Consider the following 277,087-nt stretch of genomic DNA (forward strand, 5'->3'; position numbering starts at 1 on the left):
TGTCGGTAGCTGAGGGCGCTGGGATGCTTCCCGGGCTTCCTCCGTCTCCAGTGTAGCCAGTGCAGAGGAGAGTGTCCACACAGAAGTTTTCCAATTAACATCATTAAACAGAATCATTGGGAAAAAAATGACAAGTATCCTCAATTGTCTGGCACTTTTCCACTTGTTAATACTGTATCAGGAGCCTCAAGAAACGGAGGATATAAGTAAATGAAGGGACCACTCTTCCTTAGTTAGACCAGATTCCCAGTAAGTAAATGTAGAAAGAATGGAGTAATAGAAAATATCCCACTTCACATTAACTGCTTCAGACAAAAATCATAGATCTGATAAAACGTGGGCAAAAGTATGAGAAACCGGTGGTGAGTTTTACAGAGTTGCAAAGTTTTTCCCCCAAGATACTACGTTGCAAAGGGAAAATAGTAACTTTGCAGTGAAAAAAACGAGAGACACCACCTTAACAGTCACCAGCAAATGTGTACACATCCAAACTTATCAAATTATACACTGTAAGGATGTGTTGCATTGTACATTAATTACACCTGATAAAAATGAAGGGGGAGCCTGGCAGGGAGTGCCTCAGAGGTTGAGCACTGACCTAGGATCCAGGAGATCGCGGTTTGATTCCGGGTCAGGGCACATGCCCGGGTTGCAGGCTCAATCTCCAGTAGGAGGAGTGCAGGAGGCAGCTGATCAATGACTCATCATTGATGTTTCTCTCTGTCTCTGCCCCTCTCCCTTCCTCTCTCTGATATCAATAAAGATATATTTAAAAAAAAAAAAAAATGAAGGGGGAAAGCCCAGCAGCATGGCTCAGTGGTTGAGCATCAACCTATGAACCCGGAGGTCACCGTTGGATTCCTGGTCAGGGCACATGCCCAGGTTTCGGGCTCGATCCCCAGTCGGGGGCCTGCAGGGGGCAGCCGATCAATGATTCCTCTCTCATCATTGATGTTGCTATCTCTCCCTTTCCCTTCCTGAACTCTCTGAAATAAATAATAAATAAATAATAAATAAAAAATGAAGGGGGGGGGGGAAGCACCAGGAAAGGGATAAATTGTGTGCCTCCAGAGGAGAGGACATGTGTCACTTGATGTTTCTGCCCAAAAGGCTAAACCTGAATGTAATCACTAAGAAAAATCAGACAAACCCAAGTGAGGGACATTCTACCAAAAAACTGGCTGGTACTTTTCTAAAGTGTCAAGATCATGCAAGTCAAAGACAGACTCAGGAGCCATCTTTGGTAAAAGGAGACAACAAATGGTCATGTCTGATCTGGATCCTAGATTGGAGGCTGTCTTAGGACAGGGATATTAGTGGGGCAATTGATAAAATTCAAATGTCTGTAGATCAGTTAATAGTACTGTATCAGTGCTAATTTTCTGGTTGTAATCATTTTACCATGGTTAGGTAAGGTGTTAAATTTGAGGGAAGTAGATGAAGGATATTGGAATTCTCTGTTTTATTTTTTGAAGTTTGTAGCAAGTTGAAATCATTTCAAAATGAAAAGGTTAATTAATAAAAGCAGGGAGAGGTAATATTGCAGGTGAGGAAACTGGAAGCCAGGCCCTTGCCTCCCTTCCTGCCCCTTTCTGTTCACCTGGCTGCCTCAGTGGTCAGCACCAGGCACCTCACAGTGGACACCAAGCCTCATGAGGGTCTGGTTCCTGGACTCAGTCAACTGCTAACCTTGGCCCAGTGCAGTCAGGGCCCATGGGAACCCTTGGCACATCACCATTCAACCACAGCCACCTCTATACACTTTGTTGCTTGGTGAGTTGGGGGCCCCACCCACCCCAGTCAGATTTGAGACCTCATATCTGCATCCTACAGCCAGCTTTCCACAAGGCCCGGAACCAACTAGGTGATGGACTGGGACTCTCACTGCCAGACCTCCCCGACATCCCTCACCTGGCTCCAGCCTCAGAGTCACAAAGATTGAAGCCTGGAATCTGCAACTCCAGCCCAAGCTGGGGGAGGAAACTTCTGTCTGGGCTTTTGTTTCCACCTCAGCCTGACCCACCCATGAGCCAGGTCTCTGCTCAAGAGCCTGTGTGATGCCATCTGCTGGCACCTTAACGAAGTGATCATGGTCACCAGCAAATGTATACACATCCAAACTGTGAACGCTGAGAAAAAATTCCTTGGCATGTGGCAGCACAGTCACTGTCTTTATAGGGTGTTGCCCTGCGTGCATGTCTGTCAACGTCCAAATTTTCCCTTTTTTATAAGGACATAAGTCATATTTTTTTAGGGCCTACCCTAATGACCTCATTTTATCTTGATTATCTCTAATAAGGTCCCATTCAGAGGTCCTGGGGTTAGGATTACAGCATATCTTTTAAGGGTACAAAATTCAACCCCTAACAATCACAGAACTACACCTTGAGCTGCCTCTTCCTCAGGAAACCTAGGCTGTTGGGGAACCCTGGGCAGGCTGGTCACAGAGGGGGTCTATGACAAGGATGGGGAAGCTGTCCCTCAATGCCTTACCCCTGGGCAGAGGTGAACATCTTTGGAGGTTCTTCAATGCCTCTCCACCCAGCCCAGTGGTGCGCTATGAGGGTGGGCATGCCTGGCTAAGGTGGGTGCTGGCCTGGGGCACTGGTCCATGCTGTGGGGCAGCCCACTTGAGGGACTGGGGCTGGTTTCCTCTTGGGTATGGGGGCATGGGCTATGTCATCTATGGAAGCCCCCTTCAAGCCTGGCTCTGCTCAAGCACTTTTCTTCTGAGTTCAAGTGAGCCAAGGAGGGTATCAGGCCCCTCAGGTGGGAAGGATGAAGGGAGGAGCTGGCAAGTCGGGCCTGACGCAAGTCCACACCCCACCCCAAGCTCTCATTTCTCTGTGAAGAAAAATGACCCAAGTTGGGGGCCAACTTCAGAGGCAGAGGGAAGACTGGGTCATGGCATTGGACATATGGGACCCCTTTATGCTTGGCCTCAGATAAGAACAGGAGCTCCCAAGTGCTTGCCCAAAACCCTAGTCCTGAGGTTAAGACAGACCCCATTACCCTCTTACCCTGAAACCCACCCGATCACCTGGCCTCCATGGTCCACACCAAGTGCAGGTCTGACCACACTGCTCCCACAAGGGGTTCTCAGGGCTCCCCACTAAACACAGATAAATCCCTGGCTCCTCAGCCCAGCTCAGGAGGCCCTGCCACTGGTACCTACTATGTCCCATACATACATGCTTTCTTGAACCCCAGCCTCTGCCCCAAGACCCTCATAGCACTCAGGAGACCGTGAGCAAAGGAGAAAGTGGAAAGAACCTTGTATAAGCATCTGTGCCGTGGAAGCTCCTGCAGGCTGGGAGAACAGCTGCCAACCCATTGTACACAACAGCTCCATTTGTCCCCATCACACAAGTTAAGAACCTAGGATGCATGGACTCACCACAGCCTCAGAGTTTTATTATCAACATCTCACATTCAAGTACAGATTCCTGTGAAGTTTGATTCCCCGAGAAGGGATGGGAAGGGAAGGGAGGGGCTGGCTGTGTCACCTCACTGAGATGGGCTTGCCCAGAACCCACAACCAGTGGGCAGGCAGGGCCTGACAGGCTCCTGAGGTGCCCAGCACACACATGACTCTAGTCACAGGACAATCCCATGCACATGGGACCCCCTAGTACACACAGGACCACTGGATCCACCAATCAGACTGTGCTACTGTTGTGAGAGTGGGTTTTTCTTGCTTCTGTCTCTTTCCTCATTCCAAATGTGGCCTGTCTCCCCCAAGAGCAGGTCTAGTTGTCAGTAAGGAACTGGACTATGTCCAGGAGAGAAGGGGACACTTTTAAACAAAGATCTACTCCTGCTGTTTTGATCAAAGCAATGACCCACGGGCCAGAAGCACATGTGGGTGTGAGAGGCACACCTCTGCCTGTCTGGCACAAGTGCACGTGTGTGTACCTGGGAGTGTGTGTGTGTTCCAGCTATTGCCTGTGCCTGTGCCAGTGTGTGCTGTGTGTGTGTGCCCTATGGGTGTGCATGTGTGCCTGTGCATCTGTAGGCATGTATGTAAGTGTGTGCCTTGTGTGTGTGTCTCTATGCATGGTCAGGGCCAGGTGCATTCACACACATGCATAGCACACCTGGACCTGCCCCTGCCCCTGCCCCTGACCTGGCTGTTGGACTCTGTCACTCCCACTGGCATAAGGGTTGACCTCGAGCTGGATACAGAGACATGGATAGATCACACACAAATCAGTAAGCCCTGGTCCTGAGAGATGCTGGCTGAGTCACACATAGGTAGTGCATGTGCTGTGGAGGGTTCCCATCCAGCCCTCAAGGCAGGGCCTTAGAGGAGCCTGCTGGCCACACCCAGGCGTAGAACTTAGCTCTGTAGCCTAAACTCGTGGGTGACGGTCTCCCAGTGGGAAGGGTCTTTGTCTATCATGCTGCGCTCTGTGAAGGTCACGTGCCCATCTGCGTCCACGAGGATGACAGTGTTGGTTCTGGAAGAGAGCACAGGGCCCATATTCACATGCTTCCCTCAGCCCCCTGCCCGCCTGTCAAAGCCCCAAATGGGGTCAGATCTGAGACAGAAGGGTCAAGCCCATCACACCTGGGGCCTGTGGCAGGCACTCAGCATGGCTAGAGGCAGGTCACAAATGAGCAGCAACCTTGGAGAGTCAAAGGACCCTTCTGGCGTAGCTGGGCACTGAGCCTGGTGGGGCCTGGAGCTCCCAGGCTGGCTCCACAGGACCTCGTTTGACCAGTCCTATTGCCTCCACTCTGAAACACCCCAGCCTGCTCTGCCCACCATCCATAGTACAAGCCCCACCCACCCACCACTCTCACCAGGGTGAGCCCTGGGCACACAATGCACTTTCCCAGGACTCTCAGGCAACGGCCCAGCACCACTACGGACATTTGGCCACACTGAGCTCTTCCAAGAGGTCAACCTGTCAACTGTTTGGGGACTAGACCTTCACCCAGAAAACTCCCTTGTACCCTTCCTTGCCACCCCCCACTACTACATCCCAAATACTCAGCACACCTCTCCTCCTGCCTGGACCTCCCCAAGGCAAGTACTCCCTTAGCATCTGTCTCCCACTGATGCAGGGCAGGCACTGAGTCCCTAAGCAGACCCAGTGCAGGCTGACACCCAGAGACCTAGAGTAGTCACATGCATGCTGAAAACTGGGGGTCCCAGTCAAGATGGGACCCAGCAACCATGCACCCAGACAGGGAGTAGACCTGGCACTCTGCCTCACGCACGAAGTACACATAAGCGCACAATTTAGTCACAAAAGTAAGCCTATCATGAAGGAGGGACTTGAGGGTAATGATGCCCCTGCCAAGAAAAAAGCCAGCCCAGCCAGAAAGACTGCCATTCAGGTGTGCAACCCTCCCCAGGCCCGAGAGCATCACTGGCCCCTGAAACATCAGTGCCAGGCATTCACACCATGCTGGCCTGCCTATTCATTCCCCCAGCCAGAGGGCTTGAAACTGTCATTTCCTGAAGGATGGAAGACTCAGAGGGGCCTGCCACCCTCTTGGTCAGCTGGTCCCCAGAACTTCACATGTCTATCCCCCTGCCCAATGCCCTCAGCATCAGCAAAGCCACAACAAGATTGGCTCATATCCTCCTGGGAGAACCACCTCCTTACTACATGGAGGCAACAATAACCCAGCCTCTCCCACCTGCGGGGATAGAAGGGGCTTGGCTCTCTCAGTCTCAAACTACCTGAACCCAAAAACCAGGTATATGTGTGATACCACCCTGACATTAGTCAGCACTGGTCATGGCCCAAACACCTCATTCCTGAGTCCTTGGTGGCCATGAGCCCCCAAGGGCAGGTCCCCCACCTCACACAAGGCTGGTGCCCATGGGACCTGATGCAAGCTGAGCCTAGGCAGATGTGGCTTGCACATGAGGCCATGCTCCACCTCCAGGCCAGGTGAACCAGGCACATGGCAGCAGCACTCCTACAGCATCTTGGCTGGACCAGCAACCTCCAGCAACCTACCCTCCTCTGTGCGTCCCAGCACCTCCAAGTACAGCATGTGGGCTGCCCTCTGATGGAGCCACGTGGACGGGCCAGGCCTCCCAGCCTCACACCCAGGAGGGAGGGAGGCAGGAAAGGAATTTGCCAGGACAGCAGACACCCATGCCAACAGCTTCTCTCTCCTGGACATTTTGACCTTGTAGCCAAGACATTTTTACTTTTCCTGGGATAAGGCCGTATTCCAGGCTGAGATGACCTAATCCCAACCCTGGTCATGCAAAGAACATGACAGGCCAAGGGACACAGAGCAAGTGAAAGGAAGAACCAGATAGGGGGACCTCCAGGCTGACAGGGACTTGCTAACATGAGTATGTCCAATGCTATCTCAGCCCCCTTGTGGCTGTGTAAGAAGGCAGGGGGAGCCTAGGACCCCCTCCTGAGAAGCAATGGAAGCCTCAGGGGCTTTGAGACTGGTTAGCAGCACCCCTGGAAGCTGGCATCTGCTCATTCCACAGCCCCCCAAGCTGAAATGGCAGCCACTTCTAGATAAAGTTGAGCTCTGGGATCCACAGAGCTCCGGTAAGGCCATGTTCCTTGTGGGACAGGACTGGATGCACCCAGCAGCCCGCCATACCTGGTGCCATAGTCTGGGCAACGCACGCACACAGCCGCATACTTGCTCAGAATGGGCCGCACATGCTCCCTGCCCTGGTCCTCAATGGCCGGGTCCGGCAACTGCCTGGAAGGACAGAGGAGGGGTCACCATCAGCCCCTTGGCTGCCTGCCCACAGGTCTGTAGTGCCTGAGGAGCTCACCAGCCTTGGAAGGTCTATTTTGTGCACTTTTCTGCTCAAGGGCTCAAATCTCTGTCAAGACTTTCACTTAGGACTCCATGGCTGGGCCTAGGCTACCAGACAGAGATCAGTGGGGCAGCTCCCCCTGCCAGGGCCACCAGGAGCTTACCCAGGACCCAGGACCCAAGACTCAGGACTCTGAGGACATGAGGACCTATGAGCCCAACACTGGAAAGGCTCTGTAGGGTCTGAAAATGCCTAAGGTCCCTTTGATCAGAGTTGTGCAGGATCCCCTGCAAGAGGACAGAAGCCACCCCGGGAGCGAGCTGGCCCTCTCTTCTCAGTGGGGCCTGTGTCAGTGGGGGCGCTGTGGGCAGGGGCCCAGCTGAGAGGTGCAGTCACCTGGCCACATATGCTCCCTGCCTATCCCAGGAGGTACCCTATGGGCATGACAGGAGAGCACTCAAGCTCTGTAGCTTGCCAGTCACTATAGCTCGCACTAGAGTCACAGCCGTCAATAAAAGCTGCCAGGGCCTGACATGGGCCAGCAGGGATTACAGACAGTGACCAAGTGCTGGGTGGATTTACAGTTAAGCATGGGCCACCAGGCAGGGTTTCTGAGGGTCAGCTGTACTGAGGCTGTGCCCTGGTTCATGATGCAGAGAGGAAGAAGGCTAAGCAAGGGGCAGAAAGGGCCCTAGGGGAGAGGAGTGAGAGGCAGGCTAGAGGGGACTCCTCTAAGAGGCCGTTGGGCATCTGGGCAGGACACTGGCCTGGCCTGAGTAGGGTAAAGATGTGTGGGCCATGTCCCTGCATGGGAGGAAGGGAGCTTGGCCAGCACTTTGACACTACTCGCCCCCTGAGATGGCTGAAATACGCCAGAGGGTGGTGTCCCCGGGACAGGTACCCCATGCAGAGACCTCTGAAGTGCCTCAAGGAGGTCGGATCAGAGACAATGTTACCCCAGGTAATATCTGGGATGGGTCTGTCTATGCCACGGCTCATGTATGCAAACAGATGGGAGCCTCCAGCTACTGAGGGCCATATAAGCCCACATTAGCTCTAAAAGCACCAAGCTTCCCAGCACATTAGCTCACGACTGCCCCACCTCCCGTCATCGAAGGACCCCATTGAAACCTTGACTATCCACAGGGACAGGTGGGAGGGTGCCGAGGACAGCATGTCAGCATATCCACCAGGTTCTCCTGCAGCTGAGGGGCTGGCCCCAGTCACCTCCACAGGCCTCAGAGGGCAGTAGAGACCGCCTGCCTCTCTGCCCCAGGGCCAAACACTCTGCTCACCCCAGCAGGATCCACCCACTCACGCCTCCTCGTTGTTAAGCACGTCCAGAAGCTTGGTGACAAGGACATCCCTAGGGAGCGCCTGGCTCTGCTCCACAGCCTCCATGAAGAGCCGCTTCCCAAAGCACAGCTTCCTCCAAGGAGTCTCCAGTAGCGCATTGCTCAGCCCGTAGGTCCCTGCAGGGAGAGGGGTCAGTACACCAGTGCAAAGGACTCACTGTTTGAATTTAGGGTAAGTTCCCGCCCATCTAACCAGCACTAGGCAAGGTGCCAGGATATAGCCGAAGGCACTGAGGCCAGGCTGCCCCACACTCCAGCATCTTCTCTATGGGTATTCCCAACCCATCTGCATGGCAAGAGGTGGAAAACTCAACATGGTGGGACACCAGCAGGAAACTGCAAGGCACAGAGGCCAAATGGCCTTGACAATAAAGAATAAACAACCTGAAATCCACCTGGGCAAAGGAAAGGGGGGCCATCTCCCCCATCTCACTCTAGTCCCTCTGTAAGCTAGGAAAAAGCTTCAAGGTGTGGGTCCACCTGAGCAGGTCAAGGGTGGGAGAATCAGCAACCAGAGGACAGGAGGGTAACTGCCCCAAATTGGTCCTGGCTTGCATCAGCAGTTAGAGAACCCACCAACATCAGGACAGCCGACCTAGTGGGCATGAGCAGGGCCTCCTCTACATGCTGGAAGGGACCCCAACTTGGGGAGCCTTAAGGTCTTGACACAAGTTGCTCAGAACAAGTTCTCAGTGGTTAATAGAAGGCGTCACAAAAAAGAAGAGGGTTTCTCTCACATAAAAAAAAAAAAAAAGAGAGGCATGGCCTTGAGATGGAGAGGCTACAGCAGGCAGCAGGGGCAGGTGAGCTCAGAGTCATGCAACCAGACAGATACTCTTGAGGTCAGGGGGCAGCCACCCTCTCCTGTTGCCAGACGTTCTAGGCAGGATCTTGACTGAGTATGGTGTGACTTCAGCCACTTCCAAGGAAGATAGCCCTAGCTCTGCCAGGCCCCCATAGCCACGCAACCAGCCCAGGGTATCACTGTGCTTTATTGATCAGGAATCATGGGAAAGGCCACTCATCAGGGTAGCCATATGCAAAGAATGGAGTGGAACCCTTACCTCACACCATACACAAAAATCAATTCAAAATGTGCCAAAGACCTAAATGTAAATGCAAAAATTATAAAACTCTTAGAAGAAAATATAGGGGGGAAAGTTGCACAACCTTAGATTAGGCAATGATTCTTAGCTATGACACCAAAAGCACAAAAAACAAAAGAAAAAATGTAAAATGGACATCATCAAAATTTACAATGATGCGCTACAAAACTTCCTTGTTGGTCAGTTTTTCAGTTTCTTGACCAACAAGAAAGTGAAAAGAAAACCGACAGAAAAGTAGACAATTTTTGCAAATCATATATCTGATAAGGGACTAGTAGCTAGAATATATAACGAACTACAATTCAATAATAAAAATACAACAATCCTATTCAGGATCTGAACAAACATCTCTTCAAAGAAGATATACAAATGGCTATTAAACACATGAAAAACTGCTCAATATCATTAGCCATCAGGGACATGCAAATCAAAACCACAATGAGATACCACCTCACACACACCAAGATGACTGTAATAAAAGAAAAAAAACAATGACAACTTTCAGCGAGGATGTGAAGAAACAGGAACTTCATATGCTGGTGGGAATATAAAATGGTGCAGCTGCTTTGGAAAAAAATTTGGCAGTTTCTCAAAAGGTTAAACAGTTACTTTATGGTCCAGCAATTTCACTCTTAGGTATACATGGAAGAGAAATGAAAACGTGTCCACGCACAAACTTGTAACAAATGTTCATAGCTGCATTATCCACAACAGCCAAAAAGCAGAAATAACTCAAATGTCCATCAAGGGATGAATGCAGAAACAAAATGTAGAATATACTACAGTGGAATATAACTCAGCCATAAAAAGGAATTCAGCCCTAATTCATGCTACAACATGGGTGAATCTCGAAAACACGCTAAGTGAAAAAAGGCAGACACAAAAGGCCACACATCGCATGACTCTGTTTATATAAAATGTTCAGAATAGGCAAATCCACAGAGAAAGTAGATTGGTGGTGTCCAGGGGCTGGGGAAGAGCGGGAATGAGAGTAACTACTAATGGGTCTGGTTTCTTTTTGAAGTGATGAAAATGTTAAATAGCAGTGATATTGATGGCTGCACAACTTTGCAAATATACTAAAATCTACTAAATGGTACACTTAAATGGGGAGACCGTATGACACTGCAAGTTATAGCTCAATACAGCTATTTTATTATTTAAAAAAACAGAGACACAAACAGGAAAGGATGGGCTCAGGGATGACACAACAGGATGTAGGTGAAAAGAATTTCTTCCAAGCAACATTCTAGCAAAAATCAAGCATCTCCAGTCAGAGTTGCCAGCACTGAGAACTGAGGGCATCACGGAGATGGTTTCCAGATGCTTCCACAAAGGCCTCTGGGCCAATGCATAGAATTTGGGGGGGAGGGGTGGTGCTCTCTGTCCTTTTGTGCCTTTTAGTTTCTAATTTTCTCAGGGCAGTCACTGGCTCGGCACTGGGGAGAAGTGACCTAAGCTGAAGGCAACCTGTCATGTGGACCGGGTGCAGGCTGTAAGGTACACAAACAGCCAAAAAGCAGTCCCAGAAGAGAAATATGACAGGGACTTAGTCTCTGAAAAGTACAGAGGTGTCCCCATAGGAGCAGCCCCCACCCTGTCACCACCCACCAGAGCAGGCTCACCTGGCACCAGGGCAATGGGTTCAGGCTCCCCCTGGTTTCCATAGTAGCAGATGACATCTCCCTTCTCTGTGCTATGAACAGGAGGGCAGAGGGTCATACAGGGGCCTGGGATCGTGCAGACCCCTTGCTGCCGGGCAATCTCCATAGCCCCATTCCCAAATCCCCCTGCCAACAGCCAGCAAAGGGACAGAGGCCTGCTGCAGTCAGGACAGGGGCTAGTCAGGGCCCCAGCCCCTCAGAGACTTGCAGGCAGGGTCATGGAGATTCCTGGCTCTCCACATGGACCATTGGCCTGGGAGCAGCAACATCTAAAAGACTCCGCTGACCCACCTCACACCACCGGCAGTGGTGCCAGGTCACCTGTCTAAGCTAGGATGCATCAGGCAAGAGGGTGGCTCCGAGAATATGCTGAGTACTGCATGTGAGAGGCTCAGCATGCAGCCATAGGTAGCCATCAGCTCCCTGTTGTACCTCTCTGGAAAGGCTCCAACTGCCACTTCCCCAAGGGGCAAGGCCCTCTGCAGGATCCCAGCAACCTGATTCCTGAAACTCACAGCCGCTGAGCCCCTCACAGAAACCAAGATGAACCTTGTTGCCTACTCAGACCCAGCTTCCTGAAGATGCTGCTTTGGGGCCCCAGAGCTCAGCAACATCCAACCACCATGGGGTCCCAGAGTGCTCCAGGGTCACAGCCAGTTGTGCTTACACCTTCCTTCTCCAGCCTGGGGTACCTCTGCCCACCAGAGAGCAGTGCAAGTGAGGTATGGCTCAAAAACAGGAGACTCCTTAGCCACAGACAGGTGGAGAGGACCTGCGGGCAGAGGGGCAGGTGTAGGCAAGGGGCACTGTGCTAGGAGAGTGCCCTGCAGTCCTGCTCCAGTTCTCTGATGGTGGGAGCCAGCAACCCTCACACTGTCGCATGTCCTCACAGCAGTGGGTCTGGGAGGGGATTGGCCCTCAGGATGCTTACCAAGCCCACCAGGAGTGATGTCCCTGGAGAGGCTGCCACAGATGCCACAGCACCCCAAGCTGAGTAGCGGGGCAGGAACTCCACGCCCTGCTGAGTCCACGGCCCAGTCCTATCATAGCACTCAGTGGGCTGCTGTCCCCTAGCAGGCAGACTCACCTCAGGTCAGCTGCTAAGAGGTTGAAGCCGTTGTACAGATGACCCTCTGTGGAGACCTTCTTCAAGTAGGAAAAACTGTCCATGTCTGTTGTCAGAAAGTGGGCCACAAGTTCACCTATGAGCAAGGAACAGATACTTATGGCCGAGGCAGCAGGCTCAGCCCCTCTCCCTGGGGAAACTGATGGCCCCACATGGGCTGGCTACACCTCATTGACCTGGCAGCCAAGGAGGTCAGCATAGACAACTCTGTTTTCATTGATTAAATTTTTTTTTTCCTCCATTATGCCCCCATATTGAAGCCCAGCATGAGGGGAAAAGTCTTCAGTAGGGACAATGTGCGTCCACGAAGCTGTCCTCCCAGGGGCATCTGCTCAGCAAACATTGGACAGGTTGGGGACAATGACACACAGTCAGAGTGACACAGTGCCCAGGTGACAAGTATGAAGCACATTCCTTGAGGGGGTAAAAAGTCAGTGTTGTGGGTGTCATGTGGGTCAGGCTGAGGGTGGTGCCCACAGTGACTCAAGTCAGTGGACTGCAGGGCCCAGGAAACGGGCCCTCTTCCCATTATACTCCTCCTCCTGTCTCTGCACATGCCCAAGAAATCCCCCAACACCCCAAGGCCCACCCCCACTCCCCTAAGCTAGCCTAGCCCCAGTCCCTCTCCAAGTACCTCGGCCCCTGGCATCTGGGTCCTGCCGCGGCTGCAGGTAGTTGGTGAGCGCTGCCAGCTTTCCTCGCGTGCTGATGCCCAGCCATGTGCCTCCTTCCTTGCCTTCCTCCATGTCGAGCCCTGGGTGAACGCCAACATCACCACCAGCAAAGCCCACCCTGTCCTTGCATCCTGGGGAGTCGCACCTCAGTCCCACAGCCCTGGCTGTGGAACAGGGGCTCAGACTCCACAGGGTGGGGCAGCAGGACACTTGAAAGATGCGCTCCCCATACCCTGCCCCTCAAGACAACTGATGCCTAGACAGCATCTGAGAACTTGGGTTGGCACTGGGCTGGGAGCAGAGCACCAACTCCATTACGGGAACCTCGTCCTGGATCTGGTTGCAAGGGTGGCTGGCTGGCCTCTTCTGGAATAATGCGTGGGACCCTCAGAGTGAGAGCTTCATTAGGAGCCTGGTGCACAACAAGGCCTGCAGCCCATCCACCAGTCCCATCCCAGGGCACAGGCCCTGCCACAGTCAATGCTACACAATCCACCAGGCCCCACCCCAAGGTTAAAGCCTCAGGAGAGCATCTTCCTAGACTAGAGGGTCATTTTACTTGAAGAGTGGGATAAAAACAGCTAAATCGTTAAAATTTTATTTTGATAACAATAAAAGCAACAAAAGATGTAAAGATCAAAAAGAAAGAAGCAAAACTATCTTTATTTGTAGATGACAAGATTGTATGTGAAGAAAATCCAAAAGGATCTACCATGCCAGGAGGTCACAGTTGGATTCCTGGTCAGGGCACATGGGCGAGTTGCCGGCTCGATCCCCAGTATGGGGGTGTGCAGGAGGCAACCAATCAATGACTCTCTCATCATTAATGTTTCTCTCTCTCCCTCCCCCTTCCTCTCTCTGAAATCAATAAAAACATATTTTTAAAAAATATCACCAGGCATTCAAAGAGGCAGGAAAACAGCCCCGCTGCTAATAGGAGTTCAATCAATCCATTAAAACTGACCTGGAACTGACACAGACAGATGTCATAATTTATAGACAAGGACATGCAAAGTCATTAAAACTATATTTTATATGCTAAAAAAGCTAAGTGGAGGCAAGGAAGACATAAAAATTGAATTTCTAAAGCTAAGAACTACAAAGTGTGGGATGAAAAATATACAGGATGGAATTAAAGGCAGATTAGATACTGCAGAAGAAACGATTAGTGAACTTGAGGGTATGGCAAAAGAAACTACCTAAAATAAAACAGAGAGAAAAGAGATTTTTAAAAATGAACCAAACATCATCAAAGTGTGAAACAACCTCAAGTAATCTAATATATATGCAATTGGAGGCAGAAAGGGGGAAAGAGGTTGAGAAGAAAGACCGAAAAAATATTTGAAGAAATAACACCTAATTTTTTCCTAACTTCTAACGAGTTCCGAAGTAATGCTAATACTACTGGCTCAATGACTCCACTGGGAGCAACACCCGCCTACCATTTTGCACATGGGTGAGTTGCAGGCTCCATCCCCAGTAGGGGGTGTGCAATGGGAGGCTGTGGACTTTAGTGTCTTCAGCCCTAAGCTGGGTTTAGTAGCCACTGGGCTCACCCAGCACTGTGGTGCAGCAAGGCCACCCTTCCACTAGATGGGTGCCCCTTAACAGCATGCCAGGGGCCTCCTCCAAAACACTACAAAGAACGAACAATTCAGAGTGGCTGGAGCTCCCCAGCCAGGATAGGCACTGATTCAGGGGCAGGGTGCAAGCCCAGGTACCAGGGTAGGATGGAGCCCGGGTGGCCAGGATGGTAAAGGGGCCCAGGCAGGCTAACCTTCCATCCAAGCTTCCGTGTCCTCATCTACAAAAATCCTGGAGAGGTGCCTCCTGCCCGTCTTCCCCAGGGCAACAGCCCCTCATCCCTCACCCCATACACACTGACAAGTCCCCCCAACAGACACATAGACACGCACACACACACACACACAAAACTATGATGCTACACAGAGTGATAGAGTGCGGACTTGCACCTCACACCAATACAATCACATGCCCACAGGAAACGTGGGTCCAAAGAAAACCACTGATCCTTCTGGCTACTTCTGCTGGGGAGCCATGATACATGAAGCCACAGGGGCAGTGCTGGTTGGACAATTCTGGGGCTAGTCAGCCCAACACTGGCCCTGGATGGAGACTCTAGAGCCCACCCCCAATTAGACCCATCAGTGTCCATTCATTCTGAATTTACACAGGAAGCAGCACCCATAATGGTTAGAGCCATCTGGGGCTCACACTTCCTGCCACCCACCATGAGGAAAGACTCACCGCTGAGGATCTCGTTGTTGTTGCCCCAGAAGTCTGCTACCTTGGATGGTCTGCTGTAGAATTCATCCCTGTTGGCTGCCAGGATGAGCCTGAAGAAGAAAGCAGGACTGAAACTTTCAGGTCAAAACAGAAAAGCCATATTTTTTTCTCTCTAGTTAACAAAGAAAATTTGCCTCAGTAACAACATGGGCAAGTCCCAAAGAGAATAGGAATCCACAAGGGACAAAGGCTGGCAGCAGCTCCAGAGGGACAGCTTCCGGGGAGCCCTGGGCCAGACAGTGCCCCAGGGCCCTGCAGAGGACATAGGCAGAAGATGGGCTAAGACTCATATCCACGCTGATCAGGGCCAGGAGGTGGAGCCTTGCCCTGCACACCCATTGTCCTCCTGAAACAGGGCTGAGCAAGTAAGACCAGGGGCCAGGCAGGTAAGGGCCCTGAGAATGAATTCTACCAAGCATGTCCTGGGTACCCAGGCAACAGGAAGGTGCCCCTTCTTCTGTCCATCTGTCCCTCCCCCTGAAGAAACCCCAGCGAGTAAGCATGCTCACCAGAATTGTAAGCATGCTCACTAGGGTGGCTCGGGGATGCGCGTGGACCACTGCAGTGCACGGGGTCTCTGAGGGCTGCTGCCCTGAATTTGGGCTGTTTGGGAGAGGGAATGGGTGAGAGCTTCTCTGTTTCACTAATTTTTTCATTGTGAGTCAAACAAGTATTTCTTTGGCAATTAGAAAAAATGTCATAGTTTTCACAGCCCTGGTTTAGAGGTGAGATATAAGTTTCCAGTCAGCTTTGCCATTTAAATAAGAACGTAGATGATGACTGAGTGGGACACCTCTGGGTCTAAGAATTGATCATTGGAGGACCCTCTGAATAGCAGGGTGGGTACACAGGTGAACAGAGGACAAGGGACCAGGGTCTGGGGCTTAGTGGCCTGTGGTTACAATGGGTCTGAAACCAAATTAGTCTACTCAGTGCTCATATCCTAAAAAGTCTTCAAAAATAATATTTGTATTGTCGCATTGATTTCATGAATATTTGCTTGTGGTACAATGTGAACTATCAAAGATGCTCAGGGGATGTGCCCACCACAGAGAGGGGTTCTGAAGACAGCAAGTCAGCCATGGCTTTGTTTTGTTCTAATCACTGAAACCATTAATTATTCATGACCAATGAGCACTCCCCACCCGGCTGTCAAGCGTGGGTCTGTGCACCTTCTGGGGAGGGTAGGTCTGTGAGCTCATGGCTTACTTTGTACATCTTGTGGGGTATGAGGTGTGCTTTTTTCAAAGAACACATATCCCTTTGCAATCAAGGAAATAGCATCAATGGAATCCCACCAGACACAGCCCTGGCATGAACCCCCAGGCTCCCTCTGCCTCCCTGTCTGTCCTTTGGGTGCTGGGCTGGCCCTGGTATAGGTGGGGTCTGCCTTTCAGGTTGCATGCCAGCCAGCCACAGGTGGGCCCTCCAGAGTCTAGACTCTGGAGAGGAGGGGGTCCTCAGTCTCCCACCTCTTCTGGCTGGTACCCCCAGCTTCCCCCATCCCCCTGCACCCTGACAACATTACCAAGACTTCTTCCAGAAACACAGACCAGCCAGTGCAAGTGGGGCTCTTGCTCACGGTCATCCCAGTTCTGTTGCCCCCTGGTCCTCTATCAGAGCCCATAGGGCTGTGCCCCTGCCTGGACCCACTTTGCTCCTCTGTCCTGCCCATACAGCTACTGTTAGAAGCTGAGTCTTAGTATATTTGTACATCAGCTCAGGGTCTTGACCACCGAGATGTATTTCCTCCAGCACCCCATGCTGAGTGACCACTGTCTGAGAGGGCACTGCCAGGCCTGTGCAGCTCGTCCTGGGGCTGCCTTCTCCCAGCCCGGGCAGCAGCAGCATGCCTCTCCTGCTTGGGACACCTACATGGGTACCGAGGGCTGTGGGGCACCTGAGGCTGAGCAGATGATGGCAGACTCACAGTAAGGGGGTTACCTGTATGCATTTTTGGAAACGGGGCGAGGATCGAACTTAAAGAAGATGATGCACATGGGTCCCTGAGGGTGGCTTTGCTCACACAGGGTCACACAGTCTGTGGGAAAAGGAAAAAAATGAGTTGACTAAATAGTGGACAACAGAACCACCTTCCCTGAACCTGCGATGTTCTCTGACCCAGACAGAATCAGCTCTGTAATGCCCTGACCCTTGCTAGACATGCCAGAGTCATGTGCCCAACACCATGACGCTTGCCAGCACTACACAACCATCTCCCTAAACACACTCATTGGCACTGGCCAGATCACCCTGACGCCTGCAGTGCTCATTGGCCCTGGATCACTAGAGGGGAAAGCAGCAGCAAGAGCAAGAACCACTGCACAGCTGGGGCAGTGGGCAGGCAAGCTGGCCCACACCTGCCGGGGAGCAAGGCTACACAGCTTGCTCCGTGCCCCCCCCCCCCAGATTGTCCATTCCCTCCCCTGGCAACAGTACCAATTCCAGCCCTGAGCCACTCAAGGTAGGGCCATGTCACATCCGACTGGCTCGGAGATGCTCTGCAGCAGTGTCTATGGCAGGCCCTGGGCACATGCCTTCCACCCATGACAGCCCAAGTGCAGCCAGTGGCCCACAGAGCTCTGTACACCCCTGGGGCATTGATTCATCTGAGCAAACCGGGCTCTGGTGGCCTTGGGAATGAGAGGGACAGAAGACAAAACCCAAGGCTGCCTCAAGACAGGACCTAGTAGGAAACCCTCCAGGGGAAGCTGGAATGGCAAAAAGCCACACTTGCAGGGTGAGGGTGGGCTATATCCACAGCCACCAGGGGCCGCAGGGACAGCCTACAAGTAAGTGGAAGGAGTCCCTGAGAAGCTCAAAGAGTGGAGCCAGGGCCACACCAAGGGTCCTGGAACCCTCCAGCCAAGACTTAGTTTGAGGGGTTCCCTAACTGGTAGTGCCCCTGGGCACCTGGCAAACCAAAGTTCTCATCTTCCTCCCAGGCCTCCAAGAAGTCTCACGAATAATTTCTAGGACACAGAGCAGTACACAGTCAGAAAGAACCACATAACAAGCCAAAGCACCGTGCAGGAGAACCACCAGAAAGAGATCCCCACATGTCTCGTAAACCAACAATGCTCTGGGGAAACAGGGAGCTTGGGAATATCTGTGGGGAAAAGGAGTCTCGCAAAGCACTGGAAAGAACTTTCAGGAGTGGCAGCTATAGATACTGGGAACTAAAACTCAGCAGTGGATTTAACAGCAGATTAGACGCAGCCGATGATGAGTCAGCAGAATCATCCAGAACACAGTTCGGGGAGAAGGGAAGCCTGCTGGGCCTCCCAGTACCCCAGGTGTCCCACCCACCAGGTACAGCTGACAGGGTTCCCAGCACCTGACACCTGATCATAGTCCAGCACAGAAGACACAGGTGCCCTCATCCCAGAGGAGCTGGTCTCTCTAGACATAAGAATGCTCCAAGCAAGGCCTGCTGGTGGTGTCTATGGTACCCAGGCTGCCACAGTCAGTGCTAGGAGCCCTACCAGCCCATCCCTGGTCCAGAGCCTCACTGGTTCAAAGGGCTATTCTGAAGGCTGCTCCACCAGGGATGTGCCACTCTGGACTGTCAGAGGAAGAGGCCATCATGTCTGCCTTGGCCTACCTACATCCGTCCCTAAGCTGCATGCCTGGCCGCTAGGTGAGGCCACTGGCAAAGGGCAGGTCTCGCGACTGATGCTCAGAGGCCATACACAGAGCCCCCACCCCCAACTCAGCTGCAGGATCCGCTCTCCTAGCTGGCCCAGGTGAGTGGCAGATCAGCCCTCCAGATGTAGCAGGGAGGGCTCTGTGGTCTGAGGAAAGGCCTCCGATGGGTCTCCAGGCAGCCTGGTGCCAGAGGTGTAGGCACAGAGCCCAGGGCTGCAGCCTCGACGAAGACGCAGTCATTGGGTGGGAAGGACCAGAGGAAAGCCAGCCCCTGGGGAGGGGACCATCAGGAACTGCCTTTCTCTCCAATCCCTCGCCCCCCACTCAGGCCAGGCCCGCTGCCCGCAGGCCCCTCCCCTTCCTGGCTTCACCTCCCACCTCCACCTCCAGCACCCTTCTTCATCTAGATGAGATATGCTCCCTCAGCAAACTCCTGGCAGGTCCCATGGGTGCAGAGCCCTTCTCCCAGAGTGCCCCCACCCAGGCCCACTCAGGAGCTCCAACACCTTTCCAGGGCCTGGCAGAGTCCTCCCTGACACCCCTGCTTGTTCAGCTACCTTCTCACCGCTGCTGACTTTCAGGGCTCTGGGAACAAGCTCAGGATACAGCCTGTCATCCCAGTCACTGCGCGAGTGCTGGGTGCAAGGCAGGTGGGCAGGTGGTGGCAAACAACATCCTGCCTGCCAGGTCACTTGGGCCCTGAGAAAATGCTCCTCTCCACTTCCCACAGCTCCGTGGCCAGCAGAGGGAGGGGCTTCGATAGGTCTCATCATGCCAGATGAGGCTGGGGTTCATCTTTGCCAAGTGGCATCTATATATGTCAGGAGGAGCTCAACTTGAATGAATCCTGAGCTGGTAAAATCTGTAGAGAAGGGCAGCATCCAGACAGAAGCATGTCTGGCTTTCTCAGTGACATTCCCACCCCACCTGTCCCCACCTCCACCCAGGGCTCACACATAGGCACAGGCCCTGGTGGAATGCCTGCATGCCCGTGGAAGCCTGAGAAGTAAGGGCTATGCAGGTTCTGCGGTCACTCCTGAGGGCAGGGCGGCCAGAGCCAGCCCACAGCCAAAGACAAGGCAGGCAGAAGGATCCCAGAGGATCGGACCAGGAGTTTTGAGCATTCCAGAAAGCTATGTCCCACCTCTGCCTCCTGTGCCCAGGGTGCTACCTGCTCCAGCAGCCAAAGAGGCCATGACAGTAATGTGCCCACTCAGTCAAGCCTACAGATAACAGGCAGTGAGTTGTCACAGACCCATCCTCTGCTTTCCCTCTGTTCCCCTCACTTGGCCTCCAGGCAACCAGGATGGCAGCCAGGGAACACAGGGCATAGAGAGGAGGCCCCCACAGAACTTGGCTCTCTAGCCAGTGACACAGTGTCAGGGGAGACTGGGGCCCCAGGTACCACAGGGCAAGGGAGGGGACAGCTGAGGAACATCTTCCCATGCTGGGCACTTTATAGATATGATGCCTACTCACTGAGAGCTCAGCTTGAGGCTCATTGGAGGGTGCCTACTGGATGCACACGGGGTGAAGGAGCAGGCACAGGTGGGGTGCTGTGGTCAAGTGGGCCTCTCTGACCTCACATCTGCTCTCAGCACTGGACCTGCACATCTGTACTGCCCTGGCACATCCATAAGCTGCTCTACCCAACTTCATCATGGAAACCCTGTGAAGCCAGCATGCCTCCTACGCTGGCACCGCTGGCCTCACTGTTCCCCCTGTGGTCGACTCTCCCCAGAGCATGAGAAGTCCCTGGGAAAGCTGGTGATGGGCAGCCAATTCTATCTTAGCCACGGTGGAAAGTCACTGTTCCCATGTGTGATCCCACAGGGGGTGCTGTTTTACAACTGCCTCACATACAGGGGGACCAGTCCATAGGGATGGGAGACCCCAGAGAGTGGCCTGGGCCAAGGAGGGGAGGCTGTGTGGGCAACAGTCTGGAGGGACCACACAAAGAGCTAGAGAGTGGACTTGTGAGGTGGCCAAACATCCTGACAAATGCCTGAGACACCAAGAGCAACGCTGCACAGCGGTGGGGTGCAGAGCTGGACATAGAGAGGTGCCATCTTTCTCACCACAACAGGAAGCGTGTCCTTCCACACTCACCACAAGGCCCAAGGGGGTGCTCACTGTGGCCTGGGCTGTTCTGTACAGAAAAGCAGGGGGTGGTCACGCTGGGGAGGAGGCAGGCACCAGTGGTCCCCCAAACCCCTGGAGCATCCTCGCCACGGTTGTTTGGCAACACCACTGTGTTTCATGACTCACACTGACACAGACTCACCTAGCTGGACACGACAATTGGGCAATCTTTGCAACCACCAAGATTTCACATAAAACACTGACCTCTGTGAGCTTGGCCAAGTGGCAGCTCTGCTGTAACAAACTACCCAAGATTTTCCTAGAACTGAATAGAGAACAGCATGAAGTCCTGCCTAGAACAGGAAGCTGCAGTTCTGGAAGCGCCTTCTCTACAAAGATATCCAGTACACACTGAGACTGTGACCAAGCCCAAGGAGTGCAATTCAGGCTGTGTAGGTATACAAGGCTCTGCATGCACAGATGAGACCAGTGTACCTACACCTCACACCTGCCCACTTGCCCCTGCTCACCAGTCACTCAGCCTGGGCCTCCTGCTACGACCTTGGCCTGCCTAGAAACAGCTAAGAAAACAGTGTGTCCCCGGGATTGCCTCCACCAGCCTGAGTGTGTATCTCTGCCAGGTCCTCCCACCTGCAGCCTGGGCAGATCCACGTGTGTGGAGCAGGGCTAGCACTTCCCACGTGCACTTGGAGTCCCAGGGCACACCTGAGTCCAGGGAAGGAAGGACCTGTGAAGTGTGAGGCAAAGGGAAAGCGCCCTCTTCAAACCAAAGCCAAGAGCTTCCCATCCTCTCTAAGAAAGCCAGTGGAAGTCGTCCCAGATCACACTTGGTGCATCTGGCTTTCCCCTGGTCTAACCACCTGGTAATGCTGAAACACAGGAAATGAATGGGTTGTGGATTTGGCACTGGTGCTGGCTACAAAGCACAGAAGCTTTCTAGGCACTCACAGCCCATCTGCTGATAGTGCTTTTGAGAGTTCTGGCCTGCTCCGTTCTGCTGCTCACTCGCTGCCTCTGAATCACTCCCTCCAACTGGTTGGTGCCTCCTTCCTCCCTCCTGCCTTCAGAGGACCAACAAGGGCCGTTCCCAACGACCAAGTGGAGCCAGGTAAACTGCCTCTGTCAGAAGGATCAGGCTCTTCACCTTCAAACCTCACTCTGTGTGGCATCTAACAAGAGCACAAGAAAATGACACAGGCAGGGAGGCCTGGCCAAAGATAAGTCAGAGTAGCATGCCAAGAGATGCAGCAATGACTGCAATGGCTCAGGCAAGGGCCACGGGGAACAAGAATGGCATCCTGATGGACTGGTCCACAGCCTGCTGATCAACAGTGAGGACCTGCTTCCCTGCCCCCACACACACATGGCATGGCACAGAGACAGTTGGGTGAAGGGCAGGGCAAGCCATCGGCCTCATGGTGGCCACTGGGAGAGGAGGCAAGAGGGGCCTAAGGGCCGCGTTGTCTCTGCCAGACCAGATGTGGAAGAACCCAGCAGGGGGACTGGCAGACCTCAGCACTGCTGGGGGTGGTCCAGTCCCTCAGCACTGCTGGGGATGGTCCAGTCCCTACCTGGCAGCCTGCCAGTCTGGTCCTGCTCCCCCCACCCCCAGGTGGAACCTGCCACTACTCACCCTCCTGCAGTGGTAGAAAATGCTCTCACAACAGTTTCCTTGGCATTCCCTAGTAGCAGCACTTCTTACAGCCACCCGAAGGCCCATGTCCATGAATCACCGATTTGGGTGCTGAATCCTGGGTTTTGCTGCACTGATATGTAGTGCAGTTGATGTGATGTGGACAGGCATGGCCTGTTGGCTCCATGAGCTACAAATGTTTTCTCCTAGTCCCTCCCCTGTATTGCAGCCTTGCCTGTGGCACCACCTATCAGAAAGTCTGTTATTGCCCTGGCCAAGTAGCTCAGTTGGTTAGAGTGTCGTCCCAATATACCAAGGTTGCGGGTTTGATCCTTGGTCAAGGCACGTACTGAAGCAACCAATGAATGCATAAATAAGTGAAACAACAAAAATCGAAGTTTCTCTCTCAAGTCAATAGAAAAATAAATAAAAGGACCTAATTTTTCTTTAAAAAGTCTGTTATTTTACAGTGAATTTTCCCATCTTTCCTGTCCCAAAATTAGGGCCCCTTTTTCTTGACTTCCTTGGTTGAATTTTGGCTTAGTTCTCAGATCTGCCCAGGGTCTCCCTGAGTGGGTGGTGTGAGGGATGGATTCCTATGCTTCCCAGTCTCCAGGGCATCCAGTCCATCCAACTTCATCACACCTGGACACCCAATCACACAGCCCCTCAGGACCCCGCATGTGTCACTAGGTCTCTCAGCTTCAGCACATACTCCAGTGTCTGGAGGGCAAGTCTCCATTTTGGTTATTCACAGAGTCTTCTAAAATTCTGAATGTGCCATGCCCACCCCTGCTGGCCACACCAGGTGCTGTGCCAGTGCCCCTGCCCATGAAACAACACAGGCAAGGAAGTCTGCAGCCTGGAACTAAAAGCCACTCCATGTTCATCCACAGTGGCATCCACGTACTGGAGCAGAGAGCAGTGAAGTGAGGGGCCCCACCCAGGAGAGAGAGGACTTCACTCAGCAATTGCACAGAGGCCACAAATAAGCAAGACTCATCCACAGGGACAGAAGTCAGGGCAGAGCCACCTAGTCTACAGGACACTAAGGGACACCAGGGAGACATCTACATGCTTGCAATGGTTTCCACACCCTCATGTGGATGGTAACTGCGAGGCTAGTCCATGGAACTAGACACTTACAATGTAGGCGTGTTTGACATCAGGGAAATAAAATGGATTGTCCAAAGTCAAAAGCTGCTCATACGAAGCAAGTGGACAGACCCAGGCCTCCTTCCCCACTGGTTTTAAGATGTTCCTCTGGGCACTGCGAGAGGGATGAGGCCAGAAAGCCTGGAAAAAGTGGCAGTTCACAGGAGGCTGGACAGGAACAGACTCAGCCCTGGCTCAAAATGCCTCAAAATAGGGACCAAGCACTGCTGGGCTGTTGTGAGTTCTACACACCACCACCACCCACACCTGACCACCGGGGCAGAGGGGTAAGTGGGACCTGCATCTTCAGTGGGATCACTTCCCTTTGTCAACTACAAAGGGAAACGGGCATCTGGTTGGTGGGGAGATGCCAGGTCAGAACACAGCAATGAACAGCAGGGACGCATGCCAGTGAATGAGGAGGTATTTCACCAACAGAGCCAAGGGGGTTGAGACTCTCAGGAAAGTGAGGCTCCCAGTTCACATCAAATCAGTATCCTACCCAGCTGCACGTGTGAGGCTCTGGAAAGAAGTTAACTGGTCCCTAGAGTGAGGTCCCATTTCATTGTGTCAAGCACTTGACACATTTGGCAATACATCTTTAAGTCTAGCCAGCCTGTCTATCTAGTCTTGAGGAGCCAAGCAGAGTATGGGATCCCTCAGGCTTCACACATGATGCCTGCAGAGCCAGACACCTCCTCCCCAATCTGCACCGCATCCCATCCTGTAGCAGCTCCCAGGGGCAGAGCTGGAAAACATAAGCTGCTATTCTCACACGCTGCCTGAAGTCCTCCCAGCGGCTGCCAGCAGAAGAGGTAAACACACATGGGAACACAGTGTCACTGTTCCCGCGCCTTGGCTGAGAAAGCCCTGACGTCTATAAATATTCTAAGCAGCCGGCCCACAGCAATGCTCCACCCTCCTCACTGCTCAGGGACTGAGGACTCCTCGATCTATGCTTTGCTGTTTTGACTGTTAAGTCACCATGACAATTTTCTACAGCGATACTCTCTCCTAAGATCTTTAGATGTTTTAGGAGCACTATTTCAGCCTCACACCAAGAATCATTGCCCCTTCACAGTTCAAAGAAGCAGAACAAATGAGGAACAGAGTGAGCATTAAGGGAAGCTTCAGTCACAAGGCGGCCCCTGCACCCTGGCCTCTCCTGGCAGGAACACTTAGCTTCCCCACAAGCCAGCCTGGCCTCACAGTGGCTCTGGCAGCCTGCTGTGGTTAACAAAGGAGGGAGGGGCCACCTTCCCCACCAACCCCTCAACAGAGGATGAAAGCAAGCACTTAAAAATTGGCATGGCCCTGAAGACCTTGAAGAATGAACCCAAGTGGCAGCAGTCACCAGGAGATGGGGGTCATTTTTTTTTACTTTTATGTGTGCATATATTATTTTTGCAATCTAAAAAGAAAGTTGAGAAAGAAAAAGCTGTATTGATAATCTGAAAGGGCAGCTCGGTGGGTCTGGGCTTATTTTCATAGAACCAATCATCCAACCACATAGTCCAGACCAACAAATGCCGAGGCTCTGCAGTGCTGTCCTCACATGCCAACTCATAGGTTAGCAAAGGATGGACCCTGTTTTCACACATCTGGAATGTCAGTGTCAGTGTAGCCCCACTTCTAGAAGCCTCCCAGTTTCCCTGCCCAGGCTGTTTCTCTCCAGATAGGCTCTGTGGTCCCTTCATCTCTTTACAGAGGTCTGCAGCAGCACCACCTGCAGTGCCTTCAGAGAGCTCACCCTCTAGTACCGAGGCCAGGTCCAAGAACACAGCACACAATTACACCCGTGGGGAAACATAACCAACATGATAGCCCTCAAATGAAGACACAAAAGAAGCATGGGGCAGTAACAGCACTCAGGGGCTGGACAGACAGACAGAGAGGCTGGCCTGTTGCCTTCATTCAGGAAAGGACTGTCGTCACATGTTGGAGCAGGCAGTTGCCTGGTCTGAAGGGTCTGCAGTCTGTGGACACATCATAACATGAAGCTACAGGACTTGGGTAAATGGTCAGTGGCCTGAGGGTGGGAGCACCAGAGCAAACCACCCTGTCCCACGGAAACAATGGGGTCCTGGCGAAGGGGACTGGAGGGGGACAGAGGCTCTGCTATGTTCACCTGCCTACACAACACAGCCATCCTCTCCAGATGCCACCACCCCACCTGACAGGTCACTTGATGCAGAAAGGCTCCTGGAAGAAAGACCCAGAAGGAGTGATCTTAGAAACACCATTTGCCCCTCAGGCTGAGTTTTCTTCACTGTGAACAAACAGTGTTTGGCCAATGAACACTTGCCCCAAAAAGTTGCCCACAGGACTATCAAGCAAGTGCGAGAAAGCACTTCCAAAGCACTACGAGCTGGACACACCAGTTATAAGTGCCACCATGTCCCATCTCCCTCATGAAAGAGGATGCTGAGCCCAAACAGCAGCAGCAAAACAGTGGTCAGCAGGTCTGGAGCAGGATGACAAGCCAGGCCTGTACCAAGCATGTGACATATCCGTTGGAGGATGAGGGCCTGAGGCTCAGGGACTGGTCCAAGGGCAGAAGGTTCCCTCTAGCTGTGGCCCAGAACGAAGCCGGGAAGCATGTAAGGTATTAGGGTGGTGGGGGAAGGGGTCTCAAAGGCTAGGAAAGGAGCCTGGCCTGGCACTGCCTGCAGCCCCACCCCGCCCCCACCCCTGATGCCCTGAGGGTAGGGTCTGACGCCTGAACCACCCTTGGAAGGCCTTGTCCAGGCGCAAGGATAACCCAGCATTTGCTGCCTACTCAGACATACATCAGCTGTCACCCCGCTGCCTCCGCAGCAGGACGCAAGGAGGCAGCAGCGTGACTCAGGGCTCCATAGCTGACCAACACCGTGAACCACCCACCCTACAGCCACCACGCAACTCCCAGCACCGCCAGTCTCTGCTTCCCTGCAGTGAGACCAGCCCTGCCTGCCAGTAGCCCCCGCACCACATCCAGGGGATGACTGGAAACGCCTTTCGGTAACGCGTGGGGCCTTTCCTCGGCCGGGGTTGGTTTGGTCTCCCCGGATCCGGCCACTTAATTTCCACTCCACGCCTCAGGAAGGGGAAACTGAGGCAGGGCTAGGAAGTGCGACCCCGCCCCTGCCTGCGCACCCGCGCGCGTCTCCAGAGCCCCGCACCCCTGAGCCCGGGCCCGCCCCCGGGGAGCTGGGCCCGCCTCGCGGGGACTGAGTCCGCCAGCCCCGGCAGCCAGCCCCGCACTCACCGCCTCTGCCACTGCCGACTTCCGGGTGCCGCGCGAGCGCGCCGCCGCCACCGCCCAGGTCCCGCCCCTGACACCGCCTGCGAGCTCGCCATTGGGCTTCCTGGCGAAAGGCGTGGCAGCGCGCTACAGCCTGGGGTACTGTTGGCTACCTGCGCTGTCGCTCAGGGGCTGCAGTCCTGGCGCCCCGCCCTCAGGGCTGCGCCAAGCGTCGGCTCTGCGCGTGTCTGGGGGCCTGTGACCCCGGGGCCTTCCCAGACTTCTCCGCATTCCTGTCCTGGGGACGCCCGTGGGAGGTCGCGGCTGCCCTCGAGGACCCGTTAGGGCCGCGGCCTGAGTTCCAGACGCTTACCCACCCGGAGGCCCTTGCTGGGAGCACTCACTACTGGGAAGCTCACTTCCGGCCCCCCCCTCAGGCTCGGCCCTTGTCTCCTCGCGTCCATCCAGTGTGGGCCTCTGGACCTGGCCTTCCTCTCCACTGCAAGCCTGATACCCTGACATCCCTGCCATGTTCAGGACAGATCCTGGACCAGGCATTCCGGCCCCATCCTGCCACCGTGGCCTTTGAGCCCACCTGGAGGTTGTTTCTGCAGGTTCAGGCCCCAAGGATGAAGGTCTGGCCCAGCCTGATCTGTACGAGGTGAGCCAATGCGCAAGAGGCCAGGAAAGAGCACTCATTGGGGCCTTCCCAACTGGACAGAGGCATTCACTGGGCTCCCTGCTCGCCCCCCCCCCCCCACCTTGCTGCAGCACCTGAGAGTAAGGAAAGTTGAGAATCAGAGGCCCAGAGCAGCTTGCTCCAAAGTGAGCACTCAGCAAACTATGACAAGAATGACCGTTACGATAAGGCTAATAACAATGTGCTAAGCACTCTAAACCCAGTGTTTCAGAACACAGCTTTCATTCATCCCATTTTACAGACAGACACCAGGACTCAGAGCAGTTATGTGGCTTGCTTGAAGTTTAAAAAAAAAAAAGGTGGCAAGTGACAGTGGCTAGATTAGTCCCACAGCCTAGCATTGAAGACCTATGCGCCTTGATCCTGACTCAGTGCTGATGCCGTGTGGAAAACTGGACCTCAGAAAGGGGAAGGGCCTGGCTGGTAATCAGCAAAGACAAGAGGCAAACCCAAACCTGCTTGATACCCCAAAGACCCATTGCACCTGCGCTTTTACCATCTCATCTGTGTTCCTCCTGGAACCCAGTAGAAGCCCTTTGCAGGCATGGAAACGAAGGACTTCAGTGCCCAAGGACTCATGGCCAGTAGGTGGCAGACCCAGCAAGACAGTCTTCCTTTCTGTTCTGTCACTACTGACTCCAGTCGGGATGACATTTGGTGCTAGGGAGCACATAAAACCAATGAGATGGGTCAAAGTGGGCATCTGAGCCCTGGGGTTTCAGGACTGCAAGGGGCTCACTGCTATCCCACTTATAATTACACACATCCCTAGACAGAGAACTCACTACTTTATGTGGCCATGTTTTTGGTATCTGAACATCTGCAACTACTGGGAAGTTCTTCCTGACATCCAGCTGACATCCCTGTAGTTTTCCTCATGTCCCCCAGGGATGTCCCTACAGAGCTGGCCAGTGGCAGAGTAGAGAGTGGGAGATAGGGAGGAGACTGGGTACTGGTCCCTGTGGCAGTAAGTGGCAGAGGCCACCGCTCCTCTCTGACCTTCTGACCCCCACCTGCAGTCTGGGCCATGGTGGGCCCACTGTTGGACAGTGGCCCAGTCCTCTTGGAACTGTCATTGCCAACCCTGATCCTCTGTATGTGCTCGTGATCCAGCTCAGGGGCAGATGGGTCTCTGGAACCCTGTCAGGAATTAGTGGAGAGAGAGGCGACTGCTTGGGCTGATTTAGGTGCACAATCTCAGCAGAGGTCTATCCAGCCCCCTTTGCAAGTGTGGGGAAGGGGTGATGTTGGACTACAAGGTCACTGTAAGAGGAGGGGATCCAGGACGACCAGGGCCCGATGCCCTTGGTGAGATCCAGTGAATGTTGAACTAATTAAATCCACTTCTAAATGTAAATCCACTCCTAAATGCCCCAGCCTATGTGACAGCTAGGCCAGAATGTCACTGATTGTGTGGCCCCATGGGAGAAGAGCTATCTTGCTAAATGGGGCCTTTGTGTTCCAGAGAGGGACACTTCATTCTGCCCACCAAGAGCTTTAAGCAGAATCCCTGTGCCAGGGTGCCAAATGGCTGTCACCTCAAGTGCCAACTCCAGTTGATTGGTGATGGCTGCCTGGCCCTGAAAGGCTGCTGGAATCAATTTGCCTTGTATGCCAAGGCACCTGGTGACCCAATGGTGGTATCTGTGGTAAGTTCTAGCTCTAAGCCATTTCCCTCTCTTTGTTCTGACCAAGAAACTATTGGGTGAACACTCTGGCCTCTGACATGGGTGGATAAGACATAAATGTCTGGTCCCCACCTTAGCAGTGTTTTGGACAGTAGTAGCTTTCTGGGTAGCCATGGGGAATATGGTGAGCTGAGGATCTGGTCATCATCACCAGGTGCAACCAGGACAGGAAATGTTTGGAACCAAGAATGAGCCAGGATGCCCCTCTGGGCGTGGCTCAGCGATTGAGCATCAACCTATGATACAGGAGATTGCAGTTTGATTCTCGGTCAGGGCACATGCCCAGGTTGCAGGCGCTATCTCCAGTCGGGGGCATGCAGGAGGCAGCTGATCAATGACGACTCTGTCATCATTGATGTTTCTCTCTCTCTCCCTCACCCTACCTCTCTCTGAAATCAATAAAGATATGTTTTTTAAAAAAGAATGAGCCAGGATCACTGGGCAAGAGGCCACTTCAGGAAGCCCCTGAAAGAATCCCCAATGGGGAAGCATCCCCACTGGTGCCACCCATACCACAGGGTTAAGTGAAGTTGGCCTAGGGTTACAGTCCCATTCATGGTGACGCGTGTGCCCTGTGTTATTGCAGGGACCAGGCGGCTGCTCTTCACCTGACAGGGAAATACAACCTTTGCTAAACTCAGCCCAGGTGGTGAACCCCACAGTGTTCGTCTGTGAACCTGCGGAAGGGTGGAGGAAATGGGACACCAGGAAAAGGAGGTGATAAAGGCACAAATTGCTCCTGTGGTGGTGGGATGAAGGATGTGAGGGAGGGTGGTCCTGTGGGGCCTTGCAGGGTGGGTGGGCTGAGTCCAAGGTGTCTGTAGACTCAACGCCTGATGGTGGACGAAATCCCCTTGTTCACCGAGAGGAACCTCCCTCTCCTGGAGACCCTGCAGGCCCTCACCCACGACAGCCTCTCTAAGCCTGCATCCAGTCTCTGCTGTGGGAACCCTGGGGCGAGGAAGGCTGGGGGGAGTCCCCAGGCCCAGGTATCAGATGGACTGGGTTTGAGTCCCAGTGACCTTAAACAAGTGAGAACCTCTCGGAATTTCAGTTTCCCACCTGCAAAATAGGATGTATGAGGAACTCTCCCGGGTTGTGGGAGGAATACAATCCGATGTGGACAGGAGGACGGTGCGCGAAGAGCCTGCTGAACAGCGGGTGCTAGCGAAGGATACTAGTGAAGTGGGGTAGTGATAAGGCCAACGCGGCCGGAGTCTGGGGAAGGGGCATTAGTCCTGCAAGTTCCCGCTCGGGGCCGGACGGTCCGGGGACGCCCTGGAAGGCGGGCGGGTGGGGGGAGCGCCCCGCAGCCCCGGCAGCCGCCGCAGAAGCGATCGCGGCAGGTGCCGGGCCTCCGCCGCTCCACAAGGGGGCCAGTGCTGGTAGAGACAGACATCCAGGTGGCCCAATGGCAAGCTGGCATCTTCCCGAGCCCGGCCAATCGACGCTGGTTGCTGGGCCGCGCCGGGCCTCCTGACCAATGGGGAAATTTGCGGGCGGATGGGGCGGGTCAGAGAGCCCCGTCGCCGGCCAGGCCGTTTTGCGCACGGGCCACGAGAGGGGCGCGAGGTCTGGCCCCAGGGGCTGCGAGCTCTGCCCAGGAGGGTCAGCCCTCGCACGGGTCCAACCCAAGGCCCGGCGAACGGCCACCTGCCTGGCGCCCTGGGGACGCCGCGTCCCGCGCGCTCAGGGAACTGGGGACGTCCGTTTGGGGGCGGGGGCCGTGCTGCGGAGCCGCCCACGCCGCGCTCCAGGTAGGCTGGGCCCGGAGGCGGGGTCCGCAGGGAGCCTGGGGTTGGAGCTGTAGGTGCGGGCCGGGCTGGGGCAGGGCGGGGCGGGATCTTTGGCTGGGAGTCCAGGTCTGGGCCGGGCCGGGGCTGGGGATCGGAACCCAACTCCGCCCCACCCGCAGCTCCCCCGCGCCACGGTGCGCGAGACCCTCGACTGGCGGGGACAGGTCTCTTTGTGAGTGGCCTCTGGGCCCGACCCGACTGGCCTGGTCCTCTGCTCTGCGCGACGCCAGGGCTGTGGTGCCACGGAAACTTTACAACCGCCTGAGGGGTGGCGGGGCCGGGGAACTTTCCTGGGGACCGTGTGCCGCCGGGAAGCGCCGGGACACCATGGGGCCAAGGGGATGTCTTCCCACCCCGTTGCTTCCGCCACCTAGAGGACAAGGGAGGGGATGATGCCCTGGGTTCCTGCGCGGTGCCCTGACCTGGGCCCCTTACCTCCCTCCCCCACTCCCCCTTCGCCACCTCGGTGGGACACCGGGCCCCTAGTGGAACCGGGTCCTCCCCACTCCGAATGCTACTCAGCCCAGGTTCACTGAGGTGTCGCCTTGGGCAGGCAGCCTGGGATTCCCAGCCTTCCATTTTAACCTTTAAATAATTAAATATTGGGTACTCACCGCAAGTCACTGGTTCTAAGCTGTGCAGAGTGTATGGCTCAGGTTCCCATTAACTTTGGATCCAGACAGTTTAGAAACAAGGAAAAGAGAAGAACCTGCCCAATGGGGTTTGATCTGTTAGGATAGTAATGTTAATGTTGCCTCAGGTGGTTACCCCTTCGTCATGGCCCTTCCCATTGTCACCCGTGTTACTGTGCAGGGCACACACCAGGTCAGGACTTACAAACTCAGGTGCTTGGGGGATGAGCAGCTTAGTGCCTATGGGGGAAACCGGTCTCATAAGGTCAGCACCAGGGGCACACTGGGAGCGCCCCACTCTCCCTGCCTCCACTCCCAGATCCAGGCTGCTGCCAGAGGTCTGCCTGTCCCAAGCACGTCCTGTCTGACCTTTGCTCAGTGTATCTCTGGGATGGTGCTCAACACTGGGGATAGTCAGAGCCCATGGCCATTCAGTTTCCAAGCAGGTGGTCCAGGCCTCGGGTGTGGCCATAGCATGTGTGGCCATGAATCAGGAAGGTATGCTTTCTCCCAGACTTGCCCTATTCCATCCACTGTACCATGTCTATCCCCGTTGTCCCCACAAGTCTGTAGTCTGCCAGCATCTAGCACAGAGCTGAGCACAGAGCACTCTCTTTGCTTGGAACTCTGATCCTAGCCTGGGGAGGAGGGTCATGTGAGTACAGCCAGGCCAGCGCCACCCTGCTCTTCTTTGCTGGCTTTTCTACAAGACACCAGTATCTGATGACCAAGTTCCTCCTGGATGAACTGGGTCCAGCCCCAAGCCCTCAGTCCTACTAAGTTAGAGCTGCCCCCACCCCCCTGCCACATCTGAACTGTATAGTGACCCTCCAGAGATAGCCCCTCAGTTCTCTTTCTAGTCCAGGGTTTGGGGTTTGTTGTGTTTTGTGGGTTTTGGGGTTTTTTTTTGCATCTCCATTCCTGTTTGTATTGCATTAGGATTCAGGGTGGGTTCACCCCAAGACACAGGCTTGGGGGACATGAGCAGTGGGATCCTTTGCCTCCAAGAGGAGCCAGGAACTGAAGCACAGGTGGGTGATGGGGGGCAGGGGGCTAGGATACCAGGTATGCCAGAGCCTCTGCCAGCCTCTAGCCTCTGCCTGTGACCCAGCCTGGCCTCAGCAGAGAGAGGGAGGGGTCAGAGCTGGGGTGGAGTTCCAGGGAGGGAAGATGAAGCTCTGGGGACAAGCACTATAGGATGCAGGGTGTTGGGGTGGAGGTTGGCAGGGCACAAGGGGTTCTGGGAACTTTCCCAGTAGTGGCTCAATTGGAGGAAGATGTGTTCTTTTGCTGCCAGCTTCCATCAAGATTAAAATGATGTCTAGGGCCCCTCTACAAGAGCCCCTGAATTAGAGAGTAACCAGAGGGGGGCGGACACAGGGTCAGGAATCCTTTTATGGGCCTTCCTAGCTGGAAGGGTTACACATCTTGACCTGTTTCACAGGTCAGAAGATGAGCCCAGAGCTAGTGGACAACCACATCACCTACGTGGCTCCCCTTTCCCCTCCCCCCACCCTGGGTCAGTCACAGGCCTTCCCACTTACCCAGTGCACCCAGAGGGGCCAGCAGCCTCTAGAGCAAAGCAGGAGCAAGCTGAGCGCAGCCACCAGAGGGCACCTGGAACCACCATGGCAGGCAAGACTAGCTCTAACCAGGACCCTTCCTGAGGCACCCAGTAGGGAGGCCAGAGCTCTGCTTTCTCCAGGTTGCCTGTTCTGGGTGCGCTGCTGGAGAGGAGCAAGGGTCCCTGTAATAAGGCCCCTCACTACCCCCAAGAGCTCCTCACCACCTTTGGAACTCCTACCAGGCAGAGGAGACTCGAGGTTTGGGTGACAGGATAGTTGAGCACCAGCTTGAGCAGGGACAGGAAAGGACAGGCCCTGCACCTGCACTGCCCTGAGAGTGAGGACTCCTTCAGTTGCATGCCCCAGGCACCTCCCTGCTTCCATAGGTCGGCGCTGCCATCACTGAACAGTCCAGGCAAAGACTCCCAACTAGTCCCCAGGGTGGAGCTGTGCCTCTCTGCCTCAGTGCCCTCATCTGTAAAATGAAAGGGTGCAGAGAAAGTAGGCTCCTTCTCATGATGCACCGAGTTGCCAGTGACCAGTGGCTTGGAAGACCTCATCAGGATTTGCTGTAGTGCAGCAGGACTCAAGGCTCTAGTGCAAAGCAAGCTCTTACACAGGCCTGCTGGACCATCACCTGAGCTCCTTACCACCCACTATGGCCCCAAGTCACCTGCCCAGCCCTCTCAGCCCTAGCCCCAACCCTCTTAACTCCATTTGTGCCCATGGGAGCTCTCGTCAGGTATCTGTGGGTCCATAGCTTGCTGTTCTGGCCTCATGGCTCGCCCTTGAAGGCTGGGCTGGGTTCCTGCCTCAGTTGGACACACAGCAGGCCTTTCCAAGGCTGGGGGTGGGTCTGATAAGGGGTGTGGTGACTCCCTTCAACCTGAGGCTCTTGGTACAGGGTTCTTGGCTGGCAGGTGACCCCAGAGCCTGCAGACCAGCCCTGAGGGGTGGTAAGAAGGGCTCCCCACGACAGGTACCCCCTGCTGCCTTGTCACAAATCCCATCACTAGTTCTACTCACATCTCAAGTCTGTTCATCTGTTTGTATGTCCATCTCTCCACTGCCCCAGGTCTCCTGTTAGGCTTTGTCCCGCACTGACCAATACAGCGCTGCTGTGACAGGGTGCCCTGGGGATGGAGACCCATGCCTCTCCCATACCCTCCCACTCCCTTTGCTTCCACTCTCCACCTGTGGGAAGCTCTTCCTCAGACCCCCCTCCCTCGCACAGCCCTGCAGATATCTCCACCCCCGCACTAGTGTCTACTACTAGGCCTCTGCGCTTGTGGAGTTCTTGGCCTGGCAGGAGCCCCACCAAGAGGGAGCACATTCTTCTTGTGACCACACATTCCCAGCTCAGTGGGTGAGTTGGGGGAGCCCTAGGGACAGGAAGACCTGAGTTCAAATCCTGGCCCAGTTCCGCCTTGCCTGGGCCCAGTTTCCCCACCTGTAAAATGGGGATATTGGGCCAACCCAATGTGTGAGATGAGAGTCTATGTGATGATAGTGCACAGCCAGCATTTCAAGAGGCTTCTCATGAAGCCAGTTCTGGGAGAGGCTGGTGGTTCTCAGGACTGATTTTAAAAAAAAAAGGCACACAGTTCTCTGGGATGAGATCTATGTGAACATTTAAGCCAAAAACTGAGGTGTCCCAGAAATGTCACATTCTGAACAAAAGCTGATCTCTGAGCCTCAGACTTCAGAGCAGGAGCAGCGGCGCCTGGGCTGTGCTCAGGAGGGCATCAGTGGGCAGGTGGACTCCTGACCACACTTCCCCTCCTAGGCACACATGCTCATGTATTCGCATGCATGTGCGTGTACATGCCCATTCTTCCCTGCCTCTGGCCCCAGTGACCTGACTCGGACCCCATGATCCTCCCTGATTTGAAGCCCCTCCCCTTGATGAAGGGGCTGCAGGGAAGCAGGGAGGCCCACCCTCCAGGCCCCAAACGGGCCACGTCCACAAAGGAAGATTGGACAGAGGCTGGAACAATCTGGAAAACACTGTAGAGCCAAGGGAGAGTGCACCCATCAACTGCGTCCCCCAGGATCTAGCCTCCCATCTGGATCCCACACTCCCCCTGCCTGTCTGTGCCACCCTGGTTTTCTTTTTCATGACACAGACACTCTCTGGCAACGTCCCCAGGCTCGATACAGAGGAAATGTGTCCCCCAGGTTGTTGGCCAAGACAGGAGGCCACATGGGTTCTCCCCACTTCGGCGGGCATGTGAAGGGCACTTGGACATAGCTATCTTTTTTGTTTTTATTTTGACAGGATGTTTATTAAAGCTGGGGATGGCAAAACAAGTAAGGGCTTAGGACAGAAGAAGCAGCTTTGGCTCTCGAGAAAGGTTATGGTGAAGAAATGAGCCAAGGAGGGGGCTGCTGTCAGCTCACTGGAAAGTCATGGAAAAGGGGCACCTTGGGGGCAGGTTCGGGGGCTTAGTCCGGGGTGAACTCCCCTAGTTGCAAGTCTCATGGGGTCCCTTAGAGTTTAGAGATGCATGACTACGGGGGAAGAAGAGGGAGAAGGGAAAGGTGCGGGCGTGCTCCTGGTAGGGGGAGCCATCTGAACTGTTTCTTGACTAATATTTTCTGTTGCCAGAAATTGGAAATATCGCATATAATGTGTCCTTGGGTTCAAGGTGCCCCTGGCAGGCACTGGCCCTTGGCCAGTGCCCACTGGATCTTTAAGATCAGGTTGAAGCCTCCTGTAATTAGCCTTTGTTCTCCAAAGTCCATCCTTCTGCATGTTTACTCTATAAGGACATGTTGGGTTCACTCTGTCAGGTCCTCCCTTTGTGGACTCACCTTAGGCTCGCACTGCCTGGAGCCCATTGCCCCTCCCCGCAGCCCCTCTGAGCACCCTTCCTTACTGCGAACAGGTCCCTACCATGGTGGGGCCCCCTCAGACGCCCCAAGGTGACCTGGTTCCTTTGTGGACATCCAGGCTTTGAATGCTGTGTGCTACGTTTGGCCGGGGATAGCCCTGGAACCACCTGCAAGGAGGGGCATGGGTCTCCTGATGACAGCGTTTGTGAGCTTTCACATGTGGTGTCCCATGTCCAGACAGCTTTGTCATGCTGTAGGGAGTAAACTGGCTTCTTCTTCAAGGGTCATGGGTTTGGCATCCTCATGACTGCAGTAGGTGGCACCACCAGGCCAGGGGCTCACATGTGCCCTGTTTGTGTCTCAGCCTCAGGGGCTGGTAGGCGTGTGGTGGTCAGCCAGTCTGCCTGCCACTCAAGGATCTTGCCCACATAGCTAAAAAGCCTGGTTCAGGCTGGCTGCTGCCCTCTCACCTGTGGGCTGTTCTAAGCCAGGCGTCTGGGGCCTCTGTGACTGGACTTGTGGGTCATTCTCCAGGTGAGCTCAGTGTGAGAAGCAGAAACCAACGCCACAGCCCCAAGCCCCTGTCCATCCTGGGACCCATGCATCTCAGGTGAGGCAGAAGGAAGAACACCTAATGGCAGGATTTGGTCCAGACCCCGGCTCTGATTGTCTCACAGGCTGCATGCAGGGCTCTGTGCCGGCCACTGCAGTTACGGTGTGAGTGCCATACCAACTTTTGGCCATGCCATCCCTCACTCAGCGTGACTCATGGCTGGTGGCGTGGATGCTGCTGCAGTGCCAGCCTAGTAAAGCCAGCTGTGGTCTGCCCACCGGTCCTCCTGGGCAGTCTGCAAGCCCACAGTGGCTGTTCTGGTGTGTTTACCCTCTCCCCAGCTCCATCACTATCCTCCCAGAGCATCCACTGCCCCCTCACTCACCTCATGGACTCTCCTGGGTCTCTCACTGTCACTCTGTCCAGAGTCAGCTTTGGGCTGTTCCCTGGACTTGTTCTGCTTTGTTCCCCTTCTTGGACTGTCCTGCGGGGAGCTGCCTGGACCATCAGACTGCTGAGGAGCTCTATTCCCCCACGGCCTGGGTGCCCCTGCCCCAACATGACCCTTAGCTGGAGCACCCGGAGTCATCAGCTCTGTTTCTCCCACAGGGAAGGCTGCCCAGTATCCTGGTTGGGGAGCCGGAGGCACCCCACCCCCATGGCACCTCTTGCCAGGTTGATGTTTGCAGTTGATGAGTTTGGTGTTTCGAATATGCCTTTAGTTAAACTTTTTCTTTTCAAAATATTTCATTCTCCTGAAAACCTAATTAGGCCATTCATTCGTCTGAATGTACTTGCTGCTCTCTGCGTTTTGTGAGATAGTGAGGCATTGGAGATGCGCCAAACCTATCCTCCTGGGTTGGGGGGTTGCTTTTGTTCTGTGCCCTGGAGGGAAAGGTACCCCTGTGGCCTTTCCTGGCCTATGGGGCACTGAGTATATAGATGGGGAAACAGGCCTGGGCCACTGAAGAGTCTGGGATAGCATAGGTGGAGGGGTCTCAGCCCTGGCAAGGCCCACCCTTCACAAATCAGCATCACCTGTCACCTCTTGTCACCTCCTGTCACCTCAGGCCCTGGGTCAAGGCCATGGTCTCAGTGATGCTGTGGAGGTGCCTCCTAAACCCCACTGGGCCAGGCTTCCAGAGGGGCTGAGAGCCAGGGTGAGGCCACAGGATCAACCCACAGATGCTAAGTGACAGTGGTACTGGAGCCTCTGTTTTGCCTTTTTAATAAATTATAAACCAATATGTGCTTGTTTATAGAAAATGTAGGAGAAAAAAAGAAGGAAAAAGAAATAATGCCTGTCACACCCTTGCATCCTGGCACTGGCAGGCCTTGCTAGGCGCTGAGGGAGGAGGTTTCTGCGTGTGCAAGTTTCAGCTGCTGGGGTTGTGACCCCCCCCTTCCCCTCACTAGCATCCTCTGTGACGATGCTTTGCCAACAGAGAGTGGGTGCCCCTCGCTGTGCTGGCCCTCCCACTCCTCTCAGACCACCTGGCCATTCCCCCTTGGGCCTCTGCATTTCCCCAGGCAGGCCTGCCCTGGTTTGTCCATGGGGTTTGTGCAGTGGCTGCTGCAAAGAGCTCAGGGAACACATTCCATTGTGGACACTCAGGCTGTTTACAGCTCTCCACCATCAGGGCTGTGAGCTAAACATCTTGTGCCCAAAGCTGTTTTTCTGGGTTTAAACAACTTGGGTTTGGTTTGACCTTGAGGTCCAGGCAAGGCCAACTGTGTGTGTGTGTAAAGCACGCACACTCACTGGGGGCAGAGCCTTGGTGTGGATTATCAGACTAGAGCAAGGCCTGAGAAAGGGCCACAACAGCCCTTCTGAGAGATACCTAGACCAACCATCTTAAGAAAGATTCCATCCCACCCCAGGGACCTGCACAGAAGACATCCAGTCCAGGGAGCCACACCTCCCCCACTCCTGTTCCTTCACGTATGGCACGGCATCCCAGGTGCCCAGCAGGTGTGTGTGAGGTGCCACCACTCCTGAGGCTGTGCTGAGGAATTCGGGTGATCAGGAGGCCAGGCTGGTCCCCAGCTCTGTGGTCACTGCACAGTAGGTGGTAGGGCCACCCCTTCCCCTCAGTTCCTCCACTCCAGTCCTGATCCTGTGCATTTCCTTGGCCTCCACCCAGCCTGGTCCCCATGGGAGCTGGAAGCCTGGTGGCACCAGCACTCCTGCAGATGATCACTTCTGAGGTGAGTCACTGGGACCCTCAGGGAGGGCTCATAGATGGCTCTGGTCGTAAGAGTGAGTCTCCTGCCCACAGCTGGAGGTACAGAGCTCAAGACACCTAGCACCCACCCCCCACTCTGCCCCATTCAGAGACCCATGATGGAGTGAAGGCTGCAGGGCTCTACTGAGGGTACCAGCTCTGCCCCTTGGAGCATGCCATGTACCTCCTAGTCTGCCCACTTTGGGAACCTTGTGACCAGAAATTCTGATAGGGCAAGGGGGAAACAAGGGTGAGGAGGAGAGGGGTATAAGGGGAGGGAGGGGCAGAGACTTAGGTGTGTAGGGTACAAAGAGATAGGAATGTGGGAGGGCAGGGTGCTAAGGAGGCAGGGGTATGGGAGAAAGTGGGGTAGTGTAGGGAAGGGAGGGGCACCAGAGGGGAGGGAAGGATGGGGGAGGCAGGGCTGCTGGGAGAAGGGGGCATGCAGGGGAATGGAGGAATACAGGGTAAGTGAGGGTAAGGGAAATGTGGGAGTACAGGGAAGAGGGACAGGGAGGGGCAGGGTTGCAGGGGGAGGGAGAGACAGGGGTTGAGACAGAGGGAGGCAGAAGGTGGTTGGAGGCCAAGGAGAGCCCAGGCCCAAGAATGGGAGCTAGGAAGGTAAAGACCATGTACTCTAAGCTGCCTGGCCACACGCTGAGCCTCAACCCTTGGAGAGGGTCCCCCGTCCCCCAATCAATGGGCACATACCACCAGCCTCACCTGTCACTTCCTGCCCAGGATGGGAGTGGGGCAGGTTCATTGCCACCCATGAAGGCAGGTGACTTGTCCAGGGTTCCAGAAGAGGCAGAGCCATGGCCAGCACCCCATCTGGGCCCACTTCGTCCCAGCAGGGGCTTCCCTGCCCCCTCTCCACCACAGCCCCACCCCAGGCCCAGCTGAGGCAGAGGGCTTGAGTGAGACCAAAACCATATTGCCTCTTGGGCCTCCCAGCATGGGGGTAAGGGATTATAGTGGGGAAACTGAGGCTCAGCAAGCAGTGTAGTGGTGGAGGGGCCCTGCTTCCCAGGCCTGCCCCAGGCAAGTACATATTCTATTTCCATCTTCTTGGTGACAGTTCTCTGTGGCCTTCCTTTTAAGCATGGAATAATATTCCGTTATAAGTCTATATCACATTACGTTTATCCATCTGATGATGATAGACATTTGGGTTGCTTCACCTTTTGGCCATTATGAATACTGCTGCTATGAACATGCATGTACAAATTTTTTTTTTTTTTTTAATCCTCACCAGAGGATATTTTTTCCATTGCTTTTCAGAGAGAGTGGAAGGGAGAGAGAGAGAAGGAAACATCGATGTGAGAGAGACATTGATTGGTTGTCTCCCACATGTGCCCTGACCAGTGATCGAGCCTGCAACTGAGGTATGTGCCCTTGGTTGGAATCAAATCCAGGATCCTTCAGTCCATAGGCCGACGCTCTAACCACTGAGCAAATCCAGCTAGGGCCATATGAACAATTTCAAACCTACTTTTTTACCATCCTGTATTGCTGGAAAATGCAGTTCATCCTCTCAGCAGCCCTTGTTCCCTGAGGGGCATTGCCTGCAGCCTCTGCTGGCAGTTCCCCAAAGTGCTTGGGTTAGCCAGACCTCTTGAATTCTGGAGTTTTCCACTTCTTTTTGGCTCTTTTTCAAAATTTTTATTTATAGATTTGGGGGGGGGGGAGAAAGAAACATCAATTTGTTGTTCCACTTATTTATGCATTCATTGGTGGCTTCTCATATGTGCCCTGACCAGGGGTCGAACCCAGAACCTGTGTGTATTAGGACGATGCTCTAACCAACTGAGGTACCCAGCCAGGACTTTTCTTTTGGCTCTTAAAGCCCTAGTCCAGGGTCCTGCCTGGTGAGCCATGTTCTCTGCCTCCCAGGGAAAGATTGACTATGTGAACAGCAAATCATGACTGAAAATCCAGAAACTTCACCGTGATGTCTGCTTAAGGTAATCTCAGAGCTAGGTTAACCCTTTTTAAAGATCTCAAGCTCGTGTGGCCAGCCGTGGCTCAGTGGTTGAGCATCCGCCTAGGAACCAGGAGACCGAGGTTTAATTCCCTGTTGGAGCACATGCCCAGGTTGCAGGCTCAATCCCCAGTCGGGGGTGTGCAGGAGGCAGCCACTATCAATGACAACTCTCGATGTTTCCATCTCTCCCTCTTCCTCTCTTGGAAATCAATAAAGATATATTTTTTTTAAAAAGATCTCGAGTTAAGGAGAGGAGGTATTTTTGTTTATTTTAGCAAGACTGTCAGCTATTTCTTACCAAAAAAAAGAGTGTCTGCAACATTGGAGGTGGTGAGTGGGCAGAGGGTGCTGTAGCTGACATCTATGAATATCCAGACAGTGTCCCAGGCTGTGAACCCAGACCTCAGTGTGGCCTGCGACGTCAGGCTCAGCAGGCCTCCTTCCCTCACTACAGAGTGGACACCACATGTTCGAGGTCCAAGGAAACATCAGCCTAATGAGAGTGAATCACAAAGCCCTGGGAATAGACTTGTCCATAATTTTCTCAGTCCCACTGGGTTATTTGCATATGAAAAGCAGGACTTTGCTGTTGGCTGGAGGTTGGTGGTGTCTGGACTTGTTGCCATGGGCACTCAGTGCTTCAGGAGCAGCAGAGCTGGCTCCCAGGCAGAGGAGAGGGGTTAGGAGCGGCAAGGCTGGCATCCAGCTCAGTTTGTGGGAGGGAAGGGGTGTCTCTGGGGGCCCCTGTGAGGAGCCAGAGCTGGCCAGAGGCCACTTGGGACCTTGGGCAAGGGCAGACCAGAGGGGACCTGGCCCTTTGATGCAGCAGGCCAAGGGCAAGGCTGGAAGGGCCTGAAACCTCCCTCCCTAGGGCATGCCTGCCTCTGATCCATCCAGACCCAGGCAGCCGCGGCTACTCTGCCTCTGCCCACAGCAGCTGGACAGTCTTTCTGACGCCTGTGCTGCTTGTAGACCCTGTCCCTTTCACTGAGCTTTGAGTGCCATGCAGGTGTGGCCAAGTGGAGTCTCCCTGCTTGGGTCCCCACTGTTCCCTGGTGAGGGAATGAGGGTCAATTTCCCCACACATCTCTCTCTTCCTAGAGAACCTTCTCCTGGGGATTCAGGTGACTCAGTTGAGCCCCAGGCCCATGTTGGGGTCCCCCCAGCCACCCTTTCCTCCCAGGGCTGTGGGAGGATTGACTGGGTATTGCTGTAATGGTCTGAGCGGGCACATCCAGCTGCCTGAATGTGTCAGCAGCTAGCAGGAATGCTGATGGGAAAGCTGGCCTGGCGGGTGAAGCAGGGGCCTATGTGGGGGTACAGGGGACACTTGCTGACTTGCAGGAGCACTAATCTGTCAGGGCTGCCCTTTGCTCGCCTGCCTGGGACCTGTGTGGATCTGCCCACAAAGGGACAAATCTGTCCTGGGGCCATTACCACCTCTTGCTGCTGCCTGGGCCTGTGATCCCCTCACCCCAGGGGCTTAGTTAGCAAAGCTGCAGTGGGTCAGACTGAGGTCACTTGGGGAGGGCCAGCCCGGCAGGGAGCCCAACATGCAGGGGCACTGCCAAGTGCCTGGACTGCAGCAGTCAAGGTGGGAGGGACCAGTGGCTAGGACAGGGAGGGGTTCCATGGCTAGGGCCACCTCCAGGGCGGAGTGGGGGGCTGCTGGCATGAGCCTCCGTGACTGTGGAGCTGGGGCACAAACAGGGCAGACACACTGGGGTGTAGGGACAGGGACTCTGCATTGGGTCCCTGTCACCATGCCCTGGACCTACATTGCCCTCAGAGTCCCATCTCTCCAACTCTGGAGCAAGCCAGGCCATAGCAAGTTTCCCTTTTGTCCAAGCCTGTCGCAAGGTTGTGGCTGCAGCAAGTCTGCCCCAGGCCACACAGCTTGGCTGGCGGAATGCTCAGGGCAGGCAGGAAAAGATGCGGACCTCTACAGCAGGGGAAGCCAGGCCAGAGAAGCGAAGGACAGTGAACTGGGTGGGCCAGACACCATGCGCAGTCCCTTCAGCAGCCTTGGTCCCAGACATCTTGCCATCTGAGCAGCCTGCCCTGCCCGCTGGCACACAGGACTTCCGTGCCTGGTTTCCAGTGAGGTGGGAGTTTCCCTGCTGCCTGTGCCTTTATCTAGGCAGAGTGCGCTGCTGGTCAGAATGATGGGGAAGACAGTGGGAAGTCCCCCAGCTCCGAGCAGACAGCCACTTCCTGGATGCCATCCCAGGGACCTTTGTGTGGGCATCCAGGGCAGGTGGCTATAGTGGGGGGCCCCAGCCCCTAACCCTCAGGCTCTCCTGCCCCAGCTTCCTTGCCTCTGTAAAGGAGGGCATTGGGTTGAGGGGCTCTGTCTCACCCCCCAGAGGCTTATAGGCCACAGGCTTCCAGGGGCTGTAACCCCATTGCCCCTCAAAGAGGCTTTGTACCACCACAAAGAGGCTCTGTCCCTCCCAGAGAAGCCTGAGTGTTGCCATGGCAGCAGAGGGGGCCTGGAAGAAGAGGGTCCACTGTATGGGGGAAAAGGGGCATTCCAGGCAGAAGGCCCTGGTGTTCACAGGCCAGTGGCCAGTGTGGGTGACAGCTACACTGCCAGGCTTCAGCCCTCGGCCTGGCTAGACAGCTGCCCCGTCTGTGCCTGGATGGAGCCATCAGAGCATCTCACAGACCCCTTGGCCCCTCAGTAGAGGCTGGGCTCCCAGGCCCTAGTTGCTGTGGGATCTCTCTGGGTTTGGTCCCAGCCTGGCTGTGAGCCTCAGGCCCTGGGGAATGTGCTCACCCCAGAGTGCAGTGGGCCCTGGTAACTACCCTCCCCCCCATGTTGTTCTGCTCTTCCTAAGATGGGGGGGTGAGGAGGACTCCGCTGAAGGGGTTGGGGAAGCCACACAGGGTGCCTTGCAGGCTGGGTGCCTGGTAGGGGAGGCAATGGAGTCGAGGGACCAGCTGACCCCACAGAGTGGGGCACCTTGGGGTTTGACCTCTCCCTTATGTCCCAGGCTCCCCTCTCTTGGTTGGGACAAGTGGGTGGGCTCCCGGTGCAGGTGGAGAGAGGACTGTGATTCCAGCCCCCAGCCCTCTCTACTTGGAGCTCCATGGCTCCCCAACCCTGGAGCATTGGAGTGCCCCTGGCCTGGCTGCTGCATTGACCACAGAAAAGGTGGGTCCTTGCTGCTCATACCCACACTTGGAGCCTGAAAGGCATGGCCCTCGAGCCCAGGCTGCAGCTGCAGTCTGAGTCAGGTGCAGGAGGGGCAGTGAGGGGGCTGCCCAGAATCCCAACCTTGGACCTGGGGGACTGCTGTACATCTCTATCCCATGAGTCCTCACAGAGAGGCAGGCCCCAGGGAACCAAGGAGACGTGAGGGGTGCCACAGTTGGCACAGGGAGCACAGTCTGTGACGTGTCCTAGTGGGAAGTCTCAGACCCAGACCCTTTAGGGGGCTCTGGCGGTAGTTCCCTGTGGCTCAGGCCTCCCACCCAGGAGGGGCAGCAGCTGGGATGCTCACCTGCCCCTGCCTGCCATTGATTGCTACGTCTGACTTGCAGTCACCTGGCCATTCCCCAGCCCCCGCCCCAGCCCCAGGCTCCTCAGACCTCAGGTTCCCTGGACCCCAAAGAGTGTCCCTGCCTGGATCTGACCCTGAACTTCCTGCATCAGGCCCCCCATACAGCCCCGGTCCTTCTGGATCACCTGCCAAGTACCCCCCCCCCCGCCCTGGAGCTGACCAGTGCTTGACCTAGGGTGCCCCATTAGCACAAGGCAAGTACCTCTCGGGAGGATCACCCCAGAGTGTCTCCCTGCATTTGGGCGTCGTCTTGCATGGGATCATGGGATATGTGCTTCTGGGGATCCACGTGGACAACCTTAGGGCAGGAGGAGGTCACTGAGGGGCTCTCTGTCCCCTGCATCCTCCATGGTATATGGTCCAATGCAGTAGAGGCACCTCCTCTGCTGGGGAAATCTAATTTCCAGGCTGAATGCAATTATGGCTCTCCAGCTCCCTGAAAATCCTGCTACTTCCCTTGGGCAGCAGTTGGTACCGCCCAGGCCCCTCGGGAGCTGAGTTCCCCAGGTTTCTCACTCACTTAGCTGTCAGCTGGGGCGAGTGTTTTTCCCATTTCTTCCTCAGGGTCTGATTATAGCAGGAGTTTGCACTCCTTCCTAGAACATTGGCATGGGCCCAAGGGGCCTGGCACTGCTGCGAACTAAGATGAATTCCTTCCAGTCTTTTTTCTGCACGCTTATGCACACAGTTGTTTCCATGCTCATTGCATCTTATCTCTCTGGCCATATGCCTTGTTCATGACCTTTACCTACTTTGAGTTGGAGTTTTGGGTTTTCCTATTGATTTCTAAGGCGATTTATTGACAAAGGATATCCTTTTGCTGCTGGATATTGCAAAGACTTGATCCCAGTGTGTCAATGTCTTTTTCTCCTACTTTCTATTATGAAAAACTACAAATACACAGAAGTAGAAAGACTAGGGTGACGCATCCCCACGTACCCCTCACCAGCTTCCACTGTGATGAATTCACAGTCTAGAAGTAAAGTCATTGTCTTTTTGTCTGAAATATTCTCTAAATGGTGTCACTTAAAAAACAAACAAACTATAACCGCAATACGTGGCTTTTATCTTGGATGTACAGAAATGTTTCATTCTCACCAAGTCAAGCTGGTTTGTCTTTCTTGGCAGTTCCTTCCAGTGCTTTAAGGTTGAGAACAGCCTTCTCCCACCCAGACACCCCAGGCCCTGCACTGACTGCAAGTGACCCAGCAGTCCTGGATGCACGAGGACTCCACCCTTGTGAACCCCAGGTCCCAGGCCTCCTGCTTCATCCCTGTTCCTCAGCCTTGGCACAGTGTGCATCCCTGTAGGCTGACCAGAAGCTATCCCCATGGCTATAACCACAGTAGGGGGTGGCAGGGTAAAGATGGGCCCTCACGAGGCCTGGCCCGAAGTGCAGGGAGCGTCTCCAAGCCGCCTGTGCTGAGGTGGGGACATGATGCCCTCCCCGCAGAGAGGTTTTCGGCACTACTCGACCTGGATGCTGCTCTTCTGCTCCTGATTGCACCCATCTACATGAGTGGGGGTGTGGAAGGAGGCTCAACCAGTGGCCAGTCCCCTCTCTCCCCTCGTGGGGGCCAGGGACAGCAGGCAGTGTACTGACAGATGGCCAGGATCAGAGCCCAAGCCTCCTGCCTACCTCCCCCTGCTGGCCTGACCCTTAGGAAATTCCTCTAATTCCTCAGCTGGGATTGGACTGAGGCCTCATAAGTTGATTTTCTGGAGCAGGGTTTGGCTGCACTCCCTGTGAGGAGGAATGTCTGGGTCAGCAGGAGGAAGTCAGTTGTGGGCTTAGGTTTCGGGGGAAGGATCAGCGTCTTCCCCCCAGTTTCTCCAGTGGTGCCTTCGCTTTCCTGACGGAGTACATTGTCTACAGCTGTGCCCCAGAAGTCTCAGGGACAAGGCTCCCTCCTCTCAGCAGTGTTTCAGAGCCTCATTCCTGCCTGCCTGCACACTCATTCGTCCGCCCAGCTGTCCATTCACTCATTGCTCCAGCCAGAGCCAACCTCCCATTCCTCCACCCATCCTTTTATGTGCTCACTGACTGCCTGCGTATCCACCCACCTAGCCACCCACCCATCTACCCCCATCCTCTCACACAAGGGCCTACTTACTCCGCAACCCACACATCCGTTTACTCCTCCATTCATTTCCCCTTCCATCCAGCCTCTGTACTTTCATGTCCACCCACCCACACATCCATCCACCTGGGGTCACTCCTGTGTGCCCAAGCCTGGACAGGCTTTCTTTAGGTTGAGCACCTCCACTCCTGCCCGAGACAGGCAAGAATGTCTCTGGATGGCATGTTTGTTCGTGTCTTCTTGTTACATCACCTCCATGGGCAGGCGGGCTTGTGTGGTGAAGAGCGACTTGCAAAGGTGGTGCCTGGGGTCATGATAGGTGTGCCCTGCAGGCAGTGCAGGGACCTTCCCAGGTGAACAGAGGCTGTGATGATGTCAGGCAGTGCAGGGCCCTTCCTAGGTAAATGGAGGCTGTGACGTCAGTCAGGGAGCACAGCGAGGGTCAGCTGAGGTCCCACAGTGTGGCACCTCCCTGCCTGCCTCCAGAGCCTACCTGGTCACAGCAGGAATGAGTCTGGTGCCCACCACTACCCAGGATCAGGGCCCCACCCCAGGGCTCTGCTGGGGAAAACATCTTTGAAGTCTCATGGTCAATCTTAAAAATTCATGCCCATGTTGCCTTTCACGTCATTACATATTTATTGTTTTAATGTAAAAATAGCGTTTTGCTTTACCATCAGAAAAGCTGCCTCTGCAGTGACGGCCTGGGTCACCTGTACTCACATGTGCTCCTGCACACCTGGGATCTGGGGAAGCTACCGTGGAGCTACGCAGGAGAGTGGGCCTCCGTCTTCCCTGCTTCCTAGATGCCCCCAGCCAGCAATCTGCCTCCTGTGCATGCCAGGGCTACCCTTGAGGCCACCAAGGTGACAAGGTGGCTGGCTGCCTGCAAGGTTCAGTGCCCTCACTCACAGGCAGATAGAAGGGTGTACCCTCGGGCTGAAGTGGAGGGCATAGGCCCAGGACCCAGGGTCTTTGTTCTCCTGTAGGCAGCTGTGGGGCACTCTACACTCAAGCTGGCTGGCATTTGGGGGTGTCACCTGAGAGACATACAGTTATTTAGCTCCAGCTGAGAGAACTGGGCAATGGAAAGGTCAGTGTGGGGTTTGGCCACCTTCTCACTAAAGCCTCAGAATTCCGGGCCCCTAGCCAGCCCCCAGCCAGGGGGCCCCCTTCAGGGGTTTCCTTGGACCCCAGAGCTGGGGCATGCTGGAGGGCCCAAGGCAGGGAAGCTGGAGGCTAAGGCTGCCCCCTTGCCTGCTGTCCCCAGGGTCTGCAGCACAGGCCTGGTTCTGCTGGGTCGGGGGAGGGGAAGCCTGAGGTCAGCAAAGAACCCACGTCTCTACACAAGGAGAGAGGGAAGCCACCTCCTGGCCATGAGGCCAACAGCTGTCCCATGGGTCCTGATCATCCCCTCCCAGGGCACGCCTTCCCCTCATATGTGTGGCCCTGGTCCCAGCTGTGCCGCCCAGGGCCATGAGGCTCAGCTGAGACTGCCCTGCTGCAATCAAGGCTGGCTGAAGACTGACCTGCTTCAACCTCCACCCCCTACCCTGCCCTGTGCTGTCCTCGAGGGAGGAAGGGCCCACAACACCCGCCTGGGGCAGCCAGATTTAGTTGATCTGTGCACAGGGCCTGGTGGCCACCACATGCGGGTGTGTCTGGTACCCCTGCACAGGGGCTGCATGCCCATGGCTGTGTACACACCATGCTATTCGTCCCTTATTCCCTGCTGGCCACTGCACCCCCACCTCCCTGTGAATGCCAGGACTCTCCCTGCAGTTCAGCTCATTCTTTCCTCTGTGCTGACCTCACTGCCCCTCCTCTAGGTCATGCTGACAGTTTACTTGTGCAACTGGTACTGGGAAATGAAGAGCAGCCTCTGGAAACTACACTGGCCTATTTTCCTCTCTGGGCCTCGGTTTCCCCACTTGTCACAGTGGGATGGACTCTGTGATATCCTTTCAACTGGAGATGTACCCATGCCCTCCACAGTGTCCCTGGCCCAGCCAGCATTGGTGTAGCCAAGCCTAGCACTCACCCTTCCTCTCTGGGGCACTGTCCTTACAGCTGATTCTGCCCTGCAGAGCTGGACCCTCTTGGGTGCTGCCCACTGTGCTGTGTCTCTAAGCTCAGGCCCTACGTGGGTGGAGGGGTAAGCCAGCAGAGGCAGTCTCAGTGGACTGGTGTGGGTTGGGTAGGGAGGATACCTGGAGCATCACTGGCACCATGCGGCACTCTAAGTGCCTGGCAGTGTGACCACATGGCCTGCACCCCATGTGCTGCCATGAGGCTAGGTGTGGACTCCAAATACTCCTGCATCTTTTTGCCCATGAAAAACAAACACACTGAGCAGCCAGGGAGCAAGTGGTGAGGAAAAGCACTGGCTCGTCATTGCAGCTGCCAAGTCCCACCACTCCCACCCAATCCCCTGGGACCTGTAGGTGAAGCACTAGATCCGGACCCAGGCAGGCCTGACCCTCCTGGCACACTGGGCCTGGGTAGCCCAGGCCCCTGCCCTCAACCTTCCTCTGGATCCAGTATCAAGCATATGGGCCACTTTCAGGCACAGAATAGCAGCCAGGCTGTACTCGGCTTTCACTCTGCCATGTGGGGAGACATCACCCTGTTCTAACCAGCGTAGCTGTGCGTGGAGGCCAGACCACTGGTCTGTAGGCCAATGTCACCCCTGCGCCTGCCTAGGTGTTCCAGATACCTGGAGTCTATGGAGTGACACCTCAGTCCCTGCTCACTGGTGTATTGACTCTGCCCCACTGGCTATGTGGCTATGGACAGGTCCTCTACCCTCTCTGGGCCCCAGCATCCACCTCAGTGAGATGAGCCTGGGCTGGGCCCATGAGATTGGGGTGAGCTGGCATGTGCTGTGGGCAGCAGTGGCCCTGGGGGGGTCTGAGTGCTGGTCACACCAAGCTCTTCTGGCCCTTCCCTTCCCAGTGGGCTCTAGGATGCTCACAGTCCATGGTTCTCCTGTGCCTGCCAGGGAGCAGGAGAGCATGGGTCAGACAGAGCCCACACCCCACAGGGAAGGAGCTGGCTGCTTCCGGCCAGCCTCAGATTAATGGCTTTTAATTTAGAATGTAATCAATGCAGCTTCTCTCTGGAGAGCTGGATGCTCCAGTCTGGGAGTGAGTTGTATGATTTGTGAGTGGGACAGGCAAGGGGCCCATGGTGCCCTCTTGGCTCTACTTTGACCTTGCTCTGCTTTGCCTGCAGCCAGCAGGCATCCTGGTCATGGAGGATTGCAACGTGCACTCGGCCGCCAGCATCCTGGCCTCGGTGAAGGAGCAGGAGGCTCGCTTCGAGCGGCTGACACGGGCGCTAGAGCAGGAGCGGCGCCATGTTGCCCTGCAGCTGGAGCGTGCCCAGCAACCTGGTGTGGGCAGCAGTGGTGGCGTGGGCAGTGGGCAGCCCTTGCCGATGGCCTGGCAACAGCTGGTCTTGCAGGTAACAGCCCAGTGACTCAGGAAGGGGAAGACAATCAAGGGGCCCTGGTGGGCCACAAGCCAGCATGCATTGGCTTATTGCAAGACCTCCTGGGCCTCTAGGGAGAGGAGAAAAGTGGGATCCCAAAGGGACTAGAAATCCCACGTGGTTGTGCAGGGTACCATGTGATGAATGGGCAGGACACAACATGAATCCTCAGAGCAGCACCCTCCACTTGAGTAAGCCCCCAAGACCCAGGCAGCTGGACTGGGTCTATTCTGGGCAGCTCAGTGGCCAGCATGGTGACACTGAGGGGTTTGCCAGCCTTGGAGTCTCCCTGCCATGCTGTTCTTCATAGCATACATCAGTGGATCAGCCCCAGGGGAAGGTTCAAGCAAGGCCTTGGGCTCTGCCTGCAGCTCAGATGGTGACCTGGGTGCTGTTTCTCTACTGACTCAGACTGGTCTCAGGCCCCTGATCAGCCCCCAGGAGGTATGGAACCCTGTGTGCTCTGTGGCCAGGCCATGAAAACTCTGAAGTTGGGGGTGTGTGCTCAGGAGTCAGGCTGCCTGGACTCCTCCCACCACCCACTGTGCCCCAATGCCTAACCTGCAGAGAGAGTGACAAAAGCACCTTACTCACAGGGTGGTTGGGGCAGGACAAGGAAATGCGGGAGTCCTGGAGTTTGGTGTGATGATTTTGGTTCCCATTAACTGAGGCATGGGGTAGGGGACGGGCAGGGTGGAGCTGTCCCAGGAACTTGCGGGAGCTGGGAGTAGGGTCCTGGGTGGGGGTCCACCCTGCAGGCCTCCCACTGTGGCCCCTCCTCACAACTGGGCTCCAAGGCCTAGGGGGTAGATGCCTGCTGATTCCCCTGGGTTCCTCACAGTGATCCTTGGAGGGCTTCCCAGTGGGCTTCTCAGTTCCCTGGGCAGGACAACAGGGTTGCTCTCCTAAACTTGGCAGCTGGAGCCCCTCCAGATGTCCCCTAGCACATGCACACTCTCCTTCCTCTGGTCCTGCTCAGCCCTCCAAAGGTGAGGCCTATACCCCCAAACTCAAGGAGGGGTAGAAAAGCCCAGCTGGGCCATATGGGGACAGTGACAGCCACTGACCCCAAGGCTGCCCCTTAGGCCCAGGCGCTCCATCCAGTCCTCCCAGGCCGGAAAAGGCTTGGGCCTTTAGCCCAGAGGGCACTGCCAAGGGTTAATGCCCCCAAGGGAAGATGTTTCCATAGCCGGGAGCTGCCTAGCTTCCTGGGAGCAGTGGAGGGAAGACCTCAGGCCACCACCCCTCTCAATCCATCACCCCTCCCCACCCAAGGCTTTCCCAGACTGCCCACGAGTTTCTCTCTCATGGGAGGAGATGGTTTTCGCAGGCTGAGATGAGAGAGAATGTGTGTTCCCACGGCAGTGGCTACTCTGGCCGGGCTGATGGGATGCAAGGGAGGTGGGGCCACATCCAGCTGTCCAGGCCTAGCAGCCTCGATGCCAAACCTGCTTTCCAGATCCATCTCAGCATGAGGTGCCTGGTGATCTACCTGCTGAGCCACAGGGCTACCTGGAGCTGGTCCTCAAGGTCAGAGACAGGCTCTGCACAGTTTGGGAGCTAGTAGCAAGGCAAGTAGCTGGGGCCAGGGGGTTAAGAGGCCAGGGGCTACTAATGCTGTGACCTCCTAGGCTGCTCCACAATCCTGGCTGCCTGCCCTTCATCATCCATCAGGAAAGGCCCCCTCCTCCAGACACCTGGCTGGAGCAGGGCTGGCCCTCACCCAGTGTGTATGGAGGGGGGCTGGAATATGGGGGCGGTCATCACTCTGGGGACCTAGCCGACTTCAGGCTGGGGCACTAACAGCTGGTGGAATTTGGGAGAAGATAGAAATGAACCCAATGTAAGCATCCAGGCCAAGTTCCCTTAGGGCAGTGGTCCAGCCCTCCTGCTCCTGCTTCTGTTCCACCTAGGGCTGCCATGGATAGATGATATAGGGGGCCAGTGGTGAGGTGAACTCACCCCTGTGCAGGTGGTAAAACTGAGGCTCAGAGGGACATGCATTGGACACCCAGAGTCCTTGAGTATGGTGGCTGCAAGGTCGTACATGGCATGCTGTGGAAGAAAAGAGGATCGGTGGTGGCTTGGTTTTCTGACTGGGGTCTGTGGAAAAACAGGAGGAGGCAGGAGGCCAGGCCTGGACCTCCTCTCTTTCCTGACACATTTAATCTCCCTGAGCTGGGCCCAGCTCTGTTCTTCCTAGAGCCTAGTTACCTTGATCATAATGCAAGAGCCACTGGCTTGTCTTGTCTTTGTGGGACATGACCCAAGAGGTGGCCCAGCCCAGCCCTTCCCTTCTCTCCATTTGTTTCCAGCAGAGCCAGATTCCCCAGGGTGTGGCTGCACCTTCTCACCAGGCTTCTGGGAGGAGGGGAGGAGTACATCCTGATTAACCCCCTACTCTGAACCCCCTCCCCCCACTTCCCAGTAGATCAAAGGCATGGAGGAGAGAGGTTCTAAGGCAGCTCAGCCTCAAAAGCTTTCACCCAGGGTCACCCAACAGTTTTTTTCTCCCTTTGATCTGCTCTGACACTCCTCAGAGGGTGGTGGGATCCTGGGCCTGTGTGTTAAGGGAGAAAATCCAATACAAAGTGGGCCAGGGAAGGTCAGTTTGCCAGGTCCAGGTTGAGCTCTGTGGGGACACTTATTTGGGGGGGGGGGGTCGCTTTTTGGGTATGGGCAGGGGCCTGGAGGGGGATCTGAGAGATCTTGCAGTGCTGAAATCGTAGTAACTACTGTCTTATCGGCCCCCATTTCACAGCAAGGGAAACTGAGTCGCAGCTGGGATGTGCAGCTTGTGCCATTGAGAGTGGCCTTGACTCTGTCCATGGCCGCACTGGACCCTGCACTGCCAGAATTGTTTCCTCAACTCTGCAGGGGGAGAGACGCATGAGCTCTTTTACTGGGGGAAAACCTAAGTCCGGAGAGAGGGACAGGGCACATCGCTGCGGAGGAAAAATATCACCCCCGCGGGAAGAGGGGTGCGGGGGAGGGACGAGAGCCCAGACCCGCTGCAGGAGAGACCCCCGCCCGCCCAGGCCGCAGAGCTCCGCCCCGCCCCGCCCCGCCCACCGGTCCCCGCCCCGCCCCGCCTGGGCGCGGCCCCGCCCGATTGGCTGCTCGCCGTGACCACCGCCAGGTCCGCCCCCGCGGGGAGCGAGTCCGCGGAGCCCGAGCCCGAGCCCAAGCGACCGAGGCGTCGGAGCTGAGCCCGGTCCAGCCGCCGCTGCCCCACCTCCGGCCCGCACCTCCCGAGCCGGTCCAATGCCGGCCGAACTCAGACAGGTTGGAGGGAACTTGGTCCCGGGCGATGGGGCCCGGTCCCGGGACCGGCTGCGGAGGGCGGGGCGCCGGCCTCCCCGGGAGGACCCGCTTTTGTTCCTGGAGCCGGCGGCCGGAGGCGGCTATTGTCTGCGCTCCGAGCCGGCGCGTCGGCCCCGACCAGGCGGGGCGCGGAGTGGGCGCGCCTCCGGGGGCTGTGCGCCGCGCGGGGCCGCGGGGTCTCCGGGGGCCGGGCGCGGGGGCCCCGGGCGGTGCGACCCTGCGCGGGGAGCGGGGCCGGGACTGGGTGGGTGCACCTGAGGCCAGCGCCCAGGACAGGTGCAGGCGACAGGGGCGGGGCGCGAACGCCTTCCCGAGCAGCCCCTTCTATGCAGGAGGGAGGCCGAGTCCGGACGGGGAAGCCCGGCTAGGCCGCCTGCTCCTGGGGGCTCGCTGGGCCTCCCCTCTAAAGCCCCAGCGCGGGTTCCGACTCGGGACCTGCGAAGGAGATTCCGGAGGGAGCCTTAAGGGAAGCCCCGTCTGCAGCAGCAGCGCACGTGAGGGGAGGGGTGGAGGACGGCCCTGCCCACGTGCAGAGGCGGGTGGGGTCTCTGAGGAAAACCCTGCAGGCTGCCTTCCAGTCCTGGGGCTGGGGGAGGCATGTGGGCAGTCTGCACTCTTGCCCACAGAGGGCGGGGTCCAGTGACAGGCCCCGAAAGGGCTGGGGGGGGGGGGGACAACCGCAGGGCGCCCTGTCCTGGGAGGTAGGTCTCCCAAACACCTGCCTTCTGGGACAGCCAGCCAGTCTCTGCCTCCTCTGTATCCCTGGCGTGGCCCCCAGGGTCTGGCCACTGACTACCCCAGAGATGGAGGGGCCATTGGGGAAGTTGGGGGGATTTGGGCCACAGTGTAGCCAATGGATGTGGGCTGGGTTTGGGGAAGTTGGGTGAATGACATCCAGCTCTGCTTTCTGTGTCCCACAAGCCTGGTCCCCTAACCTGCTGGGCACCCACTACCCCTTGGCCTCTCTGCCACTCGGCATGAGGCTGTGCCCTGGCAGTAGGACTGCTGCCGTGGAGGATTGAGCTCCATTCTGCCAGGGCTGGGCAGAGGCCGTGGGCGTCAAGGGAGAGGGTTTCTGTGGTGGTCAAGGGCTTGCTCCCTGGTGGGAGATGCCACCCCTCTGTTCATTCAGCAGCACCCATCTTATGTCTTCTGGGGACCTGGCCCCAGGGGTTGTGGGAGCCAGGTGTGGAATCCCACCTTAACCCATTCCCTGTGTTGGGCAGCAGAGCCATGGACAGGGTGGGGCACCCACTCCTTAGTTCCTTCTTCATGATATAGACCATGGGTGCTCATCAGACAAATGTAGGTGATGCAGGTAGATCCATGCCTCTGGGACCCCAGTCCAGCCAGCCCCCCCATTACAACTTGGCTTGTTTCCTCTGCCCCCTCCCTCGGCCATTCCCACATGTACCCCAGAGGCTATTGTGGACTTTTGCCCAGGTGGCGGCCCCTCTATGCATTGTCTCACATCTGGCCACAACGGTGGACTGGCACTATCCCCTGCCTGTCCCACAGCCTTGACGACCTAGGTCCTACCTGTTTCTGTATAAAGCTGAGCCCCTGGTGTGTGAAGGGGCCCAGGGCCCTCTTGCTGTGCTCAGCTCTGTGCCTCCAGGCACTCTCATGAGAGCATCACCTTCTGGGGTTCTCCAGGCCCCTCCCATAAGTTCAGATGAGCTCATGGGAAACCCCAGGTTTGGGCAGCAGCCCCTCTCCGGACCCGGGCCCAAGTGGACCATGGATAGGTGTATCACAGGACGGATTTGGGCTCTGGAGGCTGGGCTCTGGAGGCTGGGCAGTGGTTCCAGTGAGAGCTGCAAGGATAAGGCCAGGGCTGGAGAAGGAGCACCAACACACAGTTGACAGGACTTGGCAGGATTTGGGACATGGAGGAGGGCTGGGGGTGGTGTGTCCATGCAGGTGCCCATGTCTGGGGTATAAGGGGTTAGGGAGTACTGGGGCTGCCAGGCCAGGGGTCCCTGAGGCTGGGCTGGCCTGGTAGGTGGACATGGGTGGTACATGGGACCCTAGAGCAGAACCTCAAGGCCAGACAAGGATCCAGGCATACTGGTCAGCTGCCTCTGTTGAGCACCAACTGTGTCCTGGTCATCAGCCCATGATCCCATATCCCCACCCCAAAGATGTTGCAGAGTCCCAGGCCATGGGTCGACCTTGGGCCTCAGTTCCCCCATCTGCTGTCAGCTGTGAGACTCCTATAATGGATGCCTGGATGGTGGTTGAGGGAGTCTGGACACAAGAGGAGGTGGTGGGATGTGTGTACACATGCAAGTGCCTCTGTGGATGGTGGGCACTGTGTACTTAGTGCTGTTAGGAGAGCACACAAACTGATTTACTCAGGCCTATGGGCCAGGCTGGCTTCTCATGCACACGTGTGTCCCTGTTATAAGGACCAGGTACATGTACATGTGTGTCCAGGTCCCTGTCTGCATGAGTGTGCCCAGGCATATGTAGTGGGGGCCAGGCCTTCCCATGATCTCTGGTGACTCAGGCTCCTGCCTGCCTGCCTGCCTGCCTGGGTGAAGTCATCTCCTGTATTTAGCTCCCTGAGGTCATTTGCCAGCAGGGGCTCTTGGTGCCTCAGGATCGTGCAATAGGGCTGCCCGGACTGGGTGTTTGTGGGTGATGCTACAGAACAGTCAGGCCTTATTGGAGGGCTTTGGCTTTCCTGGACACCCCACCCCCTCATCCTCCTGACTTCACTGTATCAGAACCTTACCACAGGTCTGAGTGAGAGGAATAAGCTGGACCACAGAGTAACATTGGGGTCTGAGATGTGCTCCCCCCATTCTAGCCAGGGAGTAGGGGCTCTTCTGAGAGTGATAATGTATGCAAATGTATGCAAACCTACTGAGGGGCCATATCTCACTGGCAGTGTAGTGTCCTGGGCAACAGTTCTGGTTCCCTTCTGTCAGTCTTGCGTCTTGTCCTGCCCTGACACTTGCAGCCACCAGAGCAAGGCCTGAGGCCCCTCCATGCCTGTCCCTCCCGAGCCCAGCAGAAAGAATTCAGTCCTTGCCACCACACATTTGTTCTGTACTTGCTAAATACAGATGGGGCACCCTAGGCCCCAGCAGTGACAGGCTGTTCCTGAACCTTCTCCTGTTCCAGAACTGTCCTGGCTCCCCAGTGCCCTCCAAGAAGTGCTCAGGCCACCCTGCCTGGCAGCCCATCAGCATGTCTTTACTCTGGGCCTCAGTTTACTTCTCTCCCAGGAAACTGTGCTCCTCCTCCCTGGCCAGGTCTCCAACAGTCACTCCACCTGCATCCCAGGACTGAGAAGGTGACAGCCAAGGCTGTGGCCCACAGGGGTGAGGTGTGGCTAAAAGGCTTTGCAAAATTGCTTTCTATGCAAAATTGCCTTCTGTACAGATGCCTGAAATTAGCAGTTTGTGAAGTTTTAGGTAGAGCTTCTCTCTTCTGTCAGGCCTGTTTCCCTTTTATAAAATCACATGTTTTCTTCTGCTTGGGATGGGGTAGGGGTGTGCATTCTGTGGCCTCTTCCTTCCTGTGTTGCCAGAGGCCGAGGGATGCACCTGTCCTATCATATTGGTTCAGGGCCCTCCCTGGATCCGTGAAGAGGACCCAGAGCTTCAACACTACAAGCAGTTGGGAGGGCTCAAGCATTCCTTCAGGACAGGACCCCAACCTGGGAAAATGTCACACCCTGAGGACCTCAGGAGGCAGCACCTAAAGGCAGCTCTGACTATCTTTCCCTGCATAACTCCGAGGCCCAGAGACAGGAGCCAGAGTAGGGCTCTGAGGCCACATAGATGCAGTTGGGAGCTTCTGGCCTTCCCTGGGCCTCAACTCCATGTCTGTGCAGGCCTGCCTGGGGCTCCCACAGGGGACCCATCCGGCAAGGCCTGGGGCCTGGGCCTCAAAGCAGAGCCTGTTCTTCTGCTGACCCAGCCCTGGCTGTCCAGGAATGCATTCCCCATTGCCCGCCTCCTGTGGCTTGGGTTTCAACTCCTACCCATCCTGGCCAGATGCTGACCTTGAGACGTTGGTCCTGTGTGGGGGACCCATGTGGTCAGAGACCCAGGGATAGACTCTTGACCCCTGTGCCACTCAGCACAGCAGGAGTCTGGCCAGCTCTGCTGAGGGCTGGGCTGTCCTCTTTGAGCCTCAGTTTCCCCACTGGCTAGTAGGCATATGGGTCTTTGAAGGGCCTCTGTCCAGAGCCGTCTTATCTGGAATTCCACCATGGTCATCCCCTGCAGGGGTGATGGAAAGGCAAGGGGGGCACAGGTTGAGAATGAAGCAGGTGATCGGGAGCTGAGGGCCATGGTTGGGGAGACCTGGGGTGATGGACAGGGAGGCGACATTGGTGTTCTTGTCAAGGACAAGCTAGGTACTCTTGGCCTGAACCCACTCTGGGCTCTCTGACATGACACCCAAGGTCTTAGTGACGGTAGGGCCAGGACTTGCCCACTCAACACCCCAAGAGTGTCTGGGCCGGAAGGAGTGTGAGGGTATTTTGGTGCTCTGAGTGCACAGGGCATTCTGGGAGCTGGGTATTTCTGGCCTGCGAGGGTGTCTAGCTGGCCTTAGGGCTGGGGGGTGGGGTGGAGCCTAGGCATGGTCCAGGCAATTGGTGAACTACTGAAACTGCCACCCTAAGGCCACTAAACATTTCTGAGGTGGGGCAGGGAGGAGGCCCAGGACACCTGGAGAACATCCAGTGGGTTCCTTCTGGCCTCCTTGCGCCTCCAGGAGCCTGCTGCTGTCAGGCCTCGCAGCTAAGACACAGCCACCAGCCCCTGGGGACCCCTTGGGATGGGGCAACAGGGCAGGGTCAGCCCCTCTGTTCAGAAGCAGAGACATGCTGTTGTCCTCATAGTGGGACTAAAACAGGTCCTAGGGTGAGTGGGTTCTGGGGATGGAATGAAGTCATTCCTGGCATCCAGGCTAGCACCTACCTACGCTCTAGGGTGGGTTGAGCACTGGGTTTTCCCACCAACACCCACATCCCTCACCCAGGAGCAGAGCCCAGGCAGCCAGGTCTCACTGGCCACAATGCCGGAGGCGCCTGAGGTGCTGGAGGAGACAGTGACGGTGGAGGAGGACCCTGGCACTCCCACCTCCCATGTGTCCATTGTCATGTCAGAAGACGGCACGACACGGCGCACGGAGACCAAGGTATAGCTGGGCACAGGTGGTGGGCAGATGGGCTATGTAGCCGCAGTTGTCCCATGTGTAGAGTGGGCACATGTCCCAGCCTCCTGGGGGCCGCTTGTTCGGGTGGAAGTCTGAGGCCACTGTCCCTGTGGGGCAGTGTCTGGGCCTCTCAGGCTGTCCAGCCCATTGGCTACCTACTTACTCACCAGGTCACCAAGACGGTCAAGACGGTGACTACACGAACAGTGCGCCAAGTGCCCATGGGCCCAGACGGCCTCCCCCTCCTGGATGGTGGCCCCCCACTAGGGCACTTTGCCGATGGCCCCCTGGACCGGCACTTCCTGCTGCGTGGGGGTGGCCCAGCGGCCACACTCTCTCGAACCTACCTCAGCAGTGGGGGTGGCTTTCCTGACAGCCCTGAGCCCCGGGATGTCCCCAGCTATGGCAGCCTGTCCCGTGGGCTGGGTGTGCGGCCCTCTCGTGGTGGCTCCCTTGGCCCCGGCCCTGGTGATGGCTGCTTCACACTGCCTGGCCGCCGTGAAGCCTTCACCGAGGGCCCTGAGCCAGTGCTGCCGGCCGGTCGCTCCCAGCCCGAGCGCTTCCAGGCAGAGCCATATGGCTTGGAGGACGACACACGCAGTCTGGCTGCTGATGACGGGGGTGGCCCGGAGCTGGAGCCTGACTATGGCACGGCCACGAGGAGGAGGCCTGACTGTGGGCGGGGCCTTCGCACTAGGTGAGCACCCTGTGCCCTGCCACTGCCTCCAGGGAGTCTGCCTTCCACTCTCCTGTCACAGAGTATACCCCACAGGTAGTCTAGTTGCTGGGCCTAAATCAGTTAGTAATGCACACGTCAGTTTGAAATGGCCTCCATTCTCAAGGACGGCAGCAAGAATAGGCCCTGGGATGGTGGAAGTTGCAGGACCGGGGCATGAACCTGGTAACAGTGCCCAATACCTGCTGCCCCTGCTCTAGGCAGGTGACCCTGAAGACAGGAACCCAAGAGACTCAGGGTGTCTCTCAAAGCTTGAAGCTTCAGCCTCTCCCAAGGCCTCAATTTCCCCCATGCATAGTTGCATCGAGAACCCAGGCCCCCTGCTACCCAGCCCTGCCCTTCTCAGCATAACCTCTGGATCTGTTCCCTCTGCCCTCAGTATTTCTATCTGTAGAGTGGGAACATGACCACAACCTGGGTCTGGAGTATGCTGCATGACCATGGGCAAGACACCTGGCCCCTCCTAACCTCAATCCCTCCTGAGAAGTGGGTTTGATGGTAAAAACCCCTGTGGACATCTGTGCCCTGGGGGACTGGTGGTCTGACTGCCCCTCAGATGGGCCCACCAGGATTGCCATGTGCAGAGAGGATCACTTCCCTTGATGGGCCTCATGGGAAGGTGGGCCTTCCAGTCATGGACAAATATTTCATAGAAATGCATTTAGCTCAGAATCGGGGACACTGCCGTGTGATGAGTGTGAGCAAGCCCTGATGACCATTGGCTGGGACTTGTTTCTGTCATTGGTTCTGAGTCAGTTCTTGCTGGCCTGGGATATGACTCTCAGTACCCATGTGGTGCTTGGGGTAAAGTACCAACACTCCAGGCCCCCCCTCTTTGGGTTCACGTTCCCCTGGAGGTCTGTTGGGGCAGCTCAGGGACAGGGCCAGCAGTCGACGAGAATATGTTCGTGTGCCCTGCTCACTTGCACAGGGCCTATGAGGATGCGGCAGATGATGGCGGTGAGCTGATGGAGGAGAGGCCCCCATTCCCAGCCATGACAGCACCCCTGGCCCAGCCAGAACGGGGCAGCCTGGGCAGCCTGGACCGGATGGTGCGGCGCTCACCGTCTGTCGACAGCGCCCGCAAAGAGCCACGTTGGCGGGACCCTGAGCTACCTGAGGTACTGGCCATGCTGCGGCACCCTGTGGACCCCGTGAAGGCCAATGCGGCTGCCTACCTGCAGCACCTGTGCTTTGAGAATGAGGGTGTCAAGCGGCGTGTGAGGCAGCTGCGGGGGCTGCCCCTGCTTGTGGCTCTGCTGGACCACCCGAGGGCAGAGGTGCGGCGCCGGGCCTGTGGGGCACTGCGCAACCTCTCCTACGGCCGAGACACTGACAACAAGGCGGCCATCCGGGACTGCGGTGGCGTGCCCGCCCTGGTGCGCCTGCTGCGGGCCGCCCGGGACAATGAGGTCCGAGAGCTTGTCACAGGTGAGTATCACCTGGCCGCCCTGCATCCCCTGGGAAGAGACGAGAGCGAGGCTTGGCCAGGGAAAGCCACTCCATTTAGTCAGAGGAGTCCCAGCTGCTGGGGGCAGGCGTCAGGTGCAGGTGCCATGAAAGGTCCCCAGTCTCAACCTCTGACTTGGCTGGCACTGGGCCCCTCAGGCAGGCCCCCTCCCTGCCTGGCCCCACTCCCAATAGGGCAGTGGTGGGGACTGTGCCATGTGGGACCTGAGTGGCCAGGCAAGGTCATATGGCCACTTCTCAGTGTGGCCCCAGTTGTGGTAGTCCTACCCACCCGTGTGGCTGGGAAGGGGTGGGGAAGAGAAGGCACCTGCTATATCTAGCCCCAGGCTCCCTGCCTGCCCCTCCTCTTGTCCCAGCCCCTCTGGGCCCCCACCCCCTCCACAGTGGGAGCCAGTGGTGGGTGCTCTGTGCCTGGGCCAGGGGGTGCATTTGGAAAATCTCTAACAGCTTTTGTCACTTCCTACCTTCTGGTCTGAGCTGGGGCATGATGGAGGGCACAGCAGGTCCTGAGCAGTCACATGGGAGGTAGGGGGGCAGTACCCATGGTCAGCACTGGCTGGTCAATGGTGCCCCACAGGCACACTCTGGAACCTGTCATCCTACGAGCCCCTGAAGATGGTCATCATTGACCATGGCCTACAGACACTGACCCACGAGGTCATTGTGCCCCATTCGGGCTGGGAGCGAGAGCCCAATGAGGACTCCAAGCCACGGGATGCCGAATGGACGACTGTCTTCAAGAACACATCAGGCTGCTTGAGGTGGGGGTGGGGCTGGGCTCAGGCACCCCCTGAGCAGCCGCCCTGAGCTGTTCCTGGTCAAGGAGGCAGGAGCTGGGTACCATAACCTGCATGCACACAGCTATCCTGGGATAGCCATGTCCTCAGATCCCAGATAACCGAGAAGACAGCTAGCTGCCCAAGTCTTAGGACTGAGTCATCACAGTTCCTGTCCAAGTCTTGAGAATGGGGCCTGATGGGGCTGGACTCACTCCCAAGGGCCTCCTCTGGACAAGATCTGCCATCCTATTGTGCAGTACCCCATGGCCTTATCCACGCCCAGCCTCTACCCATTCTTCCATCATCATGACATCCAGGGAATGGGGAGCCAGGATCCTCATTTTCAGTCTGCCTCAGAGGCCTCATCCCACCTCCTGTGACCTCTCTCCCCACACCCTGGGAGGCCCTGCAAAGACCCCACAGGCAGTCCTCGGTCCCTACAGTCCTGTCTATCAAGATATCCCCCTGTCGCCCTACTTTTCCTGACCTCAGGAAAAGTGGAGCCCAGTGCTGCCATTGAGGCAGGGGAAACCCAGAATTGCCTGAGCACCTGTGCACAGATACAGGCCTCTGGACCCACCTCTGTCCCTTTAAATTCAGCTGGGAGTCAGGAAAGCCTCTCCCCCACCCCCTTCCACAGAGATATCACTTTAGGGCTCCCTCTCCAGGGTCTCAGTGGTCAGGCCAGACTCACCTTCCTTCACTGCTGCAGGCTGGTGTCATCTGCCAATAACCCCACCAGGGCAGTGTTAGCTCCCATTTTGCAGATGAAAATAAGACCCCAAGGCCAGGTGGGGGTCGGGGAGTTGCAGTGGGAGCCAGGGGTCACGGAGCTTGCTCTTGGCTACCCAGGAACGTGAGCTCAGATGGTGCAGAGGCCCGGCGGCGACTTCGGGAGTGTGAAGGGCTGGTGGACGCACTCCTGCATGCCCTTCAGTCAGCCGTGGGCAGGAAGGACACGGACAACAAGGTGGGTGGGTGTGAGACAGGATGGTCCCAGCAGGTCCCAGCCAGGGTCAGTCTCACAACCTCCTGCAAAGGCTCAGGGAGATGGGCCAGAGGCAGGGCCCAGGGGGCTTGAACTGTATGGGAGCACAGAGGGAACAGGCCTGTGCGTCCAGGGCAGCACAGGCCACCTCGTAGTGACCATACTGTGAAGTGGGCCTGCCACGAAGCCCAGGTCCTACACGAAGTCGGTGTTTCATCCGTTTCGTCTCTTGGTCCCTCCTTGATGGTTCTTGCCCAAGTGGGCCCCCTAGCTCAGGCCTCCATGTTTCGGCACCCCCAGTCCACTCAGTGCACACAGGCTGTGGCCAGTCTTCTCTGAGAGGCTTAGCATCCCCCTCGCCTACCCGGCCGTGCCACACCAGCTCTCTTCTCCCAACAGTCAGTGGAGAACTGCGTATGCATCATGCGGAACCTGTCCTACCACGTGCACAAGGAGGTGCCCGGGGCCGACAGATACCAGGAGGCCGAACCTGGGCCCCTTGGCAGTACTGTGGGCTCCCAGCACCGGAGGCGGGATGATGCTGGCTGCTTCGGTGGCAAGAAGACCAAAGGTGTGTGGGTGGGCCTGGGGTAGCACTTTAGCACCACTCCTCCCTGCCCCACCAGGCTCAGACTCCATACCCATGGCATTCATGGTCAGCTACCAGCAGGCAAGTGGGGAAGTAGGGAGCCAAGGAGGCTGCACCACCCTGGGATACCCATCCAACAGACCCAGCCTTTTCCATTCTGCACTCTGGGGACCCCAGGGGATGGTAGGAGAGAACCCTTGTGGTGGCCCCGACCAGTGCCTGGACCTAATCCCTTAGCTCTAGGGAGGGTTCTGTGGGCCTAAGTTTGGAAAGCACCGAAGATGATGGCACCTTCTGGCATTGGTAGAGCAACTGAAGTCCCTGAGAAGGTCTGAGGGCAGCACCCCACCCCTCCTGCGTACCACCCCCACCTTCAGGGTGCAGGTTCCAAAATTACCCAGCAGCTGCCAGGTGGAGTCTGTGTACCGCCCTCACTGGTCCCACCTGTGTGGGCCTTTTCTGATCCTTCTACTTGTGGGCACTCAACCCCCGAAAGTAATTGGAGTGAGATTCTATATGCCACCTGTTTAACCCAGGTTGTGCAGTGGGTAGTTGAGGCTTCCTGGGAGGGCACGGGGAGGGGTGCTGCCTGCTCAGGCTCCTCTCCTTTCTCCTGTGCTTCCTCCGGCTGCCCAGAGGACTGGTTCCATCAAGGTGAGTCCCTTTTTGTCCTGCCATCCAGGCCTGGCAGGTGCAGTGGGCACCAGGGAGGCACCCAGCACACACACACACACACACACACATTGCTCAGGCAGTGGTCTTCATGACAACTGCAGGGCTTTCCAGCCTCAAAGTCCTGCCCCATCTGCAGTCTCTTCTCTGGGCAGCCATCTCCGTGACAATGGCAGAAATGTCAGCCCTGAATTGGTTTGGAGGCCAAGGGGGTGTCTCCCTGTAACCTTAGACTTTGCTCCCCAGGCAGGGCTGGGCCTGGAGCTGCAACTGGGGCAGAGCCAAGGTGCTCAGGGCCTGGGGCTGTTTCTCCAATGGAATGGGGCATGTGTGACTCAGATAGGAACCACATAAAGGCCCCAGGAGGCCGGGCAGGTTGGGGGCCCCAGATCATCTAAACTCAGCTCTACTGCCTTCCAGAGGAGGAGAAACTCCTCCGTCTGAGGTGGGGAGGGTGGCCGGAAGGTGGTGATGCACTCACGGAGGTACAGGCCATGGCTGACAGGTGTTAGGTGCTGCTGTAGGGGTTTGGCCTGTGAGTAGCCTCTTCCTTGGCCAACAGAGCCTGGGACAGGGTCTAGGCCCCAGATGGGCAAGTTTCCCCATGGGTGGAACTCATTGGCTCCAGCCCTGCCTCATGTGGCCAGGCATATCCTGTCTCTGTCAGCCCTCGGCTTTCCTGTGTGCACCTACCCACCATACAGCCAGGCTCTTGGATCCCTCAGGCAGCACAAGGAGGCCATTGGGCAGATCTGCAGTGCAGCTCCCAGCATCTGATGGGACATGAGTCCTGGCTGGGACATCCCTAGGTCCCACTGCCACCACTGCCTCCCCTGGGTCGACCTGTCTACCTGATCTCAGTATGCCTCTGCTCCTCTGGCCTCTTGGTGCCTGGACATGGGGGTGCTTTCTGGGCTCTAGGCAGGATAGTGCTGTGCCCAGCCCTCGTGATGTACACCTGCCCCCCACAGGGTCCGCCTCACCTCCCACTGCTCTTCTGTTCCAGGGAAGAAGGATGGGGAGATGGAACGAAACTTTGACACTTTGGACCTGCCCAAGAGAACCGAGGCCGCCAAAGGTGAGTGGATGGAGTGCAGTCCAGGCTCAGGACTGTCCAGGTAGTGAAGCTTTGTGCCACTAAGCAGGCCTAAAGGATCCAATATGGAAAATGGGCCCACAGGTGTAGAGTTCCCCAGAGGACCATCTAGTCCCTGGGCACATGCAGAGGTTTAGAATCAGAGTCTGGCTACTTCAGGCTGGGTTGGGGGATAGAGAGGCCAGCACTTGCTGGGTCGCATAGCTTTGGAATGAAGCCCTCAGTGAAGGGCAGGGGCTGGCTGGCAGGGCCTCTAGTGTCAGCTGAGGGGCTCAGGTTCACTTTGAGGGATTTGGGTACCATGAGGGTGCAGTCAGATCCAGTACAGGGGCTGGGCCAGAGCACCCTGATTCATGCAAGGGCAGAGTGGTTTGTGCTTCTAGTCCCGTTTCTTTTGGAATCCTACTGTGTGCTGGCATTGTTCTGTGCAGTGGGAATCCAGCTTGGGTGAGAGATCCCAGGCCACAGCCCACCGTGTGAGCCCAGATGCTCCCAAGCAGAATGGAAGGGATTAGCCACAGGAGGTCTGGGGGAGCATCTCAGGCTGAGGAATAGCCTGGGCCAACACCTAAGGAGGCAACATGTTTAGGGAATTGGAAGCCCAAATAGGCTGGAGTGGAGGGAGCATCGGACATGAGAACTAGGAAGGGGGTATGACATATTTGGGGAGAGGATGGGACAGGGAGGTAATGTCCAGGAATAGGCAGAAGCTCCAGTGTGGGTACAGCAGCCTTGGAAAGCTGCTCAGCGCCTCATTTCTGGAACACTGGGGGGAGCACTACTGCCAGGCCTGGACCTCTTGGAGGATGGGCCCTGTTGCTAAGGGCATGACCGTGGTCGTGGTCACACAGCTTCAGTTATGTATGGGAGCTATGCTGTGTTGCTAGGGGAGGTAGGTCTTGTTGCTAGGCTCCACCCTCTGCTGCACAGCCTCTGTTAGCTATTGGAGGGTGGGCCTTGTTGCTAGGGAGTTTGAGTCCCGTTGCTAGGGGAGAGGCCCTGGTTGCCACCTTCTCCCTACTGGTAGGCCTCCTGGATGCTCTGGTTGCCATACAGGTCTAATTCCATTTCTTTGGCATTAGGGTCAGGGGAAGAACAGCCTCTCCCAAACCCACTGCCTCTTCACTGAACCTCTGTTGGTTCCTCTGTGAAGTGGGACTGCTTTTTTTCATGGGTGGCCATAACACTGTTAAACGTTTCCTGCTTGCACACCCTTCCCTGGGTCCCAGCTCACCCTGATCCTGGGAGGGGGGGAGAGGCAGCTATGTGGGGAGGTCTTTGCCACCCTAGGCAGCTGGTGCTCTGTGCCCAGGCTTTGAGTTGCTGTACCAGCCCGAGGTGGTACGTCTCTACCTCTCACTCCTCACGGAGAGCCGGAACTTCAACACCCTGGAGGCTGCGGCTGGTGCCCTACAGAACCTCAGTGCTGGCAACTGGATGGTGAGAGGCCAAGTCTGGCAGGGAAGGGACAGAAGGGGAATCCCATGGGTCCCTGCCAGTGCCTACCCCTGCGTTTGCCCAGGCAGGGGGGAGGGGAGGAGAAGAGATACTGCACCTCCCCAAGGTCCGGGAGGTTCAGGCGCTAGGGCTGTAAGCAGTGTTCCCTGGGTGGTGGGGTGTGGAGGCATCTGGTGGAGGTAGAGCTAAGCAGCTGGTCTAAGGCTCTGTCAGGAGAACAGTCCAGCTGAAGGGAGTGGTCAGGGCTCAGGTAGGAGAGTGTGCTTCACGTGTGGTGGTCTGACTGCGTGCTGAGCACGCTCCCGCCTCCTCTGCTGCCGCAGTGGGCCACATACATTCGCGCCACAGTGCGCAAGGAGCGGGGTCTGCCGGTGCTGGTGGAGCTGCTGCAGTCCGAGACCGACAAGGTGGTGCGCGCTGTCGCCATTGCCTTGCGCAACCTTTCGCTGGACCGACGCAACAAGGACCTCATTGGTGAGGACGCAGATGGGGCTGAGCCTGGATGTGAACTGGGTGGATGGCTCTGGGTGTCCTGCTGTAGGGACTGAGGAACCGCATGGTTCAGGGGCCTGGCCTCGCCCCTCTTGCTCTGTCCTGGCTGCTGGAGCCCTAGTCTGCTTCAGCTTGTCCGAGCCTAGCCTCCTGTGCACCAGGCCCTTGTGTGCTCCCCTATCCTGAATCCACTTCTCCCCATGGGTGGGCAGAGGCGTGTCCTAAAACCGACCCTGTCCCTCAGGGAGCTACGCCATGGCAGAGCTGGTACGGAATGTGCGCAATGCGCAGGCTCCAGCGCGACCCGGGGCCCGCTTGGAGGAGGACACTGTGGTGGCTGTGCTCAACACCATCCACGAGATCGTGTCTGATAGCCTAGACAATGCACGCTCCCTGCTGCAGGCCCGTGGTGTGCCAGCGCTGGTGGCCCTTGGTGCCTCCAGGTATGTGGGGGTGTGGCAAGGAGGGAGGTCTGGGGGCAGGGCTGGACACTGACCTGTCCTGGGCCTGACCATAGCCAATCAGTGCGAGAGGCGAAGGCTGCGTCCCACGTGCTGCAGACTGTGTGGAGCTACAAGGAGCTGCGTGGTGCCCTGCAGAGGGATGGCTGGACCAAAGCACGCTTCCAGGTGTCACCTGCACAGCCTTTCCTTTATAACTTTGCCAGGCTGGGTCCCTTGCTGGAGTGCCCTTGACCCCCACCTCTGTCTGTTTTACTCTCTCTCCTTCAGTCAGCTGCTGCTAATGCCAAGGGGCCCAAGGGAGCACTGAGTCCTGGAGGTTTTGATGATAGCACGCTGCCACTGGTGGACAAGAGCCTCGGTGAGTACCAGGCAGGGTTGGGGGTATGTGTGTGAACCCATCCCTAAGGTGGAGTAGCCCCTTCACCTGGTGCATTGATGGTGACAAGGCTGGTGAGGAGTGGAGGGAGGCTGGTCTTCTTATAGGAAAATGGCCTCAGGGTGGCCCCTTTCCCTGTTTGCAGCCTTCTACATCCACCCGTGGTATCCACATTGGTGCCATGTTGTGGAGGGGGGTGTTGCTAGTGGGCAGTGGCCCAGCAAAAGGATGTGAAGATGTTAGTGATGAAGGGTACCCAGGGCCTCTGAGACTGGCCCTGCCATGGGTTTTTCTGCCCTGGGCCCCCTGCTGCTGCTTGCAGCCAGTCAGCCACATGCTTGTGCCTTGCAGATGGTGAGAAGCCAGGCAGCCGGGATGTGATCCCCATGGAGGCCCTTGGCCCAGGTGAGTGCAGGTACAGCGCTGCTTATTTCCTGTGTGGGGAAGAGGGGGCCTGAAATGGGCCAGGTCATTTTGCCCTGTGTGTGTGTCGCTGAGAAGGCCTTCCCAGGAGGAGCCGGTTGGAAAAAAGAGAGATTTGGTTTAGGGGTGCTCAAGATGTAATGGGATAGGGCAGCCAGGCAGAGGTCAGTGCCCAGGTAGGGTCTCTGGTCTTTTGCTGAAGGGAGGCTGGAGGATCCTGAGCTGCCAAGGGGGAGCAAGTGAGCTGCTGCAAGGCCTGAGCCATTTGAGGCGGGATGGTGAGAGCCAGGGGGAGGGCCTATGAGAAGACTTGTCCTGTGCCTCTAGGATGGTGCTGGGGCAGGGCAGGTGGGTGCCCTCTCCAGATGCACCCTGTCCCAGGGGCCCTGTCTAGACTGAGTGGGAGATCTCCTTCTGGATGCCTGCCCCTCAGAATTCCCCTTGTGCCCCCACAGATGGATACTCCACGATGGACCAGAGGGAGTGGAGGGCTCGAGGCAGTGCCCCCACAGGGGAGACCTCTGAGAAGGAACCTTTAAAAGTGAGTGGCTGTGGGCTGGTGCCCAGGGAGGTGGCATGTGCAGTGGTTGCCTGGAGAGGAGCTCAGGCAAGATGGGCGCTGGGGTCCACCTGGAGTGGGGCTTACCTGTAGGGCAGCTGGGCTGGGAGACTGAACCCAGGGAGTGGCCCCTCCACCTTGGGACCCTCATATCAGAATCAGTCTGTGGGTGCAACTGGCTCAAAGCTCACACTCAGAGGGAGGGGGCACATGTCAGGGCACTGCCTGGCACAGTGCGCAGGACCCCGGGAGTCTGAGCAAGTGTGTCTGCATCCTACTCTGCCTGTGTGTTCGTGGGCAAGGGCCCATCATCCTCCCACCTCCAGGGAAGCACCTGCCACCTGCTCTTTGCCAATCCCGTGGCTTTGGGCACAGGCCTCAGTGTATCCACTTGCCACTCTGCATTTGTGTGAGCCACATTAGCCTGGTTCCCTTCCCCCTCAGCCCTCCCCCCCTGCGCACCAGCATGGGCCCTGCCCCACTGACCAGTCCAGCCCCCAAGGTCAGCTCTGACTAACCTACTCTGTTCTGCCTCTAACACCCTCCTGCCCACTGCCCATCTGCTGCAGCCTGACCCCATCAGGAAGGCTCCTCCTCCAGGGCCCAGCAGGCCCGCAGTCAGGCTGGTGGACGCTGTGGGGGACGCTAAACCTCAACCTGTTGACTCCTGGGTCTAGCTTGCATGCCTGGTACGTTCTCTCCTGTGGTTGTTTGTCCAACTGTTTCCCGTTCTCTGGGCAGGGGCTTTTTGTTAATCTCAGCTGGCTGCATGCTCTGTTCTCCCTGCGTGCTCCCTAGTGGGACCACTCCCTGCTCCACCACCTTGAGCCTAGCCACCTAAATGCCCGTCTTAGGGAAGGACAAGCCAAGTCAGGGCCCTGAGGGGATGGGACCAGAGCAGGGATGCCCCCTCACCCCCCCCACCTTCAAATACCCCAAGCACACGGCCTCCAAAGACCAACAAGTTGGGATTGGCCCTGGTAGTGAGACTCTCAGGGTCATCCCACACCACCCACAGCAGCTGCTTTTGTATACACCTCCATCCGCCTAGTTTTGGAGGTAGCCCCCAGCCCTTAGGCCACCCTGCTCAGCCTTCCCCTCTCCCTCCTCAGGGCCTGGGCCCAGCCTTTCATTCTTAGGAATCTGATCATGGGAAGAAGGGAACTCTAGGGCCAGCCTGCACAGACCCAGCTGCGGAGCCCAGAGCCCCCTGGTGGCAGGGGTTGGCAGCGCTTCTGCGCGGGAGTCAAGGCTGGACTTTCTGGACACGCTTCCCTTCCCACCCCCTGGCTCCCTCCCTCCTAACTCCCTAGGCAGAGTTAGCTGTTTACTGACATGGTGCTGTGTGCATGGTGCTGTGTGCAAGTGAGAGAGAAGGCTGGTGGGGCTGCAGGGCAGGGTCTAGGGAGGTGATAGGAGAGGGGGCGTGGCTTTGCTTTGGGGTCAGAGGAATAGGAGTGTGCCCCTGTATGTGTAGTGCCCCAGAAGAGCTGGGCAGTTGGCCCTGGGGACAGGCAGCTGGGCAGGGAGGGGCGCTCAGAAGGAGTTTGACTCTGGAGGGATGGAGGGGATCCCCCGGGTCCCAACTCCCCTGCCCTGTGTGGCAAGCCAACCACTGGGCTGGTCTAGGGGGGCTGATCCTGCAGAGAGGATTGGAGACAGTGAGATGGGGGTCAGGGTGTTCTTGCCCCCACCCTGCCCTTGGATGTGTGGAACCCCAGTGCAGTGGGAGCCTTCCTAAGTGACACTGGCCCTGGCGCAGTTTCTGCATCCTGTCCACCAGAGCCCTGGGGACTGACACCTCTGGGACTGACCCTCAGCAGCAGTGGGGGGACTGCTGTTCAGTGCCTGCTGTTTGTGACTTCAAAACAGAAGAAAAACACTGACAAAAAGCATTAAAAACAAAACCAAAATAAGACTGTATTGGTAAACACGTAAATTTTTGTAAGAAAATTTAAAAATTAAAAAAAGCAACAAAGGAACTTCTTTCATGGCTCAGACCTTTTGCCACAAACTGCTTGCTCCTCCCTTTTTGCCAGGTTGGGATTGGGGTAGGTGGACCCAGGTGTCCAGCGGAATCTCGGCTCTCAGGCCCCATGGTCATTTCCCACACATGTTCTCCCAGACTCACTTTGATCCCTTCTACATACAAAGAAGAGTGGACTTGCTCCTGGGTGGTTAGCTGGGCCCTGAGCCCTGGAGTGGTGTCCTGGCCAGATGCTTCTCTGGGCAGAGGTGGGCTCATCTAGGACAGGGTAATCACTTTGAGGTGACCAGAGGTCTAAGCACTCTGGGCAGAGGTGGGCTCATCCTGGACAGGGTGATTCCTGGGGAGCCTCGGAGGTGACCAGAGGTCCAAACACTCTGCGGGTTGGGGATGGAGGGACAGGGTCAGACTAAAGGCAGCTATGGATTTAGTGGATGCAAACCAACTCTCATCACTCCCCAGCTGTGCACTCTGGCCTGCGCCCACTGACTCCTCCATAAACAAGGCTGAGTGGGATTGGAGAGGTGCTTCCACAGGGGCCGGGGGCTGAAGAGACCATGCCTGGCACTGCTGCAGGGCCGAGTCCCCCATTCCCCAACACCTGCTTGGTCAGAGATGGGTGGGAAGGGTGGCCAGCTGCCCTGTTCTGGTTTCCCAGGTCAGACAGCCTCAGTGGGGCTGTGGCAGGAGTCCTTGGCCTGGCCACTGGAGGAGCAGCGTTGGGGCTGGGAGCTCTCAGGGCATACGGGCAACTTTAGCATCCAGTCAAGGGGAGTGCTGGGTGTTTGGCTTCAAAGTGGAGGGCACCAGGGGAAAGAAGGAGCAGCGCAGTGGTTGAAAAAACACACAAAGCTGACCTATTATATTTAAATATTTAGATCTTTATTTTAGTATTTTTTAGTCATGATATTGATATAGAAGGTTAATAACAGTCAGCCAATCTTAGTCAAGTTGCATTTCATTTTTAAAAAGGAGATTAAAGAAATCAGAGGAGTCAGAGGTGTGAAGTAGTGTTGGTCACAGTGCCATCACAGAGGCATTGCTGCCACCTGGTGACAGCAAAGCTTGAGGACAGGCTGTGAGTGCATAGCCCAAGTTTCCAGATGTTCCCAACTTCCCCCATTTACTGTGCCCAAGGACCTGTCTATGTAAGAAACCCTACTGGATTGCTGGTGGGGGTGAGTGACAGCCATGGGCACCGTTTACCCTAATTTGATATTTACAGATACTTTCCAGATTTATTGCAGTGGTTTTGCATGGTGAGCACGTTGCTCTTGGGGTAGCCGGGAGCTGTGAGCAGAGGTGCCAGTGTGGGTTGGCCTTGGCATCCCAGGCCTCAAGTGTGCTGCATTGAGGACAGGCCCCAGAACAGCAGAAGCGGAGTTGGCAGCAGCATAACCCGTCTTGGCGAGGGATCCAGAGCAGGGTAGGCGGTCAAGGCTGTGCTGGGCTGCCCGGACCCAGGTAGACGGCCTTCTCCACGCCATCCACCGTCTGTGAGTACTCCAGGAAGGAGGAGAAGTGCGTGCACTCAAAGCGGCTGCTCCCACGCACGTGCGCCAGAAACTCCGGTGCTCCAGGGATGATGACGTTGTCAGCCAGCAACACTGTCCCCTTTCGTAACAGGCCACACTCCTGCAGGGGACAAGACAGTTGGAGGGGGTGAGTCAGAGGTGCTCATCAAGCCTGCTCCAAACCAGCAAGACAGGTGCACCATATACTGGCCTGACCCTGGTGTTGGCCCCATACCTCCTGGGGTCACAAGGGTCTTTGCAGCCCCCCATCTCCTCCCTGGCAGGGCGCACTGCAGGAGAGGGCTGTGCTGAGTGCAGGTCCCACCTCTAAACATCAGCTCTGTGAGGGAGGATCTTTCCCTTCGCCATTCACTCCTGCATCCTTGGCCCTAGAACTGTGCACGGTACCAATAGGGCCTCACTAAATGCTAGCTAGACGAGTGGGGTTGGTGATGGGGCCAGTGGGTCCCTCATCACCGGTGCCAAGAAAATACGGCTTCTCCAGGTGGGAGGAATGCCTGGTGCCCCGTGTGTGGCTCCTGGGGGTGGTCACTGGAGATGTAATCTGGCCTGACCAGGATGACCCTGCAGTGCTAGGGGGAGGAGGCAGTGGAGGGGCAGATCTCCCAACCCACAAGCCTGCCCCTCAGGGATTCGCTTTGGACATCTCCAATCCCCAGCATCCTACATGCCCCATTCCATCAGTGACTGGGCCCTGGGCAGCCAGCTGGCATTCCCGGGCCTGGGCTCTGCAGAAGGAAGGAAAGGCAACTGGACACAGCCTGGGTCCTCCAGCACTCACAGTCTCTCTAAGCTGAGGGAGGAGCTGCTTAGATTACATGAAACAATAGCATGAGAATCCTTAAGAGGAAATGTTTATTTTGCGGGAGAGGTAGACTAGGGTAAGGGTCACCCCCAGATTGCCTTGTCTTCTGGATTTGACTTTGGAAGCACAGAACTTTTTTCCCCATAATCATAACAGTTAAAAAAAACCAAAAACAATCCCAAACATGAAAAACAAAGTCAAACAAGTGACCCCAGGTGTGTCTGAAATTGCCAGCAGGACCATGTGTGGGGCATCTTCAAGTGACTGAAAATCAGACTGTAACTCTGCACCCCTCCAGGGTTGTGCCCTAGGACAGAGTCTTACTGGGGTCTCAGCGCTCCTGGTGGTAGCTGAGGTTGCTTCTGGCTTGTGAGCTGTGGGGGAAACTGAGGGCCCTCCAGCCAGAGCTTCAGAAAACACACAGGTGTGAGGTCAGCAAGGCTGGGGCAACCCAGGAGACAGAATTGGAACAAAGTATTATCAATCATGGAGTGTTTTCTCTTAGAAAAAGAAAACTATCTGGCAATATTGCCTTAAAAGACAAAACAGAGCAGCCTGGGACGAGGTGTCCCTGGCCCAGGCCCCAGAAGGGCAGCTCAGGTCTGGGGCAGGAAGTGTACAAGGTGAGCTGGGATCGGAGGCTCCAGCCTCGAGGGGTCATGCGGAAGGACTTGGGGCACCACTGGCCACAGATGGGACTATCAGTGGATTGAAAGACACCAGACACTAAAAACCATCCAGTTAACCAGGAGAGAAGGAATGAAAGGAAGGAAGCTTCGGCCACCTTTGGAGGTTGCTAGGACCCAGCCATCCCTGAGGAAGCTGGTCACAGGGGGAAGAAGGTAGCACCTGCACTGCCTTTCCCCAGACACCACGTTGCCTCCTGATAGGACACAGACCCCCTGGAGACTTCTGGCCAGAAGCTCAGAGTCTGAGCAAGCCTGTTGTGCTAACTGCTACAGGGAGGGAATGGTGTTCTGAGCACCAGGATGCCAAGTGTGAGGTGATTTTAAAAGATGTCCACAGCCTGGCTGGTGTGGCTCAGTGGTTGAGCATGACCCATGAACCAGGCGGTCACGGTTCAATTCCCAGTCAGGGCACACGCCCGGGTTGTGGGCTCCATCCCCAGTTGGGGGCGTGCAGGAGGCAGCCGATCAATGACTCTAATCATTGACGTTTCTGTTCCTCTCTCCCTCTCCTTTCCTCTCTCTGAAATCAATAAAAAACATATTTAAACTGTGTCCACAGTTCACTGACCTTTAAGAGGTGGATGTGGGCTGGGCTTAGCAACTGGCTTGTAACTGAGAGAAGGCAGAAGCCAGAGGGCGTGCCCTCAGAGATTAGGTCCTACACAGCACCCAGCCCTTCACTGCTCTTTCTGTCCATCTCTGGCCCTTTCTCGCCCCTGGTTTTGGGGGCAGCCAGCTGCCATGGTATGAGGACACCTCAAGCGGCCCTGTGGAGATGCCTATGTGACAAGTGACTGAGGCCTCCTCAAAATGGCCATCCAACTTTGAATTGCCACCTGCTCCTGTAAGCCCCTTACTTCCAACCGAGGGGAGGGGCAGCTGGCCCTGACCCAGCACAAGCCAGGCGCCTGCAGAGCCACAGGTGCGGGGCTGCAGAACACAAGCTTAAAAATTACAGCCGTTCCCATTCACGGCTTCTCTTCTTTTGAGATAATTACCAGCCTTGAACAAGGAGCACTGAGAAAACTATCAGTCTCCAGTTACTGCATGGCAATATTTGCTGCCATTCTATAATGCAGGCCCCTGTAATTATTGCACACACCAGAGCTGCTGAAATCCTCCCCACTCCCTGACATAGGCCCAGCTGGGTTGGCCACCTGGTTTCTGCCCTTAACACCTGATTCATGCTCCCCTGCCTGGTGGACCTCCCCAAGCTCAGGCATGCTCCCCACAGCTGCCCCACGGGTCTCCTTGTCATCTCCCCACCTGCCAACACAGGTGACCGGTCCAACTTCTAGTCCCTGGATGCCCTCCCATTCCACCACTATCACTTACTGCCTCCCCGAGGTTCCAGGTATCTGCACCACCCTCCTCACAGCCATCCCTCCCCTCTCCACACACCCAACAGGGATCTTTCCTGAAGACAGGTCTACCTTCACCCTCATGTGCTTAGAACTGTGTGCCCCCACCTGTGTGGCATTTGAGGCCCTCCACACACAACCCTGGCCCTCTGCCCCAAATCAGCCCACTCCTAGAACATTCGTGCCCTTGCACACCCACCAGAGCCCACTGGGTTCGATGTGCTGCCCAGTCTTCAGCCGTGGCTCCGGTGGCCATGCCTCCTGTGCTCACAGTCCCTTTGCACTGGGCAGAGTGTCCACGCCATGGGGGAGCTGAGGTGGGTGAGCAGTGGATGGATAACATGGGACAGCCCCAGGCTGGCCCTCGGGCAGGGAGGCTGGGGTGGGACAGAGCATCCCAAACCCTCCATGAGGGCCAAGGAGTTTCTAAGTGTCCTCTTGACCACCCAGGAAGGACAAGGCAGCGGTTATTGATATTAAGGGTCATGTGTCAGCTCATTACAGGGCCCCGAGCTCCAGCCTCCTAACACAAGGCAGCCCACTGGTCACCACTTGGTCTGGGGGTGGGGGCATGGGGGGTTATGCAACAAGGAGCCTCAGGAAGAAGGGAAGGAGACACTGATTTCCCTAACCAGCACCAGCTGTCCAGCTGGGCCAGCATGGCAGCCAGGCTGCTTCCCTTCTGCCTCTTCTGCCCTGTGCCCTTTCGGATCAGACCATCTGGTCCATGGGGTCCTCACTCTGCTGCCTTAGTACAGGCTGCCCAGCACCCCTTCCCTCCAGTCCCCATCCTGCCCCAGGGCTACCTCCCGTCCTCTGTGCTCCCTGACCTCAGGCTACCCGTGGCCCCCACGGCCACCCTTGGCAGGACTTAGCTGGAGCGCCTGGCTCTTCAGAGAGCCTGAGGCCTACCGCCCGGCAGCCCCTGTGCCAGCAGCCAGCCCATCCGTGACAGGCCGCTGCACAGCTCACCTCCAGGAGGAGTGTGTCTGGCAGGTACCGGTCCTTCCAGTGGTCCAGGAAGACCATGTCCAGCGTGTCCACATCATATTTCTTCTTCAGCTGGGGAATGATGTCCTGGGAGGCCCCGATGATAACGGTTACCTAGAACAGAGCTCCGTCAGTGCCGGTGCCATGGGGGTCAGAGACCACCCCGCCTGGACACCCAGGAAGTGTCCACCCATAGTTTCTCTGGGGTTCTGGAGAGACAAGTCTCCACTCTGCCCCCTCCCTCTGGGGAGGTTTCCTGCTCTATGGGACTGGGCAGCAAGAACACCCTCACCGAGCTGCTAGTGTTCTGTGAAAACTGGCCCAGGGGGCTTGGAGGGCCTGGCTGCAGCAGGATAAATGTGGCCTTGAACCACATCCCACCCACCCACAAACACCTGGCCCATCTCATCCCACCCACCCACCCACCCCTGGCCCATCAGTGTCTACATCCGTCACTGGGGGAAGTGTTGCACCCTGTCCTGCAGGCCTGCGAAGTCCAGCATCTGCTGGGTGATGGCAGCATAGTCGGGATTGAGCTCGATTGTGAGCAGGCGGGCACCAGGCGGCAGCAAGCGGGCCATCCGTATGGCTGAGTAGCCACAGTAAGCCCCCAGCTCCAGCAGTAGGGAGGGGCGCTGCTCCCGCACCACGGTGTCCACGATCTGGCCTTCAGGGGATGGAAGGAGAGGGTGAGTGCAGGCAGGAGACCCAGTCCCAGTCCTGGGTCTGTTCCTTCTGACTAAGCAACAGCCCTTCCCAATGCCTGGCCCCCAGCCCTCCCCTAAGGCCATGGTCCCACTGTACAAACCACCTAAGCTCCCTTGGTACCTTAGGCCTCCGTGCCTTTCCACAAATTGGTCCCTCTCTTTCCATGTCCCTGGCTGACTCCTACTGGTCCTAACCCAGAGCTGCCCTCTGTGGAAGCCCTCACCCCTCCCTACCCATGGGCCACACTCAGGGCCTGCCTGGCTCCCTGGAGCTGAACACTGTGAAGGTCTCTGAGGGGGCTGCACAGTGGCTGTCATGTGTGTCCTCAGGGCTGGACTTCAGGGCATGTAGCACAGCACATGCCTTTGCCCCATGCTGGAGTCCAAAAAGGTCAGGAAGCCTAAACTGGGCAGAGTCCACGGAGCCCTTTGCACCCTCATGCCAGGCAGGGACACCCAGGAACCCACTGCCACCCTGCACCAGCCCCCGGCTCTGAGGGACAGCGTGTGAGTACGGGGCCTGCATGGAGCCACTGCTGTCCCCTCTAATATTGGCTGTTAGTCTGTGGAAAGGAGAAGACACTAAATAGTGGCCGCCTGGGCGGTTTATCAAATGTCCCTCCCTCCCCATGGGGACAGTTGATGTGGGTGTTAGGGTCTCTGCACAGCTTTGTCCCTGGCTGGGCAGGTGGCTTGGGCCCCAGGTCTCCAGATGCGCCCCCCCACCCCAATACCCAGAAACAGGGTGATAACAGGCCCCTCCTGTATGGGCTATCCTGCCTGGCCTGGGGTCCCCATTCCTGTATCCACTACCTGCTGGCCAGGCTGCCTACCTTTCTTGTCGCCCACGTTCATGGCCCACTCCTTCTGTGAGCAGTAGGCATCGATAGTCTCCAGCACACTCTGTGGGTCCCCGGCCACTGCATGCTGCAGCACGTAACGCAGGATGCGCTGCTCCTTGGTGTCACCCATTAGCAGGTTGTAGATGGGCTGCTGAACAAACTCATTCCAGCCAATAAGAAACCAGCCATGGCGTCGCAGTAAGAACAGCAGTGCCAGCAGCACCAGGCACACTAAGAAGGCTACCAACAGCAGGGGTGGGGCCTCCAACATCTGAAATAGGGCAGAGGTTGGTTGGGGAGAAGGGAAAAGTAGGGGGGGAGGAGCCAGGGGGAGGGGAGCGGCTTCAGAGCTTGGTGGCCAGCCAGCAGTCCTGACTCAGCTGGGGACTTGAGTCCCGTCAAGTTAGGGCAGACCTGCTCTCCTGGCTCACCCACTTTCTCCTCAGTCTGTTGGTGCTATCATTCTCCTCCTTGTGCTGATGGGGGCCCAAGGTTCCAGAGTCAACCAAGTGCCCCAGTGCCAAGGAGCAGAGGTCCAACCCTCCTGCCCAAGCCCTATGCCTCGGGAAAGCAATGATCAATTTGGAAGCAACATTAGACCAAGCGACATACTTGTATGTGCTAGTTACAAACAGCACATGCCAATCAGTGAGAAAAAGACAAGTTAAGAGAAAAATGGGCCATTGCAGCAGATAATAGAGCTTACAGGGGAAGGCCAGAAGCCCCGAGCAGGCACAGGAAACCAGGTGCAGGTCTTGGCACCACAGTGGGGGGGGACCCTGGGCCTCACCAGCCTGACAGACTGTGAATCAGGCATCTTTCTGCAGAAGTTCCCAGGCCCCACTGGGAAAGGCTCCCGCGGGCAGGACACGCCGCACAGGTGAGGGGATCACACGGGGAGACGGCAGGGTGGGCAAGGACAGAGCGTCTCCCAGGGCACAGACGGACAGGAATCAGTGGCGGGCGGCCTGTTCCACCTGAAGATCCGTAACTTTCCACTGTGCTCCTGTCTGCGTGCTTAGTGCTTCCCAACCATACACCTATGTTGCTTTATTTATCCTTACTATTATTACTAGTAGTGCATTTGGGTGGTGAGATACTGGGCCTTTTCTGTTATTTTGTATTGTTAATCCTCCCTCACCTGAGAATATTCTTCCATTAATTTTTTAGAGAGTGGAAGGGATGGAGGGAGAGAGAGAAACATCGATGTGAGAGAGACACATCAATTGGTTGCCTCTTGCACTCACCCTGACTGGGGCCGGGGATCAAACCTGCCCTTGGCCGGAATCGAACCTGGGACCCTTCAATCTGCCGCTGGTTGATGCTCTAACCACTGAGCCACACCGGCCAGGGCAAATGGTTTTTTTTTAACCAGAGTGCCAGGAACACTCTGGTGGTTTTTTTCTGGTCAGATCGACAAAAAGTATATATTTTTTGGTTTGCCGCAGCATTTGAGCAGTTAGTTTATGTGTGCCATGAGATGAAAAAGATTGAAAATCAGTGGCTTAAACTATAAAACTCTTAGAAAAAAATACAGTAGTAAACCTTCATGACCCTGAATTTGGCAATAGATTCTTAGACTATGACATCAAAAGCACAAGCAACAAAAGAAACATAAATAGACTTTCATTAAAATTAAAAACTTTTGGGCATCAGAGGACCCACTCAAGAAAGCCAAAGGACAACCCACAGAATGGGAGAAAATGTTTGCAAATTATATACCTGATGAGATTTTAATATTCTGAATATATAATGAACTCCTACAATGCAACAACAAAAAACCCAATTAGAAAATGGGCAAAGGACTTGAATAGATATTTCTCCAAAGATATACAAATGACTGATAAGTACATGAAAAGATGCTCAACATCATTAATTATCAGGGGCATGCAAATCAAAACCACAATGAGATACTACTTGATTAGGATGGGTATTTAAAAATAAAAATGCCTTAGTCGGTTCGGCTCAGTGGTTAGAGTGTCTGCTCGTGGACTGAAGGGTCCCGGGTTCGATTACAGCCAAGGGCACGTACCTCTGTTGCAGGCTCGATCCCTGGCCCAGGCCAGGGTGAGTGCAGGAGGCAACCAATCGATGTGTCTCTCTCACATGGATGTTTCTCTCTTTCTCTCTCCTCTCCCCCTTCTACTTGCTCTGGAAAAGCAATGGAAAAAATATCCTCCAGTGAGGATTAACAAAAAACGGAAAATAAGTGTTGGTGAGGATGTGGAGAAATTGGAACCCTCATACATTGCTGACAGCCCTAGAAAATGTTAAATACAGAATTATCATATGACCCAGCAATTCCATTCCTAGGTGCATACCCAAAATGACTGAAAGCAGGGACTTGAATGGATACTTGTTCACCCATATTTATAGCAGCATTTTATATGTAACAGCCAAAGTGTAGAAATAATCCAAGTGTCCTTCAGTCAATGAATGGGTAACAAAATGTGGTCTATCCGTACAATGGAATATTATTTAGTTATTAAAATGAATGAAGCACTGATACATGCTACTACATGGATGAACCTTCATGACATTATGTGACCAGCAGAGGTGGTTCAGTAGGTTGGAGTGTCGTCTCAGGCACCAAAAGGTTGTTGGTGCGATTCCCAGTCAGGGTACATACCTGGGTTGCAGGTTCGATCCCCAGTCGGGGCACGTACAGAAGGCAATTGACTGATGTTTCTCTCCACCAACCCCGCAAGCATGTCCTAGGGTGAGGATTTTTAAAAAAAGACAGTATGCTAAGTGAAATAAGCCAGACATAAAAGGATAAATATTGTATGATTCCACTTATATGAAATACCCACAATAGGCAATTCCATAGAGACAAAGTAGAATAAAGGTTGCTGGGGAGAGGGGAAATTACTGCTGAATGGGTACAGGGTTTCTGTTTGGGATGATGGAAAAGGTGTGGAAATAGTGGCAATGGTTATACAATGCCATTGATTTACACACTTGGAAGTGTGAAAATGGCAAATTTTAAATTATGTATGTTTTACTACAGTAAAAAGAAAACAATGAAAACAATAGCACAAGCAGCCCTGCTTCTGGCATTCCCTGTTCCAAAAAGGGAAGGGGACATGCCATTCCCCATAAGGAAGCAGGATCTAGAAAAACAGCCCAGCTCCCCTCTCCCTGGGGGACCCAGGCACTCAGGAATGCCTCTCTGCAGGCCTGCTGTCTGCCTGCTGATCCAGACCTCATTCAGCAGGGCCTGCACGGACACCTAGAGGGACACCTGCCTCCCTGGGTGCAAGCTCATCTCCCTTCTTGGAGGCAGCAGAAGGGGTCTTCCTGACCAAAATTTGCCCACCCCACATGCTCCCTTTCTACGTGGCCAGTGTGTGCATCCAGCATATATCTCCTCATAGACAGCATACAGACATGGGCGAGGGACAGACCCTCTTTCCCCAAAACACAATAACACGCCACCCAAAAAAACTTTCCTTATATAAACCCATTCTTAAGTATTCTCCGTGCAACACCCAAACCATAAGTTCCATCAACTATGATCACCAATAATCCACCTTGAGACCCAAAGGGTGCGATCAAGACAGTTGGCAGCTGGGCCAAGCCCCTGGCCAGCCTCAGGTGTAGGTAGGCGGCAGGCAGATGGGCCACTGACACCCAGAGCCATCAACCCCTGGACATTTAGCTCCATAATCCTTTGTGACAAAAGTGCTTGGCCACATCCAGCTTGGCGCACAGTTAAACTTCACCAATGCCCAGCTCCCCAACATCTGCAAGTGGGGGACTCCACTCACCCTGCAAGTCTGCCCCTCCTGGCTCATGGGCTCCTGAGGCTGGGGATCACTTTGTCAGCTAGTCAGTATTTGTTTTCACATTTAACACATCTTAGATGACATTCATCTTTCCTTAAAGGAAATGGAAACGTTTTTCATAAATATATTGCAAGTAAGCATCAGTGGATGTTACTGAGACTCTTAAAAATTCTTTAAAAAGATGAACTATATGACTTGGCTCCTAGGCTCATTTTAAACCCTTGTAAAAGGTCACTAGAAATGCCTTTGGCCCCTTTGCAAAGGTCCCACATACAAAACCTGACAAGCTCAGGGGGGGCCTGCATGGTAGGCCTTCCAAATTCAGAGATGGGAAGTAACCATGTAGGATGGTCTGAACATAAAAATTCCTAAAAGTGAGTCATGGTGGGTAGTCAAGGCCTGTAGCTTCCTTGGCAAAGGTTAATCTTTACCTTGTGATCCTATTTTTTTTTTTTTGCCTCTAAGGTAACATACTTTTGAAATGTCAGGTATCTTCTTCTTGAGCCCCCTCAGGGCACCAAATCACAAGACCACAGAACCCCTCACTGTTATGTTCTTCCCCACCTACCCTCTCTATATAATGTAAATGTTAATTATAACTATCCTGTAACCACCAATGTAAAAGAAGTATTTGTCTCTCTGTTGTTTTATCCAACCCCAGATATTTCCCCCCCTTCCCACTTTGCTTTCTCTGCCCCCCTTAGTCTATCACTAATGAAGTCCATGTAACCCTCCTATGCCTCCTCCTTTGATTCTAATGTATAAAATAAGCTGCAAAACTGCCATTCTCAGGAGCACCTTCTCAAGCCATTGAGATTTTGCAGTTGGCAGTTTGGCTCAAATAAACTCATAACAATTCTCTACAGGTTCGTTGGGACATTTCTCACGTCGACAGCTTTATATAAATAAGTCAGGCCAAATTTAATGAGAGCAGAATTATATTAAACAAGAATAATTACTCTACTTATCTTTGATCAAACAGAAAAGTGACTGTAGAGAGAAATTTCGCAGTGGAGAAAAAGAACATGTCCTGTGGGTTATCAGGTTCCAGTCCTGTTACTGTCTTTGAGGTTTAATCATCTACCTATGAACTGGGTGGGATCCTGCCACCTTACGCATATTGTCAGCCTTTACCAAATCATTTCTAGTTTCCTTCAATAGCTGGCTCTAACACTCCAAACTGATGTTTCCATTTTCCTCCCTCCCGACTTGGCATCGCTAAGAACTAAAACTTAACTGCCCAGACCCTTACTGGGGTGCAGGTTGTGCTGTTGCTGCCTCTTTTCCTCCAGGATCTAAAAGAGCCCCACAACTTGATATAAATTTTAAAGAACTCATCACCACAACAAATCACGTACCGGCAGTCTCTGCCCCTGGAGGAGCTGCTGCTGCATGTCCCACTCAGAAAGTCCAAGGGAACTCCCTTATTTTCCAGGTCCTGCTCCAGGATATAACCTTGCTGGTAGCACTGATGTCCGCGCCATCAACCCCAAACACTCAAACTACAAACCCAGAATCCACTGGCTTGCCACCGCCATCCTCACTCCACCACCTACAGGCCCTTAAGAGCTCTTCTCAACTGTCTGCCTTCAGGACTCACAAACTGGGTTCACAGTCAGCTCCAGCCAGGCACCCAGGGGAGCTCAGTCTCAGGCAAAGGACGCAAAAGTGCCTGGCTGGAAAAACCACAACGTTAGCAGGTCAGGCCTAGGGTGCCTTCCCCTTTCTCTTGGTGGTGCAATGAGGCCGAACCACCCAGACCCCGCCCTGATGGGTCTTGGGCTACTGTCATTGCCTCCCTGGTGGGGCAGCTATTCCCCTGAAAGGAAAGGCCTGGGGGTACCCCAAGGCCTCCAAGAGAGAACCTGTTGGGAATATCACTGAGCCCCTCTGGGCCTGGGCCCTCACTATCCTACCACACCCAAGGTTCCCACCCCAGCTCAAAGACCAAGGGTGACCCTCTCACGGGGAGTCAGGACCTGACTCTGCAATCCGTCTCCAGGTCACAGCCCTTCCCCAGACACAGGCCCCCCACCCTGGAAGCCTGGATCCCCACCAGAAGTGGGATACCCCACCCCTGTCTAGAGCCCTATCCCCAAGTCGGACCTTGCACACCTGCACAGGCCTCCCACTCCCCCAATCAAGTCTGGCTCCCCTCCCGCAAACTCCCGTCCAGAGGACCCCCCAAGGCCAGATCCGTTCCTCGGGGCCCGAATGCCCCACCCCTCCAAACGAATCCCTAACTCCAGGTCCAGAGCCTCCTACCCGAGGTCGGAATCCCCCCGCCCGGTCCGATCCCCCGGCCCAGTCGGATCAGGTCGGAGCCCGGCGGCAGGTCGGCCCTCTTCCCGGCCCGGCCCGCGGGCCGCGCGCACTCACCTCGGCCCCCGGGCCGCGCGCACTCACCCGGCCCCGCAGGCACCCCGATCGGCGCAGGCAGCGCGGCGGGCAGCCCGGCAGCGAGGCCCCGCGATGGCGGCGATGGCGGTGCGGGTGGCCGCCGCGCTGGGACCGCGCGCGCGCTTCCGGGGGCTGCCGCCAGCCTCGGCGGGCGGGGTGCGGGGCGCGGCGCAGCTCGCTGCAGGTAGGGTGGGGTCCGGCCCCGCGTGTCCCGCGGCGGTGTCCCCGCGTGCAGCCGCGTCAGCGGGGCCCCGGAGCCCTCCAGCTTCCAGCCACCCCGAGACCCCTTTCCAGGGGAAAGCAGCTGGGTGACCATTCCTTGTGCTCGCTCCCCCCACCCCCAGCCCGGTAGTAACTAGAGTCCCGAGGACGAGCGCGGCTCACGTCCTGAGGTTGCCGGGGGCCGTGCCCTGCACACCCATCGCCCCCCTCCACCTCCGGCCACCCCGTCCCCAAGGCCCTAGTGGCCTTACACCAAGTCCTCAGGACAACACATTCGGGGGGTCCGTGAGGGACCCCAGGGCGCCGACAGCTGAGCACCGCTGCCCGCCGCGCTCTGCAGGTGCCCTGGCGCGCAGGAGAGGACACAGGGATCATCCTCCTGGTGCCACGAGGGACACTGACCAAACCAGGGCGCGACTCGCATAGCCGCAGGCGCGGGAGTGCCGTCGGTCCGGCGGGGCGGCCCTCCGAGGGTTGGAGCGAGTGTTGGGGGCCTGAGCAAGGACAGGCGGGGGCAGTGGGAAGAGGAGAGGTCCGGCCCCTGGCCAGCGGAGGACTGGAGACCAGGGCAGATCTCTGTAGGGTGCCGCCTTGGCAAACCCAGCGGAGCCCAGGAAAAGATCTGTGAACAGGAGTTGCCGTGTCCAGGGTCGTCAGGCCTGGGTAACCCCTTGGCCTTGGGGCCGAGTCTTTAGTTTTCAGTTGGGCAGGAGGCGATGCCCCCAGGATTCTGCCTCCCAGGGCCGGGGCGAAGAGCAGACACGGCCAACCCCCAACAAGGACACCTGATGGGATTTTAAACCACCTTCATCTCAGCCTCGCAGCTTCGTCTCTGAGAGCAGAAAGATGCTGCTCGCTCTGTCCCAAGCTTGGGGGGGGGGGGGAGCTGATGCGGCCCCTGAACAGGAACCAGCGCGACAGTGCTGCCGGTGTCACCCGTCCCCTAACACTTGCTGCCAGGGTCTCCCCAAGGTAGCCGGCACACGCTTGGGCCACTTCCTCTCCCAGCGAGCCGTTCGCTCAGCCTTGCCACACTTGCTGGGCTCCTGTGCCAGGCACTGTGTTCAAACAGGAGCAGAAAAAGAAAGGACAGTGGGCTAAGAACACAAAGGCCAGACGGCAGACGGACCTTTCTGGGCTAGCCCTGCCTGCCTGGCCTGGCTGAGGTGGGGAAGGCGAGGCTGTGAGGTGCCTCCAGGTAACCCTGTGGAGTAGCTCCCACCTCGCCCATCCTGGGGTCCTTCAGTGTCCTCTCTCCCCAGCAGGCAACCTAAGCCTTCCCACGAGTTTAAAGGCAGATTTCCTACACTTACAGAAAGCTCCACTGCTGGCTCTTCCAAGTGGTTATCAGTCCCAGAGGGCCCCTGGGTGTGCACAGTGAGTGGGGAGAGCAAACCGCTAAAGATAAGCCCATAATCCACATGACCAGCTGCTCTCCTGCCCTCTGCCTGGTAGCTGGTTGGGTGGGGAGGGAGGCACTGGGCTGGGCTTAGGGGCAGGGAGACTCAGTAGGCAACTCTTGCCTGCTGTGGCGGCAAGAAGGACAGGCTCCTGCAATGGAAGGTAGGGGTGTTCTCCTGGGCAAAGCCTCCGCCGGTTGCTCCCGCAGGCAGCCGGAGAGATCGGGCCCTGCCCAGCAGGCTTGTGCTCCTCATCTGGCGTGGCCGTAGCGTTTCTCAAACAGCAGTTGGTTCTTGGTTCTCTGGGCTCATATCGAAGCCATCAGAGTAACTGACAGCAGTTTAAGGCCTCTTCGGAGTCTTTGAGTTGAATTTGGAATTGGGTCCACTTTGGACTGGCTGCTTGAACTGAGTTATGGCTCCATTAGGTCTGTAAGTACATGTACATGCATCTCAGGTGCCCTTGGATGACTCCTGCGGGAGGGAACCTGGATGAGCCCTGCTGTGTGGTGGGCACAGCTGAGTGTCCTCATGGGCAGGCTGCCTACATGGACTGAGTGCCTGGACACAGCTCTGGGTGGCTGCTCCCCAGGCTTCCTCAACTGCAACCCAGGGCCTCCTCTAGGCTCGAGCTCCAGTGTCCCTGTAGGAGCATAGGCCCCGAACCCCAGCCTGTGGGCTGTCTACTGAGCCGGGGTCCCTGAGGGGCATGGGACTCTGGGCGTTTTCTCCACAGCCTGGAAGGTTGAGGTAGCTGCAAAAACAACTGCACTGTTCTCACTGACAGGCCCAGACTCTGATGCTGGTGTGGGGATGGCTCGTTGGCCTTGAATGGCAGACCCAGGACCCTTGACTTTGCCTGAGAACAGCGGCCAACTCCAGACACCCTGGCAGTAGTCTGCGCCCTCCCTTCCGCTCCGTGGACTGATAATTTTCTATTATTTCTTCCTTCTCCACAGGAAGCAGGCCTGTGTCTGCGCTGGGTATCCCCAACTGGGGCCTTGGGTTAGAGCTCTCCCAAGCTGGCCATACCTAAGGGCACACCTGCCCTCCCTTCCTCCATGTCTTCTTTTTGGCTGTCTCTTGACTGCCTTGCAGAAGAGACACAGATGATGCTTTCTGCAGGGCAGCAAAGACTTGAGCAGACCTCTGTGCCAGTTGCAAGAGTGGGGAATGCAGGCTGCCTACCTCTGAGGTGACATCACAGTGAACCCCAAAGGCGTTTCAGGGAGGAACTCAGGGCCCCACAGCTCTTACTGTTGTTCAGAGTGGGTTCCCTCTAGAGTCCGTGTGTACCAGGCACTCGGAGAGGCCTGGCTGTGCTACCAGATGCAGGAACAGCTCTTAATTGTCCCTCACTTATAACAAGGTAACCTTCACAACAGAAAGACAGGTGGGTGCAAGAAAAACCTTTGCATCCTGTCTGGCTCAGAACCTTGGGTGACTTTGGAATTCAGAACAGTCCTGCCAGTTAAATTTCCTTCTTGAATGGTGGTGGTGGGAGTTGCAAACACAATTGCACATCTCCCTATCTCTCCTGGCACAGTGTAGTCTCGAGACTTGTGCAGATGCTAGCCCAGTTGCTGCCTTCTGCTCCATGTGTATGCACCACATCCCAGCCATCACAGGGTGGGGTCTTTCATCCAATGAAACAGATCCTTTGCCAGTTTTAACCAGACGGGGCTGCTTGTCCTTTGGAAATTGTGTGTCACCTTCTGGGATTGGTGCCCCAGGCTTGTCCTACCCTTCCTTCTTACGGCTTATCCCTTACCCCAGCAGGGCAGCAGCAGTACGATCTCCTGGTGATCGGTGGGGGATCCGGCGGGCTGGCCTGTGCCAAGGAAGGTACGTGTCCTGTGTCCCGCTAGTGTCACCAAGTTTTCAGGGTCCCCTGGAATGGGTGTTGTCCTCAGGCCTGGGTGGGGATGTGCCCTGAGAGGCCATGAGCAGAATGCATTGTCTCCGCAACTGGCCTCCAGGGCCTTATCACCCTGCCAGGATCACCCCTGCAGTCTTGTCACTGTGCCCTGCTCCCCACTGCACCCCAGTTGTCTGTGCAGCACACATCAGTCAGGTTGGAACCCCAAGTCTGAGCCTGCCATCCTTGGTGCCAGCCCCAGGCCTCATAGGATCTCCCTCCACCCATGGGATATGTCTTCCACCACCCACGGCCTCCCTCAGACCACCCCTGCCTCCTGCCTCTTCGCTGTTTTGCAAATGCTTCCCTAGGTCCCTCTGGCCCTGTGCCTCGCCCTGGCGGTTGCCCTGCCTTCCCTGCTCTTCACCTGCCCCGTTAGCTGTGGCCCTCATTCACCTCCCTTCAGTCTTTGTTGCTGAGCTGGCTCTACTCAGAATTGTCCCCCTCCTGCACGTCCAGTTCCCATCACTGGCTCCGCTGTCCGTGTTCTTAGCCACGCCCGGCTGGGCTTTGCCTTCATTTTTTAAAGATACTTTCTCTGAGTATAGAATTTGAGGTAGACAGTTTTTTTCCTTTAGTACTCTAAAGATGTTGTCTCCCGTCTTCTCCCTTGCATTGTTTCTGATGAGAAATCTCCCTCCATCTTTATCTTTGTTGCTCTGTAGTGTGTCTTTTTCCTCTGTGTGGTTTTTTTTTTTTAGGATTTTTTTCCCTTTTCATTGGTTTGGAGCAATGTAATGATGGTATGCCTTGGTGTAGCTGTTCATTGTTTTTCTGCTAAAATTCATTGAACTTCTTGGATCTGTGGATTTATAGCTTTCATCAAGCTGTGAGAATTTTTTTTATATAGGTTTTTTTAAGAATTAAATTTATTGGGGTGACATTGGTTAAAAAGATCATATAGGTTTTAAACGTACATTTCTATGATACAGGATCTGTATGTTGCATTGCATGCCCATCGAGCCGTGAGAATTTTTAACCATTACTTCTTCAGAGCTTTGGTGTCTTCACTCTGAGAGCGAGGTAGCAAAGGCCCCCCCGGGGGTCCCTGATGGGAGTAGACCGAGGCAGTGGATGGAGGCCTCCTGTGGTGTCTGGTGGGATGGAGAGGAGGAAGCAAGTCCACTGGGAGGGCCTGGCAAATCTGGGGCCTCTCCTGGGGAGTGGCACTCCTTCAATGCCTCCTAGCAGGCTTGAGGTGGATGCTGGGCTCAGGTGGGCACTGGGCTTGTGCTGAGTGTCTAGGCCTGGAACCAGGTAGGGTAGGAGGCGAGGGAGAGCTGGTCAGAAGAGTGTTTCCATCTGTGGACAGCACAGCTGGGTGGCAGCAGGCAGGGGGAGACCCAAGTGTAGAGCTGGCAGGTGCCACTCACCCTGGTCCTTTCCCAACCTCTTCTGGGTCACATAGGCCCCTGGGATCCCCAGCCCCAAAGTAGCTCCCCGGTTGTGTCCACCTGCCCTCTCTTGTCATTCTAGCCGCTCAGCTGGGAAAGAAGGTGGCCGTGGTTGACTACGTGGAGCCTTCCCCACGAGGTAGGCAGCCCCTGACTGGAGCCGTGTGTCCTGGGGAAGAGGGTAGGGGAGGGCAGTTCATGGTACAGAGGGCAGCTGAGCCCAGAACCAGTCACCCCTGCCTTCCAGAGTCTCCAGAGAGTGTCCTGTTTCTCCTGTGAGCTGCCATTACTTTAAAGTTCCTTGCTCTTAAAAATGACTCTGAACACAATTATACAGAGCAGATAAGTAGGGCAGGGTCACCCAGGCCATGTTTGAGTTACAAACCACAACCTAAAGGAATTCTAAACTGTAGAAGAACAGGAAAGCCTTTGGAGTCTCCTGAATATAAATCTAAATGTGCTTTTCTCAACATACTAGGCACCAGGTGGGGCCTTGGCGGCACCTGTGTGAATGTCGGTTGCATCCCCAAGAAGCTGATGCACCACGCAGCGCTGCTGAGGGGCATGATCCGAGATGCCCCCCACTATGGCTGGGAGGTGCCCCAGCAGATCCCACATGACTGGTGAGGAACCTGGCTGTTCCCTGTGCTTTTCTTCTACCCATGGAGGAGGCAGAGGCTTATTCATCTGTTAACCCTTGGGGGAGCGTGCTGTCCCAAGGGGGCTTCTCACCTGGGGCAGCCCTGGGCCTCAGACATTTGGCAATGTCTAGAGACATTTTTGGTTATCACCACAGGGGTGGGGGAGGTGTGTGCTGCTACATCTACTGGGTGGCACCCTGGGATGCTGCTAAAGGTCCTACAGTGCTCAGGACACTCCCACAGAGGACAACCTGACCCTAAGGCCAGTGGTTTGGGGTGGGAGCCTTTTTAGTTTAGCAGCGGTGGGTGGTCCACTCAGAGCCATGCACAGGCAGGCCCCTTCGTGGTTCTCAGGTGACCTGGACGCCGGGCTGCTGCTGTGTCCTGACCACTGTGGACCAAAGCCCTGTTTCCTATGAGTCCAAAAGTCCACAGCCCCAAACCTGGGACTGGTGATGGCCATGGGGAGGGATACCATGTTTTACCATTTTTAGAAATACCTTTCAATTCTTGATGTTTCTGTTAACACACTATTTGCATCTAGCAGTCTGTTTGGGACTCCACAGATGCCACTCAAAACTTTCTGTTTTGTGCAATAACAGGAGGAAAATGGCAGAGGCTGTTCAAAACTACGTGAAGTCCCTGAACTGGGGGCACCGGGTCCAGCTGCAGGAAAGGTACTGAAGCTTCACCCCATCCCCTGGCCTCCTCTGGGTCATTTCAGACCTTGACAAGCCCTTACTCATGGGAGGCTCAGCAGCAATAAGATGAGAAGTCCCTGCTCATACGGTGGAAGGTGCAGATAAGCAGCTGACAGGCACTTGCCCTGGGCATGGAGGCTACTCTGCGGGGTGGCACCAACAGAGCCCAAAGCAACAATGGGTGAGGGGGATGTGAGTGGAATGACCAGAGCGGGGCCATATCAGGGAGCAGATGTGCTTAGGGCTGAGAGCACGTGGGCCAGACATGGGGGTGTGGCATGGACCATCCAACTGGATGGTCTCTTCCTCGGATGGTCTCTCCTGCGAGGGTGGACCACCTATGTGTAAGGAGCCAAGTGAGCCCAGCCTAGCTGGTGCAAACAACTGCGAACCCCACTCCTCACCTCTCACCTCCCAGCCCCACACCTCACACCCTCTATACTGTGAACGTCACACTTTGTTGCACACTCTGGCCCCCTGGGCATGATGAAGGGGCCCGGCGTTGTGTGCTAGAGCAAATGTCTGACACGATCACTCTCGCCTAAGACCACCAGGCCCCGTTAGCCCTTTGGGATCCCCAGCCCAGATGCTGACACTTCCTCCCTCTGAAGCCTCCTTCCGTCCTTAGGGGAGAGGTGCCCGAAACTGTACTTGGGTTATGGAGGATACAGTGCTCCCTCAGAGGTCTGGTGGCCCTCACTGGAGCATCCCTAGCTTGGTCCAGAGGGATCTTCCTGGGCTGTGCAGTAGGCAGCTGTTTTGTGCCCTCTAACCTAAGAAAGCTGAGCCAAGATGCTGCTACCCTGGCTTCCCCAGTGGTCCCCCAGGGAGTCAAGCCACATCATGTCATTTCTTCTCCGAGTGGGACTCCAGTGGAGTTTTCTGGAGACACCAGGCTCTGCCATTTGTTCTGTCTGACCTCAGATAGGCACCAAACAGGCCAGACACTGGGCTGGCTCTAGAGCCATCCACAGAGGGGGGCTGGTGTGGAATTGTGTGTCTGTGTCCTGCAGCTGTTAATGGGTTGTGGAGTGAGTGAGGATTCCTGTAGGAGCTTCAGGTGGGACATGGAGGCACAGGGCTTGGCACTGGGGGGAATGCAAGGGCAAGGTGGCAGTGAGGGCTTACCAAAGCATCGCCTTTGTGATTAGAAAGGGTGAGTTGCTTCTGCACACACTGCTCCCCACCACCCTTGTGCTCTCATCACACCCATTCTCCTGGCCTCACTGTCCCCTAAAAGTTGGGAGTGATGCCTATCTTCTGGGCACCCTCTCTGCCAGCAGGAAATTGGTGGCTGGGATGTTTTGGGGTAACTGGGTGCACATGGGGACCTCTTCCTGGTGGAATGTGCCTAAGCGACAAAGACTGATTCCAGGGGAGGCCCGGACACTTCTGTCATGACACACCAGGGCTGTGCTTGGGCTCTAAGGACTGCGCTGACCTGGCTTCCATCCCTGCCTGGCAACTGTGGCCACCAGGTCCCAGGGAATCCCCTGGGGAGATGGCAAGCTGCCCCTCCTCTGCTCACCTCTTCCCCACCTGAACTGTGGGTGGAGGATGGTGGACTGTGGGCCCGCGCTCACATTTTACCAGCCTGCACAGTGCTCCCTGTTTCATCCCATAGGCAATGCTGAATTTGTATGGGAAATATTGGAAAGTTCTATTTATTTTTGCAGAAAAGTCACGTACTTTAATATGAAGGCCAGCTTTGTTAATGAGCACGTGGTTCGCGGTGTCACAAAAGGTGGGAAAGAGGTGAGTCCTGACCCATCCTCGGACCTTGGTGCTCTTCTCAGTAGCAAGTGCTGCTGAGTTGAGGAGACAGATTCCTCTGAGGCTGCTTGTAATTCTTTATGAGGGATGAAACGGATCATGGACGAGTCACATGCCAGCTGCATGGGCGACGGGCGACAGGGTGGGTGATGAGCTGCTGACCACAGGGTCAGAGGTTTTAATTAGAATCGTGGGTCTCTGCCCTGGGGTACCTGCTGGCATCGAGTCCTCTGCGTCGGTGACCACAGTGTACCTGTTTGACTCTGGCTTTCTTGGTTTCTTCTCAGACTCTACTTTCGGCTGAGCACATTGTCATCGCTACTGGAGGGCGACCAAGGTACCCCACGCACGTGAGTGTCCTCAGAACACAGCCTTCCCCTGCTCCCTGGCCACGTTCATGGTCTCTGGGCTTACGTGACACACTGTTGGCTACTCATGCTTCCTGCACCAGCAGCATTCCCCTCTCTCCCCATCTCTCTTCCTCTTCTTTAAAAAAAAAATGTTATGTGCTCACTATTGTTACTTTCTATTTCTCAGTTCTCTTTCGAATCCCCTCGGCTGGATCGGGTCCCCGGGGCCCCCGCACCGCTGAGCCCTAAGGGCCGTTCTCAACCCTCTCTTCAGCGGGCTCCTGGGACACCACAGAGCTGCTCTCCTTTTATCTCAGCGCCACTCGTCCTGTCCCCTTTGTTGATCCCTCCTTTCCTCTTCAGCCTCAAAACATTGGAACATCCAGGACTTAAGCCTTTTGCTTCCTCCTGCAAACCCCGATCTTTTTTTTTTAATTGACATAAAATTCACATGCCATAAAATACACCCTTTTGAAGGGTACAATTCAATGGGTGTTTCACAGAGTTGTGCAGACATCACCACCACTTAATTCAGGACATTTCCAGCACCCCAGCATGCGTCCCTGTACCCCTTAGAGTCGCTCTCCACTCCCTGCTTCCCCAGCGCCTGGCTGCCGCTGGTCTGCTTTCCGTCTCTGTGGACTTACCTGTTCTGGACATTTCACAGAAATAGAATCACACACGATGTGGCCTTTGTGCACTTAGCATGTCTTCAGGGTTCGTTCATGGTGTAGCACGTATCAGAACTTCATTTCTTTTATGACTGAATAATATTGCATTGTATGTGTGTACCACGTTTTGTTCATACCCTTGTCCGTTGATGGGCATTTGGGTTGTTTACACTTTTAGCTCTTAAAAATAATGCTGCTGTGAAAACCTGTGTAGGAGTTTTTCTGGGGACTTAAGTTTTCACTTCTCTTGAGTATATAGTATACCTAGGATGGAGTTGCTGGGTCAAATATTAACTCTGTGTTTAACCTCCTGAGGAACTTCCAGACTGTTTCCCAAAGCAGCTGCACCATTTCATACTCCTACCAGCATGTACGAAGGTCATACTTTCTTGTTTCTTTGCCTGTTTCATCATTTTTTGTTGACAACAGAACTTTTCAAATTAAATAATGTGTTAACTCTGGAAATCAGTCTCTCTCTGCAGTAGGATTTTGTTTATTGCCGTTGGGTGACTTTTCTGAACTGATTTTGTAAAGCCTTTGTTCTTTGTTGTGTGAGGCCTCTGAATCCTCTGCTCACTTAGCGTAGTGGTCAGCTAATGACTGGACAGAGGCTTCTTTATACACCTGGAACCAAGGAATCTCCCCTCCTTGCTGAGGGCCCGGTGGGCGTTGTGAGGCAAACCTTCAGCACTGAGCCAGGCAGGAGAGGCTCTGCCTTAGCTCTCACTTCCTGCCAGTGCAGAGCCCGAGCTCAGCCAGAGGGGAGAGCTCGGTGCCAGTTCAGGCCTTTCCCGGGTGCGTGCACAGCCCGGTGCCTACGCCTGGCTGTCCAGATCCCAGGAACATGTTGGAGGTTTTCAGAGCCCCTGTGGACATCTCATTCCTCAGCTTTTCCTTTTCCGCTTTTGGTTAGTGTGTTGTTTGCGTCAACTGTTATCCATCACTTCAGGCAGCCGTGATGTTCAGTCATTGGGCAAATCCTCCCCAGGGACAGGCTTTCAGCACTGGGCGAGTTCAGACGAGGTCAGAGGAAGACAAGCCTATCGAGAGGGGTCTTTCAGGAAACCACCAGCAAGGTCAACCAATGACTGCTCTTTGGGAAGGAGCTTTGAACAGGCTCCAGCTCCGTTCTGCTCTCTCCTTACTGTCATTTTTCAAGGCTGCCACTGAGCTGGGGGATGGGGCCTAGAGTAAGTTTAAACTCCACGAAACCTACCATTCATACCAGGTTTCAGCCATTTCTCTTGTTTTAATGTTCCCTGTGTTGCCACAAGCCTTTAGTTAATTTCCAGAGCTGTGAAAAAGTTGAGTCCAATAGTTTTTGCTAGCTCTTTTGCTGTTTCTATGGAGGGGTGAACTTTGGGAGGTCCTCAGTCCACACCATTTTTGCTGAAGTCACCTCTTGGCCCAGTCTCACCCGTGGGGGCTTCCCTGTCCTCTCCCACCCCCCATGAGGAAGGTGGAGCTGAGGAAGCGTCCCCAGGTGGGGGGATGGGAAGCAGGAGAGTACAGGGGGTGTTGGCTGAGGCTACATCCTCAAAGGTCTCCCAGAGTCCCCAGGAAATGGGCGTTGCAAGCCCTGAGTCTCCGCATGGGCCGCAGCAAAGTGCACAGGCCCACAGGGCCCACAGACCTGGAAGCCACTCCTGCCTCCTAGTTAGGCCCAAGTGGAGCACAGATGGAAGAACAGGACTGATTCTGTTTCTTCTCAGATGCCTAAACCCCGAACCTCCAGTTTCTGTTTCGCACTTTTCTCTGCCGAGGAAAAAGCATACCTCCCACCAGTCCTCAGAGACCACTGGGCCTTCCTTCTGCTGCCAGGCCAGCAAGAGCAGCCTCCAGAGGGGACCGGGCAGCTTGTGCACGGGGATGGCCCTTGGGCAGGCTGCATGGCTTTGTAGGATGGCAGGGCGCTATTGTCCAAGATAGCTATAGCAGCGAGGGGCAAAGTGGGTGACTATCAGTGACCCTCACCTAGTCTAAAGCTCCTGAAGGCCACAGTCAGCTCCCAGGAGCCAGGCAGCGATCTCAGCTCTTTTGAGGCACTGGGCAGGACCTCACACATACCCATGCCAGGGTGTCCATACTGGCCTGGCTCCACTCTGCCGGACCTGGGCTGGGCAGCTGCTGATGTCTCCGTTCACCGCGAGGGAGATGAGGCAGGAGCTGCCAGTCCTAGTGCTGACTCTTCTCTCTGACACTTCACCCAGGATGACCCTACTGCCCACCTCCCTGGGTGCCTGCCAAGACTTGCTTGTGTTTCAGTCCCTTTGATTTTCAGACCTTTTGGTTTTCCTTCAGCAAACCCAAGAAATCCCTGACTTTATTTTTTTTGCCAATTGGAATCATAAACTGTTTGAAATCCATTTCCTCTCCACCAGTACATCTTACTCTCACCGGCCTCTGAGAGAGCACTCGCCCTGATGTCCCCACCTGCTTGACAGCCCCTCACCAGGCCCCGCTGGGACACGGGATGATCTGTATAATTCCTGGGCATGGGCCCACCTGTGCTTCCCCTTGAGGGTGTCTGGTTGCATCCAGCCTTCAGCCTGGTGCCCTTGGAGATGGCTTGCCCTCCCACCCCCTGCTAGATCCCCTCCGCCATAGCTCAGGGTCTGGATGAAGGTTGGGGTCCTGGAGAGCAGAGAAGAAGGAGCTGCTGGCTGTGCCCTGGCTCCCTGGTCACCGTGCATAGCCAAGGAGAGCTCGGTGCTGTTATGCCGGCCAGATGGCACACGGAGTTAGACATAGACAGGCCCCCTGTCCCTAGAGGCCACAACCTGAAGAAAAGTCTGTGGAGCAGGGAAGTGTACCCATAAGTGGGCTGGGGTGGTTCTGGTTGTGTTGTTTCTATAAAATGGGCATCCCCTTTGAGGAAGTGTCCAGGCCCAGTGACACGTCTCACATTGGTCCTCTTTTCTGGATAGATTGAAGGCGCCATGGAACACGGAATTACAAGTGATGACATCTTCTGGCTGAAGGAGTCCCCTGGGAAAACGTAAGACCTGATACGTGCCTGAGTGGGGTCCCCTTTGTTCATCTTCATAAACGTCGGGGCTGTGTAGGATACTGTGTGGTCCTCTCTCCGAGTGCATTCCTTCCCATCTACCTGAGAGCAGAGAAAGCCCATTATTTGTGTCCCTGAGAGGGGTTGTTGACTCATCCTGTGACTATCTTAGAACTGATGGCACATGTGTCACAAAGTGAATCGCACATTTTTTGTCTAGGGCAATGATTTTCAAACAGGGTTCCCTGGATCCTCAGGGTTCCAGTGGGTCCTGTCAGAGACATCAGAGAGAGGGTTATTCAAGGAGGCAGAGAGGTTCAGGTCATCAGGAAAAGCTGTCACCTCCTCTGGCCTCAGTCAAACTTTCTTGCTTTCACCTGGTTTGCACCTTGGACATCCCAGAGATCTAGCAAGGAAGGTTCCAGAGGCCTCAGAAGCCAGACAGCTCCTGCCTGTGGGTTTTGGAGGGGACTTCATGCTCACAGGGACCACAAAGACCACCAGAGGGCAGCAGAGGTTTAGTTGTGAGCAGCACTGGGCTGCCTTGGGACCTGCGTACAGAAAATAACGGATGGAAAAGTGTGTCCAGAGGTGGACAGGCATGTGTGCACAAGTATACATGTGGGCAGTGTGTATGTGTCTGTTGTGTGCATGGAGAGTGTGTGCATGTCACACACTCTGCTCACTGTTATCATTTCCTGTTCATGAAGCAGTTTTGTTCAGGGCTGAGGCTGGATTCCCTTGAATAGATATATTGTAGTTTATTTTATCTTTCCACCATTCACAAGAATCTCAATAGTTTCTCTTTTTCATTGTTATAAAATGTTGCAATGGAAACCTTCGGTGTTTTTCACTGTTATAAATATTACAATGGAAACCCTTGATGTGCATACATATACCTGTCAGGGTGTTTTCTCAAGTAGAAACCCCAGGTTCAGGGCAGGTGCCCTTCACACCTTCACACTTCCGCTAACATGCTCCCTCCTGGCGGGCTGCACCCTGTTACACGTGCATTTCTGCCTCCTGTCCCCCTTCTACTCACAATAAGGCATAAAATGGAAAGGATCCTTTCTTGTCCCCTCAGGTGAGCGCCATTTGCTTCTGCCCAAGGCATGTCTGGGTCCTTCCCAGCATCTGCGCTCAAGCTCATGCAGGTTTGTGTCCCTCTGTCCATCACCTCCCCCCAGCCTCCTAGACTGTGGTTTGTCTTTTGACTTGGAGATAGTTTTTCATGCAGAAGTTTTTAATATTTATGTTGTCACAGTTACCATTTTTTTCTCTTTATGCATAATTTCTGGGTTTCTGTTCTTCTGTCTTTGACTATCCAGTAGGTTTTATTTGTGTTTGCTGTTATTAGTTATCTTTTTATATATTTATTGGCCGTTTAAAATTGAGTGTCTGTATGTGAGTTTATGTGTGAGTGTGTGTGCGCGCGCACGTGCAAATTGTCAGCTTAGTCCTTGGCCTGCTTTCTTTCTGGTTTTTCTTTTTCTTCTCTTATCTCTTATCTTCCAGCTGGTTTGCATATTAGGACTGTGATCCCATGTCGTTTATGTTGCAGACTTTCTCAGCTTGTCATGTCTTTTAACTTGTGCAATGTACAAATGTTTTTTTTAATGTAACTTAGATCTCTTTTTACACTTAATGGGTTTTAGATTTATTGCATGTTCTGGAAGACCTGCCCCACCCCCAAGATTATTTTTAAAAAAAGCTCCAGTGTTTTCCTTTAGGGTTTCCACCCTTCAGATTTGCCTTTGTGTCCTGGGGTGTTTGCAATTCATCTGTGGTGTGGTGAGGTCGAGGCCAAGCTGCTGCAGTCCAGCGACACTGACTGCTCAGCCCCTCAACCAGTCTGAAAGCTCCATCCTGAAGTTGAGTCCCTGTCCTGCTCTGGCTCTCAACTCCGGTTTTCTGTGCCACTGGCGGGAGTGCCTGGCATTGTCTTCTGACAGGGCTAGGGAGGGAGGCCTGGCTGTAGTGGGTACTGGTGGCACTCAGCGAGGTGGCCCTGGCTTGCGCTGCTCCTCTGTGGCTGTGTGCTGGAGGCTGTGGCCCATTCCGCCAGGAAGACACAGCCCCAGATACTTTGGTCAGGAAAGAAACTGTAGTGTTTATTTTCTTCAGAAAAAAAAAAAAATTAGGAGTTTTTTTTTAAACAAGCTCTTTCGTTTAGAAGGAATCTAGGTATGTTATTGTTTAAGAAAAAAAGTGTTTGCAATGTATCAGTCACCCGTTTCGTTCTGAGCATGATTTATGTGAGGAAATGGTTTTTTTAAAAAATTAAGCTGGAGATATATCCCTGTACGATGCTTCTGTGAAAATGCAGCTTTTGTCCGGTGCTGTTAATGCAAGTTGTAACAGTGTGATATGGGAGTCAGTGTTTACATGTTACATTCCTCCGTGCAGTCAAAATAAGCCCGCAGGGTCTACAGTAGCATTTCTGTATTTTATCAGCTTGGGCTGGGGCTGAGGGGGAGGCCTCTGCTCACACTTGGAGGGGCTGTTTCTGCCAGATTTATTTGCCTTATAAATATTCCCCGTGTTTATTTTAACTCGCCTTTAAAATGGAGCTGAAATTAATATGGACCTGAGGGCTGCCCCCTGGCCCCAAGTGCCTCCTGTCAACCGGGCGGGACGTTTCTACTTGGCCCCATCAAGGAGGCCAGGCTGGTGGCCAAGGGTGCCCAGTGTGCCTGGTCTCCTACAGCGGGTGCTGTGTCCCAGCTCCCCCAAGGCCTGTTGGTAGCTTCAGGTGGGCACACCCAGCCCCAGGTTTCTCATGGGTTCTGCAGCATATACAGGCCTCTCCCTCTTCCTCTCTCCCCGTGATGGGGCCCGGGCAGCAGCTGGGACCTTCTTCCAGGGAGTGTCTTCATTGAGCACAATAACCAGTAGCTTCAGATCTGGCAAGTGGAGCCCACAGTGGGGCCTGCGGCTTCTGCCTCCTGAGTTTGCTCCACGCCACCTTTGCTATTCTTTGGACCCCACAGTGGCCTCCTGGCCTCCTGGGCATGTGAGGAGACCCCTTTCCTTCCTTGCTGGTGTCCAGGTCTGAGGAGCCCAGGGCTAGACAGATGGCAGGGTCGGGGGTGGGGTGGCCAAGCCTGAGCCCAGTCGGTGGAAAGCAGAATCAACACCCTCACTACGCAGCTGGGTACCTGCCTTGGGACCCCTGGAGGTGACGCGTTATGTGTAGAGGACTCCTGATGTGCTGCGTGAGTTCCCGAACTTGTGACCAGGACCTTCTGAGGCCAGGCGGGGCCCGGGCCAGCACATGCGGGGCCAAGGCAGGACTACACAGTTGGCGTCTTCAGCTTTGCCACCTGAACACCGGCTTCGAGTCCAGCCTGTTTGCCTTTTCCATCAGTCTGTTTATTTTTCTGTGGAAACCCAGGGCAAGTTGCAGACGAGTGGGTGATTCTGGAGCAAGGACAGGGTCCTCTGGGCTGGCAGGAGTTCCTTGGTAAGGAAGGGGCAGGGGAATAATGGCCCCTTTGGGAAGCTGTCTGCCACCATGGAGGAAATGGGGGCCCAGAGGGGGTGTACAGCCCTACATAAGGGGGCTCAGAGGCAGCACTCAAGCCCTGCACCACCCAGCCTTTCAGCTAGGCAGCCCCCGGGCAGGTGGAGCAAGTGTGGAAGGGGAGAAAGGCGGCCCACTCCCCACAGCTCCTGAAAGGAGGCAGACACTGGTGTTTCTAGATCCAAGTGCCCCAGAGGCAGCCTGGCTCCACCTCGATCCCACAGCCCCGTGATGTTTGCTTGCTCACGTGGAGGGCCACCTCCCCTTTGAGGCCTGCTGGCCCCAGGCAGCCTGGTAGGGCTTGGGCCCAGCCACCCAACCCTCTGGTTTGTGTCTGCTGCAACTGTTCAGGTGCCTTAAGGGTGGGGAATCGAGGTCACTGGACTCTAGACTCCCTTGGCTCCCTGGCCCAGGGGGCTGACTCCCGGACTTGAGGTCAGCTCTCTGCAGACCTGGGCTCTGAGCTAGAGCTCTGGGCTGACTTCAGTGTCAGAACTTTCTCTGATGGCAAAGAGGACCTGAATGAGACTGGAGACACCTAGGGGCGGCTCTTCTCACACGTTGGACCTACCAGGCAACAGAGTTGCCATGTCCAGATAAGAACCAGGCTGCTTTTGTCCCCACTGCCCACTTGGGCGGCCTCGGTCTCCTTGAGGGTCTGCAGAGTGAGGAGCTGGCCGACCTGCCCTGCAGCTGCCCCGCCTGCTTGCCAGCCGGGACCGTGCACTGTCCTGCGGCTGCTCCACAGCCTGCCCTCTCTGTCCGTGGGCCCCAGGGAGAGCGAAGCCCGGAGCGGTTTGTAACTTGGGCTGATCTTGTGCTGCCTGCCGGAGGTGGTCGTGGAAGGAGCTTTGTTTGATTCTTGTTGAGTCCAGGAGCTGATTGGGTACTGGAATCATTTTGCTCCCTTCCCGCGAGCAAGAGAGAGAATGTAAGTTTTACTTTTTGAAGAGCCACAGCCGTCAATTTAGGAAAAGTCACTGCTGCTTAATTTTTTCATTTTCTGCCTAACTTCCATATTCATTTAGTGTGACATCCTTATGTCCAGCAAAAGGGAGCTTAGCCAACAGCCTGGACCTGGCTACCATTTTGTAAAGCACCGCTGACCATCTCCCGGAGCGTGTCCCTGGGACTAAGACGTGTAGGGCTGAGGAAGACACCTCCTTGAGGTGGCACCCGTTATGGGGCCAGAATGTAGAGGCTCTGTCCTGGTCGAAGTGGGCCTAGCAACAGGCTCTGAGGGTAGGATGGGGCTGGCCCACACAGGGGAGGAGGCCTTGGGTCCCCACCCCCTGCACTGCCTCCCTGGGGCCCGTTTGGCATTTCCTGCGCTGGCAGGACTGCCAAGGGGCCAGGTGCCTGCCATGAGGCCCTCACTTTGTGGGTATTCCCCTTGGGGAGCAGATCAGGGGCCTTCAAACTCGAGAGGCAGGTGGAGAGCTCTTTAAGCCAGGGCTTCATGGGTTTGAATTAAGGCTTTTGTTTCTGTTTCCTTCCCCCATTCAGATTTTGAACAAGAAAGCCTGCCCTGTGATTAGGCTAATCCTACTGTAGTTATACATTCGTGTAAAATGTTTGCAGACCGAAAAGCACGGAGTAGAACTGCCCAGAACACATGGAAAACTGAATCGGGCTCCAAGTGCGGGCGGTGACTTCTGGCGTGGGCTGATCCCTAGCCTTGGCCTCCCACTGCAGTGATAGGCAAGTTTCCAGCCCTCAGAATCCCAAACAAACTCGTCCTCTGACTTCTGCTGGTAGCACTGCTGTCCTCCTGTGGCTGGCCAGGGCCTGAGTCGGTCACTGTGACTTGGCACCAGTCCCAGCCCATCATTCCCAGGCCCCCATCCAGGCTGAGGGTCTCCTCAGTGGCCAGTGGAAGCAGATCTGCAGTTTCACACTTACCAATAAAATCAAAATGGTGCCCCTGCCTTCTGGCACTCTCCCCACTCACGACCTGGAGGCACTGGTGTCTGTCTCCACTTTTCCTCCAGCATGTTCTTACTGTAGTCCATCTACCATTAGTACCTGCCAGGATTAAAGCTGACATTGGGCTTATCCATCCTTACATCACCTCCTCTTGTTCAAAGGCTGAAGGAGTTCTCTGGCTCAGCTCTTGGATCCTTCGTTCTTCAAAGAATGATCATTATTTGATAAATTTGGGGCCGGGATGGAGTGAAAACCAAGACGGTTGGTTGATAATCCTGCCTCATGAAGGCAAGAAGAGGCCCAGAGTTGCCCTCGATATACCTGGGATGCCTGCTTTTGTTTGTGAGATTTCAGCTGCACACATTTCTTAAGGACACCCCCTTAGGAGAGGCCTGGCTGGTGCCTCCCTCCTCCCAAACATACCCTCTGTCAGCGACTCAAAGCTGGTGGCCTGGGGTTGGGGCACCCATGACTTTGAGATGGGAGTGGGAGGCCCAGGGCACTGAGGAGTCTCTGTGGTAGGAGCTGGGGATTCGGCATTTGCCTGCCCTATCTCCCCATCCAACTCCCTGTCTGCATAGTGCAGGGGGGTGGGGAGGTGTGTGGGGGCTGCAGAAACAATGTTCTTGCCCAAATGGCTGCGTTGCATACAGCAATGTGGCATGAGGGCCTGGAGCTGTTCTGTAGGCCATGGGCTGTGGACAGTCCACTCCGCAGGATGGCCCACTTTTACAGAGACAGGAAGGCTCGTAGACAAGCAGGGACAGGCTAGTTGGAGGACAGAGGTGTTGCCCTGGTGCCTGCACAGCACGCCTCGCCAGGAGGCGGTCAGCCCACACCATTGCTGCCCCTGGAATCGGAGCAAAGGGCATTCGCTGTGTGTTCAGCATTGATGCTCTAACCCAACTTTGTTCCTGCATTTGGGGCGGGATAGTCAAAGTAGCTAAAATGTGTTTGTATCATAATCTCATATCTTAAAGAAAGGCTTATACCTTTCACCATATACATCAAGTCCAAAAAAAGGTAGGTTTTATAATTTTGAAAATGTACCTATGCATAGACATATATGTGATACAGGTACATGAGTCACCCTTGGCTTCCTCATGTACTGAGCATGCTGCGGTCAACCCAGGCGTGACTCCATGGCTCTGTCCCCAGCTCCTGAGAGGAAGCCATGCACCAGTTGCTTCTCACAGGGCACCTGCGGGAGTGTTCCATGGGATACGCCACTTCTTGAAATGGAATTATATCATTAGTACCTGCCGGGATTAGAGCTGACATTGGGCTTATCCATCCTTACATCACCTCCTCTTGTTCAAAGGCTGAAGGAGTGATCTGACAAGCCCACCCACACATCGCCTCCCAGGCTGGGAGTTTTCATTCTGCGTTCGGTTCCGTGCATATGTGCATGTGTGTGCATGCGTGCAAGTGTGTATGTGTGTGCATGCAGAGCGAGGAGCTGAATTACAGGAGAGGCTTTATACTACTGTGGCAGATATTTTAAATGATTCTGCTGGGTCCCAGTGTCCTGTGTCTGCCCCTCCTCCCAGGTACCCTCTTCCTTGCTCAGAGGAGCTGGCTTTCCAGGCCCTGGGCCTGTGTGTGTAGGGGCTGGACAGGCAGGTGTCAGCACTTCCAGCCTGGCCTTTCATGGTCCAAGAGTGTTCTGCCCATAGGTGATGCTTTCTAGGAGCCCCCACCCCACCGTCTGTTGCCCTCCCCATTCTGAAAAGCATCTTTGTCCCCACCCTGGCTGCAGGTCCAGAGAGACTCCAAGGCAGAACTGACCTTAGGACAGAAGGAAAACCCTTCTGCTTCCTCTTAACAGCTTTTCCCAACATGTCTGTGGAACCCATGTCAGCCCCATTTCCAGGGCCTTTCATAGGACATGTGCTGTTTTGTCACTGGCCACTCACATCCTTCACCACCAGGCAATTTTCTGATTCAATGACACTGTTTGTCATGTTGTATTTCACAGCTGCAGCCTCTGGGAAGTAGGTTTTGTACCTTGGGACAAACTATTTGAACAGTCAGCCCCAGCTGACTCATCAGCAGTGACACATCAGCTGACTGAAGGGCCCTGTCCCCACGGCAGAGCCCCCACTGGGAACAGCTGCTTGTGTGTGATGGTGGGCCACATGTGAGACTCACTGCTGTTCTTTTTCTCTGTGTTCATTCCTCTAACAGGTTGGTGGTTGGAGCAAGCTGTATCCTTTGATAGCATGCAGGTGACAAAGGTCCTTGCCTATAGTCTGGAGAGTGGACACTCAGTGCCCAGAGCCCCTCCCCTGCTGCTCTCCCTCTGTCCGGGAGTACACCCTGCTGCCTGGAAACAGGCACTTACAGGGCCACTCAGACTGGATGACCTGCACTCAGGGGACAATTTTAGGCTGACCTTTGAGGCTAGGGCTTCCTGGAGGCTTTTCCTGAGCCGCACACGGAGGCAGCTCAGACAGCTGGGCCAGCTGGACACAGCCGTGAGGCAGGTGACCCTCCCTTGAGAGCAGCCCCACTCACTCAGGCCGGTGCCTTTAGAGGGAGCAGTAGACCCGGAGAGGGTCAGGAGAGGAGCTGCGGGAGGACCTGGGGTCAGGAGGGGGGACATTCAAGGAAAGATGAAAGTGCTGGGACTGCTAGCAGAGAGCATGGGCCAGAAGCTGCTGCCATGTCTTTCACGGAGGGAGTGCTTCCTTTCCATCACCACTTGGACCCCACACAGTGGGCCTGATCCTAGACGGAGGCTGAGATGAAACTCCAGGGAGTCTGGACAGATGCCCCATGGAGGCAGAAGCTACCTGGCCCATGGGTGCTGGAAGGAGCCCCTGCCTCGTCCCGGACGTGCGTTTGAGAGCTAGGGTTAGGGGGTTCTCTGCGGCTGGTGGTGGGAGCCTCCTTTGGGCTAGCTGGGGACTGGTGGGAAGTGGGCTGTTGGCGTAGGGCCCTGGGGATCTTGCCACTTGGCACGATGTCCTGATCAGCTAGTTAGCGTTCCTCAGCTTGCCTCTGGCAGATGTGGCCCTGGAGTGTGCTGGCTTCCTCACTGGGCTTGGGCTGCACACCACTGTCATGATGCGCAGCATCCCTCTGCGGGGCTTCGACCAGGTAACGCCTGTGGGCCCGGCCCCCACCCTGTGACTCTGCTCTCCCCAGTCTGTGGCACATTTCCTCCACAAGCTGCCCCAGCCCGGGCAGGTGCAGGTGTGGGCTGGGAGCGTCTCTCTCTTTAGAAACTGGTCCTTGAGTTGAATGAGGAGGTTGTTCATAAAACATAAAACACCTGCCGGAGGGTGGAAGCACGGCTGCCACGTGGAGCGCGTGGCGGCTCTGGGCACCCAGGCCAGCCTCTCAGACCTCAGTCATTCCACCAGTAAGTGGCAGGTGTATGTCAGCAGAAGTGCTGTCCCCACCTCCTTGCTGAGCTCCTCTGGGGACCGGTGGGAGTGCCGCCTCAGCAAGGGGAGCACCAGGCAAAGAAGCAGGTGGCAGACGGACAAGGCCCTGGGTGGCCACCTGAAAAGACGGCAGCTCCTGGCCATAGTGCTAGCCACCTGCCGCAGACTGGAAGATGTAACCTGCGAGCCAGGATGAGCACTTGGGTCCCCAGTGGGTGGGCCGCCCACCCTGAGTGCTGGAGCATCAGGGTAGCCTCTGAGGCCCCATCACTCCACATGCCCCGTGCAGGGGCGGTGCCAGCCCGGCGCACGGTGAGCCTGTCGTGGTCCGCTCCTGACTGCTGTGTGGCAGGAGCCCAGGGGCCACCTCACCAAGTCTGCACTGTGCGCGTTGTCCTCATACCCGTCTGGGATGCAGACACCCATGCTGACGGCAGACACACCCATGTGACCAGTATTGAGTGTTTTTAACTAAAAATTCTCCAAGGAAAGGTCACCTGTTAAAATCCAAGTCTGGAATTCTTGTTAAGATGTCAAACCCTCCATGCCCCCCAAAAGAAGATAGATGCCGCCCATCACACAGTCCCTCTGGCCTTCAGTCCATCCTCTGCTCCTGGGCCTGCCCCTCCCTGCCCAGGTGACACAGAGACTTACCCCTCCGTGCTGTGCCCACCGCGGGCTGTTTGCCCTTCAGCTCTCACACTCATCTGTCATGTCACAGCAGCAGAGGCCCTGAGTGCCTGCCCTGGGGACACAGCATCCAGGACAGGCCTCTGAGCCCCAAGGCCAGGTGACCAAGGCCGTGTCTCAGGAAGAGGGATGTGCAGACCCGGTGGCCAGCCTAGGGACAGTGGACTGGCCCTGTCGCTCGAGGGCCCAGCAATTCCCCTTCAGACTGTGACCGGGATGTCCAGGCCTCTCTGGAGTCCAGAGGGATCTAGGAGGGACAGGCAACCTACCTACCTGTTCCTGTGACCGGGTGACAACCCCAGATAGGCAGGGCTTCTCCTGGTGTACCGGTCCCTTCTGAGCAGACGACAGAGGATTTAAACAGTAACTTTTTCTCCTGAAAAAAGACACTGTGGCTGACTGTGTCTTTGCGACAAGCCCCACAATGGCTCCAGGTCCGCCATCTGCTGCCTGGGAGTGCAAAGTCTCCTGGGCTAGGAGGAAGGAGCCATGTCTACAGATGACCCACCCCACAGCAACACCCACTACTCCTGCGTTTCTAGTTGGGGAACAGAGGTGCCCACCTACTGTCCCAGCTCCCCAGTGGCAGAGTTGCCGACCATACTCGTTGGGGGTGGGGTGGGGAGCTGAGCACCATTTAATGGTTCAGGCAGAGCAGAGCCCCCAGGAGAAAGGGGTGCTTCTCTGTCATTACTTTTGGTGAAGACAGGTAATTAGCATCTGAAGAAGAGCTCAAAAGTCAAGTGCATCCTAACTGAAGGGCTCAGGGTTCTCAGATTTGGAGCTGGGGGGTGGGGTAACAAGGTGCCAGATGCTCTCCTGGCTCTTCTCTCAGCTCCACAGAGAACAGGGGGACCCAGAGGTGGGGGCGGTCTGCATGGGGCCATGTAGAAGAAGGGGAGCACTGAACCCTCTTCTTTGAACAGTCCCCTTTTGCCCCCACCTCGGGGCCTTTTCAAGGAGGCAGGCGGCCAGGTCCTCTCTTCCCAGTAATCAGTAGCGACATTTTCATTGCCACCTGGTTCTCACAGCATGTTCTCTTGTGCTTCGCAGCAAATGTCATCCTTGGTCACGGACTACATGGCTTCTCATGGAACCCAGTTTCTGAGGGGCTGCACCCCCTTGAGAGTGAGGAGGCTCCTGGACAATCAGCTTCAGGTCACCTGGAAGGACCTCGCCTCTGGCAAGGAGGACATGGACACTTTCAACACTGTCCTGTGGGCCATAGGTAAGGGTGTGCAAGCCATACATGCACATGCATGAGTGCGCACACGTGGAGAGCAGTGGCACCACTTCCCATTCCCTGCCTCCAGGGGCTCCCCTCATCCTGTTGGCTCTTAGGTGGGTTGGCCACCTATACAGTGCACCTCTCGGGTCATTATGAAGACTTGTGGGATTGCTTCTGGTACTTCCCAGTGGGTGCTTTGAGCTCTGCAGGCCATCACATGCTAGGAGGGGTCGTTTTACTAGCCTTTCCAGAAGTCACACTGCAGATTTCCAAAGACAGCATCCAGTGGTAGGGCAGAGACTTCAGGCCTTTTCCAGCCAGGTGTGGGCTGTGTCCTCACCCTCCAGTCCTCTGAGAGGCCTGGGAACAGCTTTTGGAGGGGGCGGAGGCTGGGCAAGTGTGGCTGTGCAGAACTAGCCCATTACCCAATTTGCAGGACACACTGCCTTCCAGGCTGGGCCCCCCTGAGGAAAAGGGTGGAGAGTGTGGATGTCGGGGTTGGGGGGGGGGGGAGATCCTTGGCAGGGCCTGGACCTGGGCTGGGCTGAGGGAGGGGGCTTTGAGGAAAGGCCCGGAGCTGGATGGGAGAACAGGGCTCCCAGACATGGTGCCATCAGGAGCCTGATTTCTGCTGGGACACATCTGCTGTGGCTTCCAGGGTTAGAGTGTTGTCTTCCTAATCACCCGTCAACTTGCATGTTTAAAGTTGGAGCAATTGAGGTGTCTCTCGTTCATGATATTTTCAGTTTGAGGGGTTTTCTCTGCCTGGTCAGTTGTCCCTCTTCTGTGAGCCTAGGCTCAGAATCCATGTGGCTAACAGAATTGTCATGGGGCTCCGTGTCCGTGAAGCGCATGGTTACCGAGCACGCAGAGGGGCTGTCACTCAGATGGGCTGTCCTGTCAGTGTTTGCCAAGACCTGGTCGCTAGGTTCTGGTGCTCCCTGAGGTGGGGCTCCTGGGAGGAGCAGGGCTGCATCACAGAGCAATGCATTTCTGAAAAGCCTATTTCCCCTGAGTTGCTCAGAATGATTGGAAATCACAAGGTGAACTGAACTCCAGAAGAGTCAGAGCTTTTCACTTCTGTCTGGTCAACACAAGCAGATTTGAAGAACAAGGGAAAAGATCTAAAAAGCCCCGGAGTGAATTTATGAATTTAGTGCCTCTTCGTTAAAATTCAATAAGTCACCAAAGGAAATATTCTTGATCAAATTGTAAAAGTAAATTTTAAGTAGGTTTGCTCTGATAAACACTGTGAAAAATTGTGTAACTGTTCAGACTCAGAAATGTAAATTGACATTTAATATCTTAAACTCTGTTCTAAACCGGGAGGTGGCATGTTTCTCCCTCCCATTTTCACCCCAGCACTACTCCTTCACCTTCTGCTGTCTCCCTGTGCCCCCCATATCCCTGGTCTCCACCTTTGCACCAAGGTGCAAGCCTGCACCCAGAGCTACCTGCTGGGGTCATGCTGATGGCAGCAGCTCAGAGGGCAAGGGGCTGTGCCCTCGGCAAGCTTCAGGGCCCCCTAGCTCCCAGGCAGGGCCTGGTGGCTGGCAAGCCAGGCCCCCCAGCACGCATGCCTGCCCTCCCCCACCAGGAGGCCATTTTATTTTTTGTATTTTCAAAAAGAGCATCCCCAGACAGTCTGCCCGGTGTGATTGATGCTGGGGGTGTAAGCTTTTCACAGCCCTTGGCCTTTGACCTTGCTTCCCCAGGCGGCGCTGCGGTGGCGGCGGTTTCTGGCACGCCTTCTGGGGCTGCACGGGCATGTGCTGACTGTGCTGCTCGCTCCCGGGCCAGGTTTTGTAAACATCAGGAGTCACTTCCCAGTTTAACAACTGGGAATGTTTTCTGATGGTTTACCCTGTAAGCCTTAAACCAGGCACTATTTCTACTTGCAATAAAGGATGATCCAATCCAGGAGGTTAAAATAAAATGCCCTGGGGGCCACACGGCTGGGGCCACACGGCTGGGGCAACAGAGCTCTCAGACCGGACATCCCGCCCAGCCGTGAGCTGGGCTTTCACATCAGCTAAAAACAGAAGAGGGAAGGACGCCCCTCGTGCCCATCCACACACGCTGAGGGCTGCAAGGAGCTCCCGTGGGGCTGAGCACTGGCCTAGCCCAGATGTCCGTGTGCCTGATGCCTGGCCACAGCCGGTGAGGACAGTGGACGTAGGGATGGCAAAGTCAGCCTGCAGTCTGGAAGCCAAGGAGGACTCTGAGCCTCTTCCTCCGAGCAGCCTTGATCTCCACGTGGTGGATTAAACACATTAGCAGTTAAAGCAGTTAATTGCTGTGCAGGGGGCCCTCTCATTGTTTGTCTCTGAATCACCCACCCACACCAGGTGTCTCAGATAATAGACTGGGAACTCGCAGCGAGGAGGATTTCCTGTCTGCAGATGTGCCGATTACAGTGCTGAGTGAAGACAGTCAGCCTGCGCTGCCGGCTCGAATTCGCCCTGCACAGTTAACCAGTTGTGGCCTGAATCCCTGGCTGTCTGGGGGAGTAGGAGCAGGACGAGTGTCAGGAGTGGACATTTCCGAGCGTAAATGCTTCTAGGCTGGTGGTCGGCTTTAGTTTAGCTTAGATTTTGTTTTAAAGTGCGGACGAAAGGCGTTTGGATAGCAGCCTGGAAAATCAAGAGCTGAAACCCCCCTGCCCCCAACATCTCCAGCCTCTCGGGAAGGTTCTCTGTCCCCAACTCGAGGGAAAGATGAAGGCTTTGGCGCATTTATCCCTGGGCTATGGGCGTTCTGGCCACTGTTGGAACAGCCCAGATGGCTATGTTCCCAGCGTCCATAGTGCTGGGAGGGCTGTTCCCGACTTGTCTCAGGAGCACCCAGGTCTCCTGGGTGAGACCTGGGGGAATCAGCCAGTGAAGCCGTTTCTTTTCCTCAGGCTTTATCTCAGCAGAAGAGCTGTTGTCGTCCCCCTATGTCTACCACCCATGGTTAGGTCACTTCTGAGCCCCTAAGATGATATAAAAGGAGCCAGCAGGCCTTGGCTCTCAGGCACTGGAGGCCCAGCATTCTAGCTTCCATCCAACCACCATACTGAGGCCCCCACCACGAGCCACTCTGAGTACAGCCCACCCACACAGAATGTGTGCTTGGATCACGGCCAGAGACACAGGTGGTGCCTGGGGAGCCCATGATGGGGGCCCACCACACCCAGGGAGGGGAGCATGTCTGTCCAGGATGGACTGCAGCCTGGGCTCCTCTCTGCCCCAAGGACTTCGTGTTCTGGTGTACATGCTAGCCATCCTTGCTCAACTGTGTTTATCTGCTGGTTCTCCCACACCACAGTCACGGCTCACGAAAGTCGCTGAGGAATGTCCCCCACCTGACCTGTGCCAGGCAGCAGGAGAGGGGGCAGGAGGCAAACAAAAACTGATCCACAAGTCTGGGGATTCCTAGGTGGGAGTCCTTTGAGTCCAGCGAAAAGGAAGAGGCAATCCAGGGCCCTGGCTCCTCCTAAAGGCCACAGATGTTGGGAAGGAGCTTGTGGGCTGACCGTGGATGCAACCTGGTTGGGAGAAACCCTCGTCCAAGACCTGTTCTCCGGGACCACATCTTGCTGTGGCTATAGGAAAGCATATGTGTGGTTGTCTTCTTCTTGGTGGGGATTCTGCGTGGCCTTGCTGTGACAGGTCACATACAGAAGACTGCTTTGTGAGAGATACCTCCATTCACCCAGTGCTCACCCCTTCCCTTCTCTCAAGGTGGAGCAGCTGGCCTTGAAGAATGCACTACCCTAATATTCTAATGCCTTTTTATGTTAGTGCAAAGGAAAAGTTTGTAATTACTGACATCAAAAGAGACCCAGATCTGCTTGTGCCTGTGGTTTGTTTTTGGAGGAAAAGAAGACATTTAAGGAGCTCATGCCTATAGGCACCTTTCACAGGCCCAGGGAAGTGGCCACAACCTTCCTTACCACACCTGTGGACCCTAGGCAGTGCACCACTGCTCCCGAGGTCGCACCATTGACTCAGTGACCTTCACTTCTCTCAGCTCCAGCTTGCAGTCGGTCTAACCCATGGCAAAAGCCGGGGAGGGGCAGCGGGAAAACAGCACCCTGTGCTCCCAGTCTGGCCTCATGCCCTCTGCTTGGGGTGACCCACACAGCCAGGGATGGAGAGCTGTGCCAGGCCTGCAAGCCAGCTCCTTCTTGTTTCCAGGGTTGCTTCACTCCCCACAGCCATCAGACCCAGCCGGCCTGCCTCAGTGCTCACAGAGATCAAGTCGGGTCTTTTTACCAAGTCAAATCCAGGATTTATGGTTAGAACTCAGTAGAAACCAATTAGGAAAAAAGAAAAACATCTCTTTGTGAAAGCTCTTCTAGAGATAAATGGGCACTGTGTGTACATATTAATGTACACCGTCTAAATTCTGCAAGTATCACTCGGAGCAGCCAACCAGTGGGAAAATTATATCTATAATTGTTAAAACTAATTGCTACCTTCCATGGAGCACGTACCTTCCTGGGGGTCCCATGCATCAGGCTATAGCTGAGCCTGAGCTGGAGATTCCATTGAGTCCAGGGGCTGACTATAGGGCTAATGGGACTTCTTTTATACGATGGCGGTGCTTTCACACAGGTATAAACAGGAAAGATCCATGTGCGCCCCAAGGGTTAGGTTTACCCCACTTGTCCAAGGAGCCTTCTAGGTGAGAGATTCCCTCATGATGGCCTAGGAGGGCCTGATGGGTGCTGATGGCCACAGCAAGCAGCCCACCTCAGATCACACTAAGGTCCAGGGTCTCACTCATTCATTCAACAGATGTTGAACCCTGCCTGGGACATTGAGACCAGCAGGATAGCTGCTCTCCTCTGTCCCCAGCTGGCTTGCAGCTGTAGAGAGTGCCTGGGATTCACTGAGAAGGAGCCATATGAGAAAATAAAAGAAACCCTTTTCTGTTATTACCGTTTTCCCTTAAGTCTCAGGGATGACAAGACGCATATAATACATTTTTGAAAAGTAAGTCTCTGAGAATCCAGCTATAGCTTCCAAAGGAGTAAGTTCCCTTTTGTGCCTGGTCCAAGGTGCTGCACAGGTCTGGCCTGGTGGGAGTGGCCAGCTCTGGGGGGGTCCACATGCCCCTCGGGAGGGTCGCCCGGGGGCCCCTCCATGAGCCTGTGTGTGAAGTTGCTGCTGGGCTCTCGCCCACACCGCCCTGTCCAGCCTCCTGGACTCCCAGCACTGAGCTTCCAGCTGCTTCCTTTAAATCCTGGCTGCGGATGTCTGATCACAGCCCTCATTCACCCTGTCATACTCCTGCTGGCACTTAAATCTTACCTCGTTACACGGATTGCCCTTCACTCGTCAGAACATGTGCTCCAGACAGGCGTGAAATTGGGGGGAATGCCCGTCCTCCCATAATGGATGAAAGAGGCACGTGAACCTGCTTGTGCCCGGTTATCTGCATCCCTGTGCCCGGCAGAGCAGGTAGTAATTGACCATTGGCTGCCGTCTGGGGATTTTCAGACTTCAGCCTTCTCCAGCTGGCTGCGTAAATGTGGTGGCCAGTGAGAAGCAGCAGCGGGTGGGGCCATCAGAGGAGGACTGGCCTGGTCCCATTGTGCCAAGAACACCTGGGCTGAATACGGATTCTGCCACCACTTCAGGGCCCTGGAGTGTCCTGAGTGGTGGGCGCTGGGAAGGAGGGACTCTGGCCAACAGACAAGGCTGGGCCTGGTGAGGAAGGCAGCTCCAAGGGCAGAGAGAGGTGTGTGGGCCCATTCACACATTTATGCAGATGGTTGCAGCCTTTGAGGAGGAAGGGAGAACATCTGTTTGTACCTAGAATTTTAATGTTCTGTTGTTTGCTGTAACAGTGGCAGAGTGTCATACGTGTATTCTCTAAGAAGCTCTTACAGGGCAAGAAAGTTATGAAAATGTCTATAAATGAAAGAGAAAAGACAGGAACTGACAAATCACAAGAGGAAACAGAGTTAATCAATGCATAGCCCAAATATAATTTTACTAGTAAAGATCAGCCCTGAGAGAGCGCTGAGCCCCCACCCCCTTTGGGAAGGAGCAGAGCCTAAGAAGGAGCTATGGGGACTGCCCTCTGCCCTGCTCTGCGCACAGGAAGCCCCAAGGAAGTAAACTGACTTGTGAACAAACCGCCATCTCCATCCCGGTGGTGTCCAGGGAGCAGAGACTTGGGAGCCTCCAGAAGTCCCACCAGAGGAGCCATTCAGTGACACTAGGTGGACCCAAACCGGGTGCCAAGAGCAGGCCGAAGGGGGAGAGATTCTGCAGGGCTTGGAGTGGGCGACCTGCCGTACTGGGGCAAGGAAGGTGCTGTGTGTGACACGCAGGGTGACCGGATGGGTGTACAATGGGGCCTCCCCTCCCCCAAATTGGCTTAGGAGTAGTACCTTTATTTATTTTTTTAATCCTTACCCAAGGACATGCTTACTGATTTTAGAGAGAGGTGAAGAGAGAGAGAGAAGCAGGGAGACAAACGTCGATGTGAGAGAGGAACATGGATCAGCCGCCTTTCTGTGTGCGCCCTGACCGGGCAGGGCCTGCAGCCTAGGTTATGTTGCCCTGACCGGAACCCGCAGCCTTTCAGAGCCACCCAGCCAGGGCAGGACCTTTTTCTTTTGCATAAGATAAAAGGAAAATGGCCAAGGAGATGACTTGGTACACTTGCCTGCATCTTGCTTTGTGCCATTTATGTACGGCCTGGGCCTGGGCCGGGCATTGTCCATGTGGCAGAGCTGCCCTGCTTGTGTGGCCAGCCACTGGGCTCCACCACACCCATTCTCCCCCCTCCTCTGGCGCCCCGGGGGTCCTAAAAATTCTGGCTTCAAAATGGACTATAGAGGCCACCTAATTCATGCACTTGTTACTGTCTTATGTTACTACTTTTAAACTTATCTATACAGTAGTCCCCCCTTATGTGTGGTTGCACCTTCCGCTGTTTCAGTTACCCACTAACTGCGGTCCGAAAATATTAAGCAGGAAATCCCAGAAACAAGCAGTGCCTACGCTTTAAAATGTGTGCTGTTCTGAGTAGAGGGATGAAATCTTGCATGATCCCACTCCATCTGGCCCCGGGACGCAAATCATCCCTTTGTCCAGCATCTCCACACTGTATCTGCTCCCACCTTTTTGTCACTTACTAGCCATCTCAGTTATCAGATCAACTGCTGAGGAATCACAGTGCTTGTTTCCAAGTTACTCCTATTTTACTTAATAGTGGCTGCACAGCACAGAGTAGTAATGCTGGCAAAGAAAAGCCATTAAATGAAAAGGTATATATATGTGACAGTGGTTTTCAACCGACATGCCACAAGAATTTTTAAAACATGCAATACCTGACCATTTAGTCAGTGGCCCTTACCTCTTATCCCTTAGATTGTCAAATAAAAAAATGACAACAGCCAACACAACAATGGCCGTCTGGATCAAAATCATATCTATTTTTTTGGTCAGATTGGCAAAAAATATATTTTTTGGTATGTCACAGAATTTTAGTAATTAGTTTATATATGCCATGAGATGGAAAAGGTTGAAGATCGCTGCTGTATAAGAAAAAATAAAGTACATACAGGGTTCAGTAAGATCCACGGTTTCAAGCATCCACTGGGGGTCTCGGAATGTAGCACCTCCGTGGATAAGGGGTGAATACTGTATTTTCTTCAGGACCTCAGGTGTGGTTTGGCCGGCACCTGCAAGGTGTGTAGTTCCCATGGTTCCCAGGAGGTGCAAGAGGAAACGCTCTTGGCCTCCTGACTGGCCAGGCAGGAGCGCAGGAGAGGGTTCGGGTGCAGCATGGTCGGCATCAGGGCAGGTTGGTCTGGGGCACCAGCTTCCCTCAGACACTCCAGCCCCGGCCCGGAGCAATCAGCAGAAAGTGGTGGGCCTGGTGAGCTGCTGCGTGCTGTGTTCCCAGAATTGGGGGTCTGGGGAGGAACCAGAGGGCTGAGCCCTGAGCCCTCTGCCTGCAGGGACCCTCAGCCCACCCAGCAGACCCCCTCCAGTCCTGCCCACAGCACTCAGCTCCTTCCTCACTGAGGCATGGCATATTCCAGCCCCTTTCCAAATGCATGAAGGCTCCTGGGTGCCCCCTGGGTCCAAAAGACCAATCTCCCTTACTCAGGAGTCGGGCCTGGGCCCCCAGGCCATCTTGTCCAGGGTGGGACACTGACTAGGGTGGCATGTCCCACTCTGCATTTTCACAGGTCTCCATTCACACGACTCTAGTGCTGTCGGAAGGCGGGGACCTTGGAGCCTCTTGTGGCCTATGTCTGGTCTGATTGGCGATGGGTGCCAGCCTGCCCGGCACCCGATTCCTGTGGCTAAGCAGAGTGAAGAGGCTGGAGCCGGCTCCCCACGAACTTGAGAAGCACGGCTTAGCCGAGTCTCTGTTTTGACTTCCCGCTCTAAGGAGAGCAGCTGGAGACTAGGTTTCCCTTTCACACAACTTGGTCTTCCAGATGTTCAGATTGGCACCACCCGCTCTTGTGTGTCTGAACCGCTGTGAGTTGTGGGAACTGTGCCTTAGAAATCATTAATTTTTGTCGTTAGGGGATCACCCTGAGCCTCTGGGGGCCATGAGGCTGCCTGCTCCTCTCCTAGGGTCTGGCAGGAAGAGCTGCCTTTTTCACTTTCCGGCTCAGTGAGGCCACCTCTACTAGATTAGGGAGAAAGGGGTTGTGCTGGCAGCTCAGCTGGGGTGATGCCCAAGGCTGCAGCATGTGGAGCCTGGCAGGGAGCAGCTGCGCCCACACCCCCGGCACCACTGTCCCCTGTCCCTCCTGGCCTTTGTACCCAAGAGCAAGATCAGCTGAGCTGACCGCACCAAGGGTGGGTGTGGTGTGCTCTGCCCCTCAGCCCAGGTCTTCTCTCAACTTTGGGGGTCTCAAAGCTGGGGTTCTTTGCTGGGCAGGTCATGGCACACAAAAGAGGGGGAGCTGAGGGCCTGCAGCATGGGGCTGCCGCAAGAACTGGCCTCTAGCCGCACAGAGGGTGTTGTGGGGCCTGTGCTGAGACCCTGAGCAGCTCGTGAATTCTCTCTGCTTGCTCTGGGTTGGCTCCCCTCCCTGTGGCACCTGAGGATGCACAACCACAGCTTGTCCACTGAGTCTGGTGGCAGGCGAGAAGCACAAACCCACCATGAAGTGCTGTCCTGCCCCCAGTACGAGCCTTCAGGAGGAGCATGGGGAGCCCTGGAGTCACAGAGAGAGTGGAAGTGAGGGGACCCCATCCCAGGAAGGGCCACATGGGGACTCACAAGGATGTCAGCTCACCTGAGGCCCATAAGTGGGCTCCACGGAGACAAGACACCCTCAGTGGAAAATACATGCATAGGACAGCTTCTGTGAGGGGCCTGAGTGTGTATAGTCCATCTCTTCCCCTTGGGGTGCAATGTCTTTTAACAACTGCATGGCCCTGTCACATCATGTCTGTGGCTGCTCTGCCATGTCACAAGGCACCTAGGCCTGGAGTGGCTATGCCAGGATCCTGGCCCCTTCACTGGGGAGAAGTTTAGTAATCACAGTCTCAATGGATGCACATCACTCTCAGGTCATCACTTCTTCTAGACCTTTCTGTGATCAGAACCAGGAACTTTACATATAGATATAGATGATATAGATATAGACATAGAGATATAGATACATATGTAGGTATATAGATAGATGTAGGTCTATATATAAAGAAATGAATTTCCGATTCAAATTTGACATTACGAGGTTTTTAATGGTTCTCTTTGACACATAAGATCTGTTTGTAGCTTTATTGTTAGGACATAACTTCTGAGGATATTCAGTTAAAATGTTGGTTCTTATAGCTCTTCAACAAATTATTTTTCATTGCTCTGTTAACAACTTCATACACGATCGGGCACCTTTGTTTCAGGTTATTTACAGGTCATAGGGACTTTTACCCATTTTTTATTTGATTTTATTTTTTAATGTGTAAACCATATACATGATTAAGGAAACATAATTTTATCATAGGATGTGTTTAGAGAAGTCCTATTCCCGTCTCTGCCCCCCCCCCCCATTTTCTCCCTTTCTGAGGCTCACTGTTTCTATTAGTCCCGCCTCATCCTTTCATTGATTCTTTGTGCAAATGTAGGGGTGTGTGTGTGTGTGTATAGGTGTGTGCTTATAGGTGTGTGCTTGACACCGTGGAGGCCAGGAGTCCCTCAACAGTTTTTGTGTTTGATGTTTTACCAGTTCTAAAGTGGATATTCTGAGAAGTGCTTCAAGTAAACTAAGAGATCCTGGGAAAAACTGCTGAAGAAAAACTGCGGTAAATAAACCACTCTTTCTTTCCTTCAGGTCGAGTTCCAGAAACCAGAAGTCTGAACTTGGAGAAAGCAGGAGTAAACACCAACCCTGAGAGTCAGAAGATCCTGGTTGATGCCCGGGAAGCCACCTCCGTCCCCCACATCTATGCCATCGGAGACACAGCAGAGGTATGGCTGGTGTCCGATGTCTGACCCCCAACCCTGGCCAGGCCTTGGGGACACACATGGCTGACAGAAGCTCTGGGACAAGTCCCAGGTGCTGTTAGACTTGAGTTCTGGGAAGAATTGGGCGTCACCCTCTGGTCCCTCCAATGCTCTTCCTTGCTGTGGAAGGCAGGTGGGGAAGGCTTGAAAATGGCTTCGGGCACAGTTAGTAGATTCCTGTCGTGAACGTCCTCTGCATCAGCTCTGAGGGAATGGCAGCTGTCCACTGTAGTGCCAGCCTGAACTCCCTGCAGGTGGGCAGAGGTGCAGGGCCCTAGAAATGCTGCCTCTGGACACAGACTTGGGGCCATGTTGGCCCCAGAGCACTAGATCTGACCTCCTTGCCTCAGTTTATGCTCTGATCTCTGGACAGGTCAGTACTCTCCCTGGGGAGCCAGTATCTTAAGGTGAGCAGCTCCCTGGGTGGGGCATCCTAGAGCTGAGAGGGCACAGGTGGCAGTTGTCACTAATGCCATGGGACCATCCTTCCTTCAGCATCACCTTCCAGCCTCTGCTGTGGTCATGCTATTTGGGAGGTTTTGGGAGAGCTTGGACACATGGAGGCAGGCCAGGGCAAGGGTACGTGCAAGGGTACATGCAAAGGGCCTGCCCTTTGTCCCTGAAGGGCCAGTCTTCCCATCTGGCATGGGTCTTTGGAGACGGCACAGCTGGGGCGTGCTGTCAGAGCTCTGGTCAGTTCTCCTCCGGGTCATCTTTGACTATCTAGTCGGCCTGTTGCTGTGGACGGAAGTGAGTGGCATTACATGTCAAGTGTCTCGTGGACCTGGCCTTCATAGCTGGGCAGCGCCCTTGCTCAGTGTGGTCTCCAATGGCCTGGACATGGCATTCTCTGGTGGTGGCCATCCTGTGAGCTGTGCCCTAGGATAGCATCATGGTCTTGGGAGAGAGCCCAGTTTGAATGAGATGTGCTCTCTCCACACCCCAGGAGCTGAGTGAGTTGGAGTTCCATCAGCTGCAGGGCTCATGGTAACCGCAGAAACCATAATATTTTAAACCATGTGGCCAGGAACATACGGCACACACAAAGGCATTATTTATTCAAACATTAAATTTGCTTACTTGGAAAGGTCATTCTGAGCAGCCACAAGAGTGAACGCCCCAATGGTCCGGGTATGGGGAGCCATTGTTCAGTGCAATATTGTGCGCGTGCGCCTGGAGGTTTCCACACCTAGCCTGGCTCGATGGAATGCACGGCCTGCTCTCCTGAGTTATCTCTGTGGATCTCCATTCATTTCTGGAATGTCAAACAACATCTGCATTTCCTGCTGCTGCAGAGGTGATTGGCAGCCTGTCCCAGGCCTACCCGTGCAGGAACGCTGGGGGTTGTGCCCCCCAGGAGGACACACACTGGGACAGAGGGGGCCCCAGCAGAGTGGCATTTTGATTTGGGATTTGTAATGGGCTGTGATGAGCTGTGTGTCAGGAGCACGCAGAATGCTTCCAGGGCCCGGTTTAGCCCGCATCCTGGATAATGTAAGTGGTTGAACGGCAGCAGGATCTCTTTTGAGCTTTGTCGTGGGGTCAGCTCTCCAAGGTCACTGACACGAGGAAGGGGTTCAGATAGAAGCCATGGGGAGTGTGGGTACTGTGGTGGACTCATTGCTCACCGCTCTGCTGGGGAAGGGAGTCATCACCACAGGCGTCCCCCGGAGCAGGACAGAGGGAGTGAAGAGAGAACCACACGCTCGCCCAGGGCTCTGGCACTGCTGCCTCACTGCAGAGACCCAGCAGCAAACAGCGTGTGGGGATTTCTGAAAGGGAGAAACCTCACTAGGAAGGTGGTGGGTGATGGGGAGACTGCACAGACTCCCTTAGAAGGCATGCCAAACTAAGCCCGCACTCCTGTTTCCTGTCAGGGGCGCCCGGAGCTGACGCCCACAGCAATCATGGCAGGGAAGCTTCTGGCCCAGCGGCTCTGCGGCCAGTCCTCACACCTGATGGACTATGACAATGTGAGTGCTCACTGCTTGTCACAAGGTTGGGGAAGGCTGCGGCTGGCCCTGGGGTGTGGGGGTATGTGTGCTTCTTTGTATGTGGGGGTGCACATATGCGCATATCTGTGTGTGTGCGCATCTGGGTGTGTTGTGTGTGCACGCACATCTGTACGTGCGTGCAGGTGTGCGTGCATATGTCTGTGCATTTTTGTGCATGTCTGTACATATGTGCATGCATATGGATGTATGTGTACACATCCGCATGTGCATGTGTGTGGGTACATCAGCGTGTGTGCATGTTTGTGCACGTGTATGTCTGTGTGGGTGCATACATACATGTGTGTGAGGTTTAGCTCTGTGGGTAGGGCCCAGGAATAAGTGAGTGAGTCTACCCACTGTCTTGAGGCCTGCCAGCCAGCATATTTGGGGACTTGGCCCAAGTGAGAATCTTCAGCCTTGAGTCCCCAGGGGTGTGCCTGACTCAGAGCCTGCTTTCCAGGTCCCCACGACTGTCTTCACCCCGCTAGAATATGGCTGTGTGGGGCTGTCAGAGGAGGAGGCTGTGGCACGCCATGGAGAGGAGCATGTGGAGGTAAATCAGGGCCCTGAAGAGAAGGGGCTGCCACAACATGACACCTAAATGGCACACATGCCCCCTGACACCCACTTCTTGACAAAGGCCCAGCAGGCAAACAGGAGTGCTAGCTTCCCTGTGTCCCAGGTCCTGCACCTTGGCAGGGCAGGAACAGCATGGGGCATGGGGACCCGGAACAATGGCTGTGATGCTGTGATGTGGCTGGAAGGGACATGTGAGAGGGTGGACTCAGAAACCAGGCAGCCTTTGGGGTGTGGCCCACCTCACAGGGCACATGTCTCCCTAGACCTGGAAAGGCTCCTCTTGCTCTGACTCTGCTCCCCTTGTCCCCTATTCCCTTGCCCCAACCTGGCCCCGCCCCCAGGTACCTCAGCTCCCTGTGACTCCCCACCTCCCCTGTGCTTCCTGCAGTCTGCGACCCCTCACTCCACCCAGCCCCATGCCAGCGTCTGCCTCTGCTCCTCTTCTGAGATCCTCCCAGTCCCCGTAGGTCCCCTGGCAGCCCAGACTTGGGCTCTCATCCCAGAGGTAGGGTGTTTTCCCAGACAAGGTTGATTCTGGGGTCTGCACTGGCAGGCCAGCTGTGGCCTGGGGGTGGCCATAGACCATGCCCCTGGCAGCCTGGCAGGATGTGGGGAGGCCTTGGATGCTGGATGCCTTCAGCATGGCTTCTTCTTACTGCTGCAGCAGCCTGATTAGAAACCAGACCCCATGTGGCCACCACAGCAGGGCTTGGTACCCTTTGGGAATGAGTCACTGGACTCCAGGGCCTGCCCCTTGCCCCAGCGCCCCAGTCCCCTCCATCAGCGGGCTGGGCCTGACGGGCCAGCCTTCCCTCAGCACTTTATTTGCTATTTTTGTTTGATTCATCACAAGTACACTGGGACATATGTTCATGGCATTTTATAATGTTGTTTTATGTTTCACAATGTTGAATGGCCAAATACCCTTTGTTTGTTTTTTTTACAATTCTGTCTTAGTTAGAACAATATTCTCTGAAGCTCCATTAATTAATAATGGCTGTGCAACACATGTGAGGGCCCTGCTCATTTTTTACCCAGCCGCAGCCCTGAACACGCTGTCGGTCCCTTCTCGGGTGCTGAAAGCCTTTGTCCGACAGCTCCGGTGTGGGCTGAGGGCCGCCCTGCGCCTGCCCCCTCCTCCCTGCTCAAGTGAGAGCCCACCAAGCACCAGGGTGCCTGAGGGAGGCCAGATGGCCACCCGCTAACCCACTCCTGTCTCCCACTGCCTCAGTCAGCTCGGCCACTCTGCAGCGTCCACCGGATCTGCACTCCATGTCCTGTGCTGAGCCTTGGGCTCAGTGACCAGTCACAGTGGGTAGCACTAACCCAGCTCCTGCTCTGCTGCTCTGGTTCATGGGGTCTCGGCCTAGACAGGGGAGGTTCTGTCTTGCAGGGTGGCTCTGGCCGTGGCTGCCTGTACATGGGAGAGAGGGGTGCTCTTCAAGGCCAGCCAAGCCATGTCCTGGCCCCAGACCACAACCAAGTGGGAGATTCCGGGTCTCTGCTGTGTTCAAACAGCCAGTCAGAGCTGGAAAATGCTCAGGGGGCTTGATTGGCTGCAGCCCCTGACTCCAGGAATCGCTATCTTGTCGCCCAGGTTTATCACGCCTATTATAAACCACTGGAGTTCACGGTGGCTGAACGGGATGCATCCCAGTGTTACCTAAAGGTGAGTGTCCTCATGGGCCTGGATTGGGGCATGCCAGGGGCTGAGAGGGAAAGAGTGGGTCCCAGGGGGTGGGGGACACCCACATGGCGACACATGCCCCGGGGGGTGGGCCACATGCAGCCCCAGGGTCCCACCTCGAGCTAGGTGGCAGCAGACAATGTGGCTTTCAGATGGTGTGCCTGCGGGAGTCCCCGCAGCTGGTGCTGGGCCTGCACTTCCTCGGCCCCAACGCAGGTGAAGTTACTCAAGGATTCGCTCTGGGGATCAAGTAAGTCCCAAGGAATGTCGGCCGTTACGCGATGCTCAGACTCGTGTCCCTCTGAATGTTGGCAGCACTACAGTGGAACGTCCTCTGCGTTGACGTTGCTTTCATGTAGTGTTGCCTGTGTTTTCAGCAGACTGTCTCCTCAGATGGGGCAGGTTCAGCCAGACAAGAGGCAGCTTTCTTCTCGAGCCAAACCCTGTTAAGCCAGCCACACCGAGTGTCTCTCTATGGCCAGGCCCCCTGGGGGGCAAGGGGAGAGCCTCATGTCCCTGGGTGGCCCTGGGGGGGGGAGTGTCACTCTTTGGGTCTTTTCTACTCAGAATGAGCAGGGTTGGGGCCCTTGTTCATGGAGCCCAGCACCAGGCAGTCATGAACAAGGTCTCAGCCTCAAGTGTACTGTGAGATCCAGCACCCCCAGGCAGGCATTGGTCTTCTGGAGCCCCAGCCGTTACCTGGGTCTTGGGCACAGGCTGTGCATTGTGGGGCCCAGGGCTGCCTGGAACCTTTGCTGATGGAGGCTCTGGGTGTAAGTGGGTTGTCCAGGGCAGTGAGGAGGTTGGGCAGCTGGGTGTGGGGCTGTCAGAGGCCAGAGGGTGGGGTGAAGCAGACGGGAGGGGCTTAACTCATAGAGGAGGATGGGTGTGCCTCCTGGATCCCCACATGTGCTTGGGGTGTGTGGAGGTGGGAGGTCTGAGGACAGGGCAGGTTCAAGGAGCAGGGTCAATACCTAGGAAGGCTGGTGATGGAGGGGCTGCAAAGGCTGAGGGTCTAGTCCAGATGTCCTGGGGCACCAAAGCCTCCCACATGGGCTTCATGGGCCTTCATGTGGGGCGCCCTGTCACAGGGCAGCGAGCCTCAGGCCCCACCATTACCCTCCTAGCCCTTCACACAACGTCCAGGTGATCACTGGGTTGTGGGGTCAGGTTCTCCCTGGAGGGGATGGGGAGCTGGGCCTTGGAGGAGAGGAGAGTAGGCAGGGCTGGGTCCAGGGCTGGACTAACATCCTTGGAACATGTGTCTGTGGTCCTTAATCACGGGATTCATGTTGCCCCCCATTCTGTCCGAGTGACCATTGGAAGGAAGCCCATGAGCCCGGTACAAGGCTCTGCTGAGTCTTGCCAGAGCCCATTATGGGGAGGGCAGTCAGGAGAACAGCTTAGGGTGACTCCTGGGACCTGGCCCACTGACCTGTGTGTGAGTGCTGGCAGGCCCAGCTGTCTGTGGCTCCAGCCTAGGAGATCTCTGTGGCAGTTGGGACAGGGAGAGCCATGGCTCTCCCACAAAGCCATCTCCTCCATCCATACTCTGGCATGCTGATACTTTTGCCAGGACTGTCACTCAGCTGGAAAAATTTCTGGAGAGACTCTTTAAAATGTGGCAGCCTTTTTAAGTAATGCAACTGCAAAAGGCTGATTTCTTTAATATGCAAGGAAATGCTGAAGGTTTGAGCAAGTCAGTGGAGTGATGAGAGTGAAGTTTCAGTCGGGAAGGCCTTCTGTCCACATTTGAAATGAACACACTAGTTCATGGTGGGACTCCTCCCACCAAGTAGGTATTCCAGCACGCCTGCACACACTTAAGAAGAGCTGTGTGATGGGAGCGCCCACACCGCAACATGCCAAGGAGTGAACAGTGCATGGGGAGTGGTTGTTGCTGAGCATGGAGGAGGCACATGTGTGACAAGTGCCGGGTGCCAAGCAGAAGAGCGGGCTGGGAGGGGAAGCTGGGCAGGTGCAGGCTGTGGTAATAAAAAGTAGGCTCAGGCAGGGTGAGCAAGTGAGCCCCACAGAAGGACCAGCTGGAGCCACAGCCCACGTAGAGCTGTGTCTGGTTTGCTGGGAGCAGCAGGAAGCCAGGCTGGAGCAAGAGAGGAGCGGTTAGGTGGGAGGCGAGCTTGAGGTGGGGCTGCTTGACCACTGCAGGCATTTTCTTGGAGACAGATGGGGTGGTCCAACAGGTATTGGCAGGTGTTTCTGGCTGCTGGTTGGAGGAAAGAGGGTAGGGGTCAGGGTTGGGAGGTGGTAAGAAGGCCGAGACTTTCTTGGCACGCCTGTGTGCCACCTTCCCAGGGACAGGGTAACATGAACATGTCCCCCTACACTGCCTCATTCCCCCCTCCCCCTGCGTGTAGGTGTGGGGCCTCCTATGCGCAGGTGATGCAGACGGTGGGCATTCACCCCACTTGTGCCGAGGAGGTGACCAAACTGCGTATCTCTAAGAGATCGAGCCTGGATCCCACTGTGACTGGCTGCTGAGGTTAAGCCGCCATCCCTGCCAAGCCCAGGGCGCACAGCACACCTGCTGCCCCCACAGCCAGGCTCCTCGGAGCTTCGGACCCAGGTACGTGTGAGGCAGTCTCCGTGTAAGGACAGAGCAGTGACGGGAGGAGGGAGGGGGCCACTGTGAACTGCTCTCCAGGTGTGTGGCAGGCTGTACCAGCTGCGCCACCTCACAGGGGAGCCCTGGGCCCAGGCCATAGTAGCCAAAGAAACAGGGTTGGAAAAGGAGACCACTGACGGCCCGACCCTTCCCAGGGTTCCCCCAGACCCTGGCTTGGCTGCCGCTGTTCCCACATGCAGGAAGTGCCTTTAGGCCGGGTGCACACCCATCTCAGGTGGCCTGTCCTAGGTGGGATGCTGGGCGTGGAAAGTGTCCCCCAGGCTGAGCTCAGTGGGCGGCTGGGGGGAGGAGTGGGCCTCCCTCTCCTGTTTTGCTCCGTGCGGAGCTGCGCCAGCTCATTTCCCTCTCGCCCAGAAGGTGGAGACGCTGCCCTGTGCACAGCTGGCTCCGTTAGCGCTCCGCAAAGCCAGGCTGGGCTGGCGGCGGCCGGAAGCCTCTGGCTACGTTGTTGATCCCAACCCTCTTCTGAGGAGGAAGACATTAGCGAGACCCTCCCTGACCCCTGCCAAAGGGCTGCCTGTGGTCAGGGCCTTTCATCTCTCAGTCCGAGCATCCTCCAGCCTAAGCGGGAAGGGCCGAGCAGTGGCCAAGGGTCCCATGGGCAGTAGGCTCAGAGCCTCTCCTGGGCACTCTGGGCACCTGCTCCACTATGGTCCCCCGGCCAGGGCTGCTTTGATACAGACAAACACAGGGCATCCTGAGGAAACTCTTATCTGGGTGTCACACCGACAAGAGCTATTTTGTTAAGAGCCTGCCATAAATTTTTATCATCGCCAAGTACTTTCCACAGTACAGTGCTCCCGCTGACTCATCCACCTGGGGAGAGCACTCTGCAGGGCTTGTTTCTCATCTGCCCTGAGAGGGTCCCTGTGTATGGGCACGAGAGACACGGCCAGGCATATGCAGGGGTGGTGTGGCCACCTCATGCTGACCCCCCATCTTTGGCAGGACACTGGAAGCCAAACCCAGGCGACCCTCACCTCTGCCTGGAGAGCCCCAGCCTGGAGAGCTCCTGAGGTAGCTGGCGTGGGCGGCGTGTCTGGATGGACTGCCTGTGTGCCCTGCAGGGATGGCTCCTGGGGGATGTCAGCCCCCACACCTGCACTGTCCACCCCTCCTGCCTGGGCCAGCCCTGTTAGGCCCCCGATGCCAGATGATGACGACCTGCGCAGAAACCCACCCTGTGGGCTGCCCACGTCCGAGACCCCCTGGTGTTTCTGGAGTGCAAATAAAGAGGGTGTTTTCCTGAAGTGTGCCTGTGCTGTCCCTGATATGCCCCCAGGATGGCCTGACCACCCAGCCTGTGACCTCCCCATCACCTGCCTCCAAGTCATTCTGCGATGGGAGCTGGGTAGAATCTCTGCATTCCCAGCATCAGTGCCTCGGAAGATTCCCGACCCTTCTTCCCCACACAGATCTCAGGGAATCCCTCCAGGGACCCTCTGTGCACCTCACAGGTGTTCTGAGCTCTCCGCAGGTGCTCAGGAGGGGCAGGAAACCTCTGGCTTTGTTCTAGAACATTCTGCCAGCAGTGTGACCCAGCAACAGGAGTGGGCAGGGGTGTTAGAGGTTTTCTGTCCCCTGAATGTCAGGCACCTCATTACGTTTTCATGGTGGCCTCCAAGTCAGCTTGTCTGCTGTGTTCAGGCTAATCCTGCACATTGAGGCTTGATGGTGCCTGTCAGTCACCCCAGAGAGATATGCTGACAGCGCCGGGCAAGGCCTGGCATTGTGCTGGGGCTTTAGTGGCGGTTAATCTCATGTCTTTCCTAAGAAAACATCACTTAGTCTGCCGGCCCGGGAGCCTTGGATGGGACCCTGCTTGTCAGCAAACAAAGGAATGTCTTTGCACCTTAATGGGCCTACGGGAGCCTCAGACTCTGTGTGAAGCGTGTGCAGGAGCTCTCAGACGCCCAATTAAGATGCCAAGTGCTGGGCTGGGCCGGGCCCTCTCGACAAGTGCAGCACGAGATCAGCCGTGTCCCATTTAACGCACGGCTGGCGGCGCGCCCCATCCTGGATCCTGCTCACGGCCTCCTCTCCATTGGGAGGAGGTATGCCCCGTCTTGGAGGCAAAGGCGAGGCCTGCAGGGGTCAGCTAACACTTGGGCTGCCAGGGGAGCAGGAGGGCCCCTCCTAGGCAGGGGCTTTCAGACTCCTAGAGCTGGATCTGCCTCTGCCTTGGGGCAAATGAGGAAGCTGAAATGGCCTTGTTGCTTTTTGTGATGATGGAAATGATACTGCCTGAGTGGGAGCCCTCAGTGCACACTGGGCACCTCTCTAGGGTGAGGGTCAGGGTCACCCATCACAGGCAGCCAGAGTGCTGTCCACATGTGCCCGCTCCTACAACCCCCCGGTGGTTTCTCTGCGCGCCCCTTTCTGCAGTACAGACCTTGCCCCAGCACCTGCAGTGTGTGTAATGCCCACTTTCTGTGCTGTGTCTGGCCTGTGCCATCACCTAGGAGAGAACAAAGCATTCATGGTTCTGGGCATTGCCAGCCTCACCGTCGAGTCCTGCAGGTGCTCAGGACAGCTCTTGGGAGATGCTGCCTGTGTGAGCCTGCAGCTCCACAGCACCCATCCCAGAGCCCCCGGCCCGCTGGCTCCCCAGCATGGGGGCTCACACCTTCCCGGTAGAGGGTGGGCAGGGGCCTGCCCAGTTCATGAGCAGTGGCTGTTCCAATTGAAAGCCTGCTACAAAGGGCCTGGCCTCGGCCACTGCCACCACCCAAGCCACGTTTGAGCCACATGCTGTCAGTATGCAATTGCCGGCCAAGGTGCCCACATGTACCCATTGTTCTGTGGGGCCTGGGGACCAGATTCTGGGGTCCCAGTTGGTCAGGGTGTTCCGACAGCTGCTTCACTCAGGTCAGGGCCCACTCTGCACATGGGTCTCAAGTCTAAATAAGAGCGTGGGTGGCAGGACAGCACTGAGCCACAGGGTCATCTGTCTTGCAGGCTGCCTGGCTCCAGGCTCACTGCATGGCCTGAGGCCCCTCTCTAGGCCAACCCCTACCCTGTCCCCTCCTCCCAGGGATTGAGGGAGGGGCTAGAGCGTCACAGGCCAGGTGCTCTCCACCTGGCCTGAGGGCCGCCTTCCCGCCGCCTTTGCATGTTTTTATGGTGCAATGAAAATATGATTTTAATTCCTCAGATTGTTTGGTGTAACCTACAATTACCCTCGGCGACGTCCTGCACACTTCTGCTCATGGCTCAGATTGCACAACGACATGGGAGGGAGAGGGGCTGCTGCTCAGGGGCCAAGCCACCCCCTTCCTGCCTCACCCTTAGCCCTGAAGCTGGGCAAGTCACCCACTAGCTGGCCACCACTCCTCTTCCTTTTCTAGCCCACTGAGATGCTGTCCCCTAAGGTCCCAAGGCCCCTAGGGAGGCAGGCACGCAGAGGAGGGGTAACAAGCAGTTATTGAGGGCTGGTTGGAGGACGAAACTGGTGCGGCAAGGGAGAGGTGGGCCTTGGCTGAGGCGGGGATCTAGGACTGTTGGCAGGGGGCAGAAGTGAGCATCAGCTCACAGGAGGTGGCCAAGATGCCCGGGCTGCAGTCCCCCTCCAAACCCTCTGCAGGCTGTTGGTGTCTTCCCAGCATCTCACAACCCCGACAAGACTCCCAGCCTTTCTGGCAGTAGCAGGGAACACCCGCCCCCACGCATGCTTCAGCCATGCTTTAACACGGCGGGGGAGGCTTGGCTGAGAGAGTGACCACCTTGCTGAGCCAGAGGTCCTGGCAGGCAGAGTTGCCTCCTGAGAAACAGGTTGGCATCAGGCGGTGCCTGTGGTTCAGGGTGTCTATGCCTGTGGCTTCAGGTTAGGGCTTGCCCCTGAGGACCCTGGGGTGGTTTGTCCCGCAGTGTCTGAGCCACACACCTCACTCGCCTAGCCCAGGCAGCAGCTTGGAGGCACAGGCAGTGCCCTGGGCCCCAGCCCACTCCCCAGCCTGACGAAGGCCTGAGCCCCTCACCTACCACTCCACTCTGGGTGCAGAGCTGCCAGGAGCTGCTGCCGTGCGAGTGACCCAGGACCCTGCAAGAGGGGTGCCCTGAGTCAGCCAGACAGGGCATGTGCCATCTTGAGAGACCCATGACTTCCAGACCACATCACTGAGCCCTCCAGGCCCTATTCAAGCTCCAGGTGCTCGGGACACCCGGTGAGGGGGCTGATTGCATGGCCTCAGTGCCCTGTGCTCACATCACTCCCTGGAAGTGCACACATTGGTGTCTGGCTCTCACACATACATCAGGGTCCAGGCCAGGGCTCTCTGGGGTGGGCCACCAGGAGCCACTCCTGCCTCCCCGAGTTGTTCACAGCCAGCGGGCGGAGCCTCCCAGGTTTCCTCTGGAAGCCACTTCCCCTCCCTTCCCACCCCAGGGATCCCCACCAGGCAGAGGCAGAGCTGAGTGACTTCAGGAGTGATGCCCTAGGGAGGGGGCAGGGTAGACAGGGGTTTGGGCCCATTTTACAGATGCTGCTTCTTGCCCACATGCACGTGACCATGGGATGGCCGGGGCCCCAGCCTTCAGACCCGGGTGTAACGTCTGCGGGACAGGACAGTCCCATGCACTCCTCTGCAGACCTGCTCTGCCCTGTGCCCACTCCTCCCCCATCTGCCGCCCCAGCTTCCAGCAGTCTCTCGGGTTTCTGGTCCTGCCACTGAGGGCTCCAGGAGTCCTGCACATCCTGGTCTCCCGCCAAGCACCTGTGCCAGCAAGGGCAGCGAAGAGGTCACCAAGTGGGCCCCATGGGGCCCAGAAAAGCATCTTAGAGCTGAGCTCATCTAATCCCAGCCCCAACATGCTATGGTACTCGGGTTTCCCTAATCCCGAAACCCAAACCAGGGCCCAGCAGCCTTCCCAGCGCCATCTGAGCGGGCAGCAAGAAGACCCCCTCCCGTGTGCCTGTTGTGTTTAGAGCTGACCCCCACCAGGACAGGACAGGGAGTTGGGCACCCACAGACCCAACCCTGACGAGCCCAGGTGAGCTCAGAAAACAGCTGAGCCCTCAGCTGCCTGGCTGGTCCAGGCAGGAAATTCAAAGCCATTGGCAACAGCAGAACTGCCAGGCAAGACAGGCCCACCTCAAGCCTGCTGAGGTCCTGGCCTCTAGGGTTTCATGGGACAGTGATCTGGCCATGAAATTAAGCTTTTTTCCCCCTAATAAAATCGGGATCTTTTTGGCTTATAACTGATGATCAAATAACACCAAATGCTTGGGAATAAAGTGGAACCATAAAGAAGAGACCGTGTGACCTTGTTATGTAACAGCTGGGCATCAGGAGCCAGCTGGGCCCAGCTCCCTGCCCTGACCACTGACCACTGACCCAGCCAAGGCTTCCAGGGGACTGGGCACCGGGCGTATGTATGTGAGCACTCCAGCACGGGGCACCCCAGGCTCCCTCTCTATAGTTCTATTAGCAAGGAACACAGGCCATGTGCAGTGAGAACAGTTAATGGCACCTAGTGGCCTTTATCATCTTTGAAGAATTTTTATACCCATAATTTCCCCAGAGCAGACGTAATTAGCTCCTGAACTGCCAGGGTCAAGATGGAATCACAGAAAGTCCATGCTGTAGGAGAAGGCAAAACTGCAATAGATCCACCCTAACAAATATAAAACCAAGCCTACAAAAATTCAAAAAGAAAGGCCTGCTAAAAGAGAGTCAGTGCACTTTAGAAGAAAACAGAATCCAAAGCCTCTACAAGTGCCATTCACAATGTCCAGAGTGCAATAAAAATTACTAGACATGTGAGGAACATGAAAATGTAATTCCTAACCAAGAAAAAAAAGCACTTAATAGAAACCAGCCCCAGATGATGCAGATGTTGGAATTAAAGTTTAAAACAGCTATTATAAATATGTTTAAGTGCTCAAAGGAAAAAGTGGCCATCTGAATAAACAGAAGGACTTTAAGCCGAGAAATGGAAACGAAAAGAGAACCAAGTGAAAATCCTCGAGTCAAAGAATACAACAAATGAAAAGGTAACTGGATGGCCCTGGCCGGTGTGGCTCAATGGTTAGAGCATTGGTCCGTGCACCAAAGGGTCATGGGTTCAATTCCCAGTCAAAGGCGTGTACTTGGTTTGCAGGTTTAAGCCCTGGCCCCAGTCAGGGCATGTGAGGGAGGCAACCCATCGATGTGTCCCTCTCACCTGGATGTTTCTCTCCCTCTCTCTTCCTCTCTCTCCCTCCCTCCCTTCCACTCTCTCTAAATCAGTGGAAGAAATATCCTCAGGTGAGGATTTACAACAACAAAAACACACACAAAGATGTTACAAGAAAAGACAATAACAAACCAATATCCCTTAAGTACGTAGATCAAGGTCCTTAACAAAATGTGAGTGCTGGAACCTAGCAATACATGCAAAGAATTCATTATGGCCCGGTGGGGTTTATCCCAGGAATGCAAGCGATTTTACATTCAACATTCAATCCTTGTAATTTGTCACATTAACAGAATGAAAAATTGTGATCATAGCAAAGATGGAGTAAAAGCATTTGACCAAATTCAACACCCATTTATGAAAAAACAAAACTTCTGCAAACTAGGACTCAAAGGAAACTCCCTCAACCTAATAAAAAGGCATCTATGAAAAACATTGACAGTTAACACCAGACTTAATAGTGAAAGATCAAAGACTTACTTGTACACTAAAAATTACAGAACATCACTGAAAGAAATTAAAGAAGTCTTAAATAAAAGGAGAGTCAACCCATACTCGTGTGTTGGAAGATAATATTGTTAAAATATCCATACTGTATAAAGTAATACACAGATTAAATGCAATCCCTGTGAAAGACCCAACAGTGGGTCCCCCCTCCCCCTAAAAAGAAAAAAAACTCATTCTAAAATTCATATGGCATCTCAAGGGACCTCAGTAGCTAAAACAATCTGGGGAAAACAAACAAACAAACAAAAAAAGTTGGAGGACTCACACCTCCTGATTTCAAAACTTATTATGAAGTTGCAGTAATCATGAATGTCTGACATAAAGGTAGACACGGAGACCAATGAAATAAAATAGAGATTCCAGCAAAAAACCTTTGCATATATTGTCAATTGATTTTTGACAAGGATGCCAAGACCATTCAATGGGAAAAGGACAGTCTTTTCTACAAATGGTACTGGGAAAACTGTATATCCTCATACAAAAGAATGAAGTTGGACCATTCCCTTACACCAAGTTTTAAAAAACACATACCTTAAAATAGATCAAAGACCTAAATGTAAGAGTTAAAACTATAAAACCCTTAGAAGAACACAAGGGAAAATCTCCACAATATTGGATTTGGCAATGATTTCTTAGATATGACACCAAAACAACAAAAGAAAAAATGGGTAATGCTACTTTATCAAAATTAAAAAGTTTTGTGCATCAAAGAAAACTATCAAGAGAGTATAAAAAGATAACTAAGATAACCCACAAGATGAGAAAAATATTTGCAAATCATATATCTGATAAGAGGTTAATAATCAAAATATACAAAAAACTACAAATCAACAACAACAAAACAACTCAATTTTAAAATGGGCAAAGACTTGAATAGACTTTTCTTCAAAGAAAACATACAAAGGCCAACAAGAACATGAAAAGATGCTGAATATCACTAGTCACAGGGAAATGCAAATCGAAACCAAGAGATACCACTTCACACCCATCAGGATGGCTATTATCAAAAAAGCAGAAGAGTCCTGGCTGGTGTGGCTTAGTTGGTTGGGTGTTGTCCTGTGCACCAAAAGGCTGCCAGTTTGATTTCTGGTCAGGGCACATGCCTGGGTTGCTGGCTCCCGGGGCACACAGAAGGCAGCTGATTGATGTTTTGCTCTCACATCAATGTTTCTTTCTCTCTCTCCTTTTCCTTTCCCCTCTTTCTAAAAATCAATTTTAAAAATCTTTAAAAACACACACACAAAACAGCAAATGATTGTGAGGATGTGGAGAAATGAGAAACTTTGTGCATTGCTGGTGGGAATGTAAAATAGTGCAGCTGCTGTGGAAAATTTTGGCAGTTCCTCAAAAAGTTAAATGCAGGTACTCAAACAGGTATTTGTACACCCATGTTCATAACAGCATTAGTCACAGTAGCCAAAAGATGGAAGCAACCCAAGTGTCCATTAACAGATAAGTGGATAAACAAAATGCGGTATGTACATATAATGGAATATTATTCAGCCTTAAACAAAATTCTGATAGGTGCTACAACATGGATGAACCTTTAAAACTATTCTAGCCCTGGGCCATGTGGCTCACTTGGTTGGAGCATCGTCCTGTACACTGAAAGGTCATGGGTTGGATTCCTGGTTAGGGCACATACGTAGGTTGCAGGTTCAATTCCCAGTTGGTGCACATATGAGAGGCAACCAATTGATGTTTCTCTCTCACATCGATGGTTCTCTCTCTCTCTCTCTCTCTCTCTCTCCCTCTCAAGTCAGTAAACATATCCTTGGGTGAGGATTAGAAAACACACAGTTATTCTAAGTGAAATGACAATGTGATTCCACTTATACAAGGTACCTAGAATAGGCAAATTAATATAGACAAAGTAGAATAGAGGTTACCAGGGGCCAGAGAAAGGGGTGGTGGTCAGGAGTCAGTGTTCAATGGGGACAGAGTTTCTGTTTGGGGTATTGAAAAGTTCTGGAGCTGGATAGTGGTGAAGGGCTGCACACAATGTGAATGTAATTAGTCCCACTGAACTGTATACCTACAAACGGTTAAAATGTTGAATACTATGTTATGTATATTTTACCACAATTAAAAATATACAGGGTGTCCCCCCCAAAATATGTATATAACTTTAACAGCTGATAGGTCAATTTTGAAAATGAAATGTATTTTAATAAACACTGCCTTTATACTTATTCAAAGTGTGTATATACATTTTTGGGGGGCACCCTATGTATATACTTAGATGGCCTGAATGGAAAAAAAGCAATTTGGACCAAAACAGTCCTTTTCTGATGGCCTGGCCCAGTTGGGTTAGTCTTTTACACAAGCCTGCTGATGGGCCCTGAGTTGGCCTTAGCTGCCTAGTGCCTGAGGTAAGCCTAGCCGTCGGGAACTCCCCCTCTCCTTTGAGGCAGGAAGTTTAAATTATCAGGTCAATTAGGAAAGATACAACCGAAAAATACAAGTTTCATTCACGCTTCAAGGAGGCATTTCCTGGCCGGGTGCCACTTTTATTATTTTTGGCGGAGGCTGCTGAAAGCCCCGCAGACCCCGGTGAAGGTACAATGTGATCTTTGATTTTCGTTTCAAAGATCAAAGAGAGTGAGTTTGGGTGTAAATGCAGATAACATTTCAGAGATCCTTTCATGAAAGGAGTCACTAGACCAGGGCAGAAAGGGAGCTGGTGTGTTACGTGTATTCGCCTTGAGAAAAATAATTTTCCAGTGAATTCGGCTGTCCATGGCCCCAGTGACTCCTGGCCTGCATCCAGGTCCTTGGCCCAGGGGACATCAGGTCCTTGGGCTGGGGGCTAGCACCTTCTCCCACCTCTTGTCTAGGCTCCGTGAGGGCGCGGGAGGAGACATGGGGCAGTGCACGTGTGGAGCCCCCAATCTCATCCTCTGCTGGTTTTTCCAACGTCCCTGGGTGCGGGCTGGGCACCCTACTCCCGGGCTGCAGGCTTGGCCTTGGCAGCCTGCCCTCCCTGTCCCCCCGGGGTCCAGCCTCGGCTGGGGTAGAGCAGCACAAGCGCACTGATGAGAAACCGCGGGCCCCGCCCGCCAGCACGCAGGTGGGGGTCCCTGGGGCCCGCGCTGCCCAGCCCTCTCGCCCCGCCCCGGAGGTACGCAGAAGCGGGCCCTTTAAACACGCGGCGCTGGATGGTGAGAGGCTTTCGGAGGAGCGCTGGGCCCCTCTACGCCCAAGCCCCCCTGATCCCGCGGCCCCCGGTGCCCCGCTGACTCGAGGCAGGAGCCGCGGACGCGGTGGCATCAGCGCCTGCATCTCTGCGGGTGCCAGGTGGGCGCGCGGCGCCTCCCGGTAGCTACTCAGTCCTCAGCCCCGGGAGCAGCCCGCCCGCGTAGCTCCGCCCACGCCGGCCCCCTGTGCGTGCGGCCCCGGGTGCTCTCGTGGCAGCCGGCGCGGCTCCGGGCTGAGCGCGATCCCGTCAGCCCCCGCGCCGCGCTGCCGCGCTGGCAGGGCCTGGGAGCGTCTGCGCGGCCGCGGCCGCAGCCCCGGGGCGCACGGCGCAGGCGCGGCCCGGTTGGGCGCCGGCGTAGGGAGGGCCGAGAGCCGGAGCGGCGACGTACGGGAGGCCGTGCGCACGCAGGGGGTGTGGCTGCGCAACGCGGGGCAGCCCTGCGCTCCTCGCTGCTCCGAGTTGGTGTCGCTCTCTTCGGCTCGAGGGTCAGTGGGGCGGCGAGAACCGGGGCGACCGGCGGTGGGATTCCGCCCTCCGTCCCTTCCCGAATCCCCGTCCGCGGAGTCTCCGGTCTGGGTCCCCGCTGTCCTTCTGGCCAGCGGGCCTCAGTTTGTCAGTCCGCGCCGGGGCTGAGGGGGCCGTCTGGAATCATTTTCGGGTGGTTCCCGCCATCTTCGTCCCCAGAAGTAGCCCCCACCTCGCCTCACGGCGGGCCGATCTTGTTTTCCGCTTTCTAGGTGACACTTGGACTCTCGCCCTTGGAGGGAGACGCGTCCGCAAGGTCTCTGGGTGCAGATTCGTGGACTCTGTTCGTGGGCGCCTGGCGTAGCCGTAGGTGGGTCGGATTCCTGTTGCGGTGAAGCTTGTGAGCTCACATTCCCGCGGTGTCCTGCATGGTGGTTGCGGGAGGGGTGGTGCAGTGGTCTGCCCTGAAGTGGAGGCACTTGCTAGGGGGGGGGCTTCGGGCAAGTTATTCTACTCCTGGGGCCCCGGGGTCTCCTCGGAGTAGAGAACATTCCAGTGTTTCAGGTGCTGGCTCTGACTTTGTGGAGGCAAGTGCGCGTGAGTCGCGGTACCAGCTCCTTGATAGAGCACTGTCCAGTCCAGGAGAAGGGCCCAAATTCCTCCGTGCCGGGCAGGGTGGGGAGAGGAATGAGAGAGACCAACAGGTTGATAGTCGCGAGAGAGCCAAGGTTCTTTCACCAGTCAGGCCCAGGCTTAGAAAGGTTCAGGCTTAGGCAGGGCTGGCTCTTTGGCACAGAGAAGCGTTCTTCCTGAGGCAGTGGGCACACAGGAATAATGATGAGTTGGGAGGGTGACAGCTAGGACTCTGAGTGGGGTTGGGAGATCCGAACTGGGAGAAAGGGAGGGCAGAGACCTGGGTAGTGCATTGGCTCCTGGGTGTGGGATGTGGTCTTGGTGGGTGACCTGGCACCTAACCTCAGATTGGTGATAGGAGCTGCCATGTGGTTATTGCTTTTCAGAGCTCGGTGAGGGACTGAACTGGACTCTGAGGGTACTGTATTTATGAGCTGCTCCTTGGGCCTCTGCTGCTGGCAGGCCCTAGCATATTCTTTCCTTGTATTAGGATGAGAAGGGCTTTTATGTGGAAGACCACCCCCAGAGTAGGGGGTATATCTAAGAGCTTCTGTAATGCTTGGGTGGCAGAGGTAGGTGCTGGTGACCCTGGCAACTTTGAATGCTGCAGGTAACCCTGGGAGGTTCTGGGCAGAAAGACCAACAGAGCTGTGCCTTCCTGCAGAAACTCACTCTGATGGGGCAGGTGTGTGTGTGTGTATGTGTGTGTAGATAAATGCATAAGAAACTGCACATGAAGGTGCCCCTAGGTGTGAGTTGATGGAGCCCTGGTATATGAGTGGAGGGGTTGTTGGAGAAAGTGCACAAGGAGGAGTGAAGCAGAGAGTTCTGTAGAGGCCATGGGTATATCTCCCTTTGCAGAGAGACTGGAGATGTGACTACCATTGGCCTAGGCAGTGTGAGAACCTTGGGGGAGGGCTCTCTGCACTGGAAAAGAACTGTGCCTGCTGGTAGTTACAGCTTCCTTTCACCCTTCAGGGCCCTTTGGACTACTCAGGGTTGATGATCACTGCTCTCCAGGCCCTTTGCAGGTGTAACTTTGGGGAGTTGAGAGAAGATGCAACAAGTGGGATTAAACTTGAGGTATCAGATGCTGGGCTTTTGACAGGGAAGGGAGTGCAGGGAGGTGGTATTTGGAGTCAGGGTGGCATTGCCTGTAGGTTGTACTCTGAGTGATGAAGTGAGTCTGGAAAGTGTGGGGGTAAGGCTAGAGACAAAGAGAATAGCAAGGCCCTGGGCTTCTGTCATACACACAGGTAGCATCTACCGTGCTCCTGATGTTGTAATGTAAAAGAATCTTATTACCATCTGTGCCATAAATTAGTGTTAGTGTTTGAGGCAGCCAGAAGACTCCTTCTAAGTAGACTGTAAAGTATAGTTCATAATTGGTGTGGTGAAGTTGACAGTTAAGTGTTTGGTCTCTAGAGCCAGGTTCAGCTGCCTCTGCCACTTACTGGTTGGTGTGTGGCTGCAGACAAGTGACTTCACTCAACACTCTGCCTCGGGGACCGTAATAGTACCAACCTTATGAGAGGGTCAGTGTTTGGTGTGGATGGAGCACTCAGTAAAAGGTTGCTACTGTCATTCTCCTGAAATTCCCTGATAGCCAGGCTGTTCAAGGAAGCCCAGGGGGTTCTGATCTGGCCCCCTTTTCCTTCTCCTGGTACTGACAGCATCTGCCATCACATCTTGCCCTTGAAATGTCACAGGTGGCATTTGCCCGCCTTCTTGGACCTCTCAGGCCAGCCTCCCAGGCCCTCCTTCCATTCAGAGCTCCTAGTGGGTTCCCTCAGGTTTGCCTGCTTGTTGCCACCTCCTGCAGCCCAATGGTGATGGTTGGGCCTAGTTTCTGCTCTTCCCCACCTTGTTTTTGGACAGATTGCCTTAGATGGTGACCTGCGTCTGACAATCCCGTGAGCTCTTCTCAGCTCTCCTGAGGCCGCAGCTGTCAGCTCCCCTAACCCTTAGCATTTGCCTGGAACGCCTGGGGTTTGCCACTCCCCTCTCTAGCCCATCTCTGACCTGTTGTGTCCTGAGTATCGCTTCTGACCACCCTCCCTTCCTGTGCCATCTCTTCCTTCTCCCCTTCTTTCTAGTAGTTGGTGCAGGAGCCTCCCTCCACTCCCAGCATGTCTGGTGGCCAGCGCCAGCATCAGGGTTCTCGCTATTCCATCCGGGCTGCAGCCATTTATGCCAACGCACACCCTTGGCAAGAGATCGACTGGGCCTCTCCTGGTTCTGCATTTGCCCTGCTAGTGGATCCCTGGATTGAGCAGCCCTGCTATGGGGACCCTGTGTGCGTGTGCATGACCATGGAGCAGAAGAGCACAGTGAGCGGTGAGGCTGTAGAAAGGGGGCCCCTGCACCAGTTGCATGCCTGACCCGTGACCCCTGAGGGTGAACTTCCACTGGGTGCCAGGCTCAGACCCAGGCACCTTTGATGGCTCCCCATGGCTGCTGGACTGCATTTTGGCCCAGCTGGGTGATTACATGTCTTTCCAATTTGAGCACTACCAGGACAACCTCAGCCACGTCTGTGAGATCCTTGGAGGCCTGACAAGCTGAGCTCAGGCATGCGCAGCCCCCTACCTCAACGGGGACCTACCCCTGCCTGATGATTATGAGCTCTTTTGTCAGGATCTTGAGGGGTTTATTCAAGAGCCAAACAGTTTTGCTGTGTACCATGTTGCAGTGCCCTACCCCTTGCCCCTGCCTCGAGCCAGCCACCAGTGGCCCTGCAGCTGCCTATGGTGAGGCAGTATTTAGCTAGGTTCTCGGACGTCCTGGCACTCAATATGGGCGCCACCCCCAGGCCTGTCCCAGCCACCCCTGCTGTTTCTAATTTTGACTCTACATTAAAAAATGCTCTGCCTGAGCAGCAGTTGACCAAGGAGAGCAGCCCTGGGCCCACTGAGCCCCTTGCCTTGTCCAATTCTGCATGCAGCACTAATCCTGTTCTGGTGCGGCCAGCCTCCTCCCAGCCAAGGGAGGTGGCCCCATAATCATCAGGCAGGTGGCCCAAACCTATCCTTGTACTTTCATAATCTGCTAACCCCCCTGCCCAGAAATCAGATCCAACTCACCCAGGGGGTCCAGAACCCCAGAAGACAGAGGACGTTTCTGAGGCAGAGGGAGACCAGGAGGCATCTTAGGTGGCCCACAGGGGGCAGTGGACACCCCAGAGACCCCAGGAGAGCCACCATTTTCTCCTACTCTCCACCCTGCAACCCTGGATTCTGAACAGGGCCCAGGCAGGTGCAGCAGTGCCCCTCGAGATGAAGTGGCCTGTGTAGCTAAGGAGCCCCACAGCCCCCCGTCAGGACCAAGTGGCATTGCCAGGTGACTCTAGACAAGGTGCTGCCAGGTGCTGCGCTGTCCATTTGCCCCATTGCTGGGCAGGAGGTGTGCTTGTTTGGACTCCACCTTGTCTGAGCACAAACAGCCCACTTCGTTCTTCTCCTTCCCCCACCACAGCAGACTGTTGGCCTCTGCCCTCTGCTTCTTGTTCTGACTATCCAGTGGCCCAGAGACTGCTTCCTGCTGGGCTCTCTGCAGCATCCCCACACCTGCCTTGGGAGTGCCGTCTCACCTGGGCTTGTTCCCACTAGTTGGGCAGAGTTCTGTAGATCAGTCCCCATCAGATATTTGCATCGTCTACCCACTGATGCACACACAGAACCCCCTTCAGTGCTGGCCTCAACTGGACTGAGTCTGCTATGCCAGTCTTGTTTGGATCTGGTCCCCTGTTTGGACAGGCCACCCCCCATCTCGGCTTCCTGTGGCCCGTCCTCTGGGCTGGAATTTAAGGAAGGTTGCATGGAGGAAGTGGCCACTTTCATTGTTGAGTGTGAGTCAGATGGTATCTTGGTAGAGAAAGATGCTTTTCTGTGGGTTTAGCAGCAGCCCTGGTCAGCTGGGAAGGCTCAGATACAGGAAGGTAGGATGTAAGCCACCTTTCAGTCTCAGCTCTTTCAAGCATTTTCTCCTTCTGTATGTCAACATTCTAGTCACCTGGTTTTCTTGAATTTTTCTGTCTTCAGTGCCTTTGCTCCTGCTGCCCTTCCACTCTCTGCTTTTCAACAGTCATTGCCTTTTTGCCCACTCTTGCACATTGCTGATTCAGCACTGAAACTCCAACACTGTACATGATTTGTATATCTGGGTAGAGTGTGAGCCTCTAGGGCAGGGGCTCCATCTTAGCTTGTGTCCTGGTACACAATCAGTGCCCATTAAATGTGTATTGGATCCATGGCTGAACCTGTGGTGTGGTGGCTGCCGACAAGCAGAGTCTTTGTTCCATTGGCAGGAGCACTGTGCCCTTTCTGTAAGGAACAGAGAGGCTAGGCCTCAGCCACAAGCACCCCAGGTCAGTGTTGCACGTGTGGTTGGGAGCTTTGAGGATTGGAAGGTCTGGTTGAGGAGTTGGGCTGAATGGGTGAGAGTGGGAGGCCTGACAGGTGGAGTGTGGCCTTGAAAACTGACTTAGGAGAGCAGAGGTGAAGTGAGGAGCAGGCAGCAGACCTGAGTTGTGAGGCCTCAGGGGGACAGAAGATTGGAATGAAGAAAGACCTGTTCTGCACAGGGACGGCTTTTCTAATAACGAGAACTGAGCTAGGAAACTCCCCCGAGCCAAATTTAACATAGGACTGGTACAGTGCACCTACTCAGGGGAGTGGTTAGGCAAGAATTTCAAGCCCCTTTCAGTTTTACAATTGTGTAAACAAAACAAAAGAACACCTTCCTGGAAAGTAGGGAGAAGAAATAAATGGAAATGGGAAATGCAACTAAAACTAGTTATTTTAGGAAAAACTGTAATAAGCAAACATCTGATAAAAAATTTTAAGTACATTGTTGGGGTTATTTTATTTAGTAACTGTCACTTAAAAAGGCTCTGGGTTCAGATGGTTTTATGTGTGAGTTATTTTAAGGTATGGATATGTTGTAAGTAAAATAGTTGCAAATCTTGGAAATAGGCAAAACAAGCAAGCTGACAAAAGAAGTCATGTGCGGTCTGATTCTGATCAGATGCGGAAAATCCTGAATGTTCTAGCCAGCCCCGGTGCTTCTGCGTAGGGTAACACTACTGCCCCTCCATGCTGTTGCTCAGTTCCAGGCACTTCTTTTACAGCACAGGTCTGACTGCTCCCACCTCCCTCAGTCGGCTGTGCCTGGGCCACCTGTGGATCTGGTGTGGTTGGTAAGAATCAGAAGGGCCCTCATTTGGGCTGGCAAGACAGCTCTGGCAGTAGAACCTAGAGCTGCTTTCTGGGGGGATGGCCCAGTTGACACCCCTGCTATGTTGGTGGCCTCTGCATAGGCTGCCTTTCCTGCCACCATTTAGTGAATCTGGAGTGAATTCCTTCAGCTCAAGATTGCCATTTTCCCTTCTGACCCCCTGTCCTATTGGGGCTTTTCCTTCCTCAGGCCCCAGACAGCTCCTGTGGGCTTGGGTTACAATCTGACATACCTCTCCTGAGGGCCATCTCTGCCAAGGCAGGTCCAAGGGGATTTAGGGAGAGGCCAGATGACCTGCTTTTTAATTTGGAGAATAGGTCTTATTGTGGTTGGGCTGTTGGCAGGAAAGGAAAGGAGAAGAGGACAGACCTCATTGGTGATGGCAAAGGTACCTGTTCTGGGCGGCATCAGGAGAGGATGGGAGGGCTTTGGCTTGGCCTGCCACATGGGCAATGTGTATGGTGTTGCAAAGTGACAGCTTCCTCTGGTGCTGAGCCCTGCCTTTGGGAAGATGCAGTGGCCTAGCTGCTTTCCCACTGGTGGGTTGGGGGGGGGGTTGGGGGGGCGGGCAGGAACACAGGGTCAGGAGAGGAGGCCCTGCTGTGCTTGGTGGGAAGAGTGCCCTTTGAGCATTCACCACTCCTGGCTCTCCACACAGGTGGGCGACCCCAAGGAGGGTGCTCCTAAAAGCTGCAAGGTCTAGCAGGTTTGCAGACGTGCTTAGGAACAGACTGACAGACTGAGGTGCTGGGGCATGCCTTCTAGATGATCATGTCTGTCCCTCCCTTTGAAAATACCTGCAGATTTTATTTCCTAAAGATAGGACACAGTGGGCACTATGGGAGGGTTTTTCAAGTATCTGTCTCCAAGGAAAATTCTAACACCGGAAGTACTGAGGAAAGGGTCCCATGAGATACTGAACATTTTATTTTATAAAGCTGCAATAATGAAGGTGCTTGGAAATTGGTGTGGACAGATGAACAGAAAAGAATAGAGAACTTTGGAATAAAGCCAAATAAATAAGGAATTTAGTTCATACTAGAGGTGTTTCAAATTAATGGGGGTAAAATGGATCATTCACTAAAAGGAGTTGGAACAACTGGTTAGCCATCTGGAAAATAGTAAAACCGGATACCTTTCTCTTTATACCAGCCTATACTCCAGATGAATTACAGATTTCAACATTTTAAAAAGTCATTAAAGTAGCATAAGATGAATTTTTTTTCCAGTCTGTGATTCCAGGATTTACTTTAAAAGTTTTAGATACCGAGAGTTTCCAAAGGCATGGAGAAACAGACCTTTTTATGCAGTTGGTTGGAGAATCAAATACTACGATTTGCCCACATTTCTAGGCACGCAGATGCTGACCACTTGCCTGCATACAGTTGGTCATTGCTCCTTCCTCAGTGTGGGCTTCAGAGCATGGACTTGAGCTTGGTTACACCTTACCTGTTACACTTGGGAGCTGACAATCCTTGGTGTCACCTGACCTCTGTGAGCTGTTATAATAGTTTATCTGCACAGGGGGTGGGAGGGTCGAATCAGGTAAAAGAGTGAGGTAAATAGAGCTGTTATCTGTTATATCAGTCTGGATGTGCCAGATTGTGCTGCAGTAACAGACTTCTAGCATCTCAGCCACCCATCTGTCACAGATAACTGGGCCACCCTCTGCCCTTTTTAGTCCCTTAGGGACTCATGCCAACAGGAGCCCCACTGGATATGTTTTTCTACAACCACAGAAGGAGAGGAAAGACCCCAGCAAACCACAAGTGATATGTGTCTCTCCCCTTCTGTTACCGTTGTTGTGGCCACACCTGAGTTTGGATGGATGCATCTAATTCTCCTGCGGGTGGGGTGGCGCCCTCAGCCTTGAGAAGAGCAAGCATCCACTCAGCAGGACTCTCCAGAGTGCAGCCATCGAGGCAGTGGGTGGCGGGCTGCATTGATGCCCGGGAAAGATGCCCATGTGCCTTTGCTACGGCTGCATGGCTTAAAACAACAGAAATGGTTTTTTCCCCACAGTTCTGGAGGCTAGAGGTCCAATATCAAGGTATCTGCTAGGGTGGTTTCTCCTGAGGCCTCTCTCCCTGGCTTGTGATGGCTGACTTCTCTTTACATGGTTGTCCTTCCGTGCCTTTCTATGTCCTGATCTCTTCTTTTGAGGACACCGGTCATATTAGGATCCACCCACATGACCTAATTTAACCTTAATTACCTCTTTAAAGGCCTTATCTCCAAGTAGTCACATTCTGGGGTGCTGGGGGTTAGAACTCTGAATTTTGTGGGGGACACAATTTAGACCATAAAACTACCCCAGATGGATTTCTTTGTTTTAATTTTTGGAATTTTGGGCAGTGCTGTCATGAGAACCCTTCTGGGTGTTACTGAATGCCCATGTGCAGAGCCCTGCTAGGCCCCTGTAGCAGGAAGTAAGTGTCTAGTTGTTCCGTATGCAGGACTCTTACCTTTTTTTTAAATTGTTGACAGTATTACAGATGTCTCCCATTTTCTCCCTTTTTACCTCCCTCCACCTACCCCTCACCTCACCCTAGGCCTTCCCCATGCTATTGTCTGTGCCTATGGGTTATGCATATATGCATACATGTTCTTTGGTTAATCTCTTCCTGTTCCCTCCCTCCCCACCCCCACTGAGATATGTTATTCTTTCTCATGCATCTATTTTGTTCATTAGGCTCCACATATAAGTGAGATCACGTGATACTTGTCTTTCTCTGCCTGGCTTATTTCACTCAGCATATTCTCCAGGTCCACCTATGCTGTCTCAAAGGGTAAGAGCTCCTTTTTTATAGCTATGTAGTATTCCATTGTGTGAATGTCCCACAGCTGTTTTATCCACTCATCTACTGATTATTTTTTTAATCCTCACCCAGGGATATGTCTATTGATTTGAGAGAGAGAGAAACATCCATGTGAGAGAGAAACATTGATGGGTTGCTTCCTGTACGTGCTCCATCCAGGGATCAAAGCTGCATCCTTTTTTTGGTGCACAGGGTGACGCTCCAACCAGCTGAGCCACCTGGCCAGGGCAGGACTCTTACTTCTTAGTTAAATATTTTCCTACATGAGGGTCGGAAACATTACACTATATTCCCAAGTCTTAATGCTTTGCCTTTTACATTGACTGGAATCTGTAATGGCGTGGTGTGCAGAGGGGCCTGCTGTCGGCATCGGAGAGCCTGAGAAGAGTGGTTTCTCCACCCACCTGTGCTGACCGTGTAATAGGAGTGGGAAATAAACATTGAATGTGTGAAGCTGCTGAGTTTGGGGGCTTGTGTTTTCTGCAGCATGACCTATTCTATCCTGATAGAGGACCCCATTTCACCTTTCCCACGGGGCAGGTGACTGTCAGCCTCCAGTGCTGGATGCCATGCTGGCTAAACCTGTCCATGGGGCCATCTCTCATACATGTGTGGCTCTGGGCTGTTCCAGCCCACGTTAATGATCTAGTTTCTTCATTATCTGGTAGAGAAACATCCTCCCTTGTTCTTCAAGTTGTCTTGGCTGTTTTTTAAAACACATTTTATTACAACACAGAAGTGGAGAGGATGGTACAGTGGACTGCATTGTGCCCGTCTCCTAGCTTCAGCTGTGGTCAGTCCTCACCCTGGGAGCTCTTTGTTGGTGGACTGCTGGGCTGAGCATGCTCTCTGGGACACCAGGAGTCCTGAGCTCACTTTATTTCTCTTTGGGCAGTGATGTCCTCACCTGCAAGTGGATGACATGATCTTTGTTACAGAGGCATTGAGGGTGGGCCTGGGAGGAGTCTCTGGCCTTCAGGGTGCCCTTGGCAGCCCGTTCCTTCTCTCCTGGCCTCAGGGTTACACAGCCAGGGCTGGGACCTGTGGGTGATGGGTGCTTATCCACTTGCCAGGTGCTTCTGTCCATTGGCAGGACCATCAGATGGTAGAGAAGGATGTACCTGGGCTCTTTCCACCTGTAGTCTGCACAGGGACACCTGCTGGCTGCTGGGAATGCCACATCTTGTGCTCCCTGCGGTTCCAAGTGCATGGCATCATCATTCACCTTGACACTTCATGCCATAGTCAAGGCTTCCTAAAGGCTGTAGGTGGAGGTGGGTGGCCTGGGAGGGCCTGCAGGATGGAGGATCCAGGAGGCGTGTTGGTTGGGCACTTTATCCAATGTGCTGTCCCCTGGGGCACCACAGCCTCCCACCACCAAGACCCTGTTTCCTCCCCTGAAAATTGGCACACAAATGGGAGCCTTGGGTGATGGCAGCCAGGAGGGTGACCCAGGGCCAGTGCAGTTCTGCCCCTGTGCACCCGCCTACTCCAGGTACACACTTATTGCCCACTTCAGCTTCCTGGTCCCTGACATCATTCCCCGTACTCCCAGCAAGTTGCTGAATTCGTCTCACTCTGGCCCCCTGTAAGTCAGAACTTTGCCTCGCATGTGCCTGGAAAGTGGCAGGCTCCTCAGGGCTGCAGTCACTGTCCCTGACCCTTCTCTCCCTCTGACTTCCACCAAGCACTGCTGGCAGCCCTTAGTGTGAGTGCATGTGTGGGTGTGTGCCCCTAGACACGTGTGTGCACAGACCTGCAGCCCATTGTGAACATGCCATGCATTTGTAGGCATGTTATTTGCATGTCTGGTAGATCGCTGGGAGACTCCCCCAGTCGAGATGGCCTCTGTTACAGGAGCAACCACTAGGATCCCTGTCAGAAAGTGCATCACCACCACCATGGTTAGGGACCCCCCTCTCCAAGTGGGATTGGGTTCCCAGGAGCTGCCTTGGCACCAGCCTGGGGTTGGGGATCAGCCCCCTTTCCATGTCCTAGGTGAGTGTTGTCTGGGTGTTGTCATCAGCACTGGGCAGCTGGCTGCTATGGACCAGACCTCCTGGCAGAAGTGGGTCCTGGAGGCTGGCACTGGCATGCAGGGATGGTCACATTTGTAAAACAAGCTTTTCCATGTGTTCACCAGGGACAGAAAGACTAGTGACCCGTTGCTGGCCAGGTTCCCACCATGCCCGTAAGTGCTTGGGGGCAGGTTGGCAAAAAATGCCCCTAGGTCAGGTTTCCTTCCTGCCATCTTACCGGGCTCCTTGGACCTGCTCCTGGGGGTAACGGATGTCCTCAGCTGCAGCTTGAGACGCCTGTTCATGGAGAAGCCCTGCCCGCCCATCCTGCCTGCCCTTGCAGCCCAGCGGCCCCTCACCCTGGCATTTCCTTCCTTTCAGCCCTGTCCCGAGGAGAAGTCTGAGACTTTCGGTCTCAGCACCCACAGCTGTGGGAAGCCCTTGCTGGCTGTGAACAGACTGGTCATTCATACCTCATACCTCCAGCCTCAAGGCTGTAAGGCATCACCATGCCTTTATCTCCCAAAGTCTCCTCCTGCTGTCCCAGCCCTCCTGACCCTGCCAGTACATTGGCTGTGATGTGGCAGGAGAGAAGAACAGGCTGAGGTGGGCTGGTGGGCTCACCTCTGCCTGGGCACCACAACACCATGTGGACCTCGACTTCAGCAGAGGATCCTGGTCCTCGGAGACTCGGCTATAACTTGGCCTCTGTCACACTCTCCCCAAAACACAGCAGGGCTCATCTGGAAAGGGGTGCTTTTACACCTGGTGGAGTGAGTTTCCACTCACTGTGGGGCAAAGCCCAACTCATTGCAGGCCAAGAGCCCCCCTAGGCTTTCACACGAATCCCTGGAAGCCAGCCGCAAGGGGCCTGGGACACTGCCCCCAGGGAGGCAAGGTCAGTGTCTGCCCTTGCCTGAGACAGCCTGTTTTGCTGGAGGTGGAGGCTGAGATTTGCAAGAGCATAAGTTCTAAGTTATGGAGCAATGACTTGCTTTTCTTGGATGGAAAGAGAGGCTTCAGGCCAAGGACAGAGGTGGGTGGCTCTCTAACCCCAGGTCCATCACGGAAACCTACGTCTACGGTTGTCCCCTGAGTTCTACTTTGGGGACTCACTGGCTCATAGGGAGATGCCCTACTTGCAAGGGTGTCTGGGCAGTACAGGAGGCTCAGAGGAGGGCTCCTGGCAGTAGGGCTCGGATGTTTTCCCTGTGCACTCTCGCAGCAGGACCTTGCCCAATCGTAGGCCCAGCTCCATCAGTCAAGGCCAAAGCCACTGCCTGCTGTTCCTGGGACACATGTGCCAGAGGCAGGCAGGCCTGGGTCTAGCCTCAGATCCTCTAAGGAAAGGGCTGTTGGGGATGTGCCTGTCACCCCCCCACACACACATACACACAGTTAAATCAGTCACCTGGGAAGTTGGGAATGGCTGTGGTTGGGGTGTGCACTTGCTGCCATGGGAGAGGCGAGTGTAAGTATGGTGCTGGCCTCACTTCCCACTGGGCTCTGAGGCCCGAGGTGTGCAGGGCTGGGCTGCCTGTGGCACAGCCTCCCTCCCTCCCTCCCTCCTTCCCTCTCTCCCTCCCTCCCTCTGGGGCAGGGTTGGCCTGGCGGCATCCCGGAACCCTCCCCAGGATCTGCATCTTTGAAGCCATGGATACTGACAGAGGATTCAATGAATCCAAGGTCGCCAGCCGGGTGTTGACAGATGCCCGGCCATGATACTATTTCTGATTTAATAACCGAATGGGAGGCTGGCCCTTGGTAATAATTAGGGCTAATTACTGAGGAGGTGTTGACAGACGGGCTGAGAGGAAACAAACTACCTTTATCCCGGGGCTTAGAGTCAGATTACCAGCCCGTGCTATCTGCCCCTCAGAAAGTAGACGCTTCAATCACTCACCAAGGCTTCAAAGGGGCAAGGGCCCTGACAATGCGCGGGGTTTGGAAAGGAGCTATGAAGTGCGCCTTTGACTTCAACTCACCAACGGAGCCCCATTCCAGAAATGGTTTCTTTGTGAAGTTTGAGTTACCCTGGGCAAAGCTGCCTCCGATCTCCGGCAGGCTGGGGCCCTGGCTGGCCCGCCCATCTGCCCAGGTCCTTCCGTGTGTTTTCCTTGACCTGGGAGTGTGTCCAGTTCTTTATATGGCTGTGAGCTGCAGGTAAGGGGATCAGACCATATTATCTCAGCAGGCTGTTCCTTCCCTTGCCTCATCTGGACACAGCTTTTCTGTAGCCTTCAGGGGCAAGTCTGATCTCTGCAGGGGGCCTGATTTATGGTAGGACCGCCCCTTGGGGCCCAGGTGTCACTCATGGGGCTGCCCCACCCCCACCTTGGTCAGTGAGCCAACGTGGACAGGATACTGACCCACAGGAGTCTCAGCGACTGAGAGGTGAATGGTTGTCCTAAGTCACAGATGTGTTGTATGTGAGCCTGATGACTCCCCTGGATCTCCCTGGATCTCAAAGACGGCATGGGGGCTGTGGTCAGACCTCCATGTCCTGATGTGAAGCAGCAGCCCTGGGCAGTTTCCCAGCGTCTTGGCCTGGACCACAGGCCGTTGCATCTGTGATGCAGCTTTGAGAGGCCAGCTGGGAGAATGAAGTCCCTGGCTAAAGCCGTCACAGCTGAATGCAGGGGCCCGTTCTGGGATTCTGGGCTTCGCTATGGTCTGTCCTTGTCAGGAATGCTGGGGGCCAGTGAAGCCTCCCTGAGGACCAGCCTGTACAGAGAATGTCTTTCAGGTTCCTTTTGTGGCCTGGGAGGTGCAGAAGGAGTGAGCCTCTGTTCCTCTGGCCTAGAGGACCAGCCGATTCAGAATTTTCCCACTAGAAAGGTTGTGCTACTTCAACGAGAATGGGTAGGTTGGGCTGGTGGAGAGCACTGTTGTTAGATGAGTTCTTCCTTTCCCTGGCATGCGCTCTACTTCTAGAAGCAATGATGATGATGATGGTAAAGGTCACCCACTAATTTGCTTAACTGAATACTGACTACCTGGTATTGGGGACACTATTGATGAATTTAAATCTATTTATATTAAGGCAAAAAATAGAATGGTATTTTAACCTTTAAAAGATGGCAGATAAATAGAGATAAATAAATAAAGAGAGATAAATAAATGAGAGATAAATAGTCCTGACATCATTACGCACTCCAACCATCATCATAGAAGGAGCGAGAAATAACTCAAATGAAGTGGGAACGAACCCACTCCTTGCCGGGAACTAAAGTTCCCTTTCGTCCGATAAAGGTTAAACAGGAGAAGTACTTAAAAATTGGCATTGAATCTGCTTAAAGTCACCTTGAGTAGAATTAGAAATTGGCCCTAAATCCGAAAGAATCTAAGCAGGAAACTGGGTTTTTATAATATGTTAGTGGTAAATTAAATATCATTACCTATAGCGTGAGGAAAAAATAGCACAAAAATATTGTATAATGTATTTTATTTGAATAAAAGCCCCCCAGAAAGTGGCCAAGAGAGCAGTGTGTCACCTTGTATACAGGCGTGTGCCTGAGCCCTGTTCCCCTTTATTGGCATATTAGCACGGTACAGTTGTCATGGTGATGAAGCAACATAGATGCATTGTTACTGAATCAAGTGCATACTTTATTCAGATTTCCTGAGTTTTTACCTAATGTCCTTTTTCTGTTCCAAAATCCCATCCAGGACACCACATTGTATTTAGTCATTCTGTCTCCTTAGTCCCCTCTGAACTGTCCCAGTTTCTTAGGCTCTCCTTGTGTTTGTGGCCTTCACAGTTTTGAGGAGTATTGGTCAGGTCTTTTGTGGGCTGTCCCTCAGCTGGGGTTTGTCACGCCTTTTTCTCATGATTAGACAGGGGTTGTGGGTTTCTGGGAGCCAGACCTCAAAGATAAGTGCCACCTCATCACATCATATCACTGGTACATGCTGTCATCATGACATCACTGTGTATAGGCTTTTGTTTGCTCATAAGTTTTCACTTCTCTAGAATTAATATATAGGGGTAGGATTGTTGTGCAATATGCTGCATGTGTATTTCATTTTCTAAGAAACAGCCCCACTGTTTTCCAGAATGCTTGTACCATTTCGCATTTTCACCAACAGTGTATGGGAATTCCAGTTGCTCCGTGTCCCAGTTAGCACTGGGTTTTGTCAGCTCTGTTTTCCTTTGCTTTTGGCCATTCTAGGAGTGCGTGGTCCTCAGTTCCATTTCATCTAGGTTGTAGGCCTGTGTTCACTGAGTTGCTTATAGTATTTCATTATCATCCTTTCAGTGTTTGTGGGTTCTGTAGTGATAACCCTTCTTTCATTATTACGCTTTGTTTCTTCTCTCTTTGGCTGTCAGTCTAACTGATTTCTCAATTTCATTGATCCCTTTGAAGAACCAGCCTCTGGCTTTGTTGATTTTCTCTGTGGTATTGTTCCCTGTTTCATTTCTGCTCAGCCTTATTCCCTCCCTTTGGCCTGCTTTGGGCTTATTTTGCTCTTCTAGTTCCTGAAGGCGGAAGCTAGGTCATAGTTTTCAACCTTCCTCTTTCCTAATGTAGCATTTAATGCTATAACCTTTTCTCTGAATCCTACAAGTTTTGATATTTTATTTTTTATTCAGGTCAAAATATTTTCTAATTTCTCTCAGGACTTCCTCTTTGACCCATTTAAAATAACCCATTGGTTACTTAAAAGTACGTTGCTCATTTTCCAAGTATTTGGAGATTTTCCAGTTATCTTTCTGTTACTGATTGATTTCCAGAGAGCATATTTTTTATGCTTTTGTGATTCTTTTTAATTTTTAAAGGTTTGTTTTATGACCCAGGACATGGCCTATCTTGATGAATGTTTCATGTGCTTTTCTGTTGGGTGGAGTGTTTTCTTAATGTCACCTAGGTCAAGTAGATAGTATTAGTCAAGGCTCCTGTGTGACTTTCTGGCCACTTGCTCAATTGATTACTAAGGAGTAATTTAAGTCTCCAGCTATAATTATGTATTTGTTTATTTCTGTTTCCAGTTCCATCAATTTTATGAATTAAATGAATGCATATTTAGGACTTTTCTGTCTTCTTGATGAATTGATGCCTTCTATTTTTATATATCCTTCTTATCCCTGATAATACTCCTTGTTCAGAAGTCTACTTTGTCTGATATTAATATACCCACTCCAACTTTCTTTTATTGTTTGTATACCTCTTTCATCTTTTTACTGGGTTTCTTCTAGGTAACTTATAGTTGTTATTTTTTAATAGCTTATAATTGTGGGGTCTTATAATTAACATGTTGAGAGCATTTACATTTATTGTAATCATTGATATGGTTCTATTTTGACTTATTTTATTTTCTCTGTGTCCTCTGATTTTTTGTTCTTCTACCCCCTCTTTTCTGCCTTCTTTTGGATTATTTGGATATTTTAAATAGTCTGTTTAAATTTTTCTATTGGCCTTGTGGTTATACCTTTTTCTATTACATATTATGTTTTTAACGTTTGCTCTAGGGATCACAGTGTACACACTTAGCCTTTAACAGTCTTTTTAGGGTTATTTTTTTTTTTCATTTCAAGTAAAATATAGAAGCCTTACAACCATATGGATCCCCTTACTTTTCCTCCTTCATGTTATGGCTGATACATTGAAAAACCTACCAGTGTTATAATTTAACAATTTTAACAATTTTACATGTTCACTTAAGAGGTGAAAACTTGTATTTTATATTTGCCCAGATATTTACCATTTCTCTCACTCTACTGTCTTAAAGTTTCCACATTTCTTTCTGATTATCATTTCTTTTGAGCTGTGGATTTCCTTTAGAATATCTTTTGGAGCACATCTGCTGGCAAGAAATTCTCTTAGGTTTTCTTCATCTGAGAAGATCTTTATTTTGCCTTCATTCCCCAAGGATCCTATGCTGGATATAGAGTTCTTTCTTTCTTTAAAGGTGTTCTGCTGTCTTCTGGCTTCCACAGTTTTTGATGAGAAATCCACACTCATTCAAATTATTATTTTCTTATGTATAATGTGTTGTTACTGTCAAGATGTTTTTTTATTATTTTCAGCAATTTAATGTGGTTTTATCCTGCTTATGATTCATTTGAGTTCTTGAATCTCTAAATTTTTCTTTTCCCAAATTTGTGAAATTTCAGGCATTATTCAAGTAATTTTTGTACTCCAGTCTCTTTCTCTTCTTCTCAGACTCCAATAACATGAATGTTAGACCTTTTACTGTTACTCCACAGGTCCCTGATTCTCTAATAATTTATTGCAATCTTTTTCTTTTTGATCTTATATTAGATAATTTCCTTTTCTTTTAATCCTCACCCGAGGACATGCTGAGAGAGGGAGGGAGGGAAGGAGGGAGGGAGGGAGAAACATTGATGTGAGAGAGAAACATTGATCAGTTGCCTTCCATATGTGCCCTGACCAGGAATCAAACCGACAGCCTTTCATTGCACAGGACAGGGCTCGGCCAACTGAGCCACCCTGGCTGGGCTAGATAATTTCTACTGATCAATCTTCATGTTCATCGACTCTTTCGTTTGTCATATCCCATTCCATTATTAAGTTTTTTAGTTTCAGGTATTGTATTATTCAGTTCTGAAATTTCCTTTAAAAAAATTCTTATATCTTTGCTGAGAACTTTCCTTCCATTAAGTTCAAGGTATTTACCTTTGCTTCATAGAGCATAATCATAAAAGCTATTTTAAAATCCTTATCTGCTAATTCCAGCATCTGAATCATCTTGAGGTTGGCATCTGTAAGTTGTTTTTTTCGCTTTGAGAACTGGTGTCGTTTTCTGGTTCTTGGAACGTTGCATAATTTTGTATTGTATCCTAGACATATCCTGGACTGAGTATTATGTTGGGTCCTTTGGAGAATGTTGGGTTTTGTGTTAGCAGGCAATCAACCCAGTTAGCTTTGCATCACAAGTTCTGTCTCGCCCTCCGTGGGCTATGGTTTTAATCTCATTTCAATTTTCAAAGCTTTTGAGATGCTGCTTTGGGTCTCTCCCACACATCAGCCACTTGGGGGTCTGTCTGAGACTTGGGTAGTGGTTTAAATCTTAGTCCACATCTTAAAGCTGGTGCTGCTTTGGGCCTGTCCCAGGCATATGCAGCTCAGGAATGAGCCTGGGACTTTTGTGGGTTCCCTCATAGAATTAAGGGACCTTTTTCTTTATCTCTCTCCTCTGTGCAGTTCTCCCCCCCCCCACTTCATCCTGCAGGGTCCCCTTCCCTTGGTTACTCCAGCCAGAAAGACAGGAGTGTCCCACAGAGCCACTGTTTCCACTCAGCTCCCTGTCGAGGGCACCAAGAGGGAAGAGAAAAGCAAACCATCAGAGATTTCCTCTCACATTCTGTAGACTTTTTCTCTGTACAGAAATTAGGGGTTTCCTTCTAAGTTCTAGCCACTGCTGGCTTATGACCATGCATCCTGGGCCTACCCTCAGCGCAATGCTACAGGACATAAAATAAAAACAGGAAAGTCTCCCAGTACAGGTCACTTCTTCAAGTTTTTGCCTCCTCCAAAAAATCTGACTACTGCTGTTCGTATTTCAGGTTTTTCAGGTAATTGCTTTCTTATATTTTGTCCAGAGTTTTTAGTTGCATCAGCCAGAGAGAAGCTGTAGTGAGCTTACTTGATCCTGGCCAGAACCAGAAGCCTTTCAATGTAGTTTAATTTACATTTCTTCATGAGTGTGGTTCAGCATCTCTTCATATATTTAAGGACCATTTTCATATCTTTTTTGGTGAATTGTCTGTTTATGTCTTTATTCCATTTTTCTTTTGGGCTGTTAGTCTTTCTTTCCTTAATTTTGAAGAGTTCTATATATTTTTATAGATACTAGACTTTTATCTCTTTTGACATGCAAAAGTTTAAACATTTGTTATTAAGTGTTTATTTTCATAGTTGGCATTGTAAATGGGATTTTCTTTTAACAGGCTATTGTTTGTGTATGGAAGCTTGAGCTCATTAAAAAAAATAAATTATTTATTTTATTTATTTTTCCATTATAGTTTATAATCAATATTATTTTGTATTAGTTTCAGCTGTACAGCATAGTGGTTAGACAATCATGTACTTTACAAAGTATTCCCCCTGGTATTTCATGTAGCCACCTGGCATAATACAGTTATTACAATATTATTGACTATATTTCCTATGCCATACTTTATATCCCTGTTACTATTTTGTAACTATCATTTTGTACTTCTTTTAATCCCTTTACCTTTTCCACCTAGCCCTCCAAGCCCCCTACCCTCTGGAAACTGTCAGTCTGTTATCTGTATCTGTGAGTATTTCAAGCTTGTTTGTTCATTTATTTTGTTCTTTAGATTCTACATATAAATGAAATCATATGGTATTTGTCTTTCTCTGACTGACTTATTTCACTTAGCATAAGTCCATGCTGTCACAAATGGTAAGATTTCATTCTTTTTTATGACTGAGTAATATTCCGCTGTATATATGTACCACAGCTTTTTTATCCACTTGTCTATTGATGGGCACTTGGGTAGCCTCCATATCTTGGCTGTTGTAAATAATGCTGCAATGAACATAGGGGTGCATAGCATATATGTTTTTCAATTGGTGTACTGAGTTTCTTTAGATAAATGCCCAGAAGTAGAATTGCTGGGTCATAAGATAGTTCCATTTTTAATTTTTTGAGGACCTTCCATACCAGTTTTCATAGTGACTGCACCAATCTGCAATCCCACCAACAGTGCATGAGGGTTCCCTTTTTACCACACCCTCACCAACACTTGTTGTTTGTTGATTTATTGATGGCAGCCATTCTGACAGGTGTGAGCTGATATCTCATTGTGGTTTTAATTTACATTTCTCTGATGATTAGTGACATTGAGCATCTTTTCATATGTCTGTTGGCCATTTGTATGTCCGGTTTGGAGAAGTGTCTATTCAGATCCTCTTTCTGAAGTCTTTTTGTTTTATTTCCTGCTACCATATGAAAATTTTTAAATATTTGAATCTGATTTATCATTGATCATCTAGGGCTCTCATGTATACCATCATGTCATCTGGAAAACTGTTTAAATTCTTCTTTTCCAATTCATATGCTTCTAATTGATTTTTCTTTGTTAGTTGCATTGGCTTAAACCTCCAGTACAATGTTGAGTAGTAGACAATGGGTATTCTCATCTTCGTGGAAATGCCTCCAATATTTCTTCATAAAGTAATGTGTTGGTTTTAGAAATAAGGAGGGTTTGTGTGTGTATTTTCCATCATTTTTATGAAACCCATCAGTTTCTGTTTGCTTAACTGGGTAAAAAATGGGTATTGAATGTTGTCAAAGGCTTTTCAGCATCATTGGAGGTGATTATATAACTTTTCTCTATAGATCTATTTATATGGTATATGACATTAATAGATTTCCTAATTGAACCAACAGGATAAATTCCACATGGTCATCATGTGTTATTTTTTAAATTTGATGTTGTATTTTGTTTGCTAATATTTTATTTACTATTTTTGGTGATATTCATAAGTGATATTGGTCTCTACTTTTCTTCTGATCAAAGCTTTAATATCTCCTGAATTATGATATGTAGTGCTTTACATGTCATTTTTTAAAATTTGTGTTTGAAGTATTTTCCCTTTCACCTAAAATTCATTTAATAAATATGGTTTAAAAATTTTAGTTGGTTTTTCTTTTGTTAATTTCTGGTTTAATTGCACTATCGTCATAGGATATTGTTTATTATATTTCTTATTTATGGAACTAACTGATGTTTTCTTTGTGACACCCAATATACAGTCAGTTTTTACAGATATTCATGTGCAGTTGGAAGAAGGTGTAGTCTCTTATCAGAGTATAAAGTTCCATCGAGATCCATAATATCTTTCCTGTTGAGTCTTCTCTCTCCTTACTTATTCTTGTCTACTAGATCTGACTAGTACTAAGAGCCATTAGTGAGTTTTTCTGACTCTTTGCATCTCCTGTAGCTTTGCTTTATAAAGTCAGTATCTCTGTTCTTTAGTATGTAGATATTCATAAGTGTTATATATTCATTGTGACTTTCAGCTTTTAGTGTTAGAAAGTGTCTGGTGTTGTCAAATCTAATGCTTTTGGGCTAGAATTCAATTTTGTTCATATCAGTATTTCAATCTCTGCTTTATTATTGTTTCTGTTTGCCTGATATAACTGTCTATCTCTAATTTTTGGCTTTTGGAATCACTTTAACATTTTGTTTCTTATTGACTTTTATATTCTGAATGAGTCCTTTATCAGATATGTTTTTGTGAATATTTTCTGCCTGTCTGTAGCCTCGTTTTTGTTATTGTCATTTTGTAGCCTGGTTTTTACTTCTTTGATGTCTCTTGATGAGAATTGTGATTTTGAGCTTCATCCATAAGAGACTGGAGTTTATTCATTTTCAATTTTGTGGAATATCCTGTTGTATGAATGAACCAAATTTATCCTGTTCTGCAAATGATTGTCTTTTGGGTTGTTTCTAGTTTCTTAAATTACTATTATGCACAATACTGCTATTCTGGTACAAATCTCTTTGTGTACCTGTGTGAGAATTTCTTTAGGGTGTTTATCGAAGAGCGGGGGTTACTGAGTCATAAGGTGTGCAAAATAGACCCAGGTTGTTTTCCAAACTGATTGTGTTAGTTGGTGCTCCCTCTAGCATGGTAGGAGAGTCCAGTTGTCCCACATCTTGGTCAACATTTGACAGACTGTTTAATTTTTTACTAACTTGCTGGAAGTGTAATTATGTCACATGGTGGTTTTGACAGGCATTTCTAAGATTATTAATTAGGTTAAACATCTTTTCATATGTTTATTAGCCACTTATGTTTCGTGTGAAATACCTATTCAAGTCTTTTGCCCATTTTTCTTTTCAGTGGTTTTTGTTTTTGTTTTATGGTATTGACGTGTGTGTTCTTTATCTATTCTGATCTAGTATGGGTTTGTCTTCCTCCCCCTCCCCTAGTGTGTTTTTATATTTCTAAACCTACAGAAAAGTTGCAAGTATAGTATATAATGAATACCTCTGTATCTGTCACCTGTGATTACCAAATGTATGTAGAAATAAAGAAAATCTTTCTCTGAAACATTTGTAGCAGATTGCAGACATCATGGCATTTCACCTCAAAAATACTGTAGCCTAGGAATAAGGACATTCTTCTATATAAAATACCATTATTTTTCCCAAGAAGAATTCCATGTTATCTGCAGTCCATATTCAGATTTCCTCAGTTGGCCCAAACAGTTTCTCCGTAGGTTCCCCCTTTTTGATCCAAGACCTAATCAAGTTTCCCAAGCTGCATTTGGTTGTGATGCCTCCTAAGTCTCTTAATTTAGAAGAGTTGCCCTGCTTTTTGCTGTTGTTGTTTTTCTTGACTATGACCTTTTGATAAGTCTGAGCTAGTTGTCTAGTCCCATAATCTGGATGTGTCTGCTTGTTTCTCGCACATTGTTGGCACAGATGTACGAGGATGGCGCCATGTCTTCTTGCATCACCTCAGGAGATCAGTAATGTCAGTTTGTTTACTATTGGCAGTGCCAGTTTTGATCAGATGGTGAAGGTGGTGACAGCCAGATATCTCCATTGTAAAGGAGTCTTTTCCTTCTGTGATTAGTAAATAATCAGTAGAGTAATACCTTGGTACTATGCAAATCACCTGTTTCCCAACAATCTTTACACCCAGTTGGGTCTTTTTTCAGATCTGATTGGTGATTTTTCTAGTCTCTTGCTCTCTATAGTTTTAGTTCCCTGTTTTTCTTTAAAACCGTTAAGCATTACTGTTTTAAATGTATCTGAATGCTTTGCTCTGGGGGTCTAGTTCTGCTTCCTGTTGCATTACCCTTCCCAAGGAAATGAAGAAGAATTCCATGTTGCCAATTCATGGTGCCATGTTTCCTTGCTTGTTCTTATGAGTTTTGACTATAAGCCTGCATTTTGTAGGGCTTTGAATTCACTGAGGCCTGAGTTAAAGGTGGCCTCCTTCTGAGAGACTTCACAGACTGAAGGGTTGAGGACCTCCCAAGGTGGTGTGAATTAGGGCTGAAACCTGAGGACTGGCTTTGTTCTGGCGCCTCTGGGTGTGCCTTTAGTTCTGGTTCAGTCTAACACTGACTATATGGCCCTGTGGGGTCTCATCTTTATGGGGGTGCTTCTTTGACATTGCCAACCTTGGGAGGCCCCTTTTGTCTTTCATGGTGCCAGAGGCCTTGAGAGCAGGAACTCCAGGTCACTGGTACAACAAATGCCCTTAGGGCAGGAGCCAGCTGCAGGCTCCACAGACCTCATTAGGTTTCACTTTTACTTAGTGTTTGGCCTCTGAAGGTTCCAGACTTTTTGCAAATCAACTTAGTGATGTATTAAAAATTTTGTTTTTTTATTTTATCAGCATTTGAATTTTTTTTTTTGCGGGGAGGGCCAGTCGGGACATTCATCCTGCGAGAAAGTGGTGCCTCCCTAGTCTGTGCTGACTGTGGAATGCTCAGGTGCCTCAAGGACCTGCTGGAGGTGGGTCCGTGCCCTTGTCTGCCACTCATTCAGGGGTGGGGTTCCTGCTTGAGCTAATTCCAGAATCCCATCCTGCCTGTCCTTGCTCTCTCACGCACACACAGCCAGTAAGGCAGGACCCAGTGGGCTGGGGCATTGCCCAGCATCTCTGGGTGGTGGCTCCTCCACTTTGGCTCACTTCTGGTGCTCTTCTTGATTTCTAGGCTTCTTCGCGAAACAGTGTACCTATTGCAACCAAAGGGAAGGGCTCCTTGACTGAGTATAGGGCAGGTGCCCAGGGCAGTCCTTCAACCTATTGGTGGATCAGACTGTGGGGTACACAGAGGTGTGAACCCCCAGTTGCCCAAGACTGTCAAGTAGGGACCTGTGGTCTCTGGGCACCGGCCCCTCCTCTAGCCCTGCCTCCTCTGCCTCTTAAATTGCATGGGTTCCAGCTGCTGAGGCAGCCCCGTGGCGGTGGCAGGTTTTCACCAACACCTGCTTGTTTGGGTACATGCTCCTGCCTCTGTGGCTGCTGGGCTGCCCAAGGCGTGTGGCCTTAGTGGGAAGATGAGTGCTGGGTGCAGCCTTAACTGCCCACCGCTCCCCACGCCTGGGGAAGGCTCGGGTCCCCTCTGCTGGGGATAATTCTGCCAGGCTGCTACTGCTGAGGGGACACAAGGGGACGCTATCGTCGTCCATTTATGGGTGAGGGCCTGCAGGGCTTTTGGGGGCATTTGTAGCATCAGTTGGAAAGGCTGTCAGAGTTGTGCAAATTGTGTCAGATTGTGTTTCTTTTTAATTTTTAAAAGAATGTGTCTCGCTTTGACATCTTGAAGAGCAGGCAGAATCCGAAGTTGTGCTCGGTGGATTAAGTTTCATGTTCCTGTGCCCTCCGGGAGGAAGAGACAAGTGATAGGACAGGGAAAAGAGGCGGCAGCAGCCATATCGCACATCGGCCTTGCGCAAGGGGCTGTGGCCTCCGCTCGGGGCAGCTGCTGCCAGGGGAGATAGGATAATATGATTATTTGCAATTAGATTAATAAAGAATAATTAGATGTCATAAATCAAGTAATCATAGGATATTGTCATGGGAAAAATATGTAGCTAGAATTAATTAGTTTTCAAATAAAGCATTTATTTTAATTGCTTGAAATGATGGAGCCCTTAATTGCCGATGCATCATTTTGGCCTGAGCATTTTGGTTGTTGTAACAACGTGACGGGTTTGTTCCCGCACTCCTGGGGAAACAATAGAGGAGAACTTGATTTCATCACCTCAGAGTGAGCCTTGTGCTGGTGAGGTTCTGGAAACTCCTCTCAGGCCCCAGGCAGGTGGCAAGTGTGGGCTGGGCTAAAGCTGGCACTGCATGTGTATGTGTGTATGCATGTGCCTGTGGGTTCCAGTAAGTGTGTGCATGTGTAAGTGTACATATGTGTGTGTGAGTGCATGTGCATGTGTACCGAGGATGAACATGCTGGGGGTGTGCATGTCAGGACTGCACAGTGGGAGCCCCGCAAAGGTGGCCTGTTGGACTCTGTGGCTTGGACTGAGTGGTGGGGCCCCCCATCCTGAACTGGGACTTTTCTGCTGGATTGAGGGGCTTTATCAGGGGCTGCATTCTTGGGTTTCTCCAAATCTGGAGCCCAGCAACCTTGTGCCCGTCGCCGACCAGCTCTTCTTTGGGGGTAGGCACAGCACAGGCAAGCAGTAATTTCTGATGCCAGTCTGTCCAAGGGTGGCCACTGCCGGGTTTGCAGCCCTGGCCTGGCTGCATCTCTAGGTGGCTTACCTGTCCCATGCCAGAGCAGAGGTCATGGGTCGTGGAGCATTATGGGGTTGGGTACCTCTGCTCCCAGGGGGAGGCTGTTCTTGTGTTTGAGAAGAATCAGCTGGCCTTTAGCCAAAGGTGGGAAAAATTGAGAGAGAGAAGGAGAGAGAGCGAGAGAGAGCAGCCACCCCTGCACTGTTGAGTCCCTGCTGCCTGTGGGACTGAGGTGGCATGAGAGGACATAGGCTTCCAGGGACTGCAGGATTGAGTGATAGGGGTAGGCTAGGTGGGGACCCTAGGCGGAGTCTCCTTTGGGGTGATGGGTGGGCCCCAACAGGCCTTAAACACAGGACCAGCAATATGAGGAAGGGTCTCTCATCTGTGATAGCAGCCCTCCTGGGGAGTGATAGGGTGATTCAGGCCCCTGCCCCTTGCCCACACACTGCTGCGCCAGTTTCAGCCCCTTCTGGCAGCGTACAGGCCTGAGCCTCAGGAGCCAAGGGCAGCTCAGTAGACCTTTCCTTCCCCAGGAGTAAAGGGTGCTGCCTCCTTGAAGGATGGAGTGACAATCAGGCCCAGGACCCAGCAGGCAGCATTTGCAGCGCATACAAGGAGGAGGTTCCACTCCATCTTCTGGTCCTGCTCACTCTTTGGCACCCAGGGCTCTCCCTCGCACACTCTGAATTTGCTGGGAGGGCCAGTTGGGGTGGGCTCCCTGAGGGAGAAACTGGAGTGAGGCCTGGACAGAAGGCAGGACTCAGCCAGGCCTGGAGTCAGGCTGACCCCTGCACAGCCTGGGCGAAGAGGGCCTGCCCCAGCCTGAGTGGGCTGCCGCAGTGCTCAGTGGGAGCCAGGGAGCCAGAGGTGTAGCTGGCATTCCTGAAGACCAGCGGAGGGTTCTGTGCTGTGCAAGTGCGGCCAAAGGAGGGTGTGGCACTGATGTGCCCGTGTTGGGACTCGGGTAGTCCTGCTTGTGTGCAGAGGCCATAGGCAGATGGAAGAGGGGTGGGCAGCATCCAGGAAGGCCTCCTGCTGCCTTTCTGAAGGGGGACAAGCGGGTCACTTACATGCCCTCTCTTGGTCCCCAGGTGGCTGCACCCTTGCCCAGTATGGCAGCTCTGCCATCCTTACCCCCAGACCCCCAGTTTGTCCTCCGAGGTGCCCAGTCGGCGGTGCACGCGCTACATTTCTGTGGAGGAGCCCAGGAGCAGGGGCACCCGCTTCTCCTCTCAGGGTGAGTAGCTGCCGCTGACCTGCCCCCAGGGCCTAGCCCAGGGCGAAATTTGGGGGGAGCTCGCAATGAACCTGGCACTCATCTGGGGGTCCTACAGAGGTCTCAGACTGCCTGTCACCTGGGCACACTTTTAGAGCTTACTCAATATGCTGTCCCCTTGGGCCTCACCCCTTGGGAGAGGCAGGAACACACGCCCATTCTGTTACAAGTGCCACCCAGTTTGCACTGTCAATGGAAGTCCTCCCTCCCTCTGCTGAGAAGCAGCTCTACCTAAGGGGCTCTTAGAGGCTCCCAAGGGCACCCTTGGAAGAAGAGCATGTGACACCTTTACCCTTTGTTCACATTTAGGGCTCTCACCTCAACTAAAAACTCAGGCAGCTGGAACACCTGGTCCACCAGTGTCATAGCCTCCAGACCAGCCCCATGGAACATGCTGGGTGTGTCCACCCTCCTCTGATACCTCCTCCTGACCCTGACCCTGCACTTGTCTGAACAGGTCCCTGAATGGGCTGGTGCACATCTGGAGCTTGCAAACACGGAGGGCGATCACCACCCTGGACGGGCACAGGGGTCAGTGTGTGATCTGGCTGCAGACATTGTCCCAGGGACACCAGCTCCTCAGGTATGTCTCAGTGGCAGTCCCAAAGGAGTACGGTCCCAAAGGAGCCAAGGTGTGGTCTTCAGTGGGGGCTAGGAGTTCTCTGGTTGAGACCCTCCTGGTCTCCCCTAGCCACTTGGGCTGCCTCACCCCCAAAAGCAGAATAGGGTGTGACCCCTGCTCTTAGTCCATCCCTGAGGCAGTGCATCTGGGTTGTGCTGAGTGCTGTCCCAGTGGGTGCTCACTAAGAAGGGCCTAATGAATGTATAAGATGGCTCTGTCCATAGCCCCTTGCTGCCTGTGGCCTGAGCAGAGCCTGCCTGGCCTGCACAGCTCCCCAGTAGTGGGAGCTGGGGTCCTGAGGCTGAGCTTGAGGCCTCTCATTGGAGGAGCCTACTGCAGGCCTTGGAGCCGTGGTGTCCCAACACCACTCTGCCAGGTGACCTTCCTGGCTATGCATACACCTTCCCCACAAGTTGGCGAAGACTGATCACCAGGGCAGCACATGGAGCATGAGCCTAAAGATTACCAGGCTGGTCAGAGAAATGCTCCACAACCTGGTCTGGCTCTCCAGGGGCACTGGGAGCACCACACAGGTGCCAATGTCTATAGCACTCAGGACTGCCCAGCAAGGGCTCAGCAGAAAATGGCAGCCACACTCCTGGTGGAGGAGAGTGCATTTGCCAAGGCTGTGGCAGGCCCAGCCTGGGAGTATCACCAGAGGCCATGAGGAGCTAGAGGCTGGGCAGCAGAGTGGGGAGTGGTTCTGTTCCGGCACTGCCCCCCAGCCTTGTGGGGGTGACAGGCTGGGGACTCCAGGCAGGGTGTGGGCCAGGAGGCAACAGGAAGGGGCAGGTGGGTGAGACAGCAAGTTGGAAGGGACTTCTCTACTTTCCATGGGGAGAGGGAGGGACAGGGAAGGACACAGACCAGGAGGTGTGCAGGGAGCTGGCTACCTGCCTGGTTGCCAGAGCTGGCCATTGCCCTGGGTCATACTGATGTCTGGCACTGTTCAGGGATTGCCACTCCAGCCCAGGAATCCACCAAATCAGAGTGCTGTTCTCTTGGATGTTCTCTGCCCCAACTCCAGGACTGGCTTATTCTCCTGCTCTGGACTTGGAGCCTTGACATCATCTGTGTGTGCACTGTGGAGCCGGTCCCCAGAGGATGAGGCCTGCTGGGACACCACTGGTCTGCAAAGCATTTTTATGCCAGACTCATGCAGCTCCCACCACCCTGGAAGTGACTCAAATGTGACTGAGTGACCAGAGGTGTCCTGGAAAGCTGTGGCCCTGGATGTGTGTGTTGGTAGAGTACTTGCAGGCCTCCTGAAGGGGCTGGCCCAGAGCTCCGTGCCAGGCTAGCCCACTTGCTGTCTGCCTACACTTGGTACACAGGGCCTCACAGTTTTGGTCTTTCCCTGATAATAGAGTAGGTGTCATGTCTCAATACCCAAATAAGTCACTTGTACCAGGAGCTGCCATATATAAATGTCCCTGCATAATTTTCAGCTGAGGTGTAGGCCCTACTGGGCCTCCTGTTCCTCCGAGGCCCAGGCACCTTGCGTGTCCTCTGGGAACCCCTGGCATGAGTGCTCGGGTTCCTGACACCCTCTTCTGAGGCTTCAGTCCACGGAGATCTGGGCCAACACGGTGCAGGGTGGAAAGCTCCTGGTGTAACCTATGAGGGGATGTTGGGTGGCAGCCCTCCTTCCAGTCATGATGGCACTGCAGAGGCTCCTCTCCAGGCAGGGGGCCTGAGGGTGAGAAGGGCTGCAGAGCAGACTGTGCAGGTGCTTGGAATGCCCAGGTGCGTTTACGTTGCACTAGAGGCTGTGCACCCAGCTGTGTTTAGAAGCCAAGTGTCTCCAAAGTGGCTCTTGAGGGAGGAAAGTGAGCTTTCATGTCAAGGAGAGTCTGGAGGATAGAAAGTGAGGAGCCAGGAGCCCTGGCCTTCGCCGTGCTGTACACGGGGCTTCAGGAAGCCCCGGGGCAGCTCCACAGACACCCCAGCCCCATCTACAGGCTCGAGGACACACCTGGGCTCGCGACAGCTGGCTGGGTGGGTATGTGTCCTGCCTTTTTCATTGTGAGGTGTAACAATCTTGCAGAAAAGTGCACAGAACAAGTTTGCAGACTGCTGTATTATCACAGAGTGGACACCTGTGTAACCACTCGCAGCAGGAAGCCGAGCACTGCCAGCCCTGCTCTCTGCCCTGTCCCCGGGAGGCAGCCTCTCATGCCTTGCTTGTGTTTACCATCTGAACGTGCATCTCCAAAAGGCAAAGACTCACCCTGGCCAGTTTGGGTCAGTGGTTAGAGTGTCAGACTGGGGACTGAAGGGTCCCAGTTTGATTCCAGCAAAGGGCGTGTGCCTCTGTTGCAAGCCTGATCCCCGGCCCTGGTGTAGGCGCGGGCAGGAGGCAGCCAATCGATGTGTCTCTCACATATCAGTATTTCTCTCTCTCCCTTCCATTCTCTCTGAAAAACTATGGAAAGGGTATCCCCAGGTAAGGATTGGAAAAAAAAATTAAAAGGCAAAGGCTCATTTTGTCGGGTTTTTTTCCCCGTGACTTAAAAAAGTGGAGTCATAAGAACAGCTTCTTGTGTGTCTGACTTTTTCCCTCGGCTCTGTCTTTGTGAGATCCACCGAGGCGCGTGCTGCTGCAGCTCACTGTGCAGGCTTCTCTGGGTGGTGTCCCTGGAAGTGTGTACCCAGATGACATATGCTACTGTGGGTGGAGATCTGAGTTGTCCACTTGGGCCTGCTGTGGGTAAGGTGGAAGAAGGCTCTCGGCTAGGTCTCCTGGTGCCAGACGCACACGTGTCTGCAGGGCGGATCCCGTGCCCACAGGTAGAACGTTCTGTTCGCGCACATTGGGCTGCTCGGGAGCACCAGGCTGCACTCATCCCAGTGCAGCAAGCGCCCCCAGCCCCCCATTGCCACCTGGGGCCAAGGAGCTTCTGGGCATGGCTATCCCTGTGTGAGAGTCATCAGGGGTGATGGGCATCAGGCCAGGAGAGAATGTGTACAGTGTTAGCAATTAGGGGACGGGTGAAGGAGGTATGGGAGGTCTTCCTCCTGTTCTCACAACTGTTCTGTGAATTTGAAACAAATTCAAAATAAAAAGCTACTTAAAAACAGGCCAGTCCTTTGCTTACAGCACGACTGCCGTCTTGACTGTGAGGCAGATGCCCTCCATGTGCGAGCATGTCTCTCTTGTATTGGGCTCTGGTTCGTCCTTGTGTCAAGGACACTGCCACGTCTGTCTCTCTCGCATCTATCTGTGCAGTCAGCCTGTTCCTGAGGAGTGTGGTGTGGTTCTTAGCCCTCCAAACGTTCCAGCGTTTTAACATCAGCCCGGCGGGTTCTCCAGAGGAGTGGAGATTTGGACAGGGCCTGAGCTGCTGTCGGTCAGCCTGGGGAAAGCAGTCATCTGCGCAGCACTCGCGTTCGCAGCATGGGTGGAGGCCTCCGTCTGCAGTGATCCTGGGATGCCCATCAGAGTGTTCAGGACTGGGTGTCATGGACACGGGCTCACATGTGAATGCCAGGGCTGAGAAGACTTCCTCGGCTGAGGTGCCCCAGCCTGATGACCTGGAGCTAGCCGCGGCCTCTCTGGAAAATGGCCCCTGCCTTCCTTTGGCCTCCGGTTGGCCACAGCATGCTGACATTTGTCCAGGTGGGATGTGCAGACCTCTCATCTGGGAGGCTCATGGACTGTCTCTATTCTTGGTTTTGGCAGTCAGGGCCGAGACCTGAAGATGTGCCTATGGGACCTGGCGGAGGGCAGAAACGCTGTTGTGGACTCCGTGAGCCTGGAGAGCGTGGGCTTCTGCAAGGGCTCCATCCTGGCCATGGGTCAGGAGCGCTGGATGCTGGCTGTGCCCGGGAGAGGCAACGATGAGGTGAGCGCTGGCCCACACAACCCCTCACTCATGAGTCACCGGAGGCTGTTTCCCCTCCATGGGCACTCTCATCCTTAGCACCTGGTTGCAGGAACACTATGCTCTGCAAGGACCCCAGGGGACTGTGGGGCAGGTCCAGGTCTTTCTGCTGGATCGTAGCTCCAGGGCCCTCAGATGGGCCTTCACCTGGTCTCCTGTGAGATGGCCCTTATGGTGAGAGTCAGGAAGGAGGCCCAGAGGGGTGACTGGTGTCTCTGGGAGGACCGGGCACCCAGCACGGTGCAAATGGATGAGTGGAGTGTCAAGGCCTGAGGCCATCAGTATTGGAGGAGAGATCGCCAGACAGATCCACAAGGACTTAGGAGCAGGCACTTGTACAGGGAAGTCCCCAGCAGACCAGCAGGAGACAGTGGAAGACAGACCAAGGCCCTAGTGAAGTTGAACTAGGTCTGGGAGCCAGGGCAGCAGGGGAGGGGTAGCCTTCTGGGAAGCAGAACTGGACCCTGGTGCGACAGACCACGGGTAGGGCTGGGGCCTGGAGGGTAAGGGCTCGCACTGGGTGGCGATCGCAGTATGGAGAGACACAAGTGAGCAGGGGAGCATCAGGATGGAGCTGGAGAGTGGGGTGGGTGTGACAGCCTCAGAGGTCGCCGTCAGATGGTGCTTATGCCAGAGTGGCCAACAATGGTTGGTGGTGGCAAGGACAGGTCAGGCTGCACAGTGGTGTCCATAGCCCAGAGACAGAAGAGGAAGAATCCCCCAATGGAAGCAGTGCCCAGCATGTGGGGCAGATTTTGGAAAGCCTGGGAGAGGAGGAGGGTGTGGCTGGAGGCACCAGTTCTTGGGGGAGCTGAAGGGAAATGGGAGAAGAAACCCATGAGCAGTGATTGGATGGCCTGGAGAGTGTGGGGTCCCGCTGCGGGTCAGGGTGGGTGGTGGGCAGGGAGGGGGTAACCTGCCTACCGCCCACTCCTGCGTTCTCGCAGAGTCTGCATGGCAGGCAGCGCCGGGCAGGGACCTGAGGCCTATGCACATGGGGAGGTTTGGCCCCCGCCCAAGAAGAGCCGTTTGTCTTAAAGCAGGTTCAGTTCATAAATAATGAGATAGGAACAGGCATTTATTTGTTCATGATTGCATTTAAATCACCAATTAGGAGCTACATACACTTTTCTTGCCAATTTGCCAAAAACCTGTTAAAACTTTTATTAATGGGAAAGGAGAGAGGTGCGCTTCCTCCAGGAGGGCAGGAGCCGGGCAGCCCAGCCTTCCTCCTGTGCCGCACACGCAGAGACCGGCCTGCGGGCCCAGCCAGCTCTCCCACCAAGGCCAGGGGGCTGGGTGCTGTCTTCCACCTCTGCCACCCCAGGACTTCAGACTGGTCTCGTCCCTCCTCCTGCCATCACCCTCTGCCCCACAACTCCTCTCCCAGGCCTCATCGCTCAGACCACTTATGCCTTCTGCTCGAGGCTGTCTTAACTGACCTCCTGGCTTCCATCTCTGGCAGCATCTGTGTTTTTCAGGAGCAGCCAGTCCAGGGACCTCGCACATCCTGGGAAAATGGTTATTTTCCATGCTCCCACCTGGAATCTGCCTGGACTAGGCCCTGGAAAAGCATTGCTGGCCTGTGCCCAGACAATGCCGGGGGAGGACATGCTCCTGCCCCACTTGGCTGTCTGGGTGGCCACGCTTGCTCAAACCAACATTTTTCCTTCTGGAAATAAAAGTTGCAGTTGAGTGCCAGGTAGAAAGCTCTCCAGTGTCTGCAGGAAGCTCTGAGCACAGGCTACTGTGCCTGCCCTGGTTCCTGGGCCACTGCTCCTTGCTCTCCCTCTCCCTCACTCCTTTCCCCTCGCTCCCTCCCGCAGCGCCTAGCTCAGGCCATGGGTCTGCCCTGTCCCCTGAAGACCTTCTCCTCACAACCAGAGAAAACTGGCTGGGTGACTCACCCCCTTGTTTTTGTGACCTTCCTCACTGCCCACCAGAGGGATCTTCCTGAGCCCAAAGACCAGAATGGGGCATCCCTCATTGACCCGTGGGCCTGTGTGCCCGGCCATCCAGGGTGCAGACCTGTGCAGACTGTGTCCAGCGACATCGGCTTCCTCAGACTTCCCTCTCCCTGTGGCTTCTCCTTCCCCCTCCAGCCACTCGGCACCTTGAAACCAGCCTGTCCTCCTGATATGGTGACAAAAGGAACGGATCTCATTTTAAGAAATCTGAATAATTCAGGAAATAGAACAGTGCACAGGAAAGGAAATAAAGTGTCCTGCCTCCTGCAGCTTGGTCTGTGTCTTTCCAGACCATCCCCTCCCGGCACAGCTGTGGGCCTACTCGCTTGGACTCTGAGGGGACCCTACCACTCGGCCACAGCCTGCTGCTCTGCACCTGTACAGGGTCGAGGTGCACGAGGCGTGGGGACTGAGAAGAGCGTCTCCCTGCCTTAGGTGAGCGGTCCTGGCTGGATGCTTTACCTGCCTCCGTTGTCGGCAACAGTTCTCGGGGGATGAGCCTGTGCCTAGTTGATGTCACTCACTACAGAGAACAGAAGGCTCCGAGAGCCCTCTCTCCTTTCGGTGTGGGTTTCTTTTTCCCACTGTGTCTTGGTTGTCACACATTGTCTTATATTTCTTTTCATTTTGCTAGAGCTTCTCCTCAAGCATCTTGACTGTTCCAGGGTCCCTTTTTTGACCACCTTTTATGTCATGCAGTAACACGGTTCATGTCACTTTGATTCTTTTCTGTCTCCTTCGTGGGCAGTGAGGGCCGATCCACCTGTGTAGATGCTGTCCCAATGGTGATGGGGAGCCTTTGTGCTTGTATGTCTGCATGTGTGAGTGGGTGTGTGTTTGTGTGCATGCGTGTGTATGCACACTGTGCACACCTGGCAGGGACCCCAGGACTCAGCCTTCCTAGCAGTGCTGGTGCTGGGATGCTTTGCAGGTTTCTGTTGAGAGCCCTGCCCAGAGCTCACCCACACACCCAGCCCAAGCATAGAGACAGACATGGGGCATGTTGCAGGGCCTCGAACCCGAGAGGACCAGACCATGAGGCCAGCTTTCCACCCTGCCTACAGCTGCCCTCGGGCATGGCACCCAGCACACGTGTGGCAGAACTGGAACTCAGACCTGGGGTTTAACTCTGGGGCTCAGGCCCATTCTGTGTGTGTTAGTGAGAGCTCAGCCATACTTGTACAACTCAAGTTCACTCCTAGTTCTCCCCGATGGGGGTTCTGTGTTCTGGGTATCAGGCAGTAGGCCAGCTGTCCCCTCAACGTCCTCAACTCCTCTGGAACTCAGACTCATTGTCTGCAAAACAGAGAGTGCCTCCATGTCGGTGAGGGGTGACATGCGGCTCCACAGGGGCTGCACGCTGTTGCTGTGACATTGGTGGAGCTGCTCTCGCCAGTGGATGGGGAGCTAAGGGCTGGCAGAACCCCCCACCATGGAGCAGTAGACCTGCATCTCATAGGATCCCCTCTCTTCTTCCAAGCCCTGCAGGAGTGGCACCCTTGTCCCTGCATGGCAGATGAGGGAGCTGAGGCATAAGGGATGCAGATGACTGGGAGCCCAGTTCCAGTCTGTGGGGCCCCTGAGTTTGCTCCTTGTGCCTGCTCCTAGTGGCTTTGTCTGTCCGCTGCTGAGGATGTGGGGCAGAGCCTGGCCCAACTTGGTGGACAGGCCCGAGTGTGAGCTGTCTGTGCCAGGCAGTGAGGCACATCTGCCAGTCTAGTTCAGGTGACACAATACAGCCACAACACCCAGGGTAGAGGCATGGAACACTGGCGACAGCCAGGCTCTAAGCAGAGCTTCCCATGTCGTATGTTATGGTTATTTCCTAGGTTGGGTGAAGGGTCCCCAAGTGATCCCTGTGCAAGTCTTTGTACCATTTGGTATGCTGAGAGTGCAGAGTCGTTCACATGTAAAACCCATGGCAGGAAAGGGAAGCAGGCAGAGGTCGGGAGAATGGGCGAGCCAAGGAAGTGCTTAGTGAGCCAGGCCTCCTGCTCAGCAAGGAGGTAAAATTGGGGAGAGGCTGGAGGCAGCAGCTGGGCAAGAATGCTACTTAGAGGGACATGCCGGTCACTCTGGAATGACGCCATGCACATTGTTTCACCAGGCTTGTAGCACTCGAGCCCACGAACCTGTGCGGCCTAATTAGGAGGCTGGGCTCCCAGGTTCCTACTGGGAGCAGACAGAAACTCGCAGCAGTCTTAGCTAATCGCCTTAAAAGTCTCTTGTTTGTATAGAACAGACTCGACTTGGCGCCGGCCCAAATCAACTTGTTTTCTTACTGTCAGATTCAGATTCTGGAGATGCCATCCAAGACGTCAGTGTGCACCCTGAAGCCAGAGGCAGATGCCAAGCCAGGCATGCCCATGTGCCTGGAGCTGTGGCAGGTAAGGCCCAGTGCACGCCAGCCACGCCCTGCCAGCCACGCCCGCCGGGCTGTGAATCATGGCCCATTCAGGATTTTGTTTGTCGGCAAACCAACAGGGCAATTAGCCCCCTGGGAGAACATGTGCACCCACTTCCACAGCAGCCTGTACCTGGCATCCCCTGCCACCCTCCAGCTGCTTCAAGGGATGCTCCTGCAAACTGCCCCAGGGCAGGCCTGGCTTCTGCTATTCTCTGCAGGCTGGGCTGGGGGAAAGGGGCACCCCACACACAGTGCAGTGAAGGGGGACAGCTGGGTTAGCTGAGCTGGCCCCCTCCCAGAGAAGGACTCTTCTCTCCTGTCCTCGGCCTACTCACCTTTACCAGAGGCCCTGGCTCTCCTTGAGGCTCAGCCTCTCAGTCCCCCAGAGGTCAACACTGGCTCACAGTATGTGTACCCACTCCTTGGGTCTCTCATGTTTGGGACAGCAAAGCAAATGGTGTGGTGTGTTCACTTAGAAAGAATCCCGGGCAGTGTCTTGGCCATTGCAGAAACTGGTAAGCAGGTCACTGACCAGTGTCCATCTCCTCTGTTCAGTTTACCAGCACCTTCTGAGGGCCGCCCCGTACCGGTCTGGGATCAGGAGCAGGTGATTCCGGCCTTGTGCCTCAGTGATTGTTTGAGCTCTTTCCTAAAAGTTAGACCAGCCCTGGCCGGTCTGGCTTAGTGGTTAGAGCATCGGCCTGCAGACTGAAGCGCCCTGGGTTCGATTCTGACGGGCTTGATCCCTCGCCCTGGTCCGGGCACGTGCAGGAGGCAACCAGTCGGTGTGTCTCTCTCACATGGATGTTTCTCTCTCTCTCTCTCTCTCTCTCTCTCTCTCTCTTCTACTCTCTCTGAAAAAGCAATGGAAACACTATCCTCGGGTAAGGATAAAAAAAAAAAAAAAGACCAGATGGGCTCAGGCAGTTTGGAGATGTTTATATGACCAACAGGGTTCATGGGGACAGGCATCCCCAGAGACCCTGCCCCAAGCCTTTGCCCCTCTAAGGACCAGAAAGCTCCCCTCCTGTTGTTCCTTAAGCGGTAACTTTCCCGTTGGAATGTGGGGTCTCTGTGTCGCTGCTGCTGCAGTGGCTCAGAGAAGCCCGTGGGGTGAGGAGGTGAGGCTCCGAGGCTCACCTGGGTGACGAAGCTCCTGGCGCCAGCAGGCTTGTGGCAGACGTTTGGTGGGAAATACCCTGGAGGCCAAGCCGCTGTCGGCGAGGTGTGGTGCTCACAGGCCCCGGGGCAGGACGTCAGGGGCTACATCCGCTCATACTCCACTCCCTGGAAACGCTGTCATTGCGTAATCATGTAAAAATTCCAGCAGAAAAATGTGTAGAAATGTGATGTACAAACTTGTTAAGGTAATTAATATAGTTGACAGAAGAACAAATCGCGTTTTTGTTAGTTGATATGGATCCAACACAAAAGGAAAGCCTATGTTAATCTTAAATGTCCCTTTTTTCTCTCCAAACTTGAAGGTCCAGGTTACAGTTTATTGACCTGAGTGTGGCAGAGTGGCCTGAAGTGGCGTTTTTTTCTGAAGCTTTCAGATTAGTTTTGATTTGTTCCTCAGGGAGTCTGACCTGGGATGATGATTATCACATAAACGTCAGGATCAGAACCAAGCCTCAGGCAGTTATTCACACCAGTCTCCAGAGCTATGGGCCCCACCCGAGTTGGGGGCTCCCCACAGGACCTCAATGTGCTGCATGTGGGGCCTGCCTGCTGGGGTCCCTCCGAGTCAGCACGGAGCAAATCCTCGTAGTAACTCCAGGTCCTCACCCCATGGAGGTCAGCCTGGCACTATGGGTATAGCCACCAAAGGCCTGTGGCCATAGGAGCACTGTCCTACCTGCGGTCTGTCACTGAGGGGGCCATAGGCACCCAGCATGTTAGGAGAGGCCTTCAGTGCAGGTGGGAAGTAGAGGCCAGGGGTCAGCATTTGGGCTCCCTTGGCAACTGCTGGGTGAGTCCCTGCAGGCCAGTCTGGCTTCCCTGGGTCAGTGGTTGTAGCCCCTGAACTAGTTGAGGTGCTCAGAACCCAGAGGCCACAGGCATCATCATGGGCGTGGGCTATGGAGACTGACCAGAAAAAACTGTCAGCAATGTCAGGAGCCCTGGACATGGGGAAAATGTGCCCAAGCGGGGCAGGAGGCAGGCTGGCCAAAGCAGCATGGACCGTGACACATCAGAGCACTGTCCCAAAGGGAACAGACTCAAGTGGGCCCCAGATGAGTCCCTCACAGCTGGCCACCATGGTGGGGTCGAGCAGGTGTGGTCTCAGGGTTGGTATGAGTTCCTGGTTGGGGTTCAGTGTGCCCAGGCTGTTCTCACCTGGCCCTCACCCTGCCTCAGGTCTAGATATGGTCACTCATGGGGGAGGCCCTATCTAGAGAGGCATAGCTGTCTTTAAGCAGCTGCCCGAGCTGAGGCCAGACCATTTCTTAAAGCACTCTGTACTTCAGAAACAAGTGGTATAAGTAATTTTATACCAAAGGAACCAAAATGGAGCTCTTCCCTGTTATAAAACTACAGGGGAAGCACACAAACACTGTCAGGGATTCTGTTGGGAAGCCTGTACCTCAGCTCCTCCCAGCCTCCGCTCCTCAGTGGTGGAAGTCACCAGGCACTGGGCACAAGCAGGTAGGGGGCACTGTGCGGCCCCTTGGGGATCAGAGGCAGGGAGCGGGGCGGAGCAGTCAGCTTGCAGGACCCCAGGGAGGGGCACAGGATGCCAGAGGCCCCCTCCCAGGAGCTCCACTCACTTCCTTAGACTCTTCCTTTCTGTTTTTATTTGTGTGAACACATTATCACAGAAGAAATGATTGTACGAGCATTTTCAGGGATAAGCGGGAAGTGTCCACCAGCCCAGCTCTGGTCTGGAAGAGTATGCTGTGGCTGTATATAGTTCTCAGTGGTTGTGTCCCTTGTCCCCTGGCAAGGGGACATCTCCTCCAGATCAAAGAGCGGGTCTGCGTCAGGCTCCCCCTGGCTGCCATCACACTGGGCCCCCGTGACATACACTACACTTACCACAGCCTCTGTTTTCCTTCTGATGCACGGAGAGAGGTCTGCTTCCTGGGCTGAGGATGTGATGTCTACTCATATATACCCTTGTCCTCCAGTTAAACCAGGTCACCTGCCTGGACAAGGGAGGCTTTTTTCTGGGCACTCAGGAACACTGTCAAGAGGCGCTCTGTGCTGTATGTACAGCATCTGGGCACAGAACCCCTCAGTGGGCACAAGTGCCCACACAGCGCATTAACGGGAGCTTCAGCAGGTGGGTGAGGAGGGCCTCTGTGATGCTGTGAGCCCACATCCAGGGAGACCCAGGTGCTCTGCTCAGTGCCAGCCTTGCCTGCCAGCAGGTGACCCAGAAGGCAGTCTCACCGACCAGCCCTCCGGGCCCCCATTCTCACCATTGACCATCCAGGGGCTGACGGCCAGGCCGGGTCAGAGCTCAGTGGAGGGGATGTGCTCAGCTATTTCTCACACTCAGGTGAGGCCAACCCCAGGCAGCTCAGTGGGGACATGCTGAGACAGGTAAAGAGCACGAGGCATCGGCCGGAGTGTGCTGTTTGTCCTGGAGGCAACCTGGGCACCTGTCCTGGAGGCGTTTCCTGTTGGTAGTGTCTGGGGACTGGGCACCAAGCATGGTGTCGCCACTCTCGGTGCCATGGTGACTTGGAATCCTGCAGTGCTCTTCTGGAGTTGATACAGAGGCTAGATAAACGAGGCGTCAGCCCAGGGTGCGGGCCCTCTGACCTGTGCCCTCATTTATCACAATAGCTCAGCGCTGCGGCGGCTCACCCTGCCCAGGGATTGGGGGGGCTTCCGCAGCGACGTTGACAAAGCACAGAAAGTTCATTTTTCATTGACAAAGAGCTCACAATTTTCTTTGGTTGCTGGTTGTAGACAGGTGACTGGCCCCACCAAGTGTGGTTGAGAGCCTCGGGCCTGCAGAAAGGAGCCAGCAGCCCCCTATGATCCTGGCTGGACATGGGCTGGTGAGCAGCGGCATGGCAGTGTTAGGTGGGGGCATGCTAGGCTGCCCCGGACGCTGTGCCCTCCAGTCCCAGTCCCTGGGGTGCCCCAACACCAGCACACGCAGGTCCTGTATTAATGGTATCAGCCATCAAGGGGGTGTGCAGAGCCTCTGAACTGTTATTGCTGAGTGAAGAACATGGGAACAGCTCCCTGGCTGGGCTACCCCCAGGGCCAGCTGGAGAGACAACCCATTTCTAGAGTCCCCTGTCCCCCAAAACGCACCAGGACCCTTCAGGAGCTGACTGCTGTGCTGTTCCCCGCAGGCCGACTCCAGCCCCCACCCGCTTCTCCTGGCCGGCTATGAGGATGGATCAGTGGCCCTGTGGGATGTCTCTGAGCGGAAGGTGTGCAGTCGAATCGCCTGCCACGCAGAGCCCGTCATGGGCCTTGACTTTGACTCCCAGAAGGCCAGGGGCGTCTCAGGCTCTGCGGAGAAGGCGCTGGCTGTCTGGAGCCTGGATGAGCAGCAGGCCCTGCAGGTCAGTGCGCCAGACCCGAGGTGTCATTTATCCTGCTCTGCACTAACAGTCTGATAGGCTGAAACAATATTTAGGCATGAAGAGGAGTTGTTGCAGATCGCTGGCTAATTAATCACTCTGAGGCGGGGTGCAGGCGGGCCTGTCTGTGGGGCCAGCGCAGGAAGAAGGGGGCGTGGGCGTTTGTGAACCGTTCACATGGTTTGGGTTTCTCTCAGACCCTGGGTTAATAGCAGTCACGTCTTGTCCATCTAGAGAAAAGGCATGTAGAGTCCAGGAGTAAGTACGCCAGCCCATTTGCAAAAACTCAGAGGAATTTGGTCAGTAAGGAACTGATTAATCAAAAAACAAAAATAGCCCAATGTGGAGAAATCCACGGAGTCACGCCCCAGTGGCGGTCTGCAAGCAGGCCCCAGGGAGGCTGTTCCTCACGGGCAGCGGGGAAGGGATGTGAGGCCTCAGGGTAGAGTGGGGCGATGCTGAAAACCTTCCCCTAATGTCCCAGTAAACTTTATAATGTCCCAGTGGACTTTTCCATCTAGCATGCTTTGCGGAGCACGTGGGGGCAACTTCTGGGCCTGGGCCTGGTGCTCAGCATGGGTTGGCCTAGCCTACTTGCTCAGTCCTATTTGGGATGGGAGGGATGGAGATTGGCGGTGGGGAGTCTCCTATCCAGGCCTCACTCTGATGCAGGTCCCAGGGGGCTGCAGGCTATGAGGGATGAGATGCTGCTGGGCATGTCCTGTACCTCTCAGCCCCCAGAGGGTCACATAGGTGCACACTGGCTTCTGGGGATGGGTGGGGAGCCCACATTAGCCAGGGAGTCTTGGAAGGCTGAGACTTGACCACAGCCAGCAAGTAGAAGCTCCTTGGAAAGGCAGCTCTGTGAACCCAGCTCTGGGGAAGCAGGACTCCAGGGGTTGCAAGTAGAAGCAGCAGCAGCCTAGCTCCTGACCTCACCTGGGCTCTCATCACTGGAGTGCTGGAGGATAGGTCCTGGGGCTACCTCCTCTGCTGGGCTGTGTGGTCCAGGCTTCCCACCATAGACAGAAGGCTGAAGAAGAGGTGTCTCGGGGCCTCTCTCCAGGTAGGGAAGCCTTGCCAGCAGCCTACCAAGCCTGCCTCACTTTTGCACAGACCAGACCCCACAGCCAGGGGAAGAGGCCCTGTGGGGGGCACTACTGGGCCCCTGAGGCACATGGATGGGGTGAGATGGGCCCCAGGTGAAAATCAGAATATACTGTGGTACCCAGCAGGCATCACCATGCTCTGGCTGCAACCTGGGGGTGTGGCATTGCCACCAGGTCATTCCCAAGAGGAACAGAAGGACAGCAGGGGGGGTAGGAGGGCGTGCCCAAGAGAGCAGTGACATAAAGATCTGAGGACAGGCACTGAGGTTGGGTAGACTGAGACTGGGAGGTGCCCTTTCATGTTACAGCTAAAGGGGCCACTGGCATCCCAAAAAGAATAGTCCTGTTGGAACTTCTTTGGCATCACCTCTCCCAGTGTCCAACCATCCCTCCATCCTTCTGTCAGCCCAGGGAGCCCAAGGAGGCTCCGAAGGAAGAGGGGTCAGATAGGCCTCCATTGGGGCCAGGCCAGGCAGTGGGGGCTGAGCTTCTCATGTCTTCATCCAGGAGAAAGGCTCTTGTGGACCTGCTGGGGGGTGGGAGTGAAAGGTCATCTTTAGAAGCTGGAGTGGAGCCGTTCTGGTGCTGTGTCTTCACGTGCTGGGTCCTCAGCAGCAGAGTCAGCCCTACTGGGTGCCAGTCCTCCCCACCTCCATGGGTGCCAGGGTTCTCCTTCATACCCTTCCGTCCTGCTCCTCAAGCCCCATAGAGACCCACTCACTGGAGTCCAGTACTCCACCCCACTGTGCCTTGAACTTCATCAGCCTGACTTCTCAAAGAGCTGAAGACTGGGGTGGCTTCCCTGAGAACCCTGCCCAGGCTGCAGCGCTCCCAGGTGCCAGGAATGGGCCCTCCTGCCGACCTGGCTCAGATCTGCCTGGTCTCTCCTGGCTCCTTCGGAAAACAGCTGCTGGAACTTAAGACTTAAATTTATGGGGCATGTTCCAGTCCAGAGATGAACTTTTACTCTACTGATGAATTGAAAAGTTAAAGCAGAGGGTATTATTAATGAATTGGAAAGTTATAGCAGAAGGGGAGCAGGCTCTGCAGAATGAGAGTGGTTGGTGGGATGGCAGTGCCTCGCCCGGCCTTGCTCAGCAGGAGAGGGCTCCTCCTGCTGAGCATGGCCACCTCACCCAAAGACAACTGGGCATCACCTTCAAAGTTGGTTCAGCCCAGAAGCCCTGGAGACTTTCAGACTGTGCAGTGCAGGCCTCTGAGGAGGAAGCATCTGGAGGCCTCATCATCCACGGGCATCCTTGCCCCGGCTGCCCTCGGTGTGCTGTGCCCAGCCCTGCAGCGAGCTGCCCACCGGCCCACAAGCCACGTGGGCACAGATGTGCCTCACCTCTCGGCCTGCTGCTGAAGTCTCTAATGAGCCCAAATCAATCTCTCCCAGGCGGGCGCTGGGCGCGGAGACGCAGATGAGGTTTCCCGCAGCAGAGCGTGGGTAATGGGAACCAGATGGCGGCCGCGCTGCGTGCACATTCCTGGCACCTGAGGTCATGCGCAGTGAGAGCCACTGGTGGCCAGGGATCCTTCCCCAAGGGGCCTGGTCCAGGACAGGTTTGGCCAGGAGCTAGGGTGGTGGCTAGGAGCTCTCAGTTACCCCTGTCAGGATACTGCGGCCTTGAGGGCATGCTGCGAAGCTGGCTGCTCACCTGCCTCCCCGAGGTGGCTTTCCAGACTGCCACCAGGAGCTTGGGCCTCAGCTGTCCTCAGACACAGGTGGTGCACAGACCTGCTCCTTCCTCCCACACTTGGGGCAGGGCCCACGGCCTTGAAGCAGGGGCTGATTTACGGCCAGCAATATTTTTAGGCCTTTAAATAATAATGAGGCCCCCCCACCCCAGCCAGCCAGGACTGGGAAGCAGACTAACACTCTCCCCCCTCACTGTGCCTGAGGCTGGCCAGGTGTCCCTGCTGCATGGCCACTGCCCTCCCTCTCCACAGCCTTTTGGGGGGCTTCTCTCTAAAGTGTTGGCATTAGGACATGTGGGGCAGGTTCGGGGGAACCCTGACTTTATAACTAGAGAAAAGAGAACTATGGGCACAACCCAGCCTATTGCACACATCTCAGGAACACAGAATGGGGGTCTGGCCATGTTCATGTGAACACTCCTGATAGGACTCCTCTTCCTTAGGAACATGAGCCCCAGCACAGGGACGGGGCTCTTCCTGTTCAGGTCCCCGTGAGACTTCCATTGCCTCTTTTCATTGCCTGCCAGAGAGCCGGCCTGTGCTGTAGGCTCCTGCCTCGCTGCTGCTGTATTTCCAGGTGGAGCTGCAAGGGCGGCAGGTGGGGTGAGTCTCATAGCTGACCCCTGGGCAGCACTGGGTATCTCAGCCCGTCCCGGGTGGCACAGCCGCTGTGGAGGTGTGAGAAAGCTAGCTGGCTCAGGAACGAAGTTCATAGGAGAGGAGAGGATGGGGGACATGCCAGGCTGGTGTGGCTCAGCAGATGAGCAGCAACCTAGGATCCAGGAGATCACGGTTCGATTCCCGGTCAGGGCACATGCCCGGGTCGCGGGCTTGATCCCAGTTGGCGTGCAGGAGGCAGCCAGTCAATGACTCATCATTGATGTTTCTCTCTCTCTCTCGCCCTCTCCCTTCCTCTCTCTGAAATCAATAAAGACGTATTTAAAAAAAAAAAAAAGGGATGGGGGACAGCGATGGTCAGTTTCTCAAGCGTGTTCCAACGGCCAGTGCTCTGTCCGTGCGCGTTGCGAGGGGCTTGGGCAGATGCACGGCGCCGCAAGCGGGTAAACTTGTGGAGTTGGCCTCCTCGCTCTGCACAGCGGTGCCGCCCCATGGCCCTGCTCCAGCGTGTGCCCGTCTTGGCAGCCGGTGTGTGGCGCCGGGAGCGCAGGGCATGCTGAGTGGAAGCAGGAGCCACCGCAAGCATCCTGGACATGCTGCTGGTTGGACGGGGAGAGCTGCGTTTGCTGTGTGGTTTGGTAGATTCTCATTGTCAGGTTAGGTTCTCTTCACTCTTGGCGGGGAAAGAATCTGGATCATGAGATGTTGCTGGGACGTCAGGCTCGTGGCTCTTCTCAAATCTGTTAATTTAGTGAATTCTGTTGTTCGATTTTTAATAACATTAAAACAATTGTATAGTGCTAAAATACCCCGCTACATAGCATGTCCTCTGAGGGGCCTGGTGGTTTCAGGGTCGTCTATCAGTAGACTGAGCTGGAGCCCCTCTTGCGTCACCTCACACTGCTTATTGTATCGGTGTGTCCTTCTCCACGGATCTCAGGACACATGACAGGGGTCTGTTTCTTGAGTGGCTGTGGGCCAGTCCTTGCCTGTACCTGTGGGGCAGCGTGTTCTCTGTAGGGAAGGCCTGATTTCATTCTGGGACTACTTTACATGTCCTGATTTTTTTTGGTTAGTTTTATTTTTCTAGGAATTTGTCTGTAGGCATAAAAATCTTGAAGGTATTTTCATATTGACTTTTTTGTCGTTTGTAACGATTGCGTGCATTTCCGGCGTGTTTGCAGATCAGTTGGTCTGTGTGGATCTGTCCCCCTTCTACCCCAGCACTTCTGCTCTGCTCTCTGCCTGCCGCCCTCCCGCGCTCCCTGGGCTGCTCCGTTGCTGACTCGAGCTGGGTGCGTGACGCGCTCGTTCCCGGCCTCCCTTTCGCACAGCAGCTGAAGTCTGCGTCCCACATTGTACGATGTCGCCGTCTTCATCACCACTCACTCTGGGCGGACCTGATTTTTATTTGTTCTCTGACTGCTGAGCTGATTAGAGTGTTTTTATGTTTCCAAATGTTGGATTCCCCCCCCCCAGTTATTTTTTTATTTTTCAATTTCTAACTTAATTCCATTGTGGTCGGCGAAGAAGGTCTGAATGATATCAGCTCTTTGAAATGTGGAGGCCAGTCCAGTTTCATAAGTGTTCCACATGTGCTTGAAAAGGGGGTGCTCCTCACGGCTAGACGCACGGCTGTACCTGGGCACGCATCCCCTGTGCCTGTGACCCGGGGGTCCCGCGAGGGGTCAGGCGGAACCTCGCTGCCGCACATCTTGCCAGCGTTCCCGCATCCTGTGCATTTTTGCTTTCTGCATTTCGAAGCTGGTTTATGAACACAGAACGCTGATCTGCCTGGGGAACTGGGCCTTTTCTTTAGTCCCCATAATCATCTCTGGAAAGGATTTTTTGCCTAAAAGCCAATTGCGCCAACTGTTAACATGGCTCAGGCCAGACTTCTGGTTACTGCGCCCTTTTGTAGCTTTTATCTTTTCACTCCCTCGCCTCCACCTTCCTTGGGTTGTAGCTGTCTCCGCGCAGAGCCCGTTTCGCACCCAGGCTGCGACTCCTCGTTCCTGTTTGGTGCTGTGGACGTGGCCGGCGTTTTTTATCTCAGGCCCTCCTTTCCAGAAGCTGAGGGGCCGTCCTCCAGGAACCCTTCAGGGGCCTCTGAGTGTGAGCCCGCACACTGGCGGTGCCCGCAGCTGCAGGAGCTCCTCTGGGTTCCTGCCGCCCCGCCGGCCTGCGGAGGAGTCGGCCTCCCGTCTAGTCGCCAGCCTCTGCGGGTCTGTCCCACACATTCTGATTTATTGTTTCTTCATTTTTATTCAGTTGAAAATTCTTTCTATTTTCCCTTGTGATTTCTTCTTTGATCCAGTGGTTCCTTAGAAGTATATTATTTAATTTCCAAATATTTGTTGAATTTGTGGATATCTTTAATCTAGTTTAATTCTGCTGTCAGTGGAGGTGCCCTGTACAATGTCAGTATGCAGATATTTATTGAGGCTTGTGTTTCGGCCCAGCACATGGTGTATCTTGGTGAAAGCGCATGTGTTCTGCAGTTGTTGGGCGGAGTGTTCTGTCAGCCCGACTTAGATCGAGGTGCTCGGTAGTGCTGTTCAGGTCTTCAGTACCCTTACCCATCTTTTGTCTGGTTTTCTACCACTTACTGAGTGAGGTCTTAGAGTCTCTGAGTGTGTTTGTGGACGTGCCTATTTCTCCCTTCAGTTCTCTCAGTTTTGCTTCATGAAATTTAAAGCTCTGCCATTAGGACTGTAAGCATTTAAGATGGTTACCACATCCTGCTGGATGGTCATTTTATGAAATGTTCTCCATATCTTTTGTAACATCCTTTGTCCTGGTGCAGCTTTGTCTTATACTGTGATATGAGCTTTCTTATGTTTCCTCTTTGACTGATACATCTCTCTTTTACTCTTGACCTGTTTTGACCTCTTTTTATTTAAAAGCATCTTTTGTGGTCTTGCTTTTTTGTCCTTTGCGACAATCTCTGCCTTTTAATTGGGGTATTTAGTCTGTTTGCACTTAATATAATTAGTGATGTGTCTGGCGGTAAGTCTACCATCTTGGTATTTGTTTTCCACCTGTCACTTCTGGTTTTGACTCTCTTTTACTCCTTTCCTGCCTTCTTGTGTATTAATCAAATATTTATTTTTCAGTATTTCATTCCATTTCCTCTCTTGGCTCCTTTACTATACAGCTCTTGTCTACTTGGTATTGTCGCACTGCCCATCATGTGTCACAGCCCTGCACCAGCAGGATTTCATCACCCATCCTCCCACACTTTCTGTTATGCTGGTGTATATTTTACTTTCACAGTCACTATAAACTCCATCTTACAATGTTAATGGTTTTGTGTTAAAACATCAGTTGTTATTTCTTAAAACTTACAGGAAATAAAAAACATAGTATTTTATATTTACTCAACTGCTACCATTTCTGGTGCTCTTCCTATAGATCTGAGTTTCTATCAGTTTTATTTCCCTTTAGCTGGAAGAACATCCTTTAGCATTTCTTGTAGTGTAGTTCCACTGACAAAAAGCTTTCTAGCTTTTTTTTTTTAATCAGAAAAATGTCTTTATTTCACCCTCCTTTTTATTTTATTATTACTTCCTTTTAATCCTTACCCAAGGATACGTTTACTGATTTTAGAGAGGGAGGAAGTGGGAGAGAGAAAGAGAGAGAAACATCGGTGTAAGAGAGGAACATCAATCGGCTGCCTCCCATACGAGCTCCGACCAGGGATCAAAACCCGCAACCTAGGTGCCCTGACTGGGAATCGAGCCACAACCTTTTAGTGTGCAGGACGATGCTCTGATCAACTGAGCCACCCGGCCAGGGCTCACCCTCCTTTTTAAAGACTTCTGCCTATAGAGTTTAGGGATGATAGTTTTGTTTTTCTTCTCATACTTGAAGCTGTTGTTCCATTGTCTTCTGGCCTCCATTGTTTCTGATGAGAACTAATCATATCTTACTTCCCACACGTTGTCTGTCTCATTCCATGGCTGCTTTCAAGATTTTCTTTTCATCTGTTGTTGTCAGTAGTTTGACTCTCCTGGGACTTCTGTAAGTTAGACAGTTTGATGTTGTCCCATAGGTTCCTAGGGCTCTGTTCAGTTTTCTTCAATCTTTTCTCTTTCTCTTCTTCAGTTGGATAATACCTATTGATGTGTCTTCTTGTTTACTGATTTTTAAAAAAAGTAATTTTCAATCTGCTGTTGAGCCTATCCTATAAATTTTTCATTTCAGTTTTGATCTTTTAGTTCCACATTTTCTGTTATGGTTCTTTATTATATGTGTGTGTGACTTTTTTTTTAAGAGCAGTTTTAGGCTCACAGCAAAATTGAGAAGGTACAGACATATCCCATATACCCCCTGCCCCACAGCCTTCCCCACTGTCAACATCTCCAACAGAGTTTGTCACAACTTTTGATGGACCTACACTGACACAGCATCACTCTGAGTTTATACTTTACATTCTGTTCACTCTTGGTGTACATTCTGTGGATTTGGACACATGTGTCCACCATTTTGGCATCACACAGTGTATTTTCACTGCCCTAAAAATCATCTGTGCTCCACCTATTCATCCCTCTCTCCCCACTACCCCTGATAACCACTGATCCTTTTACTGTCTCCAAAGTTTTGCCTTTTCCAGAATGTCATATTGTTGGAATCATATAGTACATAGCCTTTTCAGATTGGCTTACTTCACTTAATAATATCCATTTAAGTTCCCTCCGTGTCTTCTCATGGTTTGATAGCTCATTTCTTTTTAGTGCTGAATAATATTTCATTGTCTGTATGTACCACAGTTTATCCATTCACCTACTGAAAATCATTGTGGTTTGTAGTAATAAGCTTTATTTTTTTCACATAGCATAAAGTATATTTTTAGGCAGGATTGCATTAAGATCCAGTAGTTTTAAACAGTGTTACCAAATAACCGTATAAATCCCAACGCAGCAAAGGCAAACAATCTTCATAGCACACTTTCACCTCACTGAAGTTGAAGCTGCTCCTTGCGTATATTTTTCCACTTTGTTAGTGTTTTCATTATGTGGCTTTAATCAAATAAAAAAAGGTTTTGATTTCTTCCACAGTTCACAGTTTTTTGATGAGGCATTTTTTGGAAATCAAATAACTCAGGGATGTTTTGAATAACCAAAGGCTCTTCGGTAGATGAGGTCTCTCAATGCAACTGCAGTAAATACACATGTACATCCTTAGCTGTATTATCAGAAGGAAGATGGTTTTCTTGTTCCCACAATTCACTAATTGTTGTTTTAAAATCTGAATATTTCCATCATTTATAATTTTCATTTTGGGTGATAGTTCTGACCACCACCTTTTTATGACTGCTTAGAGCCAGTTTAAACCAACTATCATATATTCTTAAATTTTGCTTTTAAGTGGTGACTTTACTAGAGACAACAAGTTAACACAGCAGCCAAGTGAGATGTATTGTTTCTCTTCCTGTAAACTGTTGGTGAGTACCCCACTCCAAGGTCTTCTATCCTCACCAAGTAAGCTACAAATTCACTTATACTTACTTCCCTTTTTCCAGAAAGTTAAAGCTGTGTTCAATCCAAATTCCTGCTTGTGTCATTGTTTCATGGTCCTGAGAAACCTCAGAAAAAAATAAAAACACTGTGTTTTGATGATGGGCTTTCTGTCTGTGAAGCACCAGAATCACTGGAGTTAAGCAACTGTGTTCGACCCTCGTGGTATAATATCTCGGGCAGGTGGCCTGCACAAGCCAGTTTATTTCCTTTATTTGCCATGTCCCAGCCCCAGCTTTAGGGGACTGTAACAAGAATTTGGAAAAGGGTGATGAACTTTTCTGTGGTACATCACCTTACGTAGGTTACCTGGGCTAGTCACAGCTTCTCCAGCTGTTCCGTTTACATAAATAGCTAGAAATCTTTAGATTTCTTAACCTCCTTCATGTTCTTATTAGTGAAATTAAAGATCCTTTTTTTAGGAAGATCAGTGGAATGATCCTCAGTATTATTACAAAAGTTTCATTTTTAACATTGTACGTTTCAGGTGTCATAATCTTTTGAATACCAGGCACCTCAGCCCGGCCCAGGCGCTAGTGAAACTGCGCCCGGAAGCCCAGAGAGTCCCTTGGCTCCTGGGTGAACCCCACTCAGGGCCATTCAAATGCAGTTGTCTGCAACTTATTTTAATAGAAAAATAAATCAGTTCCTCTTCCCCTGGGGACAAATGTGATGGGTGTGTTAATTTCATTAACTATAATGCAGCCAACAAGAAAAATGAATAAAATCAGCTTTATGCAGCTTAAACACTGACATTTGAAACAAATCATTATTGCATTAGCTGTCACACTGGTAACTCTAGAATCTAAGCGAAAATGTATTATGGATGTTTTTATAAACCTTTGCAAATGCACTGATAAAATAATTTATAATCATTTGAAAACATGGCTGGGTCCTGGTGAATATTTTCTCTCCTCTAAATAAGGGTCCCCTGTTATCCCCTGCACGTTTTACACCCCTGTGCCATCCCCAACCCTACCCCCTCATCTTTCAGGGTGGAGACAATGGAGGCTCACTTTAAACAAACCTGATGAGCATGGGGTCGCTCTTTCATTCTGGCCTGACCCTGCTCCTGAGGTGGAAGATTTGGTGCAGTGACAGACTCGTGTGAAATACGCATCCGGTCAGAGGGGACCCCAGAGGCTGGTGCTGCCAAGCCCTGAGTGCACCCAGCCTCCCCTCTGTCTCCTCAAGTGGGAGGAGGGCTTCATTGACGTGTAGGGCCACCTTTGCTCTGCTCAGGAAGCCAGAGAGCCAGGGACCTGGAACACGTGCTTTCTGAAATGCAGTGAAGATTCTGCAAAATAAACCTGGTTAGGAAGTTCACCAGACTGGCGCTCCTTCTCAGTGCATAACGCTTCCAGGGGGCATGTGAGTCTTCAGTCTGTACTCTGTCTGACCATCTGTCTCTTGGTTCTGAGATGCGCTGTGCAGAGACCTGCGTCGCGCTACTGAAGCCCCTGCAGGGTGGCAGCTGCTAGCTCTTCCCCAGCCTGGAGCTGGAGAGGGAACCCTTTGGCCTGAGCCTGGCAGCTGACGGCAAGCTGGAGACAGGCCTCGACTCCGTATTCCTGGGGCAGGCACTAGGCAGGGGGTCTTCATGGAGGCAGGGGCACAGCAGCTGAGGGGGGGAGCGGGCCATGACACCCCTGTACCTTGCTCCTGTGTCTGCCCGCATTAGCCCAGGGTGGCTTTGCAGGAGCCACATGATGCTGCTGAGCAGAGGCAGGACCCCCCAACCCCCTCCCCCTCCCAGGTGCATAGTGTCCTAAGGCCGGGAGCATCTTTTCATGTGCTTATTTGCCCTCTGTGTATCTTCTTTGGTGAGGTTAAGGTCTATTAAGGTCTTTGACCCATTTTTTAATGAGGTTGTTTGTTTTCTTATTGCTCAGTTTTAAGAGTTGTTTGTATATTTTGGATAACACCATCCTTTATCACATGTGTCTTATGCAAATATTTTCTCTCAGTCTGTGGCTTATCTTTTCATTCTCTTGACAGTGTCTTTCACAGAGCAGAAAATTGTAATGAAATTCAGCTTACCAAGTCTTCCTTTCATGGATTATGCCTTTGGTGTATCTAAAACCTTATCGCCAAACCCAAGATTACCTAGATTTTCTCCTATGTTGTCTTCTAGGAGTTCTATAGTTTTGTATTTTGTATTTGGGTCTGTGATTCATTTTGAAAGAATTTTTATGAAGGGTGTAGGGTCTGTGTGCAGATTCATTTTTTTGCATGTAGATGTCTAGTTGTTGCAGCACCATTTGTTGAAAAAGACGATCTTTTCTCCATTGTATTACCTTTGCTCCTTTGTCAAAGATCAATTGGCCACATTTATATGGGTCTACTTCTGAGCTTCTCTTCTGTCCCATTGACCTATTTGTCTTTTCTTTCACCAATACGACATTGTCTGATTGCTGTAGCTTTATAGTAAGTCCTAGAGTCAGGTGGCATCAGTCTTCCAACTTTATTTTCTTTTTTCGTATTGTGTTGCCTATTTTAAGTTGGCTCTTTTTTTTATAATTTTCATTTCCCTGGTAATAGTTTCTATCTGTTCACTCATCAAGACAGTTCTTTTGTAATTAATTTAATGCATTTCCTTTCTTTTTTTCTTTTTTTCTTTTTTTACATATTTAAATAGCTGCTTTAAAGTCTTTGTCTGATATGTTCAACATCTGTGCAGTTCTGGGTCAATTTCTATTAACTACTTTTTTCCCCCTTGACTCTGTGTCATAATATATTTCTGCTTCTCTGCATGTCTAATAATACTTTGTTTGTGTGCTGGACAGTGTAAATAAAATGTGTTAGAGACTCTGATTCTATTATTTTGCTTTGGAGAGTGTTCACTTTTGTTCTTGCAGGCAGTTCAGTTACTTGTGTAGGTTTGGCCTGGTGCTCTGTTAGGGCAGGGCTGTGGAGAGCCTGGGTCATTCCCAGGCTCCTCTAATGTGGTGGGACCAACTTCCAGACTCGTAGGGCCTGGTTTCCAGCTTCGTCACAGTAGGTCTGGAGTGGGCCCTGCCCGAAGGTGTAATCCTCATTCCTGAAGCCAGGCCATGTGGCATCTCAGTGAGTATTAGGTTGTCACGTAGTCTTTGCACTCAGGCCCGGCCGGACATGAGTTCACCGTTGGTCTCGTGTCTGTTCTGTTTAACCCTGTAGCAGCCACTGTCTGGTAGACCGGGTGTGGTGCCCTGAGCAGGCACAGCCCAGCCTCACACAGAAGCCATGGAACACACACGGCACTGAGTCCCTGCACCAGCTCCCTCTGTGCCACTGCCATGCCCTCGGGTTCAGCTGCTCTCGCTGCCCCACACCCTGACCCCTGACCCCTGCCTCCTCGGCTCCCATAGCGCTGGGTGCCACCTGGACTCGTGGCGGGGACATTTCCCTGGGCAGAGAGCTGCTGGGGCATTTGGGAGTTTTATCCATCAGCTGCCCTTCCCTCCTGCTGTCCAGCGCCGGGCCACGGTTGCTTAGCATATTTTGTCCACTTTGATGGTTGTTTACAGCAAGAGGACTGGCCTGGTACCAGTTACTCCATCAGAGCCACTTTCCTATTCTTGCCTCATGAATGATAGGATTGTTTATTTGTTGAACAGATATTCATAATTCTTTACTGTGAATTGTGCCCTTTATCATTATTAAGTATGGTATATAGTCTGACTCAATGCTTTTGGCTTTGAATTCAGTCTTTCCTAAGATTGGACCCCTATTTCTCTTGTCTGCAGTTTCCTGGTATATCTTTGCCAATCGCTCTTTTGTCGTCTCTCTTCTACATACCACAGATTTGGATTTAACTTTGGGTTCTAATCATGAATCTGTTTTTATTCCTTTACGGAGAAACACAAGGGCAAATACTAGGAAACAGGTACCTAATGTCTGTGGTTCGGGGGGGGGGGGGCAGGGAAGAGGAAATAATGTTTTGTCATTGTTTATAGTGTGGTATCAGATAATCTCAAATATGAGGTTGACTATTGTATCTTTTCCCCAAATGACAAAAGATGAGAAAATCAGTGAACTTAACATCCTGTCTCTCTCGCTACCCTCCCATATTCCTGTTAGTTACATAACCGGTTCTATAGTCATAATCCCCATATTGTTTTAGACCTAATCCTACAGGTAAGTAGATTCCATGTTCCCTGCCAGGCCATTTGCTGTAGTTCTCCAATTCTCTCTTAGGAGACTGGGGTTAATCTCCTAGTCCTTCAAGAAGAGCTTATGGGAGCATATTCTTTGAGTTCTTACATGTTCAAAATTGCTTGTCTATTGTTTTTATACTTGAGCGGCAGTTTGGCTGGATATAAAATTCTTGGGCCATGCCTCCCTTCACAGCCTTTGCAGGCATCACTCTGCTGTCTGCTGGCACAGACATGGCTGTGGGACATTCTGAGGACAGCCTAAACCCTGCTCTCATAAACCAACTCGCTCTGCTTGCCTGACTACCAAAGGGACTTCTTTAGCCATTACGTCCAATGATTTTGCTGGACATATCTTAACACTGACTATTCTATAACCTTTCTTTGGACTTGGATTACAAGACTTCAATTTCTAGAAATTAAAATTGATTTTCTAAATCAGTGAATGCTACAGCATCTCTGCCTGTCTTCCATGTCTGTTTTTTGTCCAGTCCATTGTAGCTCTTTGTTTACCTTTCATTGTGCTCACTTGGTGCCATTCCTGCTTTCACTGTCTTGTTACCAGTCTCCAAGTCTCCATCTGCTGTTTCCAGTTCCCCTTCATTTCTCTGAGTTTTCCTTCCACCTCTTCCTGTGCTCCACCAATTCAAGTTGCCTCCTCTGTTTTGCTGCTTTGGGTTTTATAGATGTAACTGCTTCATGAAGTTTTGTTTGTTAATTTATGGCTAAAATGCTTGTTGACAATTTCCATTTGCTTCCGAGGAATGTTGCCATTTGTTTTTCCACATTTCTTTCCTTCTTTTTCATGTGTTATCTTTGTAGAAATGGGTGATTCTCAACTGAGGTGGCGGTGGCCCCATTGGGAGGTGAATTAGGAGGAAAAGTGGTGCTGGTGAGGGACAGCAAGGTGACTTCTGGGTGGTGAGAGCTCGTGACGCACAGGGCTAGGCCGAACACAGCAGCAGTGGAAGGAAGTGGCCATTTGGGTTGTCACAATGATGGCAAGGTGCCTGTCAGTTAGCTTGTGGGGAAAGAGATACCAGATGCCCTGCAGTGCACTACACAGTCCTGTGTGACCAAGAGCAGCGTGACCAGGGGCAGCTCTGGTTGCAGGAGGCACCTGTCAGGGAGGGGTCATCACCTAGCGCTGAGCCGTATGGGGCGCTCAGCCCCAGAGAGGTGTCAGCCCTGCACACGAACGGGATGTGCCTGTGCAACTCCATGATTTGTGCCAACATCTGCCTTCGGGGACCCAGGCCGGGGACTGAGGCTTTTCCCGTAGCCTTAGTCATGCCCTGCAGCTAATCCTGCAACCTGCATTCAGTGTTGTCTTCCACTCTTCTTACCCACATGCTCTTGGCGGCCTTCAACCCTTCTCGCGTTTTGAGGTTTCCCTTAACCTCAGTTTTCCTGAAGATGGAGCGAGCATTGTTGTGCTCCTGGTGCTTTGGGTGGGTGTGAGGTTTCTCCAGAGGGAGAAATGCTAACTTTATGTTGCTGTCAAGCTGGAAATGTTGCCGCTCACCTAGATGCTGGGGCGCAGTGTATTTCTGGTCAGGGGCCCCAGGATCCAGCGCACTGAGGTTTTCTGAGGGCCTGGTGGGAGGGATTCAGAGCAGCCCTTTAATTCCCAGCAGCCCTCATGCGGGGGTTCTGTGCACGGGTGCAGCTCAGTGGGGCTGCAGGGGCTCTCTGCGGGAAGGGCCTGAAGTCCTCCATCATAATCCGGGTTTGGCTAAGGGCAGGGGCAGGCCTGCTCCCGGCTCCCAGGAGGAAGGGGTAAGTGTGTGGGAGTGTGCACTGTCATAGCAGCCCGCTTTTCCGTCCTGTTCCAGCTGCTGGAAGGGGGTGTTCGTGGGTGGGCGCCTCTGTGACACGTTTAAGAGCCACCTAACAGCTCTCACTGCCACTCTTAATCTTGTAGGTGTGCAGAACTCATGAACTCACCAATCCTGGGATCTCAGATGTCAAGATCCGGCCCGACCGAAAGATCTTGGCCACCGCGGGCTGGGACCATCGCGTGCGCGTGTTTCACTGGCGGACGATGAAGCCGCTGGCTGTGCTGGCCTTCCACAGCGCTACCGTGCACTGCGTGGCCTTCGCTGCGGACGGCCTGCTGGCCGCGGGGTCCAAGGATCATCGCATTAGCGTCTGGTCACTCTACACACGCTCGTGACTTGCCCACCCCCTGTTCTGGACCCACAGAGGACAGAGAGGTGGCGCCCATGCTTAGGCCAGACCCAGGCACGTGGAAACCATGCCTCAGGACCCCCGAGGACAGCACGTCGCCGGTTCTCCTCCTTCAGTTACGAGAAGGGCTTAGTCCGTGGAGCCCTCGCTTTTTGCACGAGGCTTGTTTCCTTTTGTGAAGAACAGCATCTGTACGGCAGTGACTCTGCAGTTTGCAGTAACTGGGCCAGACGTCTGGGCGTGTGTGGCCCGGGTGAGAAGCCAGACTGGGGGTGCTTTACAGTAAACTCAAAGTTGCAAACCTGCAGGCTCGATGTATGAATTCTCCCAGGCAAACCCTCCTGTTTCCCCTCAGGGTCAGAGCCGAGTCATCCTTAGACCCTCCACTGGGCTGAGTGGCCAGCCCCCACCCAACAGGGGACACGAGTGTGGCTCCTCACCCCAAGGACAGCCAGGAGTCCTGACACAGTGCTGAGGCCAGGGTGGAAGGAAGTGACTGACTCCTAAGGCAGCGAGGCAGCAGGAGTGCTGAGGGCAGCCAAGGCAGCGGGGCAGAGAAGCCATGGTTTGGGTCCAGGCAGACAGCGTTAGTGGGAGGAAGGGCCGCCCCAAAGGAATGAGACCAAGCACGGCAGAGGGCCATGTCTAGGGCGACTGGGACAGAAAGCACAGCAGCACGTATGAGACAGGCCAGGCCCCTGGCAACCCAGGCACAGTCACAGCCGGCACCGCACTCCCAGGGCAGTTGGGAATTAGCAGCCAAACCAGGCAGTGCACCCGGTCTCCTCCCAGGCGTGGCCAAGCCCCATCACCAGGGCGTCTTCTCTCTCTTTTTTTTTTAAACTTAACAATACTTTATTTGAAATGCAGAATTTAAAAATCAGCTAATGTATCTGGTTTAAATGTTGTGAAATGTTGTGAGCATTATGAACATTTGTGGAAATATATGCAATATTTACAAGAATGGCATATATATATTAATCTAATACTAAACCGCTGGCAGAGTATAAAGGTGCAGCTACAGCCAAACCTGTGACTGGGTAGAGAGATAATGTGCTGCAGCTGGTGGTGAGGGCATCTTCTCTTAAAGCTGGATCATTGATAGGGAAGAAATAGGGTCCTTAACATTGGGATGGGGCCCTGGCTGGTTTGCTTGGTGGTTAGAGCATCGGCCCGTGGACTGAAGGGCCCCAAATTTGATTCCAGCCAAGGGCATGTACCTCGGTTGCAGGCTTGATCCCCAGCCCTGGTCGGGGTCAGGGCGCCTGTGGGAGGCAACCAGTCGATGTGTCTCTGTCATATCGATGTTTCTTTCTCTCCCTTCTACTCTCTCTGAAAAGCAATGGAAAAACATCCAGATTTAAAAAAAAAAAATTGGGATGGGGGCTGTGGGCAGATCCTGGCAAAGTCCGGGCCCTCAACCCCTTTGCTCCTCTGGCTTCTTTGCCAGAAAAGCCCCTCTGGGCCCTGCTTGAGGAGATCAGCTCCCCCTTTACAAGGACCTAGAATGGCCTCCCCATAGGCAGGGGCCTGTGGGACACTCAGGATCCTCAGCCCCACCCTGCTTTGCTTATAACTAGACTCAGGTCCCAGCAGGCCCCCAAGGGTGAGGTACAAAGTGTGACCCGTGAGGAGGTGGCTATGCTCCAAAAGAGCTGCACGGTCCTCCCAGCATATGCAGGCAGAAATCTGGAGAACACGTGTGGGATCCAGGTGGCAGGAATATGAGCTGCATCAGGCCAAATCCATTGAAACAGGTCCACAGCAGAGGGTCTGGACTCGCTGCCGCAGCTCGAGGAATTAGCAGGGCCTCCAAGGTCTTGTTGGTAGTTTGAAACATGGACCACAAGGCAGGTACACTAAGTAGGAGCCGCCCAGGGTACCGCAGAGGGGGGATCTGAGAACTTGCGGAGATTAGGGTGTTCTAGGCAACTTACCACGTGCGACCTGCTCACCCACCTCAGAGGGTCCAGAGGACACCCGTCCCCACGACTGTGAGGAATACGTCTATGAGGGGCCTGGCAGCCTTGAAGAGCGCTGCAGTCGCTTTTCTCCACAGGTCAGAAACTACAGTGCAGCTGCTGCCACAGAGCAGGGATCTGTAAATGCAGTGGGTCCCTAGGGTGGCAGGGCCTACTAGTGGCACTGAATTGCTAAACACAGGGTGGGTATGGTTGTCATCGTGGCTGGTGGGGTCACAGCCCCAGTCAGAAGTCTGACTCATAGAGGCGCTGGCACGGGCTGGTGATCGTGGGCCCTGGAAATGGAATTGAGGGCCAGCCTGCTAAGCTCTGACTTGGTCTGAATGCACGGAGGTGTTGTGGATCTAGGAAACGAACATCTGACCTGGGCCACCAAACGGAGGCCTGGCGCCTCAATCACAGGCCCAGCCCCCTTGAGGAAAGACGCCAGTACAGTGCCGACAGTAGGTACTGCCGATCGTCCCGGCCTCCCCCAGGGGCCTACGGCCACTCCCCAGGAACTGAGCACTATCCCCGGAAGGCAGCCCTGATCCTGAGTTCATGGGTCTCCCATGCGGGCCCGTTGGACAGAGGTGCAGCCAGGTGTCCTCCAGCACCTGAGGGAGGGACCACATGGACCCCTGAATGTCCTGTAGCCGTGTCGCTGGGATGTTGGGGGATGCATCCAGAGGGATTTGCACATCAGGAATGTCAGTCAGGAGTAGCTGGGCTGCAGCAGTCTGAACCTCAGGGTGCGCTGTGCTCTGGGTGTTCCTCATAGGGAGCTGCCAGGTCAGAGATGACGGAGGGTGGCCTCGCCACGCCGCAGCCTGGCCCCGGCTCCCACAGGAGGCCACGCGCTGGGCAGCAGCCTTAGTCTGTGAGGCCACCTCAGAACACACGTCATCTGCCTCGTCTCTGCAGGAGGCACCACCACTCACACGGCCAAAGGCAGCAGGGTGCCAGGTGGTGGATGGTCATTTCAGAAGGTGAACCTCTGCTGGTCCTGCCCATGGCCAGCCTCATGAGTCTCGTACACACCTCCCTGACCTCCAGAGTGGTGACTGTCCTTTGGCAGAATCACTGTATTTACAGGAATAGCCAAGAAGGTGTGTTACAGTCAAAGAGACAGGACGCCACAGGTCAGCACGAGCTGCTTCCAGATGCTGAGGGCAGCTGTGCATGTTGACCGCCAGCATTCTACGCCCAGAGGTGGCAAAGAGGGGGTGCTGGCGATGCAGACCCCATGTCCGTACCTGGCCTTCACCTTCATGTCGAAGGCACAAGCAGAAGACTGCAGAGCATCGTGGGCAGCTGACTCGAGCTGGTAAGCAGTGTCCCGGGGACATCTTGTGGCCGAATCTCGGTGTATGGGGACCAAGTCAGGCTGTGACAGCCCCCTTGGGCTCTCTGCCTGATGTGGCCTCCATGCATAGCGGGGCCTCGTACTGGGTCTGGGTGGATAAGGTAGCAGGTTCCTCAGCCTCCGAGGCTTAATGGATGGCTGAGAATGTTGTTTACTCAGCTGAGCCGCTTAGAACAGCAGTGACACCAACTGTACTAGAAATACTGGTGTCCGAAGCAGTGAGGCCTCCAGGTCGTCCTCTGGGTTCCTCCTCTGTACCCACTGTGGGACCCACAGCTTTGCACAGCATGGCATCTACATCAACTGGACCTGGGGCATCCGCAAAGCCAAACAAACCTCGCACACCATGAGCAGTGGGCCCTGTTCCAGACACCCAGACTGGGGAAGGTGCTTCATGTTTGCAAAGCTTCAGATTATCCTTGTCATGTCCCCAGGCTGAGTCCTTCCTCAAACCTGACCTAGTGCCTGGAGCTGGCTGAACTTCGGGACCCAGGTGTGCAGGGGCCCTGCCATCTGCCAGCAGCTGTGTGACCCTGTGGCGGAAGGGCTTTAGCCGGTTGCCCTAAACACCCAGGGTGGGCTGCAGAGTGGGACAGGTGCTGTCCCTGAGTCTCTCACACATGGGACAGGTGCTCTGCCAGGAGGAGCCTCAGAGCAGCTCCAAGTTTGCTCCTCGCCAGGAGGCCGAGGGTGCTCTCTGTTAGTCCCTTTGACATTAACTTGGGGCTCTCTTCGTTCTGGAGATGGCTTCTTTATTTCCTTTACACGAATGTTCACAGCAGCTTTATTCAAAACTAGAAACAACCAAAATGTCTATTGGCAGGTGAATGGAGATGCAGACTGTGGTCCGTGCATACTATGGAGCTCTGCCGGCCGCCAAGAGGCTCCTGGCCAGACCCTGTGGGTCGGGGGTGGGCAGTCCGCTGAGGCCACCGCAGGCCAGAAAGCTCAGCACAGCCCGGTCTGCCCCAGGCCCTTCGGGGTGCCTGCCTATGCGGGTTACATGAGGCGCCCCGGGGCACCGCCCTGGCAGAAGCTGATGTGGACACGGCCTCACGATACTTTGAGTAGCTCTGTGGGGCTCAGGCGGACGACGGGAGACCTCACACTCCACGGCAAAGTTTTCTCCAGTCCCCATTTTTCCACGATACAAAAGGCCTGCTTTTCCTTGAAGATGTTTCCACAGACCCTGTGTCAGTCAATAAACCTGTCCTCGGCAGCCCAGTTGCCAGCACTGTTCCTCAACGTTAGAAGAGAGAGCAGGGCTCAGGCCAGGCCTCCAGCCTCCACCTCAGGCCGTGTGGGAAGCCCCACTCCTGGTCACATACCCAGAGGCTGGCAGCGCCAATGCATTTGCTGACAGGTGGTGTCTGCCTGTCCCCATGGGTGGCTCGGGGCTGGGCCGAGGGCTGGAAGGCAGTGGCATCCAGCTATGTCTGGCCCACATGCCTTTGCGTCAGATGTTTTCAGCAGGATCCTCCCTGGACCCAGCACACCCAGCCACGTCTGTCTGTGGCATCCAGGTGGCTTGCAAAATCAGCCCCATGATTGTCCCTCTGATTCCAAAGTGCATTTTATGGCTACTTTAGCTCTTAACTGAGCAACCTTCTTTGGGACTTAAATTTAAGCACTATTTCATTCAGGAGTCATTTTAGTTTTACACAGTCCACGGTGGCTACACCGGGGTGATTCTGTGCCATGCACAGTGACACTGCTTCCCCAGTAAGCCACTTCCTGAGAGCAGGCAGGACCTGGAAGAAGGCGCTGCACAGAGGCACCAAGTGGAGGAAACAGCTGGGGCGGAGTCCCACGTTTCCCCGGGACGAGCATGAAGGGGCATGTTGGGCAGGCATCGCTCGGCATGTGTCCTTGGGAGCCCTTGCACCCTTAGCAAGACGGGTCCAACCAACCCATCAGCCGAGAGACCGAGTTCGTTCACCTGTCCCTCGCAGGATCTTCATTAACGTCCTTTACATCATGGGGAGGCTGCTCACAACCAGAACAAACATATACGGGCATAGCGGTAGATGTTTCTCGTATGCGGTTCCAGCTCTGGTCAGTGTGTCCTGCGGTCCCGTCCTTCCTGCAGTGTGGGCGCAGTGTGCACAGTGTGGCCGGGGTCTCTGCTCGGGGTCTTACAGGCTGCGGTCAGGTGTCAGCAGCGTGGGCACCTCTTCCAGCCCTCATGGTTGTTGGCAGAACCCAGAGCCCTGTGTTGTAGTACGGAGGCCCTCGGCTCCTGGAGGCTGCCCAGCCTCTTCATGGCCAGCAGGAGTGGCCGTGGGGTGTTCCACGGGGTGACTTTCATGGCCCAGTGTGGGGTCTGACGTTCTGCCACAAGTCAAAGCATCCCTGGTCGCTGCCTCCAGTGCAGGGCAAGGGGCCCTTCTGATCAACAGGGCAGCCAGGGCTGCAGCGGGTGCCCCCTCCAGGCCGCTTCCTCTGGAAGGCAGGCAGCTGGGCAGGGAGACGCGAAGGCCCGTAGGCCTTGGCCAGCGGCGCAGGCAGGTAAGTGGCCCAACGTGTGCACCTAGCGAGAGTGCAGCAGAGGAACCTGCTGCCGGCCCTCTTCCAGCCCAATGGCCTCCCTACCAGGTGGGTCCCATGGTTATGCCCCCCAGCAGGTGTGCAGCACTTACCAGCATCCCACTGCCAGTCGGGTTCCTCTCAGGCAAGCAGGAGGCTGAAGACGGCAGACCAGGTAGCGACCAGGGACACAGCCCGAGGTCTTCAGCATTCACCGCCTTTTCTTGTGCTTCCCGAGTTTCACAGATGGGATAATATCAGAAAGCCAAGTGCTCTGGAAATGCACAAACCCGCCTGCCCGTGGTGGTGGGTGAGCGGGGAGCTGGATGCTGGGATGCCCCGAGGACGGGCCTCTCGGGGTGCAGCAGCCGGGAGCCCTCGCTGCGCTGGCTCGGCAGGCTGGCTTTGTGCTGACGTGCGGTGCGTGTCTTTACACTCCTGAGTGAGTGTTCAATCAGGTGTTTCCCACCTGTGTCTCTGCCAAGAAGCCACAGAACACCCTCTGCACAAAAGGACTGTTTGCACAAAGAAAAAACATTCCTTCAGGGGGTTCTTTAGAAACGCTTGATATTCAACTAGCTATAACTGCATGGGAAAGCCTGGTCTTAAAGACAAGCTGGCACAGACGAAGACCTTGCATCTGAGTTTACTGTGCACCTGTGCTTCGGTGCAGACAGGCCGCCTCCCCATCCAGCCTGCGCCCCCTCTCCCGCACATCTCCACCTCTGCTCTGGTTTTCATATGTGTTGGGGCCAGCTCAGCCCTGCCTCGACTCTGCTTCCCCAGGCCAGGGAGCAGCGGCACGGCCCTCACTAGCTTGTCCAGGAGGCCCATTAGGAGCCAGGGAGGAAGGAAGCACCTGGCCGGATGGAGCTGAGCAAGATGCAGAGGGTGAGGCGACTGCAGCTGAACAGGGCAGACACACATCTGACCCACCCAGACAGATGCCCACCAAAAGAAGTTCCATAACCATGCTTAGGGAATCCACGCCGAAAAGCATCCGAGTGGAAGATACAACCGCATACCTTACCAGCAGGGCTCAACCGAAAAAATTTAGTAAGTGCTCAGGGCTTGCACCCAACTTGGGCTCTGAGACTCTTGGAACAGATCAAGAAAGTACACCCTGCATGTCGTAACAGCCACACTTGTGCCATGGTGCCCGGGACCTTGGACCCGCAGAGCAAAAAGTACTCACTGTCTGGCCCTTCACAGGGAAAGTGTGTTGGCCCTGCCTTAAAGGGTAGCTGCTTCCCGGGCACAGGTAGATGTGGGGAATCACTGCTGCCACAAAGCCAGGATGTGTTCAGAGGTGCCAGAAGCAGCACTGAGGGTCAAGGGGCCTCCCACACAGGCCTGGGACACATGAGGCATCAGGATGACAGTCACTGTGGTCAGTTCCAACAGGTGAGACTCTAATAATCCAAGAATTCTCACTGACACATAAGAAAAGTTACCAAAAAGCATACCAGGGAAGTATTGTAATAAGGCCAAGTGTGCCTGGAGACTGCTATGGTCTGAATGTTTGTGTCCCTGCAATCCATCCCAGGTAATGGTATTAAGAGGTGGGGACTTGAGGAGATGCTTAGGTCATGAGGGTGGAGCCCTCAAGAATGGGATTAGTGCCCTTATAAAAGAAATTCCAGAGCAATTCCTTACTCTTCCCACCATCTGGGGACACAGCCATCTATGAGCTAGAAAGCAGGCCCTCACCCAACACTGAATCAGCCTTGAACTGGGACTTCCAGCCTCCAGAACCGCGAGAAGTGAATCTCTGTTGTTTATAAGCCACCAATCTGGTATTTTCTTATAGCAGCCTGAACAGACTGAGACAAGATGCTTACATTTTTTATTGGTTAATTTATTTTTTAATTTTATTTTTTATTGAGGTAACGTTGATTTATAACATTATATAAGTTTCAGGTGTGCAGCATTATAATCGACATCTGAATGTACTACATCATGCCCCCCACCAAAGCCTAGTTTCCATCTGTCACCATACAATTGAGCCCCTTCACCCATTGCACTCTCCTTGTCTTTTAAAGATGTGGAATGGTAAGTAATCCAGTCGTTCACTCCCACCCTGTTGTAGTTACCTATTGCTGCATTAATAACGAGCCCAAACTTAGCCTCTGCACACACAGAGCCCATGGGTCAGGAAATCTGGAGGGTCCCCGAGAGGGTGGGGCCCAGGGAGTACCATCGATGCAGCCACTCTGTGTGGCTTCTCAGCATTGCGATCGCAGGGGAGCCAGGCTTCTTATGTGGGGCTCCAAGAGCTCATCCATGGAGCCCGGTGGGAGCCCAGAGCCTTCTTTGCCTGGCGCTGTATCAGAGAGGGGACACAGACCCCTCTCATGATGGAGAAAGGTCAAGGTGTTTGCAGCCTGTACAAATGAGGCTCATCCTGTGTCTCTTTGCATCACAAGAAAGGGCGAGCACAGACATCTGAGACTCCAGGACTGGGGGGAAGGAGCGAGGGGCAGGGACTGTGCACCCGGTCTTCCTGCCATTAGCAGGTGGGAGTGTCTGGCTGCTCACCCCTCCAGCCATGCACATGACAACCCCCCCTCAGCGCTGCTGGATGTGATAAAATGCTCACAGGGAAGGTGGCTCATCCCCACACACCAGGGTCATATCTCTAAATAACAGGACGGTGGGTCAGGACCTCCCATCCTCATGAAACCTAGTGAATCCCTCATCTCAGGGAGAGAAGCCAAGGGTCAGAAACTGAAAATAAATGTGAAAGAGGGGGCTATAGTTAAGAGTTCCTCACTCTGTAGGAAAGTTTTTTTTTATAAAGAGAGGCTCAGTCTGAGGCCGGGACGGGCCAGCCTCACTCAATGGTGGCCCCCAGGCTCTCCTGTGCCTGGCCCAGAGCTGAGTTTCCAACGACCTGGTCGGCAGGTGGAGCCCTGTGGGTGCTGAGGACTCACCTAGGAATGAAGAACAATCTAGGGAGAACCTAAAAACAGTGCTTTTACAACCATCTTTAGCGATTCTCATGCTGTGTGTCTTTCCTAAGATGTTAAGACATTTCTAGAACTGACGTTAGGCTTTCCGTTTTTGCTAAATATTTAGAAATGTTTTTGATAAATTTGCAACCAATGTTTAAATATCAGGGAAATTTTACTTTGTTATATAGCCATAAATTTTGATTTATCAGCTAAGTTGGAGTGGGACTAAGTAGAGAATTATTTATTACACAACATACAATTTATTAATCTTGAGAATCCATTGAGTAATTGGCTTTTTTGTGTGTGGAAATTTCAACCATAGACCAAAATGAAGGGGAAACAACTATCCCCGTGTAGCAAGCCCCCAGCTTCCACATTAGATACCCCAGGCCCTAAGTGTTAAAAAGTCCACACTGACGCACTGGCTGGTGTGGCTCAGTAGGCTGAGTGCCGTCCCATGCACCGAAAGGTCGCTGGTTCGATTCCCGGTCAAGGGCACCTGCCTGGGTTGCAGCTTCGCTCCCCACCCCTGGTCGGGGCGCATTTGGGAAGCAACCAGTTGATGTGTCTTTCACATTGATCTCTCTCTCTCTCTCCTTTCTCTCTCCACCTCCCTCCCTCCTTTCCACTCTCTCTGAAAAGCAATGGAAAAAATATCCTCATATGAGGATTTAAAAAAAAAAAAAAAGTCATCCTGGGGAAGAATCTAGAAAACACCTTCTGGAATAAAGGATAGGACCTGAGGCGAGGGTGACACTGAGGGGCGAGGAAGGGACACAGAAGATGGAGTCTGTGCTTCAGCCTGGAGGGCAGGGCCGAGGTCGGCCGAAGCTTGGGGACTGGGGCCCGAGGAGCCCGGTCCTGATGTGCAAGGTCTCCCAGGGGGAGATGTCAGCACCCAGGGTCGCTCTGGGCTCCGGGGCTCCGCACACACACATAAGTACGTGACTCAAGGGATGACCAAGTTCCTCCAGTCTGGGCCCCATCAACTCTAAGGGGCACCATGCTGCTCGAGCCCCCAAGAAAAAGGCCTCTGGTTACACTGCGAGCCCCTTGGACAGAGGCGTGTCCCGGCTTCGGGGAGCTGAGATGGGAGGAACTCTAGCCTCAGAGTCCCCAACACAGCTGGCACACCCTCGTGTGTCCCTAACCGAGGTGTGCGGGGCAGGAGCAGCCCTGGTGAGCCCAGGGTGGGGGGAAGCGGGTGGCAGGCGCTGGAAGGAGAAGATTAAGTGCTTACTTTGTGCAATTGAAAACTGATAGATAAAGTATCTCTACAATGCCATTCCTCTTTATAATTAAGAAGATAATTTAATTACTGCTATTAAAACCTAAGCTTCTCCCCCACGTGAGCTGCTTTTAACAAAATACCTCTGGTTCTGCTGTCTCCCACACGCAGACCTGGCGGCAGTTAAATAGACGCCGAGACTCCAGAGCTTCATCTCGTGAGCCATCTGGTTTGAAGTAGTGCGACAAGCAGGAAAGGGAATCGAATCAAAGGCACGGCTGTGTATTTTTTTTAAATACAGAAAATGTGTGAGATAGACCAGGAGACAACCCCTTCCTCCCCTCTCAGGGCTGGGTGCCACCACCAGGCTGCAGGGCCACGTCCCCCACCTGCTCCCTGGCTGGACACAGGGTGGCTTTGAGGGATGAGGGCGGGCGGGTGTATGTGGGGTCAGGATGGGCAGACACATAAGATGCCCGCTTCCCTGCCCAGGAAGGGGTCAGCACCACAGCATTAAGGGGAAACTGAGGCACTGGCCCAAGGGACCAGTGAGCATGCTCTCCCTCGCACCCAGCTCCACGTTGGGCTGCACCCCTGCCTCCCCTGGAATCATCCCCTTGGTCCTAGAAGCTGCTCGCCCCCACCTCTCCGTCCGCCTGCACACGGCCCTGCTGGCTCTGCCCTCGGCAGCTGTGGCCCCGGGAATTCTCCGGTGCGCGGGCGCTTTGATCTGTAGCGCACCTGGAGATCAGTGCCTCACGTTCATCCAGCCACAGTCATATGGGTCCCACACTCTGTGGACTTCCCCAGCCAGAGGGAAGGGGGGCTGGAGCTCCCCGGGGTGGAGACTGGAGCCTTACAACCACTAGGCCCCCCTCCCTCTGCAACTCCAGGCCTCAGGCTCCCCTCATTCCCAGGCCAAATTTCAGTGCATGGCCTCTGCACCCCAAATGCTTCCCAGGGGGAGACTGTAACCAGCCCCTCCAAGATGCTTGCCAAGAGACCCACGTCCACATCTGCGGCGCCACACAGCTCCCCGGCGCACGTTTCCAGTGCTTTCTCTTTGTGCCTACAAAGGCGTGCCGCATCACCAGCTGCAGCACGAGGGAGGGTCCTAGCCCAGAGCATCTTCGAACCAGCCATGAGGCTGTGGACAAGGCTGTGTCCCGTAGGGTCATTAGAGCTCCCACACCTTGGCTTTTGTGACACTTAGGTGAGAGGAGGTGGCAGCCATGGGCTTCCGGGAGCCTGGAACTTGGTGAGTCCTCCAAAAACTCCAGTCGTTTATGTTGGGACATCCTAACCAGCAGGGCAGTGTCCCAAGCCTTCCTGGGAGCTGGAATGGTTGCCACAGACAGAAGCTCTGGGCTGGTGCTCTGAAAACAAGGAGCTGGCTGGAGGGGGTCATCCCACCACACCCCAGGGTCCTTGGGTTCCCTAGACCCCTCACGTGGGACCCAGAAGGATGAAGGGGGGAGTGGACAGAACCACCTCTCCTCTGCTTAGTCAGGGGTTCACCTATTTTGCACACTGGGCTTCTATAGTCTTTTGAAGGACTTCAAGGGTTAAGGAGTCCCTGGACCAGAAGATCTCTGAGGTCCTTTCTAGTCCAAACTCTTGTCTTCCCAAGTCCTGGCAGCTGGACCCCTGGAGACAGGCGAGGGGCCTCTGGGTCAACTGGGGACCCAGAGGTAGGTGCTGTGGGGCATCCAACAACTTGGGGTGAGCAGGCTGGATAGGACCCCAAGCCCTGCACAGCACGGTGGCTCATAGAAAGGGCAGGCCAGGCAGGCGTGTTTTCAGAGGAACCCAAAGTGAGGGAAACAGAAATGAGAAGATGGTCACAGAAAGGAAGCTACTGTGACAGAAGTTTCACAAAAAGTCAAGGTCTGTCCAGGGGCAGATGCTCACAGTTGCATCAGCCCCACACGGCAGCGGCCAGACAGAGCCTGCAACTGGAGCACTCACCGACCACTCATTTCAGGAATGAACGACCAAGAGATGGCCCTAGTGTCCCTCTAAAATTTGGAGCCCCCAGTAGAAGCTGGGTAACCCGAGTTATCCCTTCCTTCGCCGCCCCATCCCAGGATACATGGCAGGATGACAGCACAGCAGGGCGAGGTGGTGTATGGCCCGCACACAGCAGGGCTGCCTGGAGGAGCCAGCCCTACCTGGGACGCTGAGCATTAAAAGCATCCATCCTAAAACAACCAGGTGCCCTTCACAGGAGACTGGACACTGGTCAGCACTGAAAACTGCCAAGTGAGCCACAGCGTGGGTCAGCCTCTCGACACACCGTAAAGCAGGAGCAGACGGCTCAGGCACCCCCCTGCACCATCCCTTTCATGAGAAGTTCTTAGTTTGGCAAGCTCATCTATGGGGTAGAGGAGAGAAAACCATGCCTTTGGGGGCTGTTCTCCAGTGCAGGGCGGGCCCTTGTTTGTAGTGTCCAGCACTTGGAACGTAGCCTGTGAGGAATCCAATGTTTAATTTTATTCTATTCTCATTATTAAAATGCAAGTGGCCCCCTATGGCTAGTGGCCACGGTGTTGGCCAGCAGTGTGACTCTCCATCTTGAGTGGTTTATGATTGTGGGAGGGGTTCGTAAGCTCAAGGAAGGCAAACTGCACATCCAAGGCCATGTGCAGGCTGCATCCTCTCACCTGCAAACACCTGGCACCATCATTAGTCTGGAGGGACACGTCTCCTCACTTTAGCTTTGAAAAAAAGCAAAACAGAGATCTCTCCAACTGAGGTTCTCACCCCCTGCCCACCCCCGTGGTCTGTGTGTAGAAAGTGTGCAGAAAGGGAGGCCTGAGAATCACAGTGGGCCCTGGAGGGACACCCAGCACCCTTAGGGGACACTGGCTCTGCAGAGCCAACCATAGCCCATCGCCCCTGCAGGCCTCCCAGTGCAAGGAAGGATGTGGGTGCATTGGTAGTGCAAATTCGAAACAGGCTACCCCCAGAGAGACATCTGCATGGGGGGGGGGGGTGTTGGATGGGTATCCATAGGATGGTGTCCAGAGCTTTCCTTAGGACAGCGTCCCTGAAGCTGTGTCCATGGAGCCTGCTGGCCACTTGGGCAGATGCCGTAAGAGTCTTCACGCCCTGACACTAGATGCCCTTGGAGGCTTTCGGGGGCCCTGGCTCCACAGCTCACCCTTCAGCAGCCTTGTTCACCTGCTCCCTTCCTAGACCCACCTCATGGCACCAGTTCCTGCCAACCCATTTCTAAGCCCTCTGTCACTTCACACCCTCAGGGCACACACATCTGGGAAGAAAGCATCCAGTCCAGGGCAGACATCCGGAAATGCCTGGCCATGCCCTGGAGAGGTGGAATCAGGCAGCCCATTGCCATGTGGCAGCGGCTGCCACAAACACTGGGACAGAACCTCAACCACTTGCATTTCCCGTTCATCTTGTGTCCAAGTTAGTAGCCTTGACGTTGACTGGCTGTCAGCTTTTCCTGCCTGGACTCAGGAAGGGAGGGATCAAAGGGTTCCTCTGGCCCATCCCTGGTGTTGAGTTAATGGGGAGAGGTCCCTCACCACCTGGCCTGGGAAAAATGCTTCACAGACAGGTTTCAAGATGACTCATGACCACTGTCATTGTGCCCCCTGTCCAGGTCACTCCGTGGGGACACTCACAGTGAATAGAGTCAATAAACAGGGGAAACGCAGGCCGGGGCTAGGGCCGGACAGGGGAAATGCTAGGAGAGCAGAACTGCCTGTTTTTGTCTTTTCTTGACCAGAGTCAGGGCTTCTCTCCCTTTCCAATCCCCAGTGACAGTGCTCTGTCACTACCGTCATTCCCAGCTTGCCAGGAAAAGCAAGCAGCACGGCATAGGTCCTGAAAACAGGACCCGGGGCCTGGATCCAAGTCCTAGAAGAGGGACAACTGGGCAAGTGAGGAATTTAAGTAAAAAGGCCAGATGCACACCTGGGCCTGGGCGGAGCCCTGGTACCCGCAGCCTGGGGGCGGTTGTTGCGAAGCTGCTAGGTCCACGTGGGAAAGGGGCGCTGGGGCAGGGTCTGGAAAAGCCCGGAGGGGACCGTGAGAGCACCGGCCAACCCACACCCCCGCCCCGGCCGCCCGCCGAGGGGGCGGGGAGAGCACGGGGAGAGGCGTGGCTGGGCAGAGGCGCTGGAAGGGGGCCCGGAGGGTCTACACTGCACCCCCCACCCCACCCCTACCCCGCTACGCCCAAGGCCGGGCCTGCGGCCTGCGGGGACTGGGGCTGGGCAGATGCTTCCGTCCCCGAGTCCAAGGGAGCCGCTGTCCCCGAGATCCCCCGCGCGATCTAACCATTCGCGAATAAATGCACAGGCAGGCAGCTTCCAAAAGAGGCAAAACCGTTTATCAAGTCGCCGACGGCGCGATATCTACAGTATCTACAAATATCTACACGTATCTACACCGCCTGCAGACAGGGCTCTCGGGTCTACACTGCAACTGCGGGCCGGGCCGGGCCGGGGCGACGCGGTCTCCCCGAGAACAATAAATATCACTTCCTTCCGCGCTGACCGGGCGCTTTGGCACTGGCGGCGCGGCCCGCGGCCCTCGGCGCTGGGGGGAGGGGCCGCGGCGGCGCCGGGGCCGGGCACCGGGTCTTCCGACAGCGCTTGGGCGGAGGGCGGAGAAGCCCGCGGCTGCGAGGCTGGAGAAGCGGGGGACCCGCGGGGCCCGGGGCTGGGGCGCGTTCCCTGCGGCCTCGGGGCTGCCGGGCCCGCGGGCCGCGTTATCTGGGGCAGTAGTCGTAGGAGCCCGGCGGCGCGGCCCCTGCCGAGTACATGTTGGCGGCGGCGGCGGCGGCGGCCGCGGCGGCGGCGGCGGCGGCCGGGCTCACCGGGTGGTGGTGCGAGTGTGCGTGCGCGTGGTAGCCGTGGCCGCGCAGGCCCGGCAGCGGGTAGGGCGCCGGCCGGCTCTTGGCCCCGAGATAGTGGTCGTAGGCGGCAGCCGGGTACTTGTAGGGGTGGTGGTGCAGCGGCTCCGACGCGCCGGGAGCCTCCAGGCGCAGCTCGGGGTGCGGAGGGCTGGGCCGGCCGCCGGGCGCGCCGGGCAGCGGAACGAGGCCGCCGGCGCCGCCCGCCCCGGGCAACGCGGGGCTCAGCACGCGCGCCAGCAGCGGCGGCGGCGGCGGGGGCGCCGGGTCCCCGAGCACGGCCGGCCCGCCCGCGTCGCGCTCGAATTCTCGCCGGGCTTCGGCCGCGTCTGCGAGAAGGGCCGACGGGTGAGCGCAGGGCCCGAACCGCCGAGGGGACCGGCGGCGAGTCCCGCCGGCAGGAGGGGGCGCTAGGCCGCCCGCCCTTCTCAACGCACCAGCCCGAGACCCCGGCCCTCCCCGGGAGCCCGCGCCCCTCCGCGGGCCGCAGGGCGAGGCTCAGCCGTCGGGCCGGGCGGGCGAGTGCGCGCTTGCCCGCCGCCACGGCCGTTGTGCAAGCGGCGGGAAGGCCGCGAGCGCCCCTGAGGCGGAGGCGAGGCCGGGCGCAGCCGCCTCCCGGGGGCGGGGCGCGCGCGGGGCCGCGGCCCAAATCCCACGACCCCGGCCCTACCTTTCTCCGCGCCATTGGGCTGCGTGGGGGAGGCCACCGGGTTCCGCGAGCGCGCAAAGGCGGTCATGAGCGGCAGCGCGCCGGGCCGGTGGTTACGGGGCCTGTCGGAGGGAGGGAGGCGGTGGGTCAGGGGGCGCCCTGAGCAGGCGCCCGGCGGCGCTCGCCGTCTCCTCGGAGGACACTCACCAGTCTTCGGGGTCGCAGTCTCGGAAGCCTTTGGCGAAGGGGTTGCTGGCGATCTTGAGCTGCGTGATCTGCGGGGGAGAGGGCACTGGGCAAGCGGCTCGAGTCCCAGCGCTGGGGGCCCGCGGGCCTCAGCGGGGAGATGGGGAGCGTTCAGAGGGGCGCCTCCAGGAAGGGCTCCCCTCCTCTCCGCGGACTCGACCCGGCCCGCAGCCGCCCCTCCCCCATGGAGGTTGTGCCTCTCTCCTGCGAGGGATGTCTGCGGAGCCTCCTTTCTTGGGAACGAACCCCTTTGGTGGCCCGAAGGGGTTGAGATGGAGACCCTAGGCCCCTGGCTGGGATGGGAATGTGGTCACCTCCACCCCCACCCCGCAGCGGAGAAGAGCGAAGGGGCGCCCTAGGAATCTGGGTAAACCTCAGATCAGGCCCCTGATGGGGAGTTTCCGGAATGGTTTGGAAAACAAACTTTCAGGCCACATTGACAGTTGCTGCTTGAAAGGTCAACCTGATAGGAGGCTGGGACGTCCTGCAGCAGAGGGGAGGGGGCTGCTTGAGGCCCTTGGGGGGTAGGGCTGCTTGCTGGTTTCGTTCCACTGGGGCCCACAACTTGCAGGTCCAAACCTTGTTCCCCAGGCAGGGACTAAAAATTTCACCCCATCCCAGAAGCGTTGAAGGTGGCGGTCCTCAGGGCCTCACCCTATGGTTCTGGTAGGCAGTGACGGCAGTGAAGCGCGTCTCCTCGAACACGAAGGTTTTGAAGTTCTCCTCGGCATATTTCTCACTATCTTTGCGCGGGTCCACGTAGACCACATGGAAGCGGGGCTGGTATCTGTGCATGGAGTTGAGAATAATCTGGAAGACAAGGTGGCGAGGCAGGAGCTAGGAAATTAGCCGAGGTCTGGATGGGCAGCGAACGTCCCAGAGAACTTGGCCAAAACCCTTATCTCCCAAAATGAGGCCTGGCCACAGGGCCCAAGCTGGCGCTATGACCGACTGGGGACCACCGAGAAAAACACTCCTCCAAGTGGCAAAAGATCGAGAATTAGATTCTCTTTCCTTGCGTCCTCAAGAACTACTGCGACCCACATCACCGGCCTGGATTCCTAAAAGCCTCTTGCACCTACTTCCACACACCGCCCCATCCTTTCCGGTTAAAAATCTCCAGCAAAAGATCAGGAACCCTCTCCCAGGCGCCTGAGGTCCACCAGGCCCTGTGAGCCTCTGACTGGAGGGGCTGCCATCCCTAATCCAAACCCCAAGATCCAAGCTCTGCCTCTGGCTCTGGTCAGCAGGGACTCCGGAGGGCCTGCAGGGGTGTGGGGGAACAGGGTGGTAGCCTGGGGAAGGAGGTCGCTCACGTGGCCGTTGTCATCCAGCAGGTTGTTGGTCAGTTTGAGCTTGTCAAAGGACACAATCTGCTTCATCCACTGTGCACCCTTGGCAGGCGAGTCAGGGTGGTAGTGTACTCGGCCTGGAGTGGCAGGGTCTGCCTTCCCGGCCACCAGCCAGGAGGAGCTGTGGAACGCGTACCTGGGACGGCACCGGAGCATGGGTTACATCATGTGGGGGCGAACCGAGAGGGCTTTGCCGAGTGAATCCCGAAAGTGCCTCTGATGAGTTTCCCCATCGGTGAAATCGAGGCTTCAGCTGCCACACGGGCTGGGAACTTTTCCGAGGGGGATTGTAGAGAAAACGGAAAACTCCCTCTTGTCCCCAATACACAAGACAGCAGGAATCCGAGCACGGAGGAGGGAGGCGGGAGGCTGAGCTCCCAGTGCCACATTTCGCTGCACCCGGGTCTGCCTCTCCCGGCTTCCCTACTCGCCTCTAGTGTCACCCGCTCAGTGGGAGCTCGGATTTGGTCACGCAGGCTGCCTGGGGCACAGGGCAAACCACGTTCTCTTTATTAATTGCTGTTAATTGTCCGGGCAGCTAAGGCCCGCCCTGCATAATCTCTCCAACCTTTCCTGCCCTGCTCTGGAACCCGGCATTCCCTGGGGATGGAGGAAGGGGACAAGGTGCCCACATTCAACTCTTGGGAGGAGACAGGAAGAAAAGAGGAGCTGTGCGCGCTGGGGCTACCCCCTTCCCTTCTCTTCCGTGGGAGCTGCCTTGGGCCTAAAGCTGGTGGGGAGGTAATCAGCCTGTAAGACCTCCTAAGGGGAGTTCTGGAAAGCCTCTGTGGGTGGGTTTTTTTTTAGTTTGGGGTCCAACATGGTGGGGAGGGAACAGGACACGAAAGCTGGTGGGGAAGCTGGCACAGGTGCCTGGGACCACCCAGTTACCAATGTCGTAGGTGCACCCAAGGCATCACCGGGCAGGGACTCATGGCTTCCCAGGGCACCCTCTCAGGTCCTCCTGGGTGCTCACCGGTAGCGCTTGTCGTCCACGGGCACAAAGTCCATGAGGAGCATGTAGTCAGCCATGGGGTCCATGCCAAAGAGCTTCACTTGGAAGGTGGGGAACATGCGCCTGGGGACAGGACGGCAAGGAAGCAGGTCACCTTAGATGGAGAAGGGCAGGGTCGATCCACCTTAACCAGCCAGGGGAAGGACAGCCTCCCTGCGACTGCTGCGTTTGTTTTGGCGGCCTGGTCCCTCCATCTCATCTCCCCTCACTTAGCTGCTCTAACCCGACCAGGCCCCTGCCCAGCCAGGACAAGAAGAGCAGCAGGGCGGCTCCCAGCCCCTCTTTTTTAAACACAAAAATGGCTAACTTTGCACTGGAACTGAACCTCCACGCCCCAACCTCGGACAATCGCTTCTGTCACCCTTGTCTGTGTAGACCTAGCCTAGCAATTGCCGAGCTAGCCTCAGCTGGCAACACCCCAGCAGCAGGATCCTGTCCCAGCCCTCAACAGAGCCACCCCTGCTCGATCTAAGCTCCCGGCTCAAACAAAGTGAAACCGGGGTATTCCGTGTGATTCCGAGGAGTCCTGGTTGCCCTTTCTGCTGGGTCTAAGGCCATTCCCCAATCCTTCAGCGAAGCCAAGGCCTTGGAGCCCACAGCCCCGACTGTGACCCAGCTCTCAGGCCCTGCCTCCTGCCCAGTGCTGGAGTCTCCCTACCTTCCTTGGGAACACATGCAAGTCCCCACTCCCCCAACTCCCACCATAACCCCAAGACACAGCTACTCGGGGCAGACTTGGCTTGTGCCCTCATGGTCCCTAACTCTCACTCCCCTGGACTCCAACTTGATGACCAGATCAGGCTCTTGAAAGGCCATTATGCCACTCCAGGATGGGCCACTGGCTGCAGGACAGCCCTGTCCCAATGGGCAACAGTGCCAGCCGCTGCACCCTGGAGCGCTGCACCCTGGAGCACAGCACTAGGCCTGCCCCCGCCCCCCCCCAGTCCTTCCTACAGCTTTCCCTCACTCCCTGTGGACGGTAGACAGAAAACAGATGGCACAGAGCTGGCCCTCCTGGACTGGCCTGTCACCACCACCACCCCACCACCCCACCTCTGCAGTCTGGAGGGTACTGCAGAATGCTGGCTCCTGGGGTGAAGCCTGGCTGGTGCCTAGACCCTTGCCGGGCTGGCCTGGACCAGAGGCTGGGGCACAGTCCTCAGTGGGGGGCATGGGACCAGGACAGCAAGGAGAGCCTGGAGAAGACCAGTGAGCTGGAGCGGAGCGAGGGCCCCAGGCTTCCCAGGGAGGACGGCCTCAGCAAGGAAACAGAAACCACCAGAAGGCTCTGCAAACAGGCCCTGAGCTCCCTTTGGCCAGGCGGACGCAGAGCCGGTGTCTCTGTGTGTACATTAGACACAGCCCGGCACTCGCCTTTGTCTGTTGGTCAAATCCGTTGCATCGAAAAACTCGTTCCCCTTCTTCTCTCTGGGCCCTTACAACAAATACAGGCCAATTGGAAGACGGCGGGCCCCAGCGGCACACCAGGCCCACAATCACCCGGAATTTAGGCCTAAGAAAACTGGGTAGCCACCTCCACGGAACAGAACATACCGTTTGAGAGTCTTAATTGTCCCCTAAATTCTTCCCGACAATTGCCCAGCTGCCCCGTCTTTAGCTGGGATAGACTAAGCTAGGAAACCAAAGACCGAGTTTCCTTTGAGATGCGATCCACTGGGAGCCGGCTGGTGGCGAGGCCCCTCAGAGGCGGCTGCCTTTCCCCCCAAGCCCCGCGGGCCCCGAGCCGGTCCCTTCCCGGCGGCGCCCTGTCCTGGGGCTGCTGGTCGGGCGGCAGGTCCGCGGGTTTCTCTCCGCCGCCGGCCCGGCCTCCGCAGCCGTACCCTCCGCGGCCCGGCGCGCCAGGCGGTTGTCGCTGGAGCCGGGACTCGAAGAGCGAAGGAGCTGGCCCGCGCCGAGGGGGACCCGCAGGTGGCCAGGCCGAGCCCCCCACCCCGCTTCTCATTCTCCCGCGCGTGGGTCCGGCCAAAGCCCGCTGCCCGAGACCGGCGCCACGTGGGGAGGGTCGCAGCGGGGAGAGGGGCGCCCTGACCTGCCAGCCTTGGTGACGATCATCTCCGTGCCCAGCTGATTGAACTCGTCCCACAGAGCCTTCATCTCCAGCTGCACGCTCACGCTGGCCACCTTCGCGTTCTTCTTGACCGGCGCCTTGGAGGCGGCCGCGCAACTGGCCCCGGGGCCCTCGGGCTCGGCGGCGGCGCTGGTGGCGGCCCCGGCAGCCGGCGCGAACGGGTAGGCGTGCGGCGGCGGCGGGCCCGGGGCGCCCGGGGCGGCGGCGGCGGCGCACGGGTCGTAGCGCGGCGGCGGCGGCGGCGGCTCGCGCGGGCCGTAAGGGTCCGCGCCCGGCGACGCGGCGCCCGGGAAGCCCCCGGCGGCCCCCAGGCTGCTCAGGCTGCTGGCCGTGAAGGCTGCAACGTCGCAGAAGTGCGAGAGCTGCGTGAGCCACGGGCTGGACACGGCGGAGATCATGACCCGCGGGCCGCCGCCGCCGCCGCCGCCGAGGTGAGCGCTACCCCGCGCCCCGGGCCGAGTGGCGGGCGCCGCTCCGCGCCCGGGGCCGCGCCGCCCCACACCGCGGGCCGGCCCCGAAGAGGCGCCCCGCCCCGCCCCGCCCCGCGCTCCCCACCCCCCCGCCGAGACAATGCCTCCTTCCCCTCCCCTTCCCGCGCCCCTCCTCCGCCCCTTCCCCCTCCCAGGCCCCCAGCCCGCCCGCCGCGGCTGCTCGCGCGGGCCCCCCGACCGCCCGGACCGGCTCCCCGGAGCGCCCGGCCGCCCGCCGCCCGCGCCCCGCCGCCCTCCCGGGCTGCACTCCTCCTGCTCGGTCCAGGCTCTCCTTCCAGCTTATTTATTTTTTTACCTTTGTCTCCCTCCTAGAAGGGCTGCCTCCTATCCGTCCGTCCCTTCTCCACTATCTCTTTCGGTTCTTTATTTCTGTTTGCGTTCCTGCCTCTCCCTCTCCCCTGTCAGGTCCCGCGCTTTTCTTTCCCCTTTAGTTTTCAGCGCGCTCTGCGCAGCCTGCCTTTCCCTCGCTTCTGTGACTTTGTTACTCATTGTTTTTTCCTCTTAAAAAAAAATAAAAATAAAACCTGAAGTTTTTCTTTTTTTTTTTTAATGACTGTCTTACACCCCCCTTCCCTTCCTTCTTTTTGTTCCTGCCTTCGATCGATCTCCTCCTCTTTCCCCTCTCCCCCACCCTCCTGTCGGGTTTTCTGCGCCTCCTGCCCTTTCTCAGTTTCTTCTCGGCCCGGCTGCCTCGCCTCTTTCGCTCGCCCCTCTCCCATGTTCCCTGACGCACACTCTCCCCTGTGCCACTTCCATCGCGCCTCTGAGCCCAGGGCTACTCCCTCCGCTGCCTTCCCCTGGTCCTGCCCGGCCTCCGCTGGCCCTCTTCTGGGCCTGTGCCTAGCTGCGTGCAGGTCTCTACAGATGACCCCCGGGCTGGAGGGTGCGCGCGCTTTGGGCAGGATGCCTGCCCTTCCTCTGCCCCGGAGTTGGAGCTGGAAGCCTGGAGCCCACCCTGCCAGAGCTCCCCTACTCCCCACCCCGTGCCCCAGCCCTGCCGACCCTCTTCGCTGGGCTCCCCGCGGCGGCAGGGGCTGGGGATCTGGAGGGCGGGTCCGTGTAGACGCAGCGGGAAGGCTCACCTTCCATGTCTCTGGTGACGGTGCTGAAGTGCATCCCTGCCGGGGATTCCAGCAGCCGGTGAAGCTTCGCCCGGTTGGAGGACCCGGGGCCCAGGCGAGCGGTACGCTCTGCGGCCTCTGCTGCAACCAGAGAGGCGATGCTGAACGCGCTGGCCCGGGGAGACAGCGGGCTCCGCGCGTCCATAGGCGCCCGGCGGCCTGGCCGGCGCCGCCTCCGACTGCGTGCACCCAGCCGCACCGAGGCCGGCCCAGCCCACGGGAACCGGGGGCGGGAGCCTGCGGTGCCACTCACAGCCGTTAGCCCGGACCCAGGGGATTATGGCGTCACGGCCCCCCACTCTGGGCCAGTGGCAGGCGAGGGGCCCAGACGGGTGGGGCGCCCTGAGAGCTCAGGGCCCTTCTGCTTTTCAAGCTCCTGGCCCCTCGCCGCTGCTCCCGGGGACCTCCATGACCAGTGCCCCTTGAACATCCCACTGCTCCCGCTGAGGCCGAGGTCCCCTCTGTCAGCGTCTACAGCCCCAGAAGGAAGGTGATTATCCCGGGAGCGCTCAGCCCCATCCCAAGGCAGTGGGGCACTGATGAAGCACCGAGGGGCCTCCTGGGCCCGGCCCTGCCCCTGCCCTCAGCCCCTCCTGCCGCCTCCTCCCTGGCTGCCCCTGCACCTGGGTAAGGAGAGGGCAGTACAGGCTCCAGCACGGCCTCGGCGAAGCAGGACAGAACCCAGGCCAGCAAATGCCCCTTCGATTGACTGTTGTGGCTGGGACCCCAAAGAGGGACACCGCCCAGGCTGTTCAGCCGGGGAGTCCAAGCGTCACGCGCAAACGCGCGCACCACCCGCCTCTGGCCAGGACGCTTATACATCCGGAGGGTGGGCAGTGCCCGCTCCTCTGACCTCCCTGCGCACCGGCCAGGCGCAGGGAGGGCCGGGGGCGGGGCCTGGACTGGCCAAGGGAGCTGAGGACACGTCTGGGAGCTCTGGCCTCCCAGTTCGGTGGTGCGCTGCCCCTCGCTGCCACTCACTCCGCAGTCAGCCTGCTCGCCCGGGGCAGTTAGGCCAGACAGACGGAGGCAAGGCCTGCCTGAGGCCTCAAGGCCTTTAGGCCCAGGCATCCGGGATGAAAAAGCCTGACTTAGTTTGTGCCTTCCCCTACCCACTGCCTCTGCGGCCTCCTCTGACCATATCAGGCATCCATGGCCTTCCTGTCCAGTGTCTCCCCAGCAAGATGTCAAGCCTCCCTGCCTCCCAGGAGCCTCTCTGGCCCTGCACTGAGGCTCTGGCAGGCAGGGCCTCCTTTCCAAGGCCTCTTCTCCTGCAACCACATAATTTGCCTGTGCTTGTCTGGATGGGGGTAGGGGGTAGGTAGCCTCCCTCAGGGTTTTTACAATCCTGGGGCCTCAGACCTTAGGCTGCCGGGGGTGCTGGCTGGGAGGCAGGGAAAGCCCAGGAACTGGGGACCAGGGATTAGGCTCCAGTGGGAAGCAACTGGCTCTGGGGCCTGAGGTCCAGGAAAGAGTGTGAAGCCAGAGTGCAGTGGGTGAGCATGTGGGTAGTGCTGTGTGACTGGGGGTGTGCTGTGTGTGACCTCATGTTCACTGAGTCCCTTCCTGCCCCTCCCCCAGGCTTTATGGACTGTGGAGGGAAAGGGTAGCTGATACCAGGGAATGTCCCCAGCTCTGAGTGGTTATTCAGGGCTGTGACAGTGACAGTGACCTGTGGGACCCAGGGAAAGGTCCAAGGAGGAGTGTAATATGGGGACTAGTCAGGTTTCCCTGTCCCTCCTTGATGAGCAGGACCCCAGGAGGAGCTATTCCTGATGGAGGTACGAGTCCAGCTGGGAGAGGGCATCAGTGGAGGCAGGTCGTGGTAGTGTTACAGGAGGTGTGCCCAGAGCTGCCGGTTTGCACCCAGAGATGTTCAGTACCGTGTCACCGTGTTACCGGGGGTATATTTTGCTGGTAGCTGCACCCACCCACAGTTCATGTGTGGGTCCCCGTGTGGGGGCTCAGTGGGGTGAGCTTCTGCATGTAGTCGTGCATTATCTGGGATGCACGTTATCCCAGCATGTGGGGTGCCAGTGGTTGTGTCCTACTAACCTGGGGGAGTCTTCATTGTGTATCTGGGTGAACACCTGAAGGCAGTGACCAGATGGGTCCCAGAGTGACACCAATACTAAGAAGGGAGAAGTGAAAGTGAAAAACCCTGGGGCTTCCTGGAGACTCGGGGTCAGCCTCCTGGGGCACTGTCCTAAGGTCCCTGACCCTCCACGCAGAGGTGGTGGAGGGGAGAGGAGGTCCTCCCGGGCCTTCATTAACCCCTTCCTGCTCGAGCTGGGACCTGCGGGCCGGCTGTTTTGTCAAAAGCTCCAGAGCAGAGAGAATTCTTCATGGTTCACCACAGGGCTCTGGGAAGAGGTGAGAGGCACCGCCCGGGCTGCTCCGTTTGCTGAGCAACTCGCTGCGCCCGCCGCCGATGCTGCCCCGCGCGGCTGCCTCGCCCCCGACCCCCGATGCTCCACGCGCGGGCCCTCCCGGAGCCTTCGACTCGGACGAGCCCAAGGGGGCGCGAACGCGAGGCCGCCCGAGCCTCCCAGTCCACGGCAAGCCGCTGCCTCCCCCGCCCGCCGGGCTGCGCCCCTCGACACCCCTCTCCGTCCCTCTCGGGGCCGCACCGCCCTCCCGCCCCGCCGCGCTCGCCCGCCCCGCAAACCGCCCGAGCTCCCAGCCGCTCGCGCCGCCCGCCCCTCGCGCAGGCCGCAGCCGGAGGGAACGCGCCCGCGAGCGGCCCCGCGCCCCGCACACTCCGTCCCGCGCGCGCCGGCCGTGCGGCTGCCCTCACCTGGACGGGCCGCGGCTCCCTTCCGCCTCGCTCCCCCTGCTGGCCGCGCCTCCATAGCCCCGGGGCAGGCGGCCTGGCTCGCGGGGGCCCGGAGGGCAGAGCACGGCAGGGGTCGCGAGCCGCGGGGCTGGCGTCCTGGGAGCGCGCGCGGTCGCGGCCCGAGCCGCTCAGCCGGTCCCTCCGCCTGGGACGAAGAGTGAACACCAGGCCCGCATTTCGCCGCCCGGCTGGCCGCGAGGTGGGTGCTATGAGACCATTTTACAGGCCCTAAAACCGAGGCTCGGCTTTGTCTGGCAGCCGGTCGCACAGGGTGGGGACCAGAGGTCTGGCGGTCGGCAGGGGGCCGCGGGGGCGGGCTGGGGCTCGGGCGCCTCCTCGGCAGGCACAGGGCCGCGGCCTCTGCGTCTCCCTGCGCAGGGTCCCATGTGGGGCCCAGCACTGCCCCGGGGCCTCGCGTGCCTCGGCTCACTCACTGCCGCCTTCCCCCAGCATCTTCGGAGGTTCGCCTGAAACAAGCCCGACTTCCAGCCCTATTTCGGATGTTTTCTCCCCAGCGCGAAGGAGGCGGCCCCTGGAGAGCTTTAGCTGACTCGCTGCCCGCCCAGCTCCGCCTCCCCCAGCGCAAGTGGCTCCCCCCAGGGAGCCATCAAGACAGGCACCCTCACATTCTTTTGGAGGGGACCCCTCTCCTCACTCTCTGTCCGTTGTAAAGGGACGTCCACAAAGCCGTGTCCACCGCTCAGAATCCACTCCGGCTTCTTTGTTCCCAGCCTTGGAAGGACCTGCGCTCCTGCTCCCCTGTGCATCTCTGGCAGGCAAGAAGCCCACCGGTCCTTGCCCTTAAGCGCTTCTCCAGACAAGGTACACGCCAGCCACACACCCAGCGCGTCTTGGGCCACCGGGGGCAAAAGCACACGGAGATGGATCTGTGCGGGCAGCCCAGGGGATGTGAGTTTGTGGTGCACTGGGGACCCCCCTCTGCTAGGAATCAGAATGGAGAGGAGTAAAACTGGGTTCCCTCACCCAGGGTTCAGACAGAGAGGGGCTGGGCTTCACTTGACCTTATTAATTCGTTTCAGGATTGATTAGCTGGGGGCTGCCTAGACTTGGCCTCAGGGGTCTCACAGGGAGACCCCGCACCAAGAGCAGCCAGTATCCTGTCAGCAACTCCTCCCCTGCCCTGGGCCCTGGGCCTTTGGGGGTCCCATTCTCAGCGGGGCAGTGGCAGGGACGGGAGGGGAGCCGCCTTCGCTGGAGCCGGGAGAGGCAGAGCGCTTGGCAGCTCAGTTCTCCCTTCCCGGCTCGGTCCCCACCTCTCCGATTCCAAGCGCCTCTTGCAGGACCCTGGCCCCTTCTTCCTCCATTCAACGACTGTGTTTGGCCCGCGGCGCCGATGAGCTTGGCTTTCTGGGTGGCCACCGTGGGCGTGGATGGGCGGGTGGAGGCCGCCGTGCTTCCTATTCTCGGAGCCGCTGTGCTGTGACCTCCCTCCCATCGGTCCCCAGCCACAGAGCGGTGAGAATACCCGCAACTCGCTGGGGGCACTGTTAGCACGGGGTCTGCGTCAAAGCCGGAATCGGATTCGAACCTTCCTCCTGCACTCTGCATGTGCACAGTTGGTGCTGGCGGAAGCACTGGTTGCGCTCACACAGTGGGTGCTTTGTCAGGATTGGAGACCTTCGGAGCTTGCCGCATGGCCAGGGCTGGGGCCACAACAGGGGCGTGGGGCAGAAGCAGTTTTCCTGCACACACCGCCCCCTGCACACATCGTGGGCTCTTGGGACACTTTCCTGTAGACATGGAGAAGGCAGCACCAGCTTGGGGAGAGCAGCGGCTCCGTTGGCTCCTAACTGCCCCTGGCCCTTTCCTATGGGTGCCCCAGTAGTCCCTGCCAGCCCGCCCCCTCCCTCAGGCTTCCTCCTTGGTGTTGGGCCCTTACACAAACCTCTGATAGGGGAAGGCGGTCTATGGCTGGCCCTGAGCTCTGTGGGGTGTGGCAGACAGAAGGCAAAGCCCTGCCTGGGGATCCCAGGTGCATAGTAGGGTCCACATGAGGGAGACTCAGGCTCCATGGAGATGCCCAAGTGAGCCTGGGCAGATGAACCCAGTGGAATTCTTGAAAAGATTCAGGAGTTAAAAACAGCCTGGTGTGTACACTCTGGTGGCTTGGAGAGGGTGGAATGGGAGTGAGCTGAGCCTTGGCCAAGGAGGAGCTGGACCCCTCACCTCTCTCATGGCATCATCTGAGACTCTTCCTGGACCCCAGCACCACCTGCCTCCTGGTCCCAGGACAGGGACATCTCAGAGTGCTAGTTGGGGGACTAATGAAAACAGGATGAACAACGAGGAAAACTGAGACGCTGAGTAGGGCAGACACTGAAGGGAGTGAGTGGGAGAAGGCAGGACAGAGGCACACACCCCTGTGACACCAGACTTTCCACAGCTAGGAGGGGATGGGCCAGGGTTCCTAGAGCCGTGCACAGCTGGGTTGAAGCCTCCTGTCTGCCACCTCCCTCACTGTGGGCTCTGTCTTCTGGGCCCAGTGCTCAGGAGTTCAGATGGGGGGAGATGGTGAGAGGGATGGCCAGGCAGGATGGAGATGTCATCTAGGCCTGGGTAATAGCACCCCCTGCCCCCCTGCTGGGCATCAGGGCCCCCTGCAGGCTGGAAGTTCCCACAACTCCAGAACAAACAAACAAACAGATAGACTGGTGCACAGCCCGGTCCTGGGCCCCTCTCCGATTTCTGGGCCTGTTGACTTAGCTGCCCACTTGGCGGGAGGATCCAGCCACATGGGGAGCTGGCTGTCCATATACCTGTCCATCTACTGGCCACACTAGCCTTTCTACCCCAGGTGCTCTCAGGCAGAGGTGGGGCTCAGAGACCCAGGTGACCTAGATTTAGGCTGCTTACTGGGGGGTCTGAGGAAACCAGCCCCCTTGCTTCTCCTTTGTGGCTAAGGCAAGGGGAGTCACACTTTCCAGGGAAAGGGACAGACCCTAAAAGCCCCCGGAGTGTGTTAGCTGAGGGTGAGTGGCCACAAGATGGACACCTGCAGGTTCCTCTGGCCAGCAGCGAGACCCTGGCTGGGTACCAGTACCCACCCATCACACACACACATGGTACTCACAGCACTGCACACACACCCGTGAGCATGGGCATAACTGGACATGTGTGCACACAGCACACATACATGAACACAGCAACGGCTGAGTGCTCACGTGTGTGAGCACACCATACGTCATCTGGGACAGGCACATGCACACACTGTTCATATACAGACACCAACGTGGGCCAGAGTGCACATATTGCAGGTGCAGAACATTTACACGGACATGCACGCGTGTGCAGGTGTATTTCTCACAGTGACCGCTGGGGTAGGTCTTCAATGTCAGCGATGCTCATTTCAGTAACTAAAGTGGACCTTGGGTTTACCTGACTTGGACGAGGTCTGTGTGGAGCCTCTGGTACCACATGATGAACAAAGAATAAAATTTCACTTCACTCATGTCGGGTCATTTCCTAAAGACGACACACTCAGATGATGCCCCAAGCGGCAGGTCTGATTGCCAGGATGATGCCCTGGACTTTGGGTACAGGAAGAATCTCCCATAAGAGGGCCAATCAACAGGGACCCTTCTGGGTGGAGTCACCTGGAAGGTCACTCTCCATGCTCAGGCTCAGCCCTGAATCGGGCTGGGTGGGTAAGATGAACTTTGGGAAGCTCTGAGAAGTAAGAAGCTGGGGGCAGGGCCAGAGGTGATGAAGAATGACAGCTAAGCCAGTGACATCAGCACCTTTGCGAACAGGTCCTAGAGAGGGTGTTTTCCCTATAATCATTGGATGTAGTGTGTCTCCCCTTAAAGACACTCAGTGCATTTAAGGTAATTGAATAGGCCCCTGCTGGTTTGGCTCAGTGGTTAGAGTGTCGGCCCATGGACTGAAGGGTTTTGGGTTCGATTCTGGTAAAGGGCATGCACTTCAGTTGTAGGGTCAATCCCTGGCCCTGGTCAGGGCATGTGCAGGAGGCAAGCAATAGATGTGTCTCTCTCACATCGATGTTTCTCTCTCTCTCTCTCTCTCTCCCACTCTTTCTGAAAAGCAACGGAAAAAATATCCTTGGGTAAGGACTCAAAAATAATAACTGAATGTATCAGTTTTGGAACTTTCATTAAATGCTTGATAAGTAAATAGATGTAAGTTGCCCACATATTCACTGTGACAGTCAAGTGTGACTATCTGGAGAAACTCGGTGGGGGGAGACGTGATCCAAGTGCAAGTGGAGGGTTGGCTCTCTGACTGTGCCCTTTGCCATCCACTCTTCTTCCTGGCAGAGCCCCCAGGGCTGCTGGATGGTTATCCCAAGACCACACCCAGATGCTGTGCCTCGCACCCAGAGTCTGTGCCCACTGCCCTCAGCAGGCTCACCTTTCAATCCCTCTCTGCCTGCTGACTTGGGCTGCAGGCAGGAGGCAGATAAACTGTCCAGCCTGGGGGACATTGTCCAAGTAGTGGGGATGCTCTGTGATGATACAGTCAGTGTGAAGGCAGAATGGCCTGATGAACAAGGCTCCAGAATGGGGGGCTCCTCTGCTGAGGGACCAGCACTCCATGGGCAGATGGGAGACTAAGGCCTGGGGAAACTAATAGAGACTAATGAGGACTTCCATCCCCAATAGGTCTTCCAGCCCTGCCTGGCCTCCAGCTTTCCTGGGGAAGGAGCTGCTGGGAAGGTGGAGATAACATTTCAGAGGAGAATGTGACTCATTCAGGCAGATCTGTCTCCTTGTCCCCATGGCCCTTCAGAGGAAGGCAAAACCAGGGCTAGTAGTGTGGCCCAGTCATCAGGAGCTGGGGCCAGGCGTGTGAGCCTCGCCCTGCAATGCTGTGTGTCCAGGGACACAGTTTGGCCTCTCTAAGACTCAGTGTTTTTGTCTAAGAAATGGGGAGAATGCTAGAGGCCCCACAGCGTAGATCAAATGAGCTCGTGTTGGCTCCTGAATGTGGCTCCTTAGCTGATGTTACCATTGCTATTGCACAGGCCTCCTTGGGCCACCCCCCAGTCCATCTGGTCCCCCAGGACTATGGTGGGCAGCTGTTGCCTCTGTGCTTCTATGGGGCCTCCAGACCTGGCCTGGGGTTCAGGGAGGGGAGTTCCTGGCTGTGCCCCCAGAAAGTCCAGCCAGGCATGCTCTGCCTGACTTCCTTGCCCAGCCCAGGTCCCACACTCAGCCTCGGTTCCCCATGTCCATGAGCACGGCCCCGCCCCACCCCAGTCAGACAAATCCCTTCCCTCCGCTGAGGCTCTGCTGAACCAGGTTGGAATTTCTCAAAAGCAAACAAATAGGCGAGCTCAGAGTTGTGGTTTTCAGAGCTCAGATTCCTCGGTCTGTCTGAGCTGCACCAGGCCCCGCTGGCTGCCCACGGCAGGCTGGATGGAGCCCAGGACTAAGCCCTCAGGACAGGGTCCCTGAAGCACCAGGCTGCCCCAGTTCCTCCTGCTGCCCAGAAAGGATGCCTGACCTGAAGTGGAAGGACCAGACGTCACCAACAGCTGGTGACAGTGGTCTGCTTAGGTGCAGCAAGTAGGGCTGGTGGAACAGGGTAGGTGAGGAGCAGAGGGGCCTGAGCTCAGAGGACCAGGAGGCCATCTGAGCAGGTGGTAATGTTGTCTAGGTTCAGGGGCAGGGCCGTGGAGGCCGTATGGGAACGTGGGTGGAGAGGCACGAGGCAGGAGGGCACCTCGAGGGGCCCACAGGGCTAGGAGGGAGGGCGGGGGTGAGGGAGGGCCCAGAGGGGGCTCTCGCCAGGTGGTCTTAATCTCCTCAGTGAAATAGGAGTCCTGGGGGCGGGTGGGGGAGGTGGGAGCTTGAGACAGCTGCCGGGAGGGGATGGCCTGACAGCCCTGAGGCCCTGGTGGAGCCCCTGCCGCTGGGCCCATTCTCTGGTCAGCCCCTGGATGGGTCCCTGGGCCGAGAGACTGGGAGCCGGTTCTTCCACCCACCCCTCCCCCTGGGCCTCTTCTGCCTTCATGGCTGAGAGGGTCTGGCCTACATCTGTGTGTAGGGGGTGGCCTGGCCCTCCCTGCTGTCTAAGTAGCCATCAGTGACTGGGTGGGACAGGGGCTGGGTTAGTTTTCCTCTATTGAAGCCCCCCTCTTGGGTCCCCACTAACCCACCAAGCTATCCCTGGCTCTGAGGTAATGCCAGTGAGGGGCAGGGAGGAGGAGTGAGGGGCCCCTGGCCAGGCCTGGACCCTCAGCTTCCTTCCAGAGCCAGGCTCTGGGACCAGAGGACAGAGGGAAGGGTCTGATGAATCTCCCCACCCCCACCATGCCTTGTTCTTTTCCTCTACCCACCAAGGGGCTTCCAGAGATGGGGAAACTGAGGCCAAGACACGGTGGGTGAAGTTATCCTTGGCTGCCAGTCATCTGGGACAGGAGGAGGCATGGGCAGCATGGAGGCACCAGCTGCCCCATCCTGCTAAGTGGATACTTGGCACCAGCCATGGGGGGGCAGACAGACAGACAGATGGATTCAAGCTTTCACTGGTGCCCCAAAGCCAACCCAGCCCCTCCCCCCAGGGTGTTTGCCAGGACCGAATGCACTCAGGCCTGCCCCATGCTAGACAGGCTGTAGGCCAGCACCTGGCTGTCTCAGGCCTTGCTGGGAACAGCCAGGACCTGAGGCCAATGCAAGTGCCTGAGGTGCCCACTGGAGAAACTGAGGCAGCCCCCTGACAAAGCCAATGTGGAGCAGGGGCTTCCCTGGGCCTGCGGGTCCAGCCTGGCTCACCTTTCAACTCCATGCAGGCCCCTCTCCGAATAGCCTGCCTGCCTGCCTGGGTCCTGGCTCCCATCTGGGCCCCTGGCCATGAGTCCCCTCCTTCCTGGCTCCGTGCCATGGTTCCGCCCCCACCAACAATTAAATCCATCTCAGGACTGCACCCTCTGGACCTGCTGGGCCCTTTGCTTTGCTGTTTCTGCCTGTTCCTTGAGCCTGTGGGTATAAGTGGCAAAGCAGGACCAAGCCGTCTGGGTGAATGGCTTCAAAGATCCACTAGTAGGTGGCACATCAGTGGGGCTAAGCTATCCCTCAAGAGCTGGACCCACGCTGGGACTCGGGAAGTCAGCCCTCCGAGAACCCCTTCAACTCAGCCCCCAGATAGCTCCCTCTCATGGCTTCAGATATCACTATTCCCCTAAGCACCTCCCACCCGTCTCCACACATTTGAGGAAGGATGACCATTGGTAATTCTCACCTTAGAGGGGATTTTGGCAGATTCACTCCTAACATCCGCTAAAAACAGCCAGTCTTACTTCAGGGGAGAGTACCTTTCCATCTGAGAAGGTAGAATGGGTCAGTACCCTTCAGATGTCCGCAGAGCTGTCCTGGGGCAGAGGAAACAGCATGGGTCTAAAGGCAGAAAGATCTGGAAGGGGATTGTTGCTCCCAGATGAAAATCTATGCAATTGTCAGGGCTGCCTGGGAGATAAGCAAAGGGGTGGCCATGGGGAAGGGAGGAGGGCGGTGGGGATGGTGTAGGCCATAGGGGGACACTGAGCCATAGGCACTGAATCTGAAGGGCATTTTCCTGACTCCAGCTTTGAGCTCTGTCTTTACTTCCTGAGGATGAGGCCCCGTCTATACTCAGCATGAGTGTTCTCTACCGGGTGTCTGCCCTGGAGCGGGGGCCCAATGCCCCATGGCCTGGAAGCTTTGGACTTCGGGCCTCACTCTCCTTGTCTACAGGCCCAAGCGGGAGTCCAGGCCCTCCTTGGTAGCCCAGGACTGGGGGCAGTGAGGAGTGACTGTGTTATGGATCAGGGGCAAGGGCAGAGGTCCAAGATTGCAGCAGTGAAAGACACTTCCCAGGTCAGCCTCGGGGGTGTTGCTGTGAGAAGTGAGCATGATCGTTGGGTACCTAGCACCGTGTCAGTAAGTTATACCTGCTAAGTACATGCTTCACGAAGCAGCAGTGGTCATTGTGTAGGTGCTGAGGATATTGCCCTGGTGTCCGGACACTACCCTTTTGGTATGGCATGTCACCTCCTCCATTCTACATGTGCTATCTTTCTTAATGTAGCCCCAAGTGTCCCTGGCTCTGATATTGAGGCTGACTGTCTCCAAATAGGTGCCCAGGTCCTTCTAGACCTCCTTCTAGCCCTCTACTCCACACCAGTTTGTTTATGGCTTGGACACACCCCCAGGGTAGCTCCCCACAGCCGCTGTGGACAGCTAGCATCAAGCATCTTAGATTTCTGACAAGGGGACCTCCCACCTGGTGGCAGCTGATACCTGAGCCACCCCACCCAGTGGCAAGGGCCAGGGGTGAGTGACCTGGCTGGAGACAGCTGCTGTGGGAAAATCCCAATGTCACTCACACTGATGCCAGAGGGGAGACTGAGGCACAGAGCAGGGCAAGGCCTCAGGCGCCTACGAGGGGCCTTGCCTGCTACAGTCCTGTCACACCCCAGCCTGGCCCTGCCCTTGGTGCCCTGCACACCTCTGCTGTCCATCCACCAGCCCAGGCAAAAAATGGCCATTTCCTCCAGCCCCCGCCCCAGGGAGCGACACGGAGCTGGCAAAACAAACAGGCCATTCCTCCTGTGGCCGCTGGCTGGTGATGGATGGCCAGAAGGTCTGGCCGTGCTGATGGACGACCGCCCATCATGTGTGGGCCAGGGGCGGGGGGCCCAGGGAGGCCTTGGACACAGGCACAGACACACACTCATGAGCTACGGTGCTGGCCTTGTCCCAAACTGAGACCTTCCTCAGCCAGAGGCCCAAGCAGACGAAGACCTGGGCAAGTCAGTTCCCCCAAGCCTCAGTTTCCCCATCTGTGTGCAATCTAGGCCCCCATCATGGGTGGGAGATAGGCCAACATGACAACATACCTGATGGTGGGATCGTCTGCCCATGTACCCTCTGAGATTTCTACCTGTTGCCCAGATGTCAAGAATCCCCTCCTCAGCCTCTGTGCTCTAGGCCTGGTCGGGCTGAGGTCCTCTGAAGCTTTTCTCAGCAACTGAGTGTGTGCACATGGGCTCAGGCGGTCTCCACAGCCTGGGACCCCCCGCAGAGCCTGAGCTGAGGGCAACTGGTCAGGGAGAAAAGGCCCTGAGCTCAGGGTGGGGTGGGGCAGGCACACCAGGAGGGGGTGAGGCTTGTGGGGCTCCGAGTCTCACGGTCCGGTGGGCCTGGCTGCACTGCACTGCCCCAGAAAACCCCAGGGGTCTTCTGCCCCAGTCAGCCCAGCTACAACCTTAACCAGCCCCTGTCTATTAGGGCCAGGGATTGTCACCTTACTGTACAGATGGGAAAACTGAGGATTGGGGAAGTTCTGGCTGGAGAGAATACAGGCCCAGGCTGGGGTGGACCCTGCTGGGCACTCCTTAGCCCTGCCACACCCATCTGATGGCAAACCCTACCAGGCAGGGTGGGCTGTGCCCACAGCCCCCAAGGGGGCACGGCTGACATGCCTTTAGCCTAGGCAGACTCAGAGACCTTCTGGCCCTCACTGCCGGCCACCTGTGGGCCCAAGGGATACCCTGCTACCCAGCCTGAGGCCTGTGGTAGCATAGCCCACCCAGCTGGTGACCTGCTGGAGAGGAAGGGGCAGCTGCGACCAGGCCTCTGACCCCCAGCAGCTCAGCCCCACTGAGAGCACGTCTGGCTGAGAGGAAGCTTCTAAGACCCCCACTTCCTGACACTCAGAGTAGGCTGTGGGGGGGCTTACACTTCCCTCCAGAGCCCCCAGCCCTGCCCTCAGCTTCTCCAGCCGGGTCCCAAAGTCCTTCAGCTGTTTGTTTCCTGGGGCAGAGGGTGGAGGGGGATCTGGGGTCAGCAGAGGCAGGAAGCCCCATTGAATGGGGTGTGAAGACCTGGTGGGTGAGGGGCCTGGGCGGAAGGGGAGAGCTGGGCAGAGCAGGGACTTTCTCTGGACAAGGCTGCCCACAGAGCAAGGTTGTGGCATCTACTATAAAACCCTTCAGGTAGGCTGGCCCACTGGTTCAAGACCCTGCGAGCACGAGATGGGCCTGCCTCTGCCGCAGCCAGCATGATCCTCTGATGAGGCGGCAGCTTCTAGAGGCAGATCAGAAATGCCTGGGGTCACCTGCCCCCACAGAGGTGGGCTCTGGGGGCAGCAGGCGACACCAGAGTGGGGGTGTCTGAAGGAGAAGTCTGTGGGCAGGGGCCTGGGGTCCCGGGTAGAGGCTTTCAGGCTCTCTGCCTGGTGAGTTTGGACTGTGCCTACTAGGCTGGGTGAGGCCGAGACATCCTTGCCCCTCCATGTGGCTGGGGCAGGAAGTCTGGGTCTGGCCTGGGCTGGCAGAATGGGGGCAGGACCAAGGCGTCCACGTGGGGCAGGAAAAGGCCCTGGACTCCAGGAGGGATGGGTGGCCTCCAAGGGGCCATTTCCTCCCTGGGAATATCCTGCTGGGCAGCAGGAGGGAAGAGGGCTCCAGTCCAGGAAGGCAGGAAGGGCCTGGGGCTCAAGTCCCCTCATTCCCTCGTCCCCTCATCCCCTCAGGCAGGTCCCAGGAGGGAATGAGCTACTGGAAGTCTGAGCCTCTGGAGCTCCCCACCTACCCCAACCTGGAGCTGCTAGCCCCCAACCCCCTCTCTAGGCTGAGCTCCTGGTTTCCAACACTGTCTGCTGTGTCATCCTTCCACGGCCAGGAGCTCAGACCCCAGTCCCGTTTCAGTTCCCCGTATGAACCATGGCCAGAGCCCATGCCTCCCATGGACGTGCAGCTGTGGAGAAGAGGGCCGGGAGCCTGGGGAGAGGCCCACAGGCAGCACCCTATGCCTCAGAGCTCAACCCAAGCCATCAGGCTGGGCCTGGGCAGACAGCCCAGCCCCAGCTGCCCCTGCTCCGGGCCCCGGGAGGGGGTCAGCAGCCCAGCACCCCCCCAATGGCCTAAATATAACCTGAGCAGGCGCCTGGCCGGGAATAGAGACCTCTGTCAGCTCCCAGCAGGTGTTGGTGGGAGGAAGGTCAGCGTGATTGGCAGGGGTGCCGGCCAGGCAGGCAGCCAGACATGGGTCATGTGAATGTTGGTGGCAAGGCCCAAGGGTGAGGCAGCGTGTCCTCGCAGGACAGCTGAGTGCCCAACCTGCTCTGCTCAGAGCAGCCCTGGACCCTGCCCTCACGCTCAGCTCAAGCCTGAGGCTTCTGTCGGCCCCTTGGAGGGTAGGCCTGCCCTGCACCGACCGTGTGGCTGGCCCTCAGCACAGTCCCACCCTTCCGCTCTGGCCCACAGCCTCAGTCCTCACCTGTCCCCTTCATCCTCAGGCCCTGTCCTGCCCTATATGTTCATCCTTGTACCACCCCATGCCAAGCCCCTCTTCTTCAGGCTGTTCTGAGCTGACAACTACGTGGTAGAGGAAGCTTGGCCCCAGTGTCCCCTGGATGCCCTTCTGTCCCAGCCTCAAACTGCTCCTGACCTGATAGTCAAGTGAAGTCCTTTGAGCCCCACATCACTGGGATCTGGGCTCTGAGGAAGGTGGGCTCAGTGAGGGACAGAGCCCCTGCCCCCCAACCTCTCAGCTGCCCTCCCCAGCCCCCTCAGAGAACATTTTGGATCCCTGGTCCCACCTTGGCCAGTCTCCCAAGCCCAGTGCTGCATCCCCCCCTGCTGGGCGAGTCCTGGACACCAGCAGCCTGCCCTGAAATATGGCTCTCCCCGGCAGCCCCTCCACTCTTTCCCTGAAGCACAAGCCTTCTCTCCCACTACCTTTGTAGAAAGGAAACTGCACGTAAGAATCTGCAAATATACTGAAAGGCCAAGCAACCCAGGAGAGATGGGTCCTTCCAAGTTTTCCAGCGTGGTTAATTCCAGTTACTTGAATCCAAACCAACAGTTTCTACCCTCGCTTGATTGAAGTCTCATGCAAAGCCCCTGTAGCAGGAGTGGCAGGTGCTGGGGAGGGGAGCCCTCTCTGAGGCACTGCAGGGTCCAGTGGTCTGGCCTGACCTCAGAGGGGCATGGGGGGGGCAGGCACAGGTAGTGGGGAGACTGGAGGCTGATGAGTCCAAGACACCTGCCGCCACTAATCCCCACCAGGTGTTCGTAGATTGAATAAGCTAGCATTTGTCCTGCACCTATGATGCTCCCAGCACTGTGCTCACCATATGACACATGTCACTATCCCAGAGGTCAGAATCCTGGAACCTTGGGCTCTAGGAGGAGCCTTGGGTCCAGGGACTCTTTGTCTGAAAGGAAACCAGCTGTACCCTCCAGCCTGCACTCCCCCTGCAGCCCCCTGGGGTCCTCTGGCCCTGCTCTCATGCTCCTAGTGATGAGAAGCTCACTCCCCAGGGGCAGCTCGTGGCATCCATGTCAGCAGGCTTTGCATTTCTCGCTTTGCCGGTTGGCAGGTAGAAAGCCCATCCCTGGAGAGCCAGCAGGGCCAGCACAGGGGGCGATCCTTGGTGTGGCAGGAGCTTGGGTTAGGGAGGCAGGAGGGGCTACACCGGGGAAGGCTGGGCGTTGGCTGAGAGTGTGGAGCCTGCACAGCCCCTTCCAGGCTGCCCCTCCCACCCTGCCCCTCAGGACCCCAGGAGGGCGGGACCCAGCTCCCAGGCCCTGCCTGCGCTGGACATGGTGGCGGAGGCTGCTGCGTGGGCTTATTTGTTCTTCGTCTTGTTTTTCCGGTTTGGAGCCTGGGTGCCCAAGCGGGGCTAGGGGCCTGGGAACCAGCGGGGGTGGGGGGAGGAGGGGGCCCTGGCAGGGGTGTGGCTGAGGAAAGAAACTGGGCCTGGGCGCAACACCATCCTGGACCCTGCCTTGCGGCCACTTTCCTGCCATATCTGCCCTTACCTCCTGGCAAGTGGGAGAGCTCCACCCTGAGCCGCTGGGGTCACATGGGCTTCGAAGAGAGGGCCTGGTCCTCAGGCCACCTGCCCCTACCACCTGGCCCAGTTGCAGGCCTGGGAGAGGCCCCAGGCTGCAGCCTCAACGGGACTTCTGGGGTCAGAGGGCCTGGGGTGGGAGCAAGTTCCCGAAAGCAGGTAGCTTTGGTTCTTGGCCCCCTTGGCCTTCCTCTGGGAGAGACCTGGGTAATGGGCTCTGTGTGGGAAAACAGTGGGGACAGTGGCAGTGAACAGTGGCTTGAGGATCCAGAGTGTGATGCTCTTGGGGGAGGCACCTCCCATCTGCACAGCACTGTCTGCCCTTGTTTTAAATCCCTGTTCCTCCGCTGCCTACGCGTGGGGCCCTGGACCTCCCATGTCCCTGGAGGGATGGACGGGGCCCTTTGTCCTTCCTCTCACCTCCTGTCCTCCTATCCCAAGCCTTGCAGCCTGCCTCTTCTCCCCCCTCTAGCCCCTGCTGCCTAGGGCGCCCTCTCCTTTCCCCCACTCAAATTCTGCCCACCCGTGGCCCCCAGACATACATGGGAAAACTGAAGCCCAAGGCGCAGGAAGTGCTGACATGAAGCAGTAATGGGTGGATGGTCGGAGCTCTCCTGGGGGCTATGGTGGCAGTGGTGGGCGGGTGCTGGCCATGCCCACCGGGCAGGCAGTGACTTCTGGGCAGCCTGGCTTCCTGGGTGGGGCTGCTCTGCAGACTCCAGCCCCCAGCAGACACAGTTCCCCAGCCCCCAGTCTTTTGGGGCCAATAGACAGGGGTCTACCTGCAGCCCTGAGAACCTGGCTGGACAAAGGAACTGGAGACAATATTCATGCCCCTGAAGTGGTGCCCACTGTGGGAGTGGCTCCCACCAGCTGCCCTTTCTCTGTGCGCTCCGTCAGGGCACCCGGGCTCATCACCCACCTGACACTATCTTCATTTCAGAGCTAGGGAAACCGACTCAGGGTGTCTGTCCAGGCCTGGCAGTGAGTCCCTTCCTGCCCTGTGCTGTCCACCCACCCACCCAGCCCCTTCACCCATGGTTTCTAGTGAGGTGAGGAAACAGGGCCAGGCCTGGTACTGCTGGAGAGTGAGGGGTTGGGGGTACACTAGTGGGCTTCCCAGGGGCTAGATATGAGGCACATAATCCCCCCTGTCAGGGGAGGGGGATGAGCAGCTGGGGTTGGAGCCATTTTGGGTTTCACTGTTCAGGCCCCAGGGCGTTTTGAAGGGTGCATAGGAGTTCACCAGGGCAGAGGGCCAGTGAGAAGCGGACCTCGGTCAGGCGGGGAAGCCAGGACTCAGGGTGAGCAGGCAGCACCCCACCCTGGAAGCAGGGGACTGGGATTCACACTCAGGTCTGTCCTCACCCAGCCATCCAGAGCTCCATCCCTTCATGGCCCAGACAGGAAGGCCTTGGGGGCCGGGGCAGAGTCAAGGAAGGAGGCTGCATAGTGTGGCTGGCTGTACCTTTCCCCGTGGCTCTGGAAGGGCTGCCCCTCTCTTGGCCTCGGTTTCCCATCTGTAAAATGATGGACGGCCCCTGAGGAGACTGGCCCTCACAGGCTCTGCGGCATGGGTGTAGGAGTATGGCACGACCCACCAGCTGAGCCAGAGCAGGGACACAGTGCAGGTGCTTTGAAAGCTGGGGGCCCCGCTAACTGGGGTTGTTAGGATGGCCCACCCTGGAAGAATCCATGGAACATCTGCGTCCTCACTCCCCACATTCCCAGCTGGTCCTGGGCTGGCGCAGCCCCCAAAACATTTCTTAGAGATTAGGCCTTAATCCTGTCAGACCCAGTGGGACCCCAGCCTCCCTGCCCGGTGCTCACCCATCAACCCAGCCCCTCCACCCATGGTGCCCCAGCCCTCAAGGCCCTGGGAGGCTCCCAGCCCGAAGATGGCTCCATTAAGTCCCCAGGTGGGTCTTGGAGCCTGGGCCACTCCCAGACCAGCTCTGCTCAGCCTGAGCCAAGCTTCAGGCCCCCCTGTTGCCCAGGTGACTGGGAGTCCCTTCTGATGTGGAGGGGAAGACCCCTGGCATGATGCTGGTTGAAGCCAGTTGCCGTACACACATGCATGCTCTCACTCCCGTATCCCAGGCAGGCATCGCCAATAGAGCCCAGATCTCCTGCTCCAGAGACCCAGAAGCTTCTGGTTTCTCAACCCTGAGCTCCAGGTGGCTTCTGCCAGTGGGTCAAAAGCAACACAGCCACTTGCCTACCCTGATGGCAAGGGGAAGGACAGTCTGGTAGCATCAGGGAAGGCCAGCCCTAGAGGGGCTCAGGGCTCCTGAAGGGCTTCACATTGTGCTAGAGGCCCGAGAGAGAGGGACCAGCAGAGTGGGGAGCCAACACCAGGCCCCCGCCCTCCATGTTGAAGCTGCCCTTGGCTCTGACCCCTCGAAAAAGGTCCTGCCTCATGGTCCCTCCTGTCCCACTAGAAACCGCAGCCCAGGGAGGGGCAAGGTTGGTTCACGGCGGGGGGTTGGGGTTCTGCTCTGACTAGCCCTACCCCCAGGAGGCCAGGGTGGGAGCCTTGGCGCAGCTTGGGCTCCAGAAACATTTGTTTTAAGTCTTAAAATATCAGGTTCCTACATCACGGGGCTTCCCTGGGGGCCTCCGGGCAGGCGGGAGGGATTTCAGGAGTAAGAAGATTCCCCCTCTGGCCCCCACCCCACCGGCCTCTCTGCCTGCCCCTTGGCCTCAGCTGAAGCCAGCCAAGTGTTTGGAGGGGGTGCCAGCTGGGCCCCTAGTCTCTTGTTCTTAGGAAAACTCCAGTTTTCTCACATCAAACCCCAGTCTTCAGAGCCCCTCTAACTCCTCAGAGAACTGGAGAGGGTGGAGGCAAAGGTCTTGGAGGCCTCAGTCTCCCCCACAGAGCACAAACATGCTCCAATAGGACCTGTGGATGCTTTCAGCCAGGGACAGTTCAGATGGGGAAACTGAGGCCTGGAGAGGATGAGACCTCTCATCCACAGTGTGGAGCACCCTGGTGTCCAGCCCTATGATGGATGCAGGGCTACTAGAAAGTAGTCTTGATAAGATGAGGACATCACATTGATGCTGGGCCCAGCATTTGAGTGACTTCCCAGGGACAGGGATGCTTGCATGGGGTCTTGAAGGTTGAGTAGGAGTTTTAGCATGGTTCTGGTTCTGGTTGGGAGTTTCCCTGGATAGAAGACAAGCATGAATAGGACCAGACTGGAGGGTACCTGGGGAACGGGGGGGCCTGGAACACAGGCCCAGGCAGGGGGCTGGCCCGGCTGCCAGATGAGGGTGGGGTGGGGGCTCAGAACAAACTTGAGGACCTGCTGCTTCGGGGACAAGAGAGCCCTCCTGGACAGTGGTTCAGCCACTCAGCATGAAGGTGGCTCCCTCCTACCTCTGCTGCCCCTGGGACCACTGCCCGGAGAAAGGAACAGCTCCCAAGGCCCGCCCATTCCCTCCCAGGCAGACCACCGGCCTCGGCCCGAGGGACCAGCCTTGGCGCAGAGCGGGAATTGGAGCCAGGCAGCAACAGCTGGCCCCACTCGAACATCCCCCAAGGGCCACTGCCTTTGTTCCCAGGCCCCCAACCCAGCCGTTCCCAGGCTGCACCCCACCCCCAAAACACCCAGGCCAGAGGAGGCTGTGAGGGACCACCTGCTGGGAAATCTCACCTACCCCCTGGCTACCAGGCCCAGGCTGGGGGAGGCCAGCATGGCCCCTGACTTGTCCCTCTGCCTGCATTCATGGACTCCGTCTCCCTGCAGGAATACACATTCCAGACAGTGCAAGACCTTGGGGAGACCTCTCCAGCCAGAGGGGATGGGGTGCAGGGAAGTCATAGCTCTGAGACAGTTGCCCACAGATCTGTGTGGGGGCAGAAATACATCAGTTTGGCCCTGGCTGGGTGGCTCAGTTGGTGGAGCATCGTCACGTGCACCAAAAGGTCGCCGGTTCAGTTCCTGGTCAGGGCACATACCTAGGTTTTGGGTTTGATCTCTGATTGGGACACATATGGGAGGCAACACATGGATGTTTCTCTCTCACATTGATGTTTCTCTCTCTCTCTTTCCCCCTTCCTCTCTCTCTAAAATCAATAAAAACATATCCTAGGGTGAGGATTTAAAAATATATATATATCAGTCTGGTGGCTGCCATCCTTCTTGGTAGCACCAGTGGGATAAGTGTCCCCTTGCCTTCCTGGGGTCTAGTCTTAGAGAGTTCCGGGTAGTGCCCACAGATCCTGTGCTCCTGTCCTGGCACCCTCCCCACCCTGTGCACGGCCTGGACTGCCCATTTCTGTCGGTGGCCCGGACAGTAGACACCAGTGTGCCTGCGTTGCCTCCAGAGAGACCCGGGCAGAGCCCTCCCCCTACCTGTTCTCTGCCTTCCAGAGGATTCCAGACATGGCCACACTCGGTCTGTTGGCCTCTCAGAAGGGTGCCTGTCACTGTGCTCTTAGTTGGCTGCTTTTGAGTGTCCAACCACCTGGTTGTCCTGTCTGTTATCAGGGCCTCCTACATCCAGGTTGGGGCAAGTTTCCAGTTTTACAGGTGGAAAAACCAAGGCTGTGAAACCGAGGCTGTGGCAAAAGCCTGAGGGTGGAGGGGGTGTCCTGTGGATTATCAGCATGGCAGGGATCAGGGCAAAGTCTTGGCAGGGGAAGGACAATGGACAGACCCCTGAGACCATACTGTCACACTATCCTGCTTCATGGCTTGGGCCAGAGAAGGCAGGAGCCTGAGTTGTGCCCTCCCCCCGAGGAACCAGGTGCCCTGTCCCCGAGGGGCTGAGAGTTACAGTGGGAGGAGGTTTAGGAGGTTGTTGGCGCCCTTGAAAGCTGAGCCTGTGGCCAGATCTGGGAATGGGTGTCTGACCCCTCTGCGGCCTCCACAATCCGGAGAAAATCCTCGAGGCCAAGTTAATACCAAGACCAATTTTTATTTCAACAAAGTTAATTCTCAACAATGTGATACCGAGGGAGAGGGATTTTCCTGCCATGGGGGGGAGGAGAGCTGTGGTCCTGACACGGCGCCACCCCTCCCCCTCCCCCAGCTGTCCCCATGGCCAAGACGGGGGACAGAGCAGTTCAGGCTGCTCCTATGGGGGTAACCTCATCCCCCAGTTTTGCTTTCTCAGGTCTGCAGGCCTTGCAGCCGCTCCCTGGACCTGATGCCCTTCCTCCCTCACACCCCCCCACCACCACCAGTGGACCTCCAAACCCCCTACCTCTCTTATCTCCTGGCTGAGGGTAGGGTCCAACCCATCTGTGATCTGGGCAAGGGGTTCAGAAAGCTTCACCGAGGAACACACGAACTCATGTCCCTTGGGTCATACAAAGCTAGTGTACCCCCCAACCACTTCCAAGGGTGTGGCTTGGCCTGGCCTTGGCCCAGGGTGTTTGCTTTGGGGATATTGGGGTGACAAAGGGCATCCCCACTTCTGCCCACCTCCAGGAGCCCGTAGGAGAGAGGAAGAGAGAGGCTCAGGTGACCTCACTGCCCCCTAGCTGAGCCTGGGCCCCAATCCAGAAGCTGCTCTCTGGCCCAATAATCAATGTTATTGGTTGTGGGAGGGGTGGGAGCCCTGTCGGAAATTCCTGCTGATGGTGGCCGTGTGCACCCACCGCTCGCCCTGCCTCCCCGGCTCCTGCTCCTGCCATCCCTATCCCACAGGGAGCAGCCACTCGAGGCCTGGCCCGAAACAAAGCCCAGCCCGCACCCGGTGCCCTAGAGCCTCTCAGTGGGCACAGAGGGAGACTCGTGAAGGAGGGGGCACTCTGTGGAGGACAGGGGGACCCGTGCAAAGGTTAGAGGTACATCCGGTTGCTGGGACTGCCTACACTGGCCCCCGGGCTTCACTCTGAGGGTACTGCCCCAGGGCAGGGGTGGGGGCCCAAGGGCACCCTACGACAGGCCAAAGTCAAACCAGATGGGCTGGGGGCCTCGTGGGGCAGGCGGGCCATTCGTCACCGTTATCTGCCCCGCCGCCGAAATCACAAACACATTTTTAAGTGAAGGACTGGCTGCCACCGGCCTTCGAGCCCTGATGCCGCCCAGCTGTGGCCACATTGGGCGGGGGTAGGGTTGGGGGAGGGTATGGAGAGAGGGTGTGGGGGGGTAGCAAGCGTGGCCTGAGGGAGTAGTGCCTGCTGCCCCCAATATGCCCCCTAAGCCCCAGCTTAGACCCCTCCAGAGCTGGGGTGCAGGAACTGAGGAGCACTCCCAGCTCTGTCCTGGGCACCCCTGCCTTCTGCCTTCCTCCCAGAGCCTTGGCATCACAGATTCACCCTCTGACTCACACACTGATGTCAGGGCTACTTGGGGGGACAGAGGGGCTCCAGAGGGGCTCCAGGTGGGGAATATGCCTTCTACATGTGGCTGGTGTCTCAATGGTCATTTCATGGGATGGGGTTGGGGGCAAGACCCAGGGAGGCAAAGACAGAAATAGGGGCAGGTGATGGAAGGAGACAAGATGAAGGGAGTGTGAGCCTGGTGGCTGTCACCAGAGACCCACCCTGGGCGTCATACAAAGCCAGCTGAGCCTCCGCGGCATGGCTGTCTCACTCTTTCCATGGCGGGCTATGCAGGTGAGCATGGGTGCAGGTAAGGGTGGGGCTTGGATCTGTCTGGCCATCACTCTGGGAGCCAAATGCAGGTCCTGCCTGGCACCCTGGACCCTCAGGCAGGCCCACGGGGGTGGGAGGCGCCAGGAGAAATGGCCTGTGACGGGGGTGGGCATCCCAGGCGGGAAAGCAAACAGTGTCAGGGGCTAATGAGCGGGAACCGGGCCTGGGGCCGGGGGCCCAGGGAGGGGCACAGCCATCGCTCATCCTGACAGGCGGGCGGTGAGGGGGGGCTGGGGACCAGAGATGGAGGGGGAGCATGAGAGCCAACAGAGGGTCCCTTGGAGACCCGACACCAAACACAGACAGACAGAGGGGGGGAAGCCAGGAACCTTACCCCCCCCCCTCTGGCTCCCATCCCCAGCTGTGGCCTCAGGGGACCTGGCTCCAGCATCTCCCCTGGTTGGCTGCCCCCTCCCCCACCTGAAGACTTAGCAGGACAAAGGAGACTGTGCAAGAAGGGGGGCTGAGCCTAGAACCAATGTATTGTACGCTGAGGAGCAGGAATCTGGGGCCTTGAGGCCCTGCCCCTCCCTGGGTCTCAGTTTCCCCATCTTTACAAGGCAGAGGAGGGCAGGCACGCTCTGAGGAGCCTTCCCCCTTATGACTTTCTATCATCATCGCTCTTCCCTCCTTGTGTACAGTCCCAGCTGCCCTCAAGGTCCTCACCCTTTTGGATAGTCCTCCCCCAAAACTGGATGCCTCCAACGGGCCCAGTAGTAGTAGGTGGGCTGACTCCATATCTGAGGGAAGTGGCCTCTCCAGCCCTGCACATTAAAGCTGCTGCCCCATTTCATACGTGGGAAGACTGAGGTACAGTGTAGGGAAGGTAGATGGATGGGTCTGACATCCCTGCACCCCAGCCCTGGCCCAAGCACAACTGACTGAAGCTTTTTGCCTCCCATCTGCCCTGAAATATTAGGGTTTCAGAGCCCTCCTGAGACCCTCCTGGCCCAGCCCTGGCCCCAGTGCCCCAATGACAGCCTGGCTGGCTGAGTGGCCTGTAGGTGCCTGCCTACAGGGTGTCCAGGCCTCAGCCAGGAGGGAGGGGCAGCCATAAATTCACACTGCCAGTCGCCTGCAGGATAAATGTGTCATCGACTGCACGATTTACAAGCGCACCCCTGGCCCAAAAGGCAGAGAAAACAAGCCTCTGTGTACACATGGCTCGGCGGGCAGGGCCTGGCGGCTGCTGGGGGCATGCGGGCATGGCGGGCCAGCAGACCATGCGCACAGGGGAGGTGTGAGGACACAGACACGTTCGTGGGGGTGTGGGGACACGGACATGCTCACACAGGAAGGCGAGGTTGTACGTCTCTTATATAATTGCATCCTTATATAAACGCAGTGTTGCAATCGCATACACTCCCACGTCACAAGGTGGCACAGCATGCTGGGGACACTCAGTGGGCATGCCGCTCAAGCATGTGTGGTTAGCCTCGTGTTAGACCCATACCCTCAGAGGAGCCAAACCCAGGAAAGGGAAGACAGGAAGGCTCTCTGAATGCTTGCGCATGCATGTGGGTGCAGGTGTGTTTGTGTGCACATGCATGTGTGCACATGTGTTTTTGTGTATTATACATGTGCTTATGCATGCAGGTGTGCAGGTGCATTTGCACATGTGTTTACATATATGGGTATACATGTGCTTTGTGCATGTGTTTGTGTGCATGTGTGTATATGCATGTGTGTGTGTGCCTTTGTGCATGCGTGTCTGCACATGTGTGTACCTTCTCATTCCCAGACAGCCCATGAGGGGACCAGGTTGGGGGGACCAGGGTCACTGCACAGGGAGCAAAGCAGAGCGGGAGGCCAGCTGGCCCGAGGAGGACACGGAGATGAGGGGGCGCAGGCACAGGGCAGGTGGCGGGGCCTCAGTCCTGTTTGGGTCCCACCTGCTTTGACGGTGGGGTGTCTTGGAGGCCCTGCCGGGCCGGCCACTGAGCACACCCCAGACACCGATGCTAGAGAAGCGAGGCCATGGCGCAGCCTCACCCCTTTACGGTCCTGCTGCCAAGCCCGCAGGCTGCCATGCCCGTCGTCCACCTTGTCCACCAGGACTCTGTAGGACGTTTCCAGGCTTGAGGCTCCACTGGTGCCAAACCCAGTTTCCTGCTGGGACCCAACCTGGCACAATAGCCCAAGCCTGAGAATGTGGGGCAGGGGGGACACTGAGTCAAGTTCCTGGAAACCCCAGGGAGCACTCAGAGGACTGTGAGGACTCTGGGAGAACCCAGGGAAGATGGAGAGGAGTTGGGGGAGGCTTTAGGAGGTCTTGGGAAGGATTTGGGGGGACTTAGTGACTCACAACAGCATCCCTGAAGTCTGGCGAGGACTTGGGAGCTTCGTGGAGTAGAGGCTGCAGGTCAGACTCAGCTGTCGATCAGCCTTAGCTGTCAACACCCTTCCATGGATGGTCTGGGGACATATTTGTGTTCTAGCCACTCCTCCTGCTGGCCTTGTCACAAGAGGCTCAGGAGGCCACCTGAGAGGATTCTGGTGGCAGCAGATGTCCAACCCAGGGAGAAGGGGCTGACTGACGTCCTAGAGACCACTGAGGCAGAACCATGGCACCCCCAAATAAGGAGAGGAAGCCCCACACCAAGGGCCCACAGAGCAGACACACCAGGGCCCTACTGAACAGGGACCTCAGACCAGGGACCCCCACAGAGGTTCCCATAGCAGGGACGCACAGAGAAGAGACATGAAGAACAGAGACCCCCAAATGAGAGACCTGCAGTAGAGAGACCCACAACATAGGAACCCCCACCAGGGACCCCTCAGAGCAGAGGGTGCCTAGATGAGGCATTTACTGCCAGGAGAGAGAGAGCCAGGTTGTTGTCCCAAGTCTGCCCTCCTTTCCCATGAAGAAAGCTGATGGTCTCCTGCACCCATCGATGTGGACATCTCAGAATGGCACGTGCATGGGCTCCTCTCCCTGCTCTGGGTCTGTGTCATGGGTGCTCTTCCAGGCTCGCCCCTAGGCTTCGCTCCTGCAGGGAGGCAGGGCAGCCCCAGTGCTGTAAGCACCTTTAGTGGGCACACAGGGGCACTGGCAGGCATGCTAGGACAGGAGGTTGTCAGGGGGGCCCACCCCTCCCAGCCCTGCCTAGACAGAAGCTCTTTCCTTAGTTGGTGCAAAGACTGGCTGGAATTCTTCAAGAGCATCTTTAAATAAACAAAGCATAGAGAAAGCAACCCCCCAGTACAAAGCACATCAAATAGGTCTCTCCGCAGACACATGGCAGAGCTAGGCCTTTGGTCCCTACACAGGCACCTCCTCAAAACTCCTCCCAAGCCTGTGCACCCCCCTCCCCTTAGGAGCACCACTGCCCAGCTATGCCCTGGGACCCTCACCCCCATATCCCCCAACCTCTAGCGCCAGGCTGCAACCTCCCTCTTGGGGGTGGGCATGCCAGGCCTATCCACATACCTGGGCAAGAGAACTGGCTGCCTTGGGGACCCTCTATTTCTCTGGGGTTGTCCATTAGGCAAAGCTTGAAGGATTCCCTTCCAGACCCTCACACTTCTGAGGGTTTCTTTACCGGAGTAGGGGCACAGTGACCTTGTGGGGATGGCCCCAGGATTCTGACTGGGACAGAGGTGGAGAAAGCAGCACTTGGGCAGGTGGGGAGGGCTGGGAAGGCTGGTGCCTCCCCTCCCCCACCCCTTGCCACATGAGGGTCTGTCTGACCCAGAGCCCCTCAATTTGTCCCACATGCTTAAACAGGGTGAGATGAGCCCCTGAGGGACACTGGAAGTAGGGAGCTGGCCAGTCTCCTTGGGCTGACCCCACCAGGAGGGGTGGAAGGAAGAGTGGGGTGTTTATGTTGTGTGGTCTGGGGACCAAGGGACCTGCACCCCAGCCCTCCCTCACACAGCCGGTGGCCTCCAGGCAGGGCTGCACACTGTTGGGAAAAACAATGATTGAGAATAAATAAATGAGTGGGTGACGGCTCCTCCTGCACACTCAGGCACCCTCCGCCCTCTCCCTCCTGCAGGCTGAGCTCAGCAGACTTCTCAGGCCCTTCATCCCCTGTCCTTTCCCTGGAGAGGTGTCTCCGGACAGCACAGAGCTGCTCCCTCAGTCTGGACTCCCCAGGAGGCCTTCCCAGTCCCCCTGTGGACACACTGGTCAGTGCTCTAGATGTCTCAGGGAGAGGGGCAACTCAGGAGGTTTTTTCTGAAGGTCAAGGGGACTGTCCGAGTGACAACACCCAGGCCAACCCATGGGACACTCAGTGCCTCTCTCAGGCCCAGAATTCCAAGAGCTCCAAAAATCTTTCAAGATGAGCAAGTCCCCGTCCCCACCCTCACCACTCTGAGACAAGCCACGAAAGACTTCATGGTGGACACTGTACATTTCCTTGTGTCCAGGTGGCCTTAACTCTGCCACATGAGCCCTGAGGGCTTGTCTGCAGGACAGGCCACCGGAGCAGGGTTCACTGAGGCCAGCCTGGCTGGGATTGGGGTTCTGGACAGTGGGGGTGCTGAGCACATCCTGCAAGTCCTGGGAGCACTCCCATGGGCTCTCTCAAGCTTTGGCCACTAAGTACTGACCCCCAGGGGGTGCGCACACCTGTGGAGGGGGCCCCACCTGGCCCATCTCTCAGCACCCTTTGTCCAGTTGGCCTCAGCACCCTGGGGGGTGGGGAGGTGACAGGAAAGCAGGTCGGAAAGAGGGACAGATGGCATTTCCCCTGAGGCAAAGTGGACCCCTGAGAAGGCTTCACTGAGGACCACTGACCCCCAGTCCCTGCAGGGCCAGCCACTGGGTCTCCTAATAAGACAGGACGTCTCCCTGTAGACAGAGAAGATGAGGGCAGTGACTGTGCATCCAGTGTAGACAGCACGGGGTGTAGACAGCTCTGGGTGTGTGACTGTGCTGGGGAAAGAGAGGTCGAGGCCAATGGATGCCCCAAGGGCTGTTTAAGGAGGAAGGGGCACAGCTAAGGCCAGGCCTGGTTACCGGGACCAGTGACCCCCAAAGGCCCCCCTCAGCCTGGGGGCAGTGAGGGGAGAGCCCCTTGCTGATTTATGGTCCTCCAGGGTAGACAGGAGTTAGGCTGCTAAGGCCTTGCTCCCTCCCTCCTCCTCCTCCCAGCTGGGGGTCAGCTGGGGTAGGGTGGCTCTCAGCTGGTTTCCAGATGGGCCTGGTGGAGGGAGCACCCAGGGGTGGAAAGCCAGACACCCTGAGTAAAGACGCCTGGTGGGTGTCAGCCAGCCCCATAGCTGCCTTTGTCTCTCTCTGTGGTTGTCTTTCCATCTCTCTGCCCGTCTCTGTCTCAGGCTCTGTCTCTGTCCCATGCAGCCCCCCTTCACCATGGCTGCCTGGGTGGGTAGGGGTGGGAGCTGGTGATTTATCACCCACTGCCTGTCTTCTATCGGAAACGCCGGGGGTGGGCGCAGACTGTGCAGTGAGCTATGGGCCCCCAGGGCTCTACCACCCACCCCAATGTTGTTGCTCTGTCTGGTCGGCGGGTGCACCCCCACCACCACGACCTGGCCAGGGGTTCGGTCCCCCAGACCTTCCCAGGGCCTCCTCCGCGGGCCTTACTCAAGTCTCCGCCCAGTGAGTGGCCAGCCCCTCCCCAGGCTCCCCCTCGCCTCCCCAGGCTGCAGGGGGGGCCTCTGGAGGACCCCTCCATCCCTTCCCCCACCACCAGGTTGGTCGGGAAGTGGCAGAACCTCTGTTCCAGTCCTCTAGGGAGCCCCCTCCAGGCCTCCTACCCGGCGGCATCTGAGGCCAGCCCCTCACTGTCGCCCCTTCCCGTCCCGCAGCCTCTCTGCCCACCCCCGCCTCGGTGCACACAGCAGGGGCTCAATAAGTGTTTTCGGAGCAAACAGGCGTCGGGAGGGCGGAGGGCACACCTGGGCTGACCCCCCCACCCCTCCGCCCGGCGGAAGAGGTCCCTTATCTTCCCGGTTGACGGGCTGTCAGCAAGCCCCGGGCGGGTGGGGGGGCAGGGAGAGGGAGGGGAGGGGCGAGGGGAGGGGAGGGGGGAGGGGGAGGGGCGCGCTCCCCTCCCCGTCCGTCAGCAGCCCACGGCGCACCCCTCCCCGCCCCCATGGGGTGTGCCACCCGCCCGCCCCTCTCGGCGATCCACAGCCCGCCAGCCTGGGCAAGTCCCCCGTTTTTTGGCCTCCGTTTCTCCGCGGGCCCTGGCTGCCCGCGCCCGGCGCCCACCTCGCCGCCCGCCCGCGGCCCGCGTTTCTGCAGATCGCGAGCGCCCTCTGGTGCCTCGGGGCCGCGGCGCGCGAAGGGAGGATGGGACGGGGTGCGGGGCAGCACCCACCATTTCACGGATGAGGACTGGCCCAGGCTCCCAGCGGAAGGTCGCAGCAGTGTCTGCCTGGGGATGCCGTCCGGCCCGGCGGGGGCTCGCTCTGTCCAACCCTTTGGCCGGCCACTCACTCGCTAGCTGGCCGCATGAAGGCCTGGGATGGGGCTTGAGCCGCTGGCGGACCTCAGGGGCACACGCCTAGCTGGACAGTTTGCTGCGCCGTGTGTCAGGGAAGCTCCCTGCGGAGGACATGCTCGAGTGGGACCTCGAGTAGTGTGGACAGAATTACAGCAGGAAGGCACAAAGAGAGGTTCAGAGCCACTGGCCTGGTAGGGGAGGGTACACCGAGGCTGGGCCTTGATGGAAAGCGGAGGGTCCTGAGAGCCCAGGGAGGCTGGGGGAACAGAGATGTGGTCTGAGAACCCCTGGAATGCAGGGAAAGGGGCCCTGAATCAGCCAGCCTGAGCGCCGGAGATGTGGTGGGGCTGGGCAGGGTCTTCGAGTGGGCCCCCACCTGTTCCCATCTGGAAGGAGTCTGAGGCCACAGAGGGGACCAGCCTGTCAGTGGGGAATGGGCGCTGGAATTGGTAAGTGTTCCAGGAGATGGAGGACAACAGTGGGGTGAGGGGGAAGGTAGGCCCCCTGGTCTGGGGCAAGGGGTCTAAGCTCTCCCTCCATGAACAGGGCCATTCAGGGGCGCTGAGCTGGGACCATCCACTTCCCTACACTCCTTGGAGGCTGAGGCCCAGGGTCAGTGCATAGAGGGTCATCTCAGGGTCAGGATTGGGACTGGGGGCTACCAGGCAGCTTGGAGAAGGTCAGCCATCGAGGCCAGGCCAGTGTTTCCCTGTGGCCAGTACTTGGCAGGAGCAGGTCTAAATCAAGGAGAATTGGCAAGAGGGGCAGGGGAATCCTGGAAGAACCATGGGGTTCAGCTGCCCCATCCACTGATGAGTGGGAAGTTCTTCTTTAGGTCTGACACATTGTATTGTCAGCCTTTTTCCTCCACCCTGCCTGCTAAAGCCCCCATGTCCTCCCTCTCACCCGGGCACCGACCTAGGAGCCCTCAAGCCTGTGAGCAGTGAGCAGTGAATCTGGGCTCCTGCTGACCACACCCCATAGCTCCTGCTGGGGCCTCGTCCTACACCCCAGGGGAGCCTCCTCTTAGCTGGGGTCACCTAGGACCCTTGGGGCTACTTTCTCCTGGGCCCTGCATTTGTCCCCTTGAGGGCCTCAGTGAGGAAAAGAGAGGATCCCAAGGGCCTGGTCTCAGCCACGGAGGAAGCTCTGGGCCCAAGAGGAGACCCATCTGTGGGATCTGGTTTCCTTCTCTGGAAAGTAGGGGGAATGACCCCTTCCTGCACCATGTTGGGACTAAGTTTAGGAAGTTGCCTGTGTATCTTGCTGTGACGACGACTATCACCTCTGACCCCCACTAAGGGCTCTGGGGGTGCTGGGCCACCCCTGGGGAGAGCAGGATGGCAGTTCATTTGTACAAAGGAGCCACCGTCTCCGATGTGTTGATAAGCCTGGAAGGACAGCCGGATGCCTCGCACCTGCCTACAAAGGCTGGGTGGCTCCTGCCTCACGTCCCACCAGTAGACCCGAGATAGCATCAGCCCAACCGGAGAGTCATCCGTCTTGTCCTACAAAAGCCAAGACAAAGGCCATGTCAGCGGCAGCCTCCCCGACCCGGTCAGTGGGGGTCTGGGCCTTCCTGTGCCAGGCGGCTGAGGTCCAGGCCTGAGGCTCCATTGGGGTCCTGTTTGGAGTCCACAGGAGCAGCCATCATCGTTCTCAGGGCCAGCCAGGTGGAGGCCACATCTGGGTGGGAGTGGGGACACATTAGCTCATGGGCACCCCAGGTCCCCTGTAAGCAGCCTGTGTTGCACTGGAGTGCCCACAATGGAGTCCCTAGCCCTGATTGACAGCCAGGGGTCAGGGGTGACTTAAGGCCCTGAGAAGCACCTGGCTGGTCTGCACAGTTGGAGGTGCCTTCCCACAGTGAGTGGTGGCAAGGGGAGGACATGATTTCAGAACCCCTGCAACCCCTGGTGTCCACTCACCCCTGCGGGGACCTTCTATAGACCCCCTTTGCATGGCTTGGACCCCATCCCACCTGCCTTCCAGAGCTTCTCACTAGCTGCCCAGGAAGTACCAGGCGGGCCACCAGACCGTCCTCACCATCTCCAGTTCATCCCTGACTGTTCTGAAGGCTGCCACGGGGGAAACCTCACTGAACTGTCCTCAGAGCCACCTCCTGGCCCCTCACTAACTCCAGAATCTGCCGCTCAGAGCATCCTCTCACAACACTGCCCTGCAGTGTCCTCACTGTCCCCACACTGTCCTCATAGTGTCCTCACTGCCCACAGGGTCCTCACTGTCCACACTGTCCTCACTGTCCACAGCATCCTCACCCTCCAGTGTCCTTGCTCTCCCCACAGTGTCCTCACTCCCCAGGGTCCTCTCTGTCCCTTGTCCTCGCTGCCCCACACTGTCTTTCATGTCCCCACTCCCCACTGTGTCCTTGCTGTCTCCACTGTGTCCTTGCCCTTCACACACTGTCTTCACTGTCCCCACAATGTCCTTTGGGCTTTCCTTCCCACTTGAACTTCTGTGAGAGTCGGTGCCTGGGGAGAGTTTGCTCGCTGACCCCGTTAGGAGGTTATCTGGGGTGTATGAAGGTGTGAGTGTCCCCTTGAACTGCTTCTCAGAGCTTTTTCTGTGGTTTGGGGAAGAGGGTTCCCAGGTGGTGGGTGTAGAGACGGGTCAGATCGGGAGAAGGGTTTATTCTGCACTGGAGTTTGGCGTGAGGGACCCCGCAGGGTCTGGGCTGCGGTTGGTCCCCTGGGCCTGCCTGGGCGTCCAGGGCGCGGGCTCGCGCGTTAGCGGTGGGCTTGCAGCAGCGGGCCCCCGCGGACCGGGCCTGCAGAGGGGGGCGGGCCTGGAAGACGATGCCTGGGTGGAGGAGTGGGTCCAGGTTAGGGCGAGGGCTCCTCGGGGCGGGTCCTGTCGAGCTGGCCGGCCCGCCTGGCTCAGCGCCAGTCCGCTTCTCCTAGGACTCGCGGGCTCCCGCCGGCTCCGCCATCAGCGGGGCGGTCAGCGACGGGCGGTGCGCGGCGCGGGCGCGCAGCCTCCGCAGGCGCCGCAGGAGCAGCGCCAGAAGCAGCGCGTGCAGCAGCCCGAGGCCGAGCAGCAGCAGCTGTGCCACCAGCGTCCCCCAGCAGAGCTCGCCGGGCAAGCAGGCGGCGCGAAGCTCCTGCTCGGTCAGGTAGGGCAGCACGCGGCCGCGGAGCGCGGGGGGCGCGGCGCAGCGCAGGTCGCGGTAGAGCGCGCGCTCCGGCCGGCCCGCCAGCCAGGCCCGCAGCGGCAGCAGGCGGCAGTCGCAGCGCCAGGGGTTGGAGCCCAGGTGCACCGCGCGCAGCGCGGGCAGCCCGTCCAGCAGCCCCAGCGGCAGCGCCGTCAGGTTGTTGCCCGTCAGCACCAGTTCGGTTGTGTCCGACGGGAAGGCGGCCGGCAGCGAGGCCTGGGTCAGGCCGCGGCGCCCGCAGTCCACGCGCGTCCCGGCGCACCGACACGGTGCGGGGCAGCCCGCAGCCGGGCGGCTCGGCGGCGCGAGCAGCAGGAGCATTAGGCTCAGCGCCCCGCGCGGCCCTGGAAGGGAAGCGCCATGGTGAGCCAGGTGGCCCGCTGGGCAACGAGGTGGGGTCCCTCAGCACCTAGAGCGCCGGGCCTGGCTCCAGCCCCCGAGACCCGCGCTCCCCATTGCCCGCAAGCCTTGCCACCCCGACCGCCCCGCGCACGGGCTGTTTCCTCTAAGTCTGACCCAAATCTCTCCCTACTGCAGCCAAAATGACTGGAGCACCTCCCAACCCTCCTCTGCTCAGGGTGTGGCCTGGCCCCGCCATCAGACTCACCAGAGCCCATGGCGAGAGAATGGTGGCCCGGCTTGCTCTGGACCTGGAGGCGTTTGCCCGAGAACCAGCAGATAAGGCCGCCACGCCTCTGCCAGGCCGCGGCGCTCGCGGTACACCGACCACAGCACAGCTGTCCCGCCAGAAATAACCCCAAGGCTGCCTCCACAGGAGCTGCGGCCCCTGATAGGGCTCTATCGCCAGGGCCAGCACCGCCGCGCTTCCGCCCCCAACCCGCCCCAAGGAGCACTCCGACACCCGCAGGACGTTCACCAACATTGTTCTCCTGTCACCAGGACAGGACGGCATTCGCAACTTAACAAAACTGAAGAATGGGGCTTGGGGAAGGGTTCATGCGGGTAGAGGGATGGGAGGGGTAAGGGCTAGGGAACCCAGGGCAACAATGATGCTGGGGAGAAGGGACCCCCAGCCACAGGCAGGGAACAGAAGTCTAGGCATGGGAGTTGCCAGGGGATGGCCCACAGCCCACTGCTCCTGGAGCCCTCCACAAACCACAGCTGTGGGGGAGGGGCGTGGGCTATCACAGGCATCCCAGCCCCATGCCACCATCCTGGCCTGCAGTGGGCTGGTCTCCTTAGGTCTGGAGGGATCCTAAGTGCCTCGGGTGCCCCACCTGCCTGCTGAGCTACCAGGTGAGGAGGGAAGAGAGGACCTGGCCCACACCCCCACAAAGTGAGGTCAGCATATGCTGGGTGGGCCACGGGAGCAGGGGAACACAGCTCCCAAGTCTGCTGTGGCACTGGGGTGGGGAATAGGTCCGAGAACCTGGTGATCTACTCCCTTATTCTGCCTTGGTTTACCTGCCTGCCTGAGTAGGACCTGGAGTCTTGAGTGCTGTGACTTTCTGGGGTGAGGGGGAAATCTCAAAAGTTACAGCCCAACCTAGCTCCTGCTTCCCCAAGGCCAGAGTGAGGGCCATTGCCCAGGCCCCATGGGAACAGATACAAATAAGGGAAAGGGCTGATGCTGAGAATAAATTAGGGTCGGCTGGGGTTGTGACCCCAAGTCTCTGGGTCAGGTCAGGAATAGTCTGGGTCTAGGCCACTCTGGGATTGGGGTTGCATCCAGGCCTGTCAGAGATCCAGATGAATCCAGGGTTGAATCCAGGCTGGTTGGGGTCTAGGGTTGGGAAGGGACAGTCCAGAAACTGGCAGTATATCCATGGCAACGTGGGACTGGGGCAGGGTCACTGGTCCTGCATTTGCTGTTTCATCTTCTGCAGCATCTCTTGCATCCGCCTCAGCTGGGGAGTGGGGCAGGAACGGAAGGCGGGGTAAGAAATGAGATAGGAGGGTCCTGGCTCAGTCCCCCACCTCCAGCCCCACCCCCACCCCAGCTCCATGCCCCACCAACCTCCTCATCCTTCATCCTGATAAGTTTCTCTGTCTCAGCGTCAGGGGTGGGCAGTGGCAGGATGGGGATGGGGCTCTCCATGCGGCTGTCCTGGGTTAGTTTGCTAAAGCGGGGACAAGAGGAACAGTACAGTGCTGCTGGGAGGTTCAGTCAACCCCACTACTACCAAGCCTGCCTTCCTGAGCTCCCACACCTCTGGGCTGGGCTAAGGAGACAAGGTGCTGGGGAGCCAATTTGGGGGCTGGGGCAAGGTTCAAGTCTGGGTGGGCAGCCAGGACAAAGCTTGGTTACAGAGATTTGTCTGAGGCCAGGAGGTGCACGTCCAGGTTTGGGACGGGATGATGCACCTGGTCATCTGCTGGATGCAGTGTGCGCGGTAGTTCTCGTAGTGCACGTCGCAGGTCACGTCCTTGAGGTCATGCATGTGTGTGCGGATGAGCATGTTGCGCAGCTTCACGAAGTCGCAGTGCGCCTGGTTCTCCACTGCGGGGCGGGAGTGAGCAGTGGGTGGGACACCAGCCAGAGGAGCCTTCCCACCCAGCATGCTGTGCCTTATACCTGGACTCACCCTCCACGATCCCCCAGGGGTACAGTCGCCCCCGGACTCGCTGCCCCTTGGCCTCCACCACTGTGTTGCTGCCGATTACCGCGAAGGGTGCACTCTCCTGAGGAGGGGCAGGTGCAAGGGCTCACGCCCAATTAATATGGGTTAGTGTTGGAGAGGGCCATAAGCACTCAAGCGCCTGGTTAGCCCCTCCAGCATCACCATCAGTGACCTCTCCCCAAAGAGATCCTGGTGTCATCCCCACTCCCCACCCCTTCTGGCCTCTCTGCTGCTGGCTGAGGCCAGAACTCATGCAGCTTACATCCAAGGGCTATGACTGAGCCTATGCCTCCTAGTGAGGCCCCTGCTGACTTTGGTTGGGGCCAAGGGCCTGCCCAACCCTGCTCCTGGCCTTGTGACCTCTTGTCCCCAGCATGGGCTTGGTTATAACCACTCTAGATGCTGGGGCACTCAAAGCCACCCCTACCCTCTGTTGCACAGAATTCTGGGAGACAGTGCATACGCAGCCCACTTGGCCACCGGCTGGGCCCTTCTGCTGGTGACTCATGAGAAGACTGAGGAGCGGGCTCAGGGAGGGGGCCTGGCCAGAAGCTGTGCCTTTGGGTCCTGGCAAGAGCTCCATGGCTCACTCACCACGAGGGACCCAAGTACACAAGGCGGGCAGGAACATGGGCGACCCTAGCCCTCTCCGGCTAGATGAAGAGACTCCACTGCCCAGACTAAAGACCCTTATCGCAACCCCCAGCTGGACCCTGGCACTCTGCCCCCTCCAGGCGCCAGGTGAACCGGACTTCTGTTCCCTCCCTGCCCACCGGGCTGCTTGCTCACCTTCAGCTCCCGGTCCTGCTGCTTGAACTCCTCATCCTCGTCTGAGTCACACTCAGGGAACTGATACACATGGATCCCAAACTTGTCAATCTCTTCCCGGATCTGCAGTGGAGCACGGCTGTCAGATTTAGGGCTGGCCAGGTCCCATGGGCCCCGTGGGGTGGTGCCTGCGGTCAGCACACCTGGTGCTCTTGGAGCCCAGTTCCTGGGTCAGACCCACCCCACACTGGCTCACCCGCTCCTTCAGCTTCCGGATCTCACTGGGGACCAGACAGTCGGCTTTGGCAATGAGGGGCACGATGTTCACCTTCTCGTGCAGAGCCTTCATGAAACCCACGTCCACTGGCCGCAGCCTGCAGGGAGCAGCCAGCTGGTGAGGGGCCGGTGGGGGCGATGGTGGGCGGGGAGGGGGGGGCCTCAGGTGGCTCTGCGGAGGTGGGCGGCCCCGGCCTCGGGATGGTCACGCACCCGTGCCCAAAGGGAGAGATGAAATACAGGCAGCAGTGCACCCGGTTGTCTTGGATGTTCTTGCGGTTGAGTCCGCTCTCGTCACGAAAATACTGCTCAAACTGCTGGTCCACGTAGTCCGTAATGGGCTTCCAGCTGTGGGCAGGAGGTGCGTGAGGCCGGGCTGTGAGGGCAGCGCGCCGGCACCAGGGGAGGCTGCGTCAGCCTGGGCGGGCACCGCCCCCGCCAGGCCTTCCTCACCACTCAGAGTTGTTCACCGCATCCCCGAAGCCTGGCGTGTCCACAATGGTGAGCTTTAGCTTGACCCCCTTCTCCTCGATGTCCACTGTATGCTTCAGGATCTCTACCGTCTGGCTGATGCGCTCTGTGGGGAAGGTAGATGTGGCTTGGAGGGGCCCCTCTGACCCTCACCCCTCACCCTGGGCAGCCAGGGTCCTATTCTCATCCATCCTAGTGTTTGGCCTTGACCACAAGGCCTGACTGTGTTTCAGGCCACTCCTGCTGGACCCTGAAGAGAAGACCCATGCTGTGGGGAGAGAGAAGGGGGGCTGGGCCTGGAAGAGCACCCTTTGAGGGGTCACACAGGAGGGGATGGTAAACCAGTGCCCGGACAGCTCGAGGGTTCACTCACCCTCAGCACTGAGAAGCTTCCGGTCCTTGTACAGGTCGGTCAGGAAGAGGCTGTGGACCAGTGTGGACTTCCCCAGGCCTGACTCACCTGCCCACAGGTACAGTGAAGGGGTTGGATTAGGTCTGAGGCCCCACAACAGAACCTGGCCAGCCAGTGCCCCAGCCACCCCACCTCGGAGACTGGCCCACTCACCGGCCACCATGAGCGTGAAATCGAAGCCCTTCTTCACCGACTTCCGGTGCACCTGGTTGGGCAGCGTGGCAAAGCCCACGTACTGCTTGTCAATATCCTGGGGGCAGGGGCAGGCAGGTCAGGGGTACTCTGGGGCTCCTGGGCAGCCCCACGCCCTGTCCCCTATCCAGCTCAGGCAAAGAGACAGCAGAGGACAGAGTCCCCAGGGTGAGGTATTTCAGTGGCAGAAAGGGGATGAGGGCCTGTGGGGAAAGACCTGGAGGTAGGAAGGCAGGTCAGGGGGTGGCTGGTGAAGGCACCCTTGCCCCAGCCTCAGAGAAGGGCTTTGCAGGGTCCCAAGACTCCGTGTGTGTGTGTGTGTGTGTGTGTGTAGGGAGAGACCTCCGGCTGCAGCAGACACAATCAGTGTCCCTTGAGTGGACAAAGGCACCAAAACCCAGACTCTTCGGACATGCCCCAGGCCCTTCATAGGCAGGAGGAGCCCGGTCTCAATACTCACCCCTCCCGAGTGTACCAGGGGGTGGGAGGCCCCGCGTGGCCCGGATCCAGCCGCGGGGGTGGCTGGCTGCAGCAACGTCGGAGCAGGGGCTATTTATAGATACCGGCGCTGAGCCTCCCCCGCCCGCGGGGTCCCGTGCCCACCACCTGTGGACCCTGGCCCTGTGGGTCCCTGTGACATCTCCGGGCCCCGGGGCCTGGCCCGGCCGGCGCGCACACACTGACCCACATTCCACTCCCCTCTCCACACACACCTTGAGCCGCCTCTGGGCCTGGGTCCGCGGCGACAGCAGCTGCTCCACCAGGCGGTCCTGGGGCGCTGCCAGGGAGTCCATCACAGCGACCCCCCCCAGACCCAGCTGGCGCCTTCGGACCCCAGACCGGGTCAGGCCGACGCGGGCCCGACGTTCCCGAGGGACTTAGACGCGGTAGTGCCTCGGGGCCCTGTTCCCGTTCGCGTTTTAGGGACACGGGAGCCGAGGCCGGGAAACCCGACGTGGCCCACCCGGGGTGCCGCCGACCCCGGAGGCCGCTCGAGCCATCCCCCGGCCTCTGCGGACCCGCCCTGAGACGCGCGGCGTCGCAGCCACAGCCGGCCCCGCTCTGCACGCGAGCCAGAGGCGGGGCCCCGCGCAGGACCGCCCCGCGCTGTCGCCGGGAAACGGTCGCCTGGAAATTGGGCCGCGGGCGGAGCCACCCGAAAGCTGCCGGGAGGGCAGGGCCGAGCCCAGGCGTAGGGGGACGCGGCGAGGACGGGGAGCCCCACGGCCCGACCCGCGGCCTCCGTCCAGGCGTCGGGACAACCGGGGTAAAGGGGGGTAAGGTGGGGGCGGGGCGGAGGAGCCTGTGGCCGCTGCGTCCCGCCCCTCCAGAGGTGCGCGCAGCTTCTGTCCGCCAGAGGGCGCCGAAGGCCGCTCCCGGGCCCCACGCGCACCCACGCGGGACCGGCGCGTGCACCCTGCTTTCCTCGCAGACTCCGCCCGAAAGCCGCCGGCGGTGTCACGGCGTCCGCACTACCCACGGGCGCACCCCTCCCGACACTGCCCCCTCCCCTCCGCCTGAGGCTGAGCCGCCCCTCCCCCTCGTGGGTGCATGTTTGTGTGTGTGCTCGGGGCTACTTGAACCAGCGTGGCCCCCAAGGTACGTGAGGGAGCCGAACGAGGACAGAGCCCACCTTCCCCAAGAATCAGAGCCAACCTCCTGAGCCTAGACACCCACCCACCCCCTGCTATATCCACCCCGCCCCCTTCCCACCCAGAGGAGGCGACCAGTCAGAGCTCTAGCCACTGACCCTGCTCTACCTCGAAACTTGGAAGCTGCGGCCAGCACGTTGCTCCACTAACCTGAGGCCACCCATGCGCTGCCCTGGCTGTCCCCAGAAAGCCCTTGCCAGCAGATGTGGAGGTGTGTGGAGTGGGACCCCATCCCTGCACCCATTCCCTCTGAGCCCCTCTGACTGCTCTGACCCACAGAACTGGGAACACAGGGATTGGAGAGCTCCAGCGAGCTCAGCCCTTACCCCCATGTGGCCAACCCCAGGAACCACAGCGGTCTCCTGAGCCACCAAACCCTCACCATCCCCTCCAGTACCCAGCTAGCATCTGAACGAGAGTGCCAGCTGGACAGGAAGGGAGGTCTGGCAAGGAGTTAGGGTGTGGGCACATGCCCCCTAGACTATATGTGTTAGTAGGGACAGGAGGTCCCCCTACTGTGGAGGAGCCTCTGTCCCAATGGCCAGGATTGTGGTGCTGCTGTAGGGCCTGGAGCCACTGGCACCTGGTGAGGAGGAGTAGGCCCACAGCTGGGAACAGGAGAGTTTTTTATCCAAGAGAAGAGTGTGGAGAGCGGAGGGAAGCCACAGGGCCCCCAGCTTTTTCAGACAGGCTCCCAGTTCTTGCTCCAAGAAAGCTGCCTCGTGGTCATGCTGACCTGCAGGAGGCCTCTGTGCTAAGTCTACTTTAGACATGGCCCTCAGCCCAACACCCACCCTGAAGACTGGCATTTCAGGCCCAGGGCATCTCCAGGAAGACAGACAGACCTGGGTCTGGGTTTGGGCTGAGAGGGGGCCTCAGCACTCCACAGCCTGGTGTCTAACAGAGTTTGTGGCTCCCAGATTGCTTCATTTTCCCCACTGGTAAGGCACAGCCTCTGCGAGGCATAGCTCCCAAATTGCCTGCCCCATCACCCAACTGTGCCCAGACAGGGCCAGTGGAGTCCCTGGGAGAGCCCTGAGGAAGGGGCCCTGCCACTGCCTTTCTATCACCCTGAAGCACAACAAATTCTCAGGGCTTCCCAAACCCTAGACACAGCTGTGCCCACCTCCTCGAGCCTGAGACTCTCGAGGCATTTCCATTCTTAGAATCACCCGAGTCAGTTCTGGAAGCAGTCACCAGAGCCAACAGAGCCTCCATCACTGCCTGAGACTGCGTGGGGATTGGAGGAAGGGGCGCAGAGGGCCACCAGAGCCCTCCCTACTTCCTAAAATGGGCTCCCCCTACCCCCTTTCACAGAGTGTGGACAGGCTACCGCTCAGTAACACCAGCAGTGGTAACAGTGAAGCCGCGTGTGCTCTCTCCTGCCCCAAACACCTGGGTGCATGGCCCTGCTCCCAGGTCTCCCCCTCTGGCTGCATGGTGCCCTCTCCCTCAGGTCCTAGGGGCAGGGGATAGGTTAAGATTGCACCTAGCTGACTTCAAAGCAGGGAGCAGACACAGGCCTAAAGGGGCTCACACCCCAACCAGGGGAGTCCCTGGGTGATGCTGGCCAGCAACTGCCTGAAGCAGTGACTGCAGGCCCAGGAGAAGCAGTGGGGGCTGGTCTTCCAGGCCTTCCCTCTCTCTCCCTCAAACAATGGCCTGGCGGCATGTGTCCCTGCATCTTAGGCATTGTCCAACCCGCCTGTGATGGGGAGGCAGTTCCCAGCCTGGACTCCCTGGGGAGCTCCTCACTGGCAGGGTGAGGTTGACACGAGGCCCCTCCCCAGGAGCCTCACAAGTCCCAGGGCGGGGTGTGTCCCTGCCAGGAGACTGGCATCAGGCAGCCAGTGACTCCCAGTCCCCACCCCACCTACTGGGCTGCACCTAGCCCACCTGTCTCAATCTGGGCCAGCACTTCAGGGTTCCACACAGCAATCTACCCGGTGTATGAGCTCCCATCCACACCAGGGCTGCCAGGGCCACCCTGGTGCCAGAGTTGGGCCCTTCTTTTCTCCCCTAAACATGGCTGTTTTCAAGCCTGAGAGGCCCCAGCAGGGCTGCTCCAGAGTCCGCAGCCCACCTGGTTACCCACCCCCATCTCACTCTCTGGGTCTCCTCTCTGTTTAACCCTGAACCCATCTGGGTTTCACAGTGGGTGGCCAGACCAGCCTCCTGTTGGGTCCTGCATTCCTGGAAGGTGGGGACCAAGCCAACCCCTTTGGATGGCCACAAGCCTATTTGTACCCACTAGGTTGGAAGACCCTTGCTGGGCTTGGGGATGACTCAGACCAGGTCTCCGAGCCTCTCAGCCTGGAGGAGGCCTGGCCACAGATCAGCCCACTCAAATTGGTGTGGGGAGAGAGAGAGGCATAAGATACAGAGGATTGGGGTGGGGTGGGCAGACGCTCCCCTGTGGGGGGCTGCTCAGGGTCTCTGTGAAGGCTGGTGACATAGAGACCCCACCCCCAGGCTGGTGCAAGGCCCCCCAGCCTGTGGCCCGCCATAACCAGTGGTCTCACTCCGGACCCTCAGCACACGGCCTAAGGCCAGGTCAGCTTGAGGATGCAGGCGCTGGACCAGTGGGAGAAGGGCAGCTGGCCGGTACACCCATCCGGAGAGGGATGCACACGCCTGCTGTGAGGGTCAGAGGCCAGGCCCCTTGGCATGGCGCCCACTCCTCCCATCCGCACCCCCAGGCGCTGCAGCACTGCCCAAGCTGACAATCAGTTATCGCGACAGGGTGGGGTGAGGGCCGGCGGGGGTGGGGTCTCGCCTGGGCGCCCGCAGCCTTGGTGCCACAATGGGTGACAGCCAGCGGGGCGAGCGGCCACACGCCCGCACGTACCTGCTTGTCCTCTGCTGGGTCGGGGTCGGGGTCGGGTCGGGGTCCGGGTCCGGGCGGTTCCGGGCCGGCGAGCGGGGGAGAGACGGAGAGACACGGTGAGAGACGGGCAGGCGGCGGGGACAAAGGCGCGCGCGGGCGCGCGGGCGGGCGCCAGGCTCACCTGGAGTCGCCAGCTTGCTCTTGTACCGCAGGCCTGTGCTCATGGTGGCCGCCGGCGGGGGACGTGCGGCGGCGGGCGCGCGGGCGGGGCGCGGCGACGAGCGGCGAGGCCGAGGCCGGGCTGCGGGGTGACCGGCCCTCCGCGCGTCGCCGCCCGCCCCGCCCGCGCGCCCGGCAGCCAATCGGCGCCCGCCGCGCCCACGCGCGACCCGGCGCGGCCCGCGGGGGCGGGGACCCAGGCGCCCCCCACCCGCGCCCGCGGCCTGGGGGCCACACCCTCCCCTCCATCCGGCGGAGGTGCCGTGCCCACTGCCGGACACCCAGCCCCACCTCCCTTGTCCCTTTGCTCACTCCGGACCGCTACGCCTTCTCTCTCAGCTGCCCCCGTCCAAACCTGGGCCACGGAACACCTTGCCCTGTGGCCCTTGTGTTAAAACTGCCTCTTGGGGTCTGGCTGCCTCATGCCAGCTCCTGCTCTGCAACCCGCCCTGCTCTGCAGATTCCGGATCCTGGACCTCCTAGATTCCGGATCCTGACTTTCTGTCCTGGAGCGCAGTGACCCGCACTATGAAGGGAGGTCCGGGGCTTGCGCCCCATTTACATGTGAGGAAGCTGAGGCCCCAGGCCTGCAATGAGTACATGGAACTCACGAACATGAGTGCCTCCCATCCTCTCTGTCACAATCACACTCCTGGTACCCGCAGCCTGGACCTCTTCTTGGAGTGCTCCCAGGTGGCAAGTCTGGAGCCTTTGGTCTCTCAGAAAGGGACAGTCAGACCTTTCTTACTGGTCACTACCTCTCCAGGTGAGGGTTCCTTGGAGGGAGATGACCTGCTGTACCCTCCACAGGCAGGAAACCCTCCTCCTGCTCCAGCCTCTTATGTGCCCCTTGCTTCCTCTATTGGCCCATGGACTGGGGGAAGAGGGTCCTGGAGCTCCTTCATCTCTGAACCACCAGCACCAAACACGGAGTTGTTTGCTGTGTAGAAGTCACATCAGCAGCACCATCGCTCTGCCAAATTCTGTGGCCAAAGCCCACCCCTCCACCCTTCCCTGGACTGGGAACCTTCTTCTGGTCCAGACCTGTGACAAGTGTGGGGACACTTCACTGCTCCAACCCCTCATCCAAAGCCTTGGGACCTGGTGTGTTCAGAATTCAGAATTCTTTGTATAAATTGTACATTATATGACAACTCTATGGAACCTGGGGCTGTATCTCGTAATGAAACTCATTAAGATTTTTGGCAGGGAGCACTACTATTCAAAGGAACTGGGAGGAAGACCATAATAAATGGATGCACATCAGTTCAGGTCCCGCTTTGCCACCAAGTTTTAAAAACCTTGGTTTCAGAGCTTTGGAGTATTTAGAATTGTGGATAAAGGAATAGGGCCAGAGGGGACACTTGAAGTGCCAGAGAAGACTTCTGATCCTTCATCAGCCCTGAGGGAGCCTGTAGCTTTGCAAATGGTTCACTTGGACATTTAGCAAGGACTGTCCCATGCAAGCCCGTGCTTGTGGGGACAAAGGAGAAGAAATAGTCCCTGACTAGGCAGACATGCCCCTGCAAAGAGCCCTGACAGTACTGCCCTCCTGGGGGCTCAAGGGAGGGGGCTCCAGGAAACCCTGGATCAGGGGGTTTGAAATTGGCCTTGAAGAGAGTGGTCAAGGCATAGTTCAGCCAGAGGATGGGAGGAGCACATGAACAAGATTGAGCTTTGAAGCAATTCTGTTGACGGGAGACAGAAGAGACAAAGTACACCACATAAACATGGTCTTTTTTTTTTTTTTTAATATGTCTTTATTGATTTCAGAGAGAGGGATAGAGAGAGATAGAAACATCAATGATGAGAGAGAGTCATTGATCGGCTGCCTCCTGCACGCCCCCGACTGGGGATCAAGCCCGCAACTCGGGCATGTGCCCTGACTGGGAATCAAACCGTGATCTCCTGGATCCTAGGTCAATGCTCAACTGCTGGGCCATGCCTGGCCGGGCAACATGGTCTTTCTTCTTAAGGTAAGTGTGCTCCAAAATATTACAGACAGAAATGCAGATAGATTAGACAAACGCAGCATTTCAGATCTAGAAAACCAGTGTGGGGGACCGGGAGCTGCTACCCGGAAGGAGAAGTCAGGGCAGGCCTGGGTCAATGTTGCTCCTTGCCCTGGGGCTGTGGTCACCCATGACTGTGAGTCCTGGGGACAGCCCCGAATCCCACCACAGACACACCAGAGCTGCCTTCTGTCCAGTTGAGAGACCCTCAGGGTGGCAGCACCCACTGCTTGACAGGCAAAGTATCTGTCTGAGATATTGTCTAAGTCAGGAAATGGGCCACAAGGGCACTGGCCAGCAGACTCCTAGGACGTGCCTCCAGTTCTGCCCAGTGGGACAGCGTAAGGCCTCTTTCACTTTTTCCAGCCTGGGCACTGCCAACAGAATTGTCTAAGCAAAACCCTTACCCAGCTCCTGTCCATCAGACAGCACATCGAGAAGGGGCAGGAGTAGCAGGGTGTGGCCTGGACACACCGCCTTTACATACTTATGACTTGAAGGAAACCCCAGCCTCCCTGAGTGGGGCTGCGTCTGCTTCCCCAGCAGGCAGACAAAGTGCTGGCTGTGATACAGAGAGCAGTAAATAAAAGACTCCTGGGTGGGAAAAAAATGCTACTTTTTAATTCATAAGGAAAAGAAGTTAATGAGTAAAAATATAAGCTACGCCCAGAAAAATCTGTTCAACTAACTTGGGCTACAAATAGCTTGACGCTTTTCAGAAAAATAACACAATTCTTTTAAATTCTCAAGAGGCTGCATTTAGCCCGGTGGTGTCTCTCTTCCCTCTGCACAGACTCGTGGGTGTCTGTGTGTGGTCACATAGGATGGAGAAGGAAGGAGCTAGTCGAGAGATGGCCTCAGAGTCAACCACAGTGATGGTGGGTGGCAGGCAATGCAGGTACCAGAGTCCAGAAGTTTGCTGCAGGTGACACGTTAGGTGAAGCAGGGGCCACCAATGACAAGGCTCTAGAATACTCAGTCCATCTGAGGACAAGGCAGAGGCCAAGCTGAGTGAAGCAGGTGAGACACTGAGACCCCTCACAGGGATTGGAGGGAAGGGGCCTGCTGGTGACGCCGGCCCACAAAGGGCAGACCCTGTCCTTGAGGAGAGGGCTACAATGAGAGGAGGCATGTCCCTTTATCTGGACAGTGCTACAGCAAAGAAGGACCTTAAATCTGCTCAAATCACATTTAATCCACTGAAGAGAAATCTTCATAACATGGAATGAAAAGCTAGCCTGCGTTCCAACATCAGGATGGTACATGGGGCCGCAGGCCCTGAGAGGCTGCAGACAGTGGCGTAAGCCCGGTCCAAGCACTCTGGAAGCTAGGGGCTGGATGGGCAGCATGGAAAGACAAGACCCATCCTTCCCTTTGGGACTTTAGGCATCCCAGAAGCCAGGAGCCCTGAGATACCCCTTTCTGCTTGGACTGTCCCCTGGAGAAGTCCTGGTGGCGGGTAGATGCTCCCCATGCCTGGCAGCTTGTAGACCACCCCCCAGGGGAATGTCAGGAAAGGCCCAAAGTAAGGCTCGATGCTGTGAGTCACACAACTCACCCCAATTGGTCCCAAAGTGGGGCTTGAATCTTCGAAATTACTTCCAGGAGTCCGTTGTAGGTGTGGGACCAGCGTGCTGAGCAGGCCAAGATAAAGCTCAGTGATGACCAGGAGAAGGACCTACTGCTCCGGCTGATGGAGGGTGCTCTGCTCAGGTCCCCCCATGGTGAGCACCCTGCCCTGATGCTGCCCTCTCCCTGCTTGCTCTGCAAGCTTCCACAAACAGCCCCACCTGTTCCCCTCCCTCCTGCCACACTGTCCTGGCCACTGCTGTGCTGCATCCACCTGCGTCTGGCTTGGGGGACTATACTCCAATGTCCCCTCCCCAAGGCCCCTGTTCCTCAGTGTGTGATGTAGGGAGGGCTATGGAGGGCAGTGCAGCCTGGGGTCAAGTGGTCACTCCTCTCCTGCCTGCAGATGCTGAAATTTGGCTTCCCCAGGGGTCTCACAGGGTAGTTACTAGTCCGCTGCAAGGTGAATTCAACCCCCGACTCCATCTCCACCAAAGAAGGTGGGAGCAGGGCCCAGGGCACTCTGCAGCCCTCTGCCTCCATGGTCCTCTCTGGGACAGCCAGACTCGAGCTGGGAATGGGCGTCATGCCCATGCACAGCCCAGGAATCGGAGTTCAGCATGTGGTTAAGACCAAACAGTTGAACCCAGGCCTCCAGGCCCAGAACTCGCTCTGGCAAACAGGTATGACATGCTCCCAGCCTGGCCAGGGGCCTGTCCCAGTCGGGCAGCCCTGTCTGACCCTTAACTCTATCAACCAATGGCCCAGATGCCCTCCTGACCCTGCCTTTGTCTGCTTTGGGGCACTGCTCCCACGCCCCGTCCTTGCTAGTCCTGTTGTCCTGGCTCAGCCATACCTGTGAGATCTGAAACCAGCCCAGTACCTGGGGCTCCAGCAGGAGGGCCGCCCTGCCTGCTGACTCACTTTCTGCCCTGCTCTTGTGGGTGTTTCCTGCAGCTCCGAGCTTCTATGTGCCCTCTTCCTGGACTGCTCTTCCCTGCCCCATTGGCCCAGGGAGCCCAGGCCGAGGCGCCATCCCTGTCCTTCTTGGCCGGGCTGGGCAGGGTGTGGGGTCAGGAGATCTGGGAGCGGCTATCACAGAGCACACAGGGAAATGTGTCTGCAGTGAGGGGCTACAGAGAACGCTTTTCTTGATCTCCTTGTGAGAAAATGTGCGGGGTCAGGACACACACCGGTGCCCCTCACCAGTGGAGACAGGCCCCTTAAAGAGCAGAGTCACAGCAGCTGCCGCTGCCAGCAGGGCGCTGCCTGGCTGTTAAAGCCGCCTGTGTTGCAGGGGACAGAACAGGGTTCCAAGTGGGGCAGAGCCTCAGGCCACACCACATCGCCATTCACTGGGCAGCGGTAGGAAGGCTACAAAGGGCGCCTGTGCTCTGAGGCAGAGAGCCAGCCTGGGGACTGGGGACTGAGGACCCAGCAGTGGTGGGTGCCACCTGCAGTGCAGGGCGTGGGCCTCCAGCCACATCCAATGAGACACAGTCCCCTGAAGGGCTCGAGGAGAGGACACAGAGAACAGCCAGGGCTGGGGCCAGAGTGACTGAGACCCTGAGTGCCTTGTGGCTTGGTACCGAAGAACAGCCTGGCCATGTGTTCCCCGAGGCCCTCCAAAGGGATGCACTGGGGGCAGCCGGGGGCTGGACATGACCTCCCGAAGGTGCCCTGACTCCTCTGAGGCTCTCTGTCCTCACTGCAGTGCTATGACTTCATGAAAAGCCAGAGGTGGAGATATGAAATGGTGCCAACATGGAGATTCTCCCAGAGGCATTCATGCATTTTAAAAAATCCCACGGGAACACGTGCTTGCGAAAGGCAGAGCATGGGGCTAGAACACTGGTGACCTAGATCCCGAGGCGGCCAGCCAGGCAGTGTGGGAAGCTCACACCCCTCCCTGTGACCCACCTCTCTGCCAGGGTAAAGCCAAGGGTTGGGGTTCCAAAGGCTGGCTCCAACTGCCCACTTGAGCATCAGGCCAGAGATGGATCAGAATACCCCGGGAATAAACTGGATGCAGTGAGGGCTCCAGCCCCCACCATCCAGCCACACAGGCCCTGTCCTGCCGTGACCCTGGTACCCCACCCTGTGCCTGCTGGGCTGCAGGGCCTGGCTCCACCCAAGGAGAGGAAGCAGGGAGGCTGTGCAAGTGCAAATGTGCTGCTGGTCACACCCAGGTGAGAAGGCAGTCACCAGAGTCCTCAGAACTGGTGTCACACCTGGGTGAGGGAAGGGACTCAACTCATTTCCCTCCTTCCTTCCCTCCCCAGTCCTCCTGGCTGCAGGCTCCCAGGGCTTCCTCTGCCTACCCCAGGCACACACCTCCAAGGAGAGGGTCAAGGAGGGCAGGAAGGGAATAAGGGGACTGCCATTCTGATGCCTGGGTGGGGCCTCCTGCTCCCACCCCCAGGGTGAGGGCGGGGCTCAGGTCTCCTCTCTGCTCCCAGTTGGCCTCGGTCCCCACAGGCATTCCCTGCACACCCACAGAGCCAAGTGAAGCCCTTGGGAAGGGCTCCCAGTTGGTGCTGAAGTCGGTGCCTGTCCCCTCCCTGTTCCAAAGGCTGTCTTTAAATTGGAGCCTATGGGGGTTGCTCGGAGGCTGACAAGAGCCACCATCAGGGTCCTCCATAGAGGAGAGAGCAGGAGGAGGCAGGGCCCCCTAGCCAGGGCTGCTTTCCAGGAAAGGAGGACCCCTCAGCATCACCAGTGGCTCCAAATGGCATGCGGGAGGCATAGGCTGGCCACCAAGCCTCAGCATGTCTGGCCAGCATCCCATTAGGGGTGGCTGAGCGCGTTCAGACCAGAGAGGCTTCACCTGGTTCCTTTTGGGAGCTGGACCTGGGGACAACCAAATGGGACCATGTAGAAAAAAATGAATCACTGGGAGTCACTCCCCTCCCTCAAACTTCTAACAAAGGCTCCTTTTTGCAGCCACGACTCTTCTCAACCACCCACATGGACCAGCGTGTTCTGAGGTACGTCCTGCCCCCCACTCTCCACTCTCACCTGATGAGCGGCTACACTCAGCGTCCTTGTTGGGACCCACCGCGGATGTGCTAAACCAGTTCTCCCGCAGGATTCCCATTCAACTGTGCACAACAGGCGGAGGGCACAGTGGGCTGGACTGTTCGTTGCCTCTCACCTGCACAGCGGCCACCAGCCCCACCCAACCACATCATAGAGCAGCACGGATAGGAGAAAGTGGGATGAAACCCCTTTCCTGGGGTTTCACCTTATAGGGTCAACAGGTCACAGGCCCCCATGAGATGTTGACCACAGGCCCGAAGAGAGGGGCTGGGCCATGAGGGTTGGTTGCAGAGGGGTTCTGGGAAGGCAGTGGCCAAGTCAGGTACCCTTCTAGGAGAATGGAGGAGTCTGTGGAGCCCGGGGTGAGGCGCATCATGATAGCATGAGGGCATTGCTGGGCTGGGCTGCCCAGCGTTTTGCAGGGAGCAAGGCCAGCGGGCCAGGTTTGGGCCTTGCTGCCAAGCCCAACAAAGGTTCTGCCCAACATCCTGCCCAGAGTTAGGTTCCAAGATACCCATGGCAGATACCAGTTTAACCAGGGGTCCAACCAGAGCACCTCTAAGCCCTCAGATGCCCTGCCCTGGACCGGGTGCCTAACCTTCCTGAGGTCTGGAGCAGGCCTGCCTCGGTTTCCTCATCTGTGCCAGGGGGTACGTTTTGGTTGCACCTAGTCTTTGAGGTTATTTTGACGAAAGAAAAGAGACTGTCCCATTTGTAACAACATGGAAGGACCTTGAGGACATTATGCTAAGAGAGAAGTCAGACAGAAAAAGACAAATACTGTATAATCTCACTTATATGTGGAATCTAAAAACAAGTGAACTTGAAAAAAGAGAGTAGATGGTGGCTACCAAGGACTGGAGGGTGGGAACTGGAGAGATGTTGTTTAAGGGTACAGACTTGTGACTAGTTGATAAATCAGTCCTGGAGACCTAATACAGAGCAGGCACTATAGGCAACAAGACTGTATTATAAACTTTAAACTTGCCATGAGACTAGGTCTTAATTATTCCTACCACTGAAAGGAATGATAGTTATGTGACCCAACAGGTGTCAGTTAACACTACAATGGCAATCATATTGTAATACAAATGTAAAAAATCAGTATGTTGTACACCTTAAGCTTATATAATGTTATATTCAGTTATATCTCAATAAAAGGAGAGAGATCATCAAACAACAAAAAGACAACCTAATTCAAAAACGGACAAAGAACTTGACTGGGCACTCATTTTAATTTTTTTTGTTTCATTTTAAATTATTTTATTGCAGTAAAAGTCCCATGCAGTGAAATGCACAGATCTTCAGTGCTCAATTGAAGGAATTTTGACAAAGGTTTAGACCCATGTAACCAAAACTCCAATCAAGACTCCATTTTCATTACTCCATAAAGTTTCCCAAGCCCCTTCCCAGACAATTCCCACCACCATCACTACCCCCCAGCAACTACTGCTCTGCTTTCTGTCACCACAGATTAATTGTGGCTGTTTTAGAACTTCAGATAGGGAATTATACAATATATACTTTTAAAAGATCTGGCTTTAACTCAGCATAATTATTCTGAGATTCGACCATGTTGTATAGTTCATTATTTTTTACTACTGAGTAATACCATTGTATAGATAAACCTTAATTTGTTTATCCATTCACCGCTGGTGGGAATTTGGGTTGCTTTTAGCGTTTGGCTACTACAAATACAGCTGCTATAAGTATGTGTGTACAAGTCTTTGTTTGGACATATATTTTCTTTTCTCTTGGATACATAATTAGGAGTACAATGGCTGAATCATATAGGTGTATGTTTAACATTATAAGAACCTGTTGAGCTGTTTCCAAAGTGGTTGTACTATTTTACTCCCATCAGCAGTGTATGCGAGTTCCAGTTGCCTTTGTCAACATTTATTAGTGTCAGTCTCTCATTTTAGCCATTCTAATGGGCATATAGGGGTATCTCACTGCAGTTTTCATTTGTAATTCCCTGATGACTAATGATGCAGCCCCAACTCTACACCCAGTGCTTATGGGCCATTTGTATATCTTCTTTTATGAAATGTCTATCCATTTTTTGCCCATTTTCTCAAAAATATGTTTTTACTGATTTTTTCCTTTAGAGAGAGAGGAAGAAGGAGAGAGAGAGAAACGTCGATGTGAGAAAGAAACACCGATCGGTGGCCTCCTGCACGCCCCTACTGGGACAGAGCCTGAAACCCAAACCAGGGACCTCACGGTTCATGGGACCACACTCAACCAACTGAGCCCCATCATTTTGAAATTGGATTGTCTTTTTATTACTGATTTGCAAGAGTTTTTAAATACATTCTGGGTACAAGTCGAATGCCAGGTGTGTTTATTGCAAATATTATTTTCCAAATAATGGCTTGATTTTCATTTTATTAACGATTTCTTTGAGAAACAGGTATTTATAATTTTGATAAATTCCAATTTATCATTTTTTAATTTTACATTTTATGCTGTTTCTGTCCTCTTCAAGAAATCTTTGCCTACTTACTCCAAGGTCATGAATATGTTTTCTTCTGTTTCTTCTAGAAGGTTTATAGTTTCAGGGTTATGTTTAAGACTATGATCCATCTTGAATTAATTTTTGTGTATGATGTTATGTAGAATCAAAGTTCATTCTGCACCTGTGCCTCTCCCCCCTCCTCTAGTTTATCTAATATTCCTAGCACCATTTGTTGAAGAAATTAGGCTTTCCCCATTGAATTGGCATGACACCTTTGATGAAAGTCAAGATTTTCCCAATATATTGTGGATCTCTTTTTGGACAGAGAGAGAGAGACAAACACTGATGTGAGAGAGAGAGACACATCGATTGATTGCCTCCTGCACTCCCCCCAACCTGGCTGGGAATGGCCCTGCAACCCAGGTATGGCCCCTTAACCAGGAATTGACCCCAACCAAGATGCCTTGGAGCTCGGGTGATGCTCTACCACTGATCCACACCAGCCAGGGCTGCACTGTCTTTTATGACCTGGCCTCGGAAGTCGTGCAGCATCACTTCTGCTGTTACCTATTCTTTATAAGACAGTGTAAGATCACCTACATTCAAAGGGGAGTGTCAAAGTTCTAGAAGAACATGTGGGAGGGAAAACATTGTTGTGTCCATCTTTGAAAAATACAGTCTATAAAATCTCATCTTTGTGTTGATCAATCTTTTATCTCTGTTCTACAGACTAAATAATTTATATTGATCTGTCTCTGGCCAGCAGTGTGGAGGTGAATGAAGCAGGTGGTTTGGAGACTCCCCATCTATTGAGTTACAATGGACCTGCAGGACAAGGGCAGGAGAGTGGAGAGGAGAGGGCCATGGGGGGCTGGTCAGGCACGGCTGCACCAGGCATGGTGGGGAGGAGGGATTGGAGGAAAGTATCCCTATGGGCCTGTTGACCCTAACATGCCTCTGAGACACCATGATGGGTACATGAGTCTGGACTCCACCAGGGATAGGTCCCTGGGGGCCCTGGACTGTGGGGTGAGTGGTGACAGGGCTCAGAGATGAAGGAGGACCGGGGTGGAGTGCAGCCTGTAGGGCCCAGGGGCTGTGCTGAAACTCCAGCGTGGCCTGCACTGCTCTGGCTCAGGAAGCAAGCCCCACATGAGCGTGTTTGAGTTGGCTGGGGTTCACATGCAGGGCGTCAGAGCTGAATGCAGCCGTCTCAGGCTCCAGGGGAGGCGCTGAGTGAGCGGGCACATTCCGTGCTGGCGGCGGCCGCTCCTTGGACCGCATGGTGGGTGGGGAGGGGACACTAGACTGTATCCAAGTCGTAGACACCCCCAGAGCCCACCAACCATCTCAGTGTTTTTCCTGCGTAGATGACCCCCCCTTTCCCAAGTCATGGATCTAAGGCGATTATTAAGAAATCACTGTTGATGGAAGGTCAAGCTGCTGTAACCGCTCCCCAAAGTGGTTTCACTGCCGTCAGCAAACTCCCTAGCATCTTGGGTCCAATCCAAGGGTTGGAGAGACGGTCTGGTGACCACCCAGCCCCTCCTCTGGCAGTCTCCTTGGCTCCATCATCTCCCCCCTCTTTCCTCAGACAACTCCATCCCACCTCAGGGCCTTTGCTGGTCCCTGTCTCCTGGAAGCTGCTGCCCCTTGGTGCCAGCTCAGCCCACTGACCAGGCTCCTCTGCCCCAGCCCCACCACTGCATCACTCTCGGGAACATCTTGCTTTTCACTTACCTGTTAGTCTCCCCCTCAAATGAATCAGACCCTTGAGAGCAGGACCCTGGCCGGCTTCCTCGTGGCAGCTTATGGGCACAGTGCCCAGAACTAATGGGGGAGGGAAGAGACCACTCCTCCCAGACACCAGCCCAAGGCCACCTCTTGGTTTTGTTTTCATTTGCTGCAGTGGAGGCTGGAGAGGGGACCTCGCCACGGGGTGCTGCCCATAGCAAAGGAGCCTGTGAGGGAGGCTGCAGACACGAGACCAGGTGAGGACCCAGCATCAGTCTGCATTCTTGTTGCAGAACTCCAGACCCCATCTCGGCCACCTGCCTGATATCAGCACCTGAAAGTCTCGTAAACCTCACACACTCCAGGGGCTGCTGCCCGAGGCTTTCCCATCTGACATGTGACATTACCACTCATCAGCTGCTCAAATAAAAATCTCAAAATCACACTGCTTGTCCTCTTTCCCACATCTAGTCCATCAGCAAGTCTTGCTAAGTCTACACACAAAATGTATTCAAAATTTGCTCACTTTGCTCTATCAGTCTGTATTAGTGTGCCGAGGCTGCTGTAACAAGTACCACCAACTCGGCGCTTAAACAGCAGAAATGTACTTTTTCACAGTGCTGGAGGCTGAAAGTCAGAGGTTGAGATGCCAACAGAATTGCTTTCTCCTGAGGCCTCTCTCCGTGGCTGTTACATGGCCACCTTGTCCCCGTGTTCTCATATGGTCTTCCCTCTGTGAGTATCTGTGTCCTAATCTTCTCTTCTTATAAGGACACCAGTCAGATTGGATTGGGGCCCATCCATATGATGTCATTTAACTATAATCATCTCTATAAAGGCCTTCTTTCTAAATATAGTCACATTCAGAGGTACTGGGGGTTAGAGCTTCAACATATGAATTGGGGGGGACACAATTCAGCCCATGATACCACCCAATGTCAGCTTCATCTGCCCTGCCTCAGCTAGGGCCTTGAGCCCTCCATTCCACAGCGGGGACTCATTAGAATTGTGCATTCAGGTCACAGGCTCCACCCCTCACCGTGCACCCAGGCCCACTTGAGAAGGCCCAAGTCCACTTTCCAATGCCTGCCTCACTTTCTGCCTTAACCCTGGACTCAGGCCAACAGGCATCTTCACTTTCCCTCAAACACAAGCTCATTCCAATCCCTTAGGGCCTCTGCTCTGCCTGGAGCCATATACAAGGGCCACCCAGACCTCTTCTCATGCTCTAGTCTTGCATCTATATGCTTTTGAATAACAGCTTTATTGAGACAATTCACCACACAACCCATCTAACAGTGTACCATTCAAAGGCTTTTTAGTACATTCACGGAGTTGTGCAACAATCATTACAATCAAATTCAGAACATTTTAATTGAGAGATCATTTGCATACCATAAAATTCACCCTTATAAAGTGTATAATTCAGCGGATTTTTAGTACTTTTGCTAAGCTGTGCATCAATCACTGACATCTAACTTTAGAGCATTCCCATCACCAGACACAGTCATTCCATATTCCCCTCCCTCCAGCCCCTGGTGATCACTATTCTACTTTCTGTCTCTATGGATTTGCCTATTCTGGATTCCATATAAATGGAATCAGACAATATGTAGCCCTTTGTGTCTGGCTTATTTAACTCAGCATCATGTTTTCAAGACTCATCCATGTGGCAGTATATGGCAGAAAGTCATTTCTTTTCATGGATGAATAATATCCCACTCTATGGATGGAACAGGTTTTGTCATCCATTCATCTGTCGACAGACACTGAGTTGTTCCCACTTTTTGTGCATAGGCTGGTATGAACATCTGTGTACAAGTCTTTGTATGGACATGTTTTCCTGTCTCTTAGGTAGGACTTACTGAATCCTACCTAAGGTCACTGTTGTCCTGATCGCCTGGATTTATTATTTCCTCCATCCCAGATGGAGGCAATGAGGGCAGGGCCTGTGTCCACTGTGGGTGGAATGACCATCGTGCCCAGAGCTGGCAGGATCAGGCTGGCACCTGGAGGAAGGAAAACCGAGGCCCACCCAGGCACGCCCCCCTGTGCCACAGAGATTGTTTCCTCCAGCTCCTGCCAGTCTCACGCTGTTCCCCTCCACAGGCTCCTTTGGCCTTCTCACTCCTTCCCAAACCCTTAGTAATCCTGCCAAGAGCAACACGGCGAGTCCACATGGCACTAAACCATCCCAGAGAACAGAGGCACTGCTGTGTGAGCTCACCTGGAGTCTCACCCAAGGCCCCAATTCTGCTGTCATGGGTGACCTAGGGACTGATGTGTTGGAGGGAAGCAGAGCCGAGAAGGTAGGGACAGCCTTGCCCGTTACCATCCAGTGTAACATAACCCACCTTCAGGGGTCTTTGTGCTAAGAAGCTGCCACCTGTGTGCAGGACTCAGGTTTTCTAGAAAGTCTGAAAGAGCCACCACCTGAAAGATAAACACAGGCCACTGGCCTTGTTGGTAACAACTACTGGAGCCCACCTGCCAACTCCTCCCATCAGAGAGCCTGGGGCTGGAGCTAGGGCTGGGGCTGGGGAAAGAAATTTTGTCACACGCTACAATGTGGATGAACCTTGAGGACATTCTGCTGAGTGAAAAAGCCAGTCACAAAACGACAATTACCACTTACATGAGATACCTAAAGTCATCTAATTCACAGGGACATAAAGCAAAACGGAGGCTCCAGGGGGTGGAGGGAGGGGGACTGGGGATCTGTTTAATGGGCAGAGTTTCAGTTTGGGAAGATGACGAAGTCTGGAGATGTATGGTGGTGATGCCTGTACAATGTGCATGTGCTTCATGCCACTGAACTGCAGGCCGAAAGTGGTTGAAACGATAAACTTATGTCATGTGTGTTTTACTACAAATTAAAAAAATAAATAACCAAAAAAAGTCAGTGGGTATAAAGTTTCTGTTACGCAGCATAATTAAGTTCTAGGGATCTGCTTGCAACACTGTGCCGAGTAACTCTGTAAACATTTGTTAAGAGGGGAGATCTTATGATAAGTATTCTTACCACACACACAAAAAGTTGCAGGCCTGTGTATGGAAAAGGTGGCAGAAGGAAAAAACATGTGTATGCACGCATACATGTGCTTGTACATGCCCAAGATACCTTGGAAGGATACCAAGAAGCTGGCCCATCCTGTGGCGGGTGACGGGGAGGACACTGGATGGGCAGGCGGGAGTGACAGGATTCTGGATGTGTGAACCCTTGTATGCTGCTGAAACCTTGAATCTTGGGTCTCTGTTACCTCCTGGAAAAAGTTTAAAAACAGACTGCCGAAGGAGGCCAAGCGGAGGAAAAGAGCCAAAGCCCCGGGACCAGCTGCCCCACCCCACCGCGGGCGTTCACTGGGCAGAGAGGAGCGGCCTGCCCCAGACGGACAGAAACTGGCTCCTTTGCAGATGCCGCAACCCTGCCCCGCGCTTGGTCTGCCCATGGAAACTCGAAGCGCCCGTCCCTGAAAAGCTGACTAATGGTGACGAGTGTCTACATACCAAGCCGGTCGGCGGGGAAGGAGGCGACTCGGTTTCTTCCTTCCCCTCCTAACCTCGCACAGCTTCCGCACGGAAGCCCAGCGCCGTGGTCGGCCTGACCCAGTGGCTGGACCAGAGACCAAACATATTTGCTTGGACGGTGGAATTATGAACAGGAGGCGGGGGGGGGGGGGGGGGGGGGGGGCTGGGCGTTCCCGGCGGCGATGCTCAACCAGGCCGGCTCCGGCTCGGCTCTGCCGGGAAGAACCGCACAGCGAGGGACTACCCACCGCCCGGGGAGCCAGCTAAACAGAGGAGCCAGGGTTCCAGCGAAGGCAATTAACCCTACTCAGTGTAAAGTCAGGGACGTGAGCACAACGCCTGACATCTTAACAAGGAAGTATAGCATCTCCCCCTTTGTTTTCCAGAATGTACATCTTAGCAACCCAAGAAGTCAGGCACTTACCCAATTAAGGAGCAATAATAAGTATATTAATAGCTTCTATTTTTATTTTGATATTTTGGAAAATTTCCAAATAAGTGATTACAAAGTTGGCTTGAGGTTTGAAAATCAGAAGACAATACAATATTTAAATCAAGAAGTCATTTCACAGGATCTGATCATGAATAGACCTTGTTAGCAAAACCTTCCTAGATCAAGTTTCAAAACAAACAAAAAAAAAGAAAGAAAAGAAATTTCTTATGCTTTCTCAACAAAATCCCAGCTGCTCCTTGTGCTGCAATAAGACAGTTTCTCTCCCCCTGGGGAGAAACGTGCCATCATAGAGCAAGGTCAGCCTCAGGCGAAAAGGACAAGGGCCCTGCCAGACAGGCAAACACCTGCTGCACCCTTATAATTACCGCAGTGCCCAGCTGGCTCTGAACAGACGGGCAGGGGACAAGGGATGGCACAGCCCTGTGGGCACAGGAGATGCCAATGTGGACTGGTGGGAACAAGAGAAGAGCCTGTGTTGCTGGGCTGGGACTAGACAAGACCGTGTGAACTCATGATATTAACTATATACCTTTCCAGGGCCTAGATGATGCCTGATGAAAATAAGCACACCTAGCTCCTAGAACTTGGTGTCAAAGAAACATTCTGCTCTAAAGGAACCTGGGCGCCGCGGAGAGGTGGCTGACACCAGGGCTGGGCAGAGAAAGAATAGCTCCCGAAAGCAAAGAGAGGCTCAAACATGATGGAGACATGTCAGAGGACACAGGAGTCAGTTGGACGGCACGGAAATGAGCGGTGACAGTAATGGGTTATGACTCACTGAACAAAGTGGAAACCCACAAGCTCATGCTCCGACTAGAGTAAGTGGGATGGGAGACTGGTAGTTCCCCCTTGCAGAAGGCTGCCAGCTGACACATGGAGGAAAAGAGAAGCTACCGAATCATAATCTTGCAACCGCTGCAGTAACAAGGGGCTCAGGCAAGAATCACCAACGTGCTAGAAAACGGTTGGGCAAGAGATCCCTGGGGAAAGATGTTTGCTCAGCCTCAGAGCTCCTCCCACAGGCTCCCTTATCCCTGGCCAGGTGGGAACACCTGGAGGGAACCACCAGCTCCCAGCAGCATCACAGGCCTCTAGAGAAAGACTCGGTGTCACTAATAAGGTGCAACCGTGCATGTCCCGTCTGGAAGAAGTGGTCAGGAGTGCCCAGCAAGGGACATGCTGCAGAGCGGGTGCCTGTGTCCACAGACATAAATGTCAAGGACACAGGCAGAGCCAAGCGGCTACTCCAGATACCTGAGAGCAAAATGTAGGGTTGTGATCTTGGATGGGAGGAAATGGCTAGTAAGGGCATTATTGGTACAACTGGCGAAGTTTGAATATGGACTATGTATTTAATAACAGTGCTTATCAATGTTAAACTTCTGACTTGAATACTTGAGCTGTGTGCTTGTTCTTAGGTGATATAAGGTGAGTTTTCGGGGTAAAGAGTTAGGACACTCCTACACGGTCCAGTAAAGTGATTACAGCAGTAGCACCCTGCACATATATATATAGAGAGAGAGGAAATGCTAGCAACTGGGAAGCTGAAGCGAAGGGTTTAAGGAGCTCATCTCCTGTCCTTCTCTGCGTGTTCCAGAGCACCTCAGAGAGAGCCTGTGGCCATCCGCTGTGTCTGGCCACCAAGAGAGGAGGTCGTGGCCCCATGGGGAGCTGACAGGACTTCGTGGATCAGAAGAGCGCCAGTGTATGCCAGTGACTCATGGTCATCACAAGGAATGCCTGGCCCTACACACACAAGTGTGGATCAGGAAAAATTGACGGGATCTTACAGGACCTCAAGTTCAGGGAAGGATGCAGGATGAGCCTCTGGCTGGTGCCTCTCAGAGGCCTCTTTGCTCCAGGCGCCCCTCCTGTGCCACCCTCACCCGTGAAGGTGCAGCACTTTGTGCCCCAAATGATGCACTTAATTAGAACCAGGCAGTGGGCTGCCCTTGCCAGGACCACACTCTCCAAGCTTCCACACACACGAGATGGGTTGTGCTGTGCTGGCAACTCAGTGTTAACCAAAATCAGCCCCTGGGATAGGGACAGGAGCACCCTATCTGCAGCTGAGCCTTCTCCTGCATCTGTAGAAACTCAGGGGACACTTAGGAGGCATGTGACAGTTTGATCTGTCCCTTATCCTGGGGGGAAGGGACTTCATGTCTTGCCACAGTGACCCCTGACTCCCACACCCAACCAAGTAACAGCATTGAGCACTCAGAGCCCCTGGTCCTTCCCGGAAGCTGCAAGCCCGGCGCTGGCTGCCTGTGAGCAGGGGTGCCACAGGGAGAGGATCTGGCCAAGGAAGACACAGAGAATCCAGACAGACAGAGGCAAAGCACTCAAATGGGCTGCTCCTGGAGGCTGCAGGTGTGCAGACAGAGTGAGGGGAGCTGGGGGCTGGGGCGCCTGCAAAGCAGCAGCGGGGAGCGGGGAGCGGGGACCATGGCCCAGGGTCAGCGGGGCCGAGGGCAGTGCTCCCAAACCCTGACCCAGCACACCCATCCTGGCCCCCACCTTGAAGGCCTCGGGGACAGGGGATAAGATACCCCAGCAAGCACAATGCAATGACTACAAGGCACAGTGGACTCTGAGTGGCCAGCAGGCCCTGTCTCCCAGCCCGAGGAGGCCGAGGCTGCTCCAGAGGAGCCATCAGGGAAGGGCTCTGGGCCTAGCATGTGAGCCTAAAAGATGGGGAAGGTTAAGAAGCCGAGGTTAGGAGCAAAATAGCCAGAGCACCTGGTGTGGCAGGGGGTGCGGCAGGGGGGTTGCTGAGGAGGTCAAGGACCTCTGCGGAACTTTTGGGGAGAGGAGCCAGGGCAGTTCTCTGGGAAAGTGGTACGGGCAGACCAGTGTTTTAGGGGCAGTAATGTGGAGGCGGAGGCTGGGGCCAGGAGGCCAGTTAGAAAGGAGACAGTGAGGGGCCCACGAACCTGGAAGGAAGGCAGGAAGGCAGGCAGGGATGGATGGCGAGATGCGGTGAGGACACGGCAGTGATGCAACTCAGCAGCCAGCTCCCATCAAGCCGGACCTTCTGTGGTTTCCACACTCGCTGACAGTGACCACAATTAAAAAGCAAACTGCAGACTCCCAGGCAAGGGCACTATAGCTGTGAGCCGCCACTCCTCCAGCCTCCTGCCAGGTGCCACTCCACCCATCAGGTCCCACCAGAGGCACCCCTCCTGTGCACAACTTTCACACAGCTCCACGGTGCTGGTGCCCAGGGCAGGGTCACTCCACAGGGGGTGCGACTGGGATTCTAACACCCGCCCAAAGGAGGGCCTGCCCTAGAGGCGCCTGTTGCAACACGTGCAGGCCTGGGATACAGAGAAGCACCTGCCAGCCTCCCAACAGGTTCTGCGGCTGAGGGCCAGCTGCCCTCCCCAGATGTGTAGAAACCCCAAGAGCTGTGTCGCAATTCATTTCTTTGGCAACTATGACCCTGAGGGAGCTTGGCCTGAATGAGAGCAGAAGATAAACAGGCTCCTTGGCTAGGATGTCCTTGTCAAAGGGGGAGGGTGATCATCAGGCCCCCGTGAGGAACCCAGGTACCATGCCATCATGAGGGGTGCTGTGGGCCCCAAGGAGAAGGACAGGCCCCTGCCCTCAGGTCAGTGCTGTGAGGGGAGCCTGGGGAAGGAGAGGTGAGCTCTTTGGGGGCATGGAGGTCATGGGAGTGGGGGTGGGGCAGAGAGCAGAGCCTTGAGGTGGCTGTAGGCAGGTGGGGACAGGGAGGGAGGAGCAGGGACTGCACACAAAGGAATGCACACCCATAGCCCTTCCCCCGAGTGTAGCTTAAAAGCTTAAAAACAATGTCTGGTTCTGCCCTAGAGCTCCTGATGGGATCTCCGAGGGTGACCCTGACTCTAATTATTTTAAAATACAGATACTGGTTTATTGACAGGCCTGCAGTTAAGTGAACACCAGTCTCACAATCTGCATGATTTGAATTTGTTCTGCATGATCCAGGTTACACATTACTACCTGTTGTGCATTTTTTTAAAAAATTTTTTAATTAAACATTTTATTTTTGAGATAATTGTAGATTCACATGCCGTTGTAAGAAACTACAGAGAGAGGTCCCTTGTCCCCTTCACCCAGTTCCTCCCAATGGTAGAGTTTTGCAAAACTGTAGTACATCACCACAACCTGAATACTAACATTGCTATGATCAGGACGCAGGACATGTCCCTCCCCACAAGGACCCCTCCTCTGGCCCTTTTATAGCCACGCCTGCTTCCCTCCTGCTCCCACCTCCTCAACTCCTGGCAACCACTAATCTGTTCTCCATTTTTATAATTTTGCCATTTCAGCAATGTTATACAAACAGAAATGGAATTATACAGCATGTAGCCTTTGGAGATTGGATTTTTTCACTTGTCTGGAGACGCATCCAGTGTGTTGTGCACATCAACAGCTTATCCCTTTCTTCCTCCATCATCGTTGTGCAGTTTCCTGTGTACCAAAGTCTGTATATATTTTGTCAGATTCACATCGAAATGTTTAATTTTGTAAGCAATTTTAAATAGTATTGTATTTTTAATTTCAGCACCTATGTGTTTATTGCTAGCACATAGAAATACAATTGATTTTTTCTTAATGTTTATCTTATGTCCTATGCCCTTGCTCAACTCACTTATTAATTCCAGCAGTGTTTTTTGGTAGATTCTTGCGATTCTATGTAGATAATCATGTCTTTTGCAAATAGGAGCACTTTTATTTCTTCCTTTCCTAGCTGTATGCCTTTTATTCCCTTTTCTTGCCTTATTACACTGGCTATAACTTCCAGCACTTTGGTGAGCGTGGACATCCTTGCCTAATACCCAAGCTTGGAGGGAGAGTATTTAGTCTTTCACCATCAAGTTTGTAGGTATTTTGTAAAGCTCTTCATCAAATTGAGGAAGTTCCTGACCTTATTCCTATTTTTAGAATTTTTATCTTCAATGAGTACTTTATCAGCCCAGTCCTCTCTCTTCTCTCCTCCCAAAACTCCAATGACATGACTGTTAGATCTTTTCTTGTACCCCACAGGCCCCTGAGGTTACTTTCCTCTTTGTTGTTATTGTCCACTGATCCTTTCCACTGTCCCCTCAATTCTACTCCTGAGCCCGTTTACTGAATTATATTTTAGCTATTGTATTTTTTTATTTAAAATGTCCCTTCCATTTTAAAATGTCTTATATTTTTTTACTTTGCTAAGATTCTATTTCTTTAAGCTTTCTATTTTTTTTTTTCATTTGTAATTATACATTGAAGCATTTTTATGATGGCTGCTTTAAAGTCTTTGTCAGGTAATTCTGACATTTCTGTCGCCTCGGTGTTAGCATCTATGAACTGCCCTTTTGCATTCAGTTTCATTAAACAGTTTCATCATACCAAGAACCATTGTGTGGTCCTTGGTTCTTGGTATGATGAACAATTTTCTGTTGAAACCTGTAAATTCTCATGTTATGAGACTCTGGATCTTATTTTTAAAATTTCTGTTTTAGTTTTAAAAAAAACAGTTTTATTGAGATATAATTTATATACAAGAAACTGCACATACTTAAAGTATACAATTTGATGAGTTTGACATATGTATATACCTGTGAAACCATTACCACAATCAAGGTAATAAACATATTCATTACCTCCAAAAATTTCCTCCTGCCCTTTTGTTTTGTTTTGTTTTCTGACACTGCTCTGGCACCTTGTCACTGCAAGTTGGAGGCAAAGTCCAAGGTCCTCAGTCAATCTCCACTGACACCCAAGGCAAGATCATCTTCTCTTTCCTCTGGGCAGGGTTCTGGCTCCCCATGTAGGGATGGCCTCACTACTACTGGGTAGTGAAAGTCCTGGCTCCTCTCTGTCTCCTCTCACCACCCCAGCAGGGAGGGGAAATGGTGCCCTATTACTGGCAGGTGGGGGTGGAAGCCCAGGTGCCCCCCACGTGGTCTGCCTTCTCTCTATCTGTCAGAGTCTTCTTGTGTTTGTTAATGAATCATGTCTAGGGCCTTCAGTTATACTTAGGGGGAGGAATAGGAAAAAGTATGTCTACTCCAGCCTCCCAGAAGCAGAAGTCTTTGAATTGTTTTAACAACTTCCTCTCTGTGACTCTTACACAGCCAGGTCTACAAGGCTATGTGGGTGGGCTTGGGAATTGTGCCTTGACCCACTCTGGCTGCCTTTCCATCAGCAGACACCGGAGAGGTCCCCAGTCTCTCATATGCTGTACAATGGAGAACCACTTATACATCTGAACTAAGAGCATCTGAGGGAGCCTTGGGGATGGTCCACCCAAGGAACTGGGTCTTGGTCTGGAACAGTCTCCAGGGACAATAGCCTCCTGCAGGCCACACTGCCCCCTGGTGGCAGGGCCTGACCAGAACAGGGCATCCCCTGGGCCTATGGACTGGTGAACTCTGGAACAGGCACCTCCCTGGGACCCAGAAATCCTGTTTCTTGTCTTTCCCCTACAGCAGGCATTTTCAACCTTTTTCATCCCATGGCACATAAACTAATTACTAAAATTCTGCAGCACGCCAAAAAATATATTTTTTGCAGATCTGACAAAAAAATAGGTCTAATTTTGGTTCATTCACACAGGCTGGCTATTGCTGTGTTGGCTGTTGTCATCTTATTTGACAATCTCAAGGAAAAAAGGCCAGTGCGCCTGACTAAATAGTCAGGTACGGAATGTTTTAAAAATTCTGCGGCACACCTGTTGACAATCGCTGCCCTACAGGAGCGCTCACTTGCGTGTGAAGAAAACCCCTGATTGTGGCAGCACTGCTTATAAGAGCAAAATCTCTCGGCACGAAATCTGAAAGTCCGCAAACAGAAGGAGGCGAATGAAAAACAGCATGTCCACAGCCTGGAGCATCACAAAGCAATGAAAAGCATGTGCATCGGAGACATGTCCAGTCATGGAAAATACCAAGACATATAGCTCAGCAGAAAGCTGATAAGCCACAGGATGCCATGTGTGGCATGATGCCATTTATATAATTTAAAAAAAAAAAATCCCAAATGGTATTATCATTAAATATGTAGATACGGAAATGCGGAGAAAAGGGCCTAGAACACCACGCAGCGATCTGATGACACTAGCTAAGGGCGCTGGGTGGTCAGAGCACTCAGTGTCACTGGAAAATGTTTTGACATAAAGTTACCTGGGGCGAAGCAGGTACAGAAGGCGGCACCCAGGGTACGGCCTCGCCTAGGGCAGATAATGCATTCAAGGGCTTCATGACCAGGGTGGATGTCAGAATCTCCCAGAAGCGCCTCAGCCCTCTCCTGCCCGATCCTGCCCCCCTGAGGTTCCTGAAGGACCTGTCTGAGTGAGCTTGGCTGTGCCTGTGAAAAGTGCACTGCCACCCCACAATCCTGACACACCTATGCCAACCCTGGGGCAGTGGGATCACAATGATTTCTAGCCCTTCCTTTAGAGTTCTGCCTCCAGCTGGCACCACCTTCATAATCAGCAGCACCAGCCAGCATGCACATTTATTCCCTAATATGAAAGGCCCATGTCCAGGCTAGAAGCTGTGATCTGCTCCTACTCCCCAGGGCCTGGGGTGGGTTTCACTTCCTGAGGAATACAAATATTCTGAAGGAATTCTCATGGATTTCTTGTTACCAAAGTCTCTACATGGGATTTTGCCCCCATCGTGTCAACAGGAAGCTCATTCATTCAACAAGAATTTCTGGGTGCCTGCTATGAGCGAGCTGCCTTGACCAGCTCTTAAATACATGTCACATCTAATCTAAACATTTTACAAAATGGCACAGTGGTTGCCATGACCCCCATTGTAAAGAGGGAGAGACTGAAGGTCAGAGGGGTTAAGTGGATTGCTGGAAGGTCCTAAGACTTCTCTGTGATGCTCCCCCTGCCCGGCCAGGAGCCAAAGCACTTTCTGAGAAGGTTGTGCTACTTACTGCACCTGTGAGATGAATGCACACATGAGCAACAGGCATGACTGCTTTTACATTCTTTTGTGGAAGGCAGCGTCTAAGATGGACCATGATCCCCCTCCTGGAATGCATGGCCGTGTGATCCCCAATTCTTGAGCAACCTCCTTCAAACCAACAGAATGTGGCAACATTGAGGAGGTCACTCTCCCCTTTGCTGGTTGCCTGAAGCAGGGTGTTGTGCTGAGGAGGCCCACATGGCAAGGAACTGAGGATGGCCTCGTCCAACAGCCCATAGTAACTGGGTCCTGCCAACAACCACGTGAGTAAGCTTGGAAGGACATACCACCCATTGGAGCCTTCGGATAAGACCTCAGCCCTGGCCGACACCTTGATGGCAGCCTCATGAGAGATGGTGAGAGGAGGATCCAGCTAAGCCATATCCAAATTCCTGACCCACAGAAACTGTGAGATCATAAAACAGTCCTGTTTTAAGCCACTAAGTTTGCGTTAATTTGTCACACAGCAGTAAATAATTAATACACCTTCCTAATTCAGTTACTGCCAATGTATTTCACTTCTGTTTTTCTTGTTTCCAGCTGGAGCATGCAGGTAACAGACGGTGGCGGGGGTGGGGGTGGGAATCACCGTGAAGCTGGGAGGGGCAGGGTCACTGGTCCCCAGCTCACCTTTACTGGAACGTGCCATGGGACCTGGCCCTTTCTACCTTCCACGGACCAGAAGCAGGAGAAAAAAGAAATAACTGTAGGGAAACACCAATTTCCTCAGTTTTATCCACACTTCAGTTTGAAACCTGAATGAACAAAAATAGACACCCCACTGAGTGACTTAAACTCGCTAAGGAGGAAGGTTGGGGGTGGGACAGGGTTGATTTTAGACTCCAGACATGCCAGCGACTTCAGGATGTTCCCACGATACTGGCTGCGTTTGTTAAAAATACCTTCAATTCCAAAAATTACAAAGAGTGCAACTAATCCTGTTCACTAAAGCCAAGAAAAACACACCAAGTCAAACACAATGTATGGCTGAAGGAGAGGGACTTCCACCAAGAAGAGGCACGTGAGCCCTGCAGGCCAGGCTGGCCCGAGGAGCCACACACTCTGCCCTGCACCCAGACTGCAGAGCCCAGCTCCTCTCCGGAAACGGGCTCGCCTCCTCCAGGTTCGGGTGCCTCCAGGGGCTTTTTGGAGGGCCCACACCCTCCACGCACTCCCTCCAGCCCAAACAGGCTGTGTTGGTTCCTAGCAGTGTCCTCACCCAGGTACCAGGGACACCCAGAGCACAGGACTTTATACCTAAAGAAAGCAGGTCGTCACTTTGGAGTGGCTGCTTCTGCTCTCACCTGGCAAACACTGGCTTAGTGGGGACAGGAGACTGCAGAATCACAGGCATAGGACACAGGATGCTCCATGGGACAAGTCGGCCTGTGGACTGGTTGTAACTTTCACATACAACCTCTGGCTCAGCCCTACAGAACTCTGCGGAGGAGATTCTGAGCCCATCTCTCAGATAGAAGATCCTGAGGCCCCGAGGCCGTCCAGGCAGGCTGTGCCGCTGCAGGGTGATGGCCGGACCGCCTAGCTGTGCCCTCCCTCACACTGTCCACAGCAGCCCTGGCGAGGTCCTCGTGCCCCGGGCTCCTTCATCCCCGGTTCCTCACCCAGTGGCTTGGGGGCACTACCCAGCCAAAGCTCCAGGAGGAATTAATCCTGCAGGAAAGGGGCAGAGTCTTTCAGAGCGGGAACTGCCTGGGCCTTCCTCCTGCCAGTGAACCCCCAACTACAGGCTGGATCTCCTACTGGGCTGCAGCGAACCAGAGTGTATAGCCTGTCTGCAGACTCCGAGGCGGCCCCCTCAGCTCAGCGCGCCTGCTCCTTCCCGCGCACAGGGGCAGCATGTGCCGGAACCACCACAGTCCAGCCCACGCTGTGATCTAGCCTCTCTGAGCCTCACATTTACTTTTTTAAAAAAATGTTTTAATAGACTATTTTTTTAGAGCAGTTGCAGGTTCACAGCAAACTTGAGCAGAAAGTACAGAGATTTCCCATATCCTCCCTGTCTCCATACATGCACAGCCTCCCCCGCCACCAACATCCTCCCCAGAGTGGGACATCTGCGACCATTGAGGAACCTACAGGGACACGTCACCATCACCCAGAGTCCATCGGTCATGTTAGGGTTTGTTCTGG

General features: G+C 55.2%; 9 protein-coding genes and 1 pseudogene across 44 annotated transcripts; 4 read left to right on the forward strand and 6 right to left on the reverse strand.

Moving 5' to 3' along the window:
• Window positions 1-3,393: 3,393 nt before the first annotated feature.
• TANGO2 (transport and golgi organization 2 homolog) lies at window positions 3,394-26,821 on the reverse strand. Of its 5 annotated transcripts, none has more exons than XM_081123545.1 (9): window positions 26,776-26,821; window positions 16,934-17,030; window positions 14,951-15,039; window positions 12,643-12,762; window positions 11,970-12,084; window positions 10,844-10,914; window positions 8,076-8,229; window positions 6,592-6,696; window positions 3,394-4,460 (listed from the first exon to the last, which is right to left on the reverse strand). In XM_081123545.1, exons 2-9 carry the CDS (start codon window positions 16,987-16,989, stop codon window positions 4,340-4,342), a joined length of 831 nt encoding a protein of 276 aa, XP_080979671.1. In that variant the 5' UTR covers window positions 16,990-17,030; window positions 26,776-26,821; the 3' UTR covers window positions 3,394-4,339. The 5 variants fall into 5 exon arrangements, with proteins under 5 accessions (XP_080979671.1, XP_080979673.1, XP_080979674.1 ...); XM_081123547.1 differs by having other exon boundaries at window positions 26,690-26,782; XM_081123548.1 differs by having other exon boundaries at window positions 26,497-26,782.
• A 3,834-nt stretch (window positions 26,822-30,655) lies between these two features.
• Window positions 30,656-70,461, forward strand: ARVCF (ARVCF delta catenin family member). Of its 6 annotated transcripts, none has more exons than XR_013997821.1 (18): window positions 30,656-30,896; window positions 49,611-49,841; window positions 58,197-58,355; window positions 58,544-59,070; window positions 60,041-60,540; window positions 61,157-61,340; window positions 62,211-62,328; window positions 62,746-62,917; window positions 64,614-64,685; window positions 66,016-66,143; window positions 66,485-66,635; window positions 66,898-67,096; window positions 67,171-67,282; window positions 67,385-67,475; window positions 67,845-67,908; window positions 68,372-68,457; window positions 69,045-69,164; window positions 69,588-70,461. XR_013997821.1 is itself a non-coding variant. In XM_081123200.1 (18 exons), the coding sequence occupies exons 2-17, from the start codon at window positions 49,629-49,631 to the stop codon at window positions 69,150-69,152; spliced, it is 2,874 nt and encodes a 957-aa protein (XP_080979326.1). In that variant the 5' UTR covers window positions 30,656-30,896; window positions 49,611-49,628; the 3' UTR covers window positions 69,153-69,164; window positions 69,588-70,461. The 6 variants fall into 6 exon arrangements, 5 of the variants coding, with proteins under 5 accessions (XP_080979326.1, XP_080979328.1, XP_080979327.1 ...); XM_081123200.1 differs by having other exon boundaries at window positions 67,845-67,898; XM_081123202.1 differs by lacking the exon at window positions 69,045-69,164.
• An 862-nt stretch (window positions 70,462-71,323) lies between these two features.
• COMT (catechol-O-methyltransferase) lies at window positions 71,324-83,722 on the reverse strand. Of its 14 annotated transcripts, none has more exons than XM_081123404.1 (8): window positions 83,559-83,613; window positions 82,538-82,855; window positions 81,162-81,272; window positions 80,021-80,105; window positions 77,383-77,662; window positions 76,316-76,509; window positions 75,825-75,956; window positions 71,324-72,097 (listed from the first exon to the last, which is right to left on the reverse strand). In XM_081123404.1, exons 5-8 carry the CDS (start codon window positions 77,660-77,662, stop codon window positions 71,897-71,899), a joined length of 807 nt encoding a protein of 268 aa, XP_080979530.1. In that variant the 5' UTR covers window positions 80,021-80,105; window positions 81,162-81,272; window positions 82,538-82,855; window positions 83,559-83,613; the 3' UTR covers window positions 71,324-71,896. The 14 variants fall into 14 exon arrangements, with proteins under 14 accessions (XP_080979530.1, XP_080979533.1, XP_080979529.1 ...); XM_081123407.1 differs by having other exon boundaries at window positions 81,162-81,267; window positions 83,559-83,588; XM_081123403.1 differs by having other exon boundaries at window positions 81,162-81,267; window positions 83,445-83,567.
• Window positions 83,644-125,051, forward strand: TXNRD2 (thioredoxin reductase 2). Of its 2 annotated transcripts, none has more exons than XM_081123393.1 (18): window positions 83,644-83,763; window positions 86,978-87,046; window positions 88,596-88,652; window positions 88,992-89,136; window positions 89,757-89,831; window positions 91,532-91,610; window positions 91,916-91,978; window positions 95,577-95,647; window positions 103,293-103,312; window positions 104,116-104,207; window positions 106,241-106,415; window positions 116,722-116,858; window positions 118,772-118,867; window positions 119,349-119,441; window positions 121,065-121,136; window positions 121,307-121,404; window positions 123,533-123,741; window positions 124,750-125,051. In XM_081123393.1, exons 1-17 carry the CDS (start codon window positions 83,652-83,654, stop codon window positions 123,654-123,656), a joined length of 1,578 nt encoding a protein of 525 aa, XP_080979519.1. In that variant the 5' UTR covers window positions 83,644-83,651; the 3' UTR covers window positions 123,657-123,741; window positions 124,750-125,051. The 2 variants fall into 2 exon arrangements, with proteins under 2 accessions (XP_080979519.1, XP_080979518.1); XM_081123392.1 differs by having other exon boundaries at window positions 86,981-87,046.
• Window positions 125,052-134,032: 8,981 nt separating this feature from the next.
• Window positions 134,033-190,005, forward strand: GNB1L (G protein subunit beta 1 like). Of its 5 annotated transcripts, XM_081123598.1 has the most exons (10): window positions 134,090-134,166; window positions 134,419-134,516; window positions 136,876-137,116; window positions 142,707-142,803; window positions 160,159-160,304; window positions 160,801-160,926; window positions 164,648-164,810; window positions 169,105-169,203; window positions 173,540-173,755; window positions 188,781-190,005. In XM_081123598.1, the coding sequence occupies exons 4-10, from the start codon at window positions 142,789-142,791 to the stop codon at window positions 189,030-189,032; spliced, it is 1,017 nt and encodes a 338-aa protein (XP_080979724.1). In that variant the 5' UTR covers window positions 134,090-134,166; window positions 134,419-134,516; window positions 136,876-137,116; window positions 142,707-142,788; the 3' UTR covers window positions 189,033-190,005. The 5 variants fall into 5 exon arrangements, with proteins under 5 accessions (XP_080979726.1, XP_080979724.1, XP_080979723.1 ...); XM_081123600.1 differs by lacking the exon at window positions 142,707-142,803 and having other exon boundaries at window positions 134,033-134,166; window positions 136,879-137,116; XM_081123597.1 differs by lacking the exons at window positions 134,090-134,166; window positions 136,876-137,116 and having other exon boundaries at window positions 134,430-134,516.
• Window positions 136,909-139,024, forward strand: RTL10 (retrotransposon Gag like 10; the record flags this gene model as incomplete). The annotated part of the gene is given in 8 exon segments (XM_081123596.1): window positions 136,909-137,142; window positions 137,144-137,164; window positions 137,168-137,341; window positions 137,345-137,486; window positions 137,489-137,778; window positions 137,782-137,820; window positions 137,824-137,923; window positions 137,926-139,024. Coding segments are annotated over 8 exon segments (1,197 nt in total). The 3' UTR covers window positions 138,123-139,024.
• LOC308549728 (KATNB1-like protein 1 pseudogene) lies at window positions 182,351-183,214 on the reverse strand (annotated as a pseudogene). The gene has a single exon. The product of its transcript is annotated as a KATNB1-like protein 1 pseudogene (transcript).
• Window positions 190,006-203,424: 13,419 nt separating the features above from the next.
• TBX1 (T-box transcription factor 1) lies at window positions 203,425-213,804 on the reverse strand. Of its 3 annotated transcripts, XM_081123256.1 has the most exons (9): window positions 213,727-213,804; window positions 210,891-211,010; window positions 209,279-209,654; window positions 207,190-207,291; window positions 206,178-206,349; window positions 205,516-205,671; window positions 204,823-204,890; window positions 204,637-204,737; window positions 203,425-204,295 (listed from the first exon to the last, which is right to left on the reverse strand). In XM_081123256.1, exons 1-9 carry the CDS (start codon window positions 213,779-213,781, stop codon window positions 203,823-203,825), a joined length of 1,623 nt encoding a protein of 540 aa, XP_080979382.1. In that variant the 5' UTR covers window positions 213,782-213,804; the 3' UTR covers window positions 203,425-203,822. The 3 variants fall into 3 exon arrangements, with proteins under 3 accessions (XP_080979382.1, XP_080979381.1, XP_080979383.1); XM_081123255.1 differs by lacking the exon at window positions 213,727-213,804 and having other exon boundaries at window positions 210,891-211,077; XM_081123257.1 differs by lacking the exons at window positions 209,279-209,654; window positions 213,727-213,804 and having other exon boundaries at window positions 210,891-210,972.
• Window positions 213,805-242,248: 28,444 nt separating this feature from the next.
• On the reverse strand, window positions 242,249-244,517 carry GP1BB (glycoprotein Ib platelet subunit beta). The gene is made up of 2 exons (XM_081122847.1): window positions 243,396-244,517; window positions 242,249-243,132 (listed from the first exon to the last, which is right to left on the reverse strand). Exons 1-2 carry the CDS (start codon window positions 243,403-243,405, stop codon window positions 242,534-242,536), a joined length of 609 nt encoding a protein of 202 aa, XP_080978973.1. The 5' UTR covers window positions 243,406-244,517; the 3' UTR covers window positions 242,249-242,533.
• Window positions 243,657-252,307, reverse strand: SEPTIN5 (septin 5). Of its 6 annotated transcripts, none has more exons than XM_081122833.1 (12): window positions 252,150-252,293; window positions 251,990-252,003; window positions 247,451-247,547; window positions 247,259-247,345; window positions 246,868-246,991; window positions 246,628-246,762; window positions 246,395-246,512; window positions 246,160-246,261; window positions 245,335-245,431; window positions 245,114-245,249; window positions 244,767-244,869; window positions 243,657-244,656 (listed from the first exon to the last, which is right to left on the reverse strand). In XM_081122833.1, the coding sequence occupies exons 1-12, from the start codon at window positions 252,190-252,192 to the stop codon at window positions 244,600-244,602; spliced, it is 1,113 nt and encodes a 370-aa protein (XP_080978959.1). In that variant the 5' UTR covers window positions 252,193-252,293; the 3' UTR covers window positions 243,657-244,599. The 6 variants fall into 6 exon arrangements, with proteins under 6 accessions (XP_080978959.1, XP_080978956.1, XP_080978957.1 ...); XM_081122830.1 differs by having other exon boundaries at window positions 251,990-252,000; window positions 252,150-252,279; XM_081122831.1 differs by lacking the exon at window positions 251,990-252,003 and having other exon boundaries at window positions 252,150-252,307.
• Window positions 252,308-277,087: the final 24,780 nt, after the last annotated feature.

The sequence above is a fragment of the Miniopterus schreibersii genome (genome assembly GCF_964146895.1).
Source record: "Miniopterus schreibersii genome assembly, chromosome: 20".
NCBI lineage: Eukaryota > Metazoa > Chordata > Mammalia > Chiroptera > Miniopteridae > Miniopterus > Miniopterus schreibersii.

Bases quoted from the DNA above. Each gene is read 5' to 3' on its own strand.
- TANGO2 (XM_081123545.1), bottom strand. From the start codon at position 16,989: ATGTGCATCATCTTCTTTAAGTTCGATCCTCGCCCCGTTTCCAAAAAT. The intron at 12,763-14,950 runs GTGAGTCTTTCC...GCGTTCACCCAG, and splicing joins CAACAACGAGATCCTCAGCG to GGCTCGACATGGAGGAAGGC. The intron at 8,230-10,843 runs GTGAGCCTGCTC...CTCTCCCTGCAG, and splicing joins ACCCATTGCCCTGGTGCCAG to GGACCTACGGGCTGAGCAAT.
- ARVCF (XM_081123200.1), top strand. From the start codon at position 49,629: ATGGAGGATTGCAACGTGCACTCGGCCGCCAGCATCCTGGCCTCGGTG. The intron at 61,341-62,210 runs GTGGGGGTGGGG...TTGGCTACCCAG, and splicing joins AACACATCAGGCTGCTTGAG to GAACGTGAGCTCAGATGGTG. The intron at 68,458-69,044 runs GTGAGTGGCTGT...CATCTGCTGCAG, and splicing joins CTGAGAAGGAACCTTTAAAA to CCTGACCCCATCAGGAAGGC.
- COMT (XM_081123399.1), bottom strand. From the start codon at position 77,662: ATGTTGGAGGCCCCACCCCTGCTGTTGGTAGCCTTCTTAGTGTGCCTG. The intron at 76,510-77,382 runs GTAGGCAGCCTG...CATCCCCTGAAG, and splicing joins GAACGTGGGCGACAAGAAAG to GCCAGATCGTGGACACCGTG. The intron at 75,957-76,315 runs GTGCAACACTTC...GCTCTGTTCTAG, and splicing joins TCGCAGGCCTGCAGGACAGG to GTAACCGTTATCATCGGGGC.
- TXNRD2 (XM_081123393.1), top strand. From the start codon at position 83,652: ATGGCGGCGATGGCGGTGCGGGTGGCCGCCGCGCTGGGACCGCGCGCG. The intron at 119,442-121,064 runs GTAAATCAGGGC...CTTGTCGCCCAG, and splicing joins ATGGAGAGGAGCATGTGGAG to GTTTATCACGCCTATTATAA. The intron at 121,137-121,306 runs GTGAGTGTCCTC...TGTGGCTTTCAG, and splicing joins CATCCCAGTGTTACCTAAAG to ATGGTGTGCCTGCGGGAGTC.
- GNB1L (XM_081123598.1), top strand. The intron at 160,927-164,647 runs GTATGTCTCAGT...TGGTTTTGGCAG, and splicing joins CAGGGACACCAGCTCCTCAG to TCAGGGCCGAGACCTGAAGA. The intron at 169,204-173,539 runs GTAAGGCCCAGT...TGTTCCCCGCAG, and splicing joins TGTGCCTGGAGCTGTGGCAG to GCCGACTCCAGCCCCCACCC.
- TBX1 (XM_081123255.1), bottom strand. From the start codon at position 211,074: ATGGACGCGCGGAGCCCGCTGTCTCCCCGGGCCAGCGCGTTCAGCATC. The intron at 209,655-210,890 runs GTGAGCCTTCCC...GCGACGTTGCAG, and splicing joins CGTCACCAGAGACATGGAAG to CCTTCACGGCCAGCAGCCTG. The intron at 204,891-205,515 runs GTGAGGCCCTGA...TCTCCCCCGCAG, and splicing joins CTGCCTACCAGAACCATAGG to ATCACGCAGCTCAAGATCGC.
- SEPTIN5 (XM_081122828.1), bottom strand. From the start codon at position 248,283: ATGGACTCCCTGGCAGCGCCCCAGGACCGCCTGGTGGAGCAGCTGCTG. The intron at 245,432-246,159 runs GTGAGCAAGCAG...GCCCCTCCTCAG, and splicing joins AGCAGGACCGGGAGCTGAAG to GAGAGTGCACCCTTCGCGGT. The intron at 244,870-245,113 runs GTGCATCATCCC...TCCCCGCTTTAG, and splicing joins TGCATCCAGCAGATGACCAG to CAAACTAACCCAGGACAGCC.